The 288358-nt window shown below is 44.7% G+C and overlaps 1 protein-coding gene across 1 annotated transcript; it reads right to left on the reverse strand.

Annotated features, from left to right (window-relative positions):
* Positions 1 to 82005: 82005 nt before the first annotated feature.
* On the reverse strand, positions 82006 to 226959 carry LOC309415061 (ras GTPase-activating protein 1-like; the record flags this gene model as incomplete). The annotated part of the gene is made up of 25 exons (XM_082012453.1): positions 82006 to 82089; positions 84304 to 84438; positions 85773 to 85850; positions 88633 to 88721; positions 92422 to 92489; positions 97291 to 97377; positions 124340 to 124455; positions 125198 to 125340; positions 125519 to 125678; positions 125833 to 126005; positions 129504 to 129580; positions 129876 to 130033; positions 132481 to 132558; positions 140770 to 140857; positions 143198 to 143354; positions 145319 to 145439; positions 147800 to 147878; positions 157477 to 157627; positions 158354 to 158406; positions 160605 to 160636; positions 161632 to 161749; positions 169515 to 169585; positions 170904 to 171039; positions 182255 to 182404; positions 226505 to 226959. The coding sequence occupies 25 exons, from the start codon at positions 226957 to 226959 to the stop codon at positions 82006 to 82008; spliced, it is 3057 nt and encodes a 1018-aa protein (XP_081868579.1).
* Positions 226960 to 288358: the final 61399 nt, after the last annotated feature.

Consider the following 288358-nt stretch of genomic DNA (forward strand, 5'->3'; position numbering starts at 1 on the left):
CTTAGGGACAGGATTGGGAGTCTTAAACAGCATAAATGCTGAAATATTTGCAAACAAACTTAGTACAGCCATTCATGATCTAAACAAACTAGAACATCCATTACGGTCCTCCCTATCAGCTTTAGGAACTCATCAGTGGCTTTTATCTAAAATATTACCTCAATGGGAAAGGAGTTACTGAAAAGGATCACCAATTAATCCTAGATGCACTTGGTGTAGCTCAAAGTAATATTTCTCTAGCTCTTAGTGGCATCCAAGCTCAGCTGTGGGTGCAATCTACAATAGCAGGAATTGAAAGAGAAGGAGAAGATGGCACCTTACCCACTGAAATCTGAAAAATAATCTGAGAAAATGCAGCCAAATTTGAAAGACAATTCCAATCATGGTGGTATCTAGTTAATTTCACTCATGATCCTATTAATAATAAAGCCACGGCTTTTGTTTTAACCATACAGAATGCATCAGTAAAAACCATCTACCCGATCATTGCGGTAGGATTAAATCACAACAGTACTATACTCTATCCATTAGAGTATAGGCCCAAAGAGGCAATAACAAATGGCAGACTGTTGAAATTGATGCATGTGTAGTATGGGAACAACAGGGAAGTAACACCATTAACACTTAGGATATTTGTGTTGACACTAAGCAAAATGCTTTTCACTTTGAGATACATCCAGAAGAGATCCCTGGAACTGTACTTATATATATTGGGAAGGGATGTGTATGTATAAGAACTCTTTGTAATTTTTTAGTTGTAGATAATATCACTCTTCGTGTAAGTAATCACTCAAATACTTGTATTTGTAACTATTAACATTATAGGATGTGAGTTTAACTATGCAGCTTCTATTACGTCTTATCAGCTGTTAGAATTCAATTATACTTCAGTTAAAAATCTATTGCCTACTCCCATTGGGATGAATCTCACCCTGGTAAAAGGAACCCTCCTCTGATGTCATGCGACATCCCGTTGTGATCTTATTGTCACTAACATGTTTACGTGTATTGCTTATAATCATATTGTACTTTAAGGTTTGGCTCATAATAAAGCAAATAGCTCTAATGCAAGGTAGGCATGCTCACCACAGAGGAAAGTAAACTTCTCAGACCTAAAAGCTTTTCTATAAAGGATAGAAAAAAATTCCAACAAGACATATGGCAATGGGACGAAACCACAGAGCAATTTTGGAAAATTCTGAAGCCTCCCAAGGATGGGGACTTTAAAATGAAAAGGTCTAAGTGAGACTTATTTGAAATATTGATTATGTCTCTAAGTCTCAAAGGGGGGAATCTGTTGAAGGTATGCAAGGAATGAAGCTGGGGGTATTGTTTAGTCTCTGTGAGCAGTTAACAAGGTGCACCAGGTGGAAGAACCCATATTTGGGACAACAATTCTACTGAGCAAAGGGCAGCTCCCTCAGTGTATATGTGCAACTCATGTAGTCCTGTGGATATATGCTGCACAGCGCTGCTATCCACTGAAGACCACTGCGCCCAGCAGGTTCCACAGTAAACTTTGTGATTCATGTGTGTGCTGACACTGAAGGGGATTAAGATAAACTCTCTTGAGACTAGCTTAGATGAATAGACTGCACTGCCCAGTTCCTTAGCAGGAAGCAGCTGCTGTGCTGGCAATAAAGTGCCTTATACACTATTATCTGGGTGCCCTATATTATGAGGTACCTGCATTTTTGTGTGGAAAATTACTTGAAACATGCTCACGCAGGTCTTTCAGAACTCTAGCCATCTGCTTCTTTACAGCTAGTTTATTATGACGGTTCTCACTACAGATTAACATCACCTGCCTTGCAAGGATGCATTGCTAAACTAGAACCTCTGACCTCTTCATACAACCCAACTGGGTTGAACCCTATGCAGATCTGCAAGACTTTTTCATAAGATTCACCCCATTACTTGTAATAATTGGTAATTCTAAACTGTAAGATACTGAAATTAAAAAAAAATTATGGCAAAATACTATTATTAGTTCAATAACACATGTAAACACACAGTGGCTTACAGTGGCAAAAATTTAGAAGCCCTTTCAGTTGCACAGTAGTAAGCCTCATCTCAAGGTTTCTGAGGCTGTGTTGTTTTGCCTATGACGTAGACATAAAATGTGAATTCTGGTTCTGCTACAAGATGTGGTAATTTTATTTTTAAAACCTTTGAAAGGAAAAATTAAAAAAAATAGCGTTATGTGAAGCATCCACATCATAATGCAACATCATGCAAAATTTGTCCAGTTTTGGATTTTAATGTGCCAGGCACAACAGAAGTTTTTCAAAGTCCAAGCAAATCTCAGCTTTGTCTCCAGCCAGGTTAGAGGTGTTTGGGTTGTGAATTCTTCCTTTTTTTAAAAAGCATTTGAAATTAATGATTTAGTAATTTCAAACATTTTAACTTGAATTGAGAGAGAAACAAAGTAAAATCTTAGTTGGAGCCCAGAGTAACAAAACTGTTGTTTCACAGAGCTTTAGAAAAAACCCTAAACAGAAATAAGTTTTAAAACTTTTTAGATGATATGGACTTGTGTGATAGCAAATCAGAAGCTAGGAAATCTATTATATCTGTATAAACATAACTGTACCAATAGAATATGAAATAAATCATGCTGCTCACTTTCCTAGTGTGCAATATTTTTTCTGAACATAAGTAAATTTTCTATGAGGTTTAAAAATTTTATTAAAATATGCTCCAAATTACAACAGATTTGTCATTCATTCATTACTGAGCATAGAGACTTAATTTTACTTTTTTGCTGTTATTTTAAAACAAGGCACTTATTCAAAAGAACAAAACAGCTGGACATTTTGTGATGGAGGAAATGATAGCATGTGTGGGAATATTGTCATTTTTAAAAAAATAAGCTGATAGGTATACTAAAAAAGCATAGAGACAGTGGGCCAAATTTATCCCCAATGTAACTTCATTGAGATCAACAAATTTACACCAGGGAATGAATGAGATGATAGATGTAAGTGTACGTGAGTTTTCAGGCTATCAGAGGAACAGGTACTTTCAGCTCCCTGTCCCGAGAATCAGACAGAACACTCAGCAACAAGGGGCATAGCAGCACACTTGAAAGAAGGCTAATAAAATTAGAGAAGCTATACATTGCTGTGGCCTTACTATTAGGGATATTAAAAGAATGTTCAGGCATCATTTTGATAGCCTGCATCACATTTTGCTATTCCCTTTCCAAGCCTTAATGAGGAACACCATGCCACCAAAGAGGGGAAAGATAAAGAGAATTTTAGATGAAAAAAATCAGAAGACATTAAGAAATATTGCCGAGAACATGCAAACTTTATATTCACGTTTTTTTGCACAAGACAGACCCATGCTAAGGAAGCCCATTACTTCGACTAAGATTGCCCTGGGGAGTAACAAACAACAGAGTAACCCCAGAAGTGCTAGAGGGAAGAGTCCCACAAAACTACTGAACAAGTCGAAGTTTCATTGTTCAAGGCCGAACCGTATTTTTCCAAAGAGAAAAAAAGTATATCTTTATTTCCTTGAGAGAGTGATGCCAAAGAAAGTGCGGCAGAGCTGACAAACCCCCGCCGGGGCAGCAGGGCGGTAGTAAGTGCCGGAAGCTCCCGCCCACTCTGAGACAGCGCGATGCTTTCCTGCCATCTAGTGGTCTCTACAAAAAAAGTCCCCATGGCAGCAAGGACCGCTGCAAACCTCTGGCCCAGTTCAGCATTTCCCATATTTCGCTCCAACAACGCTCTATCACACAAAAATACGACTAAGCAGCATAAGATAAATTTACTGCATGCTTTTTGCTCTCCATGAGATAATGCCTTCTTACCAAGCATGGGATGTTGCTCTCCCAAATCTCTCCTAAGGCCAGTGAATTTATGGAGCTTCTTTGATTCACGGCACAGACCATTTTGAACATGCTGGGCCTCATTAACTTTAGAAGAAATGAAGTGAGAAACAAAAAGTAATGGAAGAAACTTTAATGTGCTCTGGGAACCATTCATCTAGACTAAACAATATTACTAGTACATAACTTCCAAAATTCTTTATTTCTTGGATAAAAGCTTTCCATGAGTGAAAATGACGATAAAAAATTTCTCTACAATATAGGTAACTCTAGGCTGAGATGAATCTTTCACCATTTTAGAAGGACAGGGTAGAAGCTTTAGGAAGAACAGGAGACACGCACCATATAGCATGCCTAACACTCATGGATAATTATTACTGCTGCTATCCAAAGTGTGGTGGATTGTCCCTGTCTAGATGCCAGGTGCCCACCAAAGCTGCTCTATCACTCCCCTCCTCAGGTGGACAGAGGAGAGAAAGTATAATGAGAAACTTGTGGGTTGAGATAAGGACAGCGAGAGATCATTCAGCAATTAGCATCACAGGCAAAACAGACTCAACTTGGGAAATAATTAATTTAATTTATTATGAATCAAACCAGAGTAGAGATAATGAGAACTAAAAAAATAAATATTAAAACACCTTCCTCCCACCCCTCACTTCTTCCCAGGCTCAGCTTCACTCCAGATTTTCTCTATCTCCTCCTGCAACAAGCAGCACAGGGGGACAGGGAATGGGGGTTGCGGTCAGTGTGGAGTAATAGGGCACGGACTCTGGCGGGGATTCAGGCCAAAGACCTTTATTGCTACAAGTGTCCGCTTTTTATGCGGTTACAGCTCTTTCACGCGCCACAAAATACATCCTGGTTGGTTACCACACACAGTCCATGCGCTTCTCCACAGTCAGGATTCGCTGCCTGCAGGTGTCCACGTGCTCCTTTGCTGCCTCTTAGTTGTTTACCACAGCTCCTTCTCCTCAAGGCTGAGCCCTGCAGGTGTCCAGCTGTTTACCAGCTTCTCAATGCCACAGCTCCTTCTCCTCAAGGCCGAGCCCTTGCAGGGTGATCCCAACCTGATGGATCATTTGCAACCCGAGGACTGTGAGGAAGACGGACCATCTGTACGTTCTTGTATCGTCCTGCGCCACAAACTCAGCCCAGCAGTCGGTAGGTGCCAGCTTTACGTGGGCGTCCCCACGGAGGCAACGGTGGCCTTGCCGTACACCGGCCCACTGCCCTTCGGGAAATCCCAATATTTATACATTTGCAGAGGAACGAGTTTCGACACACGTGGCCAGCAAGTGTCGGAACACGCCTTGGTTGCCACCTTTCAACATAGGGAGCCTATGGCGTATGCGCCCGCTGGCCAGATGTGCTGCACGTGCCACAGCCATCCCATCTATTGGTTCATAGGCTTTGTTCACATGGCATATTACCATAATCCAGCAGTCACATATCAACTATGCTTAAGCCAATAGCAGAATGTTACAAGGCAAACAAAATTGTGAATTGTGCTTTATATTCCTCTGTTACTGCACATCTTCCACATCCTCCCCTAACCTTGATCAACTTTCTTATCTCTGTGGGCTGTTTTCTCTCACCCAGCATAGTATCTATTTCTCACCCAGCCATCTGTTTTCTCCTATGCTAACTGCAGTTTTCTCACAGGCCAAAATTCCATCTGTTAACCCCTCCGTATACAGCTGCAAGCCTAAAATCACGTCTACAGTGCGATTAGCAATAATTTCCATTTCTGCCGACAAGTTAACTATTGCTTTTTCTAGCTGTACTACTCCTAGCGATGGAAAAAGCGCCTGCACAAAGCTATGATAACCTTTATTATATCTCACCAAAGGATTTGTAGTTATAGAGCGCTTTGCCCTAAAAGCTTTCCATGTTCCTCTGATACCACTAATTTCAGTCTGATTACTTATCTGCAAATTAGGAACTAGGGCGCCCATGGTACAGTCCCCTGACCAGTTCCCGGGCAGCTGTTTCCTAGACAATTGATCTCCACACAGCCACCATAACCCTTCTGGCAGATTGCAAGTGGTATTTATCCTTTTGCTGTTGTTGGTGGTGCTTCGTCCCCAGAAATAGTCCACCTATGGCTGCACCCTTACCATGAACTTACTGCCTCCCTCCATCATCATTGCCTGATATATCATTCTATATTACAACAGAAATATCGAATATACCCAAAATTCTCTATCCCCCCAACTCTGTTACACCATATACACCGTGGGGAGAGTGTCTTATTCAAATATACTCTTTGATTCCCTGCAAAAGAAATGATACATTTGTGACAATAATTACAACATAGAACAAACCCACAACACTGTTTTACAAATATGGCATATTGAAGTTCCTGCTCTTGAGCATCCAGGGAGTGCTGCTGAGATGGTCAACGAGCCATCATTCCCCATACAAAAGCACGAAAACGTCAGCTGGCGATACGTCGGAGTGGACTCTGCGTCCGTGGGACGTGTGACAGGATCTTCTGGTCTTGCTGCCGGCCGTACCAACCTGGCCGGTAGCCACTTCGCTCCATCCCCTCCCCCTCTGTCAAGGCCTCTTGTCTCATGCCTTGCCAATGTTGGGCAGGGTCGTATCTTGACTTGGGGGAAGGATCACCCCAGGCAGCCCCCTCCTGTTGCGGCACGGGTGACCAGCGCTCATGTTCCGGGTCAGGAGGCGGGGGCCAAGGAGGACTCGTCATCTCCGTTGGTTGCGTTAGCGGTGGGGTGGGGGCGCGGGCAGGGGGCGCTCGTTCTCATCATCCCCAGCTCGGCCTCCCTTCTCTCCCGGGGCTGTGGCAGCGGCAGCTGCTGCCACTGCTGTCCGCTCTGATTTTATCGCCTTTATAGAGTCTCTGACTAATCGCCAGGTTGTTAACACTTTCGCAGCTGTATGATCCCCTTTAGAGGCTGCCTCAAACACCCATTTCCCTGCTTTGTCCCAAGTATCTAGCTCAAAAACTGTTGCAGAGTCTGCTCCTAGCCCCTGGCTCTTCAAAAATGCTAACAATAATTGCAAAGTTTGTTCAGCATAAGTAATCCCCCTTTTCTTCAAAATTTTTACTATAATACAAAGGATTGCTTTTTCTTCCGAAGATATTTGCCACCCCATTACTTAACGTCCCCAGCTGCTCACCTCTTTGGTGATTATTCGTCCAGACTGCAGCTCTCTGGTCCGCCGCTACTTTCTCCTGCAGCTCTCTGGTCCGCCGCTATTTTTACTGTTCAGCTGGGCTACTCCACCGGTCATTCTCTTCCCACGATTCAGTCCCTGATTCAGGGTGCCATTTGTGGAGTGATAGGGCATGGACTCTGGCGGGGATTCAGGCCAAAGACCTTTATTGCTACAAGTGTCTGCTTTTTATGCAGTTACAGCTCTTTCACGCGCCACAAAATACATCCTGGTTGGTTACCACACACAGTCCACGCGCCTCTCACACAGTCAGGATTCGCTGCCTGCAGGTGTCCACGTGCTCCTTTATTCCTCTTAGTTGTTTACCACAGCTCCTTCTCCTCAAGGCTGAGCCCTGCAGGTGTCCAGCTGTTTACCAGCTTCTCAATGCCACAGCTCCTTCTCCTTAAGGTCGAGCCCTTGCAGGGTGATCCCAACAGGTCAGTTCACAGAATCATACAATCATAAACTCTTTGGGTTGGAAGGAACCTTTAAAGGCCATCTAGGCCAAGCCCCCTTCAATGAGCAGGAACATCTTCCACTAGATGAGGTTGCTCAGAGCCCTGTCCAACCTGACCCTGAATGTTTCCAGGGATGGGGCATCGACCAACTTGCTGGGCAAGCTGTTCCAGTGTTTCACCACCCTCAGTGTGAAACATTTCTTCCTTATAGATAGTCTGAATCTAACCTCTCTCAGTTTAAAACCATTACCCCTTGTCCAATCGCAACAGGCCCTGCTAAAAAGTTTATCCCCATCTTTCTTATAAGCCCCCTTTAAGTACTAAAATGCTGAATAACCCCAACTCTCTCAGCCTTTCTTCATAGGACCGTTGTTCCATCCCTCTGATCATTTTTGTGGCCCTCCTATGGACTCGCTCCAACAGGTCCATGTCTTGCCTGTGCTGAGGGCTCCAGAGCTTGGACGCAGTACTCCAGGTGGGGTTTCACCAGAGCAGAGGGGCAGAATCACCTCCTTTGACCTGCTGGCCACATTTCTTTTGATGCAGCCCGGAATACCATTGGCCTTATGGGCTGCAAGCACACAATGACAGCTCATGTCCAGATTTTCATCCACCAGTACCACAAAGTCCTTCTCGGCAGGGCTGCTCTCAATCCCTTCATACCCCAGCCTGTATTGATACTGAGGGTTGCCCCAACCCAGGTGCAGGAACCTGCACTTGGCCTTGTTGAACCTCAATAAGGTTCATATGGGCTGACTTCTTGAGCTTGTCCAGGTCCCTCTGGATGGCATCACATCCCTCAGGCGTGTCAACTGCACCACTCAGCTCGGTGTCATCTGCAAACTTGCTGAGGGTGCACTCGATCCCACTATGTCACTGATGAAGATATTAAAGAGTACTGGTCCCAATATGGACCCCCAAGGGACACCACTGATCACCGATCTCGATCTGGACATTGAGCCATTGACCAATACCCTCTGGATGAGACCATCCAACCAATTCCTCATCCACCAAACAGTTCACACATCAGATCCATATCTCCCCAGTCTAGAGAGAAGGATGTTGTGGGGGACCGTGTCAAAGGCCTTACAGAAGTCCAGATAGATGACATCGGTAGCTCTTCCCTTGTCCACTGATGTGGTCACTCCATCATAGAAGGCCACTAGGTTGGTCAGGCCGGACTTGCCCTTGGTGAAGCCATGCTGGCTGTCTCGAATCACCTCCCCGCCCTCCATGTGCCTTAGCATAGCTTCTAGGAAGATCTGTTCCATGACCTTCCCAGGCACAGAGATGAGGATGACAGGTTGGTAGTTCCCAGGGTCCTCCTTGCGACCTTTCTAAAAGATGGGTTCAATGTTTCCCTTTTTCCAGTCACCAGGGACTTCACCTGACTGCCATGACTTGTCAAATATCATGGAGAGTGGCTTGGCAACTACGTCAGCCAATTCCCTCAGAACTCTGGGATGCATCTCATCAGGTCCCATAGACTTGTGCATGTTCAGGTTCCTCAGGTGGTCTCGAACCTGATCTTCTCTTACAGTGGGAGGGACTTTGCTCCTCCGATATGTCTTGCAGTCATAGAATCACAGAATCATTAAGGTTGGAAAAGACCTTTAAGATCATCAAGGCCAACCATCAACCCAATACCACCATCCCCACTAAACCATGTCCCAAAGTGCCATGTCCACATGTTTTTTAAACACTTCCAGTGATGTTGACTCCACCACCTCCCAGGGCAGCCTATTCCAGTGATTGAACACTCTCTCTGTAAAAAAATTTTTCCTAATACCCAATCAACACCTCTCCTGGCGCAACTTGAGGCCATTTCCTCTCATCCGATCACTAGTTACTTGGGAGAAGAGACCAACACCCACCTCACTGCAACCCCCTTTCAGGTAGTTGTAGAGAGTGATAAGGTCTCCTCTCAGCCTCCTCTTCTCCAGACTAAACAACCCCAGTTCCCTCAGCAGCTCCTCATAATTGTGCTCCAGACCCCTCACCAGCTTCGTTGCCCTTCACTGGACACGCTCCAGCACCTCAACATCCTTCTTGTAGCGAGGGGCCCAAAACTGAACACAGGATTCAAGCTGCGGCCTCACCAGTGCCGAGTACAGGGCCACGATCACTTCCCTACTCCTGCTGGCCACACTATTTCTGATACAGGCCAGGATGCTGTTGGCCTTTTTGGCCACCTGGGCACGCTGCTGGCTCATGTTCAGCCAGCTGTCAACCAGCACCCCCAGGTCCCTTTCCACCAGGCAGCTCTCCAGCCACTCCTCCCCAAGCCTGTAGCGTCGCATGGGGTTGTTGTGGCCAAAGTGCAGGACCCTGCACTTGGCCTTATTAAACCTCATACAGTTGGCCTCTGCCCATCGATCCAGCCTGTCCAGATCTCTCTGCAGAGCCCTCCTACCCTCCAGCAGATCAACACTCCCACCCAACTTGGTGTCATCTGCAAACTTACTGAGGGAGCACTCGATCCCCCCATCCAGATCATCAATAAAGATATTGAACAAGACCGGCCCCAGAACTGAGCCCTGGGGAACACCGCTTGTGACCGGCCGCCAGCCGGATTTAATGCCATTCACCACAACTCTCTGGGCTCGGCCATCCAGCCAGTTCCTCACCCAGCGAAGAGCAAACCTGTCTAAGCCACGAGCCGCCAGTTTCTCCAGGAGAATGCTGTGGGAGACGCTGTCAAAGGCTTTACTAAAGTCCAGGTAGACAACATCCACAGCCTTTCCCTCATCCACTAGGCGGCTCACCTGGTCATAGAAGGAGATCAGGTTGGTCAAGCAGGACCTGCCTTTCATGAACCCATGCTGGCTGGGCCTGATCCCTTGGTTGTCCTTCACATGCTCTGTGAGCGCCCTCAAGTTGAACCTCTCCATGATCTTCCCTGGTGCCGAGGTCAAGCTGACAGGCCTGTAGTTCCCCAGACATCCATGATAGCAGTTTTGCTGACCCCTCTCCTTACTTCACTCACAACTGAGAATTCTATCATGTCATGGTCGCTAAGCCCAAGACAGCCTCCGACCACCACATCCCTCACCAGTCCTTCTCTGTTTGTAAACAGCAGGTCCAGCAAGGCACCTCCCCTGGTGGGCTCACTTACCAGCTGTGTCAGGAAGTTATCCTCCACACACTCCAGGAACCTCCTAGACTGTTTCTTCTCTGCTGTGTTATACTTCCAGCAGATGTCCGGTAGGTTGAAGTCCCCCACAAGAACAAGGGCCAGCGAATGCGAGGCTTCTGCCAGTCGCCTATAGAATGTCTCATCTGTCTCTTCATCCTGGTTGGGTGGTCTGTAACAGACTCCCAGCAGGATATCTGCCTCATTGGCCTTCCCCCTCATCCTTACCCACAAGCACTCTACTTGGTCTTCACAATCATTGATTTCTATGCAATCAAAACACTCCCTAACATACAGAGCCACCCCACCACCTCTCCTTCCCTGACTATCCCTTCGGAAGAGCTTATAGCCATCCATTGCAGCACTCCAGTCATGAGAAGCATCCCACCATGTTTCTGTGATGGCAACTACATCATAGCTGTCCCGCTGCACAATGGCTTCCAGCTCCTCCTGTTTGGTGCCCATGCTGCGTGCATTGGTGTAGATGCACCTGAGCTGGGCTATCGATTTCAACGCTGGCACGCCACCCCTCGGCTCATCTCTAGTGAGCCTGGTTTTATCCCCTCCCCCCTCCAAATCTAGTTTAAAGCCCTCTCAATGAGGCCTGCCAGCTCATGAGCAAGAATCCTTTTGCCCCTTGGAGTCAGTTGCACTCCATCTGCTGCCAGGAGGCCCGGTGCCATGTAAACCGCCCCGTGGTCAAAAAACCCAAAATTCTGACGACAGCACCAGCCCCTGAGCCATGTGTTGACCAGGTGTGCTTTCCTGTTCCTTTCAGCGTTCTTCCCTGTCACTGAAGGGATTGATGAAAACACTACCTGTGCTCCCGCTCCATCGACAAGTCGCCCCAGTGCTCTCAAGTCCTTTTTGACTGCCTTTGGGCTTCTTAGTGCAACCTCATCATTGCCAACCTGCATGACCAACAGGGGGTAGTAATCAGTGGGCCAAAACCAGGACAGAGTTGGGACAGAGCTCCAGTGAAAATCCATCGGCCTTTTACAAGAGGTTATGTGAAGTAGCTAGAAAATGGATGGACTTGAATCCAGACGATGAGGCAAATCAGAGGATGTTCAATATTCAGTACATCGGGCAGCGATTCAGGATACAAGGAGAAAGTTGAGGGGGCTGGGCATGTTGATTTCACAGTTGATAAAAATAGCATATAAAGTGTATAACAATCGGGATGAGAGAGAAAGAAAAAGAGAGCAGAATGAGGTTACAAGCATCTTTGCTGGCAACAGCAATAAATAGAAACAATGTCAAGGGAAAAGTAGAGGAAGAGGCCCACAAAACTGAACCTCTATAGGGCCAAATCAGCGTGTGGCCCGTAGGCAGGAAGGGCACTGGAAAAACGAATGCCCAAACTGAAAGGGGCCAGAGGAACAAGATCAAGCAGGAAACGCTAATCTTATTATGGTAGAAGGTTCAGACAATGAATGAAGAGGATAAGGGAAAATATTAAAGTCTCCCCAGCTGATGCCCTGGTTTCAGTTAAGCTGGGGAATGAGACCATAGATTTTTTTAATAGATAGTGGAGCCACTCATTCGGTAGTCACTAGTTGTAAAGGGCCCCTAAGCAAAACTACTATACAGATTGTTGGGATAACGGGAAAGAGAATATTAAGGTCATTTTTACCACCTATGGAATGTACAATTGGAAATACTAAACTAACCCACGAGTTTCTATATATGCCAGAATGCCCTCTTCCACTGCTAGGACGGGACTTCTTATGTAAACTGAATGCACAAGTAACCTTTCCTGAAAACTCTGTACAGCCTCACATCCCACCCGAAATGGCATGGAAGGGACAAATCTGCCTACTGACGGATAAACCCCTGGAAAAGCCTGGAAACAACATCCCGGACACGATATTGGATGCGGTAATTCCTTCACCATGGGCCTCAAAGAGACCAGGTAAAGTGAAAAATGTAACTCATATTACAGTAAAACTAAAGCCAGGGGCAAAGCTGGTAAGGGTAAATCAGTACCCTATTAGATTGGAAGCACACAAGGGTCTGAAGCCCTTGACAAATACTTTTATGCAATACAGACTGCTTAGACAATGTCAATCTGAATTTAATACTCCTCTTTTACCAGTAAAGAAGCCTTGTACTGAAGAATATAGACTAGTACAAGACTGGACATACACCCCACTGTATTGAAACCTTATACCGTACAACTTCGGTACCTGAAACAAATGCCTATTTTACTGTTTTGTACTTAAAAGATGCTTTCTGTATCCCAGTGGATGAACAAAGCCAATCTTTGCCTTCGAATGGGAAAACCCCACGATGGGAAGAAAGGTGCCATTGTGTTGGACTGTGCTCCCACAAGGATTTTTTTAAAAAAAGCAAACAGCACTACTCTGGTAAGGTATTGACAAAAGACTTAGAACAATGGTGGGGTGAGAATGATGATGCAACTCTGTTACAATGCATAGCCGAACCAGACCAGGGAGTTTCCTGGTGACATCTCTCACCCAGGCCCCAGGGAGGCAGCAGACTTCCCTGTCAGTTGGGTCTGGTCAACATATTGGGCCCTCTGTACCCCTCAGAAGGGAGTCGCCTATGACAGTTACCCTCCTTTTTTTCTTAACAGAGGATGTCTTGATGCGTGGGGCTGGCAGACTCACCCTAGGCACCCCCTTGGACGGACCTTCGTCAGGGTCCTCATGTTCCTGTCCCTCAAGTTCCAGAGCCCCATACCTGTTGTGTAAGGGCAGCTGGGACGGTGAGGGAGGCCGGGAGGGGATTCACCAACCTCTCCAAGGAGGGACCTGCTTCCATTTCCCCTCATCTCTTAGGTCCCCTTCTTCTGCCCAGCAGCAAGAGGCCAGGGGATCCCCTGCTGCTTGTGGAGCCTCCACCAGCTGCCCCTGCTTCAGGGATGGCAGGGTGCGGCTCCACCTACCTCTCTCTCTCTCACACTCCCTAATGCTCCTCAGCCTCTCCACTTCCTCTTTCAGCTCTGCCACCAGGCTGAGCAGGTCTCTCACCTGGTCACACCACGTACAGGTGGTGTCTCCATTGGTCTCTGGCACAACCGACAGGCTCAGGCACTCTCTGCAGCCGGATACTTGGACAGCCGCGTGCTTGAGTGGGAGCTCTGTCTGTGTCACCACATTCTTTCTGTCCCCGGTTTTCAGCCGAGTGGCAACCATGGCTGAGCCTCCTCTGGGAGGACGATGGCCACTTGTCAGAGAACCTCTAGTGCCGGGGGGGGAACTGCGCCCCGCCCGCCCGCCCACCTACCTACCTACCTTCCCTGCGCAAACTGACGCACCACATCCTGTTCGCCACGCTCCGGGTCGCTCGTGCTCCCTGGGGCTGCTCTTGTAGGCGAGGGGCTTTGGCTGCCGCCGTTCTGGGCCCCGCCCACGCTGAGTCAGAGCTGCCGCTCGTCAGGAGCCCGCTCCGCCGGCCTGGGGGGGAAGCTGGGGCACTCTCTCTCTCCCTGTGCTGCCGCCTTCGCGGTTTGGCCGCTTCGGGAAGGGTCCCCTGGCGCGATCCTTCGCTCCGGAGCCCTTCGCCTCGGTACCTGTCCCTGCTTCCACTGCCTGTGCATTTCCTTCTTGCCCTGTAGTTTGACCAGCAGGTCATGCTGATCTCAGCCATGCTGATCTCTTGCCTTCCTTTCCTGATTTCTTACACCTGAGGATCGAGAGCTCTTGAGCTCTATGGAAAGCATCCTTAAAGATCTGCCAGCTCTTTTCTGCTCCCTTGTCCCTGAGGGCGGTTTCCCAGGGGGTCCTATTGACTAAGTCCCTGAAGAGCTGGAAGTTTGCTTTCCTAAAATTCAGGGTCCTGACTTGACTCTTTGCTTGCCCCCTATCCCTCAGGACTGGAAACTCCACCAGTGCATGATCACTGCAGCCCAGGCTGCCTCCTGTGGGAACGGCAAGGCAAGAAGTCCCTGCATGCTGGATGATCAAAGAAGAGTAATAAATAACTCGGATCTAAGACCAGTATAGCGGGATGTTCCTAAGGTGCATAGGGAGTGGATGAGAGGCAAGGGCGGAACGCTGTCCAAGGAAAGAATGTAAACAGACCAGATAGGAAAGCCATCTGGCATGTGAATGTGATCGTGTGTGTGTCAGAAACAATGCACAAGGAACATCCTGCCCTACTGCATTATCCAGATCCGTATTTGTATCTTATAAATAGAAAGGCAGAAGAAAAATAAAGCACTCAGTCCTGATCAGAGCTGGAGGCTGACCATGATCATTTCGCTGCAGCCTCCAATCTTGACGTCACCAATTTGCTCACATGCATTGTTGACCAACAGGTCCAGTATGGCATCCCCTCTGGTAGGGCTGTCTATTACCTGGCACAGGAAGTTATCCTCCATGCACTCCAGGAGTCTCATGGGTTGCCTACAGCTTGCCGCGCTACTTTTACAGCAGATATTTTTCTAGTTAATGAGACGCTGCTGCTGCTGCCCCTTCCTCCTCAAGGGGAGGACTCCTCGCACTCTTCCCCTGCTCCAGCATGTGGTCCCTCCCACAGGAGACAGCCCTCCATGAACTTCTCCATAGGCTTCAGTTCTTCACGAACTGCTCCAGCCTTGGTCCTTTCCACAGGGTGCAGTCCTTCAGGAACTGACTCCTCCAGTGTGGGTCCCCCACGGCTCCTGCCAGGAGCTAGCCCCAGCGAGGGGTCTCCCATGGGCTCACAGTTTCCTTCAGGGCACATCCACCTGCTCTGACGTGGGGTCCTCCATGGGATGCAGATGAATATCTGCTCCACCCTGTACCTCCATGGTCTGCAGGGGGACAGCCTGCCTCACTGTGGTCTTCGCCACAGGCTGCAGGGGAATCTGATCTGGCACCTGGAGCATGTCCTTCCCCTCCTTCTTCAATGAGCTTGGTGTCTGCATATCTGCAAATTTCTCTTACATATTCCCACTCCTCTCTGCAGCTGCAATTGCTTTTGCTGGGTTTTTTTTCCCATTCTTAAATATGTTATCACAGAGGCACTCCTACCGTTGCTGATTGGCTCAGCCTTGGCCAACGGTTGGTCTGTCTTGGAGCCGGCCGGCCTTGGCTCTATCCGACATAGGGGAAGCTTCTAGCAGCTTCTCACAGAAGCCACCCCTGCAGCCCACCACCCCCCCCCCACTACCAAAACAAAATTACAGAATCACACAGAATTAGAGAATCATTAAGGTTGGAAAAGACCTTTAAGATCATCAAGTCCAGCCATCAACCCAACACCACCATGCCCACTAAACCATATCCTGAAGTGCCATGTCCACATCTTTTTTAAATGCTTCCAGTGATGGTGACTCCATGTTGTGGTTTAGCCCCAGCCGGCAACTAAGCACCACGCAGCCACTCATTCACTCCCCCTCCCACAGTGGGACGGGGGAGAGAATTAGGAAAAAAAAACCTCGTGGGTTGAGATAAACACGGTTTAATAGGACAGAAAGAAAGAAGGAAACAACAATGATAATACCAACAAAGGAATGTACAAGAACAAGTGATGCCCAATACAGCAATTGCTCACCACCCAGTGATCGACAGCCCATCCCCGAGCAGCGATTTCCACCCCCTGGCTAACTCCAGTTTATGTACTGGGCATGACATCGTATGGTAGGGAATATCTCTTTGGCCAGTCTGGGTCAGCTGTCCTGGCTGTGTCCCCTCCTAGCTTCCCGTGCACCCCCAGCCTCCTTGCTGGCAGGCCAGCACAAGAAGCTGGACTGTCCTTGACTACTTAGCAACAGCTCAAAACATGAGCATGTTATGAACAGTTTCTCATCCCAAATCCAAAACACAGTCTCACACTAGCTTCTGTGAAGAAAACCAGCTCTATCCTGGCTGAAACCAGGACAGTATCCACCCCTTATTCCATACCATTTACGTCATGCCCGGGTCCTACGCTTTTCAACACATTCCAATTATTCATTATTACTCTTCCTGTCTTTTAATATATACACACAGATACCATTCTCTTAGTCCATGGGCCATCACTTTAAAATGTCTGTGGAGTTCATTCGGTCCATGACTCTGGGCTTCATCCATCATGGCGGTCTCTCAGGGCAGGGGAGATGGTATGTGGTGTTGGATTGTCATCTGGCACGGTCCATGTCCATGATCTGCAGGTCGAAGATGTCAGTCTCAAGGGAATTGTCAGGCGCAAGCTGCTGAAGCCAGTTCTGGTTTCATCACTGCTGCACGTTGCTTGGTTTCAGTGAAGCTCATTCTTCATCAGTCTGGGTGATTCTTACTATAATACCATTGATATGGTAGATAGCAGCCATAGTAGTAATGTCATACTGTATTGTGTAACAATTAACATAATACAATTCAAATCATTGACTGTTTTCACCCAAAATCAAGTCTCCTTGAGGTACACATCGGACTTCCCCATCCTTCCGCATTACCCACCAAGTGCACCCAGGTCCCTGGGCAAAGGCAATCCCGCGAACGGGTTTGCCTTTGCCTAAGGCAGGAGTAACCCAGACTGTCTTCCCCAGCATGTTTCTCACATGCACCACAGGGACTTTATCCCCTTCTACAGTACGTAAAAGTTTTGCTTGGGCAGGGCCGGCTCTATTAGTAGATCCCCTAGTGTTGACTAACCAGGTGGCTTTGGCTAAATGTTTATCCCAATGTTTGAATGTCCCATCACCCATTGCTCTCAGTGTAGTCTTTAACAGTCCATTGTATCGTTCAATTTTTCCGGAAGCTGGTGCATGATAGGGGATGTGATACACCCACTCAATGCCGTGCTCTTTGGCCCAGGTGTCTATGAGGTTGTTTCGGAAATGAGTCCCATTGTCTGACTCAATTCTTTTGGGGGTGCCATGTCGCCATAAGACTTGCTTTTCAAGGCCCAGGAGAGTGTTCCGGGCGGTGGCATGGGGCACAGGGTATGTTTCCAGCCATCCGGTGGTTGCTTCCACCATGGTAAGCACATAGCGCTTGCCTTGGCGAGTTTGTGGAAGTGTGATATAGTCAATCTGCCAGGCCTCCCCATATTTATATTTCAACCATCGTCCTTCATACCAGAGGGGCTTTAACCGCTTGGCTTGTTTGATCGCAGCACACGTTTCACATTCATGGAGAACCTGTGCAATAGCGTCCATGGTCAGGTCCACCCCTCGATCCCGAGCCCATCTATATGTTGCATCTCTTCCCTGATGGCCTGGGGTGTCATGGGCCCACCGAGCTAGAAATAATTCTCCCTTATGTTGCCAGTCCAGATCCACCTGAGCCACTTCAATCTTAGCAGCCTGATCCACCTGGTGGTTGTTTTGATGTTCTTCGGTGGCCCAACTCTTGGGTACGTGAGCATCTACATGGCGTACTTTTATGACTACATTCTCTAGTCGGGCAGCAATATCTTGCCACAATTCAGCAGCCCAGATGGGAGGCGATCCCGGAGTAATGATGAGTCCCAATGTGGGTATGGTCATTCTCCTTTATTTTAGCAAAGTACACAGCTTTTATAGGTTAACATACTGTCCACGCGCCAGACATCGCCCCCCATTGGTTACAAGCATCTGATCACGCACTGTCCACGCGCCCCTCACACAGTCAGGATTGCTGCTTGCAGGTGTCCCTGTTTTTCTTGCTTCTTCTTAGCTGTTTACCACAGCTCCCTCTTCTCAAGGCCGAGTCGTGCAGATATCCAGCTGTTTACCAGCTTCTCAATGCTGCAGCTCCTTCTCCTTAAGGTCGAGCCGTGCAGAGTGATCCCAACATCTCCCCCTTTTTGTTTTTATATAAACAAAACCTGATGGATCATTCACAACCCAAGGACTGTGAGAAAGATGGACCATCTGTACATTCTTGTATCGTCCTGTGCCGTGAACTCAGCCCAGCAGTTGGTAGGTGCCAGCTTTATGTGGGCGTCCCCACGGAGGCAACGATGGCCTTGCCGTACACCGGCCCACTGCCCTTCGGGAAATCCCGGTATTACACATTTGTAGAGGAACGAGTTTCGACACACATGGCCAGCGAGTGTCGGAACTCACCTCAGTTGTCACCCTTTAACACAGGGAGCCTATGGCGTATGCACCCGCTGCCCAGACGTGCTGCACGCGCCACAGCCATCCCGTCTATTGGTTCGTAGGCTTTGTTCACACGGCATCTTACCATAATCCAGCAGTCACATATCAACTGTGCTTAAATTAATAGCAGAATATTACAAGGCAAACAATTCTAGTTGTACTACTCCTAGCGATAGAAACTACTCCTAGCGATGGAAAAAGCACTTGTACAAAACTATGAAAACCAATATTGTATCTTACTAAAGGATTTGTAGTTATAGAGCGCCTTGCCCTAAAAGCTTTCCATGTTTCTCTCATGATACCGCTAATTTCAGTGTGATTTACCCATATATTTTCTTTTGGCTGAGATGGCATCCAGATTGCGATGACACCTGATAGTGTCAAGATGTGTCCGACGATGACGATGGTGACTGTTCCACCCATGGTTTTAACCATTTTGCGGGTACCCAATGATTTCCAGAGTCTGTAATGACACAAGCATAACCTCGTCCCCAGGTTAGCAGTTGAAAAGGTCCTTTCTCCTTCCACAAATAATTTAACACATATAAGGCCTTATTCGAACGTTCTTAGGGTAATGTGGTAGCCTCTCCCCCTTTTTGTTTTGAGCGTGTTTATCTAACAAAGCTCATTCAATGGGTGTGTAAGATACTCATTTGAGTTATTAGCTAGCTGTCGTGGTTTAGCCCCAGCCAGCAACTACGCACCACGCAGCCGCTCGCTCACTCCCCCACGGTGGCACAGGGGAGAGAATTGGAAGAGTAAAAGTGAGGAAACTCATGGTTTGAGATAAAGACAGTTTAATAAGTAAAGCAAAAGACCGTGCACGCAAGCAAAGCAAACCAAGGAATTTGTTCACCACTCCCCATGGGCAGGCAGGTGTTCAGCCATCTCCAGGGAAGCAGGGCTCTGTCACGCGTAATGGTTTCTTGGGAAGACAGACGCCATAACTCCGAACGTCCCTCCACCCCTTCCTTCTTCTTTGTCCCAGCTTTATATACTGAGCATGACGTTATATGGTATGGAATATCTCTTTGGCCAGCCTAGGTCAGCTGTCCTGGCTGTGTCCCCTCCCAGCTTCCCGTGCACCCCCAGCCTGCTCGCTGCAGGCCAGCATGAGAAGCTGGACTGTCCTTGAGTACTTAGCAACAACTCAAAACATCAGCACCTTATCAACATTTTCTCATCCCAAATCCAAAACATAGCCTCACACTAGCTTCTATGAAGAAAATTAACTCTACCCTGGCTGAAACCAGGACATTATCCACCCCTTATTCCATACCATTTACGTTATGCTCAGATACCACACTATCCAATATAACCTCATCAACCACCACCCCCCTTCCCATCCTTTAATATAATACACAGATTATCATCCCCTTAGTCCATAGACTTCCCTCCAAAATGTCCGTGAAAAGTCTGCTGAGTTCATTTAGTCCATGACTTTGGGCTCCATCCCTTATGGTGGTCACTCAGGACAGGCGAGGTGGGGTGTTGCATGGAGTTACTGGGCATCAAAGCCAGCTCAGGTCAGGTCACTGCTGCACTGGCACTGCTTCTTGTAAGGCTTGTCCTCCATTCATTCAGGTGGTTCCTGCTATAGTAGTTCCTATAACATGCAACTCAAATCATGGGTTACAACAGTTTAAAGGTACTTCCATTACAATCTCCACCCCTGGGCCCTTTGTACTGGACCATAGGGTTTAACATTGCAATGAACTCCTCCCCTTGCCCCTGCTCCAGCTTGGACTTATCCACAGACTGCAGTCCCTTCCGTGAGCCACAGTCTCTCCAGGGGTATATCTGCTGTGGCATAGACTTATCCACAGTTGCAGTCACTTCGAGGTGCACCTGCTCCAAAATGGCCGTCTCCACAGGCCACACTACCTCCAGAGATAAATCTGCTCCAACGTGGCCTTACCGATAGTTCCAGTTCCTCCAGCAATATACCTGCACTGTTGAGGGCTTCTCCATGGCCACACACTTTAAGGTGCTCCAAGCATGACCTCATGCACAACTGTCCTGGTTTCAGCCAGGATAGAGCTGGTTTTCCTCACAGAAGCTAGTGTGAGACTGTGTTTTGGATTTGGGATGAGGAACTGTTGATAATGTGCTGATGTTTTGGGTTGTTGCTGAGCCGTCAAGGACAGTCCAGCTTCTTGTGCTGGCCTGCCAGCAAGCAGGCTGGGGGTGCACGGGGAGCTGGGAGGGGACACAGCCGGGACAGCTGACCCAGACTGGCCAAAGAGATATTCCCTACCATACGACGTCATGCCCAGTACATAAACTGGAGTTGGCCGGGGGGGCGGAAATCGCTGCTCGGGGACAGGCTGTCGATCACGGGGTGGTGAGCAATTTCTGTATTGGGCATCACTTGTTCTTATACATTCCTTTGTTGGTATTATCATTATTGTTCCCTTCTTTCTTTCTGTCCTATTAAACCGTGTTTATCTCAACCCACGAGGTTTTTCCTAATTCTCTCTCCCGTCCCGCTGTGGGAGGGAGAGTGAGCGAGCGGCTGCGTGGTGCTTAGTTGCCGGCTGGGGCTAAACCACGACAGTCCTTTTTGGCGCCCAACGTGGGGCCCGAGGCTTGAGATAATAACGGTTGCAGGTCACAATATCAGTTTGATTTGCATCATGCTCTCGTCTTTGCTGTACATGTTAAGGATCGGTGTTGGTTTCTGCGGGCTGCTGTACTCTGCAATGATTAGTAATGTCTCGCCTGTGAATTTTGTTTTTAGAGCACTGACCTTGAGCTTAATGTGGTATCATCTGAGCTCTGTACTAAAGCCGTTACTGTATTTTGGCTACAGTCTTGTGGAGACGATTAGCAATTATACTTCTGCCTCTGAAAGGTTTTTTATGGAGGAAATGCAGAATGGTACCTTTGATACCCTCTATCATAACATTTCCTCCTTCATCACAATAATTTTTCAGTATTTTGAACACCCTTGGCTGGTTAAAATACCTCTATTGCTACTTCTGGGGAACATGGTTTCAGTTTTGTCTAAGGTTGGCAAGCAATTTAAGAATATCACCCGGAGATCTGCCCCAAGGCTGGATAGTTATGAATGGCAGGGTGTGTGGAACAGCATGGGCAAATGCCTGGGGCGGTGGGCACCTCCGGTGTTTTGGAGCTTCACTCCCCGAACAAGTGCAGAATCCTGATAAACTAGCAGAATATTTGGAAGAAGTATGCTGTCAGCCTGGCAGCTCCAAGGAGACACAAATCATTGCCATGTGCTGGGGCCTGGCCCATGCCTACCGAACCCTATTTAACACTATGCAAAGGGGAGAGGGGCTCTCTGGGTCTGATGGCAATGTGGCAGGCACTGTGACTACTCCAACGTCTGTAGCAGGCACTGTCACTACTCCAACCCCCACGGCGGGCACTGCCACTACTCCAACCCCCACGGCGGGCACTGTAGCTACTCAGACTGTTGCAGCTGAACCAGAGGACCAGCCCATCCCGGTATCAGTTGCCCCTGTACAAAAGAAGAAATCTTGGAAGCGGAAGTCAGCTCGTTTAGTAAGGGAGGAGGAAGATCCTGCTAAGAAGGAGCCAGAGGAAGAGAGTGAGGAGGCAGAGTGCTCTGAAGCAGGGCCATCACAAGCACGGAAGAGGGAAGAGAGCGAGTCATCACTTGAAGAGGAGGAAGAGGAAGAACTTATAAAAGAGACGGTAACTACCCGATCTCTATCCCTGAGTGAATTGCGAGATATGCGAAAGGATTTCAGCCGTCGTCCAGGTGAGCACATTGTCACCTGGCTGCTCCGATGCTGGGATAATGGGGCCAGTAGCCTGGAATTAGAGGGTAGGGAAGCCAAGCAGCTGGGATCCCTTTCTAGGGAAGGGGGCATTGACAAAGCAATTGGAAAAGGTGCACGAGTCCTCAGCCTCTGGAGACGACTCCTGTCGGGTGTGAAGGAAAGGTATCCCTTCAAGGAAGATGTTCTATGTCACCCAGGCAAGTGGACCACCATGGAGAAAGGTATCCAGTACCTGAGGGAGCTAGCGGTGCTGGAAGTGATTTATGGTGACTTGGACAATGGACAATCATCCAAAGATCCAGATGAAGTCAATTGCACGCAACCTATGTGGCGGAAGTTTGTACGGAGTGCACCATCATCATATGCCAACTCATTAGCAGTAATGGCCTGGAAGGACGGAGAGAGACCAACGGTGGATGAATTGGCTGGCCAACTCCGGCAATACGAAGAAAGTCTCTCTTCCTCCCTACGGGCCTGCGTCTCTGCTATAGAGAAACTGTCCCGGGAGTTCCGGCAATTCAAAGAGGATATGCCCTACCCTCCACCCATACGGACCAGTGTCTCAGCCATTAGGAGTAAGCGCTCTTCTGTTCAAGAGAGAAGATATAGAGGATACACACCACGAGCCACCCTGTGGTTTCAATTGCGTGACTACGGAGAGGACATGAGGAGGTGGGATGGAAAACCTACCTCGACCCTAGAGGCACGAGTACGCGAGCTGCAAGGAAAAACAATTACAAAAGGGGGTTCAGGTTCCTCGAGGAAAATCGTCGCTCCACTTTCCAGTGGGCAGCTTCCCAGAAAGAATAGAAGAGCTGATCTCACCTCTGATCCTCTTGAAGGGACTTCTGACTCCTATTTACAAGAAGTGGGTAACGAGTACTATGAGCAGGATTAGAGGGGCCCTGCCTCCAGCCAGGCGGAGGAGAGGGACAACCGAGTTTATTGGACTGTGTGGATTAGATGGCCTGGCACGTCAGACCCACAGGAATATAAGGCTTTAGTGGACACCGGTGCACAATGTACCCTGATGCCATCAAGCCATATAGGGGCAGAGCCCATCTGTATTTCCGGAGTGACAGGGGGATCCCAACAGCTGACTGTACTGGAGGCTGAAGTGAGCCTAACTGGGAATGAGTGGCAGAAGCACCCCATTGTGACTGGCCCGGAGGCTCCGTGCATCCTGGGCATAGACTACCTCAGCAGAGGGTATTTCAAGGACCCAAAAGGGTACCGGTGGGCTTTTGGTATAGCTGCCTTGGAGACGGAAGAAATTAAACAGCTGTCCACCTTGCCTGGTCTCTCAGAGGACCCTTCGGTGGTGGGGTTGCTCAGGGTCAAAGAACAACAGGTGCCGATCGCTACCACAACAGTGCACCGGCGGCAATATCGCACCAACAGAGACTCCCTGATCCCCATCCATGAGCTGATTCGTCGGCTGGAGAGCCAAGGAGTGATCAGCAAGACTCACTCACCCTTCAACAGCCCCATATGGCCAGTGCGAAAGTCTAATGGAGAGTGGAGACTGACAGTAGACTATCGTGGCCTGAATGAAGTCACGCCACCACTGAGCGCTGCTGTGCCGGACATGCTAGAACTTCAATATGAACTGGAGTCAAAGGCAGCCAAGTGGTACGCCACCATTGATATTGCTAACGCGTTTTTCTCGATCCCTTTGGCAGCAGAGTGCAGGCCACAGTTTGCTTTCACTTGGAGAGGTGTCCAATACACCTGGAATCGACTTCCCCAGGGGTGGAAACACAGCCCTACCATTTGCCATGGGCTGATACAAACTGCACTGGAACAGGGTGAAGCTCCAGAGCATCTGCAATACATTGATGACATCATCGTATGGGGCAACCCATCAGAAGAAGTTTTCGAGAAAGGGAAGAAAATAATTCAAGTCCTTCTGAAAGCTGGTTTTGCTATAAAGCAAAGTAAAGTCAAGGGACCTGCACAAGAGATCCAGTTTTTAGGAATAAAATGGCAAGATGGACGTCGACAGATCCCAACGGATGTGATCAACAAAATAACAGCTATGTCTCCACCAACTAGCAAAAAAGAAACACAAGCATTTCTGGGTGTTGTGGGTTTCTGGAGAATGCATATTCCAAATTACAGTCTGATTGTAAGCCCTCTTTATCAAGTGACCCGGAAGAAGAACAATTTTAAATGGGGCCCTGAGCAACGACAAGCCTTCGAACAAATCAAACAGGAGATAGTTCATGCCGTAGCCCTCGGGCCAGTACGGGCAGGACAAGATGTTAAAAATGTGCTCTACACGGCAGCCGGGGAGAATGGCCCTACCTGGAGTCTCTGGCAGAAGGCACCAGGAGAGACTCGAGGTCGACCTCTAGGGTTTTGGAGTCGAGGATATAGGGGATCTGAGTCCCGCTATACTCCAACTGAAAAGGAGATATTGGCGGCATATGAAGGAGTTCGAGCTGCCTCAGAAGTGGTTGGTACTGAAGCACAGCTCCTCCTGGCACCCCGACTGCCAGTGCTGGGCTGGATGTTCAAAGGGAGGGTCCCCTCTACGCATCATGCGACTGATGCTACGTGGAGTAAGTGGGTCGCACTTATTACACAGCGGGCTCGAATAGGAAATCTTAATCGCCCGGGAATCTTGGAAGTGATCATGGACTGGCCAGAAGGCAAAGATTTTGGAATATCACCGGAAGAGGAGGTGGCGCGTGCTGAAGAGGCTCCACCATATAATGAACTGCCAGAGAACGAAAGGCAATATGCCCTGTTTACTGATGGGTCCTGTCGTATTGTAGGCAAACATCGAAGGTGGAAAGCTGCTGTATGGAGCCCTATACGACGAGTTGCAGAAGTGGCTGAAGGACAAGGTGAATCAAGTCAGTTTGCGGAGGTGAAAGCCATCCAGCTGGCTTTAGATATTGCTGAACGAGAAAAATGGCCAGTACTCTATCTTTATACTGACTCATGGATGGTAGCAAATGCTCTATGGGGGTGGCTGCAGCAATGGAAGCAGAGCAACTGGCAACGCAGAGGCAAGCCCATCTGGGCTGCTGAATTGTGGCAAGATATTGCTGCCCGACTAGAGAATCTCGTCATAAAAGTACGTCACGTAGATGCTCACGTACCCAAGAGTCGGGCCACCGAAGAACATCAAAACAACCATCAGGTGGATCAGGCTGCTAAGATTGAAGTGGCTCAGGTGGATCTGGACTGGCAACATAAGGGTGAATTATTTCTAGCTCGGTGGGCCCATGACACCTCAGGCCATCAGGGAAGAGATGCAACATATAGATGGGCTCGGGATCGAGGGGTGGACCTGACCATGGATGCTATTGCACAGGTTATCCATGAATGTGAAACGTGTGCTGCGATCAAACAAGCCAAGCGGTTAAAGCCTCTCTGGTATGAAGGACGATGGTTGAAATATAAATATGGGGAGGCCTGGCAGATTGACTATATCACACTTCCACAAACTCGCCAAGGCAAGCGCTATGTGCTTACCATGGTGGAAGCAACCACCGGATGGCTGGAAACATACCCTGTGCCCCATGCCACCGCCCGGAACACTATCCTGGGCCTTGAAAAGCAAGTCTTATGGCGACATGGCACCCCCGAAAGAATTGAGTCAGACAATGGGACTCATTTCCGAAACAACCTCATAGACGCCTGGGCCAAAGAGCACGGCATTGAGTGGGTGTATCATATCCCCTATCATGCGCCAGCTTCCGGAAAAATTGAACGATACAACGGACTGTTAAAGACTACACTGAGAGCAATGGGTGATGGGACATTCAAAAATTGGGATAAACATTTAGCCAAAGCCACCTGGTTAGTCAACACTAGGGGATCTACTAATAGAGCCGGCCCTGCCCAATCAAAACTTCTACGTACTGTAGAAGGGGATAAAGTCCCTGTGGTGCATGTGAGAAACATGCTGGGGAAGACAGTCTGGGTTACTCCTGCATTAGGAAAAGGCAAACCCATTCGTGGGATTGCCTTTGCCCAGGGACCTGGGTGCACTTGGTGGGTAATGCGGAAGGATGGGGAAGTCCGATGTGTACCTCAAGGAGACTTGATTTTGGGTGAAAACAGTCAATGATTTGAATTGTATTATGTTAATTGTTCAGAATGACATTACTACTATGGCTGCTATCTACCATATCAATGGTATTATAGTAAGAATCACCCAGACTGATGAAGAATGAGCTTCACTGAAACCAAGCAATGTGCAGCAGTGATGAAACCAGAACTGGCTTCAGCAGCTTGCGCCCAACAAATCCCTCGAGATCGACATCTTCGACCTGCAGATCATGGACATGGACCGTGCCAGATGACAATCCAACACCACATACCATCTCCCCTGCCCTGAGAGACTGCTATGATGGATGAAGCCCAGAGTCATGGACTGACTGAACTCCATAGACATTTTAAGTGATGGCCCATGGACTAAGAGAGTGATATCTGTGTGTATATATTAAAGGACAGGAAGAGTAATAATGAATAATTGGAATGTATTGAAAAGTATAGGACCTGAGCATGACGTAAATGGTATGGAATAAGGGTGGATACTGTCCTGGTTTCAGCCAGGATAGAGCTGGTTTTCCTCACAGAAGCTAGTGTGAGACTGTGTTTTGGATTTGGGATGAGGAACTGTTGATAAGGTGCTGATGTTTTGAGGTGTTGCTAAGCAGTCAAGGACAGTCCAGCTTCTTGTGCTGGCCTGCCAGCAAGCAGGCTGGGGGTGCACGGGGAGCTGGGAGGGGACACAGCCGGGACAGCTGACCCAGACTGGCCAAAGAGATATTCCCTACCATACGACGTCATGCCCAGTACATAAACTGGAGTTGGCCGGGGGGGCGGAAATCGCTGCTCGGGGACGGGCTGTCGATCACGGGGTGGTGAGCAATTTCTGTATTGGGCATCACTTGTTCTTATACATTCCTTTGTTGGTATTATCATTATTGTTCCCTTCTTTCTTTCTGTCCTATTAAACCGTGTTTATCTCAACCCACGAGGTTTTTCCTAATTCTCTCCCCCGTCCCGCTGTGGGAGGGAGAGTGAGCGAGCGGCTGCGTGGTGCTTAGTTGCCGGCTGGGGCTAAACCACGACAACAACCAATAATGCTTCAAGGTGCATCTGCTGCAACATAGACTTATCCACAACCACAGACACTTCGAGATGTACCTTCTCCAACGTGGACTTATCCTTGTGCCACAATCCCATCAGAGGTATACCTGCTGCGGCACAGACATAACCATGGCCACAGATGCTTCGAGATATACCTGCTCCTGGCATGGGCTTATGCACGGTCACAGACGCTTCGGGGTGTCCTGCTCCCACATGGACTCACCCACAGGTCACAGTCCCTTCGACTCAAGTTCACAGTGGAGTTCCAGCCTATTCAGTACAGCAGCACAGGGAAAAAAAAACCAGCAATACCCCGGCCATCTGCCAGCCCAGGTGCAAGGCCATTGCTGTTATCAGAATCTTCCCAGGCACAGCAAGGTCAGACGATCAGCAGTACAGCAGCAGCAAAAGCAAAATGCAGCCACTAACGAGCACTGGACTCTAATACATGCAGGGAAGGCAAACCCATGGCAAGCACAGGGGCCTGGCAATTAATGGCTAAACAGCAATAACAGCTATAAATTTTATCATCTAGCACATTCCAATCAAACTTGTCATTATCTCAAACCCTTCGAGCCCCACGTTGGGCGCCAAAAAGGACTGTCGTGGTTTAGCCCCAGCCAGCAACTACGCACCACGCAGCCGCTCGCTCACTCCCCCACGGTGGCACAGGGGAGAGAATTGGAAGAGTAAAAGTGAGGAAACTCATGGTTTGAGATAAAGACAGTTTAATAAGTAAAGCAAAAGACCGTGCACGCAAGCAAAGCAAACCAAGGAATTTGTTCACCACTCCCCATGGGCAGGCAGGTGTTCAGCCATCTCCAGGGAAGCAGGGCTCTGTCACGCGTAATGGTTTCTTGGGAAGACAGACGCCATAACTCCGAACGTCCCTCCACCCCTTCCTTCTTCTTTGTCCCAGCTTTATATACTGAGCATGACGTTATATGGTATGGAATATCTCTTTGGCCAGCCTAGGTCAGCTGTCCCGGCTGTGTCCCCTCCCAGCTTCCCGTGCACCCCCAGCCTGCTCGCTGCAGGCCAGCATGAGAAGCTGGACTGTCCTTGAGTACTTAGCAACAACTCAAAACATCAGCACCTTATCAACATTTTCTCATCCCAAATCCAAAACATAGCCTCACACTAGCTTCTATGAAGAAAATTAACTCTACCCTGGCTGAAACCAGGACACTAGCCAAGCATTCTTTACTACCTTTTGAACCATTCCTTGTAGAGAATGCAATAAACATGGTACAATAAGCATTAGTATTAAGATAACAAGTACTATAACAACTGTCCCTTTTACTAAGTAACCATCCGCTTTAGGCCCAAACTTGAAAGCCATGATTCGGGGCCTAGTGAACTTGCCTGTAACCTGTCCGTTAAGTCCTTCAGGTTTCGCAATTGTTGAGTTACCGACTGTGATGTATCTGTTAAATTCATACAACACATGCCATCAAACTCCTCACACCTGTGCCCTTGGGCCAAAAGTAGGAAGTTGATAGCTGCCCTATTTTGCAATGTTACATGCCTTATTGAGTCAGTTTCCATAAACAAAGCACTGAGTGCTGCAGAAGTAGCATTGATTTGTTTCGCTAGCCAACATCCCAATTTATTTAAAGTGGTTAAGCCTTGGGCAGCAGCAACCCCAGGGGCAAGGAAAGAGGCTAGTATGGTTTTGTCTGCAGTCCAAAAATCCAATTGGTCATTGCGCCCTTCCTGATATTTTCAAATCTGTTGTCTTATTCTATGCCGTCGGGTAAGGTTCAATATCATAGAAGTGTTGGGAGTTAGCAATGTCAGGCGCCCCAATGTGCAAGGACCACCTCTCAAACAGGAGGGAACACCTTGCCATGCACGATCACCACAAATCAAAAATATTCCTTTAGGGAGTCTTATTGGGACAATAGTAGAGCGTGAGATGTTGCTTGTTGTATAATTACACCAATTAAAATATAAACAGGTAGGGGCTGTAATGCATCCTAAAATATCCAACTCCTGCGGTTCCAACAACTCCTGTGGTCCATGTGCCATCCATCTATCCCACTTACCAACCAAGCATGTTGTAAACGGATTCTCAGCAGTGGATATAGATAAGCAAGGTGGCCTTGGCCCGTTTGATTAGCTAGTGTAACCCAGATATTTTTTCTTGGTTGAACGGAAAACCATGCCTGAACCTGGCATATCAAACACGTGACTATCAGACTCACGAACAACTTTCTTCTGCTTGTGGAGAGAGGTGCGCTCGGCATGGTCGAAGCCATCGACTTGGAACCCATCTCACTCCGCTATTTGTAAGAGTACAAGCATAGCCTCGACCAGTCATTTTTAACTCTGCAGGTCCTTTCCATTCTCCAGTGACCACATCTTTATACTGTACTAAAATTCTTTCCCCAGTCTGGGACACCCCAGATCGTAGACTTGAATCATGAATCACCATTGGAGGGTCTTCCCTGTCTCCCGTAAAACGCAAATAATTTAACACATACACCGCCTTTGCAAGTCATTCTGTCATGTCCAGCACGCTTTCCCCTTTTTGTTTTTGCAAAAGCGCTTTCAATGTTTGATGTGCCCGCTCCACGATAGCTTGCCCTGTAGGAGAATGAGGAATCCCTGTAATATGTCGAATGCCCCAAAGCTGACAGAAGTGGGAAAATTTTCGAGACACATACGCAGGCCCATTATCCGTTTTGATCTGTAAAGGAACTCCTAAGGGCATAATAGCAGCATGCATTTGCTTGATAACATGTCGCGCTGTTTCTCCGCCTTGTGCGGTAGCCCAAATTGCATGCGAAAAGGTGTCTATTGAGAATCCGAGACAACATTAACAGCCTCTTGAGACCATTTTTCGAATACCCAAAGGACTGCCCGAAGTTCCATAGTTTGTAAAGAATCTCCACACACCCCAGGTAACAGTTGATGTTTGCCTTCGTCATTTTCCTGCCAAGTGGCAGCCGCTCTATGGGATTTGCGTCCTGCGTCGGTAAAGACTGTCATCCCGTTCACTGGGGTCTCTGATCGCATAGGCATTTCTTCAAACTGTTGATTAGCCAACAGTGACAATAATCCATCGGAAAAACCCATTCCAATACTTTCAAATTGTTTGCCGTATTTCCTAACTGCACGATCAATCCTAGTGGATGTTGCTGTTGCTCTCCTAAATTAACTATCATAAGCGAGATACTCTCAGTAGGTGAACATCGGTGAGCATAGGCTGTTGCTATCTTCTCAGTAATCTTCTGCAAAGCTTGGTGTTGATCCTCGTGCAGTTGACGGCGCTCTGGAGCCTCCACCGAAGACCCCAGGAGTGGCATCAATGGCCTCAGATCATCATTAGTAATTCCGCAAATATTGCAAACCCACTGTATATCCCCCATTAATTTTTGGACATCAGAAAGATTTTCTATTTTCGAATTAATCTTTATTTTTTGTGGGCGGACCACTCCCCTGGTAATAATCCAGCCCAAATATTGCCATGGTCCCTTCTTTTGAATTTTTTTTTTTTTTTTTTTTCCGGTGCTATTTTTAAACCCCGTTTTCCTAAATAGTGCTCTAAGTGCTGTAAAATGTGGTCTGCATTCAATTGTGTCCCTGCTATTAATATATCATCCATATAATGATACATTATTAAATCTGGATACTTTTTCCGCACCGGCTCTAGAGCCCATGCCACAAATGTCTGACACATCGTAGGTGAATTTTTCACTCCTTGTGGTAATACTACCCAATGATACCTCTTTGCTGGCTCTCCTTTATTTACTGGTGGTACCGTAAAGGCAAACTTCTCTGCATCCTCAGCTGCTAAGGGAATGGTAAAAAAGCAATTGAAATATACTCTTTGACAATAATTACAACGACATAGAATGAACCCACAACACCATTTTACAAATATGGCATATTGAAGTTCTTGTTCTTGTTCTTGACCGTCCGGGGAGTGCCGCTGAGATGGTCAACGAGCCATCATTCCGCATACAAAAGAGTGAAAGCGTCAGCTGGCGGTACATCGGAGTTGACTGCGTCCGTGGGACGTGTGACAGGATCTTCTGGTCTTACTGCCGGCCGTACCGACCTGGCCGGTAGCCACTTCGCTCCATTCCCTCCCCCTCTGCCAAGGCCTCTTGTCTCATGCCTCACCAATGTTGGGCAGGGTCGTATCTTGACTTGGGGGAAGGATCACCCCAGGCAGCCCCCTCCTGTTGCGCCACGGGCGACCAGCGCTCATGTTCCGGGTCAGGAGGCGGGGGCCAAGGAGGACTCGTCATCTCCGTTGGTCGCGTTAGCAGGGGGGGGCAGGGGTGTGGGGGGGGGCGGGCGGGGGTCACTCGTTCTTATCATCCCCAGCTCGGCCTCCCTTCTCTCCCAGGGCTGTGGCAGCGGCAGCTGCTGCCACCACCGTCCGCTCTGATTTTATCGCCTTTATAGAGTCTCTGACTAATCGCCAGGTTGTTAACACTTTCATAGCCGTATGATCCTCTTTAGAGGCTGCCTCAAACACCAATTTCCCTGCTTTCTCCCAGGTAGGTAACTCAAAAGCTGTTGCAGAGTCTGCTGCTAGCCCCTGGCTCTTCAAAACAGTCTCCAATAGCAATCGCCACGTTGTTGCTAGCTCCGCTGCTTGCCCATCTCCTTTCGAGACTCGCCCCGTTGATCTTTCACACGGGCACACAGGGGAACCTTGAGTACATTGTTCTGGGCAACGTTGTCCCGTCTTGCCCTCACATACATCATCGTAGATCTGTTTCTCTGACTTATCTAATGCAGCCGGTTCACCTGGTGCATCTGGCACCTCAGGAGGTGCAGTCAGAGTCGCTGAAGGTCCTGGACCCTCTGACTCGGTTAAAAAGGGATTGGTTGAAGGCGGTTTAACAGCCTCCTCCATATCAGCTGCAGCTTTTCTCTCTGCCTTTAAGGCTTTTAATGTGGTCAATATCAACTTCCATGCTGTCACTAACTCTGCAGCAGTTTTATCTCCGTTCCCAATATGTTCCTATAACATTTTTCCTATCTCCTCCCACGTCTCTGCCTTAAACGCCACAGACAGATTGGGGGGGTACCCTTTTTGGCACCAAATTAGAAGCCTTCTAAGTGTATATTCATCATATTTCAGTCCTCTCTTAGAGAGCATATGTGGTAGGAGTCTGACCATCGCCCCTTCTTCATGCAATGCATTCTGCCTTTAGTTCTTTTAATGTCTCTAGGATCAACCTCCAGAGTGCAGAAACTTTACACTGTCTTTGTTGCCTGTGCTGACTTCCTCCCACAGTGCTGCGCCAATTCCTTCCCAGATCGAATCTCAAAAGCCTCACTTACTGAGGGAATTAGTCCTTTTTGCCGCGCCCATACCAATAATCTTTTTAGGCTGGCTTCCTCATACTATTCACCTCTCTTGGAGAGGATATGTTGGAGGAGCTTAACCACTGCTTCTTCCTCTTTTGTTAGCGTGGACCCCATCTCCTCCCCAGCTGCTCACCTGATCAGGGCGAGATTCCAACAGTTTCCTCGGTTGCGCGAGCGACTTCCAGGCACCGGGGCAGTGCCTGCTATGGCTGGCTTCCGCACCCCCTTTGCTGTCTCTGCTGTCTTGCTCGAACCCCGATGACTTCCGCTTTTTCTGGAGAAGGCGACATTCTTGACGAAAGCGGGGAGCATAGATTATCTGGCTCTTTCGTCCCCGAATCCTGCTCAACTTTATCACGCAACTCAGCTACAGTCTTACACGTAGACCCCGTCACCCCTTTCACAGCAGGTAGCCCAAAGAACCGCGCGATCGGCCCCACCTTGGCTTCCCTGTTTTTCACTTTCTCTGGCATCAGACCTGGAGTTAGCATCTGAGCAGCCGCACACGCAACTTCTCATTCCGCTTTCATAGCCTTTAAAGTTTCTATCATGTCTCTCCACAATTCTCTCACAGACTTTATTTCCTTTTCCAGCTTTTCATCTCCTTCAATAAGTTTCTGCCACATTTGTTCTCCTAACTCTCGCCACTCCGTTATTGAAAACAATGTGCGAGCGTCCTTAAAATGTCCCAAGCACTGTCCTAATTTAATCAGCTTAGTAAGCTGTTTCACCGTTGTCTCGATCCCTCTCTTAGAGAGTATACTCGCGAGCAACGTAGCAGCTGCCTCACTCTCCATGATGGCAGCTCACCCTCTCCTAATTTAATCCCGTTGTCTCGATTTCTCTCTTAGAGAGTATGCCTGCGAGCAACGAAGCAGCTGCCTCACTCTCCATGATGGCAGCTCACCCTCTGGGAGGCAGTTAGCTAGACTGCTCCGTATCTGTCCCCACGCTTGAGGATTACAGTACCTCTCCCAGTCGCTTGTTTCCCACTCCCCTTCTCTCGCTGCGCTTACCGCAGTCACGAAGAATTGTAGCACGTAACCATCCTCTGCTACCAGATGCCGGAGTGGGAGGCGATCCCGGAGTAATGATGAGTCCCAATGTGGGTATGGTCATTCTCCTTTATTTTAGCAAAGTACACAGCTTTTATAGGTTAACATACTGTCCACGCGCCAGACATCGCCCCCCATTGGTTACAAGCATCTGATCACGCACTGTCCACGCGCCCCTCACACAGTCAGGATTGCTGCTTGCAGGTGTCCCTGTTTTTCTTGCTTCTTCTTAGCTGTTTACCACAGCTCCCTCTTCTCAAGGCCGAGTCGTGCAGATATCCAGCTGTTTACCAGCTTCTCAATGCTGCAGCTCCTTCTCCTTAAGGTCGAGCCGTGCAGCTCAATGCCACAGCTCCTTCTCCTTAAGGTCGAGCCGTGCAGAGTGATCCCAACACAGATGGGCTTGCCTCTGCATTGCCCGTTGCTCTGCTTCAGAGCACTCTGCCTCCTCACTCTCTTCCTCTGCCTCCTTCTTAGCAGAAGAAGGGAAGTGATTGTGCCCCTGTACTCGGCACTGGTGAGGCCGCACCTTGAATACTGTGTTCAGTTTTGGGCCCCTCACTACAAGAAGGATGTTGAGGTGCTGGAGCGTGTCCAGAGAAGGGCAACGAAGCTGGTGAGGGGTCTGGAGCACATGTCTTATGAGGAGCGGCTGAGGGAACTGGGGTTGTTTAGTCTGGAGAAGAGGAGGCTGAGGGGAGACCTTATCGCTCTCTACAACTACCTGAAAGGGGGTTGTGGCGATGAGGGTGTTGGTCTCTTCTCCCAAGTAACTAGTGATAGGACAAGAGGAAATGGCCTCAAGTTGCGCCAGGGGAGGTTTAGATTGGATATTAGGAAAAATTTCTTCACTGAGAGGGTGGTCAGGCATTGGAACAGGCTGCCCAGGGAGGTGGTGGAGTCGCCATCCCTGGAAGTGTTCAAAAAACGTGTGGATGTGGCACTTCAGGACATGGTTTAGGGGACATGGTGGTTTTGGATTAATGGTTGGACTTGATGATCTTAAAGGTCCTTTCCAACCTAGTGATTCTGTGATTCTGTGTGATTCTGTGAATCTTCCTCCTCCCTTACTAAACGAGCTGACTTCCGCTTCCAAGATTTCTTCTTTTGTATAGGGGCAACTGATACCGGGATGGGCTGGTTCTCTGGTTCAGCTGCAACAGTCTGAGTAGGTACAGTGCCCGTCGCAGGGGTTGGAGTAGTCACAGTGCCTGCCACAGGGGTTGGAGTAGTCACAGTGCCTGCCACATTGCCATCAGATCCAGAGAGCCTCTCTCCCCTTTGCATAGTGTTAAATAGAGCTCGGTAGGCATGGGCCAGGCCCCAGCACACTGCAATGATTTGTGTCTCCTTGGAACTGCCAGGCTGACAGCATACTTCTTCCAAATATTCTGCTAGTTTATCAGGATTCTGCACTTGTTCGGGAGTGAAGCTCCAAAACACCGGAGGTGCCCACCTCCCCAGGCATTTGCCCATGCTGTTCCACACACCCTGCCATTCATAACTATCCAGCCTTGGGGTAGACCTCCGGGTGATATTCTTAAATTGCTTGCCAACCTTAGACAAAACCGAAACAATGTTCCCCAGAAGCAGCAATAGAGGTATTTTAACTACCCAAGGGTGTTCAAAATACTGAAAAATTATTGTGATGAAGGAGGAAACGTTATGATAGAGGGTACCAAAGGTACCATTCTGCATTTCCTCCATAAAAAGCCTTTCAGAGGCAGAAGTATAATTGCTAATCGTCTCAACAAGACAGTAGCCAAAATATGGTAACGGCTTTAGTACAGAGCTCAGATGATACCACATTAAGCTCAAGGTCAGTGTTCTAAAAACAAAGCTCGCAGGCAAGACATTACTAATCATTGCAGAGTAGAGCAGCCCGCAGAAACCAACACCGATCCTTAACATGTACGGCAAAGACGAGCGCATCATGCAAATCAAATAAACTGATATTGTGACCTGCAACTGTTATTATCTCAATCTCACATTGGGCTCCAAAAAGGACTGTTGTGGTTTAGCCCCAGCCGGCAACTAAGCACCACGCAGCCGCTCGCTCACTCCCCCTCCCACAGTGGGACGGGGGAGAGAATTAGGAAAAAAAAACCTCATGGGTTGAGATAAACACGGTTTAATAGGACAGAAAGAAGGGAACAACAATGATAATACCAACAAAGGAATGTACAAGAACAAGTGATGCCCAATACAGCAATTGCTCACCACCCAGTGATCGACAGCCCGTCCCCGAGCAGCGATTTCCGCCCCCTGGCTAACTCCAGTTTATGTACTAGGCATGACGTCGGATGGTAGGGAATATCTCTTTGGCCAGTCTGGGTCAGCTGTCCCAGCTGTGTCCCCTCCCAGCTTCCCGTGCACTCCCAGCCTGCTCGCTGGCAGGCCAGCACAAGAAGCTGGACTGTCCTTGACTGCTCAGCAACAACCCAAAACATCAGCACGTTATCAACAGTTTCTCATCCCAAATCCAAAACTCAGTCTCACACTAGCTTCTGTGAAGAAAACCAGCTCTATCCGGGCTGAAACCAGGACACTCCACCACCTCCCTGGGCAGCCTGTTCCAATGCTTGACCGCTCCCTCAGTAAAGAAATTTTTCCTACTATCCTATCTAAACCTCCCTTGGCACAACTTGAGGCCATTTCCTCTCATCCTGTCACTAGTTACTTGGGAGAAGAGACCAAAACCCACCACACCACAACCCCCTTTCAGGTAGTTGTAGTTAGAGGTAAGGTCTCCCCGCAGCCTCCTCTTCTCCAGACTGAACAATCCTAGTTCCCACAGCCACTCCTCTTAAGACTTGTTCTCCAGACCCCTCACCAGCTTCGTTGACCTTCTTTGGACACGCTCCAGCACCTCAGCATCCTTCTTGTAGTGAGGGGCCCAAAACTGAACACAGTATTCAAGGTGTGGCCTCACCAATGCCGAGTACAGGGGCACGATCACTTCCCTACACCTGCTGGCCCCACTATTTCTGATACAGGCCAGGATGCTGTTGGCCGCCTTGGCCACCTGGGCACACTGCTGGCTCATATTCAGCCAGTTGTCAACCAACACCCCCAGGTCCCTTTCCGCTGGGCAGCTCTCCAGCCACTCCTCCCCAAGCCTGTAGCGTTACATGGGGTTGTTGTGACCCAAGTGCAGGACCCGGCACTTGGCCTTATTAAACCTCATACAGTTGACCTCTGCCCATCGATCCAGCCTGTCCAGATCTCTCTGCAGAGCCCTCCTACCCTCCAGCAGATCAACACTCCCGCCCATCTTGGTGTCCTCTGCAAACTTACTCAGGAAGCACTCAATCGCCTCATCCAGACCATTGATAAAGATATTAAACACTGTCCCCAGAACCGAGCCCTGGGGAACACCGCTTGTGACCGGCTACCAGCTGGATTTAACTCCATTCACCATGACTCTCTGAGCTCGGCCATCCAGCCAGTTTTTTACCCAGCGAAGAGTACACCTTTCTAAGCCACGAGCCGCCAGTTTCTCCAGGAGAATGCTGTGGGAGACGCTGTCAAAGGCTTTACTAAAGTCCAGGTAGACAACGTCCACAGCCTTTCCCTCATCCACTAGGCGGCTCACCTGGTCATAGAAGGAGATCAGGTTGGTCAAGCAGGACCTGCCTTTTATGAACCTGTGCGGGCTGGGCCTGATCCCCTGGTTGTCCTGCACATGCCCTGTGAGCACCCTCAAGACGAACCGCTCCATGATCTTCCCCGGTACGGAGGTGAGGCTGACAGGCCTGTAGTTCCCGGGATCCTCCCTCCAGCCTTTCTTGTAGATGGGTGTCACATTGGCAAGCCTCCAGTCTTCTGGGACCTCCCCTGTTAACCAGGACTGCTGATAAATGATGGAGAGTGGCTTGGCAAGCTCCTCCACTAGCTCTCTCAGTACTCTCAGGTGGATCCCATCAGGCCCCATAGACTTGTGGGTGTCCAGGTGGTTTAACATGTCCTTAACTGCTTCCTCCTGGATTATGGGGAGTTTATTCTGCTCTCCATCCCTGTCTTCCAGCTCAGGGGTCTGAATACCCTGAGGATACTGGGTCTGGCTATTAAAGACTGAGGCAAAGGCAGCATTAAGTAACTCAGCCTTGTCCTCATCCTTGGAGACAATGTTCCCCCCCATATCCAGTAAGGGATGGAGATTCTCCTTGCCTCTCTTTTTGTTGTTAATATATTTGTAAAAATATTTTTTGTTATCCCTTAGGTCTGTGGCCAGATTGAGTTCTAGCTGGGCTTTTGCCTCTCTAATTTTCTCTCTGCGTGACCTAACGAGATCCCTGTACTCTTCTTGAGTTGCCTGCCCCTTCTTCCAAAGATGATAAACTCTCCTTTTTTCCCTGAGTCCCAGCAAAATCTCCCTGTTCAGCCAGGCCGGTCGCCTTCCCTGCCAGCTCGCCTTACAGCACATGGGGACTGCCTGCTCCTGTGCCTTTAAGACTTCCTTTTTGAATGCTGTCCAGCCTTCCTGGACCCCTTTGTCCTTCAGGACTGTCTCCCAAGGGACTCTCTCAACCAGTGACCTGAACAGGCCAAAGTCTGCCCTCCGGAAGTCCATGGTAGCGGTTTTGCTGATCCCCCTCCTTACTTCACCAAGAATCGAGAATTCTATCATTTCATGGTCGCTAAGCCCAAGACAGCCTCCGACCACCACATCTCCCACCAGTCCTTCTCTGTTCATTAAACAGCAGGTCAAGCGGGGCACCTCCCCTGATAGGCTCACTCACCAGCTGTGTCAGGAATTTATCCTCCACACACTCCAGGAACCTCCCAGATTGTTTCCTCTCTGCTGTGTTATACTTCCAGCAGATGTCCGGTAGATTGAAGACCTTGTCACGCAAACCCAATATACAAAGTCAGATTTCTCTGTTCACAAGTAACCAACCTTATGTACGTGCTTTTGTACTGGACTCACTTTGTGCTAATGTATATAAGATAATGCTGTATGCAATTGTTGAGTAAGTATATAATGGTGAATTATATTAGTATTTGGGAACCAGGAAATTTATGAGAGTCAAATACCTACTCCTGAAATCCGAAGATACAGAGCCAGCTGACACCAATGCTTTTCTAACACAGAGATTTGTGGATTTTTTCTCCATGTATTGGCATAGGAATTTATGGTCTGGACCACATTACAAATCTGAGTGACAGCTGTGTATTACAGCCTCTAAACAATTAGAATGAAACATCCTTCCTCAGCATGTAATGGAGTGGAGTTGGATAGTTGCACAGAATAATGTGCAATAATTAACTTTACAGTCTATTTGTGGATCTTAGGTATGGTTTCTGGATGCCCAGAAGTGTTGGGATCACCCTGCATGGCTCGACCTTAAGGAGAAGGAGCTGTGGCGTTGATCTGCACAGCTCGACCTTAAGGAGAAGGAGCTGTGGCACTGAGAAGCTGGTAAACAGCTGGATATCTGCACGGCTCGGCCTTGAGGAGAAGGAGCTGTGGTAAACAACTAAGAAGCAGCGAGGAAAACAGGAACACCTGCAAGCAGCGAATCCTGACTGTGTGAGAGGCGCGTGGACAGCGCATGATATTTTGTACATAGCCAATTGCAATAATGTGTGTAACAAGCTGTAACCAATCATGAGTGTGTGCGCAGTGACTAAGTGAAAATTATGATATATATTGGAGTCAGACAAGACAATAAACGGCTTCGGAATATAACTCTCATAGAGTTGTGAAGTCCATCCTTCTCCCGCAACTGGTGACCCAGATGTGATATGATCTCTGGGATCTCATTGTTGAACACTGGTCAAGCGCAGAGGACGCCGCGGGAGAAGCCCGGTTGGAAGAATTGCAGTCAGCGGGACTGACGCAAGGAAAAAGAAAAAGGAATATGTTGCAACGGAGAAGCACCCAGCGAGGTGAGGTGAGCAACCAGGGCAGCATGGGGCAGAACACATCGCATGAAGAAGGGGCGATAGTCAGACTCCTGCTGCACATGCTCTCTAAGAGAGGACTGAAATATGATGAATATACACTTAGAAGGCTCCTAATTTGGTGCCGAAAGAAAGGGTACCCCCCCGATCCGTCTGTGGCATTTAAGGCAGAGACGTGGGAGGAGGTAGGAAAAATGTTATGGGAGCATATTGTGAATGGAGATAAAACCACCGCAGAGTTAGTGATGGCATGGGAATTGATATTAATCACATTAAAAGCCTTGAAGGCAGAGAGAAAAGCTGCAGCTGATATGGAGGAGGCTGTTAAACCGTCTTCAACCAATGCCTTCTTAACCGAGTCAGAGGGTCCAGGACCTTCAGCGACTCTGACTGCACCTCCTGAGGGTGAACTGGCTGCATCAGATAAGTCAGAGAAACAGGTCTACAGTGATATATGTGAGGGCAAGACGGGACAAAGTTGCCCAGAACAATGTACTCAATGTTCCCCTGTGTGCCCATGTGAAAGATTGATGGGGAGGGCTTCACCAGCCCCGAAACCACTCAGACTTAACCGATCGAAAGCCATAGTTTTGAAGCCCTCAGCCGAGCCCCTGCCACCTTTACGGCCCCCGTTGCCTGATAGCAGCGATGAAGAAGAAGAGCCTGTTGTAGAGACTATAGGGAGGCAAGAGCCTAGGATGAAAGGCGACCCTAGGGAGCGGTGGAAAGACGTTTTTTTAGGAGCAATGAAAGACGAGGAAACGGAGTTACTGATGGCATTTCCTGTTAGTGTACAGCTTCACGGGCCCAATCGCTGGGACCCATTTTGTTGGGACTTGATTAAGAAAGTGCGGAAGGCAGTGCAAAATTATGGCTTGCAATCACCTTTCACGCAAGCTCTATGAGATAACATATTCACGGGAATGGTTCTTACACCATGGGATTGTCGGCAGATGATAGATATGTTGTTGACACCAACCCAAAGGTTATTGTGGGCAGACAGATGGTATAAACTCTGTATGCAAGAAGCCCTGAGAAACCTGGAGCGTCAAGACGGCGATCCGCTTCAGAACATTACTATGGAACAAATGACAGGCCAGGGACTGTTTGTGGATGTTAGATTGCAAGCTCGGCTGCCCTTAGAAGCCTTGCAATTAGTTGGGCGACTAGCATTGAATGCGTTGCGAACAGTCCCTGAGGAGGGAAAGAGGCAACCATCTTATACTCAAAGTAGACAAGGGAGAGATGAACCATATATGTCTTTTGTTGATCGTCTGAGAGACGCTTTGAATAAGGTGTATACCAATGAAGACGCAAAACTAGCAGTGTTGAATTTAGCGGTAGAAAATGCCAATGTAGATTGTAAAAGAATTTTGTTAGCTTTGCCAAAAGAAGCAACGCTAGTACAAATGGTAGAAGCCTGCAACAGAGTAGGCTCTGCCACACATCAGGCAGAGACACTCGCAAGTGCCTTTGCAGCAGCAATTAAGCCATTTATAAATGGAAAAGGGGAGAAAAAATTTTTTAATTGTGGAAAAAGAGGCCATTTTAGAGCTCAGTGCAAGGCCACAAGGAAAGGACCTAGGCAGATTGAGACAGGTCATAAATCCTTCCAACAAGGACCCTTTCAGCAAGGAATAGGCCCAGCAGGAGCACCATGTGGTCAATGTCAAAAATTTGGTCATCAAGCCTCAGAATGTTGTTCAAAGTATCATTGGGATGGTATGAAATTGGGAAACGGGTGACCGAGCACGAAGGCACCCCACACGACGACACAAATGGGGAAGCACCACCAGGCTGCTTGGCAAGCCTCAGCGCCCAAACCAGAGGGAGTGCCGTAATGGAGGTGGAAACAACAGTAGAAGTTACCTTATGGGACATGTCGGTTTATGATGCCCCGACTAACGCGAATGGACCATTAGGATATGGATTGAGTGCTTTGTTATTAGGACGATCTTCAGCAACAAAACAGGGACTTTTTGTTCTCCCTGGAGTCATTGACAAAAAAGGCCATATTGTGCCAACCACTAGTCCTTGGAACACACCTGTTTTTGTGATTCCAAAGAAAAGTGGAAAATGGAGATTATTACACGACTTGCGAGAAGTCAATAAGGTTATAGTGGACATGGGAGCCTTGCAACCAGGGCTACCATCTCCCTGTATGATACCGAAGTATTGGAAGCTTTTGATTATAGATCTCAAAGATTGCTTTTTTACAATCCCTCTGCATGAAGACGATGCCAAACATTTTGCATTCTCAGTCCCAAGTACAAACAAGGCGCAACCCATGCAAAGATATCATTGGACAGTATTGCCACAAGGCATGAAAAATTCGCCCACAATGTGTCAAATTTATGTAAATTGGGCTTTACAGCCAATCAGAAAAAGGTGGCCTCAATATCTCATCTACCATTATATGGATGACATTGCTGGCCGGTGATCAACTAAATCCAGAAGAAATGATCGGGGAGCTCGTTGAGCTTTTAAGACCAAGTGGGCTGCAAGTGGCACCAAAAAAGATACAAGCTGAAGCGCCTTGGAGGTACTTGGGGTGGATGATCACCGAAACGTCGGTAACCCCCCAGAAGGTTGAATTAAGAATTCAGATTAAAACATTAAATGATGTACAAAAATTGGTAGGAGATGTTAACTGGATTCGACCTATTTGTGGGATCACAAACCAAGATATGGAGCCCTTGGTTCAGCTCTTGCGAGGGGATAGCAGGTTAAACTCTCCTCGACAATTGATCAAGGAAGCCCGGGAAGCAGTAGCAAACATTTCTGAAAAGGTAACTGTCCTGGTTTCAGCCAGGATAGAGCTGGTTTTCTTCACAGAAGCCAGTGTGAGACTGTGTTTTGGATTTGGGATGAGGAACTGTTGATAATGTGCTGATGTTTTGGGTTGTTGCTGAGCAGTCAAGGACAGTCCAGCTTCTTGTGCTGGCCTGCCAGCGAGCAGGCTGGGGGTGCACGGGAAGCTGGGAGGGGACACAGCCGGGACAGCTGACCCAGACTGGCCAAAGAGATATTCCCTACCATCCGACGTCATGCCCAGTATATAAACTGGAGTTGGCCGGGGGGCAGAAATCGCTGCTCGGGGACGGGCTGTCGATCACTGGGTGGTGAGCAATTTCTGTATTGGGCCTCACTTGTACATTCCTTTGTTGGTATTATCATTATTGTTCCCTTCTTTCTTTCTGTCCTATTAAACCGTGTTTATCTCAACCCACGAGGTTTTTTTCCTAATTCTCTCCCCCGTCCCACTGTGGGAGGGAGAGTGAGCGAGCGGCTGCGTGGTGCTTAGTTGCCGGCTGGGGCTAAACCACGACAGTCCTTTTTGGCGCCCAACGTGGGGCTCGAGGCTTGAGATAATAATGGTTGCAGGTCACAATATCAGTTTATTTGATTTGCATCATGCTCTCGTCTTTGCTGTACATGTTAAGGATCGGTGTTGGTTTCTGCGGGCTGCTGTACTCTGCAATGATTAGTAATGTCTCGCCTGTGAGTTTTGTTTTTAGAACACTGACCTTGAGCTTAAGGTGGTATCATCTGAGCTCTGTACTAAAGCCGTTACTGTATTTTGGCTACAGTCTTGTGGAGACGATTAGCAATTATACTTCTGCCTCTGAAAGGCTTTTTATGGAGGAAATGCAGAATGGTACCTTTGGTACCCTCTATCATAACGTTTCCTCCTTCATCACAATAATTTTTCAGTATTTTGAACACCCTTGGGTAGTTAAAATACCTCTATTGCTGCTTCTGGGGAACATTGTTTCGGTTTTGTCTAAGGTTGGCAAGCAATTTAAGAATATCACCCGGAGGTCTACCCCAAGGCTGGATAGTTATGAATGGCAGGGTGTGTGGAACAGCATGGGCAAATGCCTGGGGAGGTGGGCACCTCCGGTGTTTTGGAGCTTCACTCCCGAACAAGTGCAGAATCCTGATAAACTAGCAGAATATCTGGAAGAAGTATGCTGTCGGACTGGCAGCTCCAAGGAGACACAAATCATTGCCATGTGCTGGGGCCTGGCCCATGCCTACCGAACCCTATTTAACACTATGCAAAGGGGAGAGAGGCTCTCTGGGTCTGATGGCAATGTGGCAGGCACTGTGACTACTCCAACCCCTGCGGCAGGCACTGTGACTACTCCAACCCCCACGGCAGGCACTGCCACTACTCCAACCCCCACGGCGGGCACTGTAGCTACTCAGACTGTTGCAGCTGAACCAGAGAACCAGCCCATCCCGGTATCAGTTGCCCCTGTACAAAAGAAGAAATCTTGGAAGCGGAAGTCAGCTCATTTAGTAAGGGAGGAGGAAGATTCTGCTAAGAAGGAGCCAGAGGAAGAGAGTGAGGAGGCAGAGTGCTCTGAAGCAGGGCCATCACAAGTACGGAAGAGGGAAGAGAGCGAGTCATCACTTGAAGAGGAGGAAGAGGAAGAACTCATAAAAGAGACGGTAACTACCCGATCTCTATCCCTGAGTGAATTGCGAGATATGCGAAAGGATTTCAGCCGTCGTCCAGGTGAGCACATTGTCACCTGGCTGCTCCGATGCTGGGATAATGGGGCCAGTAGCCTGGAATTAGAGGGTAGGGAAGCCAAGCAGCTGGGATCCCTTTCTAGGGAAGGGGGCATTGACAAAGCAATTGGAAAAGGTGCACGAGTCCTCAGCCTCTGGAGACGACTCCTGTTGGGTGTGAAGGAAAGGTACCCCTTCAAGGAAGATGTTCTATGTCACCCAGGCAAATGGACCACCATGGAGAAAGGTATCCAGTACCTGAGGGAGCTAGCTGTGCTGGAAGTGATTTATGGTGACTCGGACAATGGACAATCATCCAAAGATCCAGATGAAGTCAATTGCACGCAACCTATGTGGCGGAAGTTTGTACGGAGTGCACCATCATCATATGCCAACTCATTAGCAGTAATGGCCTGGAAGGACGGAGAGAGACCAACGGTGGATGAATTGGCTGGCCAACTCCGGCAATACGAAGAAAGTCTCTCTTCCTCCCTACGGGCCTGCGTCTCTGCTGTAGAGAAACTGTCCCGGGAGTTCCGGCAATTCAAAGAGGATATGCCCTACCCTCCACCCATACGGACCAGTGTCTCAGCAATTAGGAGTAAGCGCTCTTCTGTTCAAGAGAGAAGATACAGAGGATACACACCACGAGCCACCCTGTGGTTTCAATTGCGTGACTACGGAGAGGACATGAGGAGGTGGGATGGAAAACCTACCTCGACCCTAGAGGCACGAGTACGCGAGCTGCAAGGAAAAACAATTACAAAAGGGGGTTCAGGTTCCTCCAGAAAAATCGTCGCTCCACTTTCCAGTGGGCAGCTTCCCAGAAAGAATAGAAGAGCTGATCTCACCTCTGATCCTCTTGAAGGGACTTCTGATTCCTATTTACAAGAAGTGGGTAACGAGTACTATGAGCAGGACTAGAGGGGCCCTGCCTCCAGCCAGGCGGAGGAGAGGGACAACCGAGTTTATTGGACTGTGTGGATTAGATGGCCTGGCACATCAGACCCACAGGAATATAAGGCTTTAGTGGACACCGGTGCACAATGTACCCTGATGCCATCAAGCCATATAGGGGCAGAACTCATCTGTATTTCCGGAGTGACAGGGGGATCCCAACAGCTGACTGTGCTGGAGGCCGAAGTGAGCCTAACTGGGAATGAGTGGCAGAAGCACCCCATTGTGACTGGCCCAGAGGCTCCGTGCATCCTGGGCATAGACTACCTCAGCAGAGGGTATTTCAAGGACCCAAAAGGGTACCGGTGGGCTTTTGGTATAGCTGCCTTGGAGACGGAAGAAATTAAACAGCTGTCCCCCTTGCCTGGTCTCTCAGAGGACCCTTCTGTGGTGGGGTTGCTCAGGGTCAAAGAACAACAGGTGCCGATTGCTACCACAACAGTGCACCGGCGGCAATATCGTACCAACAGAGACTCCCTGATCCCCATCCATGAGCTGATTCGTCGGCTGGAGAGCCAAGGAGTGATCAGCAAGACTCGCTCACCCTTTAACAGCCCCATATGGCCAGTGCGAAAGTCTAATGGAGAGTGGAGACTGACAGTAGACTATCGTGGCCTGAATGAAGTCACGCCACCACTGAGCGCTGCCGTGCCGGACATGCTAGAACTTCAATATGAACTGGAGTCAAAGGCAGCCAAGTGGTACGCCACCATTGATATTGCTAACGCGTTTTTCTCGATCCCTTTGGCGGCAGAGTGCAGGCCACAGTTTGCTTTCACTTGGAGGGGTGTCCAATACACCTGGAATCGACTTCCCCAGGGGTGGAAACACAGCCCTACCATTTGCCATGGGCTGATACAAGCTGCACTGGAACAGGGTGAAGCTCCAGAGCATCTGCAATACATTGATGGCATCATCGTATGGGGCAACACAGCAGAAGAAGTTTTCGAGAAAGGGAAGAAAATAATTCAAGTCCTTCTGAAAGCTGGTTTTGCTATAAAACAAAGTAAGGTCAAAGGACCTGCACAAGAGATCCAGTTTTTAGGAATAAAATGGCAAGATGGACGTCGACAGATCCCAACGGATGTGATCAACAAAATAACAGCTATGTCTCCACCAACTAGCAAAAAAGAAACACAAGCATTTCTGGGCGTTGTGGGTTTCTGGAGAATGCATATTCCAAATTACAGTCTGATTGTAAGCCCTCTTTATCAAGTGACCCGGAAGAAGAACGATTTTAAATGGGGCCCTGAGCAACGACAAGCCTTCGAACAAATCAAACAGGAGATAGTTCATGCCGTAGCCCTTGGGCCAGTTCAGTCAGGACAAAGTGTCAGAAATGTGCTCTACATCACAGCCGGGGAGAATGGTCCTACCTGGAGTCTCTGGCAGAAAGCACCAGGAGAGACTCGAGGTCGACCTCTAGGGTTTTGGAGTCGAGGATATAGGGGATCTGAGTCCCGCTATACTCCAACTGAAAAGGAGATACTGGCGGCATATGAAGGAGTTCGAGCTGCCTCAGAAGTGGTTGGTACTGAAGCACAGCTCCTCCTGGCACCCCGACTGCCGGTGCTGGGCTGGATGTTCAAAGGGAGGGTCCCCTCTACACATCATGCGACTGATGCTACGTGGAGGAAGTGGGTTGCACTGATCACGCAGCGGGCTCAAATAGGAAACCTTAATCGCCCGGGAATCTTGGAAGTGATCATGGACTGGCCAGAAGGCAAAGATTTTGGAATATCACCGGAAGAGGAGGTGGCGCGTGCTGAAGAGGCTCCACCATATAATGAACTGCCAGAGAACGAAAGGCAATATGCCCTGTTTACTGATAGGTCCTGTCGTATTGTAGGCAAACATCGAAGGTGGAAAGCTGCTGTATGGAGCCCTATACGACGAGTTGCAGAAGTGGCTGAAGGACAAGGTGAATCAAGTCAGTTTGCGGAGGTGAAAGCCATCCAGCTGGCTTTAGATATTGCTGAACAAGAAAAATGGCCAGTACTCTATCTTTACACTGACTCATGGATGGTAGCAAATGCTCTATGGGGGTGGCTGCAGCAATGGAAGCAGAGCAACTGGCAACGCAGAGGCAAGCCCATCTGGGCTGCTGAATTGTGGCAAGATATTGCTGCCCGACTAGAGAATCTCGTCATAAAAGTACGTCACGTAGATGCTCACGTACCCAAGAGTCGGGCCACCGAAGAACATCAAAACAACCACCAGGTGGATCAGGCTGCTAAGATTGAAGTGGCTCAGGTGGATCTGGACTGGCAACATAAGGGTGAATTATTTCTAGCTCGGTGGGCCCATGACACCTCAGGCCATCAGGGAAGAGATGCAACATATAGATGGGCTCGGGATCGAGGGGTGGACCTGACCATGGACGCTATTGCACAGGTTCTCCATGAATGTGAAACGTGTGCTGCGATCAAACAAGCCAAGCGGTTAAAGCCCCTCTGGTATGAAGGACGATGGTTGAAATATAAATATGGGGAGGCCTGGCAGATTGACTATATCACACTTCCACAAACTCGCCAAGGCAAGCGCTATGTGCTTACCATGGTGGAAGCAACCACCGGATGGCTGGAAACATACCCTGTGCCCCATGCCACCGCCCGGAACACTATCCTGGGCCTTGAAAAGCAAGTCTTATGGCGACATGGCACCCCCAAAAGAATTGAGTCAGACAATGGGACTCATTTCCGAAACAACCTCATAGACACCTGGGCCAAAGAGCACAGCATTGAGTGGGTGTATCATATCCCCTATCATGCACCAGCTTCTGGAAAAATTGAACGATACAACGGACTGTTAAAGACTACACTGAGAGCAATGGGTGATGGGACATTCAAACATTGGGATAAACATTTAGCCAAAGCCACCTGGTTAGTCAACACTAGGGGATCTACTAATAGAGCCGGCCCTGCCCAATCAAAACTTCTACGTACTGTAGAAGGGGATAAAGTCCCTGTGGTGCATGTGAGAAATATGCTGGGGAAGACAGTCTGGGTTACTCCTGCCTTAGGAAAAGGCAAACCCATTCGTGGGATTGCCTTTGCCCAGGGACCTGGGTGCACTTGGTGGGTAATGCGGAAGGATGGGGAAGTCCGATGTGTACCTCAAGGAGACTTGATTTTGGGTGAAAACAGTCAATGATTTGAATTGTATTATGTTAATTTTTCAGTATGACATTACTACTATGGCTGCTATCTACCATATCAATGGTATTATAGTAAGAATCACCCAGACTGATGAAGAATGAGCTTCACTGAAACCAAGCAACATGCAGCAGTGATGGAACCAGAACTGGCTTCAGCAGCTTGCGCCCAACAAATCCCTCGAGACCGACATCTTCAACCTGCAGATCATGGACATGGACCGTGCCAGATGACAATCCAACACCACATACCATCTCCCCTGCCCTGAGAGACTGCCATGATGGATGAAGCCCAGAGTCATGGACTGACTGAACTCCACAGACATTTTAAAGTGATGGCCCATGGACTAAGAAAGTGATATCTGTGTGTATATATTAAAAGACAGGAAGAGTAATAATGAATAATTGGAATGTATTGAAAAGTATAGGACCTGGGCATGACGTAAATGGTATGGAATAAGGGTGGATACTGTCCTGGTTTCAGCCAGGATACAGCTGGTTTTCTTCACAGAAGCCAGTGTGAGACTGTGTTTTGGATTTGCGATGAGGAACTGTTGATAATGTGCTGATGTTTTGGGTTGTTGCTGAGCCATCAAGGACAGTCCAGCTTCTTGTGCTGGCCTGCCAGCGAGCAGGCTGGGGGTGCACGGGGAGCTGGGAGGGGACACAGCCGGGACAGCTGACCCAGACTGGCCAAAGAGATATTCCCTACCATCCGACGTCATGCCCAGTACATAAACTGGAGTTGGCCGGGGGGCGGAAATCGCTGCTCGGGGACGGGCTGTCGATCACGGGGTGGTGAGCAATTTCTGTATTGGGCCTCACTTGTACATTCCTTTGTTGGTATTATCATTATTGTTCCCTTCTTTCTTTCTGTCCTATTAAACCGTGTTTATCTCAACCCACGAGGTTTTTTTCCTAATTCTCTCCCCCGTCCCACTGTGGGAGGGAGAGTGAGCGAGCGGCTGCATGGTGCTTAGTTGCCGGCTGGGGCTAAACCACGACAGTAACTCAAGCATTTAGTTCTAGGGTAGACCCCTCGATAGGGAACCCTTTGGCAGTAATCAATCATGAGCGACATCCCTATGCACTTATAATACAGTGGATAACAAAGCTAGAATCAAAAGCGGACCCATTGAGAATTTTAGAGTGGATCTTTTTGCCTCAGCAGCAGAGAAAAACCATCACCACGAAAGCAGAGTGTTTTGCAAATTTGATTATGAAAGGGCGCAACAGAATTATTGATATATCGGCAAAGGACCCGAAAACGATTTTAATACCATTACAACAAGAATATTTGACTTGGGCTTTGCAGCACTCTGTTCCCTTCCAAACTGCATTAGCAGGATTTGAAGGTGACATTGAGATTAATTATCCATCACGCAAAATGTTTACCTTTTTTAAAAACCATGAAGTAGAAGAAAAATCAAAGTGTAGTCAATATCCAGTTCAAGGTGCTACAGTATTTATGGATGGTGGTGGGAAAACAGGCAAGGCAGCAATAGTATGGAGAGAGCACGGAGAATGGAAAGAACGGGTACTTGTCGTGCCAGGATCAGTTCAAAAGGTAGAACTACAGGCAGTAATTGAAGCCTTTAAATTATAGTCTGAAGAACCTGTGAATATAATTACTGATTCTTTATATGTAGCTGGAGTACTCCAAAGATTGGAAGGTTCAATCCTCAGACAAGTACAGCAGGAACAGCTATATCAACAATTTAGAACGCTTTGGTTTTTATTGCAGAAAAGACGACATCCTTATTACGTTATGCATATACGCAGCCATACCAACCTTCCAGGGGAATTGGTGGAAGGAAATGCAAGAGCTGATCGGCTGACTGCCACAGTATGGGCTGCACCTGCCCCGGACCATTTAGGTCAAGCACAAGCCTCTCATGCCTTTTTCCATCAATCTGCCAAAGTTTTAGCGAGACAATTTAATCTAAGTGCAGGTGACGCTAGAGCTATCATACAGACTTGTGCTGATTGTCAACAAATAGGCCCAGGAATCGCGATTACAGTAAGTTCCTGAGGATTGCATTCGCTACAACTATGGCAGATGGATGTGACACATGTCGCTGACTTTGGAAGATCTAAATATGTTCATGTTTCAATTGATTGCTATTCTGCAGTAGTTTGGGCCACTGCACAAACAGGAGAAACTAGTAGGCATGTACAAAAGCATTTGCGAGCTGCATTCGCAGCCCATGGTATACCCCTACAAATTAAAACCGATAATGGTCCTTGTTATGTAGCCCAGTCAGCCCAACGATTTTTTGCTCAATGGGGAGTGACGCATGTTACTGGAATACCGCATTCCCCAACTGGACAAGCTATTGTTGAATGAATGAATCATTCCCTGAAGTGTTTATTGCAAAAACAAAAAGGGGGAGAGGCTACCACACCACCCCAAGAACGTTTGAATAAAGCCTTATATGTGTTAAATTATTTGCATCTAGCAGAAGGGGAAACAGTGCCTCCCATAATAAAACATGTAAAAGGAATGACAGGAAGACTATGTGAGTTAACAGAAAATGTGCAAGTAAAAGTTAAAAATTTGGAAAAGAATATGTGGGAAGGACCTTTTCAACTGCTAACCTGGGGACGAGGTTATGCTTGTGTCATTACAGATTCTGGAACTTGTTGGGTACCCGCAAAATGGGTAAAACCATGGGTGAAACAGTCACCATCGTCATCGTCGGACACATCTTGACACTGTCAGGTGTCATCGCAACCTGGATGCCACCTCAGCCAAAAGAAAATGTATGGGTAACATTAGCAAATCAAACAGGATGGGACACCATCTGTCTGTCTCTTTCCTCCCCGGGCAATCCCTTTTCAATCTGCCAGAAGGGTTATGGTGGCTGTGTGGAGATCAATTGGCTGGGAAGCAGCTGCCCGGGAACTGGTCAGGGGACTGTACCATGGGCATCCTAGTTCCTAATTTGCAAATAATTAATCACACTGAAATTAGCAGTATCATTATAGGAACATGGAAAGCTTTTAAGGCAAAGTGCTCTATAACTACAAATCCTTTGGTAAGATATAATATTGGTTTTCATAGCTTTATACAAGCACTTTTTCCATCACTAGAAGTAGCTTCTATCGCTGGGAGTAGTACAGCTAGAATTGTTTGCCTTGTAACATTCTGCTATTAATTTAAACATAGTTGATATGTGACTGCTGGATTATGGTAAGATGCCGTGTGAACAAAGCCTATGAACCAATAGACAGGATGGTTGTGGCGCGTGCAGCACGTCTGGCCAGTGGGCACATGCGCCATAGGTTCCCTGTGTTGAGAGGTGACAACCGAGGCGTGTTCCAACACTCGCTGGCCACGTGTGTCGAAACTCGTTCCTTGGCAAATGTATAAATACCGGGATTTCCCGAAGAGCAGGGAGATCGGTGTACAGCAAGGCCACCGTTGCCTCCGTGGGGACGCCCACGTAAATCTGGCACCTACTGACTGCTGGGCTGAGTTCGTGGCACAGGATGATACAAGAATGTACAGATGGTCCATCTTCCTCACAGTCCTTGGGTTGCAAATGATCCATCAGGTTTTGTTTATAGATAAACAAAAAGGGGGAGATGTTGGGATCACCCTGCAAGGGCTCGACCTTAAGGGGAAGGAGCTGTGGCGTTGATCTGCATGGCTCGGCCTTGAGGAGAAGGAGCTGTGGTAAATAACTAAGAAGAAGCAAAGGAGTGCAGGAACACCTGCAAGCTGCGAATCCTGACTGTGTGAGAGGCGCATGGACAGCGCGTGATATTTTGTATATAGCCAATTGCAATAATGTGTGTAACAAGCTGTAACCAATCATGAGTGTGTGTGTGCAGTGGCTAAGCAAAAATTATGATATATATTGGAGTCAGACAAGACAATAAACGGCTTTGGAATATAACTCTCATAGAGTTGTGAAGTCCATCCTTCTCCCGCACAGAATTATTTACTTTTTCCATCTCATACCTCCACGACTTCCCCCTTTAACCTCCTGCTAGGAGCTTCCACTCTCATAGAACCTGAGCGCTATACATTTTGCCATATGTCTTTCAGTTGGTTAATGACCAGATTTTTCCTTTGACAACATATATTTGAAAATCGTTCTGTATTAAACCATTGTGAATGCTGGATGAGAAGGGCTTTACATGTAAAAACTGCAGGAAGCTGAGGCTAGCAGCAGCAGCCATGTGCTGAGAGGATTGCATGGCTTTCAAGGTACCCAGGGGTGTCTGAGGGGGTTTCTGGGCCCCTGACACCCTTGGGCTGTGTGTGGAGAGGGACCAGGCGGCAGCAAGGATGACCACCAGCAGCTGGAAGACACCAAAATGCTGGAGGACTGCGCCTTCACCAGCCAGACTGCCTGCTCCCAGGTCCCTGCCATTGGTCATAATCCCCCTGGCAGGGAGCTCAAGCAGTGGTGACCACCTGACAGAAAGCTATGTCCTCTGTGTCACCTGTGGCATTAGCACCCACTGGGACCAATGCAGCTACCCAAGACAGAGCTCCCAAGAGAATGTGCCACCATCCAGATCTCTGGTTGCAGGGCATACCTGAGGTTTCTACTGGTGTCTGAGGGCAGTAGTGAGAACTCCTGTGGGAGGTGCAGCCAGGTAGAAGTGCTCAGCTTGGTGGCTGAGCTTCATGAGGAAGTGGACAGGTTGAGGAGCATCCAAGAGTCCGAGAAGGAGATTGACTGGTGGAACCATACTCTGCCCTCACTGGAACAGAAATGTGAACTAGGCATAACACATGACAAGGGGGGATCCTGCACCTTCTCTCCATGAGGCAGAAGACAGTGACTTGAGGGATAGAGGTGAATGGAAACAAGTCTCTGCTTGGGGCAACAGGAGAAGCTCCTCCTTGTCTACCTTGCCTTCCCAAGTGCCCTTACACAACAGATATGAGGCTCTGGAATTGGAAGGACAGGCACATGATGAGGTGGATGACAATCCATCTATGCTAGAGGAGTCCCCAAGGCCAGGTCAGCTTATCCCCCACATCATGACCACCTCCATGAAGAAAAAAATGACGGGTTATTGTCATAGGTGACTCCCTTCTGAGGGGAACAGAGGGCCTAATCTGCCAACCAGACCTGTCTTTTAGGGAAGTTTGCTGCCTCCCTGGGGCTTGGGTTAAAGACGTTACCAGGAACTTCCTAGCCTGGTACAGCCCTAAGACTATTATCCGCTATTGCTTTTTCATGTGGGTACTAACAAAGTCATGATGAGAAGTCCAAGGGTGATCAAAAGAGATTTCAGGGCCTTGGGAAGATTGGTAAAGGGATCAGGAGTGCAGGTAGTATTCTCCTCTGCCCTCCCAGTTGTAGGGAGTGACACTGAAAGAAACAGGCGGACCCAGCTAATCAATACCTGGCTCTGAGGCTGGTGTCACCCACAGAAATTTGGGTTTTTCTATCATGGGATGGTCTATGTGACATCAGGCCTGCTGGGGCCTTGATGGGCTTCACCTTTCACAGTTTTGCTCACGAGTTAGCAGGGCAGATTGAAAGAGCTTTAAACTAGCTTCGAAGGGGGAAGGGATAAAATCAGGCTTACTAGTGTCATGGTTTAACCCCTGACAGCAACTAAGCACCACGCAGCCACTCGCTCACTCCCCCATAGTGGAACGGGGGAGAGAATCGGAAGAGTAGAAGTGAGAAAACTCATGGTTTGAGATAAAGACAGTTTAATAGGTAAAGCAAAAGCTGCTCACGCAAGCAGAGCAATGCAAGGAATTCATTCACCACTCCTCATGGGCAGGCAGGTGTTCAGCCATCTCCAGGAAAGCAGAGCTCCGTCATGCATAATGGTTTCTTGGGAAGACAGACACCATAACTCCCAACATCCCCTCTCCCCTTCCTTCTTCATCCCAGCTTTATATACTGAGCATGACATCATATGGTATGGAATATCCCTTTGGTCCAGCCTGGGTCAGCTTTCCCAGCTGTGTCCCCTCCCAGCTTCCTGTGCACTCCCAGCCTTCTTGCTGGCAGGCAAAAGCATGAAAAGCCACACAGTCCTTTTCTGCTTAGCAGCAACTGAAAACATCAGTTTGTTATCAACATTTTCTCATCCCAAATTCAAAACTTAGCTTCACACCAGCTTCTATGAAGAAAATTAACTCTATCCCAGCTGAAACCAGGACAACTAGTGATAAGCTATGGGATGACATGACAGTGGCCTGTATCAGAAATAGTGTGGCCAGCAGGAGTAGGGAAGTGATCGTGCCCCTGTACTCGGCACTGGTGAGGCCGCAGCTTGAATCCTGTGTTCAGTTTTGGGCCCCTCGCTACAAGAAGGATGTTGAGGTGCTCGAGCGTGTCCAGAGAAGGGCAACGAAGCTGGTGAGGGGTCTGGAGCACAAGTCTTATGAGGAGCGGCTGAGGGAACTGGGGTTGTTTAGTCTGGAGAAGAGGAGGCTGAGGGGAGACCTTATTGCTCTCTACAACTACCTGAAAGGGGGTTGTGGCGACAAGGGTGTTGGCCTCTTCTCCCAAGTAACTAGTGATAGGACAAGAGGAAATGGCCTCAAGTTGCGCCAGGGGAGGTTTAGACTGGATATTAGGAAAAATTTCTTCACTGAGAGGGTGGTCAGGCATTGGAACAGGCTGCCCAGGGAGGTGGTGGAGTCGCCATCTCTGGAAGTGTTCAAAAAACATGTGGATGTGGCACTTCAGGACATGGTTTAGGGAACATGGTGGCGCTGGATTAATGGTTGGACTTGATCATCTTGAAGGTCCTTTCCAACCTAGTGATTCTGTGATTCTGTGTGATTCTGTTTGAGGGATGGTGTGCTAGTGAGGGCTTTCACTCTGCTCCACAATGTATTGAGTACACTGGAGCACATCTGAAATGTGTGTACACTACTGTACGCAGTATGAGGAATAAAAACAAGGAACTAGAAGCTTTGGCTCAGTCCCAGAGATATGACATCATTGGCATAAGTGAGACTTGGTGGGAAGAGTCCTGTGACTGAAGTGCTGTGATGGATGATTATAGGCTCTTCAGGAGAGAGAGGCAGGGAAGGCGAGGCAGATGGGTAGCGCTGTATGTAAAGGAGGGTTTGGACTGTACAGTGCTTGCAGTTTGGATGACATGTTTGAGAGCCTCTCGGTAAGGATTAGGGGGAAAGCTAATAAAGTGGATGTTGTTGTGGGAGTGTATTGGATCTGGCTGAGATGGAGTTAATTTTCCCCATAGCAGCCCTCATAGTGCTGTGCTTTGTGTTGGTAGCTGGAAAGGTGTTGATAATACACCAGTGTTTTGGTTACTGCTGAGTAGTGCTCGTACAGCATCAAGGCTGTCTCTCCAACTTTTCCTCCCCCACCAGTAGGCTGGGGGTGGGCAAGATCTTGGGAGGGGGCACAGCCAGGACAGCTGACCCAAACTGGCCAAAGGGATATTCCATACCATATGACGTCAGCTCAGCAATAAAAGCTAGGAGAAAGGAGGAGAGGGGAATTCATTTTTTTACAACATTTGTCTTCTGGAGCAACCACTATGTGTACTGAAGCCCTGCTTCCTGGGAAGTGGATGAACATCACCTGCTGATGGGAAGTAGAGAATAAATCTTTGTGTGTTTGGTTATTTTTTTTTTCCCATCCTAATTTCTCCTTCCCCCTGTCCTGCTGAGGAGTGATAGAGCAGCTTGGTGGCACCTGGCATCCATCCAAGGTCAACCCACCACAGTCCTTTTTCGCACCCAACGTGGGGCCCAAGACAACGGCAGTTTTGCAGCAAGCTGCTCTAGCTATAGTAGTTATTAAGTAGCAAGCTCCTGTGCGGGTCACAGAATTTGCTGGCTGCACTGCTTATCTCTTTATTTTTCTGAGCTTGGGAACATGTTGATAGAAATAATGGCTATGTACATGCTTTGCCCTGGCATTGATGGCTGTGCTGTACTGGAGGAGCTATCTTGTGGAGGGGATGAGGGAATACATCTCCTTCTCCCTACCTAGGACCGATGTGAATGGTTTTATTATGCAGGCTCCTGAGGTCCTTGTTCCCCCTTATGTGAACTGTTTAATACTAGTAATTAACACTGCTGGCATATTATGGGGTTTGTGGAATCTGGTCTCGTCCTGGTGTAAGAGAAGACAGTTTTTGGGTGAGGTGATACTGAAATGTGCCCTGAGGTGGTCAGTCCCTGGGTGGCAGGGTGTGTGGAAGGATTTGGGCAGGTTCCTAGGATGGTTATCACCTCCCATAGCCTAGGATTTTACACAAGAACAGGCAAGTAACCCTGGCAAACTGATGTGACACCTGATAGAAGGGTGCCTTACCTACCCCAATGAAAACCAGCAGCTCCTAGCACCGTACTGGGGCCTGGCCTGTGCCTATCGAGCCACAGTTCAGTACTTTCAGAGGACTCTGGTTGAGGCAGGGACCCAAACAAGAACAACTACAGTACTTGCCCCAGTAGTGAAAAAGAAACAGTGGACAAGGAGAACAATGGGTCCATATTATCGATTAGTAAGTGTCGTGGTTTAGCCCCAGCCGGCAACTAAGCACCACGCAGCCGCTCGCTCACTCTCCCTCCCACAGTGGGACGGGGGAGAGAATTAGGAAAAACCTCGTGGGTTGAGATAAACACGGTTTAATAGGACAGAAAGAAAGAAGGGAACAATAATGATAATACCAACAAAGGAATGTACAAGAACAAGTGAGGCCCAATACAGAAATTGCTCACCACCCCGTGATCGACAGCCCATCCCCGAGCAGCGATTTCCGCCCCCCGGCCAACTCCAGTTTATGTACTGGGCATGACGTCGGATGGTAGGGAATATCTCTTTGGCCAGTCTGGGTCAGCTGTCCCGGCTGTGTCCCCTCCCAGCTCCCCGTGCACCCCCAGCCTGCTCGCTGGCAGGCCAGCACAAGAAGCTGGACTGTCCTTGATGGCTCAGCAACAACCCAAAACATCAGCACATTATCAACAGTTCCTCATCCCAAATCCAAAACACAGTCTCACACTAGCTTCTGTGAAGAAAACCAGCTCTATCCTGGCTGAAACCAGGACAGTAAGGGAGGAGGAAGAGGAGGAAAGGTTTGATCAAGAAGCTGGTCTTTCAACAAGGAAATTGGAGGAAGGAGTGAGAGAATGCAGACAGGAAGCAGAAACTACGCGGTCCCTGACCTCATCAGAACTTCGAGACATGGAAAGATTACAGCTGCCAGCCAGGTGAGTGGATTGCTGCCTGGCTGCTCTGATGCTGGGATAACAGGGATAACAGTCAGAAGCTGGAAGGTAAGGAAGCCCAACAGCTGGCATCCCTTGCTAGAAACTGGGGAACTGAGAGAGGAATTGGAAAGGAAGCAGCAATTTGCAGTCTCTGGAGGCAGCTCCTCTCAAGTGTGAGGGCAAGATATCCATTCAAGGATGATCTTGTGAACTCCCCAGGAAAGTGGACTACCGCAGATGAAGGCATCCAGTACCTGAGAGAATTAGTGGTGCTGGAAGTCATCTACAGTGATCTAGACCATGATGAGGTCTCCAAAGATCCGGAGGATGCCCTGTGCACACGGGCTATGTGGAGGAAGGTGATTCAAAGTGCCCCAGCATCATATGCTAACAGCTTGGCAGCAATGCATTGCCTGGACATAGATGCACCAACTGTGGAGAGTGTCACCTTGGCTCCAAAACTTCAAGGAAAATCTCTGTCCCTCCTCATCCCTACGCCCCAGCGCCTTGGATGTCAGGTGTGAGCCCAGAAATCAGTCCTCTCCTGCCCCGATCAGAGGGAAAGGGAGCCCCAGGTGCATGCCACATGGTGCAATCTGTTTTTTCCTGCACGACCAGGGAGAGGACATGAGGAAGTGGGATGGTGAGCCCACCTTTAAGCTGGAAGCCCGAGTGCATGAACTGAGGGGGAAGACAAGACAACTTGACAACTGTCAAGCGGCCAACCAAGAAGGCTGTCAGTTTAGTTGCTGTAGAGACACAAGAAGGAAATCAGAGATCTCCCAGACACAGAAGAACTGAAATCACCTCCCTTGATCCTGGTGAGGGGACTTCTGGTCTGGCACTGCAAAGGTCGGACAGTCCTCTGACCAGGAACAGGAATAGAGGGTCCCTGCCTTCGGCCAGGAGGAGGAAAGAGATGACCAAGTATACCGGACTGTGAGGATTCGATGGCCTGGCACATCAAACCCACAGAAGTACAAGGCTTTGGTAGACACTGGTGCACAGTGTATGCTGGTGCCATCAGGGTATAGAGGCACAGAACCCATATGGATCTCTGGAATGACAGGGGGATCCCAACAGCTGACTGTACTGGAGGCCCAAGTGAGCCTAACTGGGAATGAGTGGCAAAAGCACCCCATTGTGACCGGGCCAGATGCTCCATGCATCCTTGGCATAGACTACCTCAGGAGAGGGTATTTCAAGGACAATTAAAGTACAATTCATATGGCCTAAGGCTTCATTTACTTTAGTCACTAGTGCTACACTCTGGAACAAACTACTCTCTCATTACAACTAAAAACTTTTATTTTAATTTCTGTATGGAAAGATAGTTAACTACTTTTTCAGCTGCTCCTTGGCATTGCCTTGTTACTTTAAGTTTAATTGAGAGACCTGAAGAAATCTGTTGGTTCTTTACTTATTTATAGCTTGTGCTCAAATTTATGCAAATAGGGAACAAAACCAGCAGTACCCTTTGAAAAAAAAAAATCACAGATCTGACTGAATCTGCAAAAGAGCAATCACAGACCTTTTAATGCATTCTTCCCAGAAAAAAAAATCAAGGAACAACAATCAAAGGCAAAACTTTGCAATACAATTGCATGGAAAAGACTACAAATATTTCTCACAAAATAAATATTGTACATTCCTGTCAGCCTTTTCAACCTTTTTTGCGTTCCTAGAAATTGCCAGTAATGAAAACAGAGCAGAGCCAGTCAAATTGTTGTGTACACACCTGCACTGTGGGAGCTGGAAACTCTTCATTTAAAATAAGTCTTATGCATTATTCATAGACTATGTATGTTTATGTAAATTACCTAAGGCAGAAGCGTATACTAAAGCAGAATAAGAAATAAAATGCTGATGTAAAAAATACCCTGCTTCGCTCTCTTTTACACTTCCTGTTTAAAAATGAGTCCATCACGTTATATACTGTATAGAAATCAAATAGCCTTTCTAACTTCTAGGACAGACATATTTTTCAACATTTATATTAGAGCAAGTATATAAATATAAAACAAAGTATATGAGCAGTTTAGTCATTCAGAAGGGACATGAGGAGATTTGGTAGTTGTACTGGTTTTGGCTGGGATAGAGTTAATTTTCTTCATAGTAGTTTGTATGGGATATGTTTTGGATTTGTGATGAAAATAGTATTGAAAACACAGGGTTGTTTTAGTTATTGCTGAATAGTGCTTACACAGCATCGAGGCTTTTTCTGCTTCTCACACAGCTCTACCAGCAAGTAGGCTGGGGGTACCCAAGAAGTTGGGAGGGGACACAGCTGGGACAGCTGACCCCAAATGACCAAAGGAATATTTTATATCATATGATGTTGTGCTCAACAGTAAAAGCTGGGGGAAAGAAGAAGGAAGTGGGGACATTCAGAGTTATGGTGTCTGTCTTCCCAAGTAACCATTACCTGTGATGGAGACCTACTTTCCTGGAAATGGTTAAACATCTGCCTGCCAATGGGAAGTACCAAATGAATTCCTTATTTTGCTTTGCTTGCATGTGCAGCTTTTGCTTTACTTATTAAACTGTCTTTATCTCAACCCACGAGTTTTTGCATTTTTACCCTTCCGATTCTCTTCCCCATCCCGCTGGGTGGGGGAGTGAGCAGCTTTGTGGTGCTTAGCTGCTGGACAGGGTTAAACCACAACTGTGTGCTACTGTTAGGGAAGTTTTATACTTAAAACTACAGGTGAGCTATTTGCTGGAACAGTCACCTGAAAACTTACTAAAATAAAGAAAGGGTGAGAAGCTTGCAAAGGGAGCACAGAAACAACTCTTTCCAACAAAATCAGAACATTTCTAGGTCAAGGCTCCTCTTTCTACACATTTACAATAGCTATTATCAAGGCACATATACCATCTTTTGAAAGGAAGAACTTTGGAGAAGATCATATTCATTACCCAAATATTGGCAAGGATTAAAATGCTAATTTAATTCAGACATTATGAGTAACAAGACAATGAGGAGGAGGAGCATTTATGTAAAAGAGCCTTCTACCTTATGGTCAACTTTGCATCCCTTTGCAGTTTAGTACCACACATAGCACAAATAAATTTATTGGGTTTTGCATTCATATATTTGCATACAAAATTTAGTAACTTCCTTCTAATGTATTTAAATTTTGTGTTATATTCTGAAAATAATTTCAAACATTATATATGTTATATAATATTAATGAATGAAATATATAATTTATTACATGAATGTTACATTATATGAAATAATTCTTCTTTTCATTCTTTAAATTGCCTGATCCTGTGCTTTTAAAAGGTGATTCTTAAAACCCAACCAGCTCTCATGGACCCTGAAGACGACAAAAGCAGATTCCCAGGGGACACTGCTAACTAGCTCCCTCAGAAGCTTAATGTTTGCTCTCTTGAAATCCAGGGTAGCAACTCTGCTGACCTTTTTTCTCATTACACCAAAAATTTTAAACTCAACCATTTTGTGATCACTGTGGCCAAGACAGCCACCTACCATTCGCAGTCCTGAGGGATATGGGGCAGGCAAAGAGTCAAGTCAGGACCCTGAATTTTAGGAAAGCAAACTTCCAGCTCTTCAGGGACTTAGTCAATAGGACCCCCTGGGAAACTGCCCTCAGGGACAAGGGAGCAGAACAGAGCTGGCAGATCTTTAGGGATGTTTTTCATAGAGTACAAGAGCTCTCCCCCAGGTGTAAGAAATCAGGAAAGGAAGGCAAGAGGCCAGCATGGCTGAGTCGAGAGCTGCTGGTCAAACTAAAGGGCAAGAAGGAAATGCACAGGCAGTGGAAGCAGGGTCAGGTATCCTGGGATGAGTACAGGGATGCTGCCCGGTTGTGTAGGGATGGGGTCAGGAAGGACAAGGTGCAGCTGGAGCTGAACTTGGCAAGGGACGCAAAGAACAATAAGAAGGGCTTCTACAGGTATGTCAGCCAGAAAAAGAAGGTCAAAGAAAGCATACCCCCCTCTACTCTGCCCTGGCAGGGGACAGCACCTGGAGTACTGCATCCAGCTTTGGAGCCCTCAGCACAAGGAAGACATGGACCTGTTGGAGCAGGTCCAGAGGAGGGCCACAAAAATGATCGGAGGGATGGAACACCTCTCCTATGAAGAAAGGTTGGGAGAATTGGGGTTGTTCGGCCTGGAGAAGAGAAGGCTCCGGGGAGACCTTATTGTGGCCTTTCACTACTTAAAGGACAGACATTTTAGCAGGGCCTGTTGCTATAGGACAAGGGGTAATGGTTTTAAATGAAAAGAGGGTAGACTTAGACTAGACATAAGGAAGAAATTTTTCACAATGAGGGTGGTGAAACACTGGAACAGGGTGCCCAGAGAGGTGGTAGATGCCCCATCCTTGGAAACATTCAAGGTCAAGTTGGATGGGGCTGAGCAACCTGGTCTAGTTGAAGATGTCCCTGCTCATTGCAGGGGGGTTGGACTAGATGACCCTTAAAGGTCCCTTCCAACCCAAACTATTCTATGGTTCTATGATTCTATGATCACATCTCCCATGAGTCCTTCTCTATTCACAAATAGAGTCTAGGAAGGCATCTTTCCTAGTTGGCTCACTGAGTACTTGTGACAGGAAATTATCTTCCACAAACTTCATGAATTTCCCAGACTTGCTTGTCACAGCAGTATGGTATTCCCAGATTTCTCCTAATTGCCTATAGAATAGGCACTCATCGGTGCTAACATCCTGTCTGGGCAATCAATAGTAGACACCCACTATGACAGCTGCTTTGTTTTCCATCCCCCTAATTCTCACCCAGAGGCTCTCAACCACATCATCCCTAACTGTTAGCACTGTACAGTCACACCTCTCCCTTACATATGGTGCAACTCCTCCACCTTGCCTGCCCTGCTTATCCCCCCCTGAACAACCTATAGCCCTCCATCCCAGCACTCCACACTTGAGCTGGAGTTGCGGTCAATAAACTCTCAGTGAGACAGGTGCTGAAGAATTAATTTAGGCTCATATTCCAAACCCTTCCATAGGACTTCAGAGGCTATATCCAGACACTGAAGTTTAGCCAAAATTATTGAATGTAGGTCAAGCCCCATGTGCAATGGAATTACAATATATTTCACTTGCCATACAATCATTGCTTGAATAACTAATAAACTGATGGAAATTTATTTCCAAACATGAAAAAGGAAAAAAATACAAAAATTCATCAGGTTGATTACAGTGTATTTGTGGTATTTTTGTTTATAAAATCTTCTCTCTCAAATGTATATTAACTAAGCTGTAATGTAAAAATGCCAGAAATTATTCTGCAAATTGTTCTTCTTGCCAGCAGGAAGTTGCAGCTGATTCACATACAGCATAGTTGGTAATGAAGTAATATGACACATAGGACTTCACAAACATCACACATCCATGCTACAAATTCAACCAGCTCCAACAAATAAATACTGCCACTTATAGATCAAAAGCAGTGTTGCAACTGTTATGTACTCACTATAAAATCCTAAAAATATTTGGTTTTCTTTAACAGGATTAGGACTAGGAACTTCAGGATCACAAGACAATACTTTGTCAGATAAACCAAAGGAACACCCTTTTAAGATTATTCCAGGGAGAAGTCTATAATTCCGTCAGGCTACCAAGTTTTCATGGAATGAGAATTTGTACTGAGAAAGGATAAAAGTCTTCAGAGACTTGATACCCTGAGTAAAAAATACATATATGAAGCTTATTTTGTTGTTATTTAAACAACATTCATCAACACAATAACAGCCTCTGCCTGTACAGAAACACTGGGAAGAAAATTTTTTCATACCTTAGTAGAGAAATGCCTGAGTGTATAATTTGTCCTGTTTGAAACCTGACGATACTTTCATATATGATACATACCATTTACGTCTTAAAAGACAAGGCTAAATGTAGAGTTGATGCAGAAGCTACCGTATGATTTCTAAGGCAATTTTTAGTCCTATGTAGATGTATTGGCTACCCAAGGCCACCTCAAATGTGGCTGGACGCCAATGCAGCAGTCAGTTCAGTGGCCCAACTCAGTAGACATCTACTGGCTGCACGTACTGGGGACCTGCTTGATTATTCTTGTCTCTGCATGAGACAGAGGGAATTCCGAGATTTCATGTCCAAGTGGGAGACAGGGCTAAAAATGTCTTCCTTATGTCCAATCTACATCTACCCTCTTTTAGTTTAAAACCATTACCCCTTGTCCTGTCACTACAGACCCTGCTAAAAAGTCTGTCCCCATCTTTCTTATAGGCCCCCTTTAAGTACTGAAAGGCTTCAATAAGGTCTCCCCGGAGCCTTCTCTTCTCCAGGATGAACAACCCCAACTCTCTCAGCCTTTCCTCATAGGAGAGGTGTTCCAGCCCTCTGATCATTTTCCTGGGCCTCCTCTGGACCTGTTCTAACAGGTCCATGTCTTTCTTGTCCTGGGGACTCCAGAACTGGATGCAGTACTCCACCCGGGGTCTCACCAGAGCGGAGTAGAGGGGCAAAATCACCTCCCTTGACCTGCTGGCCACGCTTCTTTTGATGCAACCCGGGATATGGTTGGTAATCTGGGCTGCAAGTGCACATTGCTGGCTCATGTCCAGCTTTTCATCCACCAGTACCCCCAAGTCCTTCTCTGCAGGGCTGCTCTTAATCCCTTCATCCCCCAGCCCGCATTGAGGTGCTGATCATAGTGGGTGCTATTGAAAGGCATTTAAAGAACAATGCAATCATCAGGCACAGTCAACATGGGTACACAAAGGGAAAGTCCTGTCTAACTCATTTGATAATTCTATGATAAGGTCAGCTGCCTAGTGGATGAAGGGAAGACAGTAGATGTAGTTTTTCTGGATTTTAGTAAGGCTTTTGATACTGTCCCTCACAGCATCCTTCTGGACAAGTTGCCCAACTGTGAGATGAGTAGGTACACAGTGTGCTGGGTGAAGAATTCTACGATCCTATCATTCTATAAGAACTGGCTGAAGGACAGAGTTCAAAGGGTTGTAGTGAATGGGGGTACATCGGGCTGGTGACCAGTGGTGTTCCTCAGGGTTCAGTTCTAGAGCCTGTTCAATATTTTTATCAATGATCTGGACGCAGGAGTTGAATGCACCGTCAGCAAGTTTGCCGTTGATACCAAACTGGGAGGTGCTGTTGACTCTCTTGAGGGACAAGATTCTGCACCTGGGACGTGTGGGAGAAAGATGGACTTCACAACTCTATGAGAGTTATACTCCGAAGCCGTTTATTGTCTTATCTGACTCCAATATATATCATAATTTTTGTTTAGTCACCGTGCACACACTCATGATTGGTTACAGCTTGTTACACACATTATTGCAATTGGCTATATACAAAATATCACGCGCTGTCCATGCGCCTCTCACACAGTCAGGATCTACTGCCTGCAGGTGTCCATGCGCTCCTTTGCTTCCTCTTAGTTGTTTACCACAGCTCCTTCTCCTCAAGGCCGAGCCGTGCAGATATCCAGCTGTTTACCATCTTCTCAATGCCACAGCTCCTTCTCCTCAAGGCTGAGCCGTGCAGATGTCCAGCTGTTTACCAGCTTCTCAATGCCACAGCTCCTTCTCTTTAAGGTCGAGCCCTTGCAGGGTGATCCTAACAGGGACGGGATGATGCACAAGTATAAATTGGGAGAGGAATGTCTGGAGAGCAGTCCCCTGACCAGTTCCCGGGCAGCTGTTTCCCAGCCAATTGATCTCCACACAGCCACCATAACCCTTCTGGCAGATTGAAAAGGGATTGCCTGGGGAGGAAAGAGACAGACAGATGGTGTCCTGTCCTGTTTGATTTGCTAATGTTACCCATACATTTTCTTTTGGCTGAGGTGGCATCCAGATTGCGATGACACCTGACAGTGTCAAGATGTGTCCAACGACGACGATGGTGACTGTTTCGCTCATGGTTTTACCCATTTTGCGGGTACCCAACGAGTTCCAGAATCTGTAATGACACAAGCATAACCTCGTCCCCAGGTTAGCAGTTGAAAAGGTCCTTCCCACATATTCTTTTCCAAATTTTTAACTTTTACTTGCACATTTTGTGTTAACTCAAACAGACTTCCTGTCATCCCTTTTACATGTTTTATTATGGGAGGTACTGTTTCTCCTTCTGCTAGATGCAAATAATTTAACACATATAAGGCTTTATTCAAACGTTCTTGGGGTGGTGTGGTAGCCTCTCCCCCTTTTTGTTTTTGCAATAAACGCTTCAGGGAATGATTCATTCGTTCAACAATAGCTTGTGCAGTTGGGGAATGCGGTATTCCAGTAACATGCGTCACTCCCCATTGAGCAAAAAATCGTTGGGTTGACTGGGCTACGTAACAAGGACCATTATCGGTTTTAATTTGTAGGGGTATACCATGGGCTGCAAATGCAGCTCGCAAATGCTTTTGTACATGTCTACTAGTTTCTCCTGTTTGTGCAGTGGCCCAAATTACTGCAGAATAGCAATCAATTGAAACATGGACATATTTAAAACTTCCAAAGTCCTGAAAACAGATTCAACAATGGTGTCATTTCTACATTTGTTATTCCATAAATATTACAAATCCAATTCAAATCTCCCACTAATTTTTTGAACAACGTTCAATGTTCTGATTTCGGTTCTCACCATCACATTCTGTGGAAAAATTTTTTTTTTTTTTTTTTTAGGATTTACAAATACAGGTGTATTCCATGGACTTGTAGTGGGTTTAATATGTTTCTTTTCTAATTGCTCTTTTCACAGAATCACAGAATCACTAGGTTGGAAAGGACCTTCAAGATCATCAACTCCAACCATTAATCCAGCGTCACCATGTTCCCTAAACCATGTCCTGAAGTGCCACGTCCACACGTTTTTTCAACACTTCCAGAGATGGTGACTCCACCACCTCCCTGGGCAGCCTGTTCCAATGCCTGACCACCCTCTCAGTGAAGAAATTTTTCCTAATATCCAATCTAAACCTCCCCTGGCACAACTTGAGGCCATTTCCTCTTGTCCTATCACTAGTTACTTGGGAGAAGAGACCAACACCCACCTCACCACAACCCTCTTTCAGGTAGTTGTAGAGAGCGATAAGGTCTCCCCTCAGCCTCCTCTTCTCCAGACTAAACAACCCCAGTTCCCTCAGCCGCTCCTCATAAGACTTGTGCTCCAGACCCCTCACCAGCTTCGTTTCCATTTGCTGTATCAATATAACAATCATAATCTAGGCTCAAAAATCATATAAAAGAATACAAATGACTCCCTCAATCCTCTGAGGAAGCAGATGATGGTGGAGGCATCCCTGGCCACCAGAGGGTCACAGGCCTCACTGTCCAGCAGCAGTTTCAGTCCAAGTTCCCCACTTTGGACTTGTAACTTCTTGATTTTATAGACAGTGCTCTCTATGCTGTTACACTTCCCTGTTCTGTGACGGGGTCTTCAACAACACCTGATTGTCTAGGTGCCTGGGACCTTCAAGGCTGGCAAGGAAGGGAGTAATTGGCCTGGCACCTAGGAATCTTGAACCCAGTAGGGAGAGAAAGAAGAAATCTGTTTGGTTTGTCTGCTTGGTTCACAGGTCCTTCAGGGCCTGATAATGAGGGAAAGGGAATGAATACGTGACCCACTCGGTTACAGCGAATGGCTGCCTGCCTTATAAAATGGCGTTAGTTATGCTAATCACATTACCAGGGGTTGGGAGCAGGGGTTACCAGTTCACAATGCTACATACTATAATAAATAAATTTATTTTCTCAGCAGGTGGTATCCATATTTATGAGCCTTCCCTATCATCAAACCACATTGGTCTCTCCATGCAAGCTTAAAATCTTTTACCTCCCATCACACACTTCTCATCAAAACTATTCTGAAGGAAACTCTTACAACAAATGGATATGGGAGAAACTTAGTCCTTACAGAGCACTCAGGCTCTACTCAGATACTACATCAGGAGGTATACTGCTGTGGCACATGTTGATATAAGTTATTAACATACAAGTTATTTCAATGCTTGCATAATTCTGAACAAATATTCTGACATATGATGCTTAGAACCAGAATAAAACATAGACTATGAACTATTACACTCAACTGGATAGGTCAACTAATTAATAACTAATACAGCTACTTATGAAAATTCACACTGTATTTCTATACTTTGCCCAATAAACAGTTCTGCATTTCATAATCAGGTTGCTGTTTTACAGCTTTAGATTTCAGTTTCTGAAACAACTTTCAGTTGTTGTAGTATCTTTCTGATTTATGTAACAAACTATTTTATACCTACTCTGCACTTTATTAGTGCATTCAATATAATTCTTAGTAGATTTTGTTACTTGCACAAAAATCAGACTGCAGCATTTCTACTTTTTATTAACTTCTTGAATTAAGAGATCATATATTAAAATTGTGTTGTAGATAAACAGGTTGTAGAGAGTGCTATATTCAAAGCACAGAACTAAAAACTGGAAATTCTTGGTTCTGCAGATGGCTTTGCGCTTCAGCCAAGTCTCCATGATTTGCATGCAAGTGTGATAACACATGCAAGTGTGTTATCTAAATTCCCCTGTCTCCTCTTTCAGCTTAATCGTTAGAATCATTAATAAAACACGATGCCAGCTAAAGTCAATATATGCTGTGGTTGTTGAGTATCCCTAAAAATTATTCCCATACCCATTTCAAGTACATATTCTGAAAAGTGAAAAAAAAAAAAGTCAATGGACATTTTTTAAAAACTCTGCTTTAACAGAGTAAATGTAATGTAAACAGTAATGACTATAATTGGTGAATGACCTTCCTGTCCTTATGTCAACCCACGAGCTTTTTCATCTTGTTTTCGCCCCCTGTCCTGCTGAGGAGGGGGAGTGAGTGAGTTGACTTGGTGGGCACCTGGAAGCCAGCCAAATTTAACCCACCACAGTCCTTTCTTGTAGGTCAATCCTGGTAAGCAGCTCAGCACCACATTTCCCCCAGCGGGATGGGGAAGAGAATTGGAAGGGTAAAAGTGAGAAAACTTGTGGACTGAGATAAAGACAGTTTAATAGGTAAAGCAAAAGCTGTGCGCACAAGCAAAGCAAAATAAGGACTTAATTCACTATTTCCCATCAGCAGGCAGATGTTTAGCCATCCCCAGGAAAGCAGGGCTCCATCATGCATAATGGTTACTTGGGAAGACTAATGCAATAACTCTGAATGTCTCCCCTTCCTTCTTCTTCCCCCAGCTCTTATTGTTGAGCACAACGACATAGAATCGTCATAGAATCATAGAATCTTTGGGTTGGAAGGGACCTTTAAAGGTCATCATGTCCAACCCCCTCTGCAGTGAACAGGGACATCTTCAACTAGATCAGGTTGCTCAGAGCCCCATCCAACATTACCTTGAATGTTTCCAGGGATGGGGCATCTACTACCTCTCTGGGCAACCTGTTCCAGTGTTTCACCATCCTCATTGTGAAATATTTCTTCCCTATATCTAGTCTAAATCTACCCTCTTTTAATGTAAAACCATCACCCCTTGTCCTATCGCTAGAGGCCCTGCAAAAAAGTCTGTCCCCATCATTCTTATAAGCCCCCTTTAAGCACTGGAAGGCTGCAATAAGGACTTCCCAGAGCCTCCTCTTCTCCAGGCTGAACAACCCCAACTCTCTCAGCCTTTCCTCATAGGAGAGGTGTTCCATCCTTCTGATCATTTTTGTGGCCCTCCTCTGGACCCTCTCCAACAGGTCCATGAGGAGGGCCACAAAGGTCCATATGACCATATGTGGTCATATGGTATGGGATATCCCTTTGGTCAGCAGGGGTCAGCTGTCCCAGCTGTGTCCCCTCCCAACTTATTGTGCACCCCCAGCCTACTCACTGGCAAGGCAGTGTGAGAAACAGAAAAGGCCTTGAACCTTGTTGAAAGTAAGCACTGCTCAGCAATAACTAAAACATCCCTGTATTGTCAACACTGTTTTGGTCACAAATCAAATACATAGCCCCATAAAAGCTACTATGAAGAATCACAGAATCACTAAGGACGGAAAGGACCTTCAAGATCATCAAGTCCAACCATTAATCCAGCATCACCATGTTCCCTAAACCATGTCCTGAAGTGCCACGTCCACACGTTTTTTGAACACTTCCAGAGATGATGACTCTACCACCTCCCTGGGCAGCCGGTGCCAATGCTTCACCACTCTCGGTGAAGAAATTTTTCCTAATATCCAATCTAAACCTCCCCTGGCGCAACTTGAGGCCATTTCCTCTTGTCCTATCACTATTTACTTGGGAGAAGAGGCCAACACCCACGTCGCCACAACCCTCTTTCAGGTAGTTGTAGAGAGCAATAAGGTCTCCCCTCAGCCTCCTCTTCTCCAGACTGAACAACCCCAGTTCCCTCAGCCGCTCCTCATAAGACATGTGCTCCAGACCCCTCACCAGCTTCATTGCCCTTCTTTGGACATGCTCCAGCACCTCAGCATCCTTCTTGTAGTGAGGGGCCCAAAACTGAACACAGGATTCAAGTTGCGGCCTCACCAGTGCCGAGTACAGGGGCATGATCACTTCCCTCCTCCTGCTGGCCACACTATTCCTGATACAGGCCAGGATGCTGTTGGCCGCCTTGGCCACCTGGGCACGCTGCTGGCTCATGTTCAGCCGGCTGTCAACCAGCACCCCCAGGTCCCTTTCCACCGGGCAGCTCTCCAGCCACTCCTCCCCAAGCCTGTAGCGTTGCATGGGGTTGTTGTGACCCAAGTGCAGGACCCGGCAGTTGGCCTTATTAAACCTCATACAGTTGACCTCTGCCCATTGATCCAGCCTGTCCAGATCCCTCTGCAGAGCCCTCCTACCCTCCAGCAGATCAACACTCCCACCCAACATGGTGTCATCTGCAAACTTACTGAGGGAGCACTCGATTCCCCCATCCAGATCATCAATAAAGATATTGAACAAGACCGGCCCCAAAACAGAGCCCTGGGGAACACCGCTTGTGACCGGCCGCCAGCCGGATTTAACACCGTTCACCACAACTCTCTGAGCTCGGCCATCCAGCCAGTTCCTCACCCAGTGAAGAGTACACCTGTCTAAGCCACGAGCCGCCAGTTTCTCCAGGAGAATGCTGTGGGAGACGCTGTCAAAGGCTTTACTAAAGTCCAGGTAGACAACGTCCACAGCCTTTCCCTCATCCACTAGGCGGGTCACCTGGTCATAGAAGGAGATCAGGTTGGTCAAGCAGGACCTGCCTTTCATGAACCCATGCTGGCTTGACCTGATCCCTTGGTTGTCCTTCATATGCCCCATGAGCACTCCCAAGACGAACCGCTCCATGATCTTCCCTGGTACAGAGGTCAGGCTGACAGGCCTGTAGTTCCCAGGATCCTCCTTCCGGCCTTTCTTGTAGATGGGCGTCACATTAGCAAGCCTCCAGTCATCTGGGACCTCCCCTGTTAACCAGGACTGCTGATAAATGATGGAGAGTGGCTGGGCAAGTTCCTCTGCCAGCTCTCTCAGTACTCTTGGGCGGATCCCATTAAGCCCCATAGACTTGTGGGTGTCCAGGTGGCTTAACATGTCCTTAACTGCTTCCTCCTGGATTATGAGGAATATATTGTGCTCTCCATTCCCGTCTTCCAGCTCAGGGGGCTGAATACCCTGCGGATACCTGGACTGGCTATTAAAGACTGAGGCAAAGAAGGCATTAAGTACCTCAGCCTTGTCCTCGTCCTTGGAGACAATGTTTCCCGCCATATCCAGTAGGGGATGGAGATTCTCCTTGCCCCTCTTTTTGTTATTAATATATTTGTAGAAGCATTTTTTGTTACCCTTTACGACTGTGGCCGGATTGAGCTCTAGCTGGGATTTTGCCTTTCTAATTTTGTCCCTGCTTGACCTGAGATCCTTGTACTCTTCGTGAGTTGCCTGCCCCTTCTTCCAGAGGTGATAAATTCTCCTCTTTTCCCTGAGTCCAAGCAAAATCTCCCTGTTCAGCCAGGCCTGTTGCCTTCCCACCAGCTCTTCTTATGGCACATGGGGACCGCCTACTCCTGTGCCTTTAAGATTTCCTTCCTGAAGACTATCCAGCCTTCCTGGACCCCTTTGTCCTTCAGGACTGTCTCCCAAGGGACTCTCTCAACCAGTGACCTGAACAGGCCAAAGTCTGCCCTCCGGAAGTCCATGGTAGCGGTTTTGCTGACCCCTCTCCTTACTTCGCTCACAACTGAGAATTCTATCATGTCATGGTCGCTAAGCCCAAGATGGCCTCCGACCACCACATCTCCTACCTGTCCCTCTCTGTTTGTAAACAGCAGGTCAAGTGGGGCACCTCTCCTGGTAGGCTCACTTACTAGCTGTGTCAGGAAGTTATCCTCCACACACTCCAGGAACCTCCTAGACTGTTTCCTCTCTGCCATGTTATACTTCCAGCAGATGTCCGGTAGATTGAAGTCCCCTACAAGAACAAGGGCCAGCGATTGCGAGGCTTCTGCCAGTTGCTTATAAAATGTTTAATCTGCCTCTTCATCCTGGTTGGGTGGTCTATAACAGACTCCCAGCAGGATATCTGCCTCATTGGCCTTCCCCCTCATCCTTACCCATAAGCACTCTACTTGGTCTTCACAATCATTGATTTCTATGCAATCAAAACACTCCGTAACATACAGAGCCACCCCACCGCCTCTCCTTCCTTGCCTATCCCTTCGGAAGAGCTTATAGCCATCCATTGCAGCACTCCAGTCATGGGAAGCATCCCACCATGTTTCTGTGATGGCAACTACATCATAGCTGTCGCGCTGTACAATGGCTTCCAGCTCCTCCTGTTTGGTGCCCATGCTGCGTGCATTGGTGTAGATGCACTTGAGCTGGGCTATCGATTTCACCCCCATCTCCGGCATGCCACCCCTCGGCTCATCTCTAGTGAGCCTGGTTTTATTCCCTTCCTCCTCCAAATCTAGTTTAAAGCCCTCTCAATGAGGCCTGCCAGTTCATAAGCAAGAATCCTTTTGCCCCTTGGAGACAGTTGCACTCCATCTGCTGCCAGGAGGCCCGGTGCCGTGTAAACCGCCCCGTGGTCAAAAAACCCCAAATTCTGCCGACAGCACCAGCCCCTGAGCCATGTGTTGATCAGGTGTGCTTTCCTGTTCCTTTCAGTGTTCTTCCCTGTCACTGAAGGGATTGATGAAAACACTACCTGTGCTCCTGGTCCATCGATCAGTTGCCCCAGCGCTCTCAAGTCCTTTTTAATTGCCTTTGGGCTTCTTAGTGCAACCTCATCGTTGCCAACCTGCATGACCAACAGGGGGTAGTAATCAGTGGGCCGAACCAGACCAGGGAGTTTCCTGGTGACGTCTCTCACCCAGGCTCCAGGGAGGCAGCAGATTTCCCTGTGAGTTGGGTCCGGTTGACATATTGGGCCCTCTGTACCCCTCAGAAGGGAGTTGCCTATGACAGTTACCCTCCTTTTTTTCTTAACAGAGGATGTCTTGATGCGTGGGGCTGGCGGACTCACCCTAGGCACCCCCCTGGATAGGCCTTCGTCAGGGTCCTCATGTTCCTGTCCCTCAAGTTCCAGAGCCCCATACCTGTTGTGTAAGGGCAGCTGGGACAGTGAGGGAGGCCGGGAGGGGATTCGCCTGCTGTCCCGAGCAGGGACCTGTTTCCATTCTCCCTCATCTCTTAGGTCCTCTCCTTCTGCCCAGCAGCAAGAGAATAAATGTATTAAGACTTTAAAGTACTTAATGACACGGCAGTGTGTGCTTGTATTTGTAGCCTTAGTGTATCTTGTATGTCTTTAGTGTATATTTGAACTTGCTTGTTCTGTGTTACGATTTTCTTTCCTTTTGTACTTCTGTACTTGCTTTTCTCTCCACCCCTTTTTTAAAATATATTTTATTTAGGGAACAGGTTGTATGTATTTCAAATGCTTTTATCTCAGTAAGTCAATGACAGAGTATCATCCTTGGATAATAATGTGTTATCAACACATCTTGAGTTATTGTATGGAGCAGAACATTAGAGGTAAATTGTTTATACTTATAAAAACTTGAAGAAATGAGAAAGGAAATCTGAGAGCTTCAATATAAATAAAGACAAGTATGGTCACTTTCCATTTCCACTTGGAAAGTTTACTGTCTTGTAAACATGGTGTTTTGAAGCCATACATTTTCTGAACAGAATTTTTGATAAGAAGATGGATACTGCATTTATCAATTAATTGTTAGGGTTTTTTGGTTTTTTTCTTCCCCTCCTCAAGGCTAATATGTGTTTTTTGGCATATAAAGTAGATGAATTTAATATGCAGTTTGCTAGTAAATATCAAGAAAGTCCTCTTGGGCAGGAAAAAAGTTCTTGAACAAATATTGGAATATGAACTACTACTTTCAGCAACTGAACTTGCATCTTATTGTGCACAATTCATATGGGCCATTTGAAGGGTTTCTAATAGATCTGAAGGTAATATTGTTTTATATTTTTACTTTATACACTAATGTAATACAACCCTCTCATGGGTTGTATTAGAAAACTTGATTTCCTTTTGTGTCTGTGCTATGAAAGATCTAGATTCTAAAGTGATAAATAGGCAAATATCTGAAAGGAAATCTGTTTTGTTGTGGTCTTTAAGCATTTTAGGTTATTTTTGGACTAAGAAGGCCTGCTACTTTTGCTTCACAAAACACTTCTGAATTGTGTGTTCTGAACTCGTGAAGCAGAGGATCCAGGAACAGCTACTTCTATTCATAAATACTTTTTTTATAGACTTGTTATCTAATGCTAGAGAATCATGATGTTTTGAGGAAAGCAGCTGATTACTTTCTTAGTTGAGTAGCTCTGGCAGATGCATATCTGCTCTTTACTCCCTCACAGATAGCTTTGATAGCTCTCACTGCATTATTATCTAGTGCTTCAGGAGTGGAAATTAATTTGGAAAGGTGGTCTTTTCTTTTTCTTTATAGGTATGCTTTAAGCACTTTATTTGCTTTATTTGACATTTATTTAACAATCTTAAGTATTAGATGGAAGTATGTATTTACCAATTGTTAACACATTGTCTGGTGCATTCTTTCAGTATGTTTCAAAACCAAAGCATCATTGTATTTTTTTCCTTTTTTGGAAAGCAGGAGGTATGTGATTAGTTGGTATCTGGTTTTCATACTTCTTTGGAATTTTTTTGCTTCTTCCATACTGACTTCTTTACGTTAATAAAAACAGAATAAGATTTTTTTTAGACTTCTCTTGATGATCAGAGTGAAGAAACTGGAAAAACAGTAGGAACCAAGGGTACAAAACACCTAAAGAGCCACTTAGATCCTTTTTTAACAATAATATATTTAAGATTTCAGAGTCAAATGGAATTGCTCTTAACTGAAATGCAGAAACTATAACTGCTGTATTTGGCTGGTATAGCTGTTTTGATTTCCATGGGATAATGAGAAAGTGCTGCTTTAAATCAGTCTTCTTGCCTTTCTGTGGTCTATCAAATGGTATTTAAGACTGATTTAACCTAGCACTGCCAAGTCCACCACTAAATCATGTCCCTAAGCACCACATCCACATGTCTTTTAAATACTTCCAGGGATGGTGACTCAACCATTTCCCTGGTGTTAAGGAAGAAGTCGCTGCCTGAGCATTCACACACCAATCAAGGAGTCGCACACACACCACCCGAGACTTTAACTGCTAGGACTGGAGTCCCTTCACAGCAGGCAATTCCAGTGAGCTGACAGGTGCCTCTTTCTACTCCTCACACACACATTCTCGGGCACTTCCTCTTCCCTCAGGCTCAACCCTGTTTCCCGAAGCAGAATCTCCGACACGACGTACGCCAGACAAATTTATCAAGCGATATAGCTGTGAAGAACAGCTCGAGCTGGGTGCCTCCGAAGACGGACCCCGAACAAAAGAATCTCTGGGCAATTATACCCTTACAATCTAAGTTCCCCTCCCCTTACACGATGATTCGGTCCAATAGTAATATTTGGGTCTGGGGTCTCCTTGTTCCTCACTGGATCCTTTCACTGTCTCCAGGCGGGCCATACTTTTTCTTTTCTCGAGGAGACATCATCTGCTGATGGATGTGGCTATATCTTCCTAATTTACATCAGTTTCTGGGCCTTCTCTCATGTAATTAAGTCAGAGTTCAGTATAAGTTCATCAGTATCTAGGTGAAAGTTTACTGCATGCAGCCCAAGACTTTTTACTAATGCTATACAATGGATTCCATTTGAACTAGGAAGTGACTCCTATAACACTGGGCAGCCTGTTCCAATGCTTGACAACCCTTTTCTTTTCCTAATATCCAATCTAACCCTCCCCTGGCACAACTTGAGGCCATTTCCTCTTGTCCTATCGTTTGTTACTTGGGAGAAGAGACCAACATCTACCTCACGACAACCTCCTTTCAGATAGTTGTAGAGTGAGCGATAAGGTCTCCCCCGAGCCTCCTTTTCTCCAGGCTAAAAAACCCCAGTTCCATCAGCCGCTCCTCATAAGACTAATGCTCTAGACCCTTCACCAGCTTTGTTGCTGTATTGGGTTTGCACGGCAAGGTTTTGGTAGCAGTGGGGCTGCAGGGGTGGCTTCTGTGAGAAGCTGCTAGAAGCTTCCCCTGTGTCTGATAGAGCCAGTGCCAGCCGGCTCCAAGACAGACCTGCCACTGGCCAAGGCCAAGGCCAAGCCAGTGATGGTGGCAGTGCCTCTGTGATAACATATTTAAGAAGAGGAAAAAAACCGGCACGCAACATTTGCAGCCAGAGAGAGGAGTGAGAACATGTGAAAACAACTCTGCAGACACCAAGGTCAGTGAAGAAGGAGGGAGAGGACGTGCTCCAGGCACCGGAGCCGAGATTCTCCTGCAGCCTGTGGTGAAGACCATGGTGAGGCAGGCTGTCCCCCTGCAGCCCATGGAGGTCCACAGTGGAGCAGATATCAACCTGCAGCCCATGGAGGACACCACACCGGAGCAGATGGACATGCTCGATGAAGACTGTGACCTCATGGAAAGCCCATGTTGGAGCAAGCTCCTGGCAGGACCTGTGGACCCATGGAGAGATGAGCCCACGCTGGAGCATGTTTGCTGGCAGGACTTGTGACCCCGTGGGGGACCCATGCTGGAGCAGTTCATGAAGAACTGCAGCCTGTGGTAAGGACTCACGTTGGAGAAGTCTGTGGAGAACTGTCTCCTATGGGAGGGACCCCAAGCTGGAACAGGGGAAGTGTGAGGAGACCTCCCCCTGAGGAGGAAGGAGCAGCGGAGACAACGTATGAACTGACCACAGTCCCCATTCCCTCTCCCCCTGTGCTGCTCACGGGGGAGGAGGTAGAGAAATCGGGAGCCAAGTTGAGCCTGAGAAGAAGGGAGGGGTGAGGGGAAGGTGTTTTAAGATTTGGTGTTATTTTTCATTATCCTACTCTGATTTTGATTGGCAATAAATTAAACTAATTTTCCCAAGTTGAGTCTGTTTTGCCCATGATGATAACTGCTGAATGATCGCTCCCTGTCCTTATCTCAACCCATAAGTTTCTCGTTATATTTTTCTCTCCCCTGTCCAGCTGAGAAGGGGGAGTGATAGAGCAGCTTTGGTGGGTACCTGGCATCTAGCCAAGGTCAACCCACCACAGTTGCCATTCTTTGGACGCACTCCAGCACCTCAATGTCTTTCTTGTAGTGAGGGGCCCAAAACTGCACACAGTATTTGAGGTGCAGCCTCACGAGTGCCGAGTACAAAGAGGCAATCACTTCCCTAGTCCTGCTGGCCACAGTATTTCTGATACAAGCCAAGACGCTCCATGTGAGTGCCTTGCATCTGGAGCCTAACTTTTGTAGGTACAAGGACTGATAATAAATGCAAGCAATCATTTTTTAAAAAAGCTGATCTTTCACCTGCCCTAAAAGAATCTCAAATTTGTTAGGAAGGAGTAAAAAGCATTTTTCTTAAAAGACAGTGTCAGTGTGGGAATATCCTGTTCTGTGTTCACTGTCCTCTCAGAACAGCATGAAAACATTCAGGTACTTATAACTTGTTGCTCTCATTCCTGAATTTATAGTCCATCCTACTTAAGCAAGCTTTTCTGAACTGTGGCATATGAAAAGAGCTAGAACAATATGTAAACAGTGTGTGAATCAAGGTATGTAAACTTCATCTTCTCATATTAATGAAAAACTAAATTGTCACCTGTCTATACCACACAATTACTATAACCTATACACTCATTGTTTCAAATGAATTTGTGAACTGCTAGATGTGAGAAGCTAATGCTGCAGCTCAGATCTTATAGGCCTGGGGGTGTATGCACGTGCGGATATCATGGAATCATAGAATAGTTTGGGTGGAAAGGGACATTTTAAGGTCATCTAGTCCAATCCCCATGCAGTGAGCAGGGACATCTTCAATTAGATCAGGTTGCTCAGAGCCCCATCCAGCCTGACCGTAAATGTTTCCAGGGATGGGGCATCTACCGCCTCTCTGGGCAACCTGTGCCAGTGTTTCACCACCCTCACAGTGAAAAATGTCTTCCTTATGTCCAGTCTAAATCTACCCTCTTTTAGTTTAAAACCATTACCCCTTGTCCTGTTGCTACAGGCCCTGCTAAAAAATCTGTCCCCATCTTTCTTATAGGCCCCCTTTAAGTACTGGAAGGCTGCAATAAGGTCTCCCCGGAGCCTTCTCTTCTCCAGGCTGAACAACCCCAACTCTCTCAGCCTGTCCTCATAGGAGAAGTGTTCCATCCCTCTGATCATTTTCCTGGCCCTCCTCTGGACCCTCTCCAACAGGTCCATGTCTTTCCTGTGCTGAGGGCTCCAGAGCTTGGATGCAGTACTCCAGGTGGGGTCTCACCACAATGGAGTAGAGAGGAAGAATTACCTCCCTTGACCTGCTGGCCACGCTTCTTTTGATGCAGCCCAGGATATGGTTGGCCTTCTGAGCTGCGAGCGCACATTGCCGGCTCATGTCCAGCTTTTCATCCACCAGTACCCCCAGGTCCTTCTCGGCAGGGCTGCTCTCAATCTCTTCATCCCCCAGCCTGTATTGATACCGGGGGTTGCCCCAACTCAGGTGCAGGACCCTGCACTTGGCCTTGTTGAACCTCGTGAGGTTCACATAGGCCCATTCCTCGAACTTGTCCAGGTCCCTCTGGATGGCATCACATCCCTCAGGTGTGTCAACCGCACCACTCAGCTTGGTGTTGCCTGCAAACTTGCTGAGGGTGCATTTGCTCCCACTGTCTATGTCATTGATGAAGATATTAAACAGTACTGGTCCCAATATGGACCCCTGAGGGACACTGCTCATCACCAATCTCCATCTGGACATTGAGCTGTTGACCACTACCCTCTGGATGTGACCATCCAACCAATTCCTCATCCACCGAACAGTCCACTCATCAAATGCATATCTCTCCAATTTAGGGAGAAGGATGTTGTGGGGGACCATGTCAAAGGCCTTACAGAAGTCCAGAGAGATGACATCCATAGCTCTTCCCTTTAAATGTTCCCTTCCAACCCAAAGATTCTATGATTCTATGACATCTGTAGCTCTTCCGTTGTCCACTGATGTAGTCACTCCATAGTAGAAGGCACGATTTGCCCTTAGTGAAGCCATGCTGTCTGTCTGTAATCACTTCCCTGTCTTCCATATAGTTTGACATGTCTTCCAGGAGGATATGTTCCATGATCTTACCATGCACGGTGAGGCTGACAGGTTGGTAGTTCCCAGGGTCCTCCTTTCTCCCCTTTTTAAAAATGGGTGCAATGTTTCCCTTTTTCCAGTCTCCAGGGACTTCACCTGACTGCCATGACTTTTCAAATATCATGGAGAGTGGCTTGGCAACTCCATCAGCCAATTCCCTCAGAACTCTGGGATGCATCTCATCAGGTCCCATGGACTTATGTATGTTCAGGTTCCTCAGGTGGTCTCGAACCTCATCTTCTCTTACAGTGGTAGGGACTTTGCTCCTCCAGTCCCCGTCTTGCAGTCCATCCACTCAAGAGGTGTGGGAAGAGAGATTGACAGTGAAAACTGAGGCAAAGACCTTGTTGAGTACCTCAGCCTTTTCCTCATCCATTGTTGCCAGTCCGCCAGTCTTGCTCATCACGTGGGGTACACTTTCTTTGTCCTTCCTTTTCTGGCTGACATACCTGTAGAAGCCCATCTTATTAGTCTTTGCGTCCCTTGCCAAGTTCAGCTCCAGCTGCACCTTGGCCTTCCTGACCCCATCCCTATGCAACTGGGCAGCGTCCCTGCACTCTTCCCAGGATATCTGTCCCTGCTTCCACTGCCTGTGCATTTCCTACTTGCCCTTTAGTTTGAGCAGGAGGTCCTTACTCAGCCATGTTGGTCTTCTGCCTTCCTTGCCCAATTTCCTACTTGTGGGAATTGAGAGCTCTTGCAAGAGCTGCCAGCTCTGTATAGCTCCTTTGTCCCTGAACACAGTGCTTAAGGTTCATAGAATGTTAATAGAACCTTAAGGTTAATAGAAACGTAAGTGCTTTAGAGCAGGATGTGCTGCTTTCTTCCCAAGCTTGTCATTGAACTAATTGAAAGAAAACAATCTTGCTTATAACATTTTCAGCATTTCCAACATTCTTCTCAAATATACTCTTAAAAAGAGACTGCAGCATCTACAGTATGGACCATAATCATAGTTGTGTCATTTAATCTGTTGCTGCATCTGCTGATCCTGCAGCTATAATCTGAGATTAGATCACTGTGACTAATGTACATGAGGACTACTGAGAGCAGTTAAAAAACCCCAAAAATTCCAGTAGTTATAGGCTGTCCAAAGCTAGGTCAAAGTATTTCATCACACTGGTTTTGGCTAGGATGGAGTTAACTTTCTTCATAGCAGTCCATATGGTGCTGTGTTTTGTATTTGTGACTGTAACAATCTTGACAACACACCAGTGTTTTGGCTATTGCTGAACAATGCTAGCACAGTGTCCAGGCTTTCTGTTTTTCCACTCTGCCAAGCACCAGGGAGTAGGCTGGGGAGTGAGCAAGAAGTTTGGAGGGGACACAGCTGGGACAGCTGACCCGAACTGGCCAAAGGGTTATTCCATTCCATATAATGTCATTGTCATGACATGCTCAGAAATAAAAGTGGAGGGAAGTGGGTTTTTTGGGGGGGGAAGGCAGCTGTTTTTCAGAGACTGGCTGGACATCAGTCTACTTCTGGGAGGTGGTGAGTGATTGCCTTTGCATCACTTGTTCTGTTTTTCCTTTCTTCATCTTTCCTTTCTCAATCCCTGAGTTCTCTTGCTTTTGCTCTTCCTATTCTCTCCCCTATCCTGCTTTTGTGGGGGTGGGGGGAGTGAGCAAGTAGCTGTCTAGTGCTTATGCTGCTGGTGGGGGATAAACTACAACATTAATTTTCACACACTGTTTTAGGAAATAAGTAGTGGTGTCAATTTTTTAATATACATACCTAAATGCAACTTTGAAATTTACTTACAGTCATTTTTATCAACGTATTTTATACATAGTAGATAAATAGCCAACCATATCTGTTATCCAAATTTCAGTTTTACAATGTTCTATTACTTGCACCCAAAGTTAGCCAGTTTCCATAAAGAGTCTATTGGCAGCTGGATTATTTTAAAAACTTATTTTTCAGGTTTAAAAATAAGAATCATGGTAGCATTACATTACACACAAGACCAACCAATACATATTTTATAAAATGGTTTAATGGATGCATGCATGTCTGATACAGTGATAATAAATTTACTGAATTGTAATTATTCACTGTTATAAACATTTTACAAAAGCATTGTGATTTACCTGGATGGATACACAGTCCTTGATGGAAGAATTATTTAGACTGAATCAGTGGCACATTAAAGAATAAAGCTGACAAGATCCCTTCTGCATATTCTTTTGACATGATTCCGGCAAGAGAAACAGCATGGTATAAAAAGTATACAGGAAAGTTTGTTCTTACCATAACCATCAAACTCTGGAAATTTTAAATACAAGTTCAAGTGGTTGAAATAAAGTCATAATAATTGTAACCAGTCAGAAATTACAGTAAGAAATATTATCCAGTTACATGTAGCTGTCAAAACAATGCATTTCTTTCCTTGTCAGTTGATAATTCTTTTCCAACAAGACAGAAAAACTCTGGCAATTGCAGGCGTTGAAAATAATTTTCAAAGTTCAAGACAGTCACAGCATTTTCTTTGCAGAAGGTAAACTGTACACCAAGGCTCAGAGGCTGTAAAAACTGGTTCCGAGTGGAAAAAAGTGCAAATATCCTGCACAGTTAAAAAAGCTGCTGGTACAGTCATTCACTAACAGAATCTTTGTTTTCTTTTTGCATAGTTCACACATCACTGGGAATGTGACAGGGTGTGCTATTTTTGGTAACAGCAAAAAAAGTGATACTTGTGTGAGTGGCCATGTTAGATATGCTGGATCCACGCAGAATTCAGGTAGAGGGCTGCTACCTGATGTTATTAGACACTGAATACTGATTTTGTTTTTGTTGAAGCAGTTCTGTAATAGCCAACAGCTTCTTAAGAACATGCTGTAAAAAAAACAAAAAAACCCCAACTGTACAACCCTACATTAGCAACTACAAAAAAACCCAAAACCCATCTTGCTTGAGAAGCATCAACATTAGCCTACCAGACTTAGAATTAGGTAGTTTAAAATATATTTAAACACCACCTCCTCGCACATGCGTGCGCGCACACCCCCCCCCCAGCTCCAATTCCCTAGTCACTAAGACATTACTTCAAAAGGCAACTGTAAAACAGCAATATGAAATTTATCTGCACCCATGGAGACCCATTAAGTCTTGCCAACTTAACCTGAGAGTTTCAAAATGAAAGAGAGTTCTCCTATCTGTTAAAAACAATCTGTAAATAAAAAATCCATTCTTGGGTATTTTCCCCATGTGAAAGTGCAGAACTGGGCCAAGAAAATGAAAAAAAAAAGTCTGGTGACAAAAAAAAAAGGCGGTAATACAGTTCATTTCTGCACAGGCAGAACTATCCTCTTTTAACCTTCTGAAAACCTGGTCATTAAACTAAACCAAATGCAACTGAACATACTAATAAAACAGGCTGAGAAATTGTATTGCTAACACACTGTCAGGAGTTCAATCATTTTTTCATTATAGTAGAACTATGTTCAACTGCAACAGGGTGGTCCTGAACCATTAGGGCACTTACAGGAGGAAAAAGGGAAAAAAAAATTCAAGAGTTTTCTTTATGGAAACCCATGAGGAGAAATTACTGCTCTGAAGTACAAATATAAGCATGTCAAGGAAACAGTATCACATCTGTAATAAAGTACTTCAGATACAGACCTTGTGAAAGAAATTATATCCCTTATCTGTAAGCAACACATATTTAGTACTGAAAACAACTACTATCCTGCCTTGCCAGTCTAGCCATCATTTTTGCTTTGTCAAGACTAGCAGTAGCTGTAAGTGAATTATGAACTTGAACATGATTGATTTTTTTTTCCCTCATATGCTACCGAAGAGGTAAATTGTAGTAGTTATTAAACTGGATTAGTTTTGAACTGCTATAATGAAGCATTATCTCATTTTTAATTCCTTGAGCTTTCTTCTGCCAAAGATGATTAAATACAAATATATTTTCACCTTTTGCAAAATCACCATAAGATTTCCCAGTAATCCCCTTATTTAAAAAACATTACTGCTGAAAAATGCATTATTTGAATAACATCTGCTGCCAGGAGAAAGAAACATAGATTTATTGTCTACCTGGGTTTAAATTAAGGCCTTCAAAGAGTCAGGATATAGGAAGCCCAGTCTTTAAACCACGAGAATAATAATAAATCCGATTACAAGAAGTTATTTTGAAACAATTAAATTAAAAACTATTTTAAAAACTACCTCTTTGAGAATGAGTCATTAAATAAATAGTTTAAGCTGGTACTGATTAAATTTAAGGAAGATCATCTCTAAACAAAAAGGCTTTCTATAGTACAACTGCCCCTGTGCCCAAATCATTAGCATTAAAAAGGGAAGACTACTTAAATTATCTCCTGCACAGCACAATATACTAGTCAAGCATAACAAAACATATTACTGTGCAATAAGTAGAATTGCTGACTTGAAGTTCATCATAGGCAAGTAGACCATAGGCAAGTATATTACTTTTGTAGCATTTTGAGACAATGAATGAAGTCATGTGATTTTTTTTCCTCTTAAAAAGTTTTCATAAAAGCTGTATAGAAGTTTAATAGTTGGAACAGAACACTCATTTATAGTGTTTGCTAGAGAAGTTTGCCATGTTTGTTTATAAATGTAATAAATCAGGAAGCAGAAATGAAGTAGTGATAGAAAGCTAAGGAAAGTAAATTTAGTTATTTAGTTCTCAATTAGAACTAGACCCTAAAACTAGAGCCTGTCAGAAGACAGTAATTTCTTGGGTTTAGACTTCCTCTAGAAACTAAAAAATTCACCTGGAAACTAAACAAAACAAAAGCAAAAAACCAAAAGCAAAAAACCAAAACACAACACAAAAAAAAACAACCAAAAAACCCCAACCCACTGCTTTAAAACATCCTTGGTTTTGTTGTATAAATACTTAGTTCATAGTTTTGAGCTTCTTTACCTTTACAACAAGCAATCTCCTGATGAAATGTACATATTATTTATCACTCATACTGCTGGATAGAAAAATTACAAAAGAATCATGATATTAAGCAATAACTCAAGACATGCTATCTGTACCTGTGATTTTTGTTAACCATTGTAGATTACCTGCATTACACCTCGCTCATTACTGAGTGTCCGAAGTTCATCTGAATGTGCCACACACATCTCATGCAAGGCTGCCAGATAACGAGATAGGTCAGTTCTAGTGTGCTCTGTAGTGTCTGGAAGCTCAGGAACATTCTTTAACAAAAATTATGAGAGCAGATTTAGAATGGTGAGTAGCCAGTCATAAGAAATTACAGTTCTACAGACCCGTCAACAGCCGTTTTGATACTGCAAGTATTGCAATGTTTTTCTTCACAATTAAGTCTTCTGTCCATGTTATCTAATACAAATTATATATTTCCTCCTCTCCACAAGCATCTATTTTATGAAGACATTTTAATTATGTTTACATATTTCACATGGAGAGATTACTAAATATACAGCAATTCCTATTTCTGCTAGGAGGGTTCTACTAAAAGGTTTGATGTTGCTATGCTACCTCTGATCTGGCCAGAAAGATACTGAGAAAAGAGATTCATATTATATACTCCCCCCAAATGAGGGAGAACCATCCGTTATGTGTCGATTTTTAAAATAATTTAAATCAGTCAATAGCAGCAGCAAAAATGGACACAAAAAAACCCCCAAACTATCAAGTCAGTAAATCCACTAATAAAATAATGTAATTAAAACAGTAGATTAATCAGTTATTTCAAAATCCAACAGTTTTCTGAGTCCTCATGCATAATCTACCATTTAAAGAAAAAAACAGTATATCATAATATGCAGAAGTTGCCATTTAACCAGAAAAAGGTGACATATGGCAATTCACCTGAATGACACACTTAAAAACACTCATCCTTATAGATCATCAAAATAGTCTGAGATGTCTCCTAGGTCACTTTTAATGGATCAGTTCAGGAAGCTAGGCACATTTCTTTCATCTTCATTTTTAAAACAAATTCTTGGTTTAAACATATATATATACACATACATGAGCTCCTAACTCATTATAGCTATCATACACAAAACAGTAAGAGTTTCAAAGTGAACTGCAATTATTATTTTCTTTTAAACTACAATATCTAGAATTCATGCAGTGAGACTTTTGATAATGTATAACTAAAATTGAACACAATATTTTTTAAAACTTCAATTTTTTCAATCTCTGGTCAAAACCATATGACAAATTATACATAATAATTTTTTGGTTTAAAGTATATTTTTAAAAAATTGGTATTTTGGGCCAAAAGCCCTAATCCTTGGGGAGAAGCTCAAATAGCTCTCATGTCTACAGTTGTACTAAATTAATAAAATCTTTCTAACAGGACATTTGATTGGTTTTAATTCTGTACGACAGGCCAGCAATCTGCAGTTCCTAAACATGCATAAGAAAAATTTTTCAGTAACAAGCAGTCAAAATTGTGTGGAAGCTGATGCATTTTTGAGCTAGTTAACAAGAACTGTAAAGAATTTTAATTTACAGTGTTGCTATACAACTTCCAATAATTTGTTTTTAAATCACTTACCCCAAGTTCATCTAAGAACATGATCATGCGATGTTTGTTACTCTTGATGAATGGATTTACCCCCTCCATATATGGCTCCTAGTAATTTTTAAAAGTATTTATTAGAACAAATAAATACCAATTTAATAGTCATACCTTAAGTGAACATATTGTAATCAGAGACAAATGACACTGCAAAACACAAATGTGTCATCTGGAGTGATTTTATTTTTTCAAGTGAATTTATAGTGACTGGTGTACAACCAGTCAAAAGGTTACACAGATGGATTCTGAAATTGTTTATATATGCATTGTGACATGAAATTTTACATTTCTGAAATATTGAAGATGGATTTTTTTTCATTGCGGCTATATAATGGAGGAAACACTTTCAGAGGTAACATTAGGACATGTGTCCTCCTTCTTGTTCTTTCGTTAATGCTTACATTCAAAGTTGTGAGTGTCAGATAAATGGCTTTATAGTGGCAGCCTGAACTCACTTTCTTTCATTATGCTTAAGTCAACAGATTTTTATTGTTCAACCATGTTGCGACTTGGGAACCAGAATAGACCAATTGTTGCTGGCATTCTTTTAGTGATGCAACAGAAACTTTATTAAGAGCTGAGGCTTTTTAGTGCAACTTGTAAAACTGATTTACAAAATTATGTCAAGCAATATGAAAATGAGTACAAATAAAAGGGGTGTTTCAAAATGCTGTACCAACACAAAACATCAGTCTAAGGAATAAGTAGAGGAAAAGTGTGTGTGTGTAGGGAGGGAGTCAGAGATTAGTAGTTGTTCATTTGTTTCAGAATTAAAATACTCTATATCCAGGCTGGAAGTTTAGTCCTAACTGGTCTCAATTTGAAAGTGAATTATTACATATAGTATATGAAAGAACATGGATGTGGAATATATTTCAAGGTACAGAGACATGCCAATATTACTGAAAGATGTCTCCCCATTTTGACATCAAATAATCAATGGAAATGCAAAAAGGCTCCCATCATCTACTTAAGGCAGATGATACACCCTTCTTGAACAGATTATTTCTAATCACAGATTTCTACTCTAGCATTGTCTTTTTGATATGGATATTCCTAAAGAAAATTTACCCATTTTACCATCAACATAGATGTTTTCTTTGTGGAGGGATGGCTGCCTGCCTCTCCCCTCCCACTTTTCCAACTCCAACACCCATCTAGTTGACCAAGGGAAGCCAGGAGATGTTTTTTGATTTTAGCAAAGCTTTTGATACTGTCTCTCACAGTATCCTTCTGAATAAAATGTCCAGCATACGGCTAGACAAGTCCATAATACATTGGGTGAGCAATTGGCTGACGGGTTGGGCTCAAAGGGTTATAGTAAATGGGGTTACATCAGGCTGGTGGCCAGTCATCAGTGAGGTTCCCCAGGGCTCAATTTTAGGACCAGTGCTCTTTAATGTTTTCATAAATGATCTGGATGCAGGAATTGAATGTACGTTAAGTAAGTTTGCCGATGATACTAAACTAGGAGGAGCTGTAGAGGCCTCACAGAGAGATCTGGATAGACTAGAGAGCTGGGCAATCACCAACTGTATGAAATTTAACAAGGGCAAGTGCCGGATTCTCCCCCTGGGGCAGGGTAATCCTGGTTATACATACAAATTGGGGAATGAGAGGCTGGAGAGCAGCCCTGTGAAAAGAGATCTGGGGGTTTGGGTCGATGGCAAGTTGAATATGAGTCAACAGTGTGCCTTGGTAGCCAAAAGGGACAACTGTGTCCTGGGGTGCATCAAGCACAGCATAGCTAGCTGGTCGAGGGAGGTGATTGTCCCACTCTACACTGTGCTGGTGTGGCCCCACCTCAAGTACTGTGTGCAGTTTTGGGCATCTCAATACAAGAAGGGCATCAAACTATTAGAGTGTGTCCAGAGGAGGGCGATCAAGATGGTGAAAGGCCTTGAGGGCAAGACTTATGAGGAGCAGCTGAGGTCACTTGGTTTGTTCAGCTTGGAGAAGAGAAGGCTGAGGGGTGACCTCATCCCAGTCTACAACTTCCTCAAGAGGTGCAGCAGAGGGGGAGGTGCTGATCTCTTCTCTCTGGTGACCAGCAATAGGACACAAGGAAATGGAATGAAGCTGTGCCAGGGGAAGTTCAGATTGGACATTAGGAAAAGGTTCTTCACTGAGAGGGTGGTCAGTAACTGAAACAGCCTCCCCAGGGAAGTGGTCACAGCACCAAGCCTGTCAGAGTTCAAGGAGCATCTGGACGATGCTCTTAGTCATATGGTTTAGTTTTAGGTAGTCTTGCGAGGAGCAGGAAGTTGGACTTGATGATTCTTATAGGTCCTTTCCAACTTGAGATATTCTATGATTCTATGAATACTAGAGTATGACTGCTACCCTTTTGGTCATTGACAGACAGAAAAAACAGTCCACATACTTCCACTGTTGTCTTTGGAACAAATGCCTGAGTTTATCTGTTCTCATAGCATGAAAATATGGTTGCATCACTCCTTATAATACCTACTAGTATGGTCATTGGTTCATCAATTATTTTAACAGGTCACTGCTGTTGTTCATACTACCAGATTCAAAATCTTCATGGTATGTACCAAATCATTCACATAAGTTTCTAGATGACTCATTCTCAAATGACTGACGACTCTTTCCAATTCAGACTTTATGCTACTGCTCTAGTTTAAATCAATATCCTGTTAAGCTCCAACTGAAGAAGAAACTGCAGGAACAAGGCCTCCTTGATGATGAAGACATGCAGGTCACACATCAGGATTTACACAAGAAAACAGCAACAGATTTTTGTCCGTATTAATCAGGAACATTGAAATGTATTGGAAATGCAGTTCTAGACTGTTCTGTGTAAAATTATATTCACCTTAGCTCCAAATTCAACCAGATTTGCTAAATTCTGCACAGACTTGGCGACCAGTGTCAGCGTCCTTGCAGCAGTAGGGGAAGGAGAATCTGATAGGAATACAAAGCAGAGTTACTGGCCATTTCATTTAAAACTTCCAGTAGTCACATGAAAGTTAAGCTCTTCTACAATATGTTATTTATCATGGAATTAAATACTTTGAATGCTGTAACAGAACTGCATGTGGAAAATATCTCATGATCAAGTAAACTTTTGCTGTTTTAGTAATTATGTCCACAAAAAATATTAATATGCATATCTGACTTTCTGTACTAGTTCCTTACAGAACAAAGTAAGCAAAATAAAGTGTTCCTCAGAAGCCTAAGGTTAACAAAAGTTTTATGAATTAAGTGAAAAGCCTTTTCACAAAAATCAAACAGATCCGTTAAAAGGAAGATTTCTTGTTAGAATCTAATAAAATAAATTAAACTTACCCTTTTCCTTATTTGAATATACCCATATAAGCAGGTCCTGCATTATTACGCAAATTATACTTGAAATTACGAGTACCAGGAAAATAGACTAAACATTGCATGCAATCGTGGCTTGTATTTCCATGAAAGTATAGCTATTTACTGCACAAATCAAATGCTAGAAACTCCTGGTAAAATCACTTGTTGGAAAATTTTGTTATAACTGACTAAGAGATTAGTGTTAAGCATAGGGGTTTTTTGTTTGTTTTTAAACAGTTATGGTCAAATCTGGCTTTCCACTTACAGGCTATTTAAGTGTTCCAAAATTGACATGGTTATTATATAAACTCTAAATTTTACAGTGATTCATAAGAATGCTATATACTCTTCACTGTCTATCTGTATGTTTTGATCATCTGTCTTTCTGCCCCCTTCCCCGCTCAGCATTGCAATTAATTAAAAAATAAGTTCCAACTTTTTAGGCATAGCTGGAGCTTAGACTGAAGCACAATTAATATCTCAGTTGTTCAGAGCATCTAGTACTTAGTACTGTACATCCCTTTGAAGAAGCAATGCTGGAAAACATTACTAGTCTTAGAATTGGGAAGTTCAGGTGAAGAGAATTGATCTGAAGAAGTGTATTCTTTTAAAAAAATCAACTAAGAACGTTGAAACAAAGGACTTAACTTTTTCAGTTGAGATTTTTGAGAACAGTTGTTGAGGTGACAGGATAGGCACATTGCTGCTGAAACTGAACTCTATCTATACACCCAGCCTTCAGAATATTTCCCCTCCCCCTTCCTGTCCTATTACAGCAAGGAAGTATGTTAGAAGCTTTGCTCCAAAAGAAAGAGAGCCCCCTTCCTTTTCTTTTTTTTTTTTTAACAGCTCTAACAGCCCTATATAGAGTCCATAAATTTACCTTAGCAAAAGTGAAGAATATTATCTGAACTTCTAAACAGGACTAACACAGACAAGCTTAAAAGGGATTACACAAATGTATGGATAACAACTCCATTTACAGCTAAAGACACAGTGATTTCAATGCAGTCCCCAAGTTAGAAAATATGTAACACTCAGATCTGAAGATGATCAAAATAATAAAGAAAGGATCACCATTTATGAGGTCATGGTTCTTAAATGCTTTCCCCAAAGTGTGTATGAAAATTATTAAAGGGAGAAAGGAATTTTTGGACTGACTCAGGCCTTCTCATTTAGTACAGCTTAAAGAGAGATGACAGAAAACTTGCTATATTGTCTGAAAAGCTGCCTATAAAGGCGAAAAAGGAAAAGTTTTTTCCCCAAAAGGGTTTCTGACACATTTCTGATTTATTCCTATTTCTAAACCAGCATCTTACAGGTAAAATTGAGAAGGTGTTAGGGAGGGAAGGAGAAAAACAACGGCTAGTGCAAACCATATGCCCTCTAGGTTGGGATGATCTTTGCCAAAAAAAAGAAGAAAAAAAGGAGGGGGACACACAACACAAAGATGAAATGTCATATGCAAACTTTTTAAAACTACAGAACTCGAATGTCCCAATATTTTGGCACTACAGTTTTCACACCAGTAGTTTATGCCTTTCCTTTCTTCCTCCTACAAGGATATACTGGGTTTGCGTGGCAAGGATTTGGTAGTGGGGGGCTACAGGGGTGGCTTCTGTGAGAAGCTGCTAGAAGCTTCCCCCATGTCCGATAGAGACAGTGCCAGATGGCTCCAAGACAGACCCGCTGCTGGCCGAGGCCAAGCTGCTCGCGGGGAGGTGGTAGAGAAAATTGGGAGTGAAGTTGAGCCTGGGAAAAAGGGAGAGGTGAGGGGAAGGTGTTTTAAGATTTAGTTTTTATTTCTCATTATCCTACTCTGATTTGATTGGCAATAAAATAAATTAATTTCCCCAAGTTGAGTCTGCTTTGCCCATGATGGTAATTAGTGAGTGATCTCTCCCTGTCCTTATCTCGACCCATTAGCCTTTCATTATATCTTCTCTCTCCTGTCCAGCTGAGGAGGGGGAGTGATAGAGCGGCTTTGGTGGGCACCTGGCATCCAGCCAGGGTCAATCCACCATAAAAGAATACAGCAAAACTTAAAACCTGAAATCCCATCAACACAGCTTTATGTCTAGAACAACAGTAACACATATACTAGTTGTTGCATCTGTAAGACCTCGACTACATCTGTACTTTAAAATGCTCAGAAACATTTCTAGGTGCTTAAGCCCATTGCCATGGAATAATCCATGCCCTCGCCATTAAAGCTTCACAAGAAAGCCCCATCCCAACTGTGTCAGATGTGGTCCCTGATGCATGCCAACACCCAAATCACGCCTAAGAACTGTTTGGGAGAATGTTATCTGATATCAGCCAGAACTGTGCTACAGATCAGTATAGCAATTTCACAATCCTGTTCTAGCAAACAAGAATAGTCCCTGTCACTGTTTCATTTACCGATAGAGATGTACTCTACAAAGAGAACATCAAAAAACAGGGTAATGCTTTTTTACTGGGCCTGGCTAGGATAGAGTTAATTTTCTTCATAGCAGCTCATATGTTTAGATTTTTGACCAAAACAGTACTGATAACACACTAATGTTATAGCTTTTCCTGAAAGGTGTTTACACAGCACCAAGGCTGCCTCTGTTTCTCACTCTGCCTCCCCAGTGAATAGATTGGGGGGTGTGCAATAGGTTGGGAGGGGACACAACTGGGCACATGACCCAAACTAATCAAAGAGATATTCCATAACATATAATGTCATGCTCATCAATAAAAGGGAAAAGAGGGGGTTTTATGGGTGTTAGCCATCTTTTGCTTCGGAACTGGATGGGCATTGGTCTACCCATGGGAGGTGGTGTGATTGCCTTTGCATCACGTTTTGTTTTGTTCCATTTATCCTTCACTTATTAAACAATTATCTAATGTTTGTTTGTTTGTTTGCTTGTTTTATCTTGACCCCCAAGTTTTCTTGGTTTTATTCTTCCTTTTCTCTTCCCCTGTCCCACTGAGGGTGAGGAGGGAAGTGAGCAAGCGACTGTGTGGTGCTTTATCTGCCCACCGGGGTTAACCCACAACAATTTTCTTTATGAAACACTTTTTAACATTAACTTTTTCTTTTTCTTTTTTTTTTTTACTTTAAAACAAGATATTGGGAATAAACATTGTCTAACCTTTGAGGGCATGTATGCAACTGTATGCTGGCTGCCTTAGGAAGAAAGTCAATCAATTGATACGGATAACATGACTTTGGACACAGTGTTCAAAAGACTTCATACTAAATTAGACACTAAAGTAAGTTCATGCCTATTACTACATAAAGTATGAATTCAGTCTGAAGCATAGTCACCTGAGATGATATTAAACATCCTTGGGTTCAGGATAGCAGGACAAATCAGTCGAAGAAAAACAAAGCCACTGAAATGGAAAAAAAATTGTATTTTGTTCAATAATAAAGTTAAAGAATTAATGTAAAATTATGTAGTCTTTAAACATTTAAGTCAGTGTGGAAATCTTTGTGAGATAGATGACAAAATACCAGCCTGCGCTCCATGAATATGTTTGTTAATTAAGAACGTCTTGTTATGATTTCAACTATGATAAAAACTGAAATAAAAACAGGCATATTGATTTCCCAATTAAGGTGAACCTCTGAAACTACCAGGGAAAAGCTTAACTGTAAAGCCATACTGAAGCCTGTAGTCTAAGACCACGCTGGCTTTAAACGGAGGAGTACTTCATCTCCTGCCTCCCACAAGTGTTCCACTGTCTACTACAGCAAGTAATTCATCCTGCAGCCACTCGCTTCCCCAAGCCAACATAAGGAGAGAAAGAGTGCACAGTCAGAATGGAACCTCTCTTTTGGCAGGAACATGGCCTTAGTTCAGCTTGAACCGATCCATATCCTGATAACAGTACGCTATTATCCTAGAAGAATAATCCTGGATCAGCTACTTTCCTCACAGAAGTAATTGCTGCCACCCAGACAATCTAGAAAGCTAGGGAAAAGCACTCAGTTTGCATAACTAGGAACTTATTAAACAGAAACCCAAAATAGCCTTCAGTTTAGCATGAGAAAAATTTAACTTTCTGTTGACAGCTGAAGTAAAAAATATCCATCTCAGGTTAACCATAATTATGGAAGACTGCTATAAAATGAAGTGACATATGGACCAGCTAAAGCAATCTAACTCACCTCTCATTTTGTTCAGAGTGTGCGGACACTACCAGTAGACTGTTTTTTCACTACAGCAATACCAAAGTCTGACCACTTACAAAAGAATGGAAGTGGACCTTGCACTACCTTGCTTGTTAAGTACACAGTGATGGCATTGTCCATTATTAATTGTGACACATGTAGTAGAGAGGTTAACACACCTTTCATGTGTCCAAGACACTTGAATTAGAATATATACAACAGAAATTTCCTGTTTCTCCAAGAACCATGGATTATGGGCAGACAAAACACTCCTGGCCCAGTGTGAAACAAAAATATTTTCTGAGAGATGAAAAAGCTATGAGGAAGTAAGTAATTTTGAAGTTATGGCATATACATTAATTTATCTTGTAGACGGCCTGAAGTTGAAGACAACTGGGGTATGAACCTAAGATGGACCTTACAGATATAGAAGATTTGGTGCTTCTTACACTGGTCAAGCTGTCTAAATTAAGAATGAGTCAATACCTATGCATGGGTTTTTACAACCAGACAGAAATGGCAGCACTTTCTGAATGATATAGAAGGGAAGCTACCCAGACACTTAAAAACTATCCACCTGTCTCTGAGTATGTAATCATTCTTGGACCAAAACCAGTGCAATAAAAGATAATATTCTTCACTGGAGGCTGCAAAAAACCCTGTACTCTAGAGACAAGTCACAAGTATACACTTATGAAGGCTAAGATGATGAGAGAAAGGGACCCAATATTTTATAGTATCCAGCAGAGACCCCAGGAAAATTCTGAATGTCAGCTGTATCCACTTAGGGAAAACCACATATGTCTCTCTCGAGATGGGGAGGAACAGAAAGAGACATGGTGTTTGCTTCTAAGTTCTACACCCTTGCAATAGGCTAGCCCCAACACCTCTGATAAGAGCAGCCTCAATTTGAAGGCAAAACCCCTGCAGAAAAGTGGTGGCAGGCATTTTATTGAAGATTTTCTTCAAGAAAATCATGACTCACTATTGTTACAAACACTAAATGACAGGGAAATAGGCATGGAAGGTACTGTATTAATTACAATAACATTTACTGAAACTCTGGGGAAGGAAGGGCTCCCATGTCTTCATTTCTGTCTCCAGCCAAAGTGATAAACAAGAGTCAATGACAAATCATCTGGAAGACACTGTTCAATGGGAGATTGACCTCAGCAAATCATATCAGTGCCAGATACTGGTCTACCAGCAAGCTAGGCTTGCAAAAAAAGGTAAAGCAAATGTAAGAGAGATGTGGCTTTGATACCCTTAAACCCTCAGTATCATTTAGAACAACAGTGTCAAGACCTCATTTTTGTCAAAGATGTTTTTGACCTGCACTGGCAACTAATAGTGTTAAAGGAAGAACTATTTATTCAAATGATTTATGAATGCAGACTGGAGTTTTTGTACTCAGTGCCAGTTCAGAGGAGCCAGGTTCAGTAGGCTGCAAATTTTTTACAGAGGCTCTGGAATGTTTTTACAAATATATTAACAACAAAAAGAGAGGCAAGGAAAATCTCCATCCCCTACTGGATATGGCGGGGAACATTGTCTCCAAGGACGAGGACAAGGCTGAGGTACTTAATGCCTTCTTTGCCTCAGTCTTTAATAGCCAGTCCAGGTATCCACAGGGTATTCAGCCCCCTGAAGTGGAAGATGGGGATGGAGAGCACAATATACTCCTCATATTCCAGGAGGAAGCAGTCAAGGACATGCTAAACCACCTGGACACCCACAAGTCTATGGGGCCTGATGGGATCCACCCGAGAGTACTGAGAGAGCTGGCGGAGGAGCTTGCCAAGCCACTCTCCATCGTTTATCAGCAGTCCTGGTTAACAGGGGAGGTCCCAGAAGACTGGAGGCTTGCCAATGTGACGCCCGTCTACAAGAAAGGCCGGAAGGAGGATCCTGGGAACTACAGGCCTGTCAGCCTGACCTCTGTACCGGGGAAGATTATGGAGCGGTTGGTCTTGAGAGTGCTCACAGGGCATCTGCAGGACAACCAAGGGATCAGGCCCAGCCAGCATGGGTTCATGAAAGGCAGGTCCTGCTTGACCAACCTGATCACCTTCTATGACCAGGTGACCCGCCTAGTGGATGAGGGAAAGGCTGTGGATGTTGTCTACCTGGACTTTAGTAAAGCCTTGGACAGCGTCTCCCACAGCATTCTCCTGGAGAAACTGGCGGCTCGTGGCTTAGACAGGTTTACTCTTCGCTGGGTGAGGAACTGGCTGGATGGCCGAGCCCAGAGAGTTGTGGCGAATGGCGTTAAATCCGGTTGGTGGCCAGTCACAAGTGGTGTTCCCCAGGGCTCAGTTTTGGGGCCAGTCTTGTTCAATATCTTTATAGATGATCTGGATGAGGGTATCGAGTGCTCCCTCAGTAAGTTTGCAGATGACACCAAGTTGGGTGGGAGTGTTGATCTGCTGGAGGGTAGGAGGGCTCTGCAGAGGGATCTGGACAGGCTGGATCGATGGGCAGAGGCCAACTGTATGAGGTTTAATAAGGCCAAGTGCAGGGTCCTGCACTTCGGCCACAACAACCCCATGCAACGCTACAGGCTTGGGGAGGAGAGGCTAGAGAGCAGCCTGGCGGAAAGGGACCTGGGGGTGCTGGTTGACAGCCGGCTGAACATGAGCCGGCAGTGTGCCCAGGTGGCCAAGAAGGCCAACAGCGTCCTGGCCTGTATCAGGAATAGTGTGGCCAGCAGGAGGAGGGAAGTGATCGTGCCCCTGTACTCGGCACTGGTGAGGCCGCACCTTGAATCCTGTGTTCAGTTTTGGGCCCCTCACTACAAGAAGGATGTTGAGGTGCTGGAGCGTGTCCAGAGAAGGGCAACGAAGCTGGTGAGGGGTCTGGAGCACAAGTCTTATGAGGAGCAGCTGAGGGAAGTGGGGTTGTTTAGTCTGGAGAAGAGGAGGCTGAGAGGAGACCTTATCGCTCTCTACAACTACCTGAAAGGGGGTTGTGGCCACGAGGGTGTTGGCCTCTTCTCCCAAGTAACTAGTGATAGGACAAGAGGAAATGGCCTCAAGTTGTGCCAGGGGAGGTTTAGATTGGATATTAGGAAAAATTTCTTCACCGAGAGAGTGGTCAGGCATTGGAACAGGCTGCCCAGGGAGGTGGTGGAGTTGCCATCTCTGGAAGTGTTCAAAAAACGTGTGGATGTGGCACTTCAGGACATGGTTTAGGGGACATGGTGGCGCTGGATTAATGGTTGGACTTGATGATCTTGAAGGTCCTTTCCAACCTAGTGATTCTGTGATTCTGTGATTCTGTGTAACATGACTGGGCTGGAGCAGAGTAATGAAAAAATCTGGGACAGCATAGAAGTATGTATTTTCAGAAATGAACACTGTCTTGATTCTGAGTGATCAGCACTAGGAGTCTTCACTGATACAGAGAACTATATATTCCAATGCAGACAGTACCTCAGTGAAATCTAATGACAGTCCAATCACCTTTCTGAGAAGGTATTAGTTTCCTTAACATGTTATGTCTGCATTTTAAAGGACATTCATCTTAGCATATGTAAGATTTTCCCAATAATTAACACACACTACATAGGAGTCCCTGGATAAGGCATGGTCCTCCCAGATGGCATATGACAGGAACATCATCTTCAGAGGTCACTGCTCTCCAGAGGTATCACAAAGGTTAACTATCACTTTGAGAAAACTTTTTCTCTTTCCCAACATGAAAAAGGAAACAAATATTTTAGATTAGTTTGTAAAACTTAACAAAATACAAGTAAAGTCAAAGTTAAAGCTATTAAGTATAGCTATACTGACCTCTATACTACACCTCTAGAAAGGCTCCAACAACATGACTAAGAATCTAGCAAGCTCTTAATCCTTAACTGGTGTATCATACCCCAGTACCATAATAATCTTATTCTTGTAACCTATATAAGTATTATAAAGTTTTGGCACTAAAAGGAAAAATAGATAAGCACACTGAAGTATGACAATAATAACACGTCAAAAGATTACTTTCAGCATAAAGTGACAAGTAACTTACCTAACAACTCTTGTTTTCATTGTGGTATTAGCTGGCCACTTGTTTTGAACAGACTTCTGCAAGCATCCATAAATGTATCTCAACGTCCTGCAAAAATAATAGTTAATTAATCATTTAATTGAAAAACTTCACTGGATAAAAAAAGCTGGTCAGAAAGGATCTAGTCCAACCTCCTGCTTAATGCAGAACTATTATCAATACTAGGTTTATAATTCAGACATAAGCTTTAAATTAATTTAAAATCTGCTATGGCAGTCCATTTACATAGGCAAAGTCCTCAACTAATACACTCTTCTATTTGTGTAGGTAAAATTCTGATTATTCACATGTGCATTAAATGTTTTATAATACTTTTTTCCTATTCCTTAGGCAGTGTTTCCTTGAAAAAAAAGATGGCTTGGTGGCTTTTTTTTTCTTGGTTTTTTTTTACACCTTTTAACTGAGTGAATAACAATTTCTGTATCCATAAATACAGCTTAGGTGTTTACAAGTAGTTAAGCAATAGTTCTTTCCAATCAAAAAATAGGAACACTCTGGTGTAATTCAGAAAAGGTAAGAGATGCACCATATACTTAAAAGAATGAAGCTTTTAATGCTAACTTTGCCATCACAAAATAAACTTCTGTGCTATTCTGGCATTCTGTGGTGAGTTGACCCCATCCGGCAGCTAAGCCCCCACCCAGTCACTTGCTCACTTCCCCTCAGCAGGATAGGAGAGAGAATCAGAAGGGCAAAAGCAAGAAAAATTCATGGGCTGACATAAAGACAGTTACACCTCTTTGGAATAGCCACAGCATTTTTTTTTCAAACATTCTATCACTTCATTAGGGTTCTGTAGTTGTTCAGGAGTAAAGTTCCAGACCATTGGAGGTGAGAACTTCTCTAGGTACCTGCCCATATTCTCCCACATGCCGTGCCACCCATGACTATCCCACCTCATGGTAGATCTCTGGCTGGTATTCTTAAATAGTTGTTTAAACTTAAACAAGTACAAGACCTGTATATTCTTCTGGGGAAGAGTGGCTGGAAAGCTGCCTGGCAGAAAAGGACCTGGGGGTGCTGGTTGACAGCTGGCTGAACATGAGCCGGCAGTGTGCCCAGGTGGCCAAGAAGGCCAACAGCATCCTGGCCTGTATCAGAAATAGTGGGGCCAGCAGGAGTAGGGAATTGATTGTACCCCTGTACTCGGCACTGGTGAGGCCACACCTTGAATACTGTGTTCAGTTTTGGGCCCCTCACTACAAGAAGGACATTGAGGTGCTGGAGCGTGTCCAGAGAAGGGCAACGAAGCTGGTGAGGGGTCTGGAGCACAAGTCTTATGAGGAGCAGCTGAGGGAACTGGGGTTGTTTAGTCTGGAGAAGAGGAGGCTGAGAGGAGACCTTATCACTCTCTACAACTACCTGAAAGGGGGTTGTGGTGAGGTGGGTGTTGGTCTCTTCTCCAAAGTAACTAGCGATAGGACAAGAGGAAATGGCCTCAAGTTGCACCAGGGGAGGTTTAGATTGGATATTAGGAAATATTTCTTTACTGAAAGAGTGGTCAAGCATTGGAACAAGCTGCCCAGGGAAGTGGTGGAGTCACCATCACTGGAGGTGTTCAAAAAACGTGTAGACGTGGCACTTTGGGACATGGTTTATTGGGCATGGTGATGTTGGGTTGACAGTTGGACTTGATGATCTTAAAGGTCTTTTCCAACCTTAATGACTCTATGATTCTATGACCTGAAACGCATTCACGAGACCTAACAATAGGAGTATGCTGGTTTTAACATCCCAAGGATATTAAAAATTCTCAAGAGTTATTGCAATTAGCTTGGAGGAGAAAGGGAAGATGAAGGAAGGTGTCTCCTCCATGGACTGTCTCTCCAAGGAGAAAAGGAAAGAACTGTAATTACTAATAGTTTCAGACAGGTAGCTCCCGAAGTACAGAGGTGATGACAATACTGAATACAGATACCAAATTAGCCTCATGGCCAGTGTTACATAATACAGAAACATGATAATCTTGATCCAGCTCCCAGGGATGATCAGCAGCACAACAGGGAGCATGTACAGCAATTAAGGTGTTACATAGCACAATGACTTTGAGAGCAAATACCATAACACTGTGACCAGCAATGATTAAACTGATATAATGAATGCTTATAACAAATTTGTTTTATCACGCTCTGGTCAAATCTGTCATTATGTCAACCCTTCGTGCCCCACATTGGGCACCACAAAGGACTGTTGTGGTTTAACCAGGCAGGTAGCTAAAACAACCACACAGACATTCGCTCACCCTTCCCCACCCCAAGGTGGGATGGGGGAGAGAATTGAAAAAAAAATAATGTACAGCTTGTGGGTTGAGATAAAGACAATTTAATAGGACAGGAGGAAAAAAAGAGAATAATAAAAATGAAATAACAATAACAATGATAAAAGAATATACAAAACAAGTGATGCACAGCACAATTGCTCACCACCCGCTGACCAATGCCCAGTTGGTTCCTGAGCCACAGACCCTCCCCGGCCAACTCCCCCAGCTTTATATACTGAGCATGATGTCATATGGTATGGAATATCCCTTTGGCCAATTTGGGTCAGCTGTCCTGGCTGTGTCCCCTCACAGCTTCCCCTACACCCCCAGCCTTCTCACTGGCAGGCCAGCATGAGAAGCTGAACAGTCCTTGACTGCTTAGCAACAACTGAAAACATCAGTATGTTATCAACATTATTTTCATCCCAAATCCAAGACACAGCACTATATCAGCTATCAGGAAGAAAATTAACTCTATCCCAGTGGAAACGAGGACAGAGGTAAAGCAAAAGCTGTGCACGCAAGCAAAGCAAAACAAGGAATTCATTCACCACTTCCCATCGGCAGGCAGGTGTTCAGCCATCTCCAGGAAAGCAGGGCTTCATCACGCATAACAGTTAACTTGGGAAGACAAACGCCATAACCCCAAATGTCCCCCATTCTTCCTTCTTTCCCTGCAATTTTATCGCTGACCACAACGTCATATCAGATGGAATATCCCTTTGGTCAGTTGGGGTCAGCTGTCCCAGCTGTGTCCCATCCCAACTTCTTGCCCACCTCCAGCCTACTTTCTGGGTGGGTGGGGGGGATGAGGAGAGTAAAAACAACTCTCAGCACTGTGCAAGCACTGTCCAGCAATAGCCAAAACATTGGCATGTTATCAACACTGTTTTAGTCATAAATCTAAAAGACAGCACCATACAGGCTGCTATGAAGAAAATTAACTCCATCCCAGTCAAAACCAGTACAAATCTCCACCCCTTATTCCATACCATCCTACACTATCCAGTACATCCTCATTAACCACCACCACCCCCTTCCCATCCTTTAGTATACATACAGATATCATTCCCTTAGTCTGTGGGCCTTGCCATGAAGGGTCCATAAAATGTCCACTGAGTTCATTTAAGTCTGTGACTTGGGCTCCATCTGTTATGGTGGTCACTCAGGACAGGAGAGGTGGTGTGTTGCATGGAGTTATTGGGCACCAAAGACAGCTCAGGTCAGGTCACTGCTGCACTTGCCCGGCTTCTTGCAAAGCTCATCCACCGTTAGTTTGGGTGGTTCCTGTTACAGTACTTCTTATAGCATACAACTCAAGTAATGGGTTAAAACAGTTTAAATATATATCCATTAAAATCTCCACCCCTGGTCCTTTTAGCATCACAGAGACGTGGTGGGATGGCTCCTATGACTGGAGCATTGAAATGGAAGGATACAGGCTCATTAGGAAGGACAAACAGGGGAGATGAGGAGGGGGTGTCGCCCTCTATGTCAATGACCAGCTGGAGTGCATGAAGCTCTGCCTGGGGATGGATGAAGAGCCAACCAAAAGCTTATGGGTCAGGATTAAAGAGAGGGCAGGGACAGGTGACATTATAGTGGGGGTCTGCTACAGGCCACATGACCAGGAAGACCGAGCAGATGAGGCCCTCTATAGACAGATAGGAGCAGCCTCATGGTCACAAGTCCTGGGTCCTCATGGGGGACTTCAACCACCCCGATATCTGTTGGAAGGACAACAGAACAGGGCATAAGCAATCCAGGAGGTTCCTGGAATGCATTGATGATAACTTCCTTCTCCAAGTGATAGAGGAGCCAACAAGGAGAAGTGCTATGCTGGACCTTGTTCTCACTAACAAGGAGGGGCTGGTGTGGAATGTGAAGCTCAAGGGCAACCTTGGGTGCAGTGACCATGAAATGGTGGAGTTCAAGACCCTTAAGGCAGCAAGGAGGGTGCACGGCAAGCTCACTATCCTGGACTTCAGGAGAGCAGACTTTGGCCTCCTCAGGGATCTGCTTGGTAGAGTACCATGGGATAAAGCCCTGGAGGGAAGAGAGGCCCAAGAAAGCTGGTTAATATTCACGGATCACCTCCTCCAGGCTCAGAAGCGATGCATCCCAACAAAGAGGAAGTCAGGCAAAAACGCCAGGAGGCCTGCATGGATGAACAAGGAACTCCTGGACAAACTCAAACACAAAAAGGAAGCCTACAGAGGGTGGAAGCAAGGGCGGGTAGCCTGGGAGGAATACAGAGAAATTGTCTGAGCAGCCAGGGATCAGGTTAGGAAAGCTAAAGCCCTGATAGAATTAAATCTGGCCAGGGACATCAAGGGCAACAAGAAAAACTTCTATAGGTACGTCGGTGATAAAAGGAAGACTAGGGAAAATGTGGGCCCTCTCCAGAAGGAAATGGGACACCTGGATACCCAGGATATGGAGAAGGTTGAGATACTCAACAACTTTTTTGCCTCAGTCTTCACCGGCAAGTGTTCAAGCCACACTGCCCATGTCGCAGAAGACAAAGGCGGGGACTGGGAGAATGAAGAACCACCCACTGTAAGAGGTCAGGTTCAAAACCATCTAAGGAACCTGAAGGTGCACAAATCCATGGGACCTGATGAGATGCATCCACGGGTCCTGAGGGAACTGGCGGAGGAAGTTGCTAAGCCACTATCCATCATATTTGAGAAGTCGTGGCAGTCCGGTGAAATTCCCACTGACTGGAAAAGGGGAAACATAACCCCCATTTTTAAAAAGGAAGACCTGGGGAACTACAGGCCAGTCAGTCTCACCTCTGTGCCTGGCAAGATCATGGAGCAGATCCTCCTGGAAACTATGTTAAGGCACATGGAAAACAGAGAGGTGATTGGTGACAGCCAAAATGGCCTCACTAAGGGAAAATTGTGCCTGACAAATTTGGTGGCCTTCTATGACAGGGTTACAGCATTGGTGGATAAAGGAAGATCGACTGATGTCATCTACCTGGACTTGTGCAAAGCGTTTGACACTGTCCTGCATGACATCCTCATCTCTAAATTGGAGAAATGTATTTGATGGATGGACCACTTAGTGGGTACAGAATTGTCTGGATGGTCACACTCAAAGAATTGCAGTCAACGGCTTGATGTCCAAGTGGAGACGAGTTATGAGTGGCGTTCCTCAGGGAAGGTAGAGTATTGGGACATTTTTGTTGGGGACATGGACAGTGGGATTGAGCACACCCTCAGCAAGTTTGCCAATGACACCAAGCTGTGTGGTGTGGTCGACAAGCTGGAGGGAAGGGATGCCATCCAGAGGGACCTGGACAGGCTTGAAACATGGGCCCATGTGAACCTCATGAGGTTTAACAAGGCCAAGTGCAGGGTCCTGCACCTGGGTGGGGGAAATCCCAAGCACAAATACAGGCTGGGGGATGAAGGGATTGAGAGCAGCCCTGAGGAGAAGGACTTGGGGGTGTTGGTTGATGAGAAGCCCAACGTGACCTGGCAATGTGCACTCACAGCCCAGAAAGCCAACCGTATCATGGTCTGTATCAAAAGAAGTGTGACCAGTGGGTTGAGGGAGGTGATTCTGCCCCTCTACTCCTCTCTGGTGAGACCCCACCTGGAGTACTGCATTCAGCTCTAGGGCCCCCAAAATAAGAAGGACACGGACTTTTGGAGACGGTCCAGAGGAAGGCCACGAAGATGATCAGAGGGCTGGAGCACTTCTCCTATGAAGAAAGGCTGAGAGAGTTGGGGTTGTTCAGCCTGGAGAAGGCTCCAGGGAGACTTTATTGCAGCCTTTCCAGTACCTGAAGATGGGGAGGGATTCTTTCTCAGAGAGTGTACTGATATGACAGGGGGTAATGGCTTTCAACTGCAAGAGGGTAAATTTAGATTAGATATAAGGAAGAAATTCTTCACTATGAGGGTGGTGAGGCACTGGAACAGGTTGCCCAGAGAGGTGGTAGATGCCCCATCCCTGGAAGTGTTCAAGGCCAGGTTGGATGGGGCTTTGAACAACCTGGTCGAGTAGAAGGTATCCCTGCCCATGGCAGGGTGGATGGAACTAGATGATCTTTAAGGTCCCTTCCAACCAAAACTATTCTATGATTCTATGACCAGGCTATAGAGTTTAACATTGCAGTGAACTCAATCGTTTGCCCCTGCTCCAGCATGGATCCTCCATGGGCTGCAGTCCCTTTGGGGGCATACCTGCTCTCGTACAGACTTATCTACAGGCTACAGTCCCTTCACAGGGGTGTACCTATTCTAGCATGGACTTATCCACATACCAGTCACTTTGACTCCAGGTCATACTGGAGTTCCTCCAGGTCCAGTATGGCAGCACTCAACCGTGGCATGACTTCATTCAGACCACAATAGTCCACTGTTAGTCTCCACCCTCCATCAGACTTTTGTAGGCCATATGGAACTATTCAAGGGTGACTAAGCATCACTGATCATTCCTTGACTCTCCAACTGATGAATCAGCTAATGGAGGGGAACCAGGGAGTCTTGGTTAGTGCAATATTGCCACTAGTTCAATGTTGTGTACCCTGGTTTCCACTGGAATAGAGTTAATTTTCTTCCTAGCAGCTGGTATAGTGCTGTGTTTTGGATTTAGTTGTTGCTGAGCAGTGCTGACACCAAGTCAAGGACTCTTCAGCTTCTCATAGTGCCCTACTAGTGAGGAAGCTGAGAGGGAAAGAAGCTGGGAGGGGAAACAGTCAGGACAGCTGACCCAAACTAGCCAAAGGGATATTCCATACCATACGACATCATGCTCAGTATATAAACTACGGGGAAAGCTGGCTGGGGGCCGCAGCTCGGGAACTGGCTGGGCATCAGCAAGTGGTGAGCAACTTTGTATCACTAATTTTGTATATTCTATTAGTATTATTATAATATTCCCTTCTTTTTATGTTCTACTAAACTATCTTTATCTCAACACACAACTTTTACTTTTTTTCCCCGATTCTCTCCCCCATCCCACTGGGGAGAGTGAGCGAATGGCTATGTAGCGTTTAGCTGTCTGCTGGGTTAAACCACAACAGTCCTTTTTTGGCACCCAACGTGGGGCACGAAGGGCTGAGATAACGACAGATCTGACCAGAGTGTGTTAAAAAAAACCCAAACTGTTATAACCATTCATTATAATAGTTGGATAGTCGCTGGTTACAATGTTGACTTATTTGCCCTCAAAGTCATTGTGCTTGTTCTGAGAGTTGTGTTAAGTAACACTTCACTTGCAGTATATACTCCCTGTTGTGCTGTTTATCACCTCTGGGGCCTGGATTAATATTATTTTCCTGTACTGTGTAGCACTGGCTTATGATATGATAAAACCACCGGTTGTGAGACTAATCTGGTATCTGTACTCAGCATTACGGTTATCTCTGTACTTCGGGACCCCTCTCTCAGAAACTATTAATAATTACACTCTTTACCATTTCTCCTAGGAGAGCCAATCTATGGGGGAGACAAGGGGGGACACTTTCCCCCACTCCCTCACCTTCCACTTCTCCTCCAGGCTAGTTACAATAGTTCTTGAGAATTTTGAACATCCTTGGGATGTTCAAAACAGCATGTTCCTATTGCTATGTCTCCCGCGTTTGCTTCAGATCTTGTTTAAGCTTCAACAACTATTTAAGAATAACACCCAGAGACCTGCCCTGAGGCTGGATGGTTATGAGTAGCAGGGTTTGTGGGACAGTACGGGTAAGTACCTAGGACAGCGGGCACCTCCAGTGTTTTGGAACTTTACCTCTGAACAGGTGCAGTATCATGAAAAACTAGTAAAATATTTGGAAAAAGTATGCTGTCACGCTGGCAATTCCAGAGAGACACAAATCACTGCAATGTGCTGGGGCCTGGCCGATGCCTACTGAGCCCTGTTCAACACTGTTCAGTACCCTCAAGGGGAAGAGAATGTCTCTGGATCTGATGACAAAAAACAAGGCACTGCAGCTACTCCAACCCCTGTGACAGGCACTGCAGCTGAACCAAAGAAGCAATCCATGTTGATATCAGTCACCCATATACAAAAGAACAAATATTGGAAGCGAAAGTCAGCTCATTTAGTAAGGGAAAAAGCACTACCTATACTAAGGGGAAAAGTGGACGAGGCTGTCGTGCTTTAGCCCCAGCTGGCAACTAAGCACCATGCAGCCGCTCGCTCACTCCCCCATGGTGGGACGGGGGAGAGAATCAGAAGAGTAAAAGCGAGGAAACTCATGGTTTGAGATAAAGACAGTTTAATAGGGAAAGCAAAAGCCGCGCACGCAAGCAAAGCAAAACAAGGAATTCATTCACTACTCCCCATGGGCAGGCAGGTGTGCAGCCATCTCCAGGGAAGCAGGGCTCCATCACAGAATCACAGAATCACTAAGGTTGGAAAGGACCTTCAAGATCATCAAGTCCAACCATTAATCCAACGCCACCATGTCCCCTAAACCATGTCCTGAAGCACCACATCCACACGTATTTGAACACTTCCAGAGATGGCAACTCCACCACCTCCCTGGGCAGCCTGTTCCAATGCTTGAACCACCCTCTCCGTGAAGAAATTTTTCCTAATATCCAATGTAAACCTTCCCTGGCGCAACTTGAGGCCATTTCCTCTTGTCCTATCACTAGTTACTTGGGAGAAGAGACCAACACCCTCGTCGCCACAACCCGCTTTCAGGTAGCTGTAGAGAGCGATCAGGTCTCCCCTCAGCCTCCTCTTCTCCAGACTAAACAACCCCAGTTCCCTCAGCCGCTCCTCATAAGACTTGTGCTCCATCCCCCTCACCAGCTTCGTTGCCCTTCTCTGGACACGCTCCAGCACCTCAACATCCTTCTTGTAGTGAGGGGCCCAAAAGTGAACACAGGATTCAAGGTGCGGCCTCACCAGGGCCGAGTACAGGGGCATGATCACTTCCCTCCTCCTGCTGGCCACACTATTTCTGATACAGGCCAGGACGCTGTTGGCCTTCTTGGCCACCTGGGCACACTGCCGGCTCATATTCAGCTGGCTGTCAACCAGCACTCCCAGGTCCCTTTCCGCCAGGCAGCTCTCCAGCCTCTCTTCCCCAAGCCTGTAGCGTTGCATGGGGTTGTTGTGGCCGAAGTGCAGGACCCGGCACTTGGCCTTATTAAACCTCATACAGTTGACCTCCACCCATCAATCCAGCCTGTCCAGATACCTCTGCAGAGCCCTCCTACCCTCCAGCAGATCAACACTCCCACCCAACTTGGTGCCATCTGCAAACTTAATGAGGGAGCACTCGATTCCCTCATCCAGATCATCAATAAAGATATTGAACAAAACCGGCCCCAGAACCAAGCCCTGGGGAACACTGCTTGTGACCGGCCGCCAGCCGGATTTAACATCGTTCACCACAACTCTCTGGGCTCGGCCATCCAGCCAGTTCTTTACCCAGCGAACAGTAAACCTGTCTAAGCCACGAGCTGCCAGTTTCTCCAGGAGAATGCTGTGGGAGACGCTGTCAAAGGCTTTACTAAAGTCCAGGTAGACAACATCCACAGCCTTTCCCTCATCCACTAGGCGGGTCACCTGGTCATAGAAGGAGATCAGGTTGGTCAAGCAGGACCTGCCTTTCATGAACCCATGCTGGCTGGGCCTGATCCCTTGGCTGTCCTGCAGATGCCCTGTGAGCACTCCCAAGACGAACCGCTCCATGATCTTCCCCGGCACGGAGGTCAGGCTGACAGGCCTGTAGTTCCCAGGATCCTTCTTCCGACCTTTCTTGTAGATGGGTGTCACATTAGCAAGCCTCCAGTCATCTGGGACCTCCCCTGTTAACCAGGACTGCTGATAAATGATGGAGAGTGGCTTGGCAAGCTCCTCCGCCAGCTCTCTCAGTACTCTCGGGTGGATCCCATCAGGCCCCATAGACTTGTGGGTGTCCAGGTGGTTTAACAGGTCCTTTAACTGCTTCCTCCTGCATTATGGGCAGGTTATTGTGCTCTCCATCCCCATCTTCCACTTCAGGGGGCTGAATACCCTGCGGATACCTGGACTGGCTATTAAAGACTGAGGCAAAGAAGGCATTAAGTACCTCAGCCTTGTCCTCGTCCTTGGAGACAACGTTCCCTGCCATATCCAGTAAATCCAGTTCCCCTCCACATCACGCGTAATGGTGTCGTGGTTTAGCCCCAGCCAGCAACTAAGCACCACGCAGCCGCTCACTCACTCTCCCTCCCACAGTGGGACGGGGGAGAGAATTAGGAAAAAAACCTCGTGGGTTGAGATAAACACCGTTTAATAGGACAGAAAGAAAGAAGGAAACAACAATGATAATACCTACAAAGGAATGTACAAGAACAAGTGATGCCCAATACAGCAATTGCTCACCACCCAGTGATCGACAGCCCGTCCCCGAGCAGCGATTTCCGCCCCCCGGCTAACTCCAGTTTATGTACTGGGCATGACGTCGGATGGTAGGGAATATCTCTTTGGCCAGTCTGGGTCAGCTGTCCCAGCTATGTCCCCTCCCAGCTTCCCGTGCATCCCCAGCCTGCTTGCTGGCAAGTCAGCACAAGAAGCTGGACTGTCCTTGACTCCTCAGCAACAACCCAAAACATCAGCACATTATCAACAGTTTCTCATCCCAAATCCAAAACACGGTCTCACACTAGCTTCTGTGAGGAAAACCAGCTCTATCCTGGCTGAAACCAGGACAAATGGTTTCTTGGGAAGACAGATGCCATCACTCCTAATGTACCTCCACCCCTTCCTTCTTCTTCGTCTCAGCTTTATATACTGAGCATGACGTTATATGGTAGGGAATATCTCTTTAGCCAGCCTGGGTCAGCTGTCCCAGCTGTGTCCCCTCCCAGCTTCCTGTGCACCCCCAGCCTTCTTGCTGGCAGGCCAGCACGAGAAGCTGGACTGTCCTTGACTACTTAGCAACAACTCAAAACATCAGCACGTTATCAACATTTTCTCATCCCAAATCCAAAACATAGCCTCACAATAGCTTCTATGAAGAAAATTAACTCTACCCTGGCTGAAACCAGGACAGAGGCACACTACTCCGAAGCAGGGCCATCACGTGAATAGGAGGAAGAAGAGGAAGAACTCATAAATGATGCAGTAGCCACCCAATCTCCATCCCTGAGTGAGCTGCAAGATATGCGAAAAGATTTCAGCTGTCATCCAAGTGAGCACATTGTCACCTGGCTGCTCCAGTGCTGGGACAAATGGGGCCAGCAGCCAGGAATTAGAGGGTAAGGAAGCCAAGCAGCTGGGATCCCTTTCTAGGGAAGGGGAAATTGACAAAGCAATTGGAAAAGGAGCACAAGCCCTCAGCCTCTGGAGGTGACGCCTCCAGGTGTGAAGGAAATGTATCCTTTCAAGGAAGATGTTCTATGTCACCCAGGCAAGTGGACCACGATAGAGAGAGGTATCCAGTACCTGAGAGAATTAGCCAGGGTGGAGGTGATTTATGATGACTTGAACAATGAGCAGTTGTGCACACAACCCACGTGGTAGGAGTTTGTACGGAGCACACCATCGTCGTATGCCAACTCATTGACAGTAATGACTTGCAAAATACAGAGAGGAACCAATGGTGGATGAACTGGCTGGCCAACTCTGCCCATACGCAGAAAGTCTCTCTTCCTCCCTACAGTCCTGGGTCTCAGCTGTGGAGAAACTGTCTGAGAAACTGTCCCGGGACTTCCAGCAATTCAAAGAGGATATATCCTACTCCCCACCTCTATGAGCCAGTATCTCAGCTATTAGGAGTAAGCATTCTTCTGCTCAAGAGAGAGGATATGGGGGTACGTGCCATGGGCCACCCTGTGATTTTACCTGCGTGACCACGGAGAGGACATGAGGAAGTGGGATGGAAAATCTACCTCGAGCCTAGAAGCATGGCTACGTGAGTTGCAAGAAAAACAATCACAAAAGGGAGTTCTTTCAGGAAAACTGCTGTTCCAGTTTCTAGTGGGCAGTTCCCCAGACAGAGTAGAAGAGGTGATCTTACTTCTGATATTAACACAGAATCACAGAATCACAGAATCACTAGGTTGGAAAGGACCTTTAAGATCATCAAGTCCAACCATTAATCCAGAACCACCATGTCCCCTAAACCATGTCCTGAAGCGCCACATCCACATGTTTTTTGAACACTTCCAGGGATGGCGACTCCACCACCTCCCTGGGCAGCCTGTTCCAATGCCTGACCACCCTCTCAGTGAAGAAATTTTTCCTAATATCCAATCTAAACCTCCCCTGGCGCAACTTGAGGCCATTTCCTCTTGTCCTATCACTATTTACTTGGGAGAAGAGACCAACACCCTCATCACCACAACCCCCTTTCAGGTAGTTGTAGAGAGCGATAAGGTCTCCCCTCAGCCTCCTCTTCTCCAGACTAAACAACCCCAGTTCCCTCAGCCGCTCCTCATAAGACATGTGCTCCAGACCCCTCACCAGCTTCGTTGCCCTTCTCTGGACACGCTCCAGCACCTCAACATCCTTCTTGTAGTGAGGGGCCCAAAACTGAACACAGTATTCAAGGTGCGGCCTCACCAGTGCCGAGTACAGGGGCACAATCACTTCCCTACTCCTGCTGGCCACACTATTCCTGATACAGGCCAGGACGCTGTTGGCCTTCTTGGCCACCTGGGCACACTGCCGGCTCATATTCAGCCGGCTGTCAACCAGCACCCCCAGGTCCCTTTCCGCCGGGCAGCTCTCCAGCCACTCCTCCCCAAGCCTGTAGCATTGCATGGGGTTGTTGTGGCCAAAGTGCAGGACCCTGCACTTGGCCTTATTAAACCTCATACAGTTGGCCTCTGCCCATCGATCCAGCCTGTCCAGATCCCTCTGCAGAGCCCTCCTACCCTCCAGCAGATCAACACTCCCACCCAGCTTGGTGTCATCTGCAAACTTACTGAGGGAGCACTCAATTCCCTCATCCAGATCATCTATAAAGATATTGAACAAGACTGGTCCCAGAACCGAGCCCTGGGGAACACCACTCGTGACCGGCCGCCAGCCGGATTTAACGCCATTCACCACAACTCTCTGGGCTCGGCCATCCAGCCAGTTCCTCACCCAGCGAAGAGTAAACCCGTCTAAGCCACGAGCCGCCAGTTTCTCCAGGAGAATGCTGTGGGAGACGCTGTCAAAGGCTTTACTAAAGTCCAGGTAGACAACGTCCACAGCCTTTCCCTCATCCACTAGGCGGGTCACCTGGTCATAGAAGGAGATCAGGTTGGTCAAGCAGGACCTGCCTTTCATGAACCCATGCTGGCTGGGCCTGATCCTTTGGCTGTTCTGCAGATGCCCTGTGAGCACTCTCAAAACCAACCGCTCCATAATCTTCCCTGGAACAGAGGTCAGGCTGACAGGCCTGTAGTTCCCAGGATCCTCCTTCCGGCCTTTCTTGTAGACGGGCGTCACATTGGCAAGCCTCCAGTCTTCTGGGACCTCCCCTGTTAACCAGGACTGCTGATAAACGATGGAGAGTGGCTTGGCAAGCTCCTCCGCCAGCTCTCTCAGTACTCTTGGGTGGATCCCATCAGGCCCCATAGACTTGTGGGTGTCCAGGTGGCTTAGCATGTCCTTGACTGCTTCCTCCTGGATTATGAGGAGTACATTGTGCTCTCCATCCCCGTCTTCCAGCTCAGGGGGCTGAATATCCTGTGGATACCTGGAGTGGCTATTAAAGACTGAGGCGAAGAAGGCATTAAGTACCTCAGCCTTGTCCTCGTCCTTGGAGACAATGTTCCCCGCCATATCCAGTAGGGGATGGAGATTCTCCTTGGCTCTCTTTTTGTTGTTAATATATTTGTAAAAACATTTTTTATTATCCTTTACGACTGTGGCCAGACTGAGCTCTAGCTGGGCTTTTGCCTTTCTAATTTTGTCCCTGCTTGACCTAATGGGATCTTTGTACTCTTCATGAGTTGCCTTCCCCTTCTTCCAGAGGTGATAAACTCTCCTCTTTTCCCTGAGTCCCAACAAAATCTCCCTGTTCAGCCAGGCCGGTCGCCTTCCCCGCCAGCTCTTCTTACGGCACATGGGGACCGCCTGCTCCTGCGCCTTTAAGATTTCCTTCTTGAAGACTGTCCAGCCTTCCTGGACCCCTTTGTCCTTCAGGACTGTCTCCCAAGGGACTCTCTCAACCAGTGACCTGAACAGGCCAAAGTCTGCCCTCCGGAAGTCCATGGTAGCAGTTTTGCTGACCCCTCTCCTTACTTTCCTCACAATCGAGAATTCTATCATGTCATGGTCGCTAAGCCCAAGATGGCCTCCGACCACCACATCTCTGACCAGTCCTTCTCTGTTTGTAAACAGCAGGTCCAGCAAGGCACCTCCCCTGGTGGGCTCACTCACCAGCTGCATCAGGAAGTTATCCTCCACACACTCCAGGAACCTCCTAGACTGTTTCCTCTCTGCCGTGTTATACTTCCAGCAGATGTCCGGTAGGTTGAAGTCCCCCACAAGAACAAGGGCCAGCGAATGCGAGACCTCCGCCAGTCGCTTATAGAATGTCTCATCCGTCTCTTCATCCTGGTTGGGTGGCCTGTAACAGACTCCCAGCAGGATATCTGCCTCATTGGCCTTCCCCCTCATCCTTACCCACAAGCACTCTACTCGGTCTTCACAATCTTCGATTTCTATGCAATCAAAACACTCCCTAACATACAGAGCCACCCCACCACCTCTCCTTCCCATTCTATCCCTTCGGAAGAGCTTATAGCCATCCATTGCAGCACTCCAGTCATGAGAAGCATCCCACCATGTTTCTGTGATGGCAACTACGTCATAGCTGTCGTGCTGCACAATGGCTTCCAGCTCCTCCTGTTTGGTGCCCATGCTGCGTGCATTGGTGTAGATGCACCTGGGCCGGGCTATAGATTTCAACTCTGGCACGTTGAACCTACCCCTAGGTTCAACTCTAGTGAGCCCAGTTTTAGCCCCTCCCCCCTCCAATTCTAGTTTAAAGCCCTCTCAATGAGGCCTGCCAGCTCATGAGCAAGAATCCTTTTGCCCCTTGGACACAAGGACTTCTGATTTGGATTCACAAGAAGTGAGTAACGGATACTATGACCAGGATCCTAGAGGGGCCCTGCCTCCAGACAGGTAGAGGAGAAGGATAACAGAGTTTATTGGACTGTGTGGATTCAATGGCCTGGCACATCAGACCCACAGGAATATAAGGCTCTAGTGGACACCAGTGAACAGCGTACCATAATGCCACCAAGCCCTATAGGGGCAGAACCAATCTGTAGTTCTGGAGTGACAGGGGGATCCCAAGAGCTGACTGTGCTGGAGGCCGAAGTGAGCCTAACTGGGAATGAGTGGCAAAAGCACCCCATGGTGACTGGCCCAGAGGCTCTGTGCATTCTTGGCATAGACTACCTCAGGAGAGGGTATTTCAAGGACCCAAAAGGGTACCGGTGGGCTTTTGGTATAGCTGCCTTGGAGATGGAGGAAATGAAACAGCTGTCTGCCTTGCCTGGTCTCTCAGAGGACCCTTCTGTTGTGGGGTTGCTGAGGGTCAAAGAACAACAGGTGCCGATCGCTACCAGAACAGTGCACCAGCAGCAATATCGCACCAACAGAGACTTCCTGTTTCCCATCCATAAGCTGATTCATGGACTGGAGAGCCAAGGAGTGATCAGCAAGACTTGCTCACCCTTTAACAGCCCCATATGGCCAGTGCGAAAGTCTAATGGGGAGTGGAGACTGACAGTAGACTACTGCAGCCTGAAAGAAGTCATGCCACCGCTGAGCACTGCTGTGCCGGACATGCTAGAACTTCAATATGAACTGGAGTCAAAGGCAGCCAAGTGGTATGCCACAAATGATATTGCTAACGTGTTTTTCTCAGAGTGCAGGCCACAGTTGGCGTTCGCTTGGAAGGGTGTCCAGTACACCTGGAACCAACTGCCCCAGGGGTGGAAACAGCCCTACCATTTACCATGGATTGATCCAGACTGCACTGGAACAGGGTGAAGCTCCAGAACACCTGCAACACATTGATGACATCATTGTCTGGGGCAACACAGCAGAAGTTTTTGAGAAAGGGAAGGAAATAACTGAAATCCTTTTGACAACTGGTTTTGCCATCAAACGAGGTAAAGTCAAGGGACCTGCACAGGAGATCCAGTTTTTAGGAATAAAATGGCAAGATGGACGTTGTCAGATCCCAATGGACATGATTCATAAAATAACAGCTATGTCCCCACCACCTAACAAAAAGGCAACACAGACTTTCTTGGGTGTTTTGGAGAATGCATGTTCCAGATTACAGTCTGATTGTAAGCCCTCTCTATCAAGTGACTAGAGACAAATGATTTCAAATGGAGCCCAGAGCAACAACAAGCTCTTGAACAAATTAAACAGGAGATAGTTCATGCCATAGCCATCAGGCCAGTCCGGGCAGGACAAGATGTTAAAAATGTGCTCTACACGGCAGCCGGGGAAAATGGCCCTACCTGGAGTCTCTGGCAAAAGGCACCAGGAGAGACCTGAGTCCAACCCCCATAGGGTTTTGGAGTCAGGGATACAGAGGATTCAAGGCCTGCTATAGTCCAACTGAAAAGGAGATAGTGGCAGCATATGAAGGAGTTTGAGCTGCCTCAGAAGTGATTGGTACTGGAACACAGCTCCTCCTGGCATCCTGACTGCCGGTGCTGGGCTGGATGTTCAAAGGGAGGGTCCCCTCTACACATCATGCGACTGATGCTACGTGGAGTAAGTGGGTTGCGCTTATCACACAGCGGGCTCGAATAGGAAACCCCAGTCGCCCAGGAATCTTGGAAGTGATCATGGACTGGCCAGAAGGCAAAGATTTCGGAATATCGCCAGAGGAGGAGACGATGCGTACTGAAGAAGCACGACTGTAAAATAAACTGCCTGAAAATGAGAAGCAATTTGCCCTGTTCACTGATGGGTCCTGTTGCATTGTGGGAAAGCTTTGGAGGTGGAAGTCTGCTGTATAGAGTCCTATACAACAAGTTGTAGAAATTGCTGAAGGTGAATCGAGTCAGTTTGCAGAGGTGAAAACCATCCAGCTGGCTTTAGCTATTGTTGACTGAGAGAAGTCACCAGTGCTCTATCTCTATACTGACACATGGATGGTAAAAAATGCCCTGTGGGGGTGGTTACAGCAGTGGAAGCAGACGAACTAGCAGCACAGAGGCAAGCCCATCTGGGCTGCCAAATTATGGCAAGATATTGCTGCCTGACTAGAGAACCTGATTGTAAAAGTACGTCACGTAGATGCCCATTTATCCAAGAGTCAGGCCACTGAAGAACATCAGAACAACCATCAGGTGGATCAGGCTGCTAAGATTGAAGTGGCTCAGGTGGATCTGGACTGGCAACATAAGGGTGAACTATTTATAGCTCAGTGGGCCCCATGACACCCGAGGCCATCAGGGAAGAGACGCAACATACCGATGGGCTTGTGATCAAGGGGTGGACTTGACCATGGACACTATTGCACTGGTTATCCATAAATGTGAAACATGTGCTGCAATCAAGTAACCCAAGGGGTTGAAGCCTCTCTGGTATGAAGGACGATGGCTGAAATATAAATATGGGGAGGCCTGGCAGATTGACTATATCACACTCCCACAAACCTGCCAAGGCAAGCGCCATGTGCTTACAGTGGTGGAAGCAACCACCAGATGGCTGGAAACATCCCGTGCCCATGCTACCACCCCGAACACTATCCTGGGCCTTGAAAAGCTAGTTTTCTCATCCCAAATCCAAAGCATATCCTCACGCTAGCTTCTGTGAAGAAAACCAGCTCTATCCCGGCTGAAACCAGGACATAGTGACATGACACTCCCGAAAGAATTGAGTCGGGCAATGGGACTCATTTCCGAAACAACCTCATAGACTCCTGGGCCAAAGAACACGGCACTGAGTGGGTATATCACATCCCCTATCATGCACCAGCTTCCGGAAAAATTGAACAGTACAACAGACTGTTAAAGACTACACTGAGAGCAATGGGTGACGGGACATTCAAACATTGGGATAAACATGTAGCAAAAGCCACCTGGTTAGTCAGCACTAGGGGATCTACCAATAGAGCCAGCCCTGCCCAATCAAAACTCTTACATACTACAGAAGGGGATAAAGTCCCTGTGGTGCATGTAAAAAATATAACGAGGAAGACAGTCCAGGTTACTCCTGCCTCGGGTAAAGGCAAACCCATTCATGGGATTGCTTTTGCTCAAGGACCTGGGTGCACTTGGTGGGTGATGCGGGAGGATGGGGAAGTCCAATGTGTACCTCAAGGAGATATGATTTTCAGTGAGAATAGCCAATGATTTGAATCGTATTATGTTAACTGCTATATAATACTCTGTGTCACCACTACTATTGTTGCTATATGCCATATTAACAGTATTACAGTAAAAATCGCCCAGATTAATGAAGAATGAATTTTGATGAAACCAAGCAAAGTGCAGCAATGATAGAACCGGACAAGCATAGTGGTGATGGAACTAGAATTGGCTTCAGCATGCAACAGTCTAACACCACACACCATCTCTCCTGCCATGAAGGACTACTGTGACAGATGGAGCCCAAAGTCATGGACTAAATGAACTCAACAGACATTTTAGAGGGATGGTCCATAGACTAAGGGAATGATATCTGTGTGTATATATCAAAAGACAGGAAAGGTGGTGGTAATTAATTGGGATCGTGCTGGTTTTGGCTGAGATGGAGTTAATTTTCTTCATAGTAGCCAGTATGGGGCTATGTTTTGGATTTGTGCTGAAAGCAGTGTTGATAATATAGAGATGTTTTCATTACTGCTGAGCGGTGCTTACACAGAGTCAAGGCCTTTCCTGCTCCTCGCACCACCCCACCAGCGAGTAGGGTGGGTGTGCACAAGAAGTTGGGAGGAGACACAGCAGGGACAGCTGACCCCAGCTGACCAAAGGGATATTACATACCATATGACATCATGCTCAGCATATAAAGCTGTGGGAAGAAGAAGGAAGGGGGGGACCTTCGGAGTTATGGTATTTTGTCTTCCTAAGTAACGTTTATGCGTGACGGAGCCCTGCTTTCCTGGAGATGGCTGAACACCTGCCTGCCGATGGGAAGTAGTGAATGTATTCCTTGCTTTGCTTTGCTTGCATGCGTGGCTTTTGCTTTACTTACTAAACTGTCTGTATCTCAACCCACGAGTTTTTTCACTTCTACTCTTCCAATTCTCTCCCCATTTGCACCAGGGGGGAGTGAGCAAGCAGCTGTGTGGTGCTTAGCTGCAGAATGGGGTTAAACCATGACAGGAATCTATTGGAAAGTGTGGGATCTGGGCATGATGTAGATGGTATAGAAGTCCTTAAAGTACCCTCTCCTGAAATAGTCTGTGCCAAGGATACATGGAACCTCCAGGCCAGTCACAGTAGGATGTTTCTGCCACTTGTCTGCTGTTGAGGCTCACCTCAGCCTCAAACAGAGACAACTTTTGGGATCCCCTTGTCACTCCAGAAATCCAGATAGGTTCCACCCACTTGGACCCTAATGGCATTAGGGTACACTGTGCACCCATGTCCACCAAAGCCTTATAATTCCATGGGCCTGATGTGCCAGGCCATCAAATCCACACAGTCCAAGAACCTGGTTGTCCCTTTCCTCTGCCTGGCCAGAGGAACAACCCCTCTCTTCTTGGTTGGAGCATTCATTACCCAATTCCTGTAACTGCAAACCAGAAGTCCCTTCATTAGGATCAGAAAGAGGATCAGCCCTTCTGCTCTGTCTGGGGAATTGCTCAACAGCAATCAGAGCAGTAATCTTCTCTGGATGGAGCTTTTTTGGCTGCTGTTTTTCCTTGCAATTCACGTATGTTGTCTTCTAGGTTTGAGGCAGGTGCAACGCCTCACTTCCTCATGTCTTCCCTGTGGTTACAAAGCTAGAACCACAGGGTGGCACATAGCGTGCGCCCACAGTTCCCTTTCCCTTGAGCAGAGAAAGGCTGATTTCATACGGCACTCTTGATAGCTGAAACACCAGACTGTAGGGATAAGGATAAAGAGATATTCTCTTCAAGTTGCTGTAACTGTTGGGACAGTTTCTCCACTGCCCTGTAGGGTCAGGGAAGAAGAGAGATTCTCTTCAGAGCACCAGAGCTGGCAGGCCAGTTTTTCCACGGTTGGTGCCTCAATGTCTGTCCAGTCCATTATCACCAGAGTGCTGGCATACAACATCGGTGCGTTCCATACAAACTTTCACCACATGGACCACAAATACTGGATTTCATCCAGATCTTTGAAGGCCTGGTTATTGTCCAGGTTCCTGTAGGTCACCTCCACCACTACTAATTCCCTCAGATACTGAATACCTTCCTCAGTCATGGTCCACTTGCCTTGGTAGTTTACAAGACCTTCCTTGAGGGGATACCTTGCCTTCACGCTTGACAGGAGCCACCTCCAGAGGCTGTGGATTGTTGCTCCTCTTTCAGTCCCTCTGTCAATTCCATGGTCCCTTGCTAGGGATCCCAGCTGCTGGTCTTCCCTGCCTTTTAATTCCTGACTGTTGGCCCCCATATCCTAGCATTGGAGCAACCAGGTGATAATTTGCTCATCTGGTTGGTGGCCATAATCTTTCCACATATCTCACAGCTCGCTTCAAGGATAGGGACAGGGTGATTTCTGACTCCAGTTTCTTCCCTCTCCTGTTCTTGTGACTGCTCTGCTGCAGAACAGGCTGCCTCTTCTGATTCTTCCTCCTGCTCTCTCCTCAGGAGGAGTTTCTTCCTCCCTTACTAAACGAGTAGACCTCTGCTTCCATTGTTTCTTGACTATAGGAACGACTGTTTTAGTTGAGGGTTGGGTCTCTGGCTTACAAATAGACAGTGTAGCTATGTCCTCAGATCCAGAGATCCTCTTGAGCCTGTCAAGTGCTGAACACAGGTTCAGTAGGGGTAGAGCAGGCCCCAGCACAGTGCTAGAAGTTGTGTCTCTGATATAGACAAAGCATCATTTCTTCAAGTGTTCTATCACTTCAATAGCATTCCATGCCTGTTCAGGTTTCAAGTCACACACACCACTGCAGGGGGGGGAAATGCTCTAGGTACCTGCCCAAGTTCTCCAAGACACCTTGCCACTCATGAACCATGTGCCTCAGGGCACACCCCTGTGTGGCATTCCAAATTAGTTGGTTACCCTTTTGAAAAGCCAGAATTAGATTCATGACACATACCAATATAAGCATTCTGGTTACACAAGGATATTCCAGAAACTGAAGAGCCATTGCAACAAGGCAGGAAACACCTAGCCCTGAGGAGAAGAAAGAGGAGGTGCCGTTCTTCATTTCCCTCACAAAATAGCTCCCAGAGAAGAAGAGGAAAAAGGTGTAATTGATAATTGTCTCTGAGAGTTGGTTCTCAGAGTACTGGGACAACAGCAACGCATGGCACAAACACCAGATTAGGCTCAAGGCCAGTGCTTTTACCATAGCTCTCCCAGGCAAAACAGAACAAAGTGATAAACAGCACAGCAAACTGCAAAAGCCGAAAGCAGCCATTAACAAGCTCTAGAGTTTGAGGTAGAGCAAGAGATGAAGCATGCCATGGAGTAGATGATGGAACAAATAAACCAGTATCAAGAATAAACAAGTCAAAATTGTGACCAGCAAGAGCAAGTAACAACTTGCCAAGTAATAACTAAACAGCTTTAACAACTATAAATAGCACATTCAGATCAAATCTGTCATTATCTAGAACCTCTCAAGCCCTACACTGGGCACCAGAAAGGATTGTGGTGGGTTGACCCCGACCAGCAGCTAAGCCCCCACTCAGTCCCTTGCTCACTCCCCCTCAGCAGGATAGGGGAGAGAAATGGAAAAGCAAAAGCAAGAAAAACTCATGGGCCGACACAAAGACAGTTTAATAGGTGAAATGAAGTTGTGCATGCAAGCAAAGCAAGACAAGGAATTCATTCACCACTTCCCATCGGCAGGCAGATGTCCAGCCACTTCCGGAAAAGCAGGGCCTCATCACACATAACAGTTACTTGAGAAGACAAATGCCATAACCCTGAACACACCCCTTCCTCCTCCTTTCCCCAGCTTTTATTACTGAGCATGATGTCATATGGTATGGAGTATCCCTTTGGTCAGTTGGGGTCAGCTGTCCTGGTTGCATGCCCTCCCAACTTCTTGCGCACACCCAGCGTGCTCATCTTGGGGGGGGGGGGAGCAGGCAGCAGATGAGTGTGTGAAATATGTTCATCTGATTCGTGTGATGAAGTGTAACCTGTACTTTTATGAATTTCTCCTGCACCATAAAAAGGGGTATTTTACAGGAGAAACTTAAACTACTTTGCTGGTATATCAGCTCAAACCAGTTTGACCACTGATCGCATAGTATTGTGTAAAGAGAAACTTGTAAAGTGCATGCATAAAGTTTGGGGTCATCCTGGGGGCACGCTGAGGAAGATTCGAGAAGACTCTAGAAGGAGAAGAGGGCATGCGCTGAAGAAGACACGCCTATTCATGAATATGTATTAGCAGACAGGATATAAACCAGGAACAGGAACTGTACCGCGTGCATCTTGGTGGAGCGGAGACTCCTGGCGCACCCAGCGCTGTTTGCTTGCCTCTATTCGCTTAATAAATTGTAAATTTGAATTGGAATCCTGTTTGGGACTAAATCATTTATAACAATTGGGGGCTCGTCCGGGATGGTCTTGGTTCCTGAATTCTGACTTGATCTAGGAGGGGCGCCCCACCTTTTGGTGGCTCCTGATTGGGTCGGGTCTAACGCCATCCTGAACCTGAATAGGGGCAAGCAAAGAATTTGATTTTTTTATGAGCTCCCTTGCCGGCTGCAGCAGTTTATTTTGCCCGTAATTCTGCGCGCGAAGATCCGAACGAAGACGACGGAGTCGTAAGTATTTAAGGTGTATACCGTTCGGTTGGGTGGGATTCGGTTGCCTGTGTGTGTAAGAGTGTGACTGAGATGGAACCTAGTTCCGAAGCGATTGTGGAGGTCTTCTAAGCGCGGTTCCAATCTCCCGCGAGGGACTTGGCCGGTGAAGGACCGAAGCGATTCCTAGAGGATTCGTGGGTGGGTGATAGGTCCTAAACCCCCCTGTAAGACACTCTTACTGGTAACCAAGGGCTGTAGGAATTGCCACAGTAAAAATTCCTAGATGGGTCAGACGAAATCGAGAACCCAGGACCAGAAGAAAGGGAGCTGTCCTGGTTTCAGCCAGGATAGAGCTGGTTTTCTTCACAGAAGCTAGTGTGAGACTGTGTTTTGGATTTGGGATGAGGAACTGTTGATAATGTGCTGATGTTTTGGGTTGTTGCTGAGCCGTCAAGGACAGTCCAGCTTCTTGTGCTGGCCGGCCAGCAAGCAGGCTGGGGGTGCACGGGGAGCTGGGAGGGGACACAGCCGGGACAGCTGACCCAGGCTGGCCAAAGAGATATTCCCTACCATCCGACGTCATGCCCAGTACATAAACTGGAGTTGGCCGGGGGGCGGAAATCGCTGCTCGGGGACGGGCTGTCGATCACTGGGTGGTGAGCAATTTCTGTATTGGGCCTCACTTGTTCTTGTACATTCCTTTGTTGGTATTATCAACAAAAGGTGTTGATAAAGGAGTCCAGGTGTATAACGAATGGCCTCCTGAGAGAATCATTGCCTATTATGATCCAGCTTAATAGAATAATTAGGTTACGAGCTGTGGTAGAAATAGTTGTAAATAAAACCGGAGATGCACTCGGATTAATTGCAAAACAAAATACCAATTCGGCAAGTGTTGACTCGATTGGAAATGAAAACACGAATCAATACTATAAAGAAGATGATGGGGGATTGTGAAATATGTTTATCTGATTCGTGTGATGAAGTGTAATCTTCTGTACTTTCATGGATTTCTCCTGCACCATAAAAAGGGGTATTTTACAGGAGAAACATAAACTACTTTGCTGGTATATCAGCTCAAACCAGTTTGACCACTGACCGCATAGTATTGTGTAAAGAGAAACTTGTAAAGTGCATGCATAAAGTTTGGGGTCATCCTGGGGGCACGCTGAGGAAGATTGGAGAAGACTCTAGAAGGAGAAGAGGGCATGTGCCGAAGAAGACACGCCTGTTCATTAATATGTATTAGCAGACAGGATATAGGCCAAGAACAGGAACTGTACGGTGTGCATCTTGGTGGAGCGGAGACTCCTGGCGCACCCAGCGCTGTTTGCTTGCCTCTATTTGCTTAATAAATTGTAAACTTAAATTGGAATCCTGTTTGGGACTAAATCATTTATCACAAGTGACAAAAAAAGGAAACTTCCACACTCTGCAAATAATGCTCAGCAGTAACCAAAACAGCAGTGTGTTGTCAATGGTGTTTTAGTCACAAATCAAAACCACAGAACCATACCAGCTACTATGAAGAAAATTAAGTCCGACCCAGTACACAATGCAAAATTCAGCATTTTGTTTACATTAAAACCTAATGATAAAAAAGTGAAAGAAAACTGTTAGTGCTATGCAAATTTATTCAATAGTTTCAGTCTAAACAAGTTATTTTAGCTTTTTTAAAAAGAAAGGAAAATAACCTGTGCATTTCTCTGACAGACAGAAGTAATCAGAGCAGGGTGTCATTCTACTACCACCCATTTGTACCTTTAATACTGTTAATAATTTCATCTCTTTTTCACAGTAGGACGACTGGAAAGAACTGGTAACCAACTGTTGTGGTTTAGCCCCAGCCGGCAAATAAGCATCACACAACCGCTTTCTCACTCCCCCATGGTGGGACGGGGGAGAGAATGGGAAGAGTAAAAGTGAAGAAAGTCATGGTTTGAGATAAAGACAGTTTAATAGGTAAAGCAAAAGCCACGCATGCAAGCAAAGCAAAACAAGGAATTCATTCACTACTCCCCCTGGGCAGGCAGGTGTGCAGCCATCTCCAGGGAAGCAGGGCTCCATCACATGTAACGGTTTCTTGGGAAGACAGATGCCATAACTCCGAACGTCCCTCCACCCTTTCCTTCTTCTTCGTCCCAGTTTTATATACTGAGCATGATGTCATATGGTATGGAATATCTCTTTAGTCAGCCCAGGTCAGCTGTCCTGGCTGTGTCCCCTCCCAGCTTCTTGTGCACCCCCAGCCTTCTTGCTAGCAGGCCAGCATGAGAAGCTGGACTGTCCTTGACTACTTAGCAACAACTCAAAACATCAGCACGTTATCAACATTTTCTCATCCCAAATCCAAAACATAGCCTCACAATAGCTTCTATGAAGAAAATTAACTCTTATCCTGGCTGAAAGCAGGACACCAACTTAAAAATATACAACTGTCTGCTAACTAAGACTGTCCTCTACCTCTTTGTGGAGATAATATACTGATATTTTAATTTTTTTCTTCTTTCCCTGATGACCCCTTGGATCTAGTAGCTTCTCCCTCAAAGAAAAGCACATGTGCTAGCCAAAAGCTTTTGTGCTGTATTGGTTTGTGTGTCAAGGTTGGGGAGGGGCTACAGGGGTGGCTTCTGTGAGAAGCTGCTAGAAGCTTTCCCTATGTCCAGTAGAGCCAAGGCCAGCCAGCTCCAAGACAGACCTGCTGCTAGCCAAGGCTGAGCCAATCAGCGACGGTAGTAGTGCCTCTGTGATAACATATTTAAGAAGTGGGAAAAAAAAAACAGCACAACAGCAGCCAGAAGAGAGAAGTGAGAATATGCAAGAGAAACAACTCTGCAGACACCAAGGTCAGTGAAGGAGGGGGAGAGGTGCTCCAGGTGCCAGAGCAGAGATTCCCCTGCAGTCCCTGGTGAAGACCATGGTGAGGCAGGCTGTCCCCCTGCAGCCCATGGAGGTCCACGGTAGAGCAGATGTCCACCTGCAGCCTGTGGAGGGCCCCACACCGGAGCAGGTGGATGCGCTCAAAGGAGGCTGTGACCCCGTGGGAAGCCCACACTGGAGCAGGCTCCTGGCAGGACCTGTGGACCCGTGGCGAGAGGAGCCCATGTTGGAGCATGTTTGCTGGCAGGACTTGTGACCCTGTGGGGGACTCACGCTGGAGCAATCAGTTCCTGAAGGACTGCACCCCATGGAAAGGACCCATGCAGGAGCAGTTCGTGGAGGACTGTCTCCCATGGGAGGGACCCCACGCTGGAGCAGGGCAGAGTGTGAGGAGTCCTCCCCTTGAGGAGGAAGGGGCAGCAGAGACAACGTGCGATGAGCTGACCACAACCCCCGTTCCCAATCCCCCTGTGCTGCTCAGGGGGGAGGTAAAGAAAATCAGGAGTGAAGTTGAGCCTGGGAAGAAGGGAGGGGTGGGGAGAAGGGGTTTTAAGATTTGGGTTTATTTCTCATTATCCTACTCTGATTTTGATTGGCAATAAATTAAATTGATTTCCCCCAGTTGAGTCTGTTTTGCTCATGATGGTAATTGGTGAGTGATCTCTCCCTGTCCTTATCTTGACCCACAAGCTTTTCGTTATATTTTCTCTCCCAAGAGTGGCTTAGTGGGCACCTGGCATCCAGCCAAGGCCAACCCACCACATCTGCAGAAAGCACAATTCATTCAAGTGTTGGTTTTTTTTCTCTGTACATATAACTCCATCCCAGCTGAAACCAGGCTGTTGTTTTTTCTTCCCAATAGCTGGTATAGTGCTGTGCTTTGGAGTTGGTATGAGAATCTTAGTCTTAGGGCTGATTAATATAAGATAAACCAATAAGAACACCATTTTGTAGTGCAATGTAAATCACACAAACAGGAATTTTCAAGTACAAATTTGAACAGAAGAGTGCAAACTTACGGAGGCAGTATCTCTGCAGCCATGAATATTTTCTCCACCAATTCCGAAAGTATACAGAGTAGATGTGCCAAATTAGTGTTTACATCTTCATTTTTTTCTAATTTTGAGGGATTTAACTAAAACCAAAAGGGAGAAAGATTAAGTTTCTTTTCTTGAATAGAACTACATATATAATTTGACGGTATTACACACTGAATACTATTTCAAAATAAATTAAATATTCTACTGCTGTACAAATCTCAGACTTGTACAGAACTTACAAATCTGCTTCAAGGGCTAGCCAGGAAACTAATGTGAAAAAGCAATGTTTTTAAGTTCTAGTGCACTATGCTTTTAACAGTACAGACATTTAACACTATCCATAACTACCCATCTTTTTTTAACTACATATATTCTCATATCTTTTAATCCAGTCTTCTGAGGACACTGCCCCCCCCTTTCCATAATTAAGTTCAAGTGAAACAGATGTTAGGAGGGTCGTTTTTGAAATGAAGATAGGATCTAACACAAGCAGTTAATGTAAGGGAGTTTTAAAATGAAACTAAGTTCAGACATTGACTTCTAGTATATCTTGAGCTTAACACAAGTTATTTGGGGTAGGCCATTCAGTAACTGCTACAAAAGAACCTACAATTGCTAAAGAATACATAATTTAAAGAAAATTGAGTTTAAAAACTTATTTACAAGTGATGCTATGAACATTGTTCAAGCTAACATTTAGAAAAAACTCATAATCAGTTCAGTTCCGTTATCGAAATTATTTCTGAAGGATTAATAAATGTTTCCGAAGCAAACAACCAATAGGATCATCATTTCAACAAATCAAAAATTTAAAAAATACATAGTTCAAGATATCACCTCACAGGACTGCTTGCTCTCCATTATCTTTAATATACTCTCTTTCAGTGCATGGTGAACAAAACGTGTTGCTGTGGCTTTCATATATTGCTCCATAAGTGTACTTGCTAAAGTGGTGGCACGAAACAAAGTAGTAGCTTCATCTGAAAAAAATAAAGTGAAAAGTTGGGAAAAGAAGACAACAAAAAGCAGAGAGAGAAAAAAATATGCTGTGTTCACAGTTTGATATATGATGTAATTAAGGGAGGAGACAGAAACACAGACATGGGAGCCCTTCCCTCCCCAGAGTTTCAGTAAATGTTAGTATAATTAGTACAGTACCTTCCATGCTTATTTCCCTGTCATTTAGTGTTCGTAACAATAGTGACTCAAGCTTTTCATGAAGAAAAATCTTCAATAAAATGCCAGCCAACAGTGTTCTGTCCTGTCCACAAACATGTGATAAGGCATAGACTACATGCATCTCTTTCTGGAGTATGAGCTGAAAGAAAACCAGAATAATGTTCAGAAACTTGTCCTAGCATAACAGTCACTACAAATACTACTTAGCAATGCTTATTAGTATTATTGAAATCGCTCTCAAACAACAGAGAAAGTTAATTTTGACAGAAAAACTGAGGAAACAAACTTAATACCTCTTTAAACTCACTGTACTCCTCTTCTGGCATGATCTTCTCCATAGAATATCGTGCTCGAACACGCAAAGACCCTGGCTCAATACCCTTCAGTGGTATATGGGAACTGAGTTGAAACCACTCATCTGTTGCATGTCCTTTCTGTAATCGGCTTAATTGGCAACGCATAAACACTTAAGGAAAAAAGCATCATTAAGTAGGTTATCTCCAGCAAAACAGTGCTAGTATTGAATTTAAAAAGTTTGTTTTCAGCACGTCATCTTGTTTCAGCAAGAGTATTAATAAAAACGATCAAAATTTGTGCCATCAAATATATTGACAGATTATCTCTTAGATGGTTTAACAGACTCTTGAAAACTGAAGCTGAAATATAAAGCATGCTGTAAATAATGTATACGCACAGATATTAACAAAGTTTTCTTTTTAACACCCAATAGGGGAAAAAGCACCCCTCTCCCCCAGCTACCTAGGAAACCTAGGCAGCAATCAGAAAATTAAAACAGGTAAAGTGATTAGAATTCATTGTCCTCTTTTGAAGCCTTAGGCTCATACCTCCATCAGGTCTGCTCTTGAACCACTTTCTTACTATGTTTAGTATTTATTATTAGCATTACTACATCTTTCCCAAATGTTGCCAAATGTATTTCTTTAATACTTAGGAACCCCCAGGTTAAGGCTGTAACAGTTTATGCAAACCATATGAAAAAGTATTCACAGACAGCTTACTGGCCAAATAATGACAGAAGTCAACAAAGAATGACAAAATCATTAATTCACTTTTTTGTCATGTTGGTACCTTAAAATTACTACGCAATGACATGCACCGGCCTATTCAACCAACGTTGCTTCCTTCTTGTTTTGCTTGCGCATATAAGGCATATATCTCATTGACAGGAACAGTAAGATACAGGATTCAGAATTCTCGATTTATTTTTTCCCATGGTTATATAGTAGCACTTCCTAGCGATAATATAAATACTATAATCTTGCTTTGATCTTAAAAGATTGAAAGAGAAATGTCAATATATGGACTGCAGAATGCTTGTTATCATAATTTATATTCAAACACTTTAAAGGAACACTTTCTGCTACTTAGCAACATATATTGAACTATTAGGCTATGTTCAATAAGAGACTGACATTAGTTGAGAATTTAAGGATGTTTACACTTTGCAGTCCAGCACATTATGATAGAATAACAAATATACAGAAAGAAAACAATAGTTGATCCCTTCTCTGTAAGTACAGTTAAGAACTACATACAACAACCTTGATCCAAGAATATTTTACATGACGAACAGTAGCACAAAAAAAAGGAAGACTTAATGGTTTATTTGTGAATAAAGCTTAGGGTTTAATATTTAGTAACAACTTCATATTTTCATGATTAATAATTATAACCTGAAATCAAACTTAAAAGTGGTTCAAACTTATGTTTTCTTCAGAATGGAAATGAACTTAAGTTTACAGTGAAGCCTTTGTTGAACCCAACCAGAACCAACCAAAAGCATCCACTCCCTCAAAAAAACCCCTAAAAATATTTACAGTTACTGATTCAGAATAAAAGCCTATCTAAATGTTGACAAAGAAGAAATTGCTCAATACATGGACATACTAAATCCTGGCTTTCCCACCCACAGCTCACTGACATTTTCGCACAATTCATTTACAAGGCAGCGAGGAGCTGTTAAGGACTGGAACCTCTTAGACTTTGTTCTTCAAAGAAGGGGCTGTCAACCTCTTATTTTTGGTCCCTAGTGTTGGTAGACAGTATGCGGTTACTACCGTTAAAAAGTGCCTGACAGGCTCCATAGTTTCTCCCTCTTGCCCAAAGTCCACCCATGTCTATGTGAGAGTGTTTACTACGCACTTTGCACTTAATGTGTTTAGCGCATATTTCCTGGAGAGCATGGGAGGGAAGGAGCCAAGTCTATTACCTGCCATAGTAGGCTTATTTCCCAGTGCCACAGAAGTGATAAATGTGTAGCACAGTGACATTTTTTTCCTACAGCTACATATTCTCAAATACCAACTTCACAAACAAGCTGTGGCACTAATGGAAATACAAACTGCCTGAAAGGAGAGACAGAAGCAATGCATGCTCGCAGCCCAGAAGGCCAACTGTATCCTGGGCTGCATCGAAAGAAGTGTGGCCAGCAGGTTGAGGGAAGTGATTCTGCCCCTCTACTCTTCTCTTACGAGACCCCACCTGGTGTACCGTGTTCAGCTCTGGGGTCCCCAGCATAAGACAGACATGGACCTGCTCAGGCAGGTCCAGAGGAGGCTGTGAAGATGATCGGAACACTGGAGCACCTCCCCTATGAGGACAGGCTGAGAGAGTTGAGATTGTTTAGCCTGGAGAAGAAAAGGCTCCGGGAAGACCTTATATCAGCCTTCCAGTAATTAAAGGGGGCCTACAGGAAAGATGGGGAGGGACTCTATCAGGGAGTGTAGTGATGGTTCTAAACTGAAAGAGGGTAGATTTAGATTAGATGTTAGGAAGAAATACTTTACTGTGAGGGTCGTGAGGCACTGGAACAGGTTGCCCAGAGAAGTTGTGGATGCCCCATCCTTGGAAGTGTTCAAGGCCAGGTTGGATGGGGCTTTGAGCAACCTGGTTTAGTGGAAGGTGTCCTTGCCCATGGTGGGGGGGGGGTTGGAACTAGATGATCTTTAAGGTCCCTTCCAACCCAAACCATTCTATGATTCTATGATTTTGCCCTAAGGACTTGACTGCATAAGGTGACTGCCTCTAGTATAAAAATGTTTTCTTTTTCAACATGAATTCATCTGAAATTAACCAACTATCCTGGTGTAAAAACAAACCAGAACCTCCAGAGAAAAGACAGAGGGCTGAAGTTACAAGACAAGTTTGGTGGGAAACAAAATACCTTGAAAGCCAAAAAAACACATTGTGTGTCTCAGAATGCAGGTGTAGGTTTTTTGGGGAGGGTTATTTGGTTTGTGTTTGTTTTTTTGGGGAAAGCCGATAAGTCTTACCATTTTGCTAGCAGTTTGCTGGAATAGAAAAATAGAAACAAAACAGCTGAAGCAGCTGTGTACATAACAGGAAGAAAGTAAATTCTTGGGAACACAGCTGAGAGAGAATGAGGGGGGAAGAACAGGATGACACAGGACTGAGGCAAATTTTGTTCTACAGACTGTCAAGTTGGATTTTTAGTTATTTATTTTTAAGTGAGGAAAGTACTACCTTTCCTCCCTCTTTCTCACTGGAAGCAACAAAAAAATCCTGAAAAGGACAAAAGAAATTCCACACAGTTGGACTTAAAACAGATTAAAGAAATTAACTTAGTGGAACGTAACATTTTATGGAGCAGATTAATTCTGACAGCTTCTCTTTCCTCCCCCCCCCCCCTTTTTTTTTGTAAACATGGTCAAAGTATAACATAATAGGTATACTGAAATCGAGCTAGAAAAGCCATTAAATACATAGGATTGGATTACTGTGCGTTTTACTACTAAAAAAACATGCAGGTTCTTATCGTAAAAACATTAATGTAGAGTCAGTAACAGACATCCAAAACATACCAATACAGCTGTATGCTAATCACAGAATATACTTAATTCTCTTGTGACAATATTTAACAAGAGCAATGAAAATTGTATCCAATGTTGCAACATATATGCATCTTTTACAGAAAAATACTTACATATATCTGGATCTTTACTTTTCTTTGTTTTGTTACTAAGACTTATCTCAAATCTATTAATATCAGATGAAAGATCACTAGGGGAAAAGACAGAAAGCCTCAATTAATACTGTACTTGGCCAACATTTAAACTTATTCTATAGTTATTTCAATCCTGAGTTCTCATGATCAGCCAAAGACTATTATATTAACAAAGATACTTAGATGCATACATAAAATTCTACCCATGCATTTGTGGATGAAAGGTGGCTGCTATATAAACATGCATATAGTATTTTTTAAAAGCGTATGCAAAACAGTACAGCGTAAAGAATCTTAAATGCATTGCAACTTTCAAGTGAAATTCAGTAATTCAATAAGATTAAGACTTACTCAAAGACAAATTCTTCAGACCATACAGGGTTCTGCCCTTCCCTGATATGCGTTTTTGCTACCTGGACACTGTTCAGGTAGATGTTACAATACGGATTAGTAAAATGTTTTACTGGGAGTGTATGAGCTTCTTCTACATGCAAGATAAGACTGCTGACCTAAAGAAAATACACAAAATTTTTAAAAAAGAAAGACTGGAATTCCCCCCCATGTGAAGGCTTTATGTTAAGGTACGAATATTAAATTCAAAATATAATTTCTTAATAGAAAGAGCAGGGAACAGGAATAATGGAACAAGATTTTAAGAGGCACCAGTGACAAGTTAAGAGCAACTCAACTTGAAAATAAACCTCCAGCATCATAGTTTTAACTCATCTTATTTTTTACTTTTAAAACCATCACTACAAGACATTAAGATTTGCAAGTACTAACTTGCATAGAAAATGCTACTGAAGTCAAAGACTTGTATCTTGAGTAAGAGCCATGGACAACTCTAAACACATATTTGGTGCTTTCCTAAGAGATTAGGCTCAATATGAGTCAGAAGCGTGCTCTGGCAGTCAAGAGGGCAAACCGCAGCCTGGGGTGCATCAAACACAGTACAACCAGCCAGTCAAAAGAGGTGATTATCCTGCTGTATTCAGTGTTGGTGTGGCCTCACCTTGAATACTGTGTGCAGTTCTGGGCCCCACAATTTAAGGAGGATGTTAAGGTACTCGAATGTATCCAGAGTAGGGCAACAAAGCTGGTGAAGGGGCTGGAGGGCATGTCCTATGAGGAGCAGCTAAGGACTCTGGGTTTGTCTAGCTTGGAGAAAAGGAGGCTGAGGGGCGACCTCATTGCTCTCTACAGCTTCCTGAGGAGGGGAAGTAGAGAAGGATGTGCTGATCTCTTCTCCCTGGTATCCAGTGACAGGATGCATGGGAATGGTTCAAAGATGCGTGAGGGGAAGTTCAGGTTTGATATTAGGGAACATTTCTTTACTGAGAGGGTGGTCAAACACTGGGACAGGCTTCCTAGAGAGGTGGTCAATGCCCCATGCCTGTCAGTGTTTGAGGCATTTGGACAATGACCTTAATACTATGCTTTAACTTTTGGTCAGGCAGTTGGACTAGATGATCACTGTAGGTCCCTTCCAACTGAAATAGTCTATTCTATTCTACTCTAAACAACAGTAGATTACATAAAATACTCTTGTTTAACACACTACTCTCTTTTCTCCCTGTTAAAAGGAAGATACTGTCTGTACTATAGATTCTCAAAACAACAACACTTGGAAACTCAATTTCCAGAAAATGAGAAGTGGACTCTCTGAAATCATTTACATTAAATACATTTTAAACAGTCTACTATTTTACAAATTTATGAATTGCATGCAATTCATAGCTCAATCAAATATCTACTGATATCAACTGAAGTCAATTTAGACAAATACAGGAAATATCATACTTGATCAGGTCAAAAATCCATTTAAATATAAATATTCAGTACCAGAGTTTTCAAAGGACAGTTCAAGAAACCCTGAAACTGATAAAATTTCGGTAAGACAGTCATGGAAGTATGATTTTTGATCTTTATACACTTTATATACTTTGATCATTCATGCTTCTTATACTTTTCACCTCTCTAAATAATCCAATACTTCCCACACTTATTTACTTGGAAATTCTTTTATTCATTCCAGCCTATAATGAAAATAATTTTCTCATTTCCTTTATGCATTTTGTTATAAGATGATCAAAACTAACTGTATCCTAAATGAGAATACCATAAATATTAAATAGCATCTATTTTCTATTCTATTCTATTCCTTCATGCAGCCTAACATTTTCTTTGCTTTTGGAAGTACAAAATTAGTTCAGATGACCACTCTGTAGGTGCTTCACTTCTGTGGCTTCCAATTACTTCTTCCAGTTTATATATCAATTTACCTAATTTAGTTTGGTTCTTCAGAAGTATTCAATCATCTTTAATATTGACCACAGAATAATTCTGCGTTTCCTAAAAAAAATTTTAGCCCTGTTTCCATAGACTGATAAAACAGCTACTTCCGACATTCGTAGCATTCAAAGATACCAGGGATTCTTGATTCCTGTTATTCTCTAACCATCGCCGATGTAGCCATTTATGACTATCTGTCCTTTACCTCTGAAAGAAATTCTAGCCACAACAGTACTCTCAAGAGACCAAAAGAAATTATGCCATAATCACAGTTCAGCATGTATTTGTCACTGAAAAAGAATAATATTAGATATACTAGTATTTTGGTTACATGTGACATAAGTCTGTCAAATCTGGTGAATTGTAAGAGTTAAGACAATACAAATGCTGAATTCTTGACACTTTTACTCAAATGTCGTCACAAATTTATACCTAGCAAAGCTTCTTCCAGTTGCCTAAAAACATTTTTTTCTTTGTGTATATAAATATTATAACAAAGTAGTAGTCATTCCAGTTGGTTTAACAAAGGCACTGCATAACTCTGAGAAAAAGAAATACATGCAGGATTTACTATTGTCGAAACAAAAATTCTGAGATGTATCATCATCGCTTTGCAACAAGGAGACAACCTATCCCCCTCCCCCCCGTATCTATACAGCTTCACCTGACGTAGACGTTTATTTGATGTCCCTGGACTGTTTTTTCTTAAACTGCAAAACAACTGCAGAACCTTCATCCAGTCCTAAGAGAGAAAGGGACAAAACAGTGTAATAAAAAGTCAGATTCAACTTCCTGCAGTAGAACAGACATGTCTAAAATTAAAAAAAAAAAACAAACACACTGAAGTATCTGAAGTTGTTTCTTTAGCTTACAAAGAACCAACTTGTATGCAATTCAAAGTATGAAAATTTGAACAGTAAAGCAAAATTCATCTTTCCCATAAAACTAAATAAACATTTGCAAATCTGAAAGTTTCTCTTTTAGAAAGATAAAGCATTACTAACAAATACAGAGTCTGACCTTTATCAATTTTCGAGGTCAGTCATACAGAATTAAATAAAAAAAGGTGTATAACAGTAAGCAAGACTTGGTTGCTTCTAAGAAAATAACAGTCAACAAGGTAAACAGTTCTGATCGTTCTCTCCTGTATTTTTATAGTGCAGTAGTATTGTACACCATATGCTTCAAACAAAAAAACCCAACAGCATTAACAGAAAAACACGGAAAAGTATAACCTACACCCCCATTACAGAATCACAGAATCATAAAGGTTGGAAAAGACCTTCAAGATCATCAAGTCCAACCATTAACCCAACACCACCATGCCCCCTAAACCGTGTCCTGAAGCGCCACGTCCACACATTTTTTGAACACTTCCAGTGATGGTGACTCCACCACCTCCCTGGGCAGCCTGTTCCAATGCTTTACCACTCTCTCGGTGAAGAAATTTTTCCTAATATCCAATCTAAACCTCCCCTGGCACAACTTGAGGCCATTTCCTCTCATCCTATCGCTAGTTACTTGGGAGAAGAGACCAACACCCACGTCGCCACAACCGCCTTTCAGGTAGTTGTAGAGAGCGATAAGGTCTCCCCTCAGCCTCCTCTTCTCCAGACTAAACAACCCCAGTTCTTATGCTCCTCATAAGACATGTGCTCCAGACCCCTCATCAGCTTCATTGCCCTTCTCTGGACACGCTCCAGCACCTCAGCATCCTTCTTGTAGTGAGGGGCCCAAAAGTGAACACAGTATTCAAGCTACGGCCTCACCAGTGCCGAGTACAGGGGCACAATCACTTCCCTACTCCTGCTGGCCACACTATTCTGATACAGGCCAGGATGCTGTTGGCCTTCTTGGCCACCTGGGCACACTGCTGGATCATGTTCAGCTGGCTGTCGACCAGCACCCCTAGGTCCTTTTCTGCCGGGCCACAAGCCTGTAGCATTGCATGGGGTTGTAGTGACCAAAGTGCAGGACCTGGCACTTGGCCTTGTTAAACCTCATACAGTTGACCTCTGCCCATCGATCCAGCCTGTCCAGATCCCTCTGCAGAGCCCTCCTACCCTCCAGCAGATCAACACTCCCACCCAACTTGGTGTCATCTGCAAACTTACTGAGGGAGCACTCGATACCCTCATCCAGATCATCTATAAAGATATTGAACAAGACTGGCCCCAAAACTGAGCCCTGGGGAACACCACTTGTGACTGGCCACCAACCGGATTTAACGCCATTCGCCACAACTCTCTGGGCTCGGCCATCCAGCCAGTTCCTCAACCAGCGAAGAGTAAACCTGTCTAAGCCACGAGCCGCCAGTTTCTCCAGGAGAATGCTGTGGGAGACGCTGTCCAAGGCTTTACTAAAGTCCAGGTAGACAACATCCACAGCCTTTCCCTCATCCACTAGGCGGGTCACCTGGTCATAGAAGGAGATCAGGTTGGTCAAACAGGACCTTTCATGAACCCATGCTGGCTGGGCCTGATCCCTTGGTTGTCCTGCAGATGCCCTGTGAGCCTCTTCAAGATAAACCGCTCCATAATCTTCCCCAGTACCGAGGTCAGGCTGACAGGCCTGTAGTTCCCAGGATCCTCCTTCCGGCCTTTCTTGTAGATGGCTGTCACATTGGCAAGCCTCCAGTCTTCTGGGACCTCCCCTGTTAACCAGGACTGCTGATAAATGATGGAGAGTGGCTTGGCAAGCTCCTCCGCCAGCGCTCTCAGTACTCTTGGATGGATCCCATCAGGCCCCATAGACTTGTGGGTGTCCAGGTGGCTTAACAGGTCCTTAACTGCTTCCTGCTGGATTATGAGGAGTTTATTGTGCTCTCCATCCCTGTCTTCCAGCTCAGGGGGCTGAATACCCTGCGGATACCTGGTCCAGCTATTAAAGACTGAGGCAAAAGCGGCATTAAGTACCTCAGCCTTGTCCTCGTCCTTGGTGACAATGTTCCCTGCCATATCCAGTAAGGGATGGAGATTCTCCTTGCCTCTCTTTTTGTTGTTAATATATTTGTAAAAGCATTCTCTCTGCTCACAAATACATAAAGCAGAGTAGATGCTTTGGAAGGTGGAAGATATGCTATAGCCTCATTTTCATCTTTTCACACCCCACCCCCACAAATTTTGTAAGCTCTTACAAAGCAAAAAATTTAGGCTTTGACTAACATTCATAAGGCTGTACGCTCAAACATCTGCTACCTACTCTAAAAGTACAATTTAATAATACCATTAAAGACAAAAACTTTTTCAGTCTTACCCTTTACATTACCTTCCACATTTTTAAAATACAGGTACATTCTATATTGCAGCTATTCTCAGGCAAACCACTTTGGGAGTAATGTTTTAGCTTTCAAAACCTTCCACAAAAGGAATTGTCAATTATGCATCACATTTTTATTAGCTTGATTTCTTATTCATAAAATCATAGAATAATAGTTTGGCTTGCAAGGGACATTTAAATGTTCTCTAATCCACCACCCCTGCCATGAGCAGCGACATCTTCAACTAGACCAGGTTGGTCAGAGCCCCATCCAACCTGACCTTGAATGTTTCCAGGGATGGGGCATCTACCACCTCTCTGGGCAACATGTTTCAGTCTTTCACCACCATCACTGTGGAAAATTTCTCCCTTCTATCCAGTCTAAATCTACCCTCTTTTAGTTTAACACTATTACCCCTTGTCCTGTCACAACAGGCCCTACTAAAAAGTCTGCCCCCATCTGTTGTAGTTTAACCTGGCAGGCAGCTAAACACACAGCTGTTTGCTCACACCCCCCCTCCTCCCACCCCAGTGGGGGAAAGAATTGGGGGAAAAAAGTAAAATCCATGGGTTGAGCTAAAGGCAGTTTAATAGGACAGAAAAAGAAGGGAAAAAACCCCACAATTATAATGAAAGGATATACAAAATAAGTGATGCACAGTGCAATTGCTCACCACCCACCAACCGATGCCTAGCCAGTTCCCAAGCAGCGGCCCTCCCCAGCCAACTCTCCCAGTTTATATAATGAGCATGACATCGTATGGTATGGAATATCCCTTTGGCCAGTTTGGGTCAGCTGTCCTGGCTGTGTCCCCTCACAGCTTCCCGTGTCCCCCATGCCTTCTCACTGGCAGGCCAGCATAAGAACCTGAACAGTCCTTGACTGCTTAGCAACAATTAAAAACAACAGTATGTCATCAACATTATTTTCATCACAAATCCAAAACAGAGCACTATACATGCTACTAGGAATACAATTAACTCTCTCTCAGCCGAAACCAGGACAGTATCCACCCCTTAGTCTATACCATCTACATCATGCCCCGGTCCTACGCTTACCAATACATTCCAATTAATCACTACCACTTCTCCTGTCTTTTGATATATACACACAGATATCATTCCCTTAGTTTATGGGCCATCCCTCTAAAATGTCCATTGAGTTCGTTTGGACCATGATTTTAGGCTCTGTCTCTCATAACAGTCTCTCAGGGCAGGAGAGATGGTGTGTGGTATTGGACTGTTGCATGCTGAAGACAGTTCTGGTTCCCTCAACGCTGCTCTTTATTGGGTTTCATTAAAGTTCATTCTTCATTCATCTGGGTGGTTCTTACTATAATACCCTTAATACGGCATATAGCGACCATAGTAGCGATGACGTACAGTATTATATAGCAATTAACATCATACAATTCAAATCATTGGCTATACTCCCCCAAAATCAAATCTCCTTGAGGTTTACATCAGACCTCGCCATACTCCCGCATCGTCCACCAAGTGCACCCAGGTCCTTGAGCAAAAGTAATCCCACGAATGGGTTTGCATTTGCCTGAGGCAGGAATAACCCAGACTGCCTTCCCCAGCATCTCTCTTGTGTGCACCACAGGAACATTATCCCCTTCTACAGTATGTAAGAGTTTTGACTGGGCAGGGTCAGCTCGACTGGTAAATCCCCTAGTGTTGACTAACCAGGTGGCTTTTGCTAAATGTTTTTCTTAATGTTTGAATGTCCAACCACCCACTGCTCTCAAGATAAACTTGAACTGTCCATTCTATTGTCCGATTTACCTGAAGGCTAGAGCATCACAGGGGATGTGGGCACCTACATGGCATACTTTTACAAGCAGTTTCTCTAGCAAGGCAACAATATCTTGTAATAATACGGCAGCCCAGATGGGCTTGCCTCTGTGCTGCCAGTTGCTCTGCTTCCACTGCTGTAGCCACCCCCATACGGCGTTTAACAACATCCATGAGTCACTACAGAGATAAAGTACTGGCCATTTTTGTCATTCAGCAATGTTTAAAGACAGCTGGATGGCTTTCACTTCTACAAATTGGCTCGATGCACCTTATCCTTCAGCAGTTTCTATGACTTGTATAGGACCCCACACAGCAGCCTTCTACCTCCAGTGCTTTCCCACAATGTGACAAGACCCATCAGTGAACATGGCATACTGCTTCTCATTTTCAGGCAGTTTATTAGATACAGTGGGGCTTCTTCAGCACACGTCACATCCTCTTCTGGCAATATTCTAAAAATCTTTGCCTTCTGGCCAGTCCACGATCACTTCCAAGATTCCTGGGCGATTGAGGTTTCCTATTCAATCTCGCTATGTGATCCATGTGACCCACTTATTCCACATAGTAATTGTTTAACTTTAAACAAGACCTGAAACACATTCAGGAGTAGAAGCAACAGGAACATGCCAGTTTGAACATCCCAACGATATGTGATATTCTCAAGAGCTGTTGTAACTAGCCTGGAGGGGAAGGAAAAGGTGAAAGAAGGTGTCTCCCCCATAATTTGGTCTCCAAGGAGAAAAGGTAAACAGTGTAATTATTAATAGTTTCCAAGAGATGGCTCTCGAAGCACAGAGATGATGGCAATGCTGAGTAAAAATACCATATTAGTGTCATGACCAGCCATTTTATCACATCATAAGCCACTGTTACAAAGTACAGCAAAATGATAACCTTGACCCAGTTCCCAGAGATGATAAACAGCACAACGGGGAACATATACAGCAACTAAGGTGTTCTATAACACAACTCTGTGAACAAGCACAACAACTTCAAGAACAAATACCAAAACATTGTCACTAGTAACAATTAAGCTGATATAATGAACACTTATATCAAATTTGTTCTAACATGCTCTGGTCAGATCTGTTTTTATCTCAACCTGTTGTGCCCCACGTTGGGCACCAAAAAGGACTGCTGTGGTTTAACCAGGTAGGCAGCTAAACACCACACAGCCATTCACTCACTCCCTCTCCTGCCCCAGTGGAGGAGAGAATCGTGGAAAAAAAGTAAAATTCATGGGTTAAGATAAAAACAGTTTAATAGGACAGAAAAAGAAGGAAAAAAGTAATAATCATGATAAAAGGATATACAAAATGAGCGATGCACAGCGCAACTGCTCACCACCCACCAACCGATGCCCAGACAGTTCCCAAGCAGCAGTCCTCCCCAGCCAACTCCCCCAGTTTATATAATGAGCATGACATCATATGTTATGGAACATCCCTTTGGCCAGTTTGGGTTAGCTGTCCTGGCTGTGTCTCCTCCCAGCTATCCCATGCACCCCCCACCTTCTCGCTGGCAGGCCAGCATGAGAAGCTGGACAGTCCTTGAATGCTTCACAACAACTGAAGACATCAGTATGTTATCAACATTATTTTCATCCCAAATACTAAACAGAGCACTTATACCAGCTATCAGGAAGAAAATTAACTCTATCCCACAGAAACCAGGACACCATCTTTCTTATAAGCCCCCTTTAAGTACTGGAAGGCTGCAATAAGGTCTCCCAGGAGCCTTCTCTTCTCCAGGCTAAACAACCCCAACTCTCTCAGCCTTTCTTCATAGGAGAATTGCTCCAGCCCTCTGATCATCTTCATGGCCATCCTCTAGACCCTCTTCAACAGGTCCATGTCTTGCCTGTGCTGAGGGCTCCAGAGCTGGACGCAGTACTCCAGGTGGGGTCTCACCAGAGCAGAGTAGAGGGGCAGAATCACCTCCCTCGACCTGCTGGCCATGCTGCTTTTGATGCACCCCAGGATACGGTTAGCCTTCTGGGCTGCAAGTGCACATTGCCAGGTCATGTTGGGCTTCTCATCAACCAACACACCCAAGTCCTTCTCGGCAGGGCTGCTCTCAATCCCTTCATCCCCCAGCCTGTATTGATACCAGGGGGTGCCCTGACCCAGGTGCAGGACCCTGTACTTGGCCTTCTTAAACCTCATGAGGTTCACACAGGCCCATTCCTTGAGCTTGTCCAGGTCCCTCTGGATGGCATTCCATCCCTCAGGTGTGTCAATCGCACCACTCAGCTTGGTATTGCCTGCAAACTTGCTGAGGGTGCACTCGATCCCACTGTCTATGTCATTGATATTAAAGATATTAAACAGTACTGGTCCCAATACTGACCCCTGAGGGACACCACTCGTCACCAATCTCCATCTGGACACTGAGCCGTTGACCACTACCCTCTGGATTTGACCATCCAACCAATTCCTCATCCACCGAACAGTCCACCCATCAAATCCATATCTCCAATTTAGAGAGAAGGATGTTGTGGGGGGCCATGTCAAAAGCCTTATAGCAGTCCAGATAGACGACATCCATAGCTCTTCCCTTGTCCACTGATGTAGTCAAATATTTGAATATTTGGCTACATCAGTGGATATTTGAATAAAGAAAAGCAAATAAAGAACCACAGAACCTACTAAATACTCTAAATTATTTTAATTTTTTCCTAGATACAAAGTCATCTTTATTCCCCCTCCTAACAGAAAAACCTATCCTCTTCAATGCCAAAGTTTACAGCAGCAAGTCTGAACACTGCACCATAGTATGCACAATGACACTGGCATATGAGGCTACACTCTACATTACATTCACTTAGTGGTTTGTACAATCCTCAGACAACATGCAATTCATTAGACAGCTCCTTTGATATTTACCACATTATATGAAATCCATCAAGTTTTGCTTAGTATACCAACAAAACTATTCTTTGAAATGTTACAAGGTACAGTCAGCTGTAACTGAGAACAGAAGTATCAGTAAAATATCTGATTTGCCTGAACCAGAATCGTTTTATAAAAGAAAACCCAGTATCCTGTATAAATGCAGTGAACAGCTTAAATGTTAAGCAAATCTAAACCAAAAGCAGATTATACCAAATATTCAGAAAACAGGACAGGATATTCTGCCTACTACACATTCTTAAATAAAATCAAAGGCTTAGCTTAACTTCTGACGCAACAGGTATATTTCATAGCTCTGGAATACCAAAACAACTTCATGAATAAGAACATTGTCACATCTTCCACATGCTCTCCTGTTGGCGAGTGACTTTTAGAGAATTAGACTCCATTCCTACAATTCTTAGTCAGCAAACATTAACTGATAATAACTAATGACACCAATGTAAAACAAACAAAAAAAACCCCTTATTTTTCATGCAAGATCAGGGCCTAAGACTATAAACAATGACCAATTTATGGACAGGACAAATAACTGTAAAAGGCTCAATAGATTTTGAGTGGTGGGCATACCTGCATTAGCATTTTAGGTCATATCAGGAATGTGCTCTTGAAGCAAAACTCCCACTTACCATGCTCTGGTTCATTACATGGAAGAGTGTTGGAGAGCAAACATTTTTTTTTTTTTGGAATGAACTACTCCAAAAGTTATTCTCCAGAAATAACTAATGGAAGTTCAAGTCCATGAGACCAGACTAGAACTTGTCCAAAGTAAAATCCCTAAAGCACAGGTAATCTAGGTGCTTGATTCTCAGCACCAACTATTTCCCTTATAGATCTGCTACTATTGCATGGTAGTAGTTGCTATTGTAGACATAGCCATCATCTGTGGTATGCTTGCTTTCTATTAGAGAAGGATAATATCATTAAACACTACAAAACAAAAAATTACTTTAAAAATTATATTTACCATCAAAAGCTCTCACCTGTGCTTGTTCTGGAGTTTCTCCTGCAAAGTAAAAGATGTAATGCTCTTCACTGAAGTGCTGAACTACTATCTGAAAACAGTTTGGCCTTAAAAACAAACAAAACAAAAATGCAGTATCATCACACTTGGAAACAAGAAAAACTCCAACAAGAAAAGTTTCTACATGCTTCAAAAGGGCATTTTGGTTTGAATGAATTATGTAATTTCAAGAAAATTGCACTGCAGTTCAACTAGTTTGTTTCAGAATATTTAAGAAACTTGGAACAGTTTGTATTGAATATGCATGTACACTGACTTACAGTTGAGGCAAAACACACCTGATAACATAAAAGACTTGTTAATGAGGACTATTCCCCACAAACATTTTAAATTATGCACAGGTTCAGCATTAGTTCCCAACCAATTAATCATGCATTATGGATTTGTTGTTTTAGGGGTTCAGGAAACTATATTAACATAAGGAAATCCTTATGTGAACGTGTTCCACAGCTCTCACGACCAAGAAAACGTGTATAGGATCGCATACTAATCATTGAATATGTGTGATATAAACTTCTAAAGCTTTGAATGCAATTATAACATCTTCACCATTTTATGTATCTACACTCATTTGTCAAGGAGTATCAAAAATATTTTGTACTGTTACATTACAAGCTAAAGTGCACACTTGATTCATGGCCATCCACGTTACGTTCAAGGGAATTTAGCTCTCCCAAACACAGGGTTACATGAAGGATCTTACTGCACTTGCAAAATGATGTTTCAGTCTTCCCTTCCCTCCATCCATTGCTTAGGGAAATACTGGCATGGCATTTTGTGGCCATACCCACAAGAGGACTGGGGAGGGGGGCAAGAAATAGCCAGGGGCTACTTAAATCATTGTCACCAAAGACATGCAAAGCTACAGCCCTCACTGTACTTCTGACAAAAGGGGAAAGGTAGTTTTTACCACCTACTTAAAATATAAGAGGAATTTTGTCTCAGCTACAGTTCTTCACCAACAGCTTTCCCAAGCAAGTGCAACCATGCATCTCCTACCCACGCTTTTAGCGTTACTTATTATCCAACTACATCTTAACCCACATTACAGTGTTCTTAGAAGCTGCTTAACAGTCACCATTAACCAAAATATCCCTTGTTTAGAGTCTACACCAAAGCTTCCTGCATAATTGCCAACTTACATGAGGAAGATTTCAGGTTTGTTTTTTTTTAAATGGTACTCTCATATCTATGGCTCCTCATTGCAATAGTTGTGTAGATTTTTCAAAACTATTGAGAAGTGTATGAACATCAGATGGTGCAAGAACACCAGATCTTTGCAGCTTAAGAAATGCCACTAATTTTAAACATCTATCTTCACATTATCTCTGTGAAAAGACTTAAAGTTGATTAAATACTTTTAATAAATATTAAGATGCATGGAATAACCAGAGCTTCTGTTTAATGCATTTTTCTATCTGTTATGAAAAAATAACAACATTTATAGGAGTAAATGCATCATCATCATCTTCTATATCACACAGGACTGCACATTTTTTGTAATTAACAATGAAAACAAAGATGTGACCTCTTTCATCTTAGTTACCAATGATATGAGAAAGTGTTTTGATTCTCAACTTTTTTGATTATAATCACATCGCTCGCAGTTGAAATATTTTGAAAAATCAAAATTAGTACAGTAAATGAAACTGTAAAAATGATCTCTGAATCTAATTATCTTGCAAAAATAATTTATAAAATGTTTGCTTATATGAACTAACTTACTGCTCTAATGTTGGTCTAATCTGATTCTTACTGATTCTGAAATAGAAAAGCACTGATAAGTTATCTAACTAATTTAGCTTTCTAATACCTATCAACAAAAGAATGCAGATCTTCTAGAACTGACAAAATTCTTGATCTTATCAATTCTTGGTTCAATAGGATTAAAACCCTCAATACAGTTGCTTCGTAATCTTTTTAATGCCTGCAATATCAAATGTGGAACAATTAATACACAATATTGAAAAATGACAATGCAAAAGGCCAAATCATTATTGCATCATATTACATGAGAAAATCTTAAGACTAAGTTCTAAAATTTTTTTACTAGAAGTGGTTTATGAATAGTTTCTAGCAATCAAGTTGCCATAGCTTAACAAGTTATCATTAATCAGTTAAATCTGTCTACATATGCTCTTGCAATCTACATCAACTATGGAATAAAATGCAATATGAACCAAGAGTCACAACGCTTTCATTTCACAATCAGCAAAAGCTAAAAAAACCCCATGTGAAATGTTACCAGGACTCAGGTGTCAAAAAGCAAGTTTATTGCGCCAGGCCTACTTGTTCATTAGTGACGTATTGTCCCTATCTTGTATATGCCTCAAACTAGTAGCTAACTGTCCTGCTGCATGTACAAGAATTAAAAGCCAGTGCCCTACCTGCCAAATAAACTGTCATGTACTCCATAGACTGAACACACACTAAGGTCTATTAATCCTTTAGGTTTTGTGGCTCGTTTTTCGCTTTCAAAATAAATAAGCTGGGCATCATTTCCCTCCAATATAAAGTACAAGTTTTTCCATCTCTTTCCTTTACCTGTAAGGAAAGCAAGTAAGAAGTTACAATATTGTTTTAAAAGAAAATGTAAATTTTGTAAATGAAGAAAGAAGAGGGCAGTAAGGTTTTTGTCAAAATACAAACAGAAGAACAATGTACAGATAATCATGCTTAAGCAATAACATCAGTATAAATACTCAATTTTTTGCAGCATGTAGCTAAAACTAGACCCTCTTCACAGATTCAAGTACAATTTTAGATAGTTCTCTAAGCATTTTCATTAATCTCAATAGGATTAAGCAAGTGCATATGATCTCCATTCATATCAGTGGGAAGACTCTGTCTATACAGTTTGCAAATAATGTGTGATGCTGTAAGTGATCCAATTTATTATGGCTATTTTAATGAAGAAATCAGTTTCTCTTGACATGAAAAAGTTATTCCTAAACTCTAATCAACTGATCAGCATAACAGATTGCATCACAGTATCTTAAAACAGAACGAATGAAGAACAGAAAGGGCAATATATAGAAACTTGGATCAGAACCATGCCCCAAACATATCTATATCCAAAAATTTGACCAGTTCCACATGTTTCAGAAAAACACATTTAAAAAATTTAATAACCACAGATTTAAATGTCAAGGTTGTTGGAAGACACAGTAGATGTATCAGTAAAATGTGGATTTAGCCACTGACTAAACCAAAAATAAATCACTCCTTGTTTAATGTCCTCTGAATTACAACTGATAAGGAACTTTCTGCAACTAGTTCATACATAAACCCACAGTATCTTTTAGAAAAACATTCAGCCTTAATTTTCAATTTGCTCATCACAGATCCACCACATCCCTTCAAAAACAAGCACTAGTACTCACTGTTTTGGAAAACTAACTTTAACATCCAGTTATTATACTCTACTAGATGGAAGAGTGTTTTTATTAAATTTCTGTTCTGTATGCGGGTATGTGCATCTCTCCACGCCTACTCAGTACTCCTGCTTGCACATTTAAAGTATCTCATTATCGCTTTTCGGTAAAGATTTTCACTTTGTTCATTCTCAGCTGATTCCTCACCCTACCACATCCCTCTAACACCTTCTCTCAGAATTAACTCTAACACTCTCAAGAGGAGAGATGCTTTCCTTTCTTTATTCAGAGGATCTGTTTTTTGTTTCCTTTGAACGCATCTTTTAAATTTGGCTATATTTAAATACTTACCTTCGTTCTCACTTTTGCTTGCTACCCAGATCACTATCTGGTACTTAATGTTTTAGCTACTGTCTTGGTCATATGCAGAAACGTTATTACTCTTTTTTTTTTTTTTAAATCAACTTTAGTGGAAACAGAAAAACTAAAGTCATGATACTTGGAAAGGGACTAGCTTCCTCGAACTTCAGAAATCTTGCACAATGGTAATTCTTCAGGGATATATTGAGATAAGTCAGGCAGCTTTTAATCCAATTATTCTATGCTATGTTGACTGTGTCAGTATTAGAGCCTTAAAAAAGTCTCCATGTATCTTGTACACCAGAATATACATTTTAAATTAAACATATTACCTAACTTGGAATAACAAAATTAAACCAGCTCTGGTCTCCAATGAATGTACTGACTTACATTAATCTAGCGCTCTCTAACCCATGTGATCAGCTTAAATTTAAACAAACTGTGTATTAAATATGAATATATTTTATGAAAACATACTTAATTTAATAAGTCTGATTGTTACCTTTGATAAAAAGCAGTTGGTTTTTGTGCTGTTGTCTGATTTTTTCAGCAAGAACTGCCGATCAACATCTTTATATTGCATGTCGTTTTATGTATTATGTCTTTCTATTTATTTACTTCTTAAGGAAAAAGAACCTTTCATACCCTTTACAGGCTTTCTACCACCTTTTGCCACTTCAATTTTGCCTCCACTAGTACCAGTACTGCACAAAATATGCATCCATATCTGCATTTTTTAGAAAAAAACATTTCATAGAAGCAAACAGAACTCACTTTTTTTCAGAAGATATCCCTTTTTTACAATATTTTTATAAAAAGCATCCTTTGTTTTACGACGAATTGTATTGTAGATTTCTTTTCCATCCACTGTATCATTAAGCACTTGTTCTTGATGCTGGTAAACAAGGAAGAAATCAACATTTTTTTAAGCTCAGAAATCATCGAGAAACAATTGCACACTACGAAGCTGCAACTGAAATTTTACTGAATGCTACCAATTCTTTATTATTATTCTCTCGTGTGTCTTAACAAACTAATATAATTTAATACAATACCTTTGACAGAAATATAACTATTTCTTGTGGAATGATTAGGCCAGAATTATAATATGAGAAGAAAAATAAGGTTTAAATGCAGACCAACTTTCACAAAGTAACATCTTTTTAACACTAAATAGAAAGCAGCATCTTTCACAGTGATTTATGCAAAATTTACACAAGTCTCTAAAGGTTATTTGCTTCTAACTGTCTTCTACCAAGGCTTTTGGGACTGAATAATTAAGGATAAACTCTGAATCAATCATGGTGCAGATCACAATTAAAATTGAATTATTAACACACAAAGTTGCACAGTCCCTCACTAATCTTATTAGCAGTCATGTCCTAAATGAGTATCATTCTAACAAAAAACAATGGGAGAAAGCAGAAACAGGAAATAGAAAAAGGATAAATTCACATAGAAAACTAAGATCTGGAAATGTAAATACCAAGGTAGAATGGCCAAAAGCCAAGCCAAGTTTGACCTTACTGAGTCAGCTGATCATCAAAAGTTCTTTAGCCGTAAGAAAATATGAAAAGCAAGACTGTCAAGCAGTGAGAACAGTATTGAGATGAAGTGATATATGCACTAGCTCCATACTAAAATACTCTACTTTTCTCCCTTCCTTCTCATATATCTATAAGAATTATGGCTTTGAACAACATGACAAGGCAAGATGAAAAACATTTCAGTAATAGGAATTACAGGACTCACAATGGAAGCAATACCCAAATTTTTACTAACTCAAGATAATCTCCATAACATAGCTATGAAAGAAACAACGTACAAAACAACAGATCTAGTGAAAAATGTTTTAAAGGAAATTTCAAATTAGAAACAGTCTATCAGATTGAACCAAATAGTATGCAAGACTTCTGAAACTTTTCTTCAAAACCAGAGCATGACAGTATGTGGGAGAACACACAACCAAATGTAATTACACCACCAATAACTTTTTTTTTAAACAAAGGAAACACAAAAATATATCTGAATAACTTAAAATAATTTGATGCAGTCTCACATGGAAAATTAGTCAATGCAGAGAAAGTTATTGATACAAAGTGCCAAAGCGAAGATGATTGCCATGATCCAAAAAGAATTATGGAGAACAAGGAAAGTTATTAGGTGAAGCTTTTCAAGGATCAGTCTTGGAATTCAAATTCCCTCGCATTTGTCTCAACCACGTTACAGAGCGTGAGTTAATAGTAGCAGACAACTGGGAAGCATTGATGACAAAGCCAATCAGCAATAAAGGAACTATCAGAATAATAAGGCATAAGTCTAGTAATACAACATAAAATTTGCACTTGTTGATACTTACTGATAGAAAACAATATAATGTGATAACAAAAACGACACAGATAATATTCTAGGATATATCTGGTAAGTACTCTCACAGAAAAAAGGAATTACTAATGACATGGTATTCTGAACTGTTCTGATCCATTACATTCAAAAAACACAAACTCACATGGGAATTGGTGGTAGTAGGGCAATGTTATGAACAATACAAACAAACAGCTTAGTGAGCTGGCTAAGGGAGAATACAAGAAATGCCCTTGCATTAATAAAATAGATCTAACAAATGGGTAACTATTTAGGTTGGAAATTAAAACCAAATTTCTAACTATCAAAACAGGAAAGTTTGAGAATAGATAGGGAACAAAGTATACAAATACACTATAGAACTAGCTATAACTTGATGAAAAACTAGACAATGTGGTTGGTTTATTGGTGGTCTCTTAGGATGAATTTATGCTACAGGGCAACAATGTTCCAGAATATGCCCTGTAATCCCAGTCCCCTGATCATCTCTGAAGCTTTTCTGTGCATATAGGTTTTCTATGGGGGAAGAAAGATGCCAGACACAGAAGAATGGAGGGCAGCCTAGTTCCCCCACACACACCCCAACATGGTATTAAGGCACAGCATTGGTTCAATCAGGGACCAGAGCTGGGGGCACAAGATGGAGCATTTACACCCCAGAGCACAGACAAAGCTTACCATATCTTCTGTTTACTACAAGCCAACCTTAGATAAGTGAACACATATGAGGATAAAATGAAAGAAACACACAAGCTCAAAACAAAAATTCAGGAGGGGATGATGCTGTTTAACTATCATGGATACCTCTGCTGTAATTCAGTTCCTATATTATAAATATTTGAGGATTAAGTAAACATCTTCAATAACATGTGCCCAGAGATTAAGTTTTACCTGCATTGGAACAGGATCTTTAAGGTAATATCCTTCAACAATCTGTTCTTTTCTATAATGTTCAATGATCTCAGCAATACTGTTCAAATAAGAAAAATAAGATTTAAAACGTTAAAGCAGTTAGTTTTTCCGCTGTACGAGAATTTGCTTTTCCATGCAATCATGCAACATTTCCTCACAAATTTATAATAAAACCCAAATGTTAAACATCATAATCTCATTTGCAGCAATGACACTTTAATAATACATTGAAATCAAGAAAATTCACAGAACTATACTCATAATGTATTAATTCTAAACTCCACAGAACTTGTTCAATCGGTTGTTGAAAATGCCTGTATCGGGTCTGGCTGGGATGGAGGTAACTTTCCCCATAGCAGCCCTCATAGTGCTGTGCTCTGTATTTGTAGCTAGAATGTGTTGATAACAAACCAGTTTTGGCTACTGCTGAGCAGTGCTTGCACAGCATCAAGACTGTCTCTCCAACCCTTAAAGGCCAGCAGGCTGGAGATGAGCAAGAGGTTGGGAGGGGACATCGCAAGGACAGCTGACCCAAACTGACCAAAGGGATATTCCATACCATATGATGTCATGCTCAGCAATAAAAGCTAAGAGAAAGGAGGAGGGGAGAGGGGCATTTGTTATTAAGGTGTTTGTCCTCCAACTGCTACATATACTGAGGCCCTACTTCCCAGGAAGTGGCTGGACATCGCTTGCTGATGGGAAGCAGAGAATGAATCTTTTTGCTTTCCTTTGATTCCACATGCAGCCTTTGCTTTTCTTTATTAAACTGCCTTTATCTCAACCCACAAGTTTTTCATCTTATTTTTTCCCCCTGTCCCACTGAGGAGGGGGAGTGATAAAGGGTCTAGGTGGGCACCTGGTGGCCAGCCAAGGTCAACCCACCACAATGCCAAATGAGTACGCTACCTTTTCCACATTCAAGTAACACGTGTGCATTTCCCAGCTCTCCAACCAGGCTGAAAATTGCTATTTTATTGGTAATAACTTTCAAAGTCCTAGAGTAACTAGGGAAAGGGAGTGGGAGATACTTCAAACTGTGCAAAGCAATTTCTTTCTAGGAAGACAGGAGTGGGAAATAAAAAAGTTTTATAACATGGATTATGCAGATTATACTTCAAAATCACTGAGCTATCATGTTAATTTAACTACCCAGTCAGTAACACTCCTCTACAGGGAAGCTTGCATTCTAATTACCAGAATCGGGTTTAATTGTATTTTGAAGGAACAAGAGAGAAGTGACAGACACAAGCTAAAATTCAACGTATCTTTGACTTGCTCTTTTTTTTGCAGTTATTGAAAGTTACATTATAATAAAGAGAAGTAATGTTAATGTCAACACAGATGAATCATTCATATACAAAATATCAACCTGAAAATAAAGAACTAAGTAATTAAGTGGATAACAAAACTATACTTTATGTGTTTTCTCACTTACTGTTATCTATGTAAATACTATGTAAATACTATGTAAATACTGTTAGCTGTGTGTGCAAATGTAATCAATAAGGCACATGTGATAAATCTTTGGCCTATTACAATTGGATAAAATTTTGTCCTTCCTTTAGACAAGGGATATAGGATATAATAAAAATTATCATAAAAACATGTAAATAAAACAATAGAAAGACATCTTCCTTTGCTTTTTCTCTATCTCATTCTTCTAAAGCTATGAACTAGTGTATGCTTGTTAAGTCAATGAATCTTCCCACAAACATATTTATTTTTCAGGTTTGTAAAGTGAATTGAATTTCTCAGTATTATTAAAAATAAAATAAATTTCTATTTTTATTGATATGCAACATGCATATGCCATTTTCTCTACAAAAATTTAAGCTTTACCACGCTGCATAAAATAATCACTCATATTTTGCATGTTGAACAGCTATTACCAACATCTTGTTATGAGGACAATCAATAATAAGGCAGCTTTATATAATTTGTCCCTCATTCATCAAATCAAGAATACCTTGACTATCAATGTCTCCTCTCCTTCCTTGGTTAAAAAAAACAGGAGTGATCCCTCAAGAGGCAATTGCCTGATTTCTTCCACTGTTGTAAAATGAGCTGAAGAATAAACTGAGTTGCATTTGAAAACTCATTTTGGAGTTAGAATACTGCATAGACTAGGACTGTATGCCTTGATGGAGTGATTAAGGGTCTTTTTTTTTTCTTTAGCCCTCTTCTCCCCCACACAAACTCAGCTCAGATGGTCCTTGTATATTGTCTTACCACTAAAGCAGCCCAAATGACTGAACAAGCCAAACGTTGCAAACGGAAAGATACCACATATCTTCAAATACACTCGAGAATAAATTTGCAAGTGATCGAGGTTATCTAACATGTAAAATGTAAAGCATGAAATTAGACTGACCACAAAAAGAAACTAAGGGACAGGAAAAAAGGGTTTTATAACTCTCTTCAGCATCTGACAGCAACAAAATCCTACTTACACAAAATACATCAAGGAAGGTATAAATAAGTATGAATTAAAAAAAGTGAATGGTTAAACTTGGTTTGATATAGACAAATAAAGATGAATCTCAACACATTACAGTTACCTTAGTAATTGTAAAATGTTTAGCATAGGGCTTATTAGACTGCCCAGATCCTAGCTACCTGGATAATTTTAAAAGTATCTCATCAAGCATGAGCAGTATCATTCTTTTAATACTTAATGGGTGAAGTAAGAGTTATTCCAACTGCTGACATTTCAAATAGTGAAAAATCCAGAAAGCAGAACACTACTCTATACATCATTAAATTATAAAGAAAAAGAATTAACCTGTTAAGCCCATATTGTTCAGCCTATCAAAATACAGTTAATCTATCAGTTAAAACAAATAAGGCTTCCAACAACTTCAATCTTCTTCAAGTCTCACATTGTCTCATCTCTCAAATAAAAGATAACTTGAAAGCCTGTTTAATGTATAACTGTTGGGTCAATGTTTCTTATCTTCTACTTTGACATGGAATCACCAGATACACCACCCTGTGATGCTGCTGCCCTCCTAAATTTTACAAGTTTTTGGAAAACTCTCTCTCTTAGGAAGGTTAGATTTCCAAAAGAAAACAGATGGAGAGGAGAAAGGGGCATGAGAGACGTGGTAGGATCGGTATGCCTATCCTACCACACTTTCTAAAATCAGAAGTGAAGCATTAATAAATGCTATTTTATATTTGAATATTGTTTTATTTCCCAGGTAGTTTGTATATCCAGACATGGGACTGGAAGTTCCACAACCTATATAAGCAATATTACATCTCTGCCTGTATTCCAAAACAAGCACAGGTAGCGTTTTCCTCAATCCTCCCAGTAATGGGGGGAGACCTCAGAAGAAACAGGTGTGCCCAAGACATCAATACCTGGCTCCAGGACTGGTGCCTCCACCAGAACTTTGGTTTTTATAACCATGGAAAAATCTTTGAGACACAAGGTATGCTGGGGCCTGACAGAATCCACCTGTCCCGATGGGGGAAATACTTCTTTGCTCATAAACTGGCAGGACTGATTGAGAGGGCTTTAAACTAGAATTGATGGGGGAAGGGGATAACAACAGGAGAGCTGAAAGTAAACCAAGGGTTGGCATGGCACTGCCTGAGGATGACAATGCTAATGGCAACATTTATGCTGCTCCTGGGAGCACAAAGGGCTTGGGAGCACAAAGGGCTTAGGAGCACATCTGAAATGCCTGTACACCAACATATACAGTATGAGAAACAAACAGAATGAACTGGAAGCATTGGTCAGTTCCCAGAGCTATGATGTCATTGGTATTAGTGAGACTTGGTGGAAAGAGTCCCACGACAGGAGTGCTGGGATGGAGGGCTACGGGCTGTTCAGGAGGGATAGGCAGGGCAGGCAAGATGGAGGAGTTGCACTACATGTAAGGGAGAGGTTAGACTGTACAGCCCTTACAGTTAGGGATGATGTGGTTGAGAGCCTCTAAGTAAGGATTAAGGGGATGGAAAAAAAACCAGATGTCATAGTGGGTGTCTACTGTCAATCGCCCAATCAGGATGTTAGCACTGATGAGTTAATTCTATAGGCAATTAGGAGAAATCTCTGGATCGGTAGTCCTTGTCCTTATGGGAGATTTCAACTTCCCAGGCATCAACTGGGAATACCATACTGCTGTGACAAGCAAGTCTGGGAAATTCCTGAAGTTTGTGGAAGATAACTTCTTGTCACAAGTACTCAGTGAGCCAACTAGGAAAGATACCCTCCTAGACTTGCTATTTGTGAATAGAGAAGGACTCATGGGAGATGTGATTGTAGGTGGCTGTCTTGGCCACAGTGATCACAAAATGGTTGAGTCTAAAAATTTCAGTGTAATGAGAAAAAAGGTCAGCAGAGTTGCTACCCTGGGTTTCAAGAGAGCAAACTTTAAGCTACCCAGGGAGCTAGTTAGCAGTGTCCCCTGGGAAACTGCTTTTGAGCGATTAGGCGTCCATGAGAGTTGGTCAGTTTTTAAGAACCACCTTTTAAAAGCACAGGAGCAGGCAATCCCACTGTGCCACAAGTCAAGCAAGCAGGGCAGAAGACCAGCTTGGCTGAACAGGGAACCCCTCTTGGAACTCAGGAGGAAAAAGAAATGGTATGATCTCTGGAAGTGAGGTCAGGCTTCGCAGGAAGATTGCAGAGCCATAGTTCGCATATGCAGGGAGAAGACACAAAAGGCCAAAGCTCAACTGGAGTTGAAACTAGCCAGTGTTGTGTCAGACAACAAGAAGGGCTTTTTTAAGTATGTTAACAGCAAGAGGAAGTTGAAGGATAACATTGAACTGATACTTGATGAAAATGGTCACCTGACAAATAGGGATGAAAAAAAAGCAGATGCATTCAATGCTTTTTTTGCCACAGACTTTAATAATAATGACTAATAATTTATCTCCTGGAGAAGATCATACTGGGTGCTATTGAAAGGCATTTAAAGAACAATGCAATCATCAGGCACAGTCAACATGGGTTCACAACAGGGAAAGTCATGTTTAACTAATCTGATATCCTATGATAAGGTCACCCACCTGGTGGATGAAGGGAAGGTGGTGGATGTAGTTTTTCTGGGTTTTAGTAAGGCTTTTGATACTGTCCCTCACAGTATCCTTCTGGACAAGTTGTCCAACTGTGAGCAGGTTCACGGTGTGCTGGGTGAAGAACTGGCTGAAGGGCAAAGCTCAAAGGGTTGTAGCAAATGGGGCTACAGCTGGCTGGCAACTGGTCACAAGCGGGGTTCCTCAGGGTTGAATTCTAGAGCCTGTTCAATATTTTTATCAATGATCTGGATGCAGGAGTTGAATGTACCATTAGCAAGTTTGCTGATGATACCAAACTGGGAAGTGCTGTTGACTCTCCTGAGGGACAAGATTCTGCACCTGGGACACCCTCTTCTAGTGTTTGATCACCCTCACAATAGGAAGGAAAAAAAGAAGAAAAAAAAAGAAAAAAAGTGGTTTGTGTGCAGATGGAATTTTCTGTATTTCAGTTTGTGCCCACTGCCTCTTTTTCTGTCACTGGCCACCATTAAAGAGAGTCTGTTTCTCTCCTCTTTGCTCCCTCCCATCAGGTATTTATACACAGTGATAAGGTTCCCATCCCCCCAGCCTTCTCTTCTCAAAGCTGAACAGTCCCAGCTCTGTCCACTTGTCCTCCTCATGACAGATACTCTAATCCCTTCATCATCTTCATGGCCCTTTGCTAGAAGCCCGGACTCAGTATTCCCAAGCAGTCTCCCATCCAAGTACTAACTGGGCCCAATGCTGCTTAGCTTCTAGGATGAGATGAAATAGAGCATGTTCAGGATGGTGTGGCCACAGGCTAGTAAGCATATATTTTCTGTTTGAGATTTCATGATACACAGTCAGTAAAATCGTCCCTGTTGTGTCCCCCCCAATGGACTTTGCCAATTTTTACATGAAAAAGTAGATATTACTCCAGTAGTCACCTGTCTCTTTATTCCATGGATAGGATAAAGATCACAAAAGTTACATGCTTTACTGAAGTCCATGGGAAAATACTATTGCGTTATATAGTCAAAATAATTCACTCAATATGTATTTAACATTTCCTATATATTAGGACCTTCAAATAGACAACTAAAAGACCACAGATTGTCTGTTTTGTAGAGATAATATAAGAATAAGAAATAATGAAAGCAAACCTCCATATGAGAGAGTGTAAATACAGTCTGTTATACTCATTAACAGAAGTTTTGAGCAATTATATACAGAATGGTAGGAAAACATGCAAAGGGAAAAGGTCAGTGGAAAAAAGTAGTCTTCCTATGCATCACAGAACACTAGATTCCTGAGATGTACCTAGGAATTTTTCCTCATGATCACCCAGAATAATTTTGGCTTGCTTTTGGAATATAGTCAGAGACATAGCATTGCTTATATAGGTTGCAAGCCTTCCAGTCCCATGTCTGGATATTCAAATTACCTGGGAAATAAAACAACAGACAACTTTTGAGTTGGTTTCCTTACTATTCTTTAGGCTCTTACTTTTGTATGGAAAAATCCTGGTCTAAAATTTATGTGACTATAACTGTAATCAATACTCTGCAAACAAAGAGATTGGCTTTATTTTATCCATTTTTTAATACCGCTTACAATCACTAAAACAGCAAGAGAAGAATATAAAGAGAAACACTACTACCAAAGATGATTTTTTTTGAAGTTCCAGTCTAATACTAGTATCAGATTTAAAAGCAGATACCTTCAGAGCATTTAAAGAAATAGCTTATTATAAAAAAGATCAATGAAAACTGTTTAACAGATACATTTAAACTCCTTCAACCTCTAGTTTTTCATCTTGAAGACAAACTCTATGTTTTTAGATAAGTTATAAAAGAAAAAAACCAAATGTTCTCTGCCCCAAGAAATGCTCATAAATCATTTCATTATCTTGCATAGATTCATACTTCCTATGTTTCTGTTCTGGATTCAATGCTGTTTGATGCTTTTCAGCCACTTCTGATTGTTCCATACAACAATTAGATGATCTGGATGAGGGAATCGAGTGCTCCCTCAGTAAGTTTGCATATGACACCAAGTTGGGTGGGAGTGTTGATTTGCTGGAGGGTAGGAGGGCTCTGCAGAGGGATCCGGACAGGCTGGATCGATGGGCAGAGGTCAACTGTATGAGGTTTAATAAGGCCAAGTGCAGGGTCCTGCACTTCGGCCACAACAACCCCATGCAACGCTACAGGCTTGGGGAGGAGTGGCTGGAGAGCTGCCCGGCGGAAAGGGACCTGGGGGTGCTGGTTGACAGCCGGCTGAACATGAGCCAGCAGTGTGCCCAGGTGGCCAAGAAGGCCAACAGCATCCTGGCCTGTATCAGAAATAGTGTGGCCAGCAGGAGGAGGGAAGTGATTGTGCCCCTGTACTCAGCACTGGTGAGGCCGCACCTTGAATACTGTGTTCACTTTTGGGCCCCTCACTACAAGAAGGATGTTGAGGTGCTGGAGCGTGTCCAGAAAAGGGCAACAAAGCTGGTGAGGGGTCTGGAGCACAAGTCTTATGAGGAGCGGCTGAGGGAACTGGGGTTGTTTAGTCTGGAGAAGAGGAGGCTGAGGGGAGACCTTATCGCTCTCTACAACTACCTGAAAGGGGGTTGTGGCGATGAGGGTGTTGGCCTCTTCTCCTGAGTAACTAGCGATAGGACAAGAGGAAATGGCCTCAAGTTGTGCCAGGGGAGGTTTAGATTGGATATTAGGAAAAATTTCTTCACCGAGAGAGTGGTCAGGCATTGGAACAGGCTGCCCAGGGAGGTGGCGGAGTCACCATCACTGGAAATGTTTAAAAAACGTGTGGATGTGGCACTTCAGGACATGGTTTAGGGGACATGGTGGCGCTGGATTAATGGTTGGACTTGATGATCTTGAAGGTCCTTTCCGACCTAGTGATTCTGTGATTCTGTAATTCACCTTAGTCTTCATATATTTAAAGACTTCCTTCTTCCAGTGTCCATAACAAATAAACCAGTACAAGAATTAAAAAGCTCACAGAAAGTTATTCCTTTTTTCCTGATTCTTATTTATTCCCCTCTGCAGTAGATCTTATGGTAAATAATTTGGGGCAGTTAGCACCTTCATTTTGCATCATTATCTTGCATTACATACTGTTTGAACTTCCAAGAAATGTATCAACTTTCAGTAAATACTAACTTGGACAGAATTTGAGCCTAGGAGTATATTAATAATTCCCCAAAACATTCAACTAAAACTATAAGTCTTTCAAAACCAAGCAGTTCTCTTTCACCGAGGAGGATCTTTGCAACCTAGGTACCAAAATATTCAAAAAAAACTCTAAAAGCATATTATCATAACTTAGTAATGCTTAATCTTTTAATCCCGTTTTCCAACCATTGTCAAGGAAAGAATCTTCTCTAGGTAAATGTATTTTATATATACACTTCAAGTGAATCCAGCAGTGGGAAATTAATTCCCTGAAGTAATAATTTATTGCAGTAATCTTCTGGAGCTATACTATCTAATGTTGCAAAGCCATTTGAGACTAATAAGACTACCACTAATTTGCTAATTAGTTTGACATCACCTAAGGTGTGGGCTTTTAGCCTATCATCTTCCTAATAAGAGGATGTAACTAGAGAATGGGCAAAAGAGGATTTACCTTCAAAGGCTGACACTGCAGCTAGCTTGATTTTCAATGAGGATGTCTGGAGGCCAGACTGATTAATGTAGAGGGTACTCAAGCAGCCTGCGTATGGGATATACATAGGTTAATAAGGTTCCAATTGCTTAGTCTCAAACCATTGTCCATTTGAAACCATATGAAGTCCACTGAATCATATGAGTCCACTGAACTTCTTAGTTAGGAGACCTTGACATTTTCTCAGACGCACCAGCTGCTGGATCTCTATCCACTTCTAGCCAAGCTGGAAATGAGAGAAATTCTCTATTGGGATGAACATTGCCCTGGTTCTAGGTGAAAAAGTCTGGAAAATTTCTGATTATGTGACAGGCAATGGCCTCAATTAAAAGAGAAAGGTGAATTTTCACTACTGAGAAGTCTTGATAATTTTATTCATAGTTGTCACAGATTCAAGGATGGAGCTGTATTGATAGCTTCTCCCATGAAAGGTGAAGCTTATCGCTTGTCATCTCTTTTTGCATATTTTTATACCCATGGCAAAACAAACCCACCCCAAGTTTCATCACTCTAAATGGTCTGCACTTCTGACCAAAGTATCATTCACATGTTTTAAGGTGACTTCTTTTCAACAATTAAGATAAATTTTCCCTTTCTTGTCAATACCCATTTCTATTATTTATACTTTAAAATCCCTACTGATAAAACTAATATTTTAATTTTCCCCTTTTCATATACATGAAACTCCCTATTATAAATAGTAGCTTCCAAGACAACACAGCATTATCCTAATTACATGTCATAAATCCAAATTACAGGGTGAAGAAAATCATTTACAGAAGGAGAAAAATAACTTCAAAAGAAATAAGTTACACAAGCTTTTGAAGGCTTTTAGAATGTGCTTAGTTACAACTAAGCAAATTAGTTAAAACTCTTTGTATATTCTTAAGAAATACTGAAATGATTATATCAGTAAGTTATCAGCAATACATTATACGAATTCTTTATAGAAGTATAAAATACACACAACTATGAAAACTTACCTATTATAATATCTGCCTCCCATCATAAACTGATTGCTTGATGTTGGACATATTTTAAAACGTTGAATATTTTCACTGGTCCGAAAATAAAGTGAATAATCACCAGGTGTATTATCTGAAGGCCTCACAAGAAAACTGCACACCTGACCAACTGAAAAGATTATAATACAGTGTTATTCACTGTTACTTATCCTAGTGTCATTTATGAGCTCTTATCAAAGCTCTTTCTGTACAAATTAGCAAGAATTACACACTTAAAGGAGAAGGTCTGATGTAAGTTCCAACAGCAATTCCCATTTTTCACCCAAATGGGATGAAGTAGTACTAAACTGCCAAAGTTAATGCAAAATCATTTGGCTGTAGCTGACAACCTATCCCCACTTTTACCACCTCTTTACAAGAGCATGTGGGGTGTGTGTGCAAGGTTTGACAATGTTTTAAAAAAACACTAAAGATTTTTGTTCTCATATTTAAGGTATGTTATTTGACAGTATGAGTCAGAAATCCTGATGTTTTCATTTTAAAAATTACTTCCTCTATGAGGAGACTAAAAAAAAGTTTATAATACATTCTCCCATAAGTACATAACAGTATTTTCTCCTCAGCATTTTAAGCCCTAGATATTTTTTTCTTTATACATATTACAAAAACAAAAAAATTAACTATTTCAATTAAAATTATGAAACTAACTGTACTTGAGAACATTAAAAAAAATACTCAGTGCTCAGCCATGAGGCTTTTTTCCAATGTAGTAGCAACCACAAGTCTGATGCTCATATGTTCATACAGAAAAAACAGGTTTTGCTGCAGTCTGTTATAAACAGGATTACTTGGTGTTATTCCACTACCGCTGTATTTCCATCTGAAATACAAGTACCTGTCATCAGCAAATTGTAAGCCTCTTGTTTGGAGATCTTCCCATGGAACCATCTTAAAGATGAAGAGAAAAATTAGAAAGTAAGACTATCAGCTCTCTTTTTTAGTTCTTGTGGCATCTAAGGCTCTGACACCTATGAATTAATCTCTGGCACCTACAAATTAATCTTTATTTAAAAAATCTAGTACATGTAGTTTATATAAGCAACCATTATGTTACTCAGTGATTGTTTTTCTACCAACAGAATGAAAATAAAATATCTACAGCTATATAAACAAACTCATTTCAGTACAAGCGTCCAACACAAAGTAGATGTTCAAATCCAAGTGATGAAAAGGCATTGTTTAAATGCTAGATAATTTGACAGGCATATTTGAAGTCAGTCTTGGATAGAAATTTATTTGAAGCATGAGATGCAAAGCCCAAAGAGATTAATGAAAGTTAAATACTGTACAGAATAACTAAAATTGAATTTTGCTAGAAGCTGAGAAAATAAAACCTAGCTTTGTTAGACTATTGAATATGAATTGCTTTAATCTCACACCTTGCATTGTCCTGCGTCAGAGCATCATCCTAAAAAAAATACAGCAATCTGTCCAGTCTCAACCTGATACCTATGATTATAGGAAACAGCTTGACATTGCATGGCTATTCAGTTTACATGTAGCACACCACATGCTACACCTTAAGAGCTCATCCTGTCCTTTAAAAGAAAGCTAGAAATATGGCCTTTCATTGCAGAGTGTGTGTGCACACATGCGCATGTGTTTAAACATGTAAAAGAAAGCCTCTTTTACGCATCAAAAAAGAGCTCTAGTTCTAACTTGCTTTCTATGTTACCTTTACAGGACAATCTCTGTTGGGATCACCCTGCACAGCTCGACCTTAAGGAGAAGGAGCTGTGGCATTGAGAAGCTGGTAAACAGCTGGATATCGGCACGGCTCGGCCTTGAGGAGAAGGAGCTGTGGTAAACAACTAAGAAGCAGCAAAGGAGCGCAGAAACACCTGCAGGCAGCGAATCCTGACTGTGTGAGAGGCGCATGGACAGCACGTGATATTTTGTATATAGCCAACTGCAATAATGTGTGTAACAAGCTGTAACCAATCATGAGTGTGTGTGCAGTGACTAAGCAAAAATTATGATATATATTGGAGTCAGACAAGACAATAAACGGCTTTGGAATATAACTCTCAGAGTTGTGAAGTCCATCCTTCTGCCGCAAATCTCTGTCTATTTGAATATTCACAGAAATCCCTGCCTCCCCTGGAATCCTCTGAGCAGCATGAGTAACTGGACTGACAGTGTCAAAGCTCTAAGAATCTGCTACAAACTACTTGTTTTAAAAAATAAATTAAAAAAAATTAAAAATTCCTGTATTTGAAAGCATTTTGAAAGCATCCCTACTACTGTTATGCTGACATGCCAAACTGACTAGCAGAATGCTGGGGACCAGTAAACTGAAGCCACATGCCAATTATTTTCTTTCCCCTATTAAAAAAAACAAACAAAAAACCACCACACAAAACCCAAGAAATGCCTTCTTCAATCATCAGTCCTTTGGAGACTGCAAACTGGGCAATAAATACAGGAAGCAGCAGCAAGAAAATGGAGGACAGATGAAGTTATCCAGCTACCAGAAATTTTCTATAACTTTCATTTGCTACTCATCTTTATTACTGAAAAGAATATAACAATCGACAGTTTCCCATATCAACTCATTGTAAATTGTATTAGGCTTTGTTTTTTTAAAGTATTTAACAAGTTGGAATCAACTGCAAACAGATTATTCTGTAGTCTCACAGTTTTCACTTAAAGTGTTAGCACATGAGGCTAATATAGAGAAAGTATTACTACTACACTATCATTTCCTCTAATGATACTTTGTTCCCTCTCCTGCATTTAGAGTTGAGCAGACCTAAAAAAGGTTACCTCTAAGACAAACTGTGTGTGTATAAAAAAACCCCATAAATCAGAAAACACCACACTCTCTGCTGTACATATTCTGGGTAAAGTGATCACACAGAGACTCATACAAAATTTTATCACTGCAAAACCTATTAACATTAGGCATAACTAATACGAGACTTCATGTCAACTACCCATGCATCTTCAACAGCTGGTATAGGAGAAAAGTCTTAAGATCAAAAAACAAATACACACAGCTTTGGTTCACCTTCCCAATCTCATAGCTAAAGTTTACAAACAGTTATTTTATTATTTGCTTTTAGTAACAAAACAAAAATCCTTACATTTTGCCTTCATGTGGATCTTCTTCTCTTCCCTAATAGGAGAAGTAACATATTAAGTGCATGACAACAGTATGCTTGAGTTTAGAAAAGTAAACTTCATCGGTTAAGACCAGTCCAAGACATTTTTGAACTAGATTGCTTATTGCACAGTTCATGTAAAGAGGTTTTCAACTTCATTCACTAAGTGGAAATTCAGCCATAACACATTTCAAAAGATCGTTTCTGTCACTCTTCAAGTCCTTCTTTACATGTGGTAACTTAAATCTCAACTTTCCTGAATTTCAACCACTAATGTAGAAATCTAGTTAGATACTCTAACACTGTCATTTCAATTTAGCCATTCACATCCCGATATAGATGTGAGAAACAGGTGAAGCAAAATCTACTAATAGCAAAATGTATATGCTGCAAAGTAAACATCACCAGGACTCCAATGGTGAACTACTTTTTTTTTTAAAAAAAAAAAAAAAAAAAAGCATGTGGGAAGATGGGGTGGGTGTTCTTGTCCATTAAATTATCTCTTCCCCTTATCATCTGGTTAGCTTCCCAACTTAGCATAAGCCCTTATAGGTATAATTAACTCATCAATATACTTTTTAACCCACACTTGGCCCTTAAAAAAGACATACCACAGTACAAAATTTCACACCGCACATTTATGAATGTTTCGTAGCAAACAACAACAACAAAAAAGAATGCAACTGAATGACTAGCAAGTTCTTTATCAGGACTGGTGAGTTTAAGGAACTGCCTAATAAGTTCACAGTATCATTCATTTCCACATGAACTTGTTTGGATAACATGTGAATAAGTACTTCGTTTGGATATTGAATTAAACTTAAAAGTTTGTTACACTATTTAAAAACTGCCTGATTCAACTACTGTAGGAAGGTTCAAAAAAGTACATAAAGTCAGGCAGTTAAATGCCACTAGTTTGTGTTTATTTCAACGTTAACACACACAAATAATCAAAAAAAAAAAAATCAAATCTCAGTTCTGCAACAGATTTGAATATAAAATTACTCACCACTTCTTCTACCAGGTCTTCTACAATAAGACCTTGTTCATCTGTCCGTAGATTTGTAACCCACATCCAGCCATCTTCCAATTCATTATGGACAATAAACATATCACACTTAAGGAAACTAAAGAGAGTTACAGTGAGATTTACGTTAGAAGTACAATCATAATACAAAGTTTAATGAACACAATGAATCCTTGAGCAGAGTTTCAGCAAAACATTTGAGGAAATCTGATCATGAAAGATACATTTATTTGTATCCGAAGCACACCATGTACATTTTCCACATAGTTTCTGTAGCTATGAGAGATGAATATTTATCCTTCTTTGATTTACATTTAGAATCTAATAGATACTTTAAAGTACGCTAAAGACACACAAAAAAAACCCCATCACAACATTAAAAGATAGTAACATTCTTCATTTATCAAGAAGAATCAATAATAAACACAAGTAAAAACCATCCAAAAATCCCTTAATAGCCTAGAGAAAATAATACTTTTATCAAAACCTAATTTTGTAGGTGTCCTGGTTTTGGCTGGCATAGAGTTAATTTTCTTCGTGATAGCTAGTACAGTGTTCTGTTTTGGATTTGGGATGAAAATATGCTGATAACATACGGATGTTTTCAGTTGTTCCTAAGCAGTAAAGGACTGTACAGCTTCTCATGCTGACCTGCCAGCAAAAAGCCAGGGGGTGCATTAGATATTGCTAACTGAGAAAAGTGGCCAGTGCTCTATCTATCTCTATACTGACTGATGGATGGTGGAAAATGCTCTATGGGGGTGGTTACAGCAATGGAAGCAGAGCAACTGGCAGTGCAGGGGTAAATCCATAAGGACTGCTGAATTACGGCAAGATATTGCTGCTCGGGTAGAGAACCTGGTTGTAAAAGTACGTAGATGCCCACGCACCCAAGAGTCGGGACACTGAAGAACATGAAAACAACCATCAGGTGGATCAGGCTGCCAAGATTGAAGTGGCTCAGGTGGATCTGGACTGGCAACATAAAGGTGAACTATTTATAGCTCGGTGGGCCCATGACACCTCAGGCCATCAAGGAAGAGATGCAACATATAGATGGGCTCATGATCAAGAGGTGGACTTGACCATGGACGCTATTGCACAGGTTATCCATGAATGTGAGACGTGTGCTGCAATTATACAAACCAAGGGGTTAAAGCCTCTCTGGTATGGAAGATGATGGCTGAAATAAAATATGGGGAGGCCTGGCAGATTGACTATATCTCGCTGCCAGAAACCCCCCAAGGCAAGCGCTATGTGCTTACCATGGTGGAAGCAACCACCAGATGGCTGGAAACATATCCTGTGCCCCATGCCACCGCCCCGAACACTATCCTGGGCCTTGAAAAGCAAGTCTTATGGCGACATGGCACCCCCGAAAGAATTGAGTCAGACAATGGGACTCATTTCCGAAACAACCTCATAGACTCCTGGGCCAAAGAGCACGGCATTGAGTGGGTATATCTCATCCCCTATCATGCACCAGCCTCCAGGAAAATCGAATGATACAATGGATTGTTAAAGACTACACTGAGAGCAATGGGTGATGGGACATTCAAACATTGGGATAAACATTTAGCCAAAGCCACCTGGTTAGTCAACACTAGGGGATCTACTAATAGAGCCGGCCCTGCCCAATCAAAACTTTTACGTACTGTAGAAGGGGATAAAGTCCCTGTGGTGCATGTAAAAAATATGCTGGGGAAGACAGTCTGGGTTACTCCTGCCTTGGGCAAGGGCAAACCCATTCATGGGATTGCTTTTGCTCAAGGACCTGGCTGCACTTGGTGGGTAACATGGGAGGATGGGGAAGTCCAATGTGTACCTGAAGGAGATTTGATTTGGGGGGAGGATAGCCAACCTCTCCTGCCCTGAAAGACTGTTATGACAGATGGAGCCCAAAGTCATACACCAAATGAACTCAACGGACATTTCAGAGGGATGGCCCATAAAAAAAAAAATCTGTGTGTATATATCAAAAGACAAGAAAAGTGGTAGTGATTAATTGGAACGTATCGGAAAATGGAGGACCTGGGCATGACATAGATGGTATAGAATAAGGGGTGGATACTGTTCTGGTTTCAGCTGGAATAATTTTCTTCTTGGTAGCTGGTATAGTGCTGTGTTTTGGAGTTGGGATGAAAATAATGTTGATAACATACTGATGGTTTTAGTTGTTGCTAAGCAGTCAAGGACTGTTCAGCTTCTCATGCCGGCCTGCCAGAGAGAAGGTAGGGGGTACGTGAGAAGCTGGGAGGGGACACAGCCAGGACAGCTGACCCAAACTGGCCATACCGTACGATGTCATGCTTTATATATAAACTGGGGGATTTGACCGGGGAGCTGACCGGGGAGCTGTGAGATATGTGAAGCTGTCAACCAGGCAAGCAAATTCTCAGCTGGTTACTCCGATGCTGGGATAGGGAATCCAGTAGTCAGGAATTAGAGGATAAGGAAGCTCAACAGCTGGGATCCCTTGCTAGGCATAAGTCCACTAACAAAGAGGCTGTAAAAGGGGCAGGAATCCTCAGTCTTTGAAGGCGGCTCCTGTCGAGTGTGAAGGACATGTATCCCTTCAAGGAAGATCTTGTAAATTCCCCAAAGCAAGCAGACCACCACTGAGGGAGGTATCCAGTATCTGAGGGAATTAGCCGTGGTGGAGGTGATCTATAGCAACCTGGATGACAACCAGGTATCCAAAAACCTGGATGAAATCCAGTGCACACAGTCCATGTGGCAAAAGTTTCTACAAAGTGCACCAACATCATACGCCAACACCCTGGTGATCATGAGCTAGAGACACGGAAGCACCAACTGTGGATCGATTGGCCAGCCAACTCCAAGAATTCCAAGAGAGTCTTGCTTCTTCCCTACAGGCCTGAGTCTTGGCTGTGGAGAAACTGTCCCAACAATTGTCCCAGCAATTAAAGAAGGATAGGTCTTCCTCACCCATACAGACCAATGTCTTGGCTATTAAGAGCCTTTTTGTGTTCAGGGGAAAGGGTTACCAGTGGTGCACACCACATGCCACCCTGTGGTTCTATCTGCGTGACCAAGGAGAGGACATGAGGAAGTGGGATGGTGAACCTACCTGGAGACTAGAAGCTCAAGTACAGGAACTGCAAGAAAAAACAACAGCCAAAAGGCATCCATCCAAGAAAATTACTGCTCCAGTGTCTGTTGGTGCTTAGTTGCTGGCCAGGGTTAAACCACAACATCAGGTCATATGAAAACATTTCACTGGTGCACAGGGGGACTTCTCAATCAAGTCAGATGATGCATAAGGGATACAGGCAATAGCTATGAGGTACTGAAGCTCATCAACTACTAGTTCAATCCAAAATCAGATAGCAATTTTCTATGGAATGTCTCTCATTTGAGAGGGTGTGACGGATGCATCCACTCTGAGTGAACAGTACTTTGGTTCAGGCATTACTGACAAGTAGGCCTGACTGAAATCAGCCCCTGCTGTGCAAACCTTGAAAACTGTGCTAGGCCATATCTTCTCAGGAACCAAGAAGTCTAGGCCATGCCTTATCAGGAGGTAACAGTACCACCCCAAGCTGGGACTAGACAAAACTAAATCTGTTACAGCTGCACAAGTGCACATACACCAAAAGGGGGAGTCAATCACTTTACACTATATCCAATATCTATAAAATATCTATATAAATATCTATAGCCCCCCGCCCCCCAGCCCACTGAGCTCTCCTGTACAGCAGCAGGCTGCACAGCAGACGTCTCTCAAGATACTTCTCAAGGTTGAAAGACCCCTTACACAGCATCTGATATCTATAATGAAGTAAGTGACATTTTACATTAGGCCTAAGAGTATATTGTATGCTAGCAACATTTATATATGCATCCATAACTTAATTATTAGAAGTGTAGCAAGTAGTAGAGGGTTTGACTGCTGTCTAGATCATCATCTAATCACCATCTAAATAATTATTTAAATGATAATTTAAATCATTGTCAAATCATTGTTAAATCGCTGTTTAATTACCATTAAATTATTGCTTAATTACCATTTGATTTTCATTCAATCATTGATTAATCACCATTTTATCATCGTTTAATCAGTAATAAAACCCTTTCAGTTAACCCCACAAAAATGACTTAATAATTCATCTGTGACAGAGGGTAACAGAAAATGCATCAACTTGAGCACAAAACAAACAGCAAGAATAAAAAAGCCTAATGAAAATACTTAGAATGAATTCAGTTACTAATGAACCTAAATCTTAACAACGGACAATAAACAACAAGCCCATGCTACATCAGTTCCATTACAAAGAACTTCACAGTAAATTATTGCATGGAAGACTGGTTGAAATTAACCCTGTGTATTGGGTTTGTGTGGCAAGGTTGTGGTAGCAGGGGGGCTACAGGGGGGGCTTCTGAGAGAAGCTGCTAGAAGCTTCCCCTATGTCTGACAGAGCCAATGCCAGCCGGCTCCAAGACAGACCTGCCGCTGGCCAAGGCCAAGCCAATCAGCAACAGTGGTAGCACCTCTGTGATAATATATTTAAGAAAGGGTAAAAAAAACAATTGCAGCCAGAAAGAGGAGATATGGGAGAGAAAAATCTCTGCAGACACCAAGGTCAGTGAAGAAGGAGGGGGAGGAGGTGTTACAGGCACCAGAGCAGAGATTCCCCTGCAGCCTGTGGTGAAGACCATGGTGAGGCAGATTGTCCCCCTGCAGCCCATGGAGGTCCATGATGGAGCAGATATCCACCTGCAGCCCATGGAGGACCCCACGCCGGAGCAGGTGGATGCCCAAAGGAGGCTGTGACCCCATGGGAGGCCCACGCTGGAGCAAGCTCCTGGTAGGACCTGTGGAGAGAGGAACCCATGCTGGAGCAGGTTTGCTGGCAGGACTTGCAGACCTGTGGAAGGGACCCATGTTGGAGCAGCTTGTTGGAGGACTGTCTCCCATGGGAGGGACCCCACGCTGGAGCAGGGGAAGAGTGTGAGGAGGCCTCCCCCTGAGGGGGAAGGAGTGGCAGAGACAACATGTGATGAACTGACAACAACCCCCATTCCCCGTCCCCCTGTGCCGCTCACAGGGAGGAGGTAGAAAAATCAGGAGTGAAGTTGAGCCTGGGAAGAAGGGAGGGGCGGGGGAAAGGTGTTTTTAAGATTTGGTTTTACTTCTCATTACCCTACTCTCATTTGACTGGCAATAAATTAAATTATTTTCCCCAAGTCTAGTCTGGTTTTGCCCATGACGGTAATTGGTGAATGATCTCTCCCTGTCCTTATCTCAACCCACAGGCTTTTCATTATATTTTCTCTCCCTTGTCCAGCTGAGAAGGGGAGTGATAGAGCGGCTTTGGTGGGCACCTAGCATCCAGCCATGGTCAACCCACCACACTCTGCAATACTTCAAGCTTTCCAAATATTAATTATAACATTAAAATTAAGTCAAGATTCCCTGAAATACATAAAATCTTCAAGAGTACATTACAGTACAAGATTATAATACATTAATTTGACCTAAAACAGAGTACTTTGTCCCAGCTTTGCTATGAACAGAACTATTTTACCATGCAGATCTCAGAAGCCTAGCCAGACACACAGAACTTTACATTTCAGCTTTATCCTAAAAGAGGAAGAAAAGGTATAATTTCCTGCAATTCTTGTTACCATAGTAGAGTAATGAAATGCTTTTTCCTCTTAAGTTGGTAGGTGCAATTAGATATTTACTGGACTAGAAAGAAGCCCTACTTGCAATACACAATTAGGGAGTTCCCTCCTGTCTTACCACCTTCTTGTATACTTAGAACAAGATCTTCTCAAGTATTAACATCCTCACAGTGTTTTTTGAAGAGGTCAGAATGGACCAGACACACAGCCTTGGGATAAATTTCCACCCCAAAGAGGATATAAAGATGTCATATAACTTTCTCTATAATCTTAGGCTAATTAAGAACCCAATTCAATCAGCATGTTCTATCAACTTGTGAAGCCAAGACAGTCTCATATGGAAATGGCTACAAACCTCTTCTAAATATCTTTTTTTTTTTATCTGGATAAAAATTGACATTTCAGGAAAGCAGTATTAATTCCAAGCAACTAGCATATGTTCTTATATTAGATATAGGACTGTTGGTTTTGCATCCTTTCCACATAACATGTATCATGAAAATGCAAGAGAAGTGGACAGTAAAGACCATCCCATAGATTTTTTTGATAGATCAACATTAGAAAGGAAATGAGTAGCAGTTCACAGGAAAAAAAAAAGTATGAGAGAGTGTGTATGGGGGGGGGGGGGCCTGCAGCAGTGGCTGAGCCAATCAGCTGGGGGGGAGGTAGAGAAAATCTGGAGTAAAGCTGAGCCTAGGAAGAATGGAGGGGTGGGGGGAAAGTGTTTTTGGATTTGTTTTTATTTCTCACTATCTTACTCTGGTGTTAATTGGCAATAAAATTGCCGAGTGATCTCCCTGTCCTTATCTCGACCCACAAGCCTTTGTCCTGGTTTCAGCCAGGATAGAGCTGGTTTTCTTCACAGAAGCCAGTGTGACACTGTGTTTTGGATTTGGGATGAGAAACTGTTGATAATGTGCTGATGTTTTGGGTTGCTGCTGAGCAGTCAAGGACAGTCCAGCTTCTTGTGCTGGCCTGCTAGCAAGGAGGTTGGGGGTGCACGGGGAGCTGGGAGGGGACACAGCCGGGACAGCTGACCCAGACTGGCCAACGAGATATTCCCTACCATCCGACGTCATGCCCAGTACATAAACTGGAGTTGGCCGGGGGGCGGAAATCGCTGCTCGGGGACGGGCTGTCGATCGCCGGGCGGTGAGCAATTTCTGTATTGGGCATCACTTGTTCTTGTACATTCCTTTGTTGGTATTATCATTGTTGTTTCCTTCTTTCTTTCTGTCCTATTAAACCGTGTTTATCTCAACCCACAAGGTTTTTTTCCTAATTTTCTCCCCCACCCTACTGTGGGAGGGGGAGTGAGCGAGCGGCTGCGTGGTGCGTAGTTGCCGGCTGGGGCTAAACCACGACAGCCTTTCGTCATATTTTCTCCCCCCTGTCCAGTTGGGGAGGGAGAATGATAGAGCAGCTTGGTGGACACCTGGCATCCAGAGAGGCAATTCAATAACTTATTTTAAAATAGTAAGATTACACATTTAGAAGTATCATTTGTTCAATACAGACTCTTTCCAAAAGAGTGGAGAGGGAGAAGGAAGGGAATAATTCTTTCTCCATTTTAGAGGACAGTTTTTAGGTACAGGCAACAAAACGAGTGCTAGAACATTAAAGGCAAGGTTTTTTTGGCTGTCTCTCCTTTTTTCCCCTTATTTCAAGGAAGATACTACAAATACTGTTCTTAATTTTATAAGAGTCAATTCTCACATTCTCTTTCTAGTGGTCAAGATCAGTTTGGTTTGAACTATTTTTCTGTTACTAGCTACTTCTGCAGGCAAATTCAGAGGCAATTTATTTCAAACCCTCACATGAGACATTTTCACACAGAATTCCTTCATGCACAAACTTACGTTTTTCTCAAAGTGGATAAGCCTTTGAAATTAGTAATGTTCTACTTCTAAACTAAGTTTCACAGTTCTAGCAATTAAATGTAACTCCCCTTACAATTAATACCAACATTATACTCAGAATAAAAGTGTTATTGCTATATTGGGGGGGAGGGGAAAGACAAGGAAAGAGATGACAAGACACGAGACAAAAACGAAAAAGAAAAAGAGAAAAGGAAGCATCATACCTTTAACCTCCCAGAGCATTAAGTCTAAGATGCAATTGGAAAGTATTTGCGTAGTGAACATATACTGAAATCATTAGTATTTATAAATATTCCAAGAATTTCACAACTGCTTCTACCTATTATTAAAACATACCTTATTTCATCAGTTTCTGGCACTTTGGTGTAAGGTAGAATTGCTCGAACTCTCCTTCTATCCTCCACAGGCTACAATTTTAGAGAAGAGTGCAAAGATATTAATTTTCCCTTTCATTCTAGTGTAGACTTCCTCTCCCCAACATTATGCTATTCTGAGGCAAAAAACTGGCAATAGTCATTTGTATCCCTTTGCTAGTTTTATGTTTTCAAAGGGCCAAAAATAGTAAGAGCTAGAAATGCTTAATTCCTGGATTATCTCCAAAAGCTCTCATTTTGTTTCTAGCCTTGTAACATTATCGGTCACATGATCTCCAAAAATCAAATTACCAATAATGTAATTTCCATGAAATTTATGAAAGGTTAACATTCAGAAGCATCTTTATTGGGAGGATGGGACAGGACAACAGTCGGGGGGGGGGCTGTTTTGTCTGTGTGGGTTGGTTTGGGTTTGTTGGGGTTTTTTTTAATTACTGATATTGTCTTAAGGGTAGTCACTTGAAAGAAGCCCAGCTTTCAGGAACTCTGGTTATTTCCAGGATGCATATTTTGAAATCTTTGCTACAAAACAGTAATGTTATTTTGAAATACTTTAAGTCAGTGTAAAACACCCCTAAAGGCTAAGTACATTACAATGGTGCTCTTTATTAGCCAAGAACCACACATTGTGGTAAAGCATTGGAACAGGCTGCCCAGGGAGGTGGTGGAGTCACCATCACTGGAAGTGTTCAAAAAATGTGTGGACGTGGCGCTTCAGGACACGGTTTAGGGGGCATGGTGGTGTTGGGTTAATGGTTGTACTTGATGATCTTTAAGGTCTTTTCCAACCTTTATGATTCTGTGATTCTGTAATGGGGGTGTAGGTTATACTTTTCCGTGTTTTTCTGTTAATGCTGTTGGGTTTTTTTTGTTTGAAGCATATGGTGTAAAATACTACTGCACTATAAAAATAGAGGAGAGAATGATGAGAACTGTTTACCTTGTTGACTGTTATTTTCTTAGAAGCAACCAAGTCTTGCTTAATGTTATACACCATTTTTTATTTAATTCAATATGACTGACCTCAAAAATTGATAAATTTATTAATGATTCTGTAATTTTCTTGTTTATCTCAGTTTACGTACAACGGTATTACTACATTTAGAGATAAATGCAATACCTGATAATTAGCTTTCTCATTACAGATTTTCATTAAAAACAATTTTTATCATTACTTTCTACCAGTAAGAACACGTTTATGTATTCCTTATACTTCACCATACGTTGAGACAGCTCTAGAACTAGGGGAAGCTCTCTACAATGCTTTTTTCATAGAAAACTATGAATATCAAATGCAAGATTAAGGATATTAATATTGAAGTAAATGATGTTTAAAAATTTTACTACTTGCCTCTGGAGGTGCTACTGGAAAGAATAGTTTTTCCCCCTTCAGCAAACAGGACACATGACTGTAATAACCAATTAGGTCTGAGAGTGAAGCAAAACGACGTCCACCAATGTAGTAGTCTCCACACATGGCAATAATCCTGTTAACAAAGCAAAGGAAGCTTGACAGAAGAAAATCTTTTGCTACAAACCACTGGGGTGTTTTCTTTGTTGGTTTTACAAATTTTTATTTTTTAAAAAGAAGTTAGGATAACGTTGACTTTTTAAAGCAGGCTGTCTACATTCAACAAAAAACAATACTACAAACTCACTTTCTCATATATATATACACACAAACTACATTAATAGAGATAACAGCATTATCATAGAATCATAGAAACTTGCGGTTGGAAGGGACGTTTTAAAGTCATCTAGTCCAACTCCCCTGCAATGAGCAGGGACATCTTCACCTAGATCAGGTTGCTCAGAGCCCAGTCCAACCTGACCTTGAATGTTTCCAGGGATGGGGCATCTACCACCTCTCTGGGCAACCTGTTCCAGTGTTTTACCACCCTCATGGTGAAAAATTTCATCCTTATATCTAGTCTAAATCTACCCTCTCTTAGTTTAAAACCATTACCCCTTGTCCCATTGCAACAGGCCCTGCTAAAAAGTGTGTCCCCATCGTTCTTATAAGCCCCCTTTAAGTACTGAAAGGCTGCAATAAGGACTCCCCAGAGCCTTCTCTTGTCCAGGCTGAACAACCCCAACTCTCTCAGCTTTTCTTCATAGGAGAATTGCTCCAGCCCTCTGATCATCTTCATGGCCCTCCTCTGGACCCTCTCCAACAGGTCCATGTCTTTCCTGTGCTGAGGGCTCCAGTACACAGTACTGCTGGACACAGTACTCCAGGTGGGGTCTCACCAGAGCAGAGTAGAGGGGCAGAATCACCTCCCTCGACCTGCTGGCCACACTTCTTTGGATGCAGCCCAGGATACGGTTGGCCTTCTGGGCTGCAAGCACACGTTGCCCATTCATGTCCATCTTTTCATCCACCAGAACCCCCAAGTCCTTCTCGGCAGGGCTGCTCTCAATCCCTTCATCCCCCAGCCTGTATGGATATTGGGGGTTGCCCCAACCCAGGTACAGGACCCTGCACTTGGCCTTGTTGAACCTCATGAGGTTCACACAGGCCCATTCCTCAAGCTTGTCCAGGTCCCTCTGGATGGCATCCCTTCCCTCAGGCGTGTCAACCACACCACTCAGCTTGGTGTCATCTGCAAACTTGCTGAGGGTGCACTCGATCCCACTATGTCATTGATGAAGATATTAAAGGTTATTAGTCCCAATACAGACCCCTGAGGGACACCACTTGTCACTGATCTCCATCTGGGCATTGAGCCATTGACCACTACCCTTGGGATGCGACCATCCAACCAATTCCTCATCCACCAAACAGTTCACCCACCAAATCCATAACTCTCTCATTTAGAGAGAAGGATGTTGTGGGGGACTGTGTCAAAGGCCTTACAGAAGTCCAGATAGATGACATCGGTAGCTCTCCCCTTGTCCACTGATGTGGTCACTCCATCGTAGAAGGCCACTAGGTTGGACAGGCAGGACTTGCCCCTGGTGAAGCCATGCTGGCTGGCTGTAATCACCTCACTGTCCTCCATGTGCCGTAGCATAGCTTCTAGGAGGATCTGTTCCATGATCTTCCCAGGCACAGAGGTGAGGCTGATGGGTGGGTAGATCCCAGAGTCCTTCTTGGTACCCTTTTTAAAATGGGTGCAGTGTTTCCCTTTTTCCAGTCACCAGGGACTTCACCTGACTGCCAGGACTTTTCAAATATCATGGAGAGTGGCTTGGCAACTACGTCAGCCAATTCCCTCAGGACTCTGGGATGCATCTCATCAGGTCCCATAGATTTGTGCATGTTCAGGTTCCTCAGCTGGTCTCAAACCAGATCTTCTCTTACAGTGGTGGGGACTTTGCTCCTCCAGTCCCCATCTTGCAGTCCATCCACTCGAGAGGTGTGGGAAGAGAGACTGACAGTGAAAACTGAGGCAAAGACCTTGTTGAGTACCTCAGCCTTCTCCTCATCCATTGTTACCAATTTGCCAGTCTTGATCATCACGGGCGGTACGCTTTCTTTGACCTTCCTTTTCTGTCTGACATACCTGTAGAAGCCCTTCTTATTCTTTGTATCCCTTGCCAAGTTCAGCTGCAGCCGCGCCTTGGCCTTCCTGACCTCATCCCTACACAACCGCGCAGCGTCCCTGTACTCTTCCCAGGATACCTGTCCCTGCTTCCAGTGCCTGTGCATTTCCTTCTTGCCCTTTAGTTTGCTCAACAGGTCTTGACTCAGCCATGTCAGCCTCTTGACTTCCTTTCCTGATTTCTTACACCTGGGGATCAAGGGCTCTTGCCCTCTATGGAAAGCATCTTTAACAAGGCATCCATTAATACTTCTATCATGGAAGACATACAGCTTGTATAATCGGCCTGTATAAATATAGCAAAGTATCAATTGTTGGGCGCAAGCTGCTGAAGCCAGTTCTGGTTCCATCACTGCTGCATGTTGCTTACTTTCAGTGAAGCTCATTCTTCATCAGTCTGGGTGATTCTTACTGTAATACCATCGATATGGTAGATAGCAACCATAGTAGTAATGACATACTGTATTGTGTAACAATTAACATCATACAATTCAAATCATTGACTATTTTCACCCAAAATCAAGTCCCCTTGAGGTACACATCGGACTTCCCCATCCTTCCGCATTACCCACTAAGTGCACCCAGGTCCCTGGGCAAAGGCAATCCCACGAACGGGTTTGCCTTTGCCTGAGGCAGGAGTAACCCAGACTGTCTTCCCCAGCATATTTCTCACATGCACCACAGGGACTTTATCCCCTTCTACAGTACGTAAAAGTTTTGCTTGGGCAGGGCCGGCTCTATTAGTAGAGCCCCTAGTGTTGACTAACCAGGTGGCTTTGGCTAAATGTTTATCCCAATGCTTGAATGTCCCGTCACCCATTGCTCTCAGTGTAGTCTTTAACAGTCCGTTGTATTGTTCAATTTTTCCAGAAGCTGGTGCATGATAGGAGATGTGATACACCCACTCAATGCCGTGCTCTTTGGCCCAGGTGTCTATGAGGTTGTTTCGGAAATGAGTCCCATTGTCTGACTCAATTCTTTCGGGGGTGCCATGTCGCCATAAGACTTGCTTTTCAAGGCCCAGGATAGTGTTCCAGGCGGTGGCATGGGGCACAGGGTATGTTTCCAGCCATCCGGTGGTTGCTTCCACCATGGTAAGCACATAGCGCTTGCCTTGGCGAGTTTGTGGAAGTGTGATATAGTCAATCTGCCAGGCCTCCCCATATTTATATTTCAACCATCGTCCTTCATACCAGAGGGGCTTTAACCGCTTGGCTTGTTTGATCGCAGCACACGTTTCACATTCATGGAGAACCTGTGCAATAGCATCCATGGTCAGGTCCACCCCTCGATCCCGAGCCCATCTATATGTTGCATCTCTTCCCTGATGGCCTGAGGTGTCATGGGCCCACCGAGCTAGAAATAATTCACCCTTATGTTGCCAGTCCAGATCCACCTGAGCCACTTCAATCTTAGCAGCCTGATCCACCTGATGGTTGTTTTGATGTTCTTCGGTGGCCCAACTCTTGGGTACGTGAGCATCTACATGGCGTACTTTTATGACTAGATTCTCTAGTCGGGCAGCAATATCTTGCCACAATTCAGCAGCCCAGATGGGCTTGCCTCTGCGTTGCCCGTTGCTCTGCTTCCATTGCTGTAGCCACCCCCATAGAGCATTTGCCACCATCCACGAGTCAGTATAGAGTATTGGCCATTTTTCTCGTTCAGCAATATCTAAAGCCAGCTGGATGGCTTTCACCTCTGCAAACTGACTCGATTCACCTTGTCCTTCAGCAGCTTCTGTGACTCGTCGTATAGGGCTCCATACAGCAGCTTTCCACCTTCGATGTTTGCCTACAATACGACAGGACCCATCAGTAAATAGGGCATATTGCCTTTCATTCTCTGGCAGTTCATTATATGGTGGAGCCTCTTCAGCACGCGCCACCTCCTCTTCTGGTGATATTCCAAAATCTTTGCCTTCTGGACAGTCCATGATCACTTCCAAGATTCCCGGGCGATTAAGGTTTCCTATTCGAGCCCGCTGTGTAATAAGCGCGACCCACTTACTCCACGTAGCATCAGTCGCATGATGTGTAGAGGGGACCCTCCCTTTGAACATCCAGCCCAGCACCGGCAGTCGGGGTGCCAGGAGGAGCTGTGCTTCAGTACCAACCACTTCTGAGGCAGCTCGAACTCCTTCATATGCTGCCAGTATCTCCTTTTCAGTTGGAGTATAGCGGGACTCAGATCCCCTATATCCTCGACTCCAAAACCCTAGAGGTCGACCTCGAGTCTCTCCTGGTGCCTTCTGCCAGAGACTCCAGGCAGGGCCATTCTCCCCGGCTGCCGTGTAGAGCACATTTTTAACATCTTGTCCTGCTCGGACTGGCCCGAGGGCTACAGCATGAACTATCTCCTGTTTGATTTGCTCGAAGGCTTGTCGTTGCTCAGGGCCCCATTTAAAATCGTTCTTCTTCCGGGTCACTTGATAAAGAGGGCTTACAATCAGACTGTAATTTGGAATATGCATTCTCCAGAAACCCACAACGCCCAAAAATGCTTGTGTTTCTTTTTTGCTAGTTGGTGGAGACATAGCTGTTATTTTGTTGATCACATCCGTTGGGATCTGTCGACGTCCATCTTGCCATTTTATTCCTAAAAACTGGATCTCTTGTGCAGGTCCCTTGACTTTACTTTGTTTTATAGCAAAACCAGCTTTCAGAAGGACTTGAATTATTTTCTTCCCTTTCTCAAAAACTTCTTCTGCTGTGTTGCCCCATACGATGATGTCATCAATGTATTGCAGATGCTCTGGAGCTTCACCCTGTTCCAGTGCAGTTTGTATCAGCCCATGGCAAATGGTAGGGCTGTGTTTCCACCCCTGGGGAAGTCGATTCCAGGTGTATTGGACACCCCTCCAAGTGAAAGCAAACTGTGGCCTGCACTCTGCCGCCAAAGGGATCGAGAAAAACGCGTTAGCAATATCAATGGTGGCGTACCACTTGGCTGCCTTTGACGCCAGTTCATATTGAAGTTCTAGCATGTCCGGCACGGCAGCGCTCAGTGGCGGCGTGACTTCATTCAGGCCACGATAGTCTACTGTCAGTCTCCACTCTCCATTAGACTTTCGCACTGGCCATATGGGGCTGTTAAAGGGGGAGCGAGTCTTGCTGATCACTCCTTGGCTCTCCAGCCGACGAATCAGCTCATGGATGGGGATCAGGGAGTCTCTGTTGGTGCGATATTGCCGCCGGTGCACTGTTGTGGTAGCGATCGGCACCTGTTGTTCTTTGACCCTGAGCAACCCCACCACAGAAGGGTCCTCTGAGAGACCAGGCAAGGTGGACAGCTGTTTAATTTCTTCCGTCTCCAAGGCAGCTATACCAAAAGCCCACCGGTACGCTTTTGGGTCCTTGAAATACCCTCTGCTGAGGTAGTCTATGCCCAGGATGCACGGAGCCTCTGGGCCAGTCACAATGGGGTGCTTCTGCCACTCATTCCCAGTTAGGCTCACTTCGGCCTCCAGCACAGTCAGCTGTTGGGATCCCCCTGTCACTCCAGAAATACTGATGGGTTCTGCCCCTATATGGCTTGATGGCATTAAGGTACATTGTGCACCAGTGTCCACTAGAGCCTTATATTCCTGTGGGTCTGATGTGCCAGGCCATCTAATCCACACAGTCCAATAAACTCGGTTGTCCCTCTCCTCCGCCTGGCTGGAGGCAGGGCCCCTCTAATCCTGCTCATAGTACTCGTTACCCACTTCTTGTAAATAGGAATCAGAAGTCCCCTCAAGAGGATCAGAGGTGAGATCAGCTCTTCTATTCTTTCTGGGGAACTGCCCACTGGAAAGTGGAGCGACGATTTTCCTCGAGGAACCTGAACCCCCTTTTGTAATTGTTTTCCCTTGCAGCTCACGTACTCGTGCCTCTAGGGTCGAGGTAGGTTTTCCATCCCACCTCCTCATGTCCTCTCCGTAGTCACGCAATTGAAACCACAGGGTGGCTCGCGGTGTGTATCCTCTATATCCTCTCTCTTGAGCAGAAGAGCGCTTACTCCTAATGGCTGAGACACTGGTCCGTATGGGCGGAGGGTAGGGCATATCCTCTTTGAATTGCCGGAACTCCCGGGACAGTTTCTCTATAGCAGAGACGCAGGCCCGTAGGGAGGAAGAGAGACTTTCTTCGTATTGCCGGAGTTGGCCAGCCAATTCATCCACCGTTGGTCTCTCTCCGTCCTTCCAAGCCATTACTGCTAATGAGTTGGTATATGATGATGGTGCACTCCGTACAAACTTCCGCCACATAGGTCGCGTGCAATTGACTTCATCTGGATCTTTGGATGATTGTCCATTGTTCAAGGCACCATAAATCACTTCCAGCACAGCTAGCTCCCTCAGGTACTGGATACCTTTCTCCGTGGTGGTCCACTTGCCTGGGTGACATAGAACATCTTCCTTGAAGGGGTACCTTTCCTTCACACCCGACAGGAGTCGTCTCCAGAGGCTGAGGACTCGTGCACCTTTTCCAATTGCTTTGTCAATGCCCCCTTCCCTAGAAAGGGATCCCAGCTGCTTGGCTTCCCTACCCTCTAATTCCAGGCTACTGGCCCCATTATCCCAGCATCGGAGCAGCCAGGTGACAATGTGCTCACCTGGACGACGGCTGAAATCCTTTCGCATATCTCGCAATTCACTCAGGGATAGAGATTGGGTAGTTACCGTCTCTTTTATGAGTTCTTCCTCTTCCTCCTCTTCAAGCGATGACTCGCTCTCTTCCCTCTTCCGTACTTGTGATGGCCCTGCTTCAGAGCACTCTGCCTCCTCACTCTCTTCCTCTGGCTCCTTCTTAGCAGAATCTTCCTCCTCCCTTACTGAACGAGCTGACTTCCGCTTCCAATATTTCTTCTTTTGTACAGGGGCAACTGATACCGGGATGGGCTGGTTCTCTGGTTCAGCTGCAACAGTCTGAGTAGCTACAGTGCCCGCCGTGGGGGTTGGAGTAGTCGCAGTGCCTGCCACAGGGGTTGGAGCAGTCACAGTGCCTGCCACATTGCCATCAGACCCAGAGAGCCTCTCTCCCCTTTGCACAGCGTTAAATAGAGCTCGGTAGGCATGGGCCAGGCCCCAGCACATTGCAATGATTTGTGTCTCCTTGGAGCTGCCAGGCTGACAGCATACTTCTTCCAAATATTCTGCTAGTTTATCAGGATTCTGCACTTGTTCGGGAGTGAAGTTCCAAAATACCGGAGGTGCCCACCTCCCCAGGCACTTGCCCATGCTGTTCCACACGCCCTGCCATTCATAACTATCCAGCCTTGGGGCAGATCTCCGGGTGATATTCTTAAATCGCTTGCCAACCTTAGACAAAACCGAAACAATGTTCCCCAGAAGCAGCAATAGAGGTATTTAAACTACCCAAGGGTGTTCAAAATATGGAAAAATTACTGTGATGAAGGAGGAAACGTTATGATAGAGAGTAGCAAAGGTACCACTCTGCATTTCCTCCATAGAAAACCTTTCAGAGGCAGAAGTATAATTGCTAATCGTCTCCACAAGACTGTAGCCAAAATACAGTAACGGCTTTAGTACAGAGCTCAGATGATACCACATTAAGCTCAAGGTCAGTGTTCTAAAAACAAAACTCACAGGCGAGACATTACTAATCATTGCAGAGTACAGCAGCCCGCAGAAACCAACACCGATCCTTAACATGTACAGCAAAGACGAGAGCATCATGCAAATCAAATAAACTGATATTGTGACCTGCAACCGTTATTATCTCAAGCCTTGTGCCCCACGTTGGGCGCCAAAAAGGACTGTCGTGGTTTAGTCCCAGCCGGCAACTAAGCACCACGCAGCCGCTCGCTCACTCCCCCTCTCACAGTAGGGTGGGGGAGAGAATTAGGAAAAAAACCTTGTGGGTTGAGATAAACACGGTTTAATAGGACAGAAAGAAAGAAGGAAACAACAATGATAATACCAACAAAGGAATGTACAAGAACAAGTGATGCCCAATACAGCAATTGCTCACCGCCCGGCGATCGACAGCCCTCCCCCGAGCAGCGATTTCCACCCCCTGGCTAACTCCAGTTTATGTACTGGGCATGACGTCGGATGGTAGGGAATATCTCTTTGGCCAGTCTGGGTCAGCTGTCCCAGCTGTGTCCCCTCCCAGCTCCCCGTGCACCCCCAACCTCCTTGCTAGCAGGCCAGCACGAGAAGCTGGACTGTCCTTGACTGCTCAGCAACAACCCAAAACATCAGCACATTATCAACAGTTTCTCATCCCAAATCCAAAACACAGTGTCACACTGGCTTCTGTGAAGAAAACCAGCTCTATCCTGGCTGAAACCAGGACAAACTAATAGTCAACTAATCAAATTTCACTTAAAGAAAAAACTTAACATCTAACATCATGTTACCTCTCTCTTCAGTTTCCAGAAGACAAGAAGTTATCTTAAAGAAATTTCAAAACAAATTACAGTACAAAAGGTTAAACATGTCTGACTACTTAGTTTTCTACTTAGCAAGTGACTTTACAAAGCTCATGAACAATTCAAATACAAAAGGAAAAAATAAATTTAACTGCTGAGAAACTCAGATGATTATATTATTTATCTGTAGTTGGTTTCTTACACTTTTATTCTATTTTTCTTTAACGCATCAGTATTCTGATACATTCCTGCCTTAAAAATATCTCTTCTCAGTTCAACTGTTTAAACTATATTGTTTCTCCCAAACAGGAGTGTAAAACGTATACTGAGATCAATCTTCAGAGATGAAATTTGAAGTTTTTAAGCATATAGCACTGCAAGGGGAGTCAGAAAATAATATAACTTTAAGGATCTAGACTGGATCTCTTGGCATATTTTCTACCAGATTCCTTATAAAATCCATGGTAAATTAGTCAGAGATTGGGCTTCTAAATGAAATTTAGCGTTTCTCATTTTATTATTAAATCAAGCTCAAATGAAACCTTTCTTCAGAACACACAGGTCTAGTAAATACAAAGACTTATGTAATCACAGAAAGTTCTGAAGGACAAGATCAAAAGATAAAGATTTTCCTTCCCAATATTTTATATCAGTGCCAGCCAGCTCCACAACAGACCCACCGCTGGCCAAGGCTGAGCCAATCAGCAATGGTGGTATTGCCTCCCTGGTAACATATTTAAGAAGTGTGGGTGGAAAAAAAAAAAAAGGACACAGGAATTGCAGCCAGAAGAGAGGAGTAAGAATATGTGAAAACAACTCTGCAGACACCGAAGTCAATGAAGAAGGAGGGGGAGGAGGTACTCCAGGTGCTGCAGCAGAGATTCCCCTGCAGTCCATGGTGAAGACCATGGTGAGGCAGGCTGTCCCCCTGCAGCCCATGAAGGTCCATGATGGAGCAGATGTCCACCTGCAGCCTGTGGAGGACCCCACGCTGGAGCCAGTGGATGCCCAAAGGAGGCTGTGACCCCATGGGAGGCCCATGCTGGAGCAAGCTCCTGGCAGGACCTGTGGACCCGTGGGAGGGACCCCACACTGGAGCAGGGGAAGAGTGTGAGGAGGACTCCCCCTGAGGGGGAAGGAGCGGCAGAGACAACATGCGATGAACTCACAACCACCCCCATTCCCAATCCCCCTGTGCTGCTCACAGGGAGGAGGTAGAAAAATTGGGAGTGAAGTTGAGCCCGGGAAGAAGGGAGGGGTGGGGAGAAGGGGTTTTAAGATTTGCTTTTATTTCTCATTTTCCTACTCTTATTTTGATTGGCAATAAACTAAATTAGTTTCCCCAAGTTGAGTCTGGTTTGCCCGTGACGGTAATTGGTGAGCAATCTCTCCCTGTCCTCATCTTGACCTACAAGCTTCTTGTTATATTTTCTCTCCCATGTCTAGCTGAGAGGGGGGAGTGATAGAGCAGCTTTGGTGGGCACCTGGCATCCAGTGGATGTCCCTATATTTGGCTGAAATAACTTCAAGACTACCATTCTTGATGCTGAAAAATGTTTCAGTGTAGCATCTGCCCTTCTAATAACAAAAACATATACACTCTGCAGTCAACAAATGAAACTAAAAGCATATCTATGAAGAACAGTATCAGCAGACAAATTAGTTTCCTTTGAATAGTTATCTCTTCAACATATACAATGGATCCAAGAAGGAAAGATTCTTTAAGATTTGTAACGATTATAAGGATCCCTTTATTAGAAAGTAGGCTTTAATTGTTTCACATGTTCTCTCCGAGATGCCAGAAACAACTTTATGTTGGACATGAATCAACATTCAACACCTGATATTGGCTATAATAAGCAGAAGTTATTAAAAATAAGGTTCTTAAAAACAGCACTAAAAAACGTATTAACATAATTTAATTTTCTACTACTACTACATAGTAACCAGTTCCCAAACAAGAATCAGTATAGCTGAGAAGCATGAATTATCTCAGACAACATGATGCAAACATGAGCATGCTATTTGTTTGCTTTGCAAGTAAATTTACTTTCTGTTTATTTCTTGTTATCTAGATAGATGACAAAGGTTTTTTGTCTACTGCTGAAGATGCAGTTGATATCCTATTTTGTGAAGGTGAACATTACACTGCAGCACACTACTTGCTGACTAACATTCAAGCACTTCCCAGAACATATCTCATTTACACTAAATGAAAATAAATTAATGTATATAACTTGCTATTTGTAAAATAATCCTGGTTACAATTTCAGATAAAGGGCTATATTTAGAACAACAAATTCTAACACATACTGAAAGCTGATTCCAGCAAATCCTCGTATTATTAAATATATAACCTCTTTGTTTCTCCTTGTTATTTCTTTCTTATAAAGGAAGCACACAGATTTGCTATGACTTTGACATTCAAGTGTGTCCTGTGAGCTGCAATAATTGAGGAACAGACTCAAAACAATCTCCTCAGATTACTAATAAGAAGTCTGCATGTTACTGTAAATTTAGTCACAACAGTTTTAGATAAGCTTCTCTATTCTGATGATGTTGGTTTCCTCACATTTTCATTCTTTAGCCTGTAAAGGAATTTTTAAGTAGCGTGGTTTAAAACAATTAAACCCTAGTAAAAGAGCTATACCATACACGGATAAAGAGAGAAGTAAAAAAATATTCAATTTATAATAAAATTGTTTTCTATACTGTACTAAGTTCTAAAACCACCAATAAAGAGATTACAGTGTTTAAAAAGAAAGCATTTAATTCTCACCTAAAATGATTGACATTTGTTTTACTAAGGAATGAAAGCACAAATGAACCCGGTCTCCGATCACTCTCTCGAATAAGGTAACTTCCAGGTTTTCCCGCTTGCCAAAGACGTTCTTCCGCAATTGCTCTGTCGAGTTTTCCATGATACCACCTAAAAAACAATGTAACAATGGGCGTCCTTAGAATTTAAGACTTCTGTTTATTCTCACAGAACAGATCTGTGAAACTAATGAAAGTTCTCAGTTAAAAATTATTCAATTCCAAACCTTTGCTTCAAGTACAGTTATCAGATGCTTACACTTGCAACCTCTCTCAAATTACTTGTTTCCAATACACAGAATTTTTAAAGCTTCACAAGTTCAGACAACCCATTTCCCCAAATAACTCACACTGGAAGAAAGCACTTTGTACCATCCAAAGGGGACAAAGGCCCTCTATAACCAGCTTTTTCTTTCCTCCCCAATTTGCTCATTTTCAGTAAACGAGCAGAACTAGAGGTAACTGATCTGACTCAGGCTGTTGTATTTTAAGCCTACTCAGGCTTCAATTCAGGCTATTACCTGTTTCTCAAAGGACAAACACAGATCACAGTATCAAAGCCTGCAGCTAAACAAAATGACAGCAGTCACCAGACCATATTTCAGCCAAAGAGAGTCTTCCCCAAACCCAACACGCAGCCTATTAAAAGCAAATACAGATGCACAGCAACTCACATAGTGCAAAATATGACAAAAGAATACTTCAGTTTAACACAAAGGCTAGACTTTTAGACATTCAAACATTCCTTACCCTTACCTCAATTTTCTTTTATTTACAAAGCTCTAATCAGACCTCTTTCTACCCCAAACAATCAAAGGGGGGAGGAACAGCAGTGGAGGGAGCAACTGAAGCAAAGCTGAGTGTTACCAAGTGTTGTTCTCAAAACCTCTTAAAAAGGAAAACTTTTTATACAGCTACTGTTTTATACTGTTTAAATTATCAACTACTTCAGACCACCCACCTATTGATTCTACCAGTTCATGCATGTCTTCTGAGAGTTGCAAAAAAAGCATTTTAGAAAAGATATGAAAGTGATCTTTTGGCTTAACATACACAAGAAAAATTAAAAATTGCAGAGAAAAAAAAACCACCAAAAAAACAGTTTAGCTGTTGATAAAATCTTGCCATAAACATTTTTTTTCTATGAAATGGAAGTGAAAGTTGGCTTTGAGAACTTCTATCAGAATGAAAGTCAAACAGACTATATGGATACAGATCACATATACCAGCAGAAGCAGTACCAGTGTAGATATTGTTTACGTTGGCAAAGTTGCAGTCTTGTTAGTATAGTGCTCTCCTTTGCTTCTCCTCATCCTGATTAAAACAAGTTAAACCAGTGAAAAAGTTGTTTTGTCTGTACACTGTATAGCACTTCAGACAATGTTAGAAAGATCATGTCTGTGGTGGGTTGACCCCAGCCAGCATCTAACCACCCATACAGCTGTTTGCTCACTCCCCCCAACCCCTAGCAGAACAGGGTAGGGAATAGGAAGAGTAAAAGCAAGAAAATTCGTGGGTTTGAATTAGGGAACAGATTGTGAGGAATGAGTGATTCGTGTAAAGAAAATCTAGTGAATATAAGCTTGAAGCAAATGTCATTTATATCGAAATAAAGGAATATATGTAGGGCATGACCATAAACAGGGGAGTGGTAGTCTTTATGTAACTTCCTGATAAGTATAGTTTGGGTAACTCCCTTGATATGTGTAGCTTATGTAGCCTCCTGATATGTAAGTTAGTTCCTGATATACTAGTGCAAACCAGTGTTGTAGATAACCGCAGAAATGTCGAGAAAATGTATAGCCAAATAAGGTAGCATAATATAAGTAGAATAACGGAGCGCCTGCGCAAACAGAGAGGTCATGTAGAGTGCACTGACGAAGAGGAGCATCTTCCTCCCGACGACCACCGGACGACCACCTAGAAAAAGATGAAGCATGCGCAGACCGGGGAAGTGGTGACGTACTTAGAGAAAGAGTCATCTTCCAAGAAAAAGGCGGAGAAAGGCGAGAAACGAAGCCTAGAGAAGTATAAAGGAAGGAATTGTAAGAAGTGAAGGTGTGCGTCTTGGTGGAGCAGAGACTCCCGGCGCACCCAGCGCTGTTTGCTTGCCTCTATTCGTTTAATAAATTGTAAACTTAAATTGGAATCCTGTTTGGGACTAAATCATTTATCACAAGATGAATAATGTTAGCGCAATCTATTGTAGCTAGCAACTTAGATAAGATAGATGCAGTTGAAAGCATAACGAATAGTTTGGCGAGGTCACTGTGATCCTATTATAAACAGAAGTGTGTAGATAACAGGAACTTGAATGTATACACTCGGCAACCATCTGGCTAGGACCAGTCTTGCGGTTTGGAGCTCAGCCAACTCAGCATTGAGGTATACAGTGAAGATGACTATGAGCCTTCCTCCAGAAGACCCCAATAGACGACCACCAGATGGCAATATGCGCACGCAAGGAGGAGGAAACCTAGGATAATGGGTTCCTGGAAATAGTTATAATAACCCCACCTTTTCTAACATCCCAACCCTGATGATGAATATGCATGTAAATACGCAATAAATGACTGTTGGCTATCCTCTCCGGTGTGCAAGTTAGGAGGAGCGATCCCCCTTGCACCCGGCACCGTAATAAACATACCTGCTTTATAACTCTTTTGAGTTGTGAAGTTTGATTCCGCATGTCAATTTGGTGACCCAGATGAGACATTCTCTGTCCGGCTGCGAGACCTGCTGAGGACGGGACTCCTCTGGGCGCCCCCAAGATTTCTCGGGAGAACTCCCCTACTCACCCAGATCATCGCAGGGGCAGACAAGGACCATCATTGGCGGACCAGGTATGTTGTAATTGGGTAAGGGGATACCTGTAAGTCGTGAGGAGACGTCCTGCGCGAGGTACAGAGCACTGGTGCTCGCCCCTGGGTAGCTGGGGTTTGAGTCCCCATAAGGTGGTATCCTCGAGTGACTTGGGGTCTCCCGGCCGTGGGGGGGGCGGGAGTTGTATGGGGCATTGCCATAATCATTGTCATCTGTTGTAAAATCCGGTACCATATATTATGATTTAATTTATACTGATCAGTGTGGACCTGTGGCAAACGGTTAACAGTTTATGATTTACGCTACACATGAGCATAACTATTATTTTAACTGGTATAGTTTGCGGTGTGAGTAAGAAGCGTAACAGGCCCTTTTGTGTGACTGTGTTGTACGAGTGAGACGCAGCACAGCTGCGAAGCAAGTGTGGAGTTCCGATCTGCGGTTCCGTGTTCTCCGCGAGGAGAGCGGCCGGAGACGAACAAAGTGTATGATAGAATTTTTATGTATTAACAATTCTTGTCAACTAAGTGTTACCTTCCATATCAGAGGGAACGGGTATCATATCTAATAGGGACTGTTTGCGGCTGGAAGAAAGATCAGAATCAATGGGGTATATGAAAATAGAGAAGATTTCAAATTGGTTAGAAGAGAGGAAGCCTCCTCCTCTCTGTGTAAAAAGTGTAAGAGTTGCCGGCCCATTATAGTGACCCAGTGTTTGAAATGTGGGAAGGTGATTAAGGTAGACTCACAAGGTGAGTCAGCATACTGTTTCGGGTGTTGGAAGTAGAGGAATTTTAGTGATTTTAAGTCGGATTTTAACTACACGTTGTGTAGTCAGGTGGGATGGGTGGTCAACAGAGTGGGGGCATTTTAAGAAAGAGTCCCCTAGGATGTATTTTGAGTCATTGGAGAGACATCAGGGGACCTCCCGGGGGAAACCTTAGCAAGAAGACTTTGATCAAATATTGTAACCAGTGGTGGCCATTATATAAACTGGAGGATGAAGAAAAATGGCCTTTTAACAGAACTTTAAATCATAACACCCTGTTGCAGTTAATGTTGTTTTTAAGAAGGGAAGGAAAGTGGGACGAGGTTGTATATGCTGATATGTTTTTCACTTTAAGGAATCATCCGGATTGGCAAAAGGAATGTGGCATAAATCTGGCACCACACGATTCTTTAGTATTAGCATTAGAGAAGGAACAGAAGAAGGGAGAGAAAGGGAAACTGAAGAGGTGCTGCTCAGCATGTAGCATAGGGCAAAGATGTATAAGATCAGAGAAAGCGAGAAGTCAAGGATCAAATGAACTGCTAGAGCATCATAAACCACCACCAGTAAGGAATCAACAAGAAGGTGAAGTCTCTGACAATCCAGGGACCCCTCCCGACAGCCCAATATCCTCCCGTACCCAAAGAAGGAAGATACTTGAGGTAGTACAAGCTCCCTTAAGGGAGGCAGTAGGACCAGAAGGGGGTCCTGTTTTAATCAAGGTCCCATTTTCCTCATATGATTTGGAGACCTGGAAAAATGTAGCAAAAAGCTACCAAACTAATCCTGTAGGTGTAACCAAACAATTCCAGTTTTTGATAAAACAACATAATCCAGATTGGAGTGATGTTCAATTACTATTGGATCATATGACTGAAACTGAAAAACAGTTGATTGTGAAGACGGCCCAAGATTTGGCCACCGATCAGCTTAAAAATGATGGGGTAGATATAAAGGACCACTTCCCCTTAGAAGATTCCCATTGGGACCCCAACAGAGGAGTTCATAGGGAATTACTGAGTGCTTATAGAGATTGGATTGCAAGGGGAATGGAACGTGCAATCCCAAAAACAATTAATTGGTCTGCCCTGTATGCCATAAGGCAGGGCCCAAAAGAGACCCCGTCAGAATTTTTATATAAGTTGCGGGACACAATGCGGAAGCATACCCCCTTAGATCCAGACTCAGAAGTAGGAATTCAACAATTAGCGTCCCTGTTTTGGGGGCAATCAGTACCAGATATTCAAAGGAAATTGCAGAAGCTAAAACCGACTGAGAGTAGAAACTTGGAAAACCTGTTGGATGAGGCTTGGAGAATATATAGTAATCGGGAAGAAGAGGATAGAAGGAAAGATAGAAGGGCATTGGTGGCGGCCCTACAAGAAATTCAGGGAGGGAGGACCCCGGGGCCAAGAAAGCCCCTAGGGAGAAATCAGTGTCCATGGTGCAAACAGCAAGGGCACTGGAAGAATGAATGCCCAGAAAAACGAAGAGAAAAAGGGGCCCGAGTACAGGCACATGTCAAGGAAGACTAATGGGGACCTGAGGAATCTACCCTAGCGGATCCACTGCTTACGTTACAGCTAGGGAAACAGCAACAGAAAATGGAGTTATTGATTGATACAGGGGCAACATTTTCAGTCTTGAACCAGGCTCTGACACCTATGGATGATGATTTTGTAACGGTAAAGGGAGCTACTGGCTCAGTTCTGGGGCCGGTCTCATTCAATATCTTTATAGATGATCTGGATGAGGGGATCGAGTGCTCCCTCAGTAAGATTGCAGATGACACCAAGTTGGGTGGGAGTGTTGATCTGCTGGAGGGTAGGAGGGCTCTGCAGATGGATCTGGACAGGCTGGATCGATGGGCAGAGGCCAACTGTATGAGGTTTAATAAGGCCAAGTGCAGGGTCCTGCACTTTGGCCATAACAACCCCATGCAACGCTACAGGCTTGGGGAGGAGTGGCTGGAGAGCTGCCCGGCAGAAAGGGACCTGGGGGTGCTGGTTGACAGCTGGCTGAACATGAGCCAGCAGCGTGCCCAGGTGGCCAAGAAGAGCAACAGCATCCTGGCCTGTATCAGAAATAGTGTGGCCAGCAGGAGGAGGGAAGTGATCATGCCCCTGTACTCAGCACTGGTGAGGCCACAACTTGAATACTGTGTTCAGTTTTGGGCCCCTCACTACAAGAAGGATGCTGAGGTGCTGGAGCGTGTCCAGAGAAGGGCAACGAAGATGGTGAGGGGTCTGGAGCACATGTCTTATGAGGAGTGGCTGAAGGAACTGGGGTTGTTTAGGCTGGAGAAGAGGAGGCTGAGGGGAGACCTTATCGCTCTCTACAGCTACCTGAAAGGGGGTTGTGGCGACGAGGGTGTTGGCCTCTTCTCCCAAGTAACCAGCGATAGGACAAGAGGAAATGGCCTCAAGTTGCATCAGGGGAGGTTTACATTGGATATTAAGAAAAATTTCTTCACTGAGAGAGTGGTCAGGCATTGGAACAGGCTGCCCAGGGAGGTGGTGGAGTCGCCATCTCTGGAAGTGTTCAAAAAACAAGTGGATGTGGCGCTTCAAGACATGGTTTAGGGAACATGGTGGTGCTGGATTAATGGTTGGACTTGACAATCTTGAAGGTCCTTTCCAACCTTAGCGATTCTGTGATTATAAATTGGGAAAACAGTTAGGGGTACATACGTTTCTATACATGCCTGTCGTGGTTTAGCCCCAGCCGGCAACTAAGCACCACGCAGCCGCTCGCTCACTCTCCCTCCCACAGTGGGATGGGGGAGAGAATTAGGAAAAACCTCGTGGGTTGAGATAAACACGGTTTAATAGGACAGAAAGAAAGAAGGAAACAACAATGATAATAACAACAAAGGAATGTACAAGAACAAGTGATGCCCAATACAGCAATTGCTCACCACCCAGTGATCGACAGCCCGTCCCCGAGCAGCTATTTCCGCCCCCCGGCCAACTCCAGTTTATGTACTGGGCATGACGTCGGATGGTAGGGAATATCTCTTTGGCCAGTCTGGGTCAGCTGTCCTGGCTGTGTCCCCTCCCAGCTTCCCGTGCACCCCCAGCCTGCTTGACGGCAGGCTAGCACGAGAAGCTGGACTGTCCTTGACTGCTCAGCAACAACCCAAAACATCGGCACATTATCAACAGTTCCTCATCGCAAATCCAAAACTCAGTCTCACACTGGCTTCTGTGAAGAAAACCAGCTCTATCCTGGCTGAAACCAGGACAGTATCCACCCTTATTCCATACCATTTACATCATGCCCAGGTCCTATACTTTTCAATATATTCCAATTACTCATTATTACTCTTCCTGTCTTTTAATATATACACACAGATATCACTTTCTTAGTCCATGGGCCATCACTTTAAAATGTCTGTGGAGTTCAGTCAGTCCATGACTCTGGGCTTCATCCATCATGGCGGTCTCTCAGGGCAGGGGAGATGGTATGTGGTGTTGGATTGTCATCTGGCACGGTCCATGTCCATGATCTGCAGGTCGAAGATGTCGGTCTCGAGGGATTTGTTGGGCGCAAGCTGCTGAAGCCAGTTCTGGTTCCATCACTGCTGCACGTTGCTTGGTTTCAGTGAAGCTCATTCTTCATCAGTCTGGGTGATTCCTACTATAATACCATTGATATGGTAGATAGCAGCCATAGTAGTAATGTCATACTGAACAATTAACATAATACAATTCAAATCATTGACTGTTTTCACCCAAAATCAAGTCTCCTTGAGGTATACATCAGACTTCCCCATCCTTCCGCATTACCCACCAAGTGCACCCAGGTCCCTGGGCAAAGGCAATCCCACGAACGGGTTTGCCTTTGCCTGAGGCAGGAGTAACCCAGACTGTCTTCCCCAGCATATTTCTCACATGCACCACAGGGACTTTATCCCCTTCTACAGTACGTAGAAGTTTTGATTGGGCAGGGCCGGCTCTATTAGTAGATCCCCTAGTGTTGACTAACCAGGTGGCTTTGGCTAAATGTTTATCCCAATGTTTGAATGTCCCGTCACCCATTACTCTCAGGGTAGTCTTTAACAGTCCGTTGTATCGTTCAATTTTTCCGGAAGCTGGTGCATGATAGGGGATATGATACACCCACTCAATGCCGTGCTCTTTGGCCCAGGTGTCTATGAGGTTGTTTCGGAAATGAGTCCCATTGTCTGACTCAATTCTTTCGGGGGTGCCATGTCGCCATAAGACTTGCTTTTCAAGGCCCAGGATAGTGTTCCGGGCGGTGGCATGGGGCACAGGGTATGTTTCCAGCCATCCGGTGGTTGCTTCCACCATGGTAAGCACATAGCGCTTGCCTTGGCGAGTTTGTGGAAGTGTGATATAGTCAATCTGCCAGGCCTCCCCATATTTATATTTCAACCATCGTCCTTCATACCAGAGGGGCTTTAACCGCTTGGCTTGTTTGATCGCAGCACACGTCTCACATTCATGGATAACCTGTGCAATAGCGTCCATGGTCAGGTCCACCCCTCGATCCCGAGCCCATCTATATGTTGCATCTCTTCCCTGATGGCCTGAGGTGTCATGGGCCCACCGAGCTAGAAATAATTCACCCTTATGTTGCCAGTCCAGATCCACCTGAGCCACTTCAATCTTAGCAGCCTGATCCACCTGATGGTTGTTTTGATGTTCTTCGGTGGCCCGACTCTTGGGTACGTGAGCATCTACATGGCGTACTTTTATGACGAGATTCTCTAGTCGGGCAGCAATATCTTGCCACAATTCAGCAGCCCAGATGGGCTTGCCTCTGCGTTGCCAGTTGCTCTGCTTCCATTGCTGCAGCCACCCCCATAGAGCATTTGCTACCATCCATGAGTCACTATAAAGATAGAGTATTGGCCATTTTTCTCGTTCAGCAATATCTAAAGCCAGCTGGATGGCTTTCACCTCTGCAAACTGACTCGATTCACCTTGTCCTTCAGCAGCTTCTGTGACTCGTCGTATAGGGCTCCATACAGCAGCTTTCCACCTTCGATGTTTGCCTACAATACGACAGGACCCATCAGTAAATAGGGCATATTGCCTTTCACTCTCTGGCAGTTCATTATATGGTGGAGCCTCTTCAGCACGCGCCACCTCCTCTTCTGGTGATATTCCAAAATCTTTGCCTTCTGGACAGTCCATGATCACTTCCAAGATTCCCGGGCGATTAAGGTTTCCTATTCGAGCCCGCTGTGTAATAAGCGCGACCCACTTACTCCACGTAGCATCAGTCGCATGATGTGTAGAGGGGACCCTCCCTTTGAACATCCAGCCCAGCACCGGCAGTCGGGGTGCCAGGAGGAGCTGTGCTTCAGTACCAACCACTTCTGAGGCAGCTCGAACTCCTTCATATGCTGCCAGTATCTCCTTTTCAGTTGGAGTATAGCGGGACTCAGATCCCCTATATCCTCGACTCCAAAACCCTAGAGGTCGACCTCGAGTCTCTCCTGGTGCCTTCTGCCAGAGACTCCAGGCAGGGCCATTCTCCCCGGCTGCCGTGTAGAGCACATTTTTAACATCTTGTCCTGCTCGGACTGGCCCGAGGGCTACAGCATGAACTATCTCCTGTTTGATTTGCTCGAAGGCTTGTCGTTGCTCAGGGCCCCATTTAAAATCGTTCTTCTTCCGGGTCACTTGATAAAGAGGGCTTACAATCAGACTGTAATTTGGAATATGCATTCTCCAGAAACCCACAACGCCCAAAAATGCTTGTGTTTCTTTTTTGCTAGTTGGTGGAGACATAGCTGTTATTTTGTTGATCACATCCGTTGGGATCTGTCGACGTCCATCTTGCCATTTTATTCCTAAAAACTGGATCTCTTGTGCAGGTCCCTTGACTTTACTTTGTTTTATAGCAAAACCAGCTTTCAGAAGGACTTGAATTATTTTCTTCCCTTTCTCAAAAACTTCTTCTGCTGTGTTGCCCCATACGATGATGTCATCAATGTATTGCAGATGCTCTGGAGCTTCACCCTGTTCCAGTGCAGTTTGTATCAGCCCATGGCAAATGGTAGGGCTGTGTTTCCACCCCTGGGGAAGTCGATTCCAGGTGTATTGGACACCCCTCCAAGTGAAAGCAAACTGTGGCCTGCACTCTGCCGCCAAAGGGATCGAGAAAAACGCGTTAGCAATATCAATGGTGGCGTACCACTTGGCTGCCTTTGACGCCAGTTCATATTGAAGTTCTAGCATGTCCGGCACGGCAGCGCTCAGTGGCGGCGTGACTTCATTCAGGCCACGATAGTCTACTGTCAGTCTCCACTCTCCATTAGACTTTCGCACTGGCCATATGGGGCTGTTAAAGGGGGAGCGAGTCTTGCTGATCACTCCTTGGCTCTCCAGCCGATGAATCAGCTCATGGATGGGGATCAGGGAGTCTCTGTTGGTGCGATATTGCCGCCGGTGCACTGTTGTGGTAGCGATCGGCACCTGTTGTTCTTTGACCCTGAGCAACCCCACCACAGAAGGGTCCTCTGAGAGACCAGGCAAGGTGGACAGCTGTTTAATTTCTTCCGTCTCCAAGGCAGCTATACCAAAAGCCCACCGGTACCCTTTTGGGTCCTTGAAATACCCTCTGCTGAGGTAGTCTATGCCCAGGATGCATGGAGCCTCTGGGCCAGTCACAATGGGGTGCTTCTGCCACGCATTCCCAGTTAGGCTCACTTCGGCCTCCAGCACAGTCAGCTGTTGGGATCCCCCTGTCACTCCAGAAATACAGATGGGTTCTGCCCCTATATGGCTTGATGGCATCAGGGTACACTGTGCACCGGTGACCACTAAAGCCTTATATTCCTGTGGGTTTGATGTGCCAGGCTATCTAATCCACACAGTCCAATAAACTCGGTTGTCCCTCTCCTCCGCCTGGCTGGAGGCAGGGCCCCTCTAGTCCTGCTCATAGTACTCGTTACCCACTTCTTGTAAATAGGAATCAGAAGTCCCTTCAAGAGGATCAGAGGTGAGATCAGCTCTTCTATTCTTTCTGGGAAACTGCCCACTGGAAAGTGGAGCAACGATTTTTCTGGAGGAACCTGAACCCCCTTTTGTAATTGTTTTTCCTTGCAGCTCGCGTACTCGTGCCTCTAGGGTCGAGGTAGGTTTTCCATCCCACCTCCTCATGTCCTCTCCATAGTCATGCAATTGAAACCACAGGGTGGCTCGTGGTGTGTATCCTCTATATCCTCTCTCTTGAGCAGAAGAGCGCTTACTCCTAATGGCTGAGACACTGGTCCGTATGGGTGGAGGGTAGGGCATATCCTCTTTGAATTGCCGGAACTCCCGGGACAGTTTCTCTACAGCAGAGACACAGGCCCGTAGGGAGGAAGAGAGACTTTCTTCGTATTGCCGGAGTTGGCCAGCCAATTCATCCACCGTTGGTCTCTCTCCGTCCTTCCAGGCCATTACTGCTAATGAGTTGGCATATGATGAGGGTGCACTCCGTACAAACTTCCGCCACATAGGTTGCGTACAATTGACTTCATCTGGATCTTTGGATGATTGTCCATTGTCCAAGTCACCATAAATCACTTCCAGCACCGCTAGCTCCCTCAGGTACTGGATACCTTTCTCCGTGGTGGTCCACTTGCCTGGGTGACATAGAACATCTTCCTTGAAGGGGTACCTTTCCTTCACACCCGACAGGAGTCGTCTCCAGAGGCTGAGGACTCGTGCACCTTTTCCAATTGCTTTGTCAATGCCCCCTTCCCTAGAAAGGGATCCCAGCTGCTTGGCTTCCCTACCCTCTAATTCCAGGCTACTGGCCCCATTATCCCAGCATCGGAGCAGCCAGGTGACAATGTGCTCACCTGGACGACGGCTGAAATCCTTTCGCATATCTCGCAATTCACTCAGGGATAGAGATCGGGTAGTTACCGTCTCTTTTATGAGTTCTTCCTCTTCCTCCTCTTCAAGTGATGACTCGCTCTCTTCCCTCTTCCGTACTTGTGATGGCCCTGCTTCAGAGCACTCTGCCTCCTCACTCTCTTCCTCTGGCTCCTTCTTAGCAGAATCTTCCTCCTCCCTTACTAAACGAGCTGACTTCCGCTTCCAAGATTTCTTCTTTTGTACAGGGGCAACTGATACCGGGATGGGCTGGTTCTCTGGTTCAGCTGCAACAGTCTGAGTAGCTACAGTGCCCGCCGTGGGGGTTGGAGTAGTCACAGTGCCTGCCACATTGCCATCAGACCCAGAGAGCCTCTCTCCCCTTTGCACAGTGTTAAATGGGGTTCGGTAGGCATGGGCCAGGCCCCAGCACATGGCAATGATTTGTGTCTCCTTGGAGCTGCCAGGCTGACAGCATACTTCTTCCAAATATTCTGCTAGTTTATCAGGATTCTGCACTTGTTCGGGAGTGAAGTTCCAAAACACCGGAGGTGCCCACCTCCCCAGGCATTTGCCCATGCTGTTCCACACGCCCTGCCATTCATAACTATCCAGCCTTGGGGCAGATCTCCGGGTGATATTCTTAAATTGCTTGCCAACCTTAGACAAAACCGAAACAATGTTCCCCAGAAGCAGCAATAGAGGTATTTAAACTACCCAAGGGTGTTCAAAATACTGAAAAATTATTGTGATGAAGGAGGAAATGTTATGATAGAGGGTAGCAAAGGTACCATTCTGCATTTCCTCCATAAAAAACCTTTCAGAGGCAGAAGTATAATTGCTAATCGTCTCCACAAGACTGTAGCCAAAATACAGTAACGGCTTTAGTACAGAGCTCAGATGATACCACATTAAGCTCAAGGTCAGTGCTCTAAAAACAAAATTCACAGGCGAGACATTACTAATCATTGCAGAGTACAGCAGCCCGCAGAAACCAACACCGATCCTTAACATGTACAGCAAAGACGAGAGCATGATGCAAATCAAGTAAACTGATATTGTGACCTGCAACCGTTATTATCTCAAGCCTCGTGCCCCACGTTGGGCGCCAAAAAGGACTGTCGTGGTTTAGCCCCAGCCGGCAACTAAGCACCACGCAGCCGCTCGCTCACTCTCCCTCCCACAGTGGGATGGGGGAGAGAATTAGGAAAAACCTCGTGGGTTGAGATAAACACGGTTTAATAGGACAGAAAGAAAGAAGGAAACAACAATGATAATACCAACAAAGGAATGTACAAGAACAAGTGATGCCCAATACAGCAATTGCTCACCGCCCGGCGATCGACAGCCCTCCCCCGAGCAGCGATTTCCACCCCCTGGCTAACTCCAGTTTATGTACTGGGCATGACGTCGGATGGTAGGGAATATCTCTTTGGCCAGTCTGGGTCAGCTGTCCTGGCTGTGTCCCCTCCCAGCTTCCCGTGCACCCCCAGCTTGCTTGCTGGCAGGCCAGCACGAGAAGCTGGACTGTCCTTGACTGCTCAGCAACAACCCAAAACATCGGCACATTATCAACAGTTCCTCATCCCAAATCCAAAACACAGTCTCACACTAGCTTCTGTGAAGAAAACCAGCTCTATCCTGGCTGAAACCAGGACAATGCCAAATTCACCAAAGCCCTTATTAGGGCGGGATCTGCTGGAACACTTGGGAGCAGAAATAAAATTTGAGAAAGGAAGGCTAGAATTCAAAGTGGGGAATCAACAGCTAATTGAAATCTTAAGTTTAGCCCTCATTAATATCCCCACTGACACAGGAATACGTGAGGAGGTGCAAAATAAGGTATACCCTGGGGTCTGGGCGTCAGAAATGCCAGGAAAAGCGAAAAATGCCTCCCCAATAGTGGTCAGGGTTAAACAAGGGGTAAATCCAGTAAGAGTTAAACAATACCCTTTGAGGATAGAAGATAGGGAGGATATTTGGCCGATAATTTATCGCTTTATGAAATATGGGCTGTTAACAGAGTGTGAATCAGAATATAACACCCCTATCCTACCAGTTAAGAAACCGGATGGGAACTATAGAATAGTGCAGGATCTGAGGGCAATCAATAATATAACTGAAGACCTACACCCTGTGGTAGCCAACCCATATACATTACGAACTAAATTAGTACCAGGAATTAGCTTGGTTTACTGTGCTAGATTTGAAGGATGCCTTCTTCTGCCTACCCTTGAGCCCAGAAAGCCAGCTGTTATTTGCTTTTGAATGAGAAAATCCAGATTCTGGGAGAAAGACACAGCTTACTTGGACGGTGCTACCCCAAGGATTCAGTAGTCCTACTCTTTTCGGAAATCAGTTAGCTAAAGAATTAGAACAATGGGAGCGTCCACCCGGGACTGGGGTGGTATTGCAGCATGTAGATGATCTACTCATAGCCACTGAAACAAAGGAGCTGTGCATAATATGGACCATTAGTTTGTTGAATTTTCTCAGACTAAATGGCTACCGAGTCTCTCCACAGAAAGCCCAGGTCGCCCAACAGCAAGCAACATACCTTGGGTATGAGATTACTGCTGGACAACGAACACTAGGGGCCATCTGCCAAACCCCCAAGCCCCAGACGGCCAAAGAACTCCGTACATTCCTAAACATGACAGGATGGTGTTGCCTGTGGATTTACAACTATGGACTTTTGGTAAAGCTGCTTTATGAGATCTTGAAATCAGGTATGAAAAACCTTATCTAGAATGGGGAAGCAAATAAGGCCTTTCATCTTCTGAAACATGAATTAATGAGAGCACCGGCTCTAGGGCTACCTGATACCACCAAACCTTTTTGGTTATTCTCTCATGAAAACCTCTCCCCTGTACTCGGCACTGGTGAGGCCGCACCTTGAATACTGTGTTCAGTTTTGGGCCCCTCACTACAAGAAGGATGTTGAGGTGCTGGAGCGTGTCCAGAGAAGGGCAGCGAAGCTGGTGAGGGGTCTGGAGCACAAGTCTTATGAGGAGCGGCTGAGGGAACTGGAGTTGTTTAGTCTGGAGAAGAGGAGGCTGAGGGGAGACCTTATCGCTCTCTACAGCTACCTGAAAGGGGGTTGTAGCGATGAGGGTGTTGGTCTCTTCTCCCAAGTAACTAGTGATAGGACAAGAGGAAATGGCCTCAAGTTGCGCCAGGGGAGGTTTAGATTGGATATTAGGAAAAATTTCTTCACCGAGAGAGTGGTCAAGCATTGGAACAGGCTGCCCAGGGAGGTGGTGGAGTCGCCATCTCTGGAAGTGTTCAAAAAACATGTGGATGTGGCGCTTCAGGACATGGTTTAGGGGACATGGTGGCACTGGATTAATGGTTGGACTTGATGATCTTGAAGGTCCTTTCCAACCTAGTGATTCTGTGAAAAGCAGGGAATAGGCTTGGGAATTTTGGCCCAGAATTTGGGACCATATCGGAGGGCAGTGGCCTACTTTTCCAAACAACTTGATGAAGTCAGTAAAGGATGGCCTAGTTGCCTAAGGGCTGTGGCTGCAGTCGTGCTTAATATTCAGGAAGCCCATAAATTCACTCTGGGCCAAAAGGTCACAGTCCTGGTGTCTCACACTGTATCAGAAATGAAGGGGGGACATTGGTTGTCACCACAGAGATTCTTGAAGTACCAAGCCATAATGGTGGAACAGGACCATGTGGAAATAGTGGTTACTAATATTATTAACCCAGCCTCTTTCCTCAGCGGAGCCACGGGAGAGCCAGTGTCCCACGATTGTCTGGAAACAATCGAGGCAGTGCATTCCAGCCATCCAGACCTGAAAGAGGAACCACTGGAGGATGCTGAGGATTCTTGGTACACCGACAGGAGCAGCTTTGTCCGACAAGGCATCCGCAAAGCAGGTTACGCGATAACCACCACTGATCTGGTAACAGAGTCCAAAGCCCTTCCTTCAAATACCTCAGCGCAAAAGGCGGGGATCATAGCCTTAACCTGAGCATTAGAATTGGCAAAAGGGAAAAGAATCAATATTTGGACAGATTCCAGATATGCCTTTGGGGTGGTCCATGCCCACGGAGCGGTCTGGAAGGAAAGAGGACTTTTATCCACTCAAGGAAAGCACATAAAACATGCCGAAGAGATTCTTAGGTTATTGGAAGCAATCCAATTGCCTGAGAAAGTGGCTATAATGCATTGTAGAGCTCACCAGAAAGGAGCAACTACCCAGGAGCTGGAAAATGCTATGGCAGATAAAGAAGCAAAGAGGGTGGCTGAGATGGGCCAAGTGGAAGTGCATTCCTTGATTCCAGACGGTAACATACAACTTGATCAGACAAATCGTGAACCTCGGTATTCAAGAGAGGACCAGAAGCTCATTGAGGACTTAGGAGGGAGAATAGAAAAGGGTAAATGGGCAAAGACATCACAAGGGAAAATAGTAGTACCATTTGCAATATTATGGGCCATGATTATGGCAGAACATAGAAAAACCCATTGGGGAGCGGAGGCTTTGTATAAATATTTGACTCTGAGTCTTATCACTCGGAATTTGTATACTACTATTAAACAAGTAACCCAGCAATGTGAAATATGTCTGCAAATAACCCTCAAGCAGGTCCTAAAGCTCTGCTAGGACAAATAGGAAAGGGAAATTATCCAGGACAGCAATGGCAAATTGATTTCTCAGAACTCCCAAGAAAAGGGGGATTCCGATACTTGTTGGTCCTAACTGATACCTTTTCGGGTTGGCCAGAAGCATTCCCTTGCCGAACCAATAAGGCTAGAGAAGTAACCAAAGCCTTGTTATGAGAAGTAATACCAAGGTTCAGAGTTCCATCAGCGATATCCTCAGATCAGGGACCACATTTTATCGCAAAGATTGTTCAACAGGTTAGCAGGCTTTTGGGAATAGATTGGCAATTGCATACCCCTTATAGGCCACAAGCAAGCGGCCAGGTTGAAAAGATGAACCATCTAATCAAACTACAGATTGTAAAATTGGGACAGGAAGCGGGACTTTCCTGGCCTCAATCATTACCTCTAGCCCTTCTAAGAATCAGGACAAGGCCTAGAGCAAAAGAGGGTCTAAGCCCCTTAGAAATATTATATGGCAGGCCTTATATTGTACAAGCAGGAACCTCTACACAAGTAGGAGATGAAGTTCTGACTAACTATGTAATAAGCTTGCAGAAGCAGCTCCAAGAGATAGCAAAACAAGTTCTAGGAACCTGAGCTAGAGGCCTTGACGGGCCAGTCCATGATGTAATACCAGGCAATTATGTATATCAAAGAATCACTAGGTTGGAAAGGACCTTCAAGATCATCAAGTCCAACCTTAACCCAGTGCCACCATGTCCCCTAAACCATGTCCTGAAGTGCCACATCCACACGTTTTTTGAACACTTCCAGAGATGGCAACTCCACCACCTCCCTGGGCAGCCTGTTCCAACGCTTGACCACCCTCTCGGTGAAGAAATTTTTCCTAATATCCAATCTAAACCTCCCCTGGTGCAACTTGAGGCCATTTCCTCTCGTCCTCTCACTAGTTACTTGGGAGAAGAGACCAACACCCTCGTCGCCACAACCCCCTTTCAGGTAGTTGTAGAGAGCGATAAGGTCTCCCCTCAGCCTCCTCTTCTCCAGACTAAACAACCCCACTTCCCTCAGCCGCTCCTCATAAGACTTGTGCTCCAGACCCCTCACCAGCTTCGTTGCCCTTCTCTGGACACGCTCAAGCACCTCAGCATCCTTCTTGTAGTGAGGGGCCCAAAAGTGAACACAGTATTCAAGGTGCGGCCTCACCAGCGCCGAGTAAAGGGGCACGATCATTTCCCTACTCCTGCTGGCCATGCGGGAGAAGGATCAACTTCACAACTCTATGAGAGTTATATTCCAAAGCCGTTTATTGTCTTGTCTGACTCCAATATATATCATAATTTTTGCTTAGCCACCGCGCATACACTCATGATTGGTTGCAGCTTGTTACACACATTATTGCAGTTGGCTATATACAAAATATCACACGCTGTCCATGCATCTCTCACACAGTCAGGATTCGCTGCCTGCAGGTGTTCCTGCACTCCTTTGCTTCCTCTTAGTTGTTAACCACAGCTCCTTCTCCTCAAGGCCGAGCCGTTCAGATGTCCAGCTGTTTACCAGCTTCTCAATGCCACAGCTCCTTCTCCTTAAGGTTGAGCCGTGCAGATCAATGCCACAGCTCCTTCTCCTTAAGGTCGAGCCCTTGCAGGGTGATCCCAACATGGCCACACTATTTCTGATACAGGCCAGGATGCTGTTGGCCTTCTTGGCCACCTGGGCACACTGCCGGCTCATATTCAGCCGGCTGTCAACCAGCACCCCCAGGTCCCTTTCCGCCAGGCAGCTCTCCAGCCTCTCTTCCCCAAGCTTGTAGCATTGCATGGGGTTGTTGTGGCCAAAGTGCAGGACCTGGCACTTAACCTTATTAAACCTCATACAGTTGACCTCTGCCCATCAATCCAGCCCGTCCAGATCCCTCTGCAGAGCCCTCCTACCCTCCAGCAGATCAACACTCCCACCCAACTTGGTGCCATCTGCAAACTTACTGAGGGAGCACTCGATCCCCTCATCCAGATCATCTATAAAGATATTGAACAAGACCGGCCCCAGAACTGAGCCCTGGGGAACACCGCTTGTGACCGGCCGCCAGCCGGATTTAACGCCATTCACCACAACTCTCTGGGCTCGGCCATCCAGCCAGTTCTTTACCCAGCGAACAGTAAACCTGTCTAAGCCACGGGCCGCCAGTTTCTCCAGGAGAAAGCTGTGGGAGATGCTGTCAAAGGCTTTACTAAAGTCCAGGTAGACAACGTCCACAGCCTTTCCCTCATCCACTAGGCGGGTCACCTGGTCATAGAAGGAGATCAGGTTGGTCAAGCAGGACCTGCCTTTTCATGAACCCATGCTGGCTGGGCCTGATCCCTTGGTTGTCCTGCACATGCCCTGTGAGCACCCTCAAGACCAAGTGCTCCATGATCTTCCCCGGCACAGAGGTCAGGCTGACAGGCCTGTAGTTCCCAGGATCCTCCTTCCGGCCTTTCTTGTAGATGGGCGTCACATTGGCAAGCCTCCAGTCTTCTGGGACCTCCCCTGTTAACCAGGACTGCTGATAAATGATGGAGAGTGGCTTGGCAAGCTCCTCCGCCAGCTCTCTCAGTACTCTCGGGTGAATCCCATCAGGCCCCATAGACTTGTGGGTGTCCAGGTGGCTTAACAGGTCCTTAACTGCTTCCTCCTGGATTATGGGTGGGTTATTGTGCTCTCCATCCCCACCTTCCAGCTCAGGGGGCCGAATACCCTGTGGATACCTGGACTGGCTATTAAAGACTGAGGCAAAGAAGACATTAAGTACCTCAGCCTTGTCCTCATCCTTGGTGACAATGTTCCTCACCATATCCAGTAAGGGATGGAGATTCTCTTTGCCTCTCTTTTTGTTGTTAATATATTTGTAGAAGCATTTTTTGTCATCCTTTACGACTGTGGCCAGACTAAGCTCTAGCTGGGCTTTTGCCTTTCTAATTTTGTCCCTGCTTGACCTAGAAAGATCCTTGTACTCTTCGTGAGTTGCCTTCCCTTTCTTCCACAGGTGATAAACTCTCCTTTTTCTCCCGAGTCCCAGCAAAATCTCCCTGATCAGCCAGGCCGGTGGCCTTCCCCGCCAGCTCTTCTTACGGCACATGGGGACCGCCTGCTCCTGCACCTTTAAGATTTCCTTCTTGAGGACTGTCCAGCCTTCCTGGACCCCTTTGTCCTTCAGGACTGTCTCCCAAGGGACTCCCTCAACCAGTGACCTGAACAGGCCAAAGTCTGCCCTCCGGAAGTCCATGGTAGCAGCTTTGCTGACCCCTCTCCTTACTTCGCTCACAACTGAGAATTCTATCATGTCGTGGTCGCTAAGCCCAAGACAGCCTCCAACCACCACATCTCTCACCAGTCCTTCTCTGTTTGTAAACAGCAGGAACAGCAAGGCACCTCCCCTGGTGGGCTCACTTACCAGCTGCGTCAGGAAGTTATCCTCCACACACTCCAGGAACCTCCTAGATTGTTTCCTCTCTGCCATGTTATACTTCCAGCAGATGTCCGGTAGGTTGAAGTCCCCTACAAGAACAAGGGCTAGCGAATGCGAGACCTCCGCCAGTCGCTTATAGAATGTCTCATCCGTCTCTTCATCCTGGTTAGGTGGTCTATAACAGACTCCCAGCAAGATATCTGCCTCCTTGGCCTTCCCCCTCATCCGTACCCACAAGCACTCAACTTGATCTTCACAATCATTGAGCTCTATACAATCAAAACACTCCCTAACATACAGAGCCACCCCACCACCTCTCCTTCCTTGCCTATCCCTTCGGAAGAGCTTATAGCCATCCACTGCAGTACTCTAGTCATGAGAAGGTATACAGTGAAGAAGACTATGAGCCTTCCTCCAGAAGACCCCAATAGACGACCACCAGATGGCAATATGCGTGCGCAAGGAGGAGGGAACCTAGGATAATGGGTTCCTGGAAATAGTTATAATAACCCCACCTTTTCTAATATCCCAACCCTGATGATGAATATGCATGTAAAAACGCAATATATGACTGTCGGCTATCCTCTCCGGTGTGCAAGTTAGGAGGAGCGATCCCCCTTGCATCCGGCGCCATAATAAACATACCTGCTTTATAACTCTTTTGAGTTGTGAAGTTTGATTCCACACGTCAGGTTGAGATAAAGTTTAAAGTTATTGAAGAATGAAGGAAGGGGACTGGGGGAATGTCCCAGTTTCAGCTAGGAGAGAGTTAATTTTCTTTTTAGAAGCTAGTATGAGACTATGCTTTGGATTTGGGATGAAAATATGCCGATAACATACCGATGGTTTTAGTTGTTGCTAAGCAGCTAAGGACTGTCCCGCTTCCCATGCTCTAGTCTGCCAGCAAGAAGGTGGGGGGTGCATGGGAAGCTGGGAGGGGACACAACCAGGACAGCTGACCCAGGCTGGCCAAAGAGATATTCCATACCATACAACATCATGCTCAGTATATAAACTGGGGGAGTTGGCCGGGGAGGGGCTGCAGCTCAGGAACTAACTGGGCATCTGTCAGCAAGTGGTGAGCAATTACGCTGTGCATCACTTGTTTTGTATATTTTATCATTATTGTTCTTCTTATTTTCCCTGTCCTATTATACCATCTTTATCTCAAGCCATGAGTTCTACCCTTTTTCTTTTCGAATTCTCTCCCCCTTTCTGCTGGGGGCGGGGGGGAGGGTGAGCAAACGGCTGTGTGGTTGTTTGGTTGCTTTGGCTACCTGCCCAGTTAAACCACAACAGGGAAACAGAAAACAAAACAACAGAAGCCATGAAAAGGCAATCACTCACTACCTCCCACAAGTAGACCAACAATGGCTACCTTGGAAGATACAAACACACACTTTTTTTAATTATTTCTGAGCATGACTTGATATGGTATGGAATATCCCTTTGGTCAATTTCAGTCAGCTGTCCTGGCTGTGCCTCCTCTCAACTTCTTGCCCACCTCTAGCCTACTTACTGAAGAGCAGGGGGATCAGAGTGAGAAACTGAGAAAGTCATGACACTGTGCAAGCACTGTTCAGCAACAGCCAAAATACCAGTGTGTTATCAACACTGTTTTACCCACAAATCCAAAACAAAGCACCACAGGGGCTGCTATGAAGAACGTTAACTCCAGCCCAGCCAGACCCAGGACACTCTCTTAGGAGGCTCTGTACCATTTTATGGTCGAGACCAATAACTTAAATTCCATGCCGTTCCAACTGCCAAATGCTTAATGCATTCAGTTAGAAGCAATGCTTAACATCTCTCAACTTTACACGAAATATATTTTTTTTCCTGAAGAGATGCAAAATGCTGTCTTACCTACAGTGCACTATATTATTAGTCTCATGAAGAGAATTAAAGTTTGGATAGGAGGCTATCAAAGTAAAAAAATTTGCCTAGCTAGTCACAAAAAGAAAGCTGACCTTCTGGCCATGACTCTTATCAAATGTACTCATTTCAAACAGTAACTCACTACTACTAAGATTTATACCCTTCATCACTGCAAAGGACAAGATCCCTACAATTTCTAGTCGCCTCTTGTTTCTCTTGCCTAGTCCTAACTAGGAACACTTCTGTATTTCCAACATTAACATTGCAAGTTTTAAGTGATGATAATTGTACTGTTTTTGGCTGGGATGGAGTTAATTTTCTTCATGGTAGCTTGTATGGGGCTATGTTTTGGATTTGTGCTGAAAACAGTGTTGATAACACACAAATTTTTTAGTTACTGCTGAGCAGTGCTACCACAGAGTCAAGGCCTTTTCCGCTTCTCACACCACCCCACCAGCGAGTAGGCTGGAGGTGCACAAGAAGTTGGGAGGGGACACAGCCAGGACAGCTGACCCCAACTGACCAAAGGGATATTCCATACCATATGACATCATGCTCAGCATATAAAGCTGGGGGGATGGAGGTTGCCCAGTCCCTGAGCATTGGTCAGTTGGTGGCGAGCAACTGTTTTCTTTTGCATCACTTGTTTTTCTTGGGTTTGGTGGTGGTTTTGTGTCCCCGTCCGTGTGTCCCTGCCCCCCCCTTGTTTTTTCCCTTCCTTTTTTTAATTCTTAAACTGCCTTCACCCCAACCAATGAGTTTTCTCACTTTTACTCTTCCGATTCTCCCCCCATCCCACTGGGGGTAGTGAGTGAATGGCTGTGTGGTGCTTAGTTGCCAGCTGGGGTTAAACCACAAGAATAATCCACTATTTTCACAATATTTTGAGCAAATAACACTAAACAACATTCTGAATCACACAGCTAGGGCCCTGACAATACAATAGCTATTATCAGATGCATCAAAAGAGAAAACGTAGGTAGCCTTGCAACAGAAGGTTATGAAATGATTCAACTACAAGATGTCTTACTAATTATAGACCATAGTTTTAGATAGACGTTTCCATGACCAGCTGTTTAACCATTGCTATAACTAACTTCTTAAAAAAAAAAAAATTGCAGTATAGTTAATTGTGACAATATTAATAATAGACTTTCACACTTCACAAAGCCATCAGATGCTGTGCAAGGAAATATTTCCATCTGTCAGTTTAAATCACAAGTGGCATGTTCAAAATTCCAACCCTATGAATCACAACTGTAATTACAGTAAACAAACAGAATGAAGACACAACTACAACATCATAAACAGTTTGGATTCTGTGCACTGATATATACACAAGCAACATATAGAATCATAGAATCATTTAGGTTGGAGAAGACCTTTAAGATCATGAAGTCCAACCGTTAACCTAACACTACCACATGCACCACTAAACTATGTCTCTAAGCACCACATCTACATGTCTTTTAAATACCTCCAGAGATGGCGACTCCACCACCTCCCTGGGAAGCCTGTTCCAATGCCTGACCACCCTCTCGGTGAAGAAATTTTTCCTAATATCCAATCTAAACCTCCCCTGGCGCAACTTGAGGCCATTACCTCTCGTCCTATCACTAGTTACTTGGGAGAAGAGACCAACACCCACCTCACTACAACCTCCTTTCAGGTAGTTGTAGAGAGCAATGAGGCCTCCCCCCCCTTCCAGAATAAACAACCCCAGTTCCCTCAGCCACTCCTCATAAGACTTGTGTTCCACACCCTTCACCAGCTTCGTTGTCCTTCTCTGGACACGCTCCAGTGACTCAATATCCTTCGTGTAGTGAGGGGCCCAAAACTGAACACAGTATTCAAGGTGCGGTCTCACCAGTGCCAAGTACAAAGGGACAATCACTTCCCTTAGTCCCGCTGGCCACACTATTTCTGATACAAGCCAGGACGCTGTTGCTCTTCTTGGCCACATGGGCACACTGCTGGCTCAGATTCAGCCAGCTGTCAACCAACACTCCCAGGTCCTTTTCTGCCGGGCAGCTCTCCAGCCACTCTTCCCCAAGCCTGTAGCATTGCATGGGGTTGTTGTGACCCAGGTGCAGGACCCGGCCCTTAGCATTGTTGAATCTCATACAATTGGCCTCAGCCCATCGATCCAGCCTGTCCAGATCCCTCTGCAGAACCTTCCTGCCCTCAAGCAGATCAACACTCCCACCCAATTTGGTGTCGTCTGCAAACTTACTGAGGGTACCCTTGATCCCCTCATCCAGATCATTGATAAAGATATTAAACAGAACTGACCCCAATACTGAGCCCACTTATGACCAGCCGCCAACTGGATTTAACTCCATTCACCACCGCTCTTTGGGCCTAGCCATCCAGCCAAGCCGTGGGCAGCCAGGTTCTCCAGGAGAATGCTGTGAGAGTCGCTGTCAAAGGCTTTACTGAAGTCTAGGTAGACAACATCCACAGCCTTTCCCTCATCCACTAAGCAGGTCACCTTGCCATAGAAGGAGATCAGGTTAGTCAAGTAGGACCCGCCTTTCATAAACCCATGCTGACTGGGCCTGATCACCTAGCTGTCCTGTACGTACCACGTGATGGCACTTAAGATGATCTGCTCCATAACCTTCCCTGGCACCGAGGTCAGACTGACAGGCCTGTAGTTCCCCAGATCCTCCTTCCGGCCCTTCTTGTAGATGGGCATCACATTTGCTAACCTCCAGTCAACTCGGACCTCCCTGGTTAGCCAGGACTGCTGGCTCCTAGACCGTTTCCTCTCTGCTGTATTGTATTTCCAGCATACAGCTGCATGAGAGACCATTTCTGACACTTCAGCCACTTCATGTAGTTGAGAGCCATAAGCCAGGTCATGAATTTCATTAAATGAGTTGCACAGGGAGTTAGAGTTGTTATCTCTAGCCTACAAACAAGAGCTCCTTAGTTTTCCACTGCCCCACTGAAAAAGCTAGGTACCAGAAAACTTGTCACACCAGGCTCATTAGGACCAGCTAACAGACCTCCTACTGTGAGCAGGAATGTTATTATGCTGCAGCCCTTTAGCAAGTTCATGGGACAATAACAGGTCACTTAGCAGCCCCCAACACTGAAGCACTACAAGGTTCATGAACAGGCTGTTCACAAAGAGGTAGTAGATAGTGAATTTGCCATCTGTAAGGAAGTAGTTGCTACCATGTGTGGAAACAGGTCATGTGGTTCAACCAAATCCCTTTATTTACATATTTCCTTTTTACATATGGGAAAATCAAGTATTCTGAGGCGTTGTTGTTCCACTAAAGCATTTTGCTTTTACAGTATGCTGCAATTTTAACTTAGGAACACAGTAGGGCCAGGGAAGAAGTAATAGAAGGAGAAAGCACTGGAGGGGAGCAGAAATATTTTTAAGCAACTTAGTAGAAATGAAGACGATTATAACTGTTTAAAATCTCCCTGTTTCAGTCTAAAAACCAAATTATAGTGAGTAGAAAAATCCATCATCAAATGCCACACCCATTTCACACTTCTCCTTAGCCATACCTGACTGCTTAAACAAAATCCAAAACAAGAGTGGAGAACTTCTAGGAGACATGGTCAAAGCTCCCTACCTATAAATTCACAATCACCACCTTCATACCTTTCACAACGTTACAGAATCTTATCATTCCCATTAGGAACACAGATACGATTACCTCAAAGGAAGAAAAATCCTCAATTTCAAGTGGCATACAGAAATCTCAAAAACAGGGAGAAAACCACCAAGATATCCTGTATTCTCATTTGTTTATTTTTTATTCTGCTTTCTGTGCCATCTTTGTTAGATGCAAGGTCGCGCTGTTTACGTTACATGTATTATTCATAAAGATTAAATTATTCTAAGTTTCACTCATACTTTATTAAATTCAGTGCCTTCCTTCCTCTGTCTTGTTAGTTACCAATTTTTGACTGGGTCTTTGCAGTTCTCCACAAAATTTCCTGACAGAAACCAGAAAAACCTCTGCAAACCTTTCAACTTCTACAGTGGATGGATGCATGTGTAAGACAATGAAACAAGAGAGTCCAAACTAACCTGAAGCTAAAAACGGGGGGGGGGGGGAAGGACCAAAAAAGCCAAACAATTGTCCTTTACCCAGCATGCATGAAATCAAGTGTTGCACACTCATCTAAAAGTTGGGGCTTTTAATCCTTTTTTGATCCCTATTGTGCTGGTTTTGGCTGGGATAGAATTAATTTTCTTCATAAGAGCTAGTATGAGGCTATGTTTTGGATTTGTGCTGATAACAGTGTTGATAATACAGGGATGTTTTAGTTACTGCCAAGCAGTGCTTACAGAGTCAAGGCCTTTTCTGTCTTCCCAAGTAACCATTATGCATGATGGAGCCCTGCTTTCCTGGAGATGGCTGAACACCTGCCCGCCCATAGGAAGTAGTGAATGAATCCCTTGTTTTGCTCTGCTTGCATGTGCAGCTTTTACTTTACCTATTAAACTGTCTTTATCTCAACCCATGACTTTTCTCACTTTTACCCTTCCAATTCTCTCCCCCATCCCACTGTGGGAGAGTGAGCAAAAGCCTGTGTGGTGCTTAGTTGCCATCTGGGGTTAAACCACAACAGTCCTTTTTGGTGCCCAACGTGGGGCTCAAAGGGTTTGAGAAAACAACAGGTTTGAACAGAATATGCTAGATCAAATTTATAGCTGTTACTGCTGTTTAGCTATTAAACGGCAGTCTCCTGTGCTTGCCATGGGGCTTGCTTGCCTTACTGCATATTAGAGTCTAGTGCTCTTTAGTGGCTGCTTTTTGCTTCTGCTATTTGCTGTAGTGCTTATCATCTTACTCTGCTGTGCCTGGGAACATTTTGATAACAGCAATGGCCATGCACCTGGGCTGGCAGATGGCCAGGGCATCGCTGCTGTTTCTGTGCTGCTGTACTGGACAGGCTGGAACTCTGATGTGAACTCAAGTCGAAGGGACTGTGACCTGTGGATGAGTCCATGCCACAGCAGGTATACCCCTGGAGAGACTGCAGCTCATAGATATGGCTCCACTTGGAGCAGGTACTCTCCTAAGGGGGACTGCAGTCTGTGGATAAGTCCAAGTCAGAGCAGGGGCAAGGGGAGGAGTTCATTGCAACATTAAACCAGATGGTCTGGTCCAAAGGGACCAGGGGTAGAGATTGTAATGTAAAGACCTTTAAATTGTTGTAACTCAGGATTTGAGTTGCATGTTATAGGAATTACTATAGAAGGAACCACCTGAACTAATGGAGGACAAGCCTTACAAGAAGCAGTGCAAGTGCAGCAGTGACCTGACCTGAGCTGGCTTTGGTGCCCAGTAACACCACGCAACACACTACCCCTCCTGTCCTGAGTGACCACCGTAAGGGATGGAGCCCAAAGTCATGGACTACACGAACTCAATGGACATTTTGTGGACATTTTACAGGGGTGGTCCATAGACTGTGTGGTGCTTAGTTGCCGGCTGGGGTTAAATCACGACACCTATGCATTTTTCCTAAGTGGAGGTACAAAGTAAATATATGCCTAATAAAGAATTAAGCCTGCTTTTCTCCGTTACCTGTTCTAAAACCTGTTTGAAACAGTATGTAGAAAAATAGAACACTGCTGTACCTCAAGATTAGGAACCAGGCAACTAAAATGGAAAGTCACTCTCACAGGCATTCCTCAGTATACCAGCTGTGCCAAGCCATTAACTGTGGGAGTTGTACACATTACCAATACCAGCCATTAAAATACTTTCAGAGCATATACAAACTATGGATTTACACAGAACAGATGAACCAAAAACCTCAATAAATCTTAATAAAAAGAGTAAACAAGGATAGAAGGTGAAGTAAGTGTACATTCAAAAGGTAATAAATTTTAATAGCTTTATTAAAGCAAGGCTCTAAAAGTTTCAAGTACTTTAAGGACAAACAGTATAATAAGCTTTAAAATAGATGTGACAACAGCATAAGATCAAGCTTTGCACCTCAAAAGATTTCTTCCAATCCTACCTGATGTATATATATTTACCAAAAAGAACATTGATTGCCTTTTTAAAAAAGGCCACCAATAAATAGGTGAAATTTAGCTAAATAGGCTCTTGAAGCAGCTCACATTTTCTTACTGAAAGCTCAGCTTAGGAAATTAATTCTGGAACTCATTAGAGTTCTTCGCAAGAAGTATCTCATTTTTACATGCTTCATTCTTGTGCCCTCAGGTCAGAGATATGCCTTTTTCTGTTTAAACTAGGAGTAATGCTCCTATGGAAACAATATTAATACTATTGTGCAAATCACCAGATTTTGGTTGGCAATAGTTAAGAATTTCTAAAGTGTTATTTGTCTTGTCTGCCATTAATTTCATTAAAAGTACCAATGTTTCCTTGACTTTCTCCTTGCATTTCATCCCCTCCTACCTCCAAGCCTTCTTGGACTTTCTCCTCATCCTTTTACTATTCTACCCACTCAGTCAGTTTTGCTCATTGGAAGCAACACTGGTGTTCCTAGGGACTGAAATATAGAGTCCCTGCCTCTAGCAGTGCTGAACCTTACTTCATATCAGTCTTTGTTTTCACCCCCCAGTCAGCAGCACAGCCCTGGATTAGAGCCCAAACTAACCAAGCGCAGTTTGTTTTTTTTATTTTGTGCTCCACTCTCACCTAATCTTTGATGCTAGAATGCCTCACTAGTGAGGTACATCTCATCAGTGAAGAACTGCTGCTCTAGTGAGAAAACTGTGAAATTTAGAGCTTTATACACTAAATTCCAAGACAGAAACAATGCCTAAATCGATAGATGTCCAATGATTCACACCTGCAATAGGAACAAGTGGGAATTGCCTATAGAGTACGATCCATATACACACTGAATCCAATAGTGTGATGCAAAAGAAGTGCATGTAGAACTAAAAAGAGAACTAAGTGTGTTTAAAAGAACAAATAGGATGTAAACTATCCAACTCATAATGCTTGTTTTGAATGACTTACACAATTAATAGAATTGCGAATTTGAGTATGGGTATAAATAAAACATTGTTTCTAGACTTGAATATAGAATAAGATTATTACTTCGGAGGCTATTTGTTACATTCTGCTTTTGGAAAGATAAAGACATTTCTGTAGCATCCCTTAGATTGCCAAAGAGTAGAAATAACAACAAAAAAATACTCTCTCTCCACAGATGCTCAGGAAGTACAGAAATCTTTGTAAGAAGAAAGGATGCATAAATCTGTCTGCAGTTTGAATAAGACAATGCAAGCCATTCCTTAATCTTCTGGACTAAGAAAATATTCAAGCTTGGATCTTGCACAGTCTCCGGTGTTATTTATTCTACTAACAGATAGATATATGGAAAAGGAATTAATTGATTTATGATTCCTCTTAAATTGCACCAAACTTTCTATATATAAATGTTATCAATAAAATAGCCAAACAAACCCCAACGAGTAAGCAACAGACAGAATATCCTTTTGGGGGGGGATACTACATATGGGGGAACATATATATACATATGCATAATCTTAAAGAAAAAAAACAGGTAGACTTAATTTTTTATTTATTTATAGAAAAACTGCTTATATAAACTACACAGAATCACCATAGACTCCCGAGCTGGTTATCAAATGCTAGCTAAATTTAAGCGCACCATTAACTTCAATTTCTGGAAACTATCCCAGAAAAATAAAGCCACATACACTGCATGGGGAAGTTCATAAAAGAAACCCTTTTCCAAATATCTATAAGTAGGTATTAACAAGAGAAAAATCATATATCCAGCCCTGTTGAGCCAATGACAGGATTCCTTAACAGCAAACTAAGATTTTAAACATTTCCATATAGTTACATACTCAACTGCTTTAAATACAATTACATATAGCTAAAATACCTTAACATTAACATACACATTCCAACCAGAGGAAAACTTTATACTTATATAAACTCAAATCCCACTTAAGGATGGGCAAGTATTAAAATTTCAGTGTTAACAAAACTAAACAACCAACTTTTCATTTTAAAAAATTGTTTCTATGTGAGATTGGTCCCAATTAGTTATTGAAAATATAAAGTTGAACATTAAGATGAGAATGACTTTTTTTAGAACCCAATCATTGCAAGAATCAGACTTCTAACTAACTTATCAGAACACTGAATGGGTACACTGAGTACCCTATCAAGCTGGCTACACCTTTCCTCAAATGTTACCGCAGCTTACAAGTTCATTTAGCAACATTGGTTTCTATACATTAATAATTAACAGAACGATAAATATTTAATCATTTTGTAACGTGTACCTTTTTAAAGTTAAGCAACACTGTTAGCTACCTCAGAAAGAATTAAAAAAAAGACAAGATGAATTCTTGAGCTTCTACAGAAGAAATTAAGAGGAAAGTTGTCTATATAGAAAATAATAAAATACTCTGTTTATCCACCTCAGCTTTTCTTATACTTTTCTTCAAAACCTCTTCTAATAGCTGTTCCCACTAACATAATCCCAGACTACTTCAAGTAACAAGTTCCAGTAAGCAGGTCCCCCAATAATGGTCCTCAACTATAAACAGTATATTTATAAATATACAAAACATAAAGACAGACCCATGAAAAAAAAAATTAAACTTTTTTTCTATTCTAGAATGATCAAGCAAATGTTTTACATAAAAATAAAAAAAATAACTAAGACTGCCTGAAAGTATATGAAACAGTAGAGGGAAATTGTCAAGAACTGGTAAAATTTTATTGGTGCCGACCATAATCTAGAGGAACACAGAAAAATACAGAACAACACTGAATTCTGTGTTGCATAGAAGTATCCCAATGAAACAAATGTTGAAATAAGATGCCTTTTCCATAAGGTAGAACTTGTGGGTTGAGATAAAGACAGTTTAATAGGACCGGGGGGGAATAATAATAACAATAATGATAAAAGAAGATACAAAACAAGTGATGCACAGCACAATCGCTCATCACCCACTGACCGATACCCAGTTAGTTCCCGAGCCGCGACACCTCCCTGGCCAACTCCCCCAGTTTATATACTGAGCATGACGTCGTATGGTATGGAATATCCCTTTGGCCAGTTTGGGTCAGCTGTCCTGGCTGTGTCCCCTCCCAACCTCTTCCCATGCACCCCCAGCCTTCTCACGGGCAGGCCAGCATGAGAAGCTGGACCGTCCTTGACTGCTTAGCAACAACTAAAACCATCAGTATGGTATCAACATTATTTTCATCCCAACTCCAAAACACAGCACTACACCAGTTATCAGAAAGAAAATTAACTCTATCCCAGCCAAAACCATTTCCTTTTTTAAAAGAAATGGAAGATATGGGGGAAACAGGAAAACTACTGCAGGAATCCTAAGAATTTATGGCTGAAACAACAGATGCGGTCCTATGCTGAAGAGATCTATGCCCCCTAACAGCAAAATTAGTGTTCCTCCCCAGCCACAAAAAGGTGAAGAAATATGGCATGATAGTATGCTTCTCAATAGGGTAGGCCAGTAGGTAAAGTGCATAAGTCCCATGTTGAAGTTCTGGGAGACAACACACAACAAAATAAAAGCTTGATAAAGTACAGGTTAAGAGTCTCTATTCACTGTTTAGATTAAATAACCTTTGACTGCTGTTGATTAGAAGTATTGACTAAAAACAAAAACACAACCAAAAAAAACACCACCACCCAACCAAAACCCAACAAAAAAAGCTAACAAAAAACCCAAAACAACAAAGAACAAAAACCCCAGAAAATTCCTCTTCACACTTATTCCAGCAAAGATTGTTCCACTTTTGTTTTTCCAAGTCTGAAGCTTCCATTTATATGTACTTATGTTCAGTTTACTTACTGCTTTGCTTCCAACATAAGGTTAAAGTACAATTTTGTTCTGCTACTCCTAACCATTCCTTTAAAATAGCATTTCTGACATCATCTGATCAGACAGAAATAAAAACAGATTTATATACAATTATATTCTGTAAGTACACAAATTATAAGATCTGGACAAATCAGCAAAATACCCAGCAACTTGGGGGGGGCGGGGGGGGGCAGGGAGGAAGAGGTGTTTATCTTCCCTCTACAATTTGAGAGCAGGCATTAGCAAGAGACACTCATTAACTGAAGAAAAAAAGGTTACCTGCTAACCACATTAACTGTGAAACAGAAGAGAAACCTCATACACTAAAATCAAGTTACATCACAGCTACAGACAGCTAGAATTAGCCTCACATCCACGGGAGGAGGAAGGCAAGGGGGCCGAGGAAGAGTTTAACCACCCCGATATCTGTTGGAGGAACACAGCAGGACATAAGCAATCCAGGAGGTTCCTGGAGAGCAATGACAGCTTCCTGACACAGGTGATAGAAGAGCCAACGAGGAGAGGGGCTCTGCTGGACCTCATACCCACAAACAAGGAAAGGCTCACTGGGGATGTAAAGGTCAAAGGCAGCCTTGGCTGCAGTGACCATGAGATGGCAGAGTTGGGGGGAAAGAAAAACGCAAGATCACAACACTGGACTTCAGGAAAGCAGTCTTGGCCTCTTCAGAGATCTGCTTGGAAGAGTTCCATGGGATAATCACAGAATCACTAAGGTTGGAAAGGACCTTCAAGATCATCAAGTCCAACCATTAATCCAGCACCACCATGTTCCCTAAACCATGTCTTGAAGGCCCTGGAGGGAAGAGGAGCCCAAGAGAGCTGGTTAATATTCAAGGATCACCTCCACCAAAGGCAACAAGAAGGGCTTCTATAAGTACACAAGTGGCAAAAGACAGTCTAGGGAAAATGTGGGCCAGGGGGGCTGGTGACACAGGACATGGAAAAAGGCTGAGGTACTGAATGCCACCTTCACCTCAGTCTGTACTGGCAAGACCGGCCTTCAGGAATCCCAAGTCCCAGAGACCGGGGGAAAGGCTGGCACAAGGAAGATGGAAGAAGGTCAAGTCAGGGAATACTTAGAGCAAACTGGATGTACATAAGCTCACGGGCCCTGATGGGATGTGCCCACAAGTGCCAAGGGAGCTGCCTGATGCCATTGCGAGGCCACTCTCGATAATATTTGAATGATCATGGCAATTGGGAGAGGTGCCCAAAGAGTGGAAGAAAGCAAATGTCACCCCTATCTTCAAGAAAGGGGACCCAGGAAACTACAGGCCAGTCAGCCTCATCTCGATCCCTGGGGAAGGTGATAGAGCAGCTAATCCCAGAAACCAATTCCAAGCACATGAAGGACAAGAGAAATCACCAGCAGTAGTCAGCATAGATTCACCAAGGGGAAGTCTTGCTTGACCAACCTGATAACCTTCTATGATGAAATGCCTGGCCTGGTAGACCAGGGGAGAGTAGTAGATATTGCCTACCTAGCTGTGCTGGTTTTGGCTGGGACAGAGTTAATTTCCTTCATAACAGCTAGTACTGGGCTATGTTCTGGATTTGTGCTGAAAACAGTGTTGATAATATAAACATGTTTTTGTTATTGTTGAGCAGTGCTTACACAGAGTCAAGGCCTTTTCTACTTCTCACACCACCCCACCAGTGAGTAGGCTGAGGGTGCACAAGAAGTTGGGAAGGGACACAGCTGGGACAGCTGACCCCAACCGACCAAAGGGATATTCCATACCATATGACATCATGCTTGGCATATAAAGCTGGGGGAAGAAGAAGGAAGTGGGGAGACATTTGGAGTTATGGTGTTTTGTCTTCCCAAGTAACCATTACGCATGATGGAGCCCTGCTTTCCTGGAGATGGATGAACCTGGGATGCCAGGCTGAACCTGATGCCTGCCCATGAGAAGTGGTGAATTAATTCCTTGTTTTGCTTTGCTTGCATGCATGGCTTTTGCTTTACCTATTAAACTGTCTTTATCTCAACCCACGAGTTTTCTCACTTTTACTCTTCCGATTCTCTCCCCCATCCCCCCGGGGGGGGAGCGAGCAAGTAGCTGTTGTGGTGCTTAGTTGCCGTCTGGGGTTAAACCACAACACTAGCCTTCAGGAAGACTTTTGACATCGTCTCTCATAAGATCCTCATAGAGAAGTTGTTGATGTATGGGCAGGATGAGCAAACAGCGAGGCGTACCAAAAACTGGCTGAACAGCCAGGCCCAGAGGGTGGTAGTCAGCAGCATGAAGTCTAGTTGGAGGCCAGTAACTAGTAGTGTACCCCAGGGGTCAATACTGGGTCCAGTCCTGTTCAACATCTTCATTAATGACCTGGATGATGGGTCAGAGTGTACCCTCAGCAAGTTTGCAGATGACACAAAACTGGGAGGAGCAGCTGATACGCCAGAGTCATGATGCCATCCAGAGGGACCTCGACAGACTGGAGAAATGGGCTGACAGGAACCTCATGCAGTTCAACAAGGGGAAGTGCAAAATCCTGCACCTGGGGAAGAATAACCCCAGGCACTAATACACATGCTGGGGGCTTACCAGCTGGAAAGTAGCTTTACGTAAAAGGACCTGGGGGTCCCGGTGGACACCAAGTTGAACATGAGTCAGCAATGTGCCCTTGCCACAAAGGCAGCTAAGAGTATCCTGGGCTGCATTAGGAGGCCACACCTGGAGTCCTGTGCTCAGTTTTGGGCTCCCCAGTACAGGAGAGACACAGACATACTGGTGAGAGTCCAGGAAAGGGCCACAAAGATGATGAAGGGACTGGAGCATCTCTCCTGTGAGGAAAGGCTGAGAAAGCTAGGACTGTTTAGCCAAGAGAAGGCTTGGGGGAGGGGAATCTCATCAACATATATAAATACCTGAAGGGAGGGTACCAAGACAACAGAGCCAAGACAACAGAGCCAGGCTCTTTTCAGTCATGTCCAGTGACAGGACAATATGCCTTCAATAATGTAAAACTATGCACTTTCAGAAAAACACCATTTTCTTATTAGCTACTGAAATAAACAAATGCTGTAGAACTCTGGACTTGCTACCTCTGACAGACTCATCTGAAGAAACTATAACTTCACACTACGTTGAGACAAAACATTTTTTACTTTCCCTCAAGCCACGTTTATTTAATATTTCTCTACCCAGCTCTCTGTCTTCAACTTGTTTTTTCTCACTAATATGTTGCCTCAACAGATACCAAGAGTGACTGTAAGAATATATCTCCTGTGGGTAAGATATTTGTTTTAACAAGACAGTATTTTGACAACCCATTTCATCTTGTAAGGTTAATATCTTGTGATTTCAACCACTTTCCATTTCAAACTGATCATCACTGCTTAAAGAAACACCATATGAAAATATGAATTGTGTTGGAATATACTGGAACTGCTTCTGCCATCTTAATGCAACACTAAGATATATCCTGTCAACTTTAAGATTTTTATTCAAATACATAAACAACTAAACTATTTCACATATCAACGGTTTACTACTAAATTAAGTATCATTCATTCATTAATTGTGTAGGCATTTCTGTAACACCATTTCAGACTGACATTAACCTCTGGCAGCGAGCTTTGCAGATGGTGTAGAGAACGCAGAGAAAAAGACCAAAACACACACAGAATTGCCCACTCTATTCCCTAGCATCCTGTGCCTCCCACCTACCATTAAGCTACAGCATAAACATGCTACTTCTATACTCAAAATATAAAAGCACACACTGAACAGACAATCATTAAGTCAGTCTCAGGACTGTGGGGCTAGCATTGCCTTACATGGTATTCGCATGCCCCCCACACACCAAGGACAGAACAGGAACGGAGGTAGGATGTGTGATAATTGGTTAACATGTCCAGATAGTGCTTCTGCAACTCAACAATTAAAGAGGACAGCCCAATCAGGGAATTACAAACTCCGAGCCCATCGGCTGATCTGTATCACTCATCTGAAGAAGCCATGCCCTGCTTCCTGCTGCTCTGCCCGATAACCATGGTTATGTAAGTCTTTGCACTCATGGATATCAACTTTAGCCCAGTATTGGTAAACTATTGGATTTGCTGTTGTTTTGACCTGGATAATCATACTATTGAATTACTGCACGTTATCGTAACAACACAGGTAATTGTACTACTGATCTGTATTTATTACTGTACCTATATTTAGCAACGGCTTGTTGGTCTGGCATCTGTTACTGTATCCTCAACCTATAACTTGGCGGTGCCACCTTAGGCCCTTACAAGGGTCAAAGATAAATATCAATCATACTTTGGGATTTTCAGTATTTTAATTAAAAGAATCTGTTACATATTGACAAGCTCCTCCCACTGCTAGAAAATTAAAGAAATCACATTAAAATGTATTCCCATTTTCCTGAGGTACTTGGAAATGAAAAGAGGAAGTTAAGTGTATTAGGTGTTTGCTTATAATATTAAGGTGACAGATCTTTGTTCTGGTAATAAATCAAGAGTTCAATTCTATAAAAGCAGATGGTATGACTACAAAGAAAGGACACTTCCAAAATAAAACATCGGGACTGAAAGGATACAACTTACTATCAACATATGGCTAATTTAAATGACTTAACTGAGAATGGTAAAAAACTGACTTTGTATTAAAATAGATGCATGAAAGAAAAAAAAGTTTCTAATTATTTTTAATTAGCAAACAACCTTTTTTTCTTAAGCCACAAAAAGGATAAGTTACAAAGAGAAAAAAACAGTTAAGCAGATGGAGTTTCTAAATCAATTTTTTTTAAAATCTAATATAAAAATATCTAAGCAGTAAAATAAAGTATCTGCAAGAGCAAATACTCAACTACACAGTTATGCTGGTCCTGCAAAGACTTCAATATCCCCTTTGTCTTAATAAGGTAAGTAGCCTCATCGCCCAATACAGAAAATTAGGGCCTCCACAGTCTTCCCCCTAGAACATGCTTTTTGTCAGAAATTTTGTATCCTCTTGTCCTGGTTTCAGCCAGGATAGAGCTGGTTTTCTTCACAGAAGCTAGTGTGAGACTGTGTTTTGGATTTGGGATGAGAAACTGTTGATAATGTGCTGATGTTTTGGGTTGTTGCTGAGCCATCAAGGACAGTCCAGCTTCTCCTGCTGGCCTGCCAGCAAGCAGGCTGGGGGTGCACGGGGAGCTGGGAGGGGACACAGCCGGGACAGCTGACCCAGACTGGCCAAAGAGATATTCCCTACCATCCGACGTCATGCCCAGTACATAAACTGGAGTTGGCCGGGGGGCGGAAATCGCTGATCGGGGACGGGCTGTCGATCACTGGGTGGTGAGCAATTTCTGTATTGGGCCTCACTTGTTCTTGTACATTCCTTTGTTGGTATTATCATTATTGTTCCCTTCTTTCTTTCTGTCCTATTAAACCGTGTGTATCTCAACCCACGAGGTTTTTCCTAATTCTCTCTCCCGTCCCACTGTGGGAGGGAGAGTGAGCGAGCGGCTGTGTGGTACTTAGTTGCCGGCTGGGACTAAACCACGACAGTCCTTTTTGGCGCCCAACGTGGGGCCCGAGGCTTGAGATAATAATGGTTGCAGGTCACAATATCAGTTTATTTGATTTGCATCATGCTCTCGTCTTTGCTGTACATGTTAAGGACTGGTGTTGGTTTCTGCGGGCTGCTGTACTCTGCAATGATTAGTAATGTCTCGCCTGTGAATTTTGTTTTTAGAGCACTGACCTTGAGCTTAATGTGGTATCATCTGAGCTCTGTACTAAAGCCGTTACTGTATTTTGGCTACAGTCTTGTGGAGACGATTAGCAATTATACTTCTGCCTCTGAAAGGTTTTTTTATGGAGGAAATGCAGAATGGTACCTTTGCTACCCTCTATCATAACATTTCCTCCTTCATCACAATAATTTTTCAGTATTTTGAACACCCTTGGGTAGTTAAAATACCTCTATTGCTACTTCTGGGGAACATTGTTTCGGTTTTGTCTAAGGTTGGCAAGCAATTTAAGAATATCACCCGGAGATCTGCCCCAAGGCTGGATAGTTATGAATGGCAGGGTGTGTGGAACAGCATGGGCAAATGCCTGGGGCGGTGGGCACCTCCGGTGTTTTGGAGCTTCACTCCCGAACAAGTGCAGAATCCTGATAAACTAGCAGAATATTTGGAAGAAGTATGCTGTCAGCCTGGCAGCTCCAAGGAGACACAAATCATTGCCATGTGCTGGGGCCTGGCCCATGCCTACAGAACCCTATTTAACACTGTGCAAAGGGGAGAGAGGCTCTCCGGGTCTGATGGCAATGTGGCAGGCACTGTGACTGCTCCAACCCCCACGGCGGGCACTGTAGCTACTCAGACTGTTGCAGCTGAACCAGAGAACCAGCCCATCCCAGTATCAGTTGCCCCTGTACAAAAGAAGAAATCTTGGAAGCGGAAGTCAGCTCGTTTAGTAAGGGAGGAGGAAGATTCTGCTAAGAAGGAGCCAGAGGAAGAGAACGAGGAGGCAGAGTGCTCTGAAGCAGGGCCATCACAAGTACGGAAGAGGGAAGAGAGCGAGTCATCACTTGAAGAGGAGGAAGAGGAAGAACTCATAAAAGAGACGGTAACTACCCGATCTCTATCCCTGAGTGAATTGCGAGATATGCGAAAGGATTTCAGCCGTCGTCCAGGTGAGCACATTGTCACCTGGCTGCTCCGATGCTGGGATAATGGGGCCAGTAGCCTGGAATTAGAGGGTAGGGAAGCCAAGCAGCTGGGATCCCTTTCTAGGGAAGGGGGCATTGACAAAGCAATTGGAAAAGGTGCACGAGTCCTCAGCCTCTGGAGACGACTCCTGTCGGGTGTGAAGGAAAGGTACCCCTTCAAGGAAGATGTTCTATGTCACCCAGGCAAGTGGACCACCACGGAGAAAGGTATCCAGTACCTGAGGGAGCTAGCGGTGCTGGAAGTGATTTATGGTGACTTGGACAATGGACAATCATCCAAAGATCCAGATGAAGTCAATTGTACGCAACCTATGTGGCGGAAGTTTGTACGGAGTACACCCTCATCATATGCCAACTCATTAGCAGTAATGGCCTGGAAGGACGGAGAGAGACCAACGGTGGATGAATTGGCTGGCCAACTCCGGCAATACGAAGAAAGTCTCTCTTCCTCCCTACGGGCCTGCGTCTCTGCTATAGAGAAACTGTCCCGAGAGTTCCGGCAATTCAAAGAGGATATGCCCTACCCTCCACCCATACGGACCAGTGTCTCAGCCATTAGGAGTAAGCGCTCTTCTGTTCAAGAGAGAAGATACAGAGGATACACACCACGAGCCACCCTGTGGTTTCAATTGCGTGACTACGGAGAGGGCATGAGGAGGTGGGATGGAAAACCTACCTCGACCCTAGAGGCACGAGTACGCGAGCTGCAAGGAAAAACAATTACAAAAGGGGGTTCAGGTTCCTCGAGGAAAATCGTCGTTCCACTTTCCAGTGGGCAGCTTCCCAGAAAGAATAGAAGAGCTGATCTCACCTCTGATCCTCTTGAAGGGACTTCTGATTCCTATTTACAAGAAGTGGGTAACGAGTACTATGAGCAGGATTAGAGGGGCCCTGCCTCCAGTCAGGCGGAGGAGAGGGACAACCGAGTTTATTGGACTGTGTGGATTAGATGGCCTGGCACATCAGACCCACAGGAATATAAGGCTTTAGTGGACACCGGTGCACAATGTACCCTGATGCCATCAAGCCATATAGGGGCAGAACCCATCTGTATTTCTGGAGTGACAGGGGGATCCCAACAGCTGACTGTACTGGAGGCCGAAGTGAGCCTACCTGGGAATGAGTGGCAGAAGCACCCCATTGTGACTGGCCCGGAGGCTCCATGCATCCTGGGCATAGACTACCTCAGCAGAGGGTATTTCAAGGACCCAAAAGGGTACCGGTGGGCTTTTGGTATAGCTGCCTTGGAGACGGAAGAAATTAAACAGCTGTCCACCTTGCCTGGTCTCTCAGAGGACCCTTCTGTGGTGGGGTTGCTCAGGGTCAAAGAACAACAGGTGCCGATCGCTACCACAACAGTGCACCGGCGGCAATATCGCACCAACAGAGACTCCCTGATCCCCATCCATGAGCTGATTCGTCGGCTGGAGAGCCAAGGAGTGATCAGCAAGACTCGCTCACCCTTTAACAGCCCCATATGGCCAGTGCGAAAGTCTAATGGAGAGTGGAGACGGACAGTAGACTATCGTGGCCTGAATGAAGTCACGCCGCCACTGAGCACTGCCGTGCCGGACATGCTAGAACTTCAATATGAACTGGAGTCAAAGGCAGCCAAGTGGTACGCCACCATTGATATTGCTAACGCATTTTTCTCGATCCCTTTGGCGGCAGAGTGCAGGCCACAGTTTGCTTTCACTTGGAGGGGTGTCCAATACACCTGGAATCGACTTCCCCAGGGGTGGAAACACAGCCCTACCATTTGCCATGGGCTGATACAAACTGCACTGGAACAGGGTGAAGCTCCAGAGCATCTGCAATACATTGATGACATCATCGTATGGGGCAACACAGCAGAAGAAGTTTTCGAGAAAGGGAAGAAAATAATTCAAATCCCTCAGAAAGCTGGTTTTGCTATAAAACAAAGTAAAGTCAAGGGACCTGCACAAGAGATCCAGTTTTTAGGACTAAAATGGCAAGATGGACGTCGACAGATCCCAACGGATGTGATCAACTAAATAACAGGTATGTCTCCACCAACTAGCAAAAAAGAAACACAAGCATTTCTGGGTGTTGTGGGTTTCTGGAGAATGCATATTCCAAATTACAGTCTGATTGTAAGCCCTCTTTATCAAGTGACCCGGAAGAAGAACGATTTTAAATGGGGCCCTGAGCAACGACAAGCCTTCGAACAAATCAAACAGGAGATAGTTCATGCCGTAGCCCTCGGGCCAGTCCGGGCAGGACAAGATGTTAAAAATGTGCTCTACACGGCAGCCGGGGAGAATGGCCCTACCTGGAGTCTCTGGCAGAAGGCACCAGGAGAGACTCGAGGTCGACCTCTAGGGTTTTGGAGTCGAGGATATAGGGGATCTGAGTCCCGCTATACTCCAACTGAAAAGGAGATACTGGCGGCATATGAAGGAGTTCGAGCTGCCTCAGAAGTGGTTGGTACTGAAGCACAGCTCCTCCTGGCACCCCGACTGCCAGTGCTGGGCTGGATGTTCAAAGGGAGGGTCCCCTCTATGCATCATGCGACTGATGCTACGTGGAGTAAGTGGGTCGCGCTTATTACACAGCGGGCTCGAATAGGAAACCTTAATCGCCCGGGAATCTTGGAAGTGATCATGGACTGGCCAGAAGGCAAAGATTTTGGAATATCACCGGAAGAGGAGGTGGCGCGTGCTGAAGAGGCTCCACCATATAATGAACTGCCAGAGAACGAAAGGCAATATGCCCTGTTTACTGATGGGTCCTGTCGTATTGTAGGCAAACATCGAAGGTGGAAAGCTGCTGTATGGAGCCCTATACGACAAGTTGCAGAAGTGGCTGAAGGACAAGGTGAATCAAGTCAGTTTGCGGAGGTGAAAGCCATCCAGCTGGCTTTAGATATTGCTGAACGAGAAAAATGGCCAGTACTCTATCTTTATACTGACTCATGGATGGTAGCAAATGCTCTATGGGGGTGGCTGCAGCAATGGAAGCAGAGCAACTGGCAACGCAGAGGCAAGCCCATCTGGGCTGCTGAATTGTGGCAAGATATTGCTGCCCGACTAGAGAATCTCGTCATAAAAGTACGCCATGTAGATGCTCACGTACCCAAGAGTCGGGCCACCGAAGAACATCAAAACAACCATCAGGTGGATCAGGCTGCTAAGATTGAAGTGGCTCAGGTGGATCTGGACTGGCAACATAAGGGTGAATTATTTATAGCTCGGTGGGCCCATGATACCTCAGGCCATCAGGGAAGAGATGCAACATATAGATGGGCTCGGGATCGAGGGGTGGACCTGACCATGGATGCTATTGCACAGGTTATCCATGAGTGTGAGACGTGTGCTGCGATCAAACAAGCCAAGCAGTTAAAGCCCCTCTGGTATGAAGGACGATGGTTGAAATATAAATATGGGGAGGCCTGGCAGATTGACTATATCACACTTCCACAAACTCGCCAAGGCAAGCGCTATGTGCTTACCATGGTGGAAGCAACCACCGGATGGCTGGAAACATACCCTGTGCCCCATGCCACCGCCCGGAACACTATCCTGGGCCTTGAAAAGCAAGTCTTATGGCGACATGGCACCCCCGAAAGAATTGAGTCAGACAATGGGACTCATTTCCGAAACAACCTCATAGACACCTGGGCCAAAGAGCACGGCATTGAGTGGGTGTATCATATCCCCTATCATGCACCAGCTTCTGGAAAAATTGAACGATACAACGGACTGTTAAAGACTACCCTGAGAGCAATGGGTGACGGGACATTCAAACATTGGGATAAACATTTAGCCAAAGCCACCTGGTTAGTCAACACTAGGGGATCTACTAATAGAGCCGGCCCTGCCCAATCAAAATTTCTACGTACTGTAGAAGGGGATAAAGTCCCTGTGGTGCATGTGAGAAACATGCTGGGGAAGACAGTCTGGGTTACTCCTGCATTAGGAACAGCAAACCCGTTCGTGGGATTGCCTTTGCCCAGGGACCTGGGTGCACTTGGTGGGTAATGCGGAAGGATGGGGAAGTCCGATGTGTACCTCAAGGAGACTTGATTTTGGGTGAAAACAGTCAATAATTTGAATTGTATTATGTTAATTGTTCAGTATGACATTACTACTATGGTTGCTATCTACCATATCAATGGTATTATAGTAAGAATCACCCAGACTGATGAAGAATGAGCTTCACTGAAACCAAGCAACGTGCAGCAGTGATGAAACCAGAACTGGCTTCAGCAGCTTGCGCCCAACAAATGCCTCGAGATCGACATCTTCGACCTGCAGATCATGGACATGGACCGTGCCAGATGACAATCCAACACCACATACCATCTCCCCTGCCCTGAGAGACTGCTATGATGGATGAAGCCCAGAGTCATGGACTGACTGAACTCCACAGACATTTTAAAGTGATGGCCCATGGACTAAGAAAGTGATATCTGTGTGTATATATTAAAAGACAGGAAGAGTAATAATGAATAATTGGAATGTATTGAAAAGTATAGGACCTGGGCATGACGTAAATGGTATGGAATAAGGGGTGGATACTGTCCTGGTTTCAGCCAGGATAGAGCTGGTTTTCTTCACAGAAGCTAGTGTGAGACTGTGTTTTGGATTTGGGATGAGGAACTGTTGATAATGTGCTGATGTTTTGGGTTGTTGCTGAGCCATCAAGGACAGTCCAGCTTCTTGTGCTGGCCTGCCAGCAAGCAGGCTGGGGGTGCACGGGGAGCTGGGAGGGGACACAGCCGGGACAGCTGACCCAGACTGGCCAAAGAGATATTCCCTACCATCCGACGTCATGCCCAGTACATAAACTGGAGTTGGCCGGGGGGCGGAAATCGCTGCTCGGGGACGGGCTGTCGATCACTGGGTGGTGAGCAATTTCTGTATTGGGCCTCACTTGTTCTTGTACATTCCTTTGTTGGTATTATCATTATTGTTCCCTTCTTTCTTTCTGTCCTATTAAACCGTGTTTATCTCAACCCACGAGGTTTTTCCTAATTCTCTCCCCCGTCCCACTGTGGGAGGGAGAGTGAGCGAGCGGCTGCGTGGTGCTTAGTTGCCGGCTGGGGCTAAACCACGACACCTCTTTTATGAAAGTTAACCTTCATACTATCATATGAGTTACAAGACAATACTCTCACAAATGTAAGTGGATTTCGCTGTCAGAGTAGTAACAATTACTTAGTATCAAATACATGATCATTCATCAAGAATTACCCCTCTTTCTAAAAATATTTTTTAAAAAAACCCTACTTTGAGAAACATAATAACCAGTTTTAACAGAAAAAGCAGTCTGATCTTTCAGAGAGAAAACCAGAAGACCAGAATTCTGTATCTGTCTGACTCGATACACAATACTGAAGAAGTAACCACCTTTATGTGCTTCTATTTCCCTCCTCAGCTTTATCTAAACTGCCCAATTATATTGCTAGCTCTTTATGGAAGTGTTCAACTTTAAGACTATTCAAACACTGTCTTCACAAAACAAATTCTTATTCTTTATTAATTTCCACAAAAACTCAAGAATTTAAAAGAGGAAAGGATTAGTAGAAAGCCTGCCAAGGTTAGAGATTTTTTTTTTCTTTTTAAATCATTTAATATTACAGTTTACCTCCTCCTTACAACTGCAATGGCTTCTGAAATCTTGGAAATACTTGAAATAATGCAGAAGCTAACTCTCTGATGCTGGAGTTATGAGAAAAGGTAAAAAGGAACCCAAATTCAGATGAACTTTGACCTATACCTTGAACATATCTGCCATCCTGTATCTTGAAACCCTGTTATTCTCTATACGTACTATAACTTCAGGAATAACATATTTCTAGATACCAACATAAGCAATTTAAGCCTTTGAAACCGTTTCGTTTTGGGGAGAATAAGGTACCTGCTTGAGGGCTGTTCCAATACAAGCCTTGCAACCTTTTTATGTAAATCTGTAGACTTCCTAGAGTTAGTTCATTGTTAAATCCAAAGGTTGTACTTAAAGCACTCGCTAGTTAGATGAGCTCAATATAGCATTATCTGATTTTTTTATTTAACAAAATATAAACACAGAACTGCTCTGCCTCTAGTGCAAGATTCTTTATATAACTAGCACTGTAGAAATCCTGAGTAACCTAATGGAAGGATAAGTATAATAAAAACCTTAATGAAGACTTGCAGTTTCTTTTTCCGATTGCTTCTTCTCCCCAAACATAACCCAATTAAAAACTTCTACGACACGTCCACGGGAGTTTGACATACACTTTACACGCTGCGGCGCCCCCCCCTCCCGCGGGGGAAGCTCCCAGGGGTGGCGGGCGCCCGGCGAGGAACAGAAACGCTGCTACTCACTGGTTCGTGGGGGGAGCGTTGAGCGGGATGGCCACTTCCTCCTCTTCATACTCCGGCCCATCCAATGAGTCGCCTTCGTCCACAGTCCCCAGCCCCCCTGCCAAGGAAGGTGGCTGTGGCGGCAGCGGGGGAAAGGCGATAGTGCTGGGCTCGGGTGGGGGCAGCACCCCTCCGGGCACCTCCGGCCCCTGGCCTTGGCCAGTTGCTGTCACAGTACCACCGCCTCCAGACACCAGAGGGGCAGGCCCCGAGCCTAGCGCCAGGAGTCCCAGCGCCGAGCACAAAATCGGACCGCCGGCGCCCGGGCTGTCCCCGCCAGAGCCCACCAGGAAGGGGCCCTGCGGCCCCGGCTCCTTGCCCTGGCATAAGGTGAGGTAGTGCTCCGACTCAGCTCCGCCAACGGCTCCCACTATCCCGGCGGAGGTAACCGAACCGCCTTCCTCGGCCGCCATCATGTTGAGCCTCGCCCCCTCCTACCTCCCCGCCGCACACCAGGGTGGCGACGACTTCCGCCCGCAGAGCAGAACCGGGACGAGGAGATTTCTCCAGCAGAGACGGGCTCGGAACAATAGCCGCCTGAGCGCCTAAAGTAACTCCACAAGGCCCCGGCGCTGCTTTCTTATCCCCCTGCGGCTGCGAAGGAAGCAACTCCTGCAGAGACACAGCTCCACACTCTCACTCCACTCCCCCCGAGAGCCAGCGAGGGCGCGCGACTCCATGGGCGGAGCAATAGAAGAAAAGAGAGGGGGAGCTAGCTAGGTAGTGACAGAGAAAAGAGCAGATTGGTGAGCCGCACCTGCGCGTTTAGTGGCCTCTCTCCCTCTCAGAGTAGACAGCAGCTCGCGGAAAGCGAGGTACTCGCGAGAGAAGATGGGGGCAGGTTCCCTGCTCCCTCCTGAGGGGCGTAAGGGATACAGAGCAGGGGAAAGAAGAATAAGGAGTTCCCCCTCATCCTCGCCTCGGGGGGAGAGGAAAAAAAAAAGGGGGGGGTGGGGCAAAATAACGCCACAACAACCAAACAGGAAAAGGCGGATCTCCCCAGATCGTGCCAAAGTTTATTCCTCTTCCGAATTACGGCATCGAAGTTGAGAACAACCGTGTGAGCCTCTTGCACTAAACCAAACCAAAACATGAAGCAGTAAAATACACATGTAGGTCTGTAGGGAAAGCAGGGTAGCTCGCAGGTCATTCCAGCGCGACAAAAGAAAAAAAAGTAAAAGCAGAAATTTGCTCGGTGCTATACTGTTGCCTACAGGGAGAACAGATCTAGTGAAACACCGTAGCACGGATGCTGTGGGGGGGAGGATGGGCATGCTCGGCGGGAGGGTGGGGAAGCAGATCCGGGCGGGGGGCGGTGCCATAGGCTCCGGCCATTAGGGGCGGCGGTGGCAGGGGATCGAGAGGAAATAGGTTTTCATGTCCAGCCGCTGTATACATGGTGATGAAGGTCTCGCTGGGTACTCGCGTGCTTATTCAGACGGTGGTGTGCTTCGAGCCGCAAGTGGGATCTTCCTGGTGAGTTAGTTTCTGTGTAAAATTGGGTAGTATTCTGGCAGGATTTTGTCAGGGGTATTTTTTTGGTGACGCTCTGGTACTTGGATCTAGACTTTCTCAGTATACTGGAAGTTGCTGTGCTTGTACAGTGGTTTGAAAATACTGCATAAGAGCCTAGATGCAAAAAACCCCGAATGATTAAAAAAAATCTAGCGTTAATTCATTACTTCTGGGCCTGACTGTCTCCATACAGGATGACACCAAGATGGGTTTTTGTATAGCGTGGTGGGTTGACCTTGGCTGGCTGCCAGGTGCCCACCAAGCCACTCTATCACTCCCCTTCCATCAACAAGACAGGGGGAAAATACAACAAAAACCTTGTGGGTCGATATAAGGACAGGGAGATCGCCCAGCAATTACCATCGTGGGCAAAACAAGACACGGCTCAGGGAAATTAATTTAACTTATTGCCAATTAAACAGAGAGGAGCATAATGAGAAATATTAATAAATCTCCCCACACTCCTTTCTTCCCGGGCTCAACTTCACTCCCAACTTCTCTACACACGCACGCACACACACACCCCCCAAGCGGCACAGGGAAGATGGGGAATGGAGGTTGCGGTCAGTTCATCATGCGTTGTCTCTGCCGCTCCTTCTTCCTCATACTCTTTTCCTGCTCAACCATGGGGTCCCTCCCACGGGAGACGGTCCTCCATGAACTTCTCCAGCGTGGGTCCTTTTCACAGGGTACAGTCCTTCAGGAACAGACTGTTCCATCATGGGTCCCCCACAGGGTCACAAGTCCTGGCAGAAAACCTGTTCCAGTGGGGGGTCCTCCTCTCTCCACAGGTTCTGCCAGGAGCCTGCTCCAGTGTGGGCTTCCCATGGGGTCACAGCCTTCTTCGGGCACGCCCACTTGCTCTGGTGCGGGGTCTTCCACAGGCTGCAGGTTTATATCTGCTCCACCGTGAACCTCCATGGGCTGCAGGGGGACAGCCGGCCTCACTATGGTTTTCACTACGGGCTGCAGGGGAATCTCTACTCTGGTGTCTGGAGCACCTCCTGCCCCTCCTTCACTGACCTTGGTGTCTGCAGAGTTGTTTCTCTCACATATTCTCGCTCCTCTCTTCTGGCTGCAATTGCACAGTTTGGCTTTTTTTTACCCTTCTTAAATATGTTATCACAGAGGTGCTACCACTGTTGCTGATTGGCTCAGCTTTGGCCAGCAGCAGGTCCATCTTGGAGGTGGCTGGAACCAGCTCCATCTGACATGGGGGCAGCTTCTGGCATCTTCTCACAGAAGCCACCCCTGCTGCCAAAGACTTGCCACATACATGAACCCAATACATAGAGAAATCCAGTTTAAAAAAAAAAGATCCTTTCCTTTGTAAGTCATTACAAAAATTTACAAAGACCTGGTATTCCAGCAATAAGAATAAAAATACATACCAGAGGCTACAAGGTATTCTTTATCTTGTAAGAGTAGCAACTACATTGCTACTAAAAATGTATTTAATCTGCACTTTCCTGAAATTATAGTGGGGTTTTTTCTTATTACCCACGCCCATGAGCTTTCACACCCAAGTTTATCTCTGTCATTAGTTAATTCTGCTAACTTCAGTGGGTTTACTTGGATACATTAGGTTCACCTCATATGTAAATACCTCCATGATCGAGACATTGTGTGACACATTACCAGGCAATATAACACGTAGATATCTTTTGATTTTTTTTTCCCTATTATTAAGAGAGCTGACAAAAAATAGCATGTTGACACTTGCATGTCTTTCAAGAGTTCTCAGAAGGCATCTAAACATTCAGGTTTTCAAAGCTTTGTATTACCCGAAAGTATTAAGTGAATTTCTCCTGAGGCCGCTAAAACAAACTAATACTCCCACTTTCACAGCTTTCTGGCCAACATCCTTTTATCTGCTGAATTGAAGTTTCATATCTTGCCTACTAAAGGAAAAAATTACTTCTGGTTACACTACTAATATCTGTGGAATTATGCTGGATTTGTGACAGTGTCAATGAAAGCAGAATCAGGCTCGAGTCCTCAGTTTACAGGATTCTAACACATTTATACCCTGCTGTTTTTCTGTTTAAGAAATTGCAGCTTCAATAGCAATCTCTTATGACTTTGATTTCTGTATTACCATGTTTCAGTACTATATATGTAATTTCAAATAATCTTGTAGTTTACTGTCTCTGTGGGCTTCTATTTAGTGCTGTTTGCTTTTCCTCACAGATTTTCAAGTAAAATGATTTTAGCACAGTCTTGTTGCTTTTGTAGAAGTGATATTCTGAAATATAGAAATGCAGGGCAAATATTTGTAAGATTCCCTTTATGATGCAGTCTTTTTCCAAGTGCCTTCAAGGGCAACAGCATGTGTATAGGTATGTGGGAACTAGAAGGACAGCTGTGCAAAGAATTCCTTTCAGGAGAGGGTAATGTAACTGCAGACCTCCTTCATGAGATTTGTTTTAGGGAGAGCAGTTTTAAATCCAGCAAGGATTCCACAGAAAGAGAGTTTCTTGTAAGATCAGCTAAATTGTTGCATCTCTGCCCCTGACGCTCCATTTTCATTTTACAGGCAAAGCTGTCTGTCTCAGGTTGCTTGGCATTGCAGGTAACCCATGCGTTTCCTCTTTCCTCTGTTAAGGCCTACAAGTTGGCTTCCATTATACAAGCTTTCGTGGGGCTTTATTTACATTACTATATTTGGGTGAAGGAACAAGTGGAATCATATTTTCTTAATACTTCTTGTGTGTTTACAAATATGTCTTTTTTTTTTTTTTTTCCTCCTGAAAACCCTGGTATAAATGATGCTAGGATAGTTACTCCTTCATCCCTGCTGTGGATGGTGTCAGATTAGATTATCTGAAGTGTCTTTACATATGCCCTAGGGTTAGTTTGCAGGATGGCAAATCTGGGAATTAAAATATACAAGATTTTTTTTTTCTCTGATGGCTATTGGATCTGCTATCCCTTTTACTGTTGACTTTTTAAAATCCATTTCTTTCATTTGAGTGTAATACACTGATGCCAGTGTACGTGTTCTTACCCTTAATTATTCCCACATTACTGCTGAATTCTTGAAATACTGTGTATTTCTAATGTATTTTTCAGTTTCTTACATTTCTAGTTTTAGACAGTTTGCTGTCTTCCTGAGATTTAAAAAGGTTGTTTCTGACATGCCTATGGAAACATACTATATTCATCTGAATATTCATCTTGGGCGATATAGAATATATCGGTAAGTGAATTCACAGAATCACAGAATTACTAGGTTGGAAAGGACCTTCAAGATCATCAAGTCCAACCATTAATCCAGCTCCACCATGTTCCCTAAACCATGTCCTGAAGTGCCACATCCACACATTTTTTGAACACTTCCAGAGACGGCGACTCCACCACCTCCCTGGGCAGCCTGTTCCAATGCCTGACCACCCTCTCAGTGAAGAAGTTTTTCCTAATATCCAATCTAAACCAGCCATTTTAAGCAAGGCTACCAAAAGCTTGCCACACAAACCCGATACAGGCCAGCAGGCTGAGCATGGGCAAGTGGTTGGGAGGGGACATAGCCAGGACAGCTGAGCCAAACTGGCCAAAGAGATATTCCATACCATATGACATCATATTCAGCAGTAAAAGCTAAGAGAAAGGAAGAGGAGACAGGTCATTCATTATTAAGGCATTTGTCTTCTGAAGGTACCGCTATGTGTACTGAGGCACTCCTACTTCCCAGGAAGTGGCTGGACATTGCATGCTGATGGGAAGTAGAGAATAAATCTTTTTGCTTTCCTTTGGGCCAAAGAGCATGGCATTGAGTGGGTATATCACATCCCCTATCACACACCAGCCTCCGAGAAAATCGAATGATACAATGGACTGTTAAAGACTACGCTGAGAGCAATGGGTGGTGGCACATTCAAACATTGGGATAAACATTTAGCAAAAGCCACCTGGTTAGTCAACACTAGGGGATCTGCCAATCGAGCCGGCACTGCCCAATCACAACTTTTACGTACTGTAGAAGGGAATAAAGTCCCTGTGGTGCACGTAAAAAATATGCTGGGGAAGACAGTCTGGGTTATTCCTGCCTCGGGTAAAGGCAAACCCATTCGTGGGATTGCTTTTGCTCAAGGACCTGGGTGCACTTGGTGGGTGATACAGGAGGATGGTGTAGTTGCTGGCTGGGGCTAAACCACGACAATGGGGAAGTCCAGTGTGTACCTCAAGGGGATTTGATTTTGTGTGAGAATGACTTGAATCGTATGATGTTAATTGCTATATAATACTGTACTGTATGTCATCACTACTATGGTCACTATATGTCATATTAATGGTATTGCAGTAAGAATCACCCAGATTAATGAAACCGAATATGGAGCAGCGGAGATAGAACCAGAACTGGCTTCAGCATGCAACAATCAACACCACACACCATCTCTCCTGCCCTTGAGAGACTGTTATGACAGATGGAGCCCAAAGTCATGGTCCAAATGAACTTGACGGACATGTTAGAGGAATGACCCATAAACTAAGGGAATAATATCTGTGTGTATATATGGAATGTATTGGTAAGTGTAGGACCGGGGCATGATGTATATGGTATAGAATAAGGGGTGGATACTGTCCTGGTTTTGGCTGGGATAGAGTCAATTTTCTTCCTGATAGCTGGTATAGTGCTGTGTTTTGGATTTGGGATGAAAATAATGTTGATAACATACTGATGTTTTCAGTTGTTGCTAAGCGGTCAAGGACTGTTCAGGTTCTCATGCTGGCCTGCCAGCGAGAAGGCACGGGGTGCATGGGAAGCTGGGAGGGGACACTGCCAGGACAGATGACCCAAATTGGCCAAAGGGATATTCCATACCATACGGTGTCATGCCTAGTATATAGACTGGGGGAGTTGGCTGGGGAGGCGCCATGGCTCATGAACTAACTGGGCATCGGTCAACAGGTGGTGAGCAATTGTGCTGTGCATCACTTGTTTTCTATATTCTTTTATTATTATTATTTTAGTTTTTTCCCCCATCCTATTAAACTGTCTTTATCTCAACCCACAAGTTCTACCTTTTTTCCAGTTCTTTCCCCTATCCCGCTGGAGGGGGCAGGCATGAGCTAACAGCTGTGTGGTGGTTTTAGCTACCTGCCAAGTTGAAGGACAATGTGTTAGTGATATCAGTTGTGGCATACCACTTGGATTCCTTACCCTCTAATTCCTGGCTACTGGCCCCGTTATCCCAGCATCAGAGCAGCCAGGTGATGATGTGCTCACCTGGACTCGTGGTTACCGCTTCTTTTATGAATTCCTCCTCTTTCTCCTCCCTGAGCAGTGGCTGCCTCTCTTCCCTCTTCTGTTCTCATGATGGCCCTGCTTCGGAGTAGTCTGCCTCCTCCATTACTTCCTCCTGCTCCCTCTTAGAAGAAGCTTCTTCATCCCTTACTAAATGAGCTTACTTCTGCTTCCAATATTTCTTCTTTTATATAGGGGTGACTGATACTGTCACGGGTTGGTTCTCTGGTTCAGCTGCAGTGCCTGTCACTGGGGTTGGAGTAACCACAGTGACTGTCGCGGGGGTTGAGGTAACCGTAGTGTTTGTCATTTTGTCATCAGATCCAGTAACCCTCTCTTCCCATTGAGGGTACTGAATAGTGTTGAACAGGGCTTGGTAGGCACAGGCCAGACCCCAGCACACTGCAATGATCTGTGTCTCCTTGGAACTGCTAGGGCGACAGCGTAGTTCTTCCAAATATTCTACTAGTTTTTCAGGATTCTGCCACTTGTTCAGAGGTGAAATTCCAAAACACTGGAGGTGCCCTCTCAGAGGAGGAAGTATAATTGCTAATTGTCTCCACGAGACGGTACCCTAAATACAGTAATGGCTTTAGTACAGAGCTCAGATACCACATTAAGCTCCAGGTCAGTGTCCTAAAAACAAATCTCCCAGGCAAAACATTACTAATCATTGCAGAGTACAGCAGCCTGCAGAAGCCAACACCACCAATCTTTAACATGTATGGCAAAGACCGAGAGCATGACGCAAATCAAATAAACTAATATTGTAACCTGCAACTGTTAACAGATATAAATCCCTTAGTCTGCTCTGATTGATCTGTTATTATCTCAAACCCTTTGGACCCCATGTTGGATGCCAAAAAGGACTGTCGTGGTTTAGCCCCAGCCAGCAACTAAGCACTACGCAGCCGCTTGCTTGCCTCCCCCTCCCCAGGTGGGATGGGGGAGAGAATCAGAAAAAAACATCGTAGGTTAAGATAAAAACATTTTAATAGGACAGCAAAGGAAGAGCTAATAATAATAATGATAAAGGGATATACAAAAACAAGTGATGCACAGTGCAACAATTGCTCACCACCTGGTGATCAATAGCCTGAGCAGCAATTCATGCCCCCTGCCCAACTCCAGTTTTATATACTGAGCATGATGTTATACGGTAGGGAATATCTCTTTGGCCAATCTGGGTCAGCTGTCCTGGCTATGCCCCCTCCCAGCTTCTTGTGCACCTCCCCACTGGCAGAGTGTGGGAAGCTGAAAAGTCCTTGACTGAATATAAGCACTACAACTACTTAGCAACAACTAAAAACATCAGTGTGTTATCAACATTATTCTCATACCAAATCCAAAACACAGCACTATACCAGCTATTAGGAAGAAAAATAGCCCTGTCCCAGCCAAAACCAGGACAGGCATCTGTCTTCCCAAATAACTGTTATGCGTGACAAACCCTGCTTTCCTGGAGATAGTTGAACACTTGCCTACCAATGGGAATTGGTGAATGAATTCCTTATTTTGCTCTGCTTGCATGCACAGCTTTTGCTTTCCCTATTAAACTGTCTTTATCTCAACCCACAAGTTTTCTCACTTTTACCCTTCCGATTCTCTCCCCCACCCCACTGCAGGAGGAGTGAGTGAGAGGATGTGTGGGGCTTAGCTGCCTACCGAGGTTAAACCACAATATTTCTATATCTGATATCTAGGATTTGCTTTTATTTCTTCCTAGGCTCTGATGAGACCCACGATCTTAGCTCAGGTGAGGAACCATGGCACAGCTCTATCTAAAAAAGCATGTTTGCTAGTTATGCTGATATCAGAAGTGTAGGATAGAAAAAGGCATCATACGGCCAAGCCCTAGCATTCAGAGATCTTATCAGGCATTGGTAATGTCCAGGGGCTTTATTCCCTGGGAAAGAGAGGTCATACCAATAGGTAGATTGGCTGGTTAGGACAGTGAAGTGGTTGGAAGGGTAATCAGAACAGGAAGGGAAATGGAGAATTGCTAGAAAGTTTGGCACAGATGCAAGTAAATAAATTTATTTTAATGCAAAACACTCTTCATGCCCACAAGACTAAATTATCCAGAGGTATTATTAGTTACAGAAATGTGAGTTAAACTTAAGTTGTAGTCTGGACCAGCATTATGTACATTGCTGTAAACCTCTCATATACACAAGCCCCTAACTTTTTTAATTAACATGTATTTATCCTGAGGAACGAAATCGCCATACATTTAATGGCAATACAATTAAGGGTAGGAGGTGATGTTGATGTCGGAAGGATAGAGTTAAAAAAACCAAACAAAAACCACAAAAAACATTTAGGCTGAATAAGCATATAATGAATGGGTCTGAAACCAGGATAACAAGAATGGAAGGCCCCTAAGATTAAAGGATGGAATGACCTTGGAAGTTAAAATAACCAGAAACAAGACACACTAATTAAGAGCAGTATCTAAAGACAGTAAAATTCTGTCAACCCTTGTAGATAATGCCTCATTATAGCTTCTTTACATAAACCAGAGACAGATTTGGAAAATACTATATTGAGTTTGTGTGGCAAGGGGGGGGGGGGCGCTGCAGGGGCAGCTTCTGTGAGAAGCTGCTAGAAGCCTCCCCCATGTCCGATAGAGCCAATGCCAGCCGGCTTCCAGACGGACCCACCACTAGCCCAGGATGAGCCAATCAGCAATGGTGGTAGCACCCCCCCTGGTAACATATTTAAGAAGTGGGAAAAAAAGGGCAGTAATTGCAGCTGGAGACAGGAGTGAGAATATGTGAGAGAAACAACTCTGTAGACGCCAAGGTCAGTGAAGAAGGAGAGGGAGTAGGTGCTCCAGGCGCCAGAGCAGAGATTCCCCTTGCAGCCCCTGGTGAAGACCATGGTGAGGCAGGCTGTCCCCTTGCAGCCCATGGAGGTCCACAGGTGTATGGGATCATCCAGCTAGACCGGTTTCGCACAAAGGCGAGATGCAGGGAGTTGTGAATTGACTCAGCTGTCTCACCTTGACAGATCCTTATCTATGCAGAGATGACTTGGGGGGAGCTGCAGAAACAGCTCAGTTCAGGGTTGCCTGAACACTACATCATGATAAGAACCGAAACCGCATGGAGCCTTGAATAATCCCTTAACAAACAAATGTCCTGAGCACCATTCCACTTTTCAGTTACTTGGTGTGCTGATGGGCCATCACACCACCAGAGATAAACATATAATCCACTCAGGCGAATACTGTCCCCACCCATCAAATCAGGAAATAAAAACCATAAGGTTTGGGCAGAAATTGGGAGAGTCTTTTTCCAATGATACAGCTGGCCTGTAGGAGATTCTTGCCCCCTTGTCCAGGACACTGTACAAGGTAACTTCCCAGGGATTAAGAGGCCTTACCTGAGAGAGGGTAAGTGATTAAGAAACATACGTATGGTATTTGGCATGCTTTAAGATTGTGATTAGTGCACTCTTTTTAAGGTATTAATATCTAGCGCGCCTGTGGTTTAGAATTGCAATAGTGCATTCCTCTGTCGTATCCATAAAAACCTGCAATAGTGGCATATTGGACCTGTGAGTGAAGTTCAAATAAATTGGTAATTTGAACCTTACAGTGAAGTCTCTTTCTCACCATCACAACAGGGGAGCAGATATCCACCTGCAGCCCATGGAGGACCCCATGCCAGAGCAGGTGGATGTACTCAAAGGCGGCTGTGACCCTGACGTGCGGAAACAAACTTCACAACTCAAACAAGAGTTATAAAGCAGGTATGTTTATTACGGTGCCGGGTGCAAGGAGGATCGCTCCTCCTAACTTGCACACCGTTTCGGTGAGCAGGCAAATATTTATTACACAAAAGCATACATATTCATATGATTACCCAATACAAAACATACATATGCAGTGAGGCGGAGTAGTTCCAAAGGTCTGGGTCAGTAGTTTATGTTATCAACGATCTGTCTCTGGTGGTCGTTTACTTCTTCAGGGGTCTTATCTTCGTCTTTTGTCTTTTAGATGAGCTTTAGTCATTCACACATGCTCTCTTCTTGATGATTTCAACAGTTGTTAACAAGTTCTACCAGGTTCTGTGATAAGACTATCATTGTAGTTCCTGTTATCACTTCCTTTGTTTAGCAAGTCAGTCCTTGACATATATCAATATCTAAGTGTTTAAAAGCAGATAGTTATGTCTCTATATCAATTCCCCCCTTTTCTTTCCCCTTAGCAAATTCTTTTGCTTTAAAAAGTGGTCCGTTATGTTTCATCATTATTTTTAGGGCCCATATTTGTCCAATAAGTTCCTTTAGTTTACACCAAAGGATAAGATATACTATTGTTAATGTTGTTGTTATATATTATCACAGTTACCAAATTCAACCCTTTTAGACCATTTCCCAAGCTTCCCGTATACCCAAAATAAGCATCTGTCCAAGGCCAATCCCAAGCACTTATTAAGTTACAGTTTAGCAGAGTCATAAGAATCCATATCATTGCTTTTGAATGCGAAACTTCAGTGGTCCCATAGGTGTCGATTCCCATCGTGGCTTAGGGGCTTTCTTCACTCTGGTGTGATGCACCCATGAGGTCTGTTCTTTAATCTTGATCACTCTATGGGATGTCAGCAACACCTGGAAGGGGCCTTCCCACTTCGGTTCCAGAGGTGGATCTGTAAAGGACTTTACATACACATAATCACCAGGCTTAATATCATGCACCGGCCCATGAAGACCTCGGGCTCTGGTTCCTAGAGAACAGTTTCTCTATCTCCTGAAGTTGTTTTTGCAGGCTTATCACATAATCAGATAACGTTTCATCTCCAATCTGAGCTGATATTCCCGCCTGTACAATATAGGGTCTCCCGTACAATATTTCAAAAGGGCTCAACCCCTCTTTATTTCTGGGCTTAGTTCTAATCCTCAGGAGTGCCAAAGATAATGATTGTGGCCAAGATAATCCAGCCTCTTGCCCTAATTTTACAATCTGTAACTTAATTAAGTGGTTCATCTTTTCCACTTGACCACTTGCTTGTGGCCTATATGAGGTATGTAACTGCTAATCTATTCCCAGGAGTTTACTAACTTGTTGAACAATTTTTGCAATAAAATGTGGTCCTCTGTCCGAGGAGATTGTTGCAGGAATCCCGAATCTCGGTATTATTTCCTGTAGTAGTGCTTTGGTTACCTCCCTAGCCTTATTAGTTCGGCAAGGGAATGCTTCTGGCCAGCCTGAAAAGGTGTCTGTTAGAACCAACAAATATCGGAACCCCCCTTTTCTTGGAAGTTCTGAGAAGTCAATTTGCCGCTGCTGCCCTGGATAGTTTCCTTTCCCTATTTGTCCAGGTTGGACTTTAGGGCTTACTTTAGGATTATTTTGCAAACATATTTCACACTGCTGTGTCACTTGCCTAACAGTGGTGTAGAGGTTCCGGGCAACTATATGCTGACTCAAATGTTTATACAATGCCTCAGCTCCCCAATGAGATTTCCTGTGTTCTGCTATAACTATGGCCCACAATAACGCAAATGGGATTATTATTTTGCCTTGCGGTGTCTTTGCCCACCTATTCTACCTAAGTCTTCAACTAATTTCTGATCCTCTTTAGAATACCTGGGTACACAATCAATTTGTATTTTACCATCTGGGACCAAAGACTGCACTTCTAATTCACCTTTCTCAGCTGCTCTTTTGGCTTCACAATCCGCCATAGCATTGCCCAACTCTTGGGCGGTATTTCCTTTCTGATGAGCCTTGCAATGCATGATAGCTACCTTTTCGGGTAGCTGTACTGCTTCCAGGAGCCTAAGAATTTCTTCAGCGTGTTTTATATGTTTTCCTTGGGTGGATAGTAGTCCCCTTTCTTTCCATATGGCTCCACGGGCATGGACTACCCCAAAAGCGTATTTGGAGTCCGTCCAGATATTAACCTTCTTGCCCTTGGCTAGCTCCAACGCTCGGGTTAAGGCTATTATTTCTGCTTTTGTGCCGAGGTATTTGGGGCAAGGGCTTTGGATTCTGTTAACTGATCCATAGTGGTTACCGCATACCCTGCTTTGTGGATGCCTTGTCGAACAAAGCTACTCCCGTCTGTGTACCAGGAGTCTTCAGCATCTTCCAGCGGCTCCTCTTTTAGGTCGAGTCGGCTGGAATAGACTGCTTCAATCGTTTCCAAGCAGTCGTGGGATACCGGTTCTCCCGTGGTTCCACTGAGGAAAGTTGCTGGATTGACAATGTTAGTAACCATTATTTCCACATCATCCTGTTCCACCAGAACAGCCTGATATTTAAGGAATCTCTGTGGTGAGAGCCAGTGCCCCCCTTTTACCTCTAATACTGTAGATACAGTATGAGATATCAGTACTGTAATCTTTTGGCCCAATGTAAATTTACGTGCTTCTTGAATATTTAGCACCAATGCTGCCACTGCCCTTAAGCAGCTAGGCCATCCTTTACTTACTTCATCAAGTTGTTTGGAGAAATATGCCACTGCTCTTCTATACGGTCCCAAGTTTTGGGCTTGGATTCCCAAGGCTATTCCCTGCTTCTCATAGGAGAACAGCCAGAATGTCTTAGTAATATCTGGTAACCACAAGGCAGGGGCGTCCATTAGTTTCCTTTTCAGTTGCTGGAATGCTCTCTCTGCTTCCCCATTCCAGGTGAGGTCTCTTGGATTAAGTTTCAACAGTTCATAGAGTGGCCTTACCAAGAGTCCGTAGTTATATATCCATAGGCGACACCATCCCGTCATCCCTAAAAACGTACGGAGTTCTTTAGCTGTCTGTGGTCAAGGAGTTTGGCAGATGGCCTTCTTTCTTTAGATCATCTACATATTGTAATATTATTCCATCTCCATGTGGTCGCTCCCACTGCTCCAAGTCCTTGGCTAGTTGGTTTCCAAAAAGAGTGGGGCTATTTTTAAACCCTTGTGGTAACACAGTCCATGTTAGTTGTGTCTTTCTCCCAGAGTTGGGGTTTTCCCACTCAAATGCAAACAGCAACTGGCTCTCTGGACTCAAAGGTAGGCAAAAGAAAGCGTCTTTCAGGTCCAATACGGTAAACCAGGCTAATTCAAGTGTCAATTTAGTTAATAATGTGTATGGGTTTGCTACGACAGGATGCAGATCTTCAACAATTCTATTAATGGCTCTGAGATCCTGTACTATTCAATAATTACCATCCAGCTTTTTGACAGGTAAAATGGGAGTGTTATATTCCGATTCACATTCTATTAGTAGTCCATATTTGATAAACCGGTTGATTATTGGTCGGATTCCTTCCCTATCTTCAGTTCTGAGGGGATATTGCTTAATTCTTACAGGCCGTGCCCCTGATTTGAGTCTCACCATTACTGGGGAGGCATTTTTCACTTTTCCTGGTATTTCTGAGGCCCATACCCCTGGATATACTTGGTTCTGGATTTCCTCAGGTACTTCTGAGCCAACAGGAGTATCTATGAGGGCCAGACTCAGAAGTTCAATTAGCTGGTCATCCCCCACTCGAAGTTCTACTTTTCCTTTCTCAAATCTTATCTCCACTTTTAGTTGTTCCAATAAGTCTCGCCCCAATAGAGGTTTTGGTGAGTTAGGCATATATAAGAATTTGTGTATTCCCAATTGTTTTCCCAATCTATATTTAAGGGGCTTTAAAAAGTACGCCTTTTCACTTTGGCCAGTAGCTCCCTTTACCGTTACAAAATCATCACCCGTAGGTGTTAAAGCTTGGTTTAAAACCGAAAATGTTGCTCCAGTGTCAACTAAAAATTCTATACTCTGTTGTTGTTTCCCTAGCTTCAGTATAACTAGTGGATCTGCTAGGGTAGATTCCCCAGGTCCCCGTCAGTCTTCTTTGACATGGGCTTGTATTCCCCTTTTCCCTTTCCGTCTCTCTGGACATTCATTTCTCCAATGTCCCCTTTGTTTACACCATGCACACTGGTCCCTTTCCAAAAGTCTCGGTCTCCCAGGTCCCATACCTCTAAATCCCTTACTCTTGCAGCGCTGCTACCAGTGCCTGTTTGTCCTTCCTCCGATCCTCCTCTTCTCTATTGCTAAACACTCTCCAAGCTTCATCTAATAGCGTCTCCAAATTTCTGCTTTTTGTCTGTCTCAATTTCTGCAGCTTTCTCTGGATATCACTTGCTGACTGCCCTATGAATAGGGACACTAACTGCTGTAGCCCTGTTTCCGATCCTGGGTCCAGAGGAGTGTGCCGCCTCATAGTGTCTTGTAGCTTGTCCAAGAATTCTGAGGGGGTTTCCTTCGGGCCCTGCCGAACAGCATATAAAGCTGACCAGTTAATTGTTTTTGGGATTGCTCGTTCCATACCTCTCGTGACCCAATCCCTGTATTTATTCAATAATTCCACACGGGCACTTCTGTTAGGGTCCCAATGTGGATCTTGTAGGGGAAAGTGATTCTTTATATCTTCTCCCGTATTCTTAAGTTGTTCACTAGCAAAATCATGGGCCGTTTTTAGTATCAGTTGTTTTTCAGTTTCTGTCATGTGGTCCAATAACAATTGAATATCATTCAAATCAGGGTTATGTTGCTTTATTAGAAATTGGAAATGTTTAGTGACCCCTACAGAATCACTTTGGTAACTTTTTGCTACCGCTTTCCATGTTTCAAGATCAAATGAGGAGAAGGGGACTTTAATTATGACAGGGCCTCCCTCTGGTCCCACCGCCTCCCTGAGGGGTGCTTGCACCACTGTCTGCTCTTTCCTACTTTGGGTGTGAGAGGATACTGGACTATCTAAAGAGGCTTCCGAATCTGAACTTTCACTTTTTTCTTGTTGTACTCCTACCGGCGATTCATAATGCTCGGGCAGATCTCCCATCCCGGAGTCCCTTATTTTCCCTAACTTTGTACATCTCTGCCCTATGCTGCAAGCCGAACACCACCCCCTCATCTTTCCTTCTCCCTTTCTCTTATTTTCCTTCTCCAAAGCCATTACCATTGGGTCCTGTGGGGGTATCAATCCACAGTCCTTTTGATATTCGGGATGATTTTGGAGAGTAAAAAACATGTCTGCGTATAAGACCTCACTCCATTTCCCTTCTCTCCTCAAAAACAACATCAATTGCAGCAAGGTATTATAATTCAAGGTTCCATTGAAGGGCCGTTTCTCCCCATCATCCAATTTATACAAGGGCCACCATTGACTACAATATTTTATTAAAGTCTTTCTGTTCACGCTTCCTCCTGGTGGCTCTCCTATCTCCTTCCAGTGAGCTAAAATGCAGCCCAGAGGGCTCCTTTTCAATATTCCATCACTTTGTTTACCTCCCATAATGAACACCCTGCCCACAGGGGTTTATTCCTCAGCCTAAGAATACAACTTGATTGAATTGACAACAATAATACCTTATCCAAGGGAAAAGAGGCAAGGGCGTACTCACCCCACAGCGAATGCACCTAAATTCAAGACAATTGTCGAGACGAAACTCCTGTCTCCCATTAAAAGAAATAATGTACTTATGACACTCCAAACGCTTAGTGCGAACAAACTCTGTTCTGTTTCCCCCCCATATACCAGCGGCATTCTTACTGATTCCTTACACCTTCTAAGTCTCCACAAAATACCTGCTTAAGCTGGCCTGAACGCTCAATCCTATCCCAGTTAGATCAGTTTCCTCGACATTCACCACACCAAAATTCGTCCCCAAACCGCACCCAAACGTTCTGTTTACAACCAGAGCATTCAAAAACATATATTGGGTTGCATGAAAAATCTTGATGTCTGTGTTTAGGACAATAAGGGTTAACAATCGGTTCGACTAACACAGTTCCGAAGTCTGTCATACGCTTCGTCTGTGTCCGGCCGTTCTCGCGGAGAACACGGAACCACGGATCAGGACTCCACACTCGCCCCGCAGTCCGACTGCGTCTCACTCAAACACTCACCCAACTTGCAACAACCTTGTACAATGAAGCACTTTCACAGAATACACGGTACCTGGCACAAAACTTCTTAAGTATTCCGATTGTAATGACTATCATCAAAATCCCAATTATAGCCACAATAACATAAATTTCAATTCCCATGGGTTACAATAGTTGGTCCAAACGATAGCTATCCCATCCCATACTCCCGCAATTCCAGCGAAGAGCACCCATCGCGTACTTCCCTTTATCAGGGATTCCCGCGTTCATGTACTTCCCTAGCCAGGGATTCCTGCGCCACTACTGGATTCAAATCCTAACCACGCGGGGGGGCGCCAACGCTCTTTACCTCGCGTAGGACGTCTCCTCACGATTCATAGGTTCCCTTCCCAAATTAACATACCTGGGCCGCTGATGGTCCTTGTCTGTCCCTACAGTGATCAGGTGAGTGAGGGAGGTCCTCCGAGAAATCTCGGGGTGCACCAAGGACGTCCCACTCTCAGCCGGTCCCGCAGCCGGGCAGAGAGGGTCCCACCTGGGGTGCCAAATTGACGTGCGGAAACAAACTTCACAACTCAAAAGAGTTATAAAGCAGGTATGTTTATTACGGCGCCGGGTGCAAGGGGGATCGCTCCTCCTAACTTGCACACCATTTCGGTGAGCAGGCAAATATTTATTACACAAAAGCGTACATATTCATATAATTACCCAATACAAAACATACATATGAAGTGAGGCGGAGTAGTTCCAAAGGTCTGGGTCAGTAGTTTGTTATCAATGATCTGTCTCTGGTGGTCGTTTACTTCTTCAGGGGTCTTTTCTTCGTCCTTTGTCTTTTAGATGAACTTTAGTCATTCACACATGCTCTCTTCTTACTTGATGATTTCAACAGTTGTTAACAAGTTCTGGCCGGTTCTGTGATAAGACTATCATTGTAGTTCCTGTTATCACTTCCTTTGTTTAGCAAGTCAGTCCTTGACAAATATCAATATCTAAGTGTTTAAAAGCAGATAGTTATGTCTCTATATCAACCCCGTAGGAAGCCTGTGCTGGAGCAAGCTCCTGGCAGGACCTGTGGACCCATGGAGAGAGGAGCCCACGTTGGAGCATATTTGCTGGCAGGACTTGTGACCCCGTGGGGGACTGTCCTGGTTTCAGCCAAGATACAGTTGGTTTTCTTCACAGAAGCTAGTGTGAGGCTATGTTTTGGATTTGGGATGAGAAACTGTTGATAACGTGCTGATGTTTTGAGTTGTTCCTAAGTAGCTAAGGACAGTCCAGCTTCTCGTGCTGGCCTGCTAGCAAGAAGGCTGGGGGTGCATGGGAAGCTGGGAGGGGACACAGCCAGGACAGCTGACCCAGGCTGGCCAAAGGGATATTCCATACCATACAACATCGTGCCCAGTACATAAACTGGAGTTAGCCGGGGGATGGAAATCGCTGCTCGGGGACGGGCTGTCGATCACTGGGTGGTGAGCAATTGCTGTATTGGGCATCACTTGTTCTTGTACATTCCTTTGTTGGTTTTATTATTGTTGTTATTATTGTTGTTTCCTTCTCTCTTGCTGTCCTATTAAACTGTTTTTATCTCAACCCACGAGTTTTTTCCCGATTCTCTTCCCCCATCCCACTGGGGGAGGGGGGAGTGAGCGAGCGGCTGTGTGGTGCTTAATTACCAGCTGGGTCTAAACCAAGACAGGGACCCACACTGGAGCAGTCTGTTCCTGAAGGACTGCACCCTGTGGAAGGGAGCCAGGCTGGAGCAGTTCATGAAGAACTGCAGCCTGTGGGAAGGACCCACGTTAGAGAAAGTTGTGTGGGACTGTCTCCCGTGGGAGGGACCCCACACTGGAGCAGAGGAAGAGTGTGAGGAGTCCTGCGCCTGAGGAGGAAGGAGCGGCAGAGACAACGTGTGATGAATTGACCACAACCCCCATTCCCTGTCCCCCTGCAGCACTTGTGGGGAGGAGGTAGAGAAATCAGGAGTGAAGTTGAGCCCGGGAAGAAAGGAGGGGTGGGGGAAACGTGTTTTAAGATTTGGGTTTAGTTCTCATTATCTCTACTCTGATTTGATTTGTTATAAGTTAAATTAATTTTTTCCTCAAATTGAGTCTGTTTTGCCCATGATGGTAATTGGTGAGTGATCTCTCCCTGTCCTTATCTTGACCCACAAGCTTCTCATTATACTTTCTCTCCCCTGTCCAGCTGAGAAGGGGGAGTGATAGAGTGGCTTTGGTGAGCATCTGGCCAAGGTCAACCCACCAGAAAAATCAAAAATATGAGGTGTCCACTGCATAACCTATGGTAATTTTAATGCTGTAAAACACACCTCTAGGAGATTTTAAATGTAAATGTAGGATCACCTTAGTATAATGAATTAGGTAATAGTATAATGATTTAGGTAATTGATAGAGCATGTGTACAAAGATTTCTGTGATGTGAAATCATGTAACCAACCATATATAATTTGTTTGTTATTTGTACTGTATATAAACTGCTGCTCTTTGAGCTAACAGTGTACTGGATTTGCAATTTATTGCCTAGCACCCTTTTCTGCAGAATTGGAATAAAGTCAATATCTCGACTCTGTGTGTCGATTGTGAAGAACCCCATTTTAGGGACAACAGGGTGGTAGTGTACAATTTCCCTACTCCTACACAAAAACTCAGAAGCATGAATGTTAAGAAGCACCCTTTCTTACGGAGAAGGGAAATTTCTGGTTTTTTGTGCAGACATGACATGACGTAATCTCTCATCAGTTCTATAGGAAAAACAGATTTTAAATGAAGCAGCAGTAAGCTCAAAAGCCTAGATAGGTATGCACTAGTAAAGTCCCATCTCCACTGCCAGCTCTAATTCAAATAGTTAACTTAAGCCTTGTCTGAAACTTGCCAACCTGACTTTATTCCTGTTCTAGTTGTTGGCTATCAACCTACATGGATTTAGCCATGTTGTGGTTTAGCCCCAGCCGGCAACCAAGCACCACGTAGCCGCTCACTCACTCCCCCTCCCGCAGTGGGACGGGGGAGAGAATTGGGAAAAAACTCGTGGGTTGAGATAAACACGGTTTAATAGGACAGAAAGAAAGAAGGAAACAACAATGATAATACCAACAAAGGAATGTACAAGAACAAGTGATGCCCAATACAGCAATTGCTCACCACCCAGTGATCGACAGCCTGTCCCCGAGCAGCGATTCCCGCCCCCCAGCCAACTCCAGTTTATGTACTGGGCACGATGTTGTATGGTATGGAATATCCCTTTGGCCAGCCTGGGTCAGCTGTCCTGGCTGTGTCCCCTCCCAGCTTCCCGTGCACCCCCAGCCTTCTTGCTAGCAGGCCAGCACGAGAAGCTGGACTGTCCTTAGCTACTTAGGAACAACTCAAAACATCAGCACGTTATCAACAGTTTCTCATCCCAAATCCAAAACATAGCCTCACACTAGCTTCTGTGAAGAAAACCAACTGTATCTTGGCTGAAACCAGGACAAGCCACAAGCCAGAACCCTTTGTTCTCTTGAGAGAAAAGAGCTTCTGATTTACTGCAGCTTGTCTCACCAGCCTCAGAAGAAAACCTCCAGTCTCCAACCTTGAGTATTAGAGAGATACTGTGTCCACGGAGAGCTTCATTGATCCTCCTCTTACACCAAATGCAGAGGTGGTAGCTTGTAGCAGTCTTTCAGATGCAAGCTTCTTTTCTCAGAAAGCAAAGACTCTCAAAAAAACTTGACTATATCTAGATCATCTGCCTCCTCTTCTTTTTGAGGTACTATTGGTTTTTGTTTTAGTATTATAAAAAGTAGCACATTCCAACACGTAGCCTCTATGATCTCTTGATGCAGGGACTGTGAATGTGTTTATTACTTGTGTATGTCAAGGAGGCTTCTTGGTTTATAAACTCATTCTAACCTTGTACACTGATACTCCTCATTAGTTGGGTTTTAGTATTTAACCTCCTCTAATTTTCCATTTACTGAGCTGCTACCGACTAGAATCCGCTTATGTTATCAATTCTGTGTATGTACTGCTGTTTGTATAGAAAAATTCTCAGAACAGAGGCCACAGCTTTGTATATTCCTATTATATACTGATTGACATATTTCTCTAAATAGTTGCACCTTTCACAGTTATTCATATATACATATATCAAAAACAATGTGTAATCATTGATTATGAGGTAATTAATATAATTGAAAATTATACTACCTCAAGGAAAGTTGCAAAGACATTCCTAGGCTCATATTCCTATTCTTTATGACTGTGGAACTGATTTTAAACTCAGTAAAAGAAATGCAACTGACTTAAAAGAATTTATTTCATACAAACAAATACTATCATAAGCAAGAAACAGAATAGTAATAGAAATAAATATAAAATCTGAAAAAAGTATACACTTAGATTAACAGATTATAAAATCAGAAAAGTTATGAGTCTGGGCGATTACATAACATAGGCCATAAAATTTCACCTATCAATTCTTGCAACTAGATTAATTCACTGTCTTAATTAAGCAGATCTACCTCCTTGTATCTGTGTCAGGAGCAACTCCCCCCCCCACCCCGTGGGTCTAACAGCACGGCACAGGGAGCGTGGTGGCTAGTTTGGCAGGAAGCAGGCGTGCTGCCAGGCACATACGCAGAGAACCCCCAGCAATGTCCCCCAGCAGTGCCTGATGACACTTTGCCTGCCACAGGGCAAGGGGCAAATCCCAAGCAACAAAACAGAATTACAGCAGTTGCTAGGCACACTGAGTTACTGGAGAAAACACATACCAGGTTTTTCGGTAATTGCCTGCCTACCTTACAACCTGCTGCAAAAAAATAGGGAATGGGACTGGACCTCACAGCACACAGAAGCCCTCACCATCCTAAGGGATGAACTTAAAACTACCAAAGATTAGGCCCCCTACACCCACAAGACCCACTGAGTGGACTGGGGATTTGCCACTCATGCCTCGTACTGTAGCGTGTTCCAAAAGGGACCACAGGGACTGGCTAGACCTTTACTGTTCTCCTCTACCTCATTTAAAGAAGCTGAGCTGCGGTATTCAGACTAGGAGAAGGGAGGCTCCTGGAAGGATGAACCACTAAAAGAAAAGTAGAAGGGATCAGCTCCTGGATCCACTACATGAGAGTGAAGGGAGCTCCACCAGAGGAACAGTGGACATCTGTACCAACGGGAGCGCTAAAGCTAAGACTTTCTAAAAACTCTATGGGGTAATGAACTGTTTATAGTTATAATATGGTTTATGGTAACACCGATCTTTTCAAACTAAATCACAATGACAATAAGAATATTAATGAAGATACTCCTGCTTTTACTGCTAATCAGACACTCTACACCACATGTGATCAGAGTTGATGGAAACACAGGAACAATGGGAAAGCCCATACAAAACCTCACATTGAAAATCACTGGTAATCATATAATGACAAAAACAAATAGGCACCTTATTTCTGTTACACCAGCCAGGTTATAGAATCTCTACTGAATGTAATGTGACAAACTATCTAAAGGGACATGCCTCTGTAGTCATCAAAATGAAGAATCAAACTCAATCAAAGGAAAGGGAAAGCTGCTTTTCAGGCCCCTACTGTAACATTAGCTTCTTCAATGACACACCTGGCAGTAGTATGCTTATGGGCAGATACAGGGAAAGAGAATGGAAATGGACTATCCTTAAAGATCATGCTAACACCTACCCCTAAACCTCATACTACTACTTACACAACCACTCAAACTATATGCCCATTGATCTCTGAAATTGGATCATATGGAATCAGATATGTAGGATGACAGCAAGTGATGTTTAACCCATCATGGTCCCTCAAACAAGTAGAACTATTAATGCAAATTAATCTCTCTGCAGTTAAACCAACTTGTTCATCATTCATAAGTACATCTTACACAGGGTGATTAGCATGGTTACGTGAGCCTTACCCTTCAAAACAAGCAAAGAGAGATATAACTGGTACCTTAGGGACAGGATTGGGAGTCTTAAACAGCATAAATGCTGAAATACTTGCAAACAAACTTAGTACAGCCATACATGATCTAAACAAACAAGAACATCCATTACGGTCCTCCCTATCAGCTTTAGGAACTCATCAGTGGCTTTTATCTAAAATATTACCTCAATGGGAAAGAGTTACTGAAAAGGATCACCAATTAATCCTAGATGTACTTGATGCAGCTCAAAGTAATATTTCTCTAGCTCTTAGTGACGTCCAAGCTCAACTGTGGGTGCAGTATACAATAGCAGCAATTGTAAGAGAAGCAGGAGATGGCACCTTACCCACTGAAATCTGAAAAATAATCTGAGAAAATGCAGCCAAATTTGAAAGACAATTCCAATCGTGGTGGTATCTAGTTAATTTCACTCATGATCCTATTAATAATAAAGCCACGGCTTTTGTTTTAACCATACAGAATGCATCAGTAAAAGCCATCTACCCAATTATTGCATTAGGATTAAATCACAACAGTACTATACTCTATCCATTAGAGTATAGCGTATAGGCCCAAAGAGGCAATAACAAATGGAAGACTGTTGAAATTGATGCATGTGTAGTATGGGAACAACAGGGAAGTAACACCATTAAAGCTCAGGACATTTGCCTTGACACTGAGCAAAATGTTTGTCACTTTGAGATACATCCAGAAGAGAACCCTGGAACTATGCTTATATATATTTGGAAGGAATGTGTATGTATAAGAACTCTTTGTAATCTTTTTGTTGTAGATAGTATCACTGTTGGTATAAGTAATCACTCAAATACTTGTATTTGTAACTATTAACATTATAGGATGTGAGTTTAACTATGCAGCTTCTATTACGTCTTATCAGCTGTTAGAATTCAATTATACTTTAGTTAAAAATCTATTGCCTGCTCCCGCTGGGATGAATCTCACTCTGATAAAAGAAAAAAAAAAAACAAGCTTTTACAACATAAGGATCTACGCCAGTTGCTGGGATGTACCTGAGATGATGGACAAAGGACTTGAATCACAGTTCACCATGAGGCAGAAGACAGACATCATGTTTCGGACCAAATGAAGAAAGATGGAGAACAGAGATGGTGGGAAGCCCTCCTCTGATGTCATGCGACATCCCGTTGTGATCTTATTGTCACTAACATGTTTACATGTATTGCTTATAATCATATTGTACTTTAAGGTTTGGCTCATAATGAAGCAAATAGCTCTAATGCAAGGTAGGCATGCTCACTACAGAGGAAAGTAAACTCCTCAGACCTAAAAGCTTTCCTATAAAGGATAGAAAAAATTCCAACAAGACATATGGCAATGGGACGAAACCACAGAGCAATTTTGGAAAATTCTGAAGCCTCCCAAGGATGGGGACTTTAAAATGAAAAGATCTAAGTGTGACTTATTTGAAATATTGATTATTTCTCTAAGTCTCAAAGAGGGGAATCTGTTGAAGGTATGCAAGGAATGAAGCTGGGGGTATTGTTTAGTCTCTGTGAGCAGTTAACAAGGTGCAACCTTGAGGGAAGGAACAAGATAATCACAAAAGAAACACAGCTACTGAACCTTGAGTGAACTATCCTAATTAACATCGAGTTAGCATATAATATGCATAATAGAAACCTGCCCCTGGGCAGGAACAGCCCCCTCCTCACAAAAGCCCCCTCCCACAGAAGCCCCTTCCTCACTGAGCATGCCTAGAAAAAAGAAGGATGCTGTGACTTTAAGTGGAGACGAGGCTTGCGAGAACCAAGGGGAACAAGGGTAACGGAGCCAACTTTTAAAAGATACTGATAACTGTTGCTCGAAGTGTATAAATATTTTCTGTGTGTTAACTGAGGCATGCTAGCTTTGTGGACCTACCACCTAGCACCCAACTCTGCGCAGATTTGGAATAAAAGCAAATATCTCGGCTCTGTGTGTTTTTCGGCTCTCTGCACACCAGCTGGAAGAACCCATATTTGGGACAACAAAAAGAGTAGCGAAGGACTCAGAGATGATTGTCGCTGCACTAAACACTAGCTGGTTATGGAAAATTTTCAGTAATTTCGAGTTTTCTGTCAGGATGGTTAACGAGTCTTTTACAATTGTTAATAATAGTTACAGTTATAATTGTTGTTTGTATTGTGATAAGTTGCATTAAGCATATGGTGACATGGTCTGTATCCACTTACTCCCTTAAACCCTGCCCCTGAAACTGATGTTCCCCTAAACCCTGCCTGTAACCTTGCAATTGACATTCCCCCTCCGCACCCTGTCCGTCTGTTGGATGTCCCCATACATAATGTTGGTTATTGTTACGTGTTTGCTGGTTTCTGTTGTTAATTGACTGTTGATTGGTAATGACATCTTTTAATAGTTGAAGAACACTTAAAGAGTGATGATCCAAAATGGCGTTATAACTTATCAACAACATACTCCCTTTTACCTTTGGAGGCAAGAGGTGCCTGCACCACCACTTCAAAGGAACTGGGTCCAATCATGACTGTGGTCACGGGGTGGAGTGTGGCAGGAGCACACACACACCCCCCTGTGGGTCTAACAGCGTGGCACAGGGAGCGTGGTGGCTAGTTTGGCAGGAAGCGCATGTGCTGCCAGGCACGTACGCAGAGAACCCCCAGCAACGTCCCCGAGATACCTGAACCAGCCAAAGACCACCGCAGCCAATAAGTCCACCTAGGAGACCCCTCAACCAATGGGAGTCGTACGTGACCATGACCAATAGATGACCACAGTTCAGATCCGACCCAGGCTATAAATGGGGCACCTGCTGGAGTCCCCCTTGGAGTGGTTCTCCTCGGAGCAGCGGGTCTGTGATGGGAAGTCCTCTCTTTGTATCGGGACGCCGTCCAAAGTAACGTCCTGGGATTGAGTGTCCTCACCTTATAGGTGAGTGTTATGCGCATTTTGTGTCATCATTCTGAGCTTAGATTCAGTCTCACACCGTATAGTATTAGTTCCCAACTTGTCACCAAAATTGGGAATAAACCTCATAACACCAATGTAGTGTTAGAAGGTAGGCATTCTTTATTTTCAGTGCTGGGAACACGGGGGATAGCTCCTCCCAAAATCATGTTCCCTGATCAGTTCAAAAATCAAACATTTATAGGCATATGATTACAAAATTAATACATATTCATCAGGTTTCTATACAATGATTGGTTAAAAATTCTTCACTCATTATGTAAATGATCAGACATGCTCAGTTCAATTTCTTGAGATTTTACTTCCTTGATCTTTTGAGTCGGAGGGTTTCTTGAGTGGGTGGTCTCTGAGTCGGTGGTCGCGATCTCCCCCTGCCGGAATTACCTTTCCTACAAAGTTCACTCCAAGTAAAGCGCTTTGTCAAAAACATGACAGACCGTTGGCTCAGAGTAGTGAATCTGCAGCTTATCGGCTCCATTGTACCTTCGAGTTCTCTATATCTCACAGAGCCTGGCCGCGGTGTCTCCACTCCGCTCCACCCTCCGTACAGTTTCTCCTAGAGTCAGCACACCAAGCTCCCCTGGTGTGGCAACATCTAAAGTTAGAGGCCTAGGGAACTCCCGTGGAATGGATTCCTTGCATACCAGCCGCACTACACCCTGGATGCTTCTTCAGTGCTGTATCTTTCTTTAAAATATGGATATAAGTACAGCAAAATTACATTTCATCGAACCATTGACTAGGCAGAACTGACCAAGTTGTTCCTTCTTCCTAGCTACTCATTATTAAAACAAAATAGTACTATGATCACAATGTTACACCTTAATTCCTTGATAATTAAATCAAGATGGAAAGGGTTAAATGGGCTCTTGAGCAGCATTGCTGGTGCATAACCTGTTCCTATAGTTACATCTTTACAACTTATTACTGACCTACTTTTTAATTATTGTTTGATTTCCCCATCACCTTGGTTACAAACTGACATCCTGAACCTGTAAATAAGTTGTGTCTGCTGAAGTGTTTGTAATATAAGATTCCTGTTCAGTTTGAACGTTCTACCTTTTTCCTGACCCCATTAAACTCTTTTTAGAACATATTTTGTTGGTCCCGCACTTTCGCAACATTAAATTGGCGTAGTTGGCAGGATGTCGATCAAGGAGCGATTACGGAGGCACGGCTGTTGTCCCAAGTATGGGTTCTTCCACCTGGTGGTGTGCAGAGAGCCGAAAAACACATAGAGTTGAGATATTTGCTTTTATTCCACGTCTGCGCAGAGTTGGGTGGTAGGTCCACAAAGCTAGCACACCTCGGTTAACACATGGAAAGTATTTATACACTTCGAGCAACAGTTATCAGTGTTTTTTTCAGGTTGGCTCAGTCACCCTTGTTCCTATTGGTTCTCACAAGCCTCGTCTCCACTTAAAGTCACAGCGTCCTTCTTTTTTACGGCGCATGCTCAGTGAGGAAGGGGCTTCTGTGGGTAGGGTGCTTTCCCTACCCGAGGGCGGGTTTTTTACTATGTTAATTAGGATCGTTCACTTAAAGTTCAGTAGTTGTGTTCCCTTTGTGTTTATCTTGTTCCTTCCCTCAAGGTTGGCTTTGTTAATTACTGGCAGAGACTAAACAATACCCTTAGCTTCATTCCTCGCATACCTTCAACAGAGCTGTGCGCCTTCTCCCCCGGGACTTGCCTGGGCGAAGGAGAAGTGGTACAACCCAGCAGCTGTCGTAGAGAGGGTGGAGCGATGCCACGGTAAAATACGGGATGGGTAAGGGAAAAGGGGCGGTGTGCGCCATCTTGGGTGCATGCCTAACTCAGGCGCGGGAACATCGCAAGTATTCCGGAAAAGTAGAAGACAGTTTAAGGAAAAAACTAGAGATAGACTAAAAAATGAATTAAAGAGAGAGCGACAACGTACGTGCTTGTTAGAACAGAAAATTGAACTCATGCTAGCATAAGTGGACACCTCCCCAGCAGCGTCGCCCAGATCTGAAAGCTAATGGCGGGAATGGATCCCGAGGATTGGGACGGGGACATTTGGGGAGAAACAGAACCTGAGAAAAAGGCCCCCGAGGAGGGGGGGGGAGTTAGAGGAGAAAGAAGTTAGAGGAAAAATGGGCGCTCTCTTATTAAACCCCAGAGGCATACGGATCCCCGCAGCCCCCTTCGCACAACTCCCTGGACGGGTCCTGAGCTTACCGAGCTACAGACCAAATTTTCGCGCAAGCCGGGCGAGACGGAGACTGTTAGACACAGTGGCGTGTCTCTTTAACGGGGAGGGAATCACGTGTTGTTAAGTGATATGATGAAACGGGCGGATTCTGGGACCTGTGAGAGAAGGGGTTAAGAGAATCTTAGCAGTTAATTAGTAAAGTTTGAAATCTTGTTAGCCATTGTGTAAAGTAGCTAAAGCAGGAGATCTGTAGTTCCTCACAAAGACAGTTCTTGATAAACTGACAGGAGTGAGAAGATTTGTGGCTCCTCACAAGGACGGTCCCTGATAAGAACCAGGAGAGTGCCTCAAGAACCGGCTGAAACTGACCTTGTGGTTTGGACGAAAACCAAAGAGCAACTGAGTCTGCGTAAGAACAAGGGGTTACTAGTGGTGACGAAGAGGAGCCACCGGCCTTCATCCTCACGACCCTCAGCGACCACCACCAGAAGGCACTGCGCAAGCGCAGATGGGAGGAGTTCATGGAAATAACGTCTTGGAACTCATTTCAACACGAAGCGGGGACAGATCATGCATATGTATAGGCATATTGCGAAACTTTATGTATATGCAACACTTTATATATTTGAGGTAAGTGCCGCGTTGGGGTGCGCACGGTTTTTGGTGGGACTACCCCCCCGTGCTGCCCAGCGCTGAATAAACATACCTACTTTACAATCTTACAGATTGTGGAGTCTGTTTTCCGCACGTCACCTGGGAGTGTTCCTGAGCGACAGACCGGCGGGTGATCAGTCCATAACTTCCCGGGTGGCATACTAGGCAGGGGGTGTGGACCCCAAAGAACGGTCACTATTAAAATAAGAGGACTGTCGGGGCTGGTGGCGGGAGTGCAAAAGGCTGCCTGTATTCAGGCGATGTATGAGAGAGGACAATGAGACGTAACGATGGCCGCGCCGGTGGACCCCAGCCACCTTAGACCCCTCATCCGGGGATTGCCTGATGCTTTAAAAATACATGTGCAGTCCCTCAGGGAACAAATTAAAAGGGACATGGAATATAACCGGCGGGACCATCAGAATCCAGCGCATGTACTAACTTGGGCGGAAGTGCTACGCAGTATAGTTAACGTACGAGCGTGAGATGGGGTGGACCGATCCGGGCGGCGGCGCCGACGGGAGTAGGCGGATTCAGCAAACCAGCCGGGACCCTCTGTCTGAGCGCCCCTACCCCCGGCAGACTGAGCCCTCTCCAGGGAGGTCCGGTAAAGCCCCGGACCCAGAGAGGAACAGCCTCTGGCGAACGGCGTTAGCTCTAGGGGGTCCCTCATGTAATGCTGCACGGGCAGTCTACTGACCACACCCGGCAACTAGTGAGATTTCTGGAAGGATAGGGGCTCGGGAAGCGCAGAAGCGGCTGCCCCGCCTCCCCACTGTACCGCTAACCCTTTTGTGCCCCTGCGGGAGGGAACGAAAGGGTAAAAAAAAATTAGAGGCCACGGTTTGGGGTTCAGGCCGCCTAATACGCGTAGTGAACTCCTGCCAGTGGTCCCCCGACAAATAACCATATATACATTGTTACCGAAAAAGTCGGCAAGAAAACCCTCTAACACTTAGTTTGAAGTTTTAGAAGGCAGGCATTCTTTATTGCAGCGCTGGATGCACGGGAGATAACTCCGCCCAATGTGTCTGTCTTGAGTTTCATAAGCACTTCTTTTATTGTAACAAGCTTAACACATTCATTACATTTTCTGAGAAATCACCACCTTCTTGCTTATCTACTACATTTACATAATGCTGGCGTTGCAAAACTACACTAAGCATGCATGGGGGTCTCAGATGGTCGTCGGTCGTCGTTTGGGGAGTTAGTCCCCTACTCCTTTTTCCCTTTTATGGTCACGGGTCTCCTGAGGATAGTTTCTTCTCCTTGGATGTTTGCCCCTTCGGTTGTACAGCCAAGCGATTCTTTCTCATCATCCTTGTTTGAGCACTCTTGCTAGGATGTTTCTATTCTCAAGGTTAAGATATCTTCTCTGTTCTCTTTAATTTCTCAGTCCTTGCTCTTAACTCTTCTTTGTTTTAATTTCATGAGGCCTCTTGGTTCAACACGCACGCTTTCCTTGTGATTAACTATTTACACATAGCTGAAATGTTAGCATTGAGGCAAGTATAGCCTAAGGACTATGAGAGTAGGTTGTTAAACATAATCACACAGTTATTAGGCTAAAGAAATCTTTAAAAGTTAAACTAATCATGTAATCAATAACCCTCCAGAAAGTACATAAATGTATCAACATAACCCTGTGGGCCTGCAGTGGATAAGTTTAGAATTTTTAATTGACACAAGGGCCCAAATTAGTGTTTTGAATAAGCGGCAAGCTGATGAGTTGGGGATCAAACTTTCATGAAAAGCCATATAGTGGGAGTGATGGGAGTAGCAGAGAAATGTCCCTTAGCCCAGACCCAACTCTGGTTATCCGGAGAAAAAAAGAACGACCACTGTAAAAGTGGCTCTGAGCCCCCATAAGGGAAATATACTGGGGTTCGATGTGCTAGCGGGTAGGCAGTGGTGTTTGCCTGGCAACAGGGTGTGGAGTTTCGGAAGCAAGGAGGCAGAATCTATGCAGGTAAGGGCTCTGCAAACTGCTCCCGCACTACCACACTCCAAACTCACCTCTGTTCCCCAATACCCGCTGCCCAATGCAGCCAAGCAGGGTATCACTGAACTACTTGGTGACCTTGAAAGGAGGCAGATTATAAGATGCACCCACTCCCCCTACAACTCCCCAGTCTGGCCAGTCTGCAAACCCGATGGGCAGTGGTGCTTAACCATCAATTACAGAAAACTAAATAATAATACCTTGCCCTAACTGCTGTTGTTCCGAGCATAACCTTCATAGTGACTGCAATACAGGCTGCTGCCTACCCCTGTATGGCTACTCTAGATATAAAGGATATGTTTTTTATGGTCCCCCTAAGGGAGGAGGACAAACCTCAGTTTGCCTTTACTTGGGAGGGGACACAGTATACCTCTAACAGGCTTCTGCAGGGATATAAACGCTCCCCCACCATTGCCCACAATACCCTAATCAAACTCCTTGATGCTGTAGAGTTGCTGACAGGCATCCACATCTATCAATACATATATGACATCTTAATTGGTGGGCACAGAAAGGGTTAAATACCTGACAATCACTGTCTAAGACCTTAAACATTTAACTTCTTGCCTGACAAGATCAGACCTTGAGCAAGCTCATTAGGCTTCCCATGTAAATCATTGATAACAGGAACTAGTTTAAACTGACCTCCCTGCCTATCCAACATTTACATAATGCTGGCATTGCAAAACTACACTACGCATGCGCGGGGGTCTCGGATGGTCATCGGTGGTCGTTTGGGGAGTTAGTCATAGCCTAAGGACTATGAGAGTAGGCTATTAAACATAATCACAGTTATTAGGCTAAAGAAATCTGTACAAAAGTTAAACTAATTGTAACCAAGGTGGTAGGGAATTAAAATAAAATAGGGTTAGAAAATAGATTTGTGAATTTGTAGCAAGTTGTAACTATAAGAACATTATGCACCAGCAATGCTGCTCGAGAACCCACCTAACCCTTCCCAGTTAAGCGTAACATTGTGATCATGGTATTATGTTTTGTTCTAATAACAAGTAGCTAGAAAGAAGGAACACCTTGGTCAGTTCTACGGTCCGGTGGGTAGGTAATTATTCATTCTATAGTCTTGTCTTAAAACAAAGGACTGTGGGGTGAATGATTGCATATTGGACCGACAGCCCGTGAAGATCTATTTAGTGTTGCCAAGTTTAAATGAACTTTGTAGGAAAGGTAATTCCGGCAGGGGGAGATCGCGACCACCGACTCAGAGACCACCCACTCAAGAAACCCTCCGACTCAAAAGATTAAGGAAGTAAAATCCCAAGAAATTATAGTGAGCATGCATGGTCATTTACATGGTAGGCGAGGAATACTTAACCAATCATTGTATGGACACTTGATGAATATGTATTAATCTTGCCTATAAATGTTTGATTTTTGAACTGATCGACGAACACGATTTAGGAGGAGCAATCCCCCGTGTTCCCGGCGCCGTGAATAAAGAATGCCTGCCTTTTAACACTACATTGGTGTTACGAGGTTTATTCCCGATTTCGGTGACAGTTTTGGCGACCCAGATGGGACACTGCTTGTGAATCTCAACGGATCCGTGGGATCACAGGACCTCCAGCCGGCACCGAGGGATTCTCGGGGAGAACCTCTGATCCCCGGACCGAAGAATTCTGAGCAAGTCCCCTGGAAAGGTAATAAGGCATTCTTTCAAGGAATTGAACTAACATGGGTTCGAGTCCCACTAGCTCGCTCGTAAGGCGCGGCGAAAGCTACGCAGAGTAGCGCTGAAAGGTACCTCTGGAAAGGGTGAGGGTACGAGACCCTCACAAGGAATGCCTGCCTATAAGACGCGGTGAAAGCCTCGCAAGGTTGGGCTAGGGGCCCAGGTAAGGAGGTTGGGGGATTTCTAGCAGGGAGCTAGAAGATCCGGAGGGACCCTTGAGGAGAGTAGGGGTCCCTCCGACTAGTGCCTGTGATAGTGCACAATCACACCCACTAGTCTTGGGAAAATGGGAACGTTTCCGAGTAAGAAAAGCCACTGTATGAGGCTTTAAAGAAATCCAAGGATCGGTATCCGACTTGGACACCTCAATGTCAGAAATCGTTCAAAGAAATGAAAAAGGCATTAATGATGGCACCTGCTCTGGGATTACCTGATGTGACCAAACCTTTTGAGTTGTTTGCACATGAAAGGCAACATCTGGCTCTTGGAGTGCTGACACAACGGCTGGGATCCTGGAAACAACCAGTGAGGTACTTCCCTAAAACAACTTGACAACGTGAGTAAAGGATGACCAGGATGTTTACGTGCTGTAGCGGCAATGGTATTGCTGATCCAAGAAGCTCGAAAATTGACTATGGGCCAAAAGATGGTGGTGTATGTACCGCATATGGTAATAACTGTTCTAGAGCAAAAGGGGGGTCACTGGCTATCCCCCAGCAGAATGCTGAAGTATCAGGTTGTCCTATTGGAACAAGATGATGTGGCATTGAAAACCACACCGACTGTTAATCCAGCAATATTTTTCTCAACAGAGAATCCAACAGGAAATTTAGAACACGATTGTTTGTTAACTATTGAACAAGTTTATTCCAGTAGACCAGACCTGCGAGATGAACCTCTGGAAAAGCCTGATCTGGAGTTATACACAGATGGAAGCAGTTTTGTACGAGAAGGAAAACGAATGGCTGGATATGCTGTTGTCACCACCTCTGAGGTATTGGAATCAAGGACACTACCTGTAAGTACCTCAGCACAGAAAGCAAAATTGGTGGCATTAAGGCGGGCTCTACAAATAGCAGAAGGTTTAGCCCCAGCCGGCAACTAAGCACCATGCAGCCGCTCGCTCACTCTCCCTCCCACAGTGGGACGGGGGAGAGAATTAGGAAAAACCTCGTGAGTTGAGATAAACACGGTTTAATAGGACAGAAAGAAAGAAGGGAACAACAATGATAATACCAACAAAGGAATGTACAAGAACAAGTGATGCCCAATACAGAAATTGCTCACCACCCCGTGATCGACAGCCCGTCCCCGAGCAGCGATTTCCGCCCCCCGGCCAACTCCAGTTTATGTACTGGGCATGACGTCGGATGGTAGGGAATATCTCTTTGGCCAGTCTGGGTCAGCTGTCCCGGCTGTGTCCCCTCCCAGCTTCCCGTGCACCCCCAGCCTGCTTGCTGGCAGGCCAGCACAAGAAGCTGGACTGTCCTTGACTGCTCAGCAACAACCCAAAACATCAGCACATTATCAACAGTTCCTCATCCCAAATCCAAAACTCAGTCTCACACTAGCTTCTGTGAAGAAAACCAGCTCTATCCTGGCTGAAACCAGGACAGGGTAAATATTTGGACTGATTCTAAATATGCATTTGGTGTGATCCATGCTCATGGAGCCCTCTGGCAAGAAGGGGATTGCTGTCAGCCCAAGGGACATCAATAAAGTATAAAGAAGAAATTCTCCAACTCCTGGAAGATGTGCAGAGACCGAAAGAAGTGGCGGTAATGCATTGTAAAGCTCATCAATTTGGTCAGACGGCTGTAAATATAGGTAATTGATTAGCAGTCAAAGCTGCAAAAGAGGCCGCAGAACGAGGTATCCTTGCACTAGTACCAGTAAAACAAATAAAATTTTCAGATTCAAAGCCAAAATATAATAAATTGGATGAGCAGTTAGCAAAACAATTAGAAGCATCACAAAATGCAGAGGGATGGTGGGTGACATCATAAAAACAGGTGATAGTAACCCCGCAAATTATGACAGAACTCGCAAAGGAAAAACATGAACAAACACATTGGGGAGCAGATGCTATGGTTTCAAGCTTAAAAACATCTGTAGTATGTGTAGGAATGACAGGAATAGTTAAATCAATAATAGCTAAATGTCCAATGACAGGAATAGTTAAATCAATAATAGCTAAATGTCCAATCTGCCTTAAAAATAACCCCATGAACCAAAAGAGGCCATCTCTAGGAATGATAAAACAAGGAAATTCTTCAGGAGATTATTGGCAAATTGATTTTTCTGAGTGTCGTGGTTTAGCCCCAGCCAGCAACTACGCACCACGCAGCCGCTCGCTCACTCCCCCACGGTGGCACGGGGGAGAGAATTGGAAGAGTAAAAGTGAGGAAACTCATGGTTTGAGATAAAGACAGTTTAATAAGTAAAGCAAAAGCCGCGCATGCAAGCAAAGCAAAACAAGGAATTTGTTCACCACTCCCCATGGGCAGGCAGGTGTTCAGCCATCTCCAGGGAAGCAGGGCTCCGTCACGCGTAATGGTTTCTTGGGAAGACAGATGCCATAACTCCGAACGTCCCTCCACCCCTTCCTTCTTCTTTGTCCCAGCTTTATATACTGAGCATGACGTTATATAGTATGGAATATCTCTTTGGCCAGCCTGGGTCAGCTGTCCCAGCCGTGTCCCCTCCCAGCTTCCTGTGCACCCCCAGCCTGCTCGCTGCAGGCCAGCATGAGAAGCTGGACTGTCCTTGACTACTTAGCAACAACTCAAAACACCAGCACCTTATCAACATTTTCTCATCCCAAATCCAAAACATAGCCTCACGCTAGCTTCTATGAAGAAAATTAACTCTACCCTGGCTGAAACCAGGACACTGAGTTACCCAGTCAGAATGGATACAGGTATTTATTAGTACTAATTGATACATTTTCTGGATGGCCGGAGGCCTTCCCTTGCCGCACCAACAAAGCTAGAGAGGTAGTTAAAGTGTTGTTGAAGGAAATAATACCAAGATTTGGAGTGCCATTGGGAATGTCTTCTGATAGGGGACCACACTTTGTGGCAGATGTAGTTCAACAGATCAGTAAAATTTTGGGTATAAAATGGGACTTATATACCCCTTGGAGGCCACAATCGAGTGGAAAAATTGAGAGATTGAATCAAATGTTGAAAAGACAAATAAGTAAAATTTGTCAGGAAACATCTTTGAAGTGGCCACAGGCTTTACCACTAGCTCTCTTGGGAATCAGGATCCAACCAAGATCAAGAGACGATGTAAGTCCATATGAAGTCCTGTATGGTAAACCATACCAGACTCCTTTAATCCCAGGGGATATGAAGGTAGCTGGGGAAACTGATTTGAAAGTGTATCTAATTTCTTTAGGAAAAGTTCTTGGAGCACTTCGGAGATATATTGTGCTGACTAGGTCACTTGCCTTGGATACGCCTGTACATCAGTATCAGCCAAGTGATCTTTAAACTTGGAACTCTGAACCACTGCAGGAAAAGTGGAGGGGACCATTCTAGGTACTGTTAACAACTTATACTGCAATCAAGGTTGGAGGAGTGGAACCGGGGATACACTACACCCGAGTGAAGAAAGCCCCGGCATGGAAGGTCATCAATAGGGATTCAGAGACTGCAAAGTTGACTTTAAAACATGTTTAAGAAATTATCATTGGAAAATATGGAAAAATGGGTTTTGATTTGGAAACTGATGATGTTGGGAGCATTGTTTGAGATGATAATAGGTCAATTGGAAGCAGAGTGAAGCAGAGCAGCTAATATACATTCCAAGGAGAACTCCAGAAGAAAATTTAATGGTAGGATTGATAAAAGAATTTGCAAATTTACAAAATGTAACCCAAATAACCGCATGTCTTCCAACTCCAAGAGCAGTAGGTGAATCAATTCCATGGGGAATCTTAGCAACAAATTTGAGCGCAGTAAGCACAAGGGATGAACAATTATGCAAAGAAATAAGTAGAGGCCTCCCTGTACATGATCCCAAGGAAGCTGGACGTGTAGTCCGTAATTGTGAAAATCAAACTAAGCGAGAGGCAGAGGTTGCATGGGATTCAGTGTGGTCTATGGCTATTTTATCTCAATTTCAATATATGGCTAATACTTCATGGTGTTTTACCTGGGACGGAACAGTCTTTACAGTTTTCCCATCAGTTAATGACAGGGGAACCACATCCAGGGAAAAGGAAGACATAGTACCCTGGTGGAATTGTAAAAAGATATGTAATTGCAGTGCAGTTGATAGAGCAGTCCAAGAAGTTCCTCCCTTGGCAGCTGCATTGAAATATGGGTGTTGGTGCAGAGGACTCAAGAACGATTTAAATTTGACTGGTGTATATAAAATTAGAAGGGGATCAATATTTAGTTGTAGAAGGTCTACAGTTCAGAGCCCAGGACATTTAGTTTGGGCAATGAGTGATGGAACTTGGACCACCCATTTACCGGTGGATGGGAAAGTAAGACAAATTACTTTAGGAATGCCGACATTATGTCCAATCTGGAAGAAAGCTCCCTTTAGGGGAGATTCTGAAAATTTAAAGTTAATATGGACAAAAAGATCACAAATTGATGATGATGATTGGAATGAACCCTCGACAGGAGTGAAACTTGGATGAGCCTTAGAATCCTTATTGACTCCCTTGGCAACTTACAGGAATAGGGATTGGTTATATAAGTTGACAGGTCAAGTGGAAAGATTAGCCAAAATAACAAGGAAAGGATTTAAACAACTAAATTTACAGTTACAAGCCACTTTGAAGATGACCCTACAAAATAGGATGGCTCTAGATATGCTCTTACTAAAAGAACATGGAGTTTGTGGATACCTGAGGGATAGGAGAGATCATTGTTGCATACATATCCCAAATGTTACCCAGGATGTTGAATAGGATTTGGACTTACTGAGAAAAATAGAAAAGGATACTCAGGAAATGCAACAAGACATGCAAGAAAATTGGTTTGATAAAATTTTCAGTGGATAAGGATGGAACTTGAGTTCTTGGGTGAAGTCCTTAATTGGTACTGTGTTATTATTATTAATAATATCTTTGGGAATATTATTCATTTATCATTGTTTGAAAAAGGAATTTACAAAAAGAGCTACCATTGATCACAGAATTACACTTGCATTGACTACAAAACACCAAAATTTAAATGGACTAACTAATAATGCTCCTACCATCATACAATAAAGAGATTGAATGTTAATAAGGAAATTAATTTGTAATGGAAGTATTGAAAAGAAATTATTTCAAAACTTCCAAAGGGGGGAAATGTAACCAAGTTGGTAGGGAATTAAAATAAAATAGGGTTAGAAAATAGGTTTGTGAATTTGTAGCAAGTTGTAACTATAAGAACATTATGCACCAGCAATGCTGCTCGAGAACCCACCTAACCCTTCCCATCTTGATTTAATTATCAAGGAGTTAAGTGTAACATTGTGATCATGGTATTATGTTTTGTTCTAATAACAAGTAGTCAGAAAGAAGGAACACCTTGGTCAGTTCTACGGTCCGGTGGGTGGGTAATTATTCATTCTATAGTCTTGTCTTAAAACAAAGGACTGTGGGGTGAATGATTGCATATTGGACCGACAGCCCGTGAAGGCCTATTGAGTGTTGCCAAGCTTAAGTGAACTTTGTAGGAAAGGTAATTCCGGCAGGGGGAGATCGCGACCACCGACTCAGAGACCACCCACTCAAGAAACCCTCCGACTCAAAAGATTAAGGAAGTAAAATCCCAAGAAATTATAGTGAGCATGCGTGGTCATTTTCATGTGAGGCGAGGAATATTTAACCAATCATTGTATGGAAACTTGATGAATATGTATTAATCTTGCCTATAAATGTTTGATTTTTGAACTGATCGATGAACACGATTTAGGAGGAGCTATCCCCCGTGTTCCTGGCGCCGTGAATAAAGAATGCCTGCCTTTTAACACTACATTGGTGTTACGAGGTTTATTCCCGATTTCGGTGACATAATCATGTAATCAATAACCTTCCAGAAAGTACGTAAATGTATCACCTGTTGTGTCTCTTCTTCCTTCTCCCCATTGTTAAAAGCCGTCCACGCTACCTCTAACATCTTTCCCAAATCCCTTGAATCTGCCTCTTCTAGTTTTTGAAGTTTCTTTGTTATATCTGGGGCCGATTGTCCCATAAAGATAGAAGCCAACTGAACAGCTGCTTCTGTTTTCTCAGGGTCCACATTAGTGTATTTCCTGGCAGTGACTTTTAACCGCTCCATGAAGGTGGACGGAGATTCATTTGGTTCTTGTTTAACCTCATATAATTTGGAACAATTAATCGCTTTTGGCATAGCATGCCTTATACCAAATAGTATCCATCTCTGATGCCTTGTTAAAAGCGCCTGGGGTCCCAGCTGGTTGGGATCCCACCCTGGGTCTGCGGCAGGAAAATTCTGATCTATCGTTCCCTGCAAATCCCCATTAGCATGTGCCTCTTCTACCTGTTTCAGAGCAGTATTTAATACCATTTTCTTTTCAGTACCATCTAACAATGTGTCTAATATTACCTGTAAATCACTCCAATCAGGATCTTGGGTCCTGATTATAGTTTCAAACATTTTAGCCACCCTTTCTGCGTCTTCCCTATAAGTACCCGCTGTTTCTTTCCAGGATCTTAGATCTGTTATCGAAAACAGCACCTTAACTGTTACTGGCCCATTATTTCCAACTCCTTCCTGGAGGGGAGCTTGAATAACTCCCCTTGTATCTTCCTGTCTCCCCTTTGTTCTTCCTGCAATTGGGCTAAATCCTTCTGCCCCACTAAATCATCTTTCCTGTTCATAGCTACTTCCCCTTGATTCTCCTGTGCTGCCACCAGCCTCATCGGTTTGCCTACGACTACTTTCTCTTGCCCCGCTCACACTACTAGCCTCATCCTCATCATGAGGACTCTCTCCCAGCCTCTGCCGGGGAGCAACCATTAGTTCCAAATCTTCTCCTTCCTCCCATCCGCATTTCAAACACCTCTTTCCAATACTACAAGCAGAACAACACCTTTTCAAATTCCTGCCCCCCCTTTCCCTTTCCAGTGATAAAACCATAGTGTCCTACAGAGTAAATCCACAATCCTTTTGCCAATCTGTTGAAGGTATGCAAGGAATTAAGCTAGGGGTATCGTTCAGTCTCTGTGAGCAGTTAACCTTTTTGGGAATGACAGTGATAAGCAGGAAATGGAGACTGTTGTGCATGACTGCATAGAAACCATCAAGACCATGTATGTAAGCAGGCCTGACCTGAAGGAGGAGCCGCTGGAGGAAGCTGAACACACTTGGTACACTGACGGGAGTAGTTTTGTAAAGGATGGAGCTTGAATGGCGGGGTATGCCGTGACCACCACAGACCAAGTGGTGGAAGCAAAGTCCCTCCCTAAGGGTACATCTGCACAAAGAGCTGAATTAGTTGCTTTAGTGAGAGCATTAGAGCTTGTTGAAGGACTGCGAGTGAATATCTGGACAAATTCAAAATAAGCCTTTGGTATAGTTCATGCCCATGGGGCTATCTGGAAGGAACGGGGACTTCTGACGGCCCAAGGAAAACATATTAAGGATGCTGACATGATCCTAAGACTTTTGGATGTGGTACAATCACCTTTGGCGGTTGCAATTATGCACTGCAAGGGGCACCAAAAGGGTAACACTGCTCAGGAAGTGGGGAATAAATCGGCAGATTATGAGGCAAAAAGAGCTGCAGAACAAGGTGAGGTATTAAGTTTGATTCCTGAAAAAGCTTTGCCACTACCAGACTTGGTTGATTATGATGAGAAGGATCTTAGATTAATTAAAGATTTGGAAGCAGAAGTTGAATCATTAGGTTGGGCAAAATTAAACAGTAACAGAATAATAGTTCCCTTTAGAATATTATGGAAACTGGTAAAAGCAGAACACGATGAGACTCATTGGGGAACTGAAGCCTTGTATAATTCCCTTATGAAGCAAATAGTAGCCAGGAATTTGTTTTAAACTGTAAAAAACATGGTTAATAAATGTGAAATATGCTTAAATAATAATCCAAAGGTAGAAAATTGTGTAAAATGTGGAAGCATTGATAAAGGGAAAGTTCCAGGTCAAAACTGGCAAATAGATTTTTCTGAACTCCCAAGAAAAGGGGGGTTTCAGTATTTGTTAGTATTAACACATACCTTTTCAGGCTGGCCAGAAACTTTCTCTTGTAGGACTAATAAGGCTAGGGAAGTGACACGAGTACTTTTAAACTAAATTATTCCTAGGTTCGGGGTACCAGCTGTGATGTCCTCAGATAAGGGTACTCATTTTTGTGCACAAGTAGTGCAACAAGTTAGTAAGTTTTTAGGAATAAACTGGCAACTACACACCCCATATCAGCCACAGGCAAGTGGACAAGCTGAGAAAATGAATCACTTAATTAAACAACAGCTAGCTAAAATCAGTCAAGAAGCAAATCTACATTGGTACCAAGCGTTCCCACTAGCCCTATTATGAATCAGGGTAAAACTGAGAACTAAAGAGGATTTAAGTCCATTTGAAATTTTGTTTGGGCAACCGTACCAATCCCAATATGAAGGGGAAGAGCTCACCCAGGTAGGCAAAAATAATCTACAGAAATATATAACAATATTAGGAAATTCTGAACAAGAGTGATTGATCTTTAATAGGAGTTCCAGTTCCGGTTAACATCTCTCTGTTTAATAACCCCCACTACGGAGTAGGTCATGATAAGAATAACTTTAGATGACACCTCTTGGGGATTTGAAGAAGTTTGGAACAAATTAACCTCTTGGTTACCAAATTTTAAATGGATCAAAGAGCTGTTTGTACTCATATTAGTCGATAGCTTATTTGTTTTATGTACTTGTTGTATAATTCGATGTTCAATATGGTGTTGTCAGAAGAATGTGGATGATTATGTTACCTGGAAAAAGAATAAGATCAAACATGAAGTCGCAACAGGGAGGTATTTTAATCGATGGACAAAGGATAATGGTATGTTATGAGGGATTGAGAAAGAATTCGCAAGGATAATAGAAAAGGGGGGAATGAAACAAGGATCTAAAACAATTACAAGGTTTTAGCATGTGTCACTAATCAACTGTAAGATTTGCAAATTCCTTAATATATGGAAGGTTATTGATTACGTGATTAGTTTGACTTTAGTATAGAATTCTTTAGCCTAATAACTATGCGATTATGTTTAATGGCCTACTCTCATAGTCCTTAGGCTATATTTGCCTCAGTGCTAACATTGTACCTATGTGTAAACGGTTAATCACGAGGAAAGCAGGCCTCATGAAAATTAAACCAAAGAAGAGTTAAGAGCAAGGACTGAGAGATTAAAGAGAACAGAGAAGATATCTTAACCTTGAGCATAGGGACAGACTGGCAGGAATGCTCTAACAAGGATGATAAGAAGGAACCGCTTGGCTGAACAACAGAAGGGGCAAACATCCAAGGAGAAGAAATTATCCTCAAGAGACCCGTGACCATAAAAGGAAAAAGGAGTAGGGGACTAACTCCCCAAACGACCACCGATGACCACCTGAGACCCCCGCACATGCGTAGTGTAGTTTTGCAATGCCAGCATTATGTAAATGTTGGCTAGGCAGGGAGGTGGAGATTTCTTGGAAAATGTGTGAATATTCATGTCTTTAAGATATATAAAGGATGAACTCTTGTTTCAGCGCACGCATGTTAGGAGGAGATATCCCCCATGCGTCCAGCACTGCAATAAAGATGTCTGCTTAATAACACTTTGATGTTACTGAGTTTAAATTTCTTAAGTTTGAATTTCTTTGAATCATAGAGCATAAAGGAAACGAAGCTCATCTGGTACAAGTAACTTTAATGAAAACCTGCCACAAAGCAACAATTGAAATTACGTTGACCACTTTAGTTTGCCCAGCCCCAAGTCGATTTTCCAAATGGTTAGCATTGTCCATCTTGACATCAAACATTTGTTCTGCAAGGTTTCCTTTTCATCTCCAAATGATGCACTTAAAATGATGGTCATTAAAAATGACCAAGTTAGACAAACAAGAGCATTCACTTGTTTTTAAAAGGATAAATGACTAGTGTTTTCTGTCTTTAATGCTTCATTAATCTTGTAGCTGTCTTGAACAATGCAGGTTCTCCCAGGATAAAAGGTCCCAAACTTCAACAGTTCTTTCTTCCACAAGTTTTACATAGGGGATTTGTAGGAGGCAAACAGAACAGACACAGACTGGAACAAACACTGGAACCATTATCTGAACCTTGAGGGGTCTTTGAGCAGTTAATACTTAAGGCATTTTTTTCCCCACTCATTTCCAGCTATTTGCAAAACCCAGCTTTCAACTCCAGTTACTTTACCCTTTCCATTTATGAAGTCATCAGATTGTTTCTTCTAGTATCTTTTTCCTAACCAAAGACTAAAGAGTATATACTACCAAACCATGCTCCATCAAAATAAACAAATTATACAAATGACCAAACATTTTAATAATGTTGCAAAGGCTAGATGGTGAGACATCTTTAAAGGGAATATATTTTTCTCTTTAAGAGGAAGGTGTGAGGAATGATGACCATATGACGTCATACTCGGCATATAAAGTTGGGACGAAGAAGAAGGAAGGGGTGGAGGGACTTTCGGAGTTATGGCGTTTGTCTTCCCAAGAAACTATTACACGTGATGGAGCCCTGCTTTCCTGGAGATGGCTGAACACCTGCCTGCCGATGGGGAGTAGTGAATGAATCCCTTGTTTTTCTCTGCTTGTGTGCGCAGTTTTTGCTTTACCTATTAAATTGTCTTTATCTCAAACCATGAGTTTTCTCACTGTTACTCTTCTGATTCTCTCCCCCATCCCACTGTGGTGGTGTGAGCAAGCGACTGCGTGGTGCTTAATTGCTGGCTGGGGTTAAACCATGACAGGTCCACAGGACAAGACAGACATGGACCTTTGGTTCCAGAGGAGGGCCAGGAAAATGATCAGAGGGCTGAAACACCTCTCCTATGAAGAAAGCCTGAGATATTTGGGGTTGTTCAGCCTGTAGAAGAGAAGGCTCCAGGGAGACCTCATTGCGGCCTTTCAGTATATAAAGGGGGCTTATAAGAAAGTTGTAGACAAACTTTTTACCAGGGCCTGTAGTAACAAGGACAAGGGGCAATGGTTTTAAAATGAAAGAGGGTAGGTTTAGATTGGACACAAGGAAGAAATTTTTTACCATGAGGGTGGTGGGACGTTGGAACAGGTTGTCCAGAGAAATTGTGGATGCCCCATCCCTGGAAACATTCAAGGTCAGGTTGGATGGGGCTTTGAGCAACCTGATCTAGCGAAAGATGTTCCTGCCCATGGCAGGGGGGTTGGTCTAGATGATATTTAAAAGTCGCTTCCAACCGAAACCAATAGTCTGTGCTCCCCAAGCTCCACAACAATGTACCCTTTAGGAAACATGGATTTCCAAAATTGATGCATGTATAAGGGAGAGCACACTCGGCCTTTTTGGAGCTTCCTTGGACCTGTGTTTCTAGGTGAAGCTCAAAAGCTTCCAGCTAGATGGGTTATCACCATTCTAGGTCAGGTGACAAAAAACCCCAAAGTCTTTCCAGCACTCCAAATTATGCCCTCACTGCAGTACAAATTACTGTTATTTTGTTTCTAGAGCTTTCTTGTTTAGGAGTTGAGACACTGACGGGAAAGTAGGTGCTAGATTTTGAGGAGTTCACTAAGTCTTTGTCAGCTCTGCAGAAGGATGGTCATGCCTCTTTGCTTGCCAAGTAACTCATGCTTCTGAAACATTGATGTTTTGCATCAGAACCATGAGATATCATTTGAGATCACTTTGGTTTCAAATATGTAAAACTAACAGTTTGGGTTTCTGTACATGGAGGTAAATTGCTGCGTCGGCTATATCTCCAAGTTCTTGGTCCTTGTATTCCCTTGGGTCTCATCTCCACCTCTTCCCTTGATACTGTAGTAGCAGCTGGTAGAGCTGTGATGGAAGAATATATCCTCCCTGACAAGATCCCATCAGTGCTCTGTCTGGATTGCTTTGTTGGTTTCTGAATAGCGATAATAGTAGTAAAAGTGGCAAAGACACAGATTTTATATAGATAATCCCTTGCTCCTGCTTCTACCACCTCATTTGTTATGACAGAAATAAGGGCACATCTGCACCTGTCTTCTCTTCAGAATTTTTTAACATAGTGGCTACAGTTCCTAGTGAGAAGAGCTATTGTTTAATAGTGTTTCATCTTTCCCTTAAAAGATTAGATGATTTCATTTGGACCAGCAATACACAGAGAAGCTGTGGTGGAAAGAATAATACTAGCAATGATAGGATGGGATTTGTATAGGGAAAAAGCAGGCAAAGGACTAGTCGGAGCAGCAATGATGAGAATATCATGCATGGCACAGGGACATGATCCTGCTGCTGTAACTTGGAAGAGGAAGCAGCAATACAGTTGAAACACTTACAGCTATGTGTAGGGGCTCTGCTATCTTTTGCCTGCCTATGGCATGCTAAGGCTAACTCCTGGAATCAATTCATACTCCTTTGCACAGCTATGGACTGCTTTAGGTTTAACTGCATATAAGCACCTTTTACGAGCTAGTTGCCCTACAGCACAGACAAGCACATATGGGCCAAAACAGTCTTAGAGCTCATCAGTTCTGTATGTCATTCATTGCACTATCCTGGTTAGCTCTTTGTGGCCACCCTCTGTAGAAGTGTAGTCAGAGCTGGCCCTGATCCAACATCCATAGCTCTTTATAGACTTGAAGGATCATACATTTGAAATAATACACTCAAAACCAGAATGCGACAGCTAGCTGGACCTTAGCTCAGCACAGACTGTCTCACCCAGTGCCTGAGGAGTAGTAAGTGGGGACTAATTGCATTGATCATTTATCTTCCCTGATTGTATGAATGTAATTTTTAAGAGTCTGGGATTAGCTGCAAGTACAAGCAATTACAGATCTGAGAACCATTTCCTAATCTATTGCTGCCAACAGACTTGTGCCTGCCCTGAAATATTCCAGGACATGAATGTGACCAATCAATGAACCTCTATGACGGAAGAAAGCTCAGAGAAGATAGACAAGGATGATGTGCTCATGAAGCTCAGAAAATAATGTAGGAAGTAACCACAGCTATCTTAGATGAAGCTGAACTTATCTCAACACTAAGGGGACTGGAGGGTGGCCTTTGTTGTAGATAAATGGCTGTATCAGCTGAGCGGGTCAAGTGGTTATATAAATGGCCTTCCTAAAATAATCAATAGAAAGTATTATCTTACTAAGCCAGACAGACCAACATGGGTATATGTATCTCAGCCCAACATAGAGTATAGAAATTGAACACCCAACAAAATGAACTTTGAAGAGAGCAACGGGCTTGAGCTGGCTTCAACCCATGTATTGTGGTTGAATTGAATGTATTGTGGCGAAGCCACCGAGGCAAAGAGCTCCGGAGTGAAGGATCGCGCCGGGGGACCCTTCCTGAAGCGGCCAAACCACGAAGGCGGAAGCACAGGGAGAGAGAGGGTGCCCCAGCTTCCCCCCCAGGCCGGCGGAGCGGGTTCCTGACGAGCGGCAGCTCTGACTCAGCGTGGGCGGAGCCTAGAGCAGCGGCGGCCAAAGCCCCTCGCCTACAAGAGCAGCCCCAGGGAGGGCGACCGACCCGGAGTGCGGACGAATAGGGCGGGCAAACAGGACGTAGCGCGTCAGTTCGCGCAGGGAAGGCGCGCAGGGAAGGCACAGTTCCCCCCCCGACACTAGAGGTTCTCTGACAAGTGGCCATCGTCCTCCCAGAGGAGGCTCAGCCATGGTTGCCACTCGGCTGAAAACCGTGGCCAGAAAGAATGTGGCGACACAGACAGAGCTCCCACTCAAGCACGCGGCTGTCCAAGTATCCAGCTGCAAAGAGTGCCTGAGCCTGTCGGTTGTACCAGAGACCAGCGGAGACACCACCTGTATGCGGCGCGACCAGGTGAGCGACCTGCTCAGCCTGGTGGCAGAGCTGAAAGAAGAAGTGGAGAGGCTGAGGAGCATTAGGGAGTGTGAGAGAGAGATTGGTGGAGCTGCACCCTGCCATCCCTGAAGCAGGGGCAGCTGGTGGAGGCTCCACAAGCAGCAGGGGATGCCCTGTCCTCTTGCTGCTGGGCAGAAGGAGGGAACCTAAGAGATGAGGGAGAATGGAAGCAGGTCCCTGCTCGGAGAGGTTGGCGAATCCCCTCCTGGCCTCCCTCACCGTCCCAGCTGCCCTTACACAACAGGTATGGGGCTCGGGAACATGAGGGACAGGAACATGAGGACCCTGACGAAGGTCCATCCAAGGGGGTGCCTAGGGTGCCAGGCCCATGCATCAAGACATCCTGTGTTAAGAAAAAAAGGAGGGTAATTGTCATAGGCGACTCCCTTCTGAGGGGTACAGAGGGCCCAATATGTCGACCAGACCCAACTGACAGGGAAGTCTGCTGCCTCCCTGGGGCCTGGGTGAGAGATGTCACCAGGAAACTCCCTGGTCTGGTTCGGCCCACTGATTACTACCCACTGTTGGTCATGCAGGTTGGCAACGACGAGGTTGCACTAAGAAGCCCAAAGGCAGTCAAAAAGGACTTGAGAGCACTGGGGCGACTGGTCAATGGAGGGGGAGCACAGGTAGTGTTTTCATCAATCCCTTCAGTGACAGGGAAGAACACTGAAAGGAACAGGAAAGCACACCTGATCAACACATGGGTCAGGGGCTGGTGCCGTCGGCAGAATTTTGGGTTTTTTGACCATGGGGCGGTTTACATGGCACTGGGCCTGCTCGCAGCAGATGGAGTGCAACTGTCTCCAAGGGGCAAAAGGATTCTTGCTTATGAACTGGCAGGCCTCATTGAGAGGGCTTTAAACTAGATTTGAAGGAGAGAGGGGATAAAACCAGGCTCACTAGAGTTGAGCGTAGGAGTGGCGTGCCAGCGTTGAAATCGATAGCCCAGCTCAGGTGCATCTACACCAATGTACGCAGCATGGGCACCACACAGGAGGAGCTGGAAGCCATTGTGCAGTGGGACAGCTATGATGTAGTTGCCATCACAGAAACATGGTGGGATGCTTCTCATGACTGGAGTGCTGCAATGGATGGCTATAAGCTCTTCCGAAGGGATGGGCAAGGAAAGAGAGGCAGTGGGGTGGCTCTGTAGGTTAGGGAGTGTTTTGATTGCATGGAAATCAATGATTGTGAAGACCAAGTAGAGTGCTTATGGGTAAGGATGAGGGGGAAGGCCAATGAGGCAGATATCCTGCTGGGAGTCTGTTATAGACCACCCAACCAGGATGAAGAGACAGATGAGACATTCTATAAGCGACTGGCGGAGCTCTCGCATTCGCTGGCCCTTGTTCTTGTAGGGGACTTCAACCTACCGGACATCTGCTGGAAGTATAACACGGCAGAGAGGAAACAATCTGGGAGGTTTCTGGAGTGTGTGGAGGATAACTTCCTGACACAGCTGGTGAGTGAGCCCACCAGGGGAGGCACCTTGCTGGACCTGCTGTTTACGAACAGAGAAGGACTGGTGAGAGATGTGGTGGTTGGAGGCTGTCTTGGGCTTAGCGACCATGACATGATAGAATTCTCAGTTGTGAGTGAAGTAAGGAGAGGGGTCAGCAAAGCTGCTACCATGGACTTCCGGAGGGCAGACTTTGGCCTGTTCAGGTCACTGGTTGAGAGAGTCCCTTGGGAGACAGTCCTGAAGGACAAAGGGGTCCAGGAAGGCTGGACAGTCTTCAGGAAGGAAATCTTAAAGGCGCAGGAGCAGGCAGTCCCCATGTGCCGTAAGAAGAGCTGACGGGGAAGGCGACCGGCCTGGCTGATCAGGGAGATTTTGCTGGGACTCAGGAGAAAAAGGAGAGTTTATCACCTCTGGAAGAAGGGGCAGGCAACTCACGAAGAGTACAAGGATCTCATTAGGTCAAGCAGGGACAAAATTAGAAAGGCAAAATCCCAGCTAGAGCTCAGTCTGGCCACAGTCGTAAAGGATAACAAAAAAGGCTTCTACAAATATCTCCATCCCCTACTGGATATGGCGGGAAACATTGTCTCCAAGGACGAGGAAAAGGCTGAGGTACTTAATGCCTTCTTTGCCTCAGTCTTTAATAGCCAGTCCAGGTATCCGCAGGGTATTCAGCCCCCTGAACTGGAAGATGGGGATGGAGAGCACAATAACCCGCCCATAATCCAGGAGGAAGCAGTTAAGGACCTGTTAAACCACCTGGACACCCACAAGTCTATGGGGCCTGATGGGATCCACCCAAGAGTACTGAGAGAGCTGGCGGAGGAGCTTGCCAAGCCACTCTCCATCATTTATCAGCAGTCCTGGTTAACAGGGGAGGTCCCAGAAGACTGGAGGCTTGCCAATGTGACGCCCATCTACAAGAAGGGCTGGAGGGAGGATCCTGGGAACTACAGGCCTGTCAGCCTGACCTCTGTACCGGGGAAGATCATGGAGCGGTTGGTGTTGAGAGTGCTCACAGGGCGTGTGCAGGACAACCAAGGGTTCAGGCCCAGCCAGCATGGGTTCATGAAAGGCAGGTCCTGCTTGACCAACCTGATCTCCTTCTATGACCAGGTGACCCGCCTAGTGGATGAGGGAAAGACTGTGGATGTTGTCTACCTGGACTTTAGTAAAGCCTTTGACAGTGTCTCCCACAGCATTCTCCTGGAGAAACTGGCGGCTCGTGGCTTGGACGGGTTTACTCTTCGCTGGGTGAGGAACTGGCTGGATGGCCGAGCCCAGAGAGTTGTGGTGAATGGCGTTAAATCCGGCTGGCGGCCGGTCACAAGTGGTGTTCCCCAGGGCTCGGTTCTGGGGCCGGTCTTGTTCAATATCTTTATAGATGATCTGGATGAGGGGATCGAGTGCTCCCTCAGTAAGTTTGCAGATGACACCAAGTTGGGTGGGAGTGTTGATCTGCTGGAGGGCAGGAAGGCTCTGCAGAGGGATCTGGACAGGCTGGATCGATGGGCAGAGGTCAACTGTATGAGGTTTAATAAGGCCAAGTGCCGGGTCCTGCACTTTGGCCACAACAACCCCATGCAATGCTACAGGCTTGGGGAGGAGTGGCTGGAGAGCTGCCCGGCAGAAAAGGACCTGGGGGTGCTGGTTGACAGCCGGCTGAACATGAGCCGGCAGTGTGCCCAGGTGGCCAAGAAGGCCAACAGCATCCTGGCCTGTATCAGGAATAGTGTGGCCAGCAGGAGGAGGGAAGTGATTGTGCCCCTGTACTCGGCACTGGCGAAGCCACACCTTGAACCCTTTGTTCAGTTTTGGGCCCCTCACTACAACAAGAATGTTGAGGTGCTGGAGCGTGTCCAGAGAAGGGCAACGAAGCACAGGTCTTATGGGGAGCGGCTGAGGGAACTGGGGTTGTTTAGTCTGGAGAAGAGGAGGCCGAGGGGAGGCCTTATCGCTCTCTACAACTACCTGAAAGGGGGTTGTGGCGACGAGGGTTTTGGTCTCTTCTCCCAAGTGACCAGCGATAGAACGAGAGGAAATGGCCTCAAGTTGCGCCAGGGGAGGTTTAGATTGGATATTAGGAAAAATTTCTTCACTGAGAGGGTAGTCAGGCATTGGAACAGGCTGCCCAGGGAGGTGATGGAGTCGCCATCTCTGGAAGTGTTCAAAGAACGTGTGAATGTGGTGCTTCAGGACATGGTTTAGGGAACATAGTGGCGCTGGATTAATGGTTGGAATTGATGATCTTGAAGGTTCTTTCCCACCTTAGTGATTCTGTGATTCCTTCCCAGCGGTTGGGGATGCCCAGCATCATGATGGTGAGCATCTAGAGTCTGGTAATGAGAATTACCTTCACAATCATCACTTCCCTGTTTGTATCATGTTTGTATAGTGATTCAACTGTATATTGCAATTGCTATATTGTGCTTGTGTTGTGATTTCACTATATTGCTGTATCACTTTTCTAAATCAAAATCCCATTTAACATCAAATATCTTCAAATAAGTAAACTTAGTATTGAAACATTAAACCCTCCTCATGTGAAATATCTAAAAGAACCTGGTAAGAGAGTATTGGACTCTGACACTAATGAGAATGCAAATGTTCTCACTTCTTTTACATGGCATGATCTATGTGCTGCTCTCCCCACTAATATTCTCCCATCACACAGAGAAGGAACTTTTCAAAATCTTCCCTTATAGCAGAACAACCTTAGCAGAAAAATAATAAGCATTCAAGAAAACAACAGTTTCCTAGCTAGACCCGTAATACTCTCCTATATCTGCTTTCTGAGTGGTTCCCCTTTCAGGTGGGAAATAGTGTTCTTTAGGTGTCTCCATCAAATGTAATCACCCTCCTCTCTATCTATACATAAGGCAACCCCTTGAAGCAATTGGAAGAACAGCCTAGCAACTGTTCTTTTGTGAATCTCAGTGTATCTATCTGCTGTGATTTGTGCCACATCTCCTATTTCTACCATGCTTCAGGCTCTACCATTTTTTCAAAAACATGCAAATTCTTAGTATAAATTCTGCAATCCCTCAAGAAAACACAGACAGGGCCTTGTACCTGCATTACATAGGATTGATAACTGTAAGATGTAACAATCATTTACACATAGCCCCATTCATGCTACTCTGTCAACACACAGGCCCCTTTACAATCAAGGGAAGCATAGTTTATATCTGCTTTGGGGCAATGTGTGTTTTACAAGGCATAATAAATAAGAGACTAAAGGCAAGAGCTCTTGAAAATTGTTTCCAGCTGTGATACTATGTCCATCTGACCTTAGGAGAGCAGGCTCTATACTTAAGTTTGCATGCATGCATTTATTCTTTACAGTGGCTGTCATGTTTTTCAGCAGGTGAGGTCAGTAGTTGTCCAGTGTGTGTATGTGTACCATTCATATAACACAACAGAAGCTTTACAGAACAACATCATGCAAAACAAAACAAGTACATTATCAAGATAGCACTAACAAGACAAGAATATTTACTTCTTGTACATTGTGAAACAAAAAAAAGGGCATTACTTCGTAAAAGTTCTTGTAACTTTCTCTTACACTCCCATGATCCTTATGGGTCCCTTCCAACTTGAGATATTCTATGATTCTATGATTCTATTTGTGCTCACAGCTTGAGTTGACACAGGTCTATTTCTGAGAGCTTGGGGATAGCCAGTGAAATCCCCACTGAGGATTCTAAGAAGGTGCATGAATGCAGGAGAACACTGTCGCTGTCAAGCATTACTTAAGAAAAAAACAAACTATGAAAGCTTGTTGCATGTTATAACAAACCTGTACAAGGTAAATAGTTACTCTGCTATATAACAGAAGGAAACTTCTGCTGCATCATGCCACCACTGCATGTGACTCCTGAAACAGAATGATAAAGCAAGATTTTAGTGAGGATTATAAAGTTCTGGTGGGGATGTGTGGGAACAGCAGGACAAGAAGTACCTGCATGCTGGATGATCCAAGAAGAGTAATAAATAACTCGGATCTAAGACCAGTATAGCAGGATGTTCCTGAAGTGCATAGGGAGTTGATGAATGGCGAGAGCGGAATGCCGTCCAAGGAAAGAATGTAAACAGACCGGATAGGAAAGCCATCTGGCATGTGAATGTGATCGTGTGTGTGAGAAACAATGCACAAGGAACATCCTGCCCTACTGCATAGTCCAGATCCGTATTTGTATCTTATAAATAGAAAGGCAGAAGGAAAATAAAGCACTCAGTCCTGATCAGAGCTAGAGGCTGAGCATGATCATTCGCTGCAAATGGTGCCCCATGTGAGGCTGGTGAGACATTCATTCCGGCAGCGAACCCCGTAGTCCGACGACAAGAATAGACTGCGGCATCATACGTTTATGGTAACATACAGCAATCCCTGCATTGATGGGTGAGTTGCGGGACTACGGTAGTAATGGGACAATCAGTGTCTCAGGAACATAAGCTTTATTTGCGTGTTTTATCGCAAATTTTGCGCGCTTCAGGGTATAAGTTATCCAAAGTGCAAATTGCCTCATTATTGTTATGGATAAGAGATCGTTGTACTTGGTTCCCTGTTGAGGGGACTTTTGATAGCAAAATATGGGAAAAGGTAGGAGAAGAAATAAAAGCAAAAAAAGCGTTACAGTTGCCAGTTTCAGAAGCAGCCATAGTTACGCGGCATATAATTTTTACAGTGCTAAAAAATTTACAATCAGTGGAGGAAGTTATACAACAAGCTCCTCAAGAAGATAAAGCTGAAAATATTTATAAAAGGTTGAATCAGATGGTGAAGACGATCCATTTGATCCCGGCACCACTGACCCTGAGCGAGAGCCAGATTTATACCTGCCGCTGACACCAGTAAAGACTGCTGCGGCTTCAGCGGTAGAAACGCGTGCCTTTGCATTACCCCAAAAATCTATACCTACCGCTCCCCCCCTTGTAGATTTTGATCCACCTCCCCACCCTCAGGTCTTACAGGCAGAGCATAAGACGGTAATGCAACGTTATAGAGAAAAGGCTTTATCAGAAGGGGACTTACTTAGAAACTGCATTAGCGTATCCTGTGATTTATAAACTGAATAGGCCCCCTGAGCATGATGCCATTCCATATGAAATGATTAAAGAATTATAAAAGTCAATCCAATAAAACGGGCTTCAAAGCACATTTACAATTAGTTTGGTTGAGGCAATTGGTAATTCTTATGTTATGACTCCATGGGATTGGAAAATTTTAATGAAAACGGTGCTTACATCAGCTCAGCATTCTGTATGGCAATATCGTGAATTAGTCATAGAACAAGTAATGGAAAACTTAACCGCACTGAATAATATTAGTCAGGATATGTTAATGGGTACTGGAGATTATTTAACACTGCAAGTGCAAGCTCCCTTACCTCGGCATGTTTTTGAACAAGCAACCTGATTAGCAATATTAGCCTTCCATAGGGTCCCAGAAGCAGGGCAAAAGGCCTTGTCATTTGCAACTATTAGACAAGGATCTCAAGAATCTTATGTGTCCTTTATAGATCATTTGCAGACCGCCATTTCCAGACAAATAGAAAATGTAGAAGCGGCAAAAGTGTTATTGTTTCAGCTTGCCTTTGAAAACGCAAATGCGGATTGCCAAGCTGCTTTAACCCTTGTAAAGGGTAAAGCCACTGACATCGGTGAATATATAAAAGCTTGTCAGAATGTAGGGACTGAGAATCATCGCGCCACTATGTTAGCAGAAGCTTTGGCACAACAACTATCAATAAACAAAGCTGTTATAAAATGTTTTAATTGTGGAAAGGAAGGACACATGAGTAAAGAATGCTGTAGTAAGAAACAGCAATCTAAGACAGTGCCTACCAAGTTATGTACACGTTGTCATAAGGGCTTTCATTGGAGTAATCAATGTCGATCTAAATTTGACAGATGGTCGCAGTCTGTCGGAAAACAGGCAGCGGGGCGTGAAACCCAGCGCCCCTCAATCCAACAGGGTTCACACCCCAGAACGGGTCGCAGTGGGGAACAACAATGGCAATCTGTGTTCGATTTACAGCCTGCAACAACAGGCAGTGCCGGGTTGGATCTGGCAACCGCAGGAGAAACTGTAATTACCACTACTGATGTTACCCTAATTAACACTAACGTGAAAGGGACGTAAAATCAGGTAAATGGAGATTATTACAAGATTTAAGAGCTATCAATGCGGTTATGCGACTGATGGGTCTGACTCAACCTGGATTGCCAAATCCAACATTGATTCCCAAAAATTGGCAATTACAAATTATTGATTTGAAGGATTGTTTTTTTACTATTCCATTACATCCAGATGATTGTAAATATTTTGCTTTTTCTATTCCTGAACCTAATAATGCTGGCCCAATGTCTCGATTTCAATGGACTGTTCTGCCACAAGGAATGATGAACAGTCCCACTATTTGTCAAGTAGTTGTTGCTGCAGCTGTGCAACCAACTAGGGAAACTTTCCCTGGTGTGCTCATTTACCATTATATGGATGTTATTCTTATTGCAGTTGACACAATGAACACGCTGCATTCTGCAGTGTCGCACTTTTTGCATTTTTTATACACTCTAATTTACCTGGGCCTATTGTTTCAGGAAATAATAGAGCTGATTCATTAGTAGCTGCTACCGTACAATTTGATCATGCCGTTGCTTCACATAAATTTTTTCATCAAAATAGTGATGCTTTACGTAAAACATTTTCTCTAACTAAAAGTCACAAGCTCTTAATATAGTTCAGGCATGTCCCAATTGCCAACAGTTAACGCCTATTGTTCCCCTTGGCACAAATCCCAGAGGCCTGGAACCTAATGCCATCTGGCAGATGGATGTTACTCATGTCATGGCTTTTGGCAGATTTAAATATGTCCATGTTACTGTTGATACTTTCTCAGGGTTCCTGTGTGCCTCTGCCTTGTCTGGTGAAAAGTCACGTGATGTTATCCGTCATTGGACTCGCTGCTTTGCCATGATGGGGGTACCCCAACAGATTAAGACTGACAATGGTCCTGGGTATAGTGCAGCTTCCACTAAACTGTTTCTTCAACAATGGAATGTACACCACATTACAGGTATCCCGCATTCACCCACAGGGCAGGCCATCATAGAACGCTCACATCACACCTTGAAAGCCATGCTTAAAAAACAAAAAAGAGGGAACATGCCTCCACAACAACAATTAGACAATGCAACATTTACTTTAAATTTTCTAAATCGCCTTGCTACTCGATTAGATACAACCACAGCAGAAAGACATTATAAACAAAGAACTCTGGAGTACGACCTAAAGTATGGTATAAACTACCCCAAGAAAATACAAATTGGCTTGGACCTGTTGACTTAATAACATGGGGGAGAGGGTATGCTTGTGTTCTCTTACCCACAGGAACACGGTGGTTACCGGCTAGATTCGTGAAGCCTTATTATGAGCTGGAACAAGCAAGAGACAAATCCAATACCGCAGATGAAGGCTCTCTCTTTGACTCAATCAACGAGACGTCAAAAGAGGAGGAGGAGGACCATGGAGAGTAACGACAGCGAGGATATGAATATAACATGGGGTATGTTGAAGAAATTAAATCAAACCGCAAGTAACATGATGGCCGCTGCTGAGGCTGCACCAACACCGATTAATACATTCCTTGCGTATCTGACTATAGTGGCTAACAATTCTGAGATAAAGGTCATGTGAGTTCTTCTCTGGTTAAGTCCATTATGCTCTGCTGAAGTGTATTGGGCTCATGTGATGGAACCACCTCTTTGTAAACCCCAAACATGGTGGGATCCAGAAACCCCTATTTCTAACAATGACACCCATTGGTCTGGGGGAATATGGGTGCCTCCTGCGGGTCCATTAATGAATAAACAAGATTGGCTGAAAGTTAATGGGACACATACATTTAGAACGGAGAATATCCCTGTTTGTCTTTCTCAGAGTGAGGTTTCTTATTGTGTCTCTGTGACAGAGAAATTTCATTTGTTTTATCAACACCGTGAAAGTAAAATGGAATACTTGGAAATCTTACATTTATCTCAGCACCTGGGATGGCAAGAGTGGAACCAGTTCAAAATCAAACTGGTCTGCAGAAACCACCTACTACGCTTCCATTATGTAAAGTACAGGGAGGAGCTGTTAAGGATGTGTTTAACTTAAAAGGAAAGCCTGTAGACTAGATACTCCTGCTATACTTAAAACCATACGTGGACAGTCTATGATTGGGGACCAAGAGGTCATCTGATTAGCAATTCTTCACACCCTGTAAATTTCTCTCAAGTCACTAATGAAACCTTAAAATGGTCAGAGGGTGGCTTATCAGGCCTAATATTGCAAATTGGTGTAAATACCACTTACTCTCCATTTCATTATAAGACATGGCATATGGCCATGCCATTTGCAATTAGACGTGTAGCTCATGGAAACTATAGTAAGCATTCTAATCAATATACCATGGATCTAACAAATTGGCATAATGATTTGGTAATGATTTGTACCACCCATCCTTATGCCTTTTTTATTGTCTGATTTTGTTAACGTAACCTTTACAGAAATTAACTATGAGACAGTAGTTAATAACCCCATTTATACTAGTGAAACAAGGATCTAAAACAATTATAAGGTTTTAGCATGTGTCACTAATCAACTGTAAGTTTTGCAAATTCCTTAATATATGGAAGGTTATCGATTACATGATTAGTTTGACTTTAGTATAGAATTCTTTAGCCTAATAACTATGATTATGTTTAACGGCCTACTCTCATAGTCCTTAGGCTGTATTTGCCTCAATGCTAACATTGTACCTATGTGTAAACGGTTAATCACGACTAAAGCAGGCCTCATGAAAATTAAACCAAAGAAGAGTTAAGAGCAAGGACTGAGGGATTAAAGAGAACAGAGAAGATATCTTAACCTTGAGCATAGGGACAGACTGGCAGGAGTGCGCTAACAAGGATGATAAGAAGGAACTGCTTGGCTGGACAACAGAAGGGGCAAACATCCAAGGAGAAGAAATTATCCTCAAGAGACCCGTGACCATAAAAGGGAAAAAGGAGTAGGGGACTACCTCCCCAAATGACCATCGACAACCACCCGAGACCCCCATGCATGCGTAGTGTAGTTTTGCAACGCCAGCATGTCATGGTTTAGCCCCAGCCGGCAACTAAGCACCACGCAGCCGCTCGCTCACTCCCCCTCCCGCAGTGGGACGGGGGAGAGAATTAGAAAAAAAACCTCGTGGGTTGAGATAAACACAGTTTAATAGGACAGAAAGAGAGAAGGAAACAACAATGATAATACCAACAAAGGAATGTACAAGAACAAGTGATGCCCAATACAGCAATTGCTCACCACCCGGCGATCGACAGCCCGTCCCCGAGCAGCGATTTCCGCCCCCCGGCCAACTCCAGTTTATGTACTGGGCATGACGTCGTATGGTAGGGAATATCTCTTTGGCCAGCCTGGGTCAGCTGTCCTGGCTGTGTCCCCTCCCAGCTCCCCGTGCACCCCCAGCCTCCTTGCTAGCAGGCCAGCACAAGAAGCTGGACTGTCCTTGACTGCTTAGCGACAACCCAAAACATCAGCACCTTATCAACAGTTTCTCATCCCAAATCCAAAACACAGTCTCACACTAGCTTCTGTGAAGAAAACCAGCTCTATCCTGGCTGAAACCAGGACTCAGCATTATGTAAATGTAGTAGATAAGTAAGAAGGTGGTGATTTCTTGGAAGATGTGTGAATATTCATGTCTTTAAGGTATATAAAGGATGAACTTTTGTTTCAGCGCACGCATGTTAGGAGGAGATATCCCCCATGCATCCAGCGCTGTAATAAACATACCTGCTTTATAACTCTTGAGTTGTGAAGTTTGTTTCCACACGTCAATTTTGGCACCCCAGATGGGACCCTCTCTGCCTGGCTGCGGGACCGGCTGAGAGTGGGATGTCCTTGGCGCGCCCCGAGACTTCTCGGAGGACCTCCCTCGCTCGCCCGATCACTGCAGGGACAGACAAGGACCATCAGCGGACCAGGTATGTTAATTTGGGAGGGGAACCTGTAAGTCGTGAGGAGACGTCCTACGCGAGGTAAAGAGCGTTGGCGCTCCCCCTGGGTGGTTAGGATTTGAATCCAGTAGTGGCGCGGGAATCCCTGACTAGGGAAGTACATGAACGCGGGAATCCCTGATAAAGGGTAGTATGCGATGGGTGCTCTTCGCTGAAATAGCGGGAGTATGGGATGGGATAGCTATCGTTTGGACCAACTATTGTAACCCATGGGAATTGAAATTTATATTACTGTGGCTATAATTGGGATTTTGATGATAGTCATTACAATCTGCATACTTAAGAAGTTTTGTGCCCGGTACCGTGTATTCTGTGAAAGTGCTTCATTGTACAAGTAAGGTTGTTGCAAGTTGGGTGAGTGTTTGAGTAAGTGAGATGCAGTTGGATTGCGAGGTGAGTACGGAGTCCTGATCCGCGGTTCCGCGAGGAGAGCTTCCGGAACCAGACGAAGCATATGACAGACTTTGGAACTGTGTTAGTCAAACCGATTGTTAACCCTTAATGCTCTGGTTGTAAACAGAACGTTTGGGTGCGGTTTGGGGACGATTTTTGGTGTGGTGAATGTCGAGGAAACTGGTCTGACTGGGATAGGATTGAGCGTGGAGACTTAGAAGGTGTAAGGAATCAGTAAGAATGCTGCTGCTATATATTGGGGAAAATGTAGAACAGAGTAGTGATGAAAGGTTTATTTGGCATGGAGCACGGACGACTGCCTGTCCGCTTTGCCATCAGTGTTGCTTGTCTGTTCACGCTAAGTGTTTGGAGTGTCATAAGTACATTATTTCTTTTAACGGGAGACAGGAGTTTCGTCTCAACAATTGTCTTGAATTTAGGTGCATTCGCTGTGGGGTGAGTACGCTGTCGTGGCCCGAAAGGAGTCGTTCAGGACAACCTCCTTCCCCGTGAGACCAACGACCAAGTTCGTGATCCCCCTGGACTGAATTAAGGTGAAACGACACCAGCCAACCAATTTAACAATTTAATAATACAAAATGCAAGGCATGAGGTTACATAAATGACTCAGTGGCAACTACTCTTAACTAAATAATTCAACTAAACAAACAAGTCCCCTACAGTACATCTTTTACACTTTGACAAAGAGAGGAGAGAGAAAGGGATAGAGAGAGAGAGAGAGAAAAGAGAGAGAGAGAGAGAGAGAGAAAGAGAGAGAAAGACAGCAAAGAAGATATCAGCACCCGTGGATCCAGCGGCGTCCCGTTGGTCCTCTTGATGCTTCTTGGTGGTGGGGGTCCCCTTTTTGCTTCTGATGGTGTCATTTTTATACAGTCCGAGTCCCACAATCTCCGTCTGCATGCATATACAACAGGCTGCATGCATATGCAACAGGCTGATTCAATCAGGCAATGGCACCTCTGCAGGCCTTGGTGTCTCCTCCCGGTCATTGTGCAGGCTGATTCAATCAGGCAATGGCACCTCTTGGTGTCTCCTCCCAGTCACTGTGCAGTCTGATTCAGTCAGGGAACGGCACCTTATCTCGGTCTTTTCTGGGGTCCACTCCATATCGAGGCATGTTCAAGCTTTTGTACCAAAAAAAAAGGTGTGGGTTCCTCGGAACCGTGAAATGTTTAAGACAGAAACCGCATATTGGTCCGCCACATACGCCCTTGCATCTTTTGCCTTGGATAAGGCATTATTGTTGTCAGTTCAATCAGGTTGTATTCTTAGGCTGAGGAATAAACCCCTGCGGGCAGGGTGTTCATTATGGGAGGTAAACAAAGTGGCAGAATATTGAAGTGGCTGTATTTTAGCTCACTGGAAGGAGATAGGAGAGCCGCCAGGAGGAAGCGTGAATAGAAAAATCTTAATTAAGTATTATAATCAGTGGTGGCCTCTCTATAAGTTAGATGATGGAGAAAAATGGCCCTTTAATGGGACATGAAAGTATAATACATTGTTACAACTGTGAAATATGTTTATCTGATTCGTGTGATGAAGTGTAATCTTCTGTACTTTCATGGATTTCTCCTGCACCATAAAAAGGGGTATTTTACAGGAGAAAGTTAAACTACTTTGCTGGTATATCAGCTCAAACCAGTTTGACCACTGACCGCATAGTATTGTGTAAAGAAAGTGCATGCATAAGGTTTGGGGTCATCCTGGGGGCACGCCGAGGAAGATTCGAGAAGACTCTAGCAGGAGAAGAGGGCATGCGCTGAAGAAGACACGCCTGTTCATTAATATGTATTAGAAGACACGCCTATTCATGAATATGTATTAACAGACAGGGTATAAACCAGGAACAGGAACTGTACTGCGTGCGTCTTGGTGGAGCGGAGACTCCTGGCACACCCAGCGCTGTTTGCTTGCCTCTATTCGCTTAATAAATTGTAAATTTGAATTGGAATCCTGTTTGGGACTAAATCATTTATAACAATTGGGGGCTCGTCCGGGATGGTCTTGGTTCCTGAATTCTGACTTGATCTAGGAGGGGCGCCCCACCTTTTGGTGGCTCCTGATTGGGTCAGGTCGGGACTAACGCCATCCTGAACCTGAATAGGGGCAAGCAAAGAATTTGATTTTTTATGAGCTCCCTTGCCGGCTGCAGCAGTTTATTTTGCCCGTAATTCTGCGCGCGAAGATCCGAACGAAGACGACGGAGTCGTAAGTATTTAAGGTGTATACCGTTCGGTTGGGTAGGATTCGGTTGCCTGTGTGTGTAAGAGTGTGACTGAGACGGAACCTAGTTCCGAAGCGATTGTGGAGGTCTTCTAACCGCGGTTCCAATCTCCCGCAAGGGACTTGGCCGGTGAAGGACCGAAGCGATTCTTATAGGATTCGTGGGTGGGTGATAGGTCCTAAACCCCCTGCAAGACACTCTTACTGGTAGCCAAGGGCTGTAGGAATTGCCACAGTAAAAATTCCTAGACGGGTCAGACGAAATTGAGAACCCAGGACCAGAAGAAAGGGAGCGAATTACTAGAAATACCTCCGGAGAGTCCATTAGGAATAATGATTGAAAATTGGAATGATAGGGGCCCCAGAAAAGGAAAAAGTAAATTAAAATTAGTTCAATATTGTATGGTAGAATGGCCAAAAGAACCTTTGAGACCACATGTCTTTTGGCCCGTTTTTGGATCTTTTGAAGACTGGGTCTGCCAGGCCTTAAATATATATGTTAATTCAAAGGAACCTTTTAGTCAGGAGGAAAGTGATTATGCAGGATTATGGGACAGAACTTTAGGTCCTTTTCCAGCCTCAATACTTACATTAAAAGCAGATAAAAAGTTTGAGGAAGAAGAAGAGAAAAGTGAAAAGGAAAACGATGATAAATGGGAGCCACTGGATAACCCACCGCCTCCATATTCTAATAATCCATCTCCGGCGGCGGCTCCCCCTCCGGTGGCCGTAGTACCTCTATCTGTACCACCGTTGCCCCTATCTCCACCACCAACAGCACCGGAATTAGATCGACCTCCGGCTGCATGTACGAGAAGTAGGACTGCTGTATCTGAGGGAGCTTCTCTATATCCCTTACGAGAAGTACCCCTCGGAGGCAATCAGGGAGGCATCGGGTTTGTGGCAGTCCCATTAAATACCACAGATGTAAGAAATTTCAAGAAAGAAATGGGGACCCTATTAGATGATCCCCTCGGAGTAGCTGAAAAATTGGACCAATTCCTAGGCCCCAATACTTATACCTGGGAAGAAATACAGTCCATTTTAGGGGTCCTATTCACTGTTGAGGAAAGGGGAATGATTAGACAAGCTGAAATGAGAATTTGGGAAAGACAGAATCAGGCAGGACCCCCGGGAGATCAGAAATGGCCAAATGTGGATCCCCACTGGGATCATCAACAACCCCAAGGAAGACAAAATATGAGGGATTTGAGAACGTTAATCATACAGGGAATAAGGGAAGCGGTTCCCCGAGGGCAAAACATTACTAAAGCATTTAATGAACAACAAGGGAAAGACGAATCTCCAACAGAATGGTTGGAGAGGTTGAGGAAAAACCTACAATTGTATTCTGGAATTGATCCGAATACAGTGGCTGGGACCGCACTCCTTAGAACACAATTTGTAGCTAAATCCTGGGGGGATATAAGAAGGAAATTAGAAAAATTGGAAGATTGGCAAGAAAGAGGATTAGAGGAGTTACTTAGAGAAGCCCAGAAAGTCTGTTAGGAGGGACGAAGAAAAACAAAAAGCAA

The sequence above is a fragment of the Phaethon aethereus genome, assembly GCF_964289735.1.
Source record: "Phaethon aethereus genome assembly, chromosome: W".
In the NCBI taxonomy this organism is placed as follows: Eukaryota; Metazoa; Chordata; class Aves; order Phaethontiformes; family Phaethontidae; genus Phaethon; species Phaethon aethereus.